The sequence below is a fragment of the Lithobates pipiens genome, unplaced genomic scaffold (assembly GCF_037356315.1).
Source record: "Lithobates pipiens isolate NorthernLeopardFrog02 unplaced genomic scaffold, aLitPip1_a1.2 Scaffold_16, whole genome shotgun sequence".
Classification (NCBI taxonomy): Eukaryota; Metazoa; Chordata; class Amphibia; order Anura; family Ranidae; genus Lithobates; species Lithobates pipiens.
Window position 1 is genome coordinate 281,795,316 of NW_027507748.1, and position 288,358 is coordinate 282,083,673.

Consider the following 288,358-nt stretch of genomic DNA (forward strand, 5'->3'; position numbering starts at 1 on the left):
ATCTTTTATTTATTGTTTTTCTAAATAAAAATGTATGTATTATTCTTTTACTTATTTGTGTTCAATTACTGGGTATCAAGATAGTCCTATAACCACCACAGGTGTTGCATGGTAACTTAATATGGAGTAGTCCATGCTAACCCGCCCTTCTGCATTAACTCAATCAGGATGAGGATACCAATCTATACCTTAAACTTTTAACCCTCCGTGAGACATTACACTCTCTATATACTCTATCATGACACTGTGTTTGTGGGTCTGTAAGTTAAGAACAATGGTGGTAAATGTTTAAAGATAAAGATGTTTCATCCTCATTTATAGATGCTTTAAGGAAGGACATGCAAAAAGTGGAATACGCTGATGGATGCAAACACCAGTGTAGTAAAAATACGTACAACTGATCGCTGACGAGAATGGTCTGAGTATGCCCTTTCACTTAATCCAAAATAAACTATACCCCAGAATAATTTTTAGCACAAAAGTGACTAAATGCTTTATCAATCAATTATTTGTAGCCTACCCCTATTAATCTGAATCATTTTGAAGTTTGTAAACTTACTTTCTGAAGAATCCCACACATTTACTTCTTTAAAAGAAGTGATACAAATACACTATGCCCTGTAAGTAGGCAATGCATGTGTCACACAGGTCATATAGCCTGCCTTCTAAACTACAAGAGGCATGGTCAGTATAGGAAAAACACCAAATAACCCCTCCTTGCCTTGCAAGCAGCAAGGAGCCATGGAATATAAAGTCCATAGAAATTGAAAATACAACAAAGAATGGGCAGAGGAGAAGCCCCAATTCATGCAGGGAATCCCAGAAGTTGACAGGCAATACTCACAACATGAAAGGAGACTTTTTCAGTAAGCTTATTGTCAAAAATAACTGTTGTTTGTATTGCTATTACAAAGTTGATGTTATACAATGAAAGTGTATACTATGACTATAGATCTTTAAAGTAGAGTAAACTAGAGTAAGGGAGGGTTATTTTTTTCATCATTTGTATCCTATTGTGGATATTTTCCTTCACTTCCTGTTCCATAGCCAAGAAAATCCCTGCTTATTAAGGGTCAGGGTCATTTTCCCTGTAAAATCTCTGACCCCGGCGTATGGTTGAAACCTACACAGCCATTTTAGGTTGGGTTATGAGTGAACATGTGAGCATATGGAGACCCCCTCTTGAATTACTACTTTATAGGGTTGATTTACTAAATGACAATAGACTGTGTGATTGGCAATGTGCAGTTGCACTCTGCAAGAGCAGTTGCTCCAGAGCTTAGTAAATGAGCAGGTGCTCTGCTGACTTCCATCATTCAATAATGTGCAAGCAAAAATGCTAATTTTTAAATTTTCTTTGCATGTGATTGGGCATTCTTTGCAAAGTGAAGCTTTACCTTACTAAGCTCTGGAGCAATTGCACTTGCAGAGTGCACTATTTTCTTTTAATAAATCAACCCTGATGCCTCAGTTTTCCTGGAAATAAATGATCCCAATGCTGAACTTGCATTTACACAAAAAAGCAAGACTAGTGGTATGATGCCAAAGTGAAATCAGATCTTCAGATGAACTACAAAAGAGATGCTTATATATCTGAGGAGCTCCCTACAGTCAGACAAGTTATCCTTTCTGCACAGGTTTGACAATAACATAGCTGTCCTGGAGGACAGGGTGTCAAATATTGAAACTAATTTGGGGACATTGCTACTACAGATAATGATCTTATCAATGCCCACGTTAATTAGGAACAGCAAAAGTGGATCAAAGACAAATTGGCAGACATTGAGGACAGATCTTGCCACAATAACATTAAAGTTTGTGGCATTCCCGAGTCTGTGCAGGCACTAGAACTGTCCTCATATATCAGGAGTCTGATTAAAGCTTTACTACCAGACCTGAAGAACATAGAACGGGTTATCGACCGTATACATAGGCTCCCCAAACCCTAGTTTCTACCCAAAACAACACCTAAAGATTTGATCCTTAGCTTCCATTTTCTTTTTCATGTGAAAGAACAACTAATGCAAAAAGCAATATCCTTTGGGTCCCTGCCCAATCCATATGCTTCCATGCAACCTTTTGCAGATTTATCTTAACACACACTGCACCACTTCAGGCAGCTCAATACATTCTCGAAAGCCCTGCACAATAATGACATCCAATATCAATGGGTTTCTCCAGCAAAAATGATAGTTACATACAACTTCAACTTCAAACATATTTTATGTTCACTTTAAGATGGGCTATGCCACCTAACAGAATGGGGCATCATGGGGCATTATTCCTGACACTTCTACCTTTATACCAATGGAACACAGTGGTAGAGTTGTTTGTCAGGCTCCTCCACTACCCCAACGCAATAACAAGTTGCGGCCTCGTCACTAAGCAACCAGGGAATACCAAATCAGATGCTGTCCTCTTCAGTGAGTGGCCTCATTCGGCTTTTGGAACTCTTTACCCATCTGTTGCCCTTCCTTGATACCTGTTGTGCCAGTTTTACAGGAAGTACTAAAGGACCTAGGTCCTATTTTTGTTTAGTTTCATATCCACACTTCCCAAGTTATCGTCTTACACCTAGAATATCTGTTCTATACTTTTTTTGACTAGTCATCACTGATGACTTTTAAGAGCGTCAGTCTGGAAACTGGCCACACAAAATCAATGTGACATCCTGTGTGTACAGGGAACCCATTTCCAGGCATCTAACCCACCGTCTGTACTAGCAATAACGTTACCAATATTTTTACTGCTTGCGCCCCGGCAAAAAAAGGGGATTCTTGTTACCATTAATAACTCTCTCCTCTTCCAGCTGCAAGATTGTATTAAGGACCCGGAAGGTCGCTACCTTATTCTCTGCTGCACTAATAACAATGCTCCATATACTATTGTGACTGTTTACGCAAATGCCCACCAATTACATCTCCTCTGTAAACTACACAAAAAGGTAGTCTCAATTCAAAAAGGGGCAGTTTTCTGGTGCGGATACATCAATATTACACCTGATCCTCTTCTGGATTCCTAATTTCTCACCACAAGAGGCAGACCCACTTTGAACTGCAGAAGAACATGACTATACATTCTTCTCTCCCTGCCATAACTCCTACTCAAGGATTGATCTCTTTCTTATGGATCAATGACACAACAGACACAACATGATCTGACCACTCTCAGGTGTGTATTACCATAGAGGACTACCCAAAATCATCCTCTGCTTATCTTTGGCGTCTAAACACCCAAATTTTAGGATCCACTCTCTATGTGAACTCCTTTCGCAAAACAACCTTGAGAACTTTTTCTTATCAATCAAGGACTTCGTTTCTGATCCCAAGACTTTATGAACTGCGCATAAGGCTTATATGCGGTGCCTTTTCAGTCAGATGGGGGCTAGGGATTAGAGGTTGAGGAAGCAACGCCTTGACTCTCTCCTTGCAGGAATTCAGGCCACTGACACACTTAGCAAAGCACAGCCATCTACTGACCTCCAAGCCAAGCTGATCAAACTGAGCTTAGAGTTAAGATCCATAGTTTTAAAAAACTTTGATAATTCTCAGAAGCGTCTCAAAATACACTTTTACGTACCTGGGAATAAAGCTGGGAAACTCCTTGCCCATCAAATTAAAGGCTACCATACAAAAACTCTCATACCTTTCCTCTACCACCCATTAACTTAAACTAAAGTGCTTCATCCATGGGCCATAGCAGATGCTTTTAGCAAATATTACAGAACCCTTTATAATTTTAAAGATGACACTTCCAGAGAGCATCCTGACAATGCCACCATACAGGTCTACTTTTTTACAATCTACTTTTTAGATTAGGTCAATCTACCTTGCCTCTCACCTGTACAACTGAATGACCTAAATGCTCAGTTTTCTGCCTATGAGGTGGGTAAAGCCATAGATTCCCTCCCCAAAAATAAAGCTCCTGGCCCGGATAGCTTTGTGGAGGAATATTATCAGCAATTTAAATCTAGAGAACATCACAAGTGTATTTAATGCTGCTGCTTCTTCAGGTTCATTCCCGCAAGAAGTGTTGAAAGCGTTGATTATCACACTACTGAAAACCAGGCAAGGAGCCCACAACACCCCAAAACTTTTGGCCTATTTCTCTGCTTAACCAAGACACCAAATCTATTGCCTTCCTTCATCCACCCCGACCAATCCTATTTCACTAAAGGCTACCAAACCTGACATTAACATCATTCATCAGGCTGAGAGCCGAGGGATACATTCTCTGCTTCTTTCCCTGGATGCAGAGAAGGAATTTGACAGGGTCTGTTGGCAATACTTAGATAGGACATTGCGAAAGTTCAGCTTTAATGGCCATATTCTATCAGCAATCATGGCTTTATATCCTCTGACCAAGTGTACTGCTCTGCCATATTATCTAAGCATTTTCTTAATGGCACAAGACAAGGGAGTCCCTTATAACCCATCATTTTTAATCTGGTTATGGAACCCCTGGCTGAAAAAATTACATAGCTACTTGGTTGGTGAGGTTGAAAAAAGTCCATCAAGTCCAACCTGTGTGTGCGCTTTTATGTCATTATTACATTGTATAGCCCTGTATATTAAGGTTGTTTAGGTGCCTAATAGTTTTTTGATATTAGAAAGCATTTACATATCTATGGTTTCACAATTGGCTGTACAGAGCATAAAATTAATTTATTCACACATGATGTTATTCTTATGCTGACTAACCCTACGTCTTCCCTGGCTTTAAGTACAAATGTCATTGGATGAATTTAGTTCTGTCTTTTATTACAAAGTGAATATCTCTTAAATTTTGGGAGGACAAAGGCATTTAGCTAATTCCAGACCTACAGTATACTTTGACAACCTCCTTACCCCATTCAATTCCTTACAAAAATCTCACTCTCTATCTAACATGGTATACTTCAAGTACATTGCTTAATCCGTAATCTCAACCTCCACAAATCTGTACAGACAAAGCATGGCTATACCTTTTGACCAAAACCATACCTACCAAAGGTATCACTCTCTTTTACAGTTTATTACAAGACAAATCAGAAAGAAAGAACGGTAACACCCCCGAAATTGGGGTCAGAGGGCGCTGATCACCCCTGGTATGTTATAAACTAAAAAGAAAATGGTGTCCCCAGAGTGGGGCTTTTTACCAGCAAAGTTTAACCTGTATAATATAAATAACATTGACATGTAGAAGGTAGACTAATATTGTAAATGTTTATTAATAAAAAAGAGGATGAAATAAGTGACGCAGTGGTCAAAGACTGAGCTCCACTAGATAGGTAAAAATGTATGGTATTACATGTAAAAACAGAAATACACATATACATATAATTGTGACGCTTGAAGCATAGTATCAATACAATAAGAGATATATGCGTATAAATAGTAAAAGCCCTTTACGCGTTTCGACCCTCCCAGGGGTCTTCTTCAGAAGGTTACTATCTATTATGAAAAAAAGGAAAAAAAAAAACGAAAAAAGAAAACAAGCATAAATATATATCACAATACATGATGCACTGTGTTGTGCTAAAAATAATCTGCTGTAGGCAGAGTATATATCAAAACATTGTAAGATTACACAGTTAGCAATCAAGTGATACATATTGTAACAATAAATACCTATATTGATCACAAAGGAAATCCTCTTTTAAAAGACCGGACAGGATTCCGTGCATTCTCCCATAATCTTCATGGATGTGCCGACCTTATGTGGATGGAAAAAGATGGCTAGCTCTACCCAGAACGGGGGAAGAGCAAGGAAAATGGATCCAAAGGGTAAAAAGCTTGCAAGGGATCACATCCCTATTACCACCTCCAAAACACAATAATGGAGGAAGGTGTGGGTATAGGTGAACGGGATTAGGAGAGGGGGCGACCTACAGAGAAGGAAAGGATATAAGACATATGTATATATATATATGTATATATAGAAAGGGGCCCTATTCAGAAACTATCACCTCTGTATAGAGAGATAGAACATGCCCGCATGCAGTGTCAATGGTATACACACGTCAAGGATACACATATGTCAAGTGAATCCTACCATTTCAGGGTGGGATATTTCACTCAGTTAGAGTGTGAGCAGATGCCCAAAAGAAAAATGCCCAAAAGAAAGACCAACGCCAGACCGAAACACCATATATAAAAAAAGATGGGAAAGGGGAGAAGACAAAGGACAAGAGTGGAAAAGAAAAAGAAAGAGAAAGGGAAAAAGGGGTGAAGGGACTACAAACTGGTGCCAAACAAAACTGCAAAAAATGAACAAACAGTGAACATGACTAAAGAGAGGAGTGAATGGGAAAAGAAAGTGGAGTGGTGTAACAGCTTTGGAATATCCCAGCGTGACCACAGTGGTGCTGGGATAAAACAATGTATATATACCTGTAGCCAATTTCCAATGGGTCCACATTGGACAACAGGGCCAGAAGGAAAACACTCAAATAATTAGTGGTAAAGTGGCTTAAAAGTGGTGACCTTTATAATACAGCCCTTCACATTAGTATGTTTCCATAGGATGAGAGAAGTCTTGAGTCTGCAAGTAGACAAGAGATAGTCTTATACTCCTGCCAACAGAGCTGTGTATAGTGCAATAGAAAAAGTGGAACAGCATAGGGTAAAAGAACCCAGGGACTTACCCAGTTGCATAAAAACGATGTGCGTGTGCTCCTGTGGGTGAAGGAATGATGTGCAGTGTGAAAGGGTGGGGTATAAATAGCCCAAGTGAGGTTAATGGGTCAATCAAAGTCTCCACCCGTTAACCCATAACCACTATTGGTTGCCTGAAAGACGACCGGATGTGGTCCCCTCGGCATTCCGGAAATGACTCTCCTGATAGGGCGGGAGAGTGCACGGTAGCGTCGCACCAGCGTGACATGAGTGCGTCGCGTCGCACGCGTAGAACGCGCGTGCGCAGCGAGGCCACCGGTCCGATACCGTTCGGAATGCCGCCGACCAGAAATAATCGTCCCGGGTAGACGGGCAGCGCTCACCCGTTCGTACCCCGGGACCTAATGGGGAGAGGTATGCGCGCGCCACTGCCACCCCCCTCTTCTGGTCGTGAAGCCATACCCCATTGGTCCATCCAATCGACATAGATAAGGACGAGAGGTAACCTCACATGGCACCATCTAGTGGAAAAAATGGGAAAGTGCAACCGGACCTTCCGTCATACAGCATAAGGGATAATAAATCCAAAAAAGTATATTTTAGTAACAACATGTCACAAGTAAAGAATAGCAATGAATAAACATAAATGCAGAACATTTCATAATGAGCATGTAATCTACAGGTAAACTGGGCACACAAAAGGAGAAATCTACTGGCTGCCCCAGGGTGTAAAAGATTGTTACGAGATTGGGCCAGTGCTCGATTGTACGCCTTACGCAGACATACCCGACTATAGCCACGGGCTAAAAGTCTTGTCTGTAATTGGGCAGCTTCGGCCCTAAAAAGGGCATCATCCGAACAGTTCATGCGCAGCCGCAGGTACTGGCCATAGGGTATAGACTTCTTAAGGTTTATTGGATGGAAGCTGTCTGCATAAAGTATAGTATTCCCGGCAGTATCCTTACGATACAAAGATTATTATCAATGTATCTCTCGAAGGATTTTGTGTGCCAGAAAAGTGCCGACTTCTTCTCTAGCACTTTGGTGAATTTTGACAAAAGAGTGGAGATCTCCGTTTCCACTCGATCACCATTTTCAAATTCAATCTCATAGCTGGACATTAAATGGTTCCAATCATCACCCTGGAAGCTATTCATATTATCAACAAACGAAAAAACAACGATGAAGAATTGTACCAAATACAAATATACCAAGTAGAGCTCAAGTCCCAGACCTCTTGCGTTACCGAATGGGGAAGGGTGTTTAACCACCCGGGTTTAAAGAACTAGACAGAAAGAACGGTAACACCCCCGAAATTGGGGTCAGAGGGCGCTGATCACCCCTGGTATGTTATAAACTAAAAAGAAAATGGTGTCCCCAGAGTGGGGCTTTTTACCAGCAAAGTTTAACCTGTATAATATAAATAACATTGACATGTAGAAGGTAGACTAATATTGTAAATGTTTATTAATAAAAAAGAGGATGAAATAAGTGACGCAGTGGTCAAAGACTGAGCTCCACTAGATAGGTAAAAATGTATGGTATTACATGTAAAAACAGAAATACACATATACATATAATTGTGACGCTTGAAGCATAGTATCAATACAATAAGAGATATATGCGTATAAATAGTAAAAGCCCTTTACGCGTTTCGACCCTCCCAGGGGTCTTCTTCAGAAGGTTACTATCTATTATGAAAAAAAGGAAAAAAAAAAAACGAAAAAAGAAAACAAGCATAAATATATATCACAATACATGATGCACTGTGTTGTGCTAAAAATAATCTGCTGTAGGCAGAGTATATATCAAAACATTGTAAGATTACACAGTTAGCAATCAAGTGATACATATTGTAACAATAAATACCTATATTGATCACAAAGGAAATCCTCTTTTAAAAGACCGGACAGGATTCCGTGCATTCTCCCATAATCTTCATGGATGTGCCGACCTTATGTGGATGGAAAAAGATGGCTAGCTCTACCCAGAACGGGGGAAGAGCAAGGAAAATGGATCCAAAGGGTAAAAAGCTTGCAAGGGATCACATCCCTATTACCACCTCCAAAACACAATAATGGAGGAAGGTGTGGGTATAGGTGAACGGGATTAGGAGAGGGGGCGACCTACAGAGAAGGAAAGGATATAAGACATATGTATATATATATATGTATATATAGAAAGGGGCCCTATTCAGAAACTATCACCTCTGTATAGAGAGATAGAACATGCCCGCATGCAGTGTCAATGGTATACACACGTCAAGGATACACATATGTCAAGTGAATCCTACCATTTCAGGGTGGGATATTTCACTCAGTTAGAGTGTGAGCAGATGCCCAAAAGAAAAATGCCCAAAAGAAAGACCAACGCCAGACCGAAACACCATATATAAAAAAAGATGGGAAAGGGGAGAAGACAAAGGACAAGAGTGGAAAAGAAAAAGAAAGAGAAAGGGAAAAAGGGGTGAAGGGACTACAAACTGGTGCCAAACAAAACTGCAAAAAATGAACAAACAGTGAACATGACTAAAGAGAGGAGTGAATGGGAAAAGAAAGTGGAGTGGTGTAACAGCTTTGGAATATCCCAGCGTGACCACAGTGGTGCTGGGATAAAACAATGTATATATACCTGTAGCCAATTTCCAATGGGTCCACATTGGACAACAGGGCCAGAAGGAAAACACTCAAATAATTAGTGGTAAAGTGGCTTAAAAGTGGTGACCTTTATAATACAGCCCTTCACATTAGTATGTTTCCATAGGATGAGAGAAGTCTTGAGTCTGCAAGTAGACAAGAGATAGTCTTATACTCCTGCCAACAGAGCTGTGTATAGTGCAATAGAAAAAGTGGAACAGCATAGGGTAAAAGAACCCAGGGACTTACCCAGTTGCATAAAAACGATGTGCGTGTGCTCCTGTGGGTGAAGGAATGATGTGCAGTGTGAAAGGGTGGGGTATAAATAGCCCAAGTGAGGTTAATGGGTCAATCAAAGTCTCCACCCGTTAACCCATAACCACTATTGGTTGCCTGAAAGACGACCGGATGTGGTCCCCTCGGCATTCCGGAAATGACTCTCCTGATAGGGCGGGAGAGTGCACGGTAGCGTCGCACCAGCGTGACATGAGTGCGTCGCGTCGCACGCGTAGAACGCGCGTGCGCAGCGAGGCCACCGGTCCGATACCGTTCGGAATGCCGCCGACCAGAAATAATCGTCCCGGGTAGACGGGCAGCGCTCACCCGTTCGTACCCCGGGACCTAATGGGGAGAGGTATGCGCGCGCCACTGCCACCCCCCTCTTCTGGTCGTGAAGCCATACCCCATTGGTCCATCCAATCGACATAGATAAGGACGAGAGGTAACCTCACATGGCACCATCTAGTGGAAAAAATGGGAAAGTGCAACCGGACCTTCCGTCATACAGCATAAGGGATAATAAATCCAAAAAAGTATATTTTAGTAACAACATGTCACAAGTAAAGAATAGCAATGAATAAACATAAATGCAGAACATTTCATAATGAGCATGTAATCTACAGGTAAACTGGGCACACAAAAGGAGAAATCTACTGGCTGCCCCAGGGTGTAAAAGATTGTTACGAGATTGGGCCAGTGCTCGATTGTACGCCTTACGCAGACATACCCGACTATAGCCACGGGCTAAAAGTCTTGTCTGTAATTGGGCAGCTTCGGCCCTAAAAAGGGCATCATCCGAACAGTTCATGCGCAGCCGCAGGTACTGGCCATAGGGTATAGACTTCTTAAGGTTTATTGGATGGAAGCTGTCTGCATAAAGTATAGTATTCCCGGCAGTATCCTTACGATACAAAGATTATTATCAATGTATCTCTCGAAGGATTTTGTGTGCCAGAAAAGTGCCGACTTCTTCTCTAGCACTTTGGTGAATTTTGACAAAAGAGTGGAGATCTCCGTTTCCATTATTTCTGGTCGGCGGCATTCCGAACGGTATCGGACCGGTGGCCTCGCTGCGCACGCGCGTTCTACGCGTGCGACGCGACGCACTCATGTCACGCTGGTGCGACGCTACCGTGCACTCTCCCGCCCTATCAGGAGAGTCATTTCCGGAATGCCGAGGGGACCACATCCGGTCGTCTTTCAGGCAACCAATAGTGGTTATGGGTTAACGGGTGGAGACTTTGATTGACCCATTAACCTCACTTGGGCTATTTATACCCCACCCTTTCACACTGCACATCATTCCTTCACCCACAGGAGCACACGCACATCGTTTTTATGCAACTGGGTAAGTCCCTGGGTTCTTTTACCCTATGCTGTTCCACTTTTTCTATTGCACTATACACAGCTCTGTTGGCAGGAGTATAAGACTATCTCTTGTCTACTTGCAGACTCAAGACTTCTCTCATCCTATGGAAACATACTAATGTGAAGGGCTGTATTATAAAGGTCACCACTTTTAAGCCACTTTACCACTAATTATTTGAGTGTTTTCCTTCTGGCCCTGTTGTCCAATGTGGACCCATTGGAAATTGGCTACAGGTATATATACATTGTTTTATCCCAGCACCACTGTGGTCACGCTGGGATATTCCAAAGCTGTTACACCACTCCACTTTCTTTTCCCATTCACTCCTCTCTTTAGTCATGTTCACTGTTTGTTCATTTTTTGCAGTTTTGTTTGGCACCAGTTTGTAGTCCCTTCACCCCTTTTTCCCTTTCTCTTTCTTTTTCTTTTCCACTCTTGTCCTTTGTCTTCTCCCCTTTCCCATCTTTTTTTATATATGGTGTTTCGGTCTGGCGTTGGTCTTTCTTTTGGGCATTTTTCTTTTGGGCATCTGCTCACACTCTAACTGAGTGAAATATCCCACCCTGAAATGGTAGGATTCACTTGACATATGTGTATCCTTGACGTGTGTATACCATTGACACTGCATGCGGGCATGTTCTATCTCTCTATACAGAGGTGATAGTTTCTGAATAGGGCCCCTTTCTATATATACATATATATATATACATATGTCTTATATCCTTTCCTTCTCTGTAGGTCGCCCCCTCTCCTAATCCCGTTCACCTATACCCACACCTTCCTCCATTATTGTGTTTTGGAGGTGGTAATAGGGATGTGATCCCTTGCAAGCTTTTTACCCTTTGGATCCATTTTCCTTGCTCTTCCCCCGTTCTGGGTAGAGCTAGCCATCTTTTTCCATCCACATAAGGTCGGCACATCCATGAAGATTATGGGAGAATGCACGGAATCCTGTCCGGTCTTTTAAAAGAGGATTTCCTTTGTGATCAATATAGGTATTTATTGTTACAATATGTATCACTTGATTGCTAACTGTGTAATCTTACAATGTTTTGATATATACTCTGCCTACAGCAGATTATTTTTAGCACAACACAGTGCATCATGTATTGTGATATATATTTATGCTTGTTTTCTTTTTTCGTTTTTTTTTTCCTTTTTTTCATAATAGATAGTAACCTTCTGAAGAAGACCCCTGGGAGGGTCGAAACGCGTAAAGGGCTTTTACTATTTATACGCATATATCTCTTATTGTATTGATACTATGCTTCAAGCGTCACAATTATATGTATATGTGTATTTCTGTTTTTACATGTAATACCATACATTTTTACCTATCTAGTGGAGCTCAGTCTTTGACCACTGCGTCACTTATTTCATCCTCTTTTTTATTAATAAACATTTACAATATTAGTCTACCTTCTACATGTCAATGTTATTTATATTATACAGGTTAAACTTTGCTGGTAAAAAGCCCCACTCTGGGGACACCATTTTCTTTTTAGTTTATTACAAGACAAATCATCCTTTATCAAACTGCAGCCCATGGCAAAATTGGAAAGAGACATAGGTCATATTTTTATTACAATTGGCGAATTCCAGCCAGTTCAATCATAAGTCGGAAGTTTTTTTTTTCCAAACTTCATCCTTTGATCAGAGGGGAATGAATTGATGAACAGAGATTAAACTTCGCAAAGATTGAAAAAGAACCTAGAAGAAAAATCGATCGATTGATTGTGAAAGACCGGAGAATTTCCAGGAAAAAACTGACGGGTTTTTTATTTGGTGAGTAGAAACGTAATTATGGAATTTGTAGCTGTTTTAGCTGATGAAAGTACATTAGAATTTAAAGGTTTATCGAAACAGGTCTCTGATGCTGTTTTATGGAAATTAATGTATGATCAATGCTTTCAGGCAAATGCTGACATTGAGAAGGATAGATTCTCATTAGTTAAAACAAAGAAAAAAGTACGTAATATAATGAAACTTGTTAAAAGTTATAATGATATGGTGTTTGATATGCCAGGAAAACAAAGTCAAAGTGTAACTGAAAATGTACTTTTTGAATCTAGTTGTTCAAATTGTGAGACTTTTTGTACATATATTGAAAATTTAGAGAATGAAATAGAAATTGCAGCAAAGCAGGAGAAGAAATATACTGAACAATTATTGACTGAAAAAATTGAATTGGAACATAGAATTGATGCATTATTGCAATCTCTGAAAGAAAATGAAAATCAAATAGGTTTTTTGGAAAGCTGTGTGCATGGAAATATTTTAAATTTGTTTAAGACCCAGTTATTACAAGCTGAGATTCCTGCACATGTTCAGTGCTCAAGGATGGAGGATGATGAACATATGATGAAGGCAGCCGTCAACGTCATATCCTGTAATGAGTCAAATGTTAATATTTCCTCAGAAAATGAGAGTGGGAAGTCAGTTGATTTAAATAATACTGATAGTAAGCAGAAATGTAGATTTTCATCGCCATATGCTCAGAGGAAAGTCTATAAAAAGTTGAATAATAATAATACACAAAAGAGGTTGTATTATCCGAAAATTTTGCCCAGGCGTCAAGAGGTTTATTCTGTACGTTGGCACAGTAATCTGAGGTATAGAGGTCATAATAAGCAAATTCATTTTTCTTCTAAGAACCAAAGACAAAGATTGCAAACTGAAAATAGTCCATTAAGACAGGAAAGGTTTAATTATGTAGCATATAACACTCGGAAAACAGTCAGCAGTCCTTAAATTAACTGCAGATATGGTAAGAATTTTCTGGTTGACGTTTAATGGCTATGAATAAGGATTGATATGAGTTTAAAAAGATTTGGTTTTGACGTTTGGAATATTATTGAGGATTTTGATATAATTTTAATATTTTTCAAGGATAATCTATTGGATTATTATTTTTTATCAATGTTTCATTGTCATGAGTATTAAGTTTTTATTTTTGTTTTGTTCTGGCTGAACATTGAAAGGACTTGAAAAAATGGTTTTAAGAATAGTTGTGTATACAGTAACTGAAGACCTTTTCAGCATGGTACTCAATTAGCAATTGAATGAATAGACAACAAGGAGAGACAGAGAAAAGTGATGAGCTTGTATTTGTTGATTTAAACCGCATTGAGTATTGACAAGGAAGAGAAGTAAGGTTCACTAATGATTTAGAGTGATAGTTCATATGTTGTATGTTATCTATGTAGAGGTTTTGTGGATTCATCCAATAAGACTCTTGTGCAGAAAGAGACATTAGAAGTAGTTTTTGACCTTGCAGAGAGTAATTCTTTTGCATATGTTATTGTAAAAATTCCATCACATAAAAAGATAGTGAGTTATCTGTAGGTAACAGAACAGCAGAATTCATTGGCAAAGGAAGCAGCTTTTGCATGGAGAGTTAGTAATTCAACCTGGAATGGTATCTATTAATGTTGTGAAAAAAATGGACACACAGATTCCTTTAATTTCAGAGGGAAAAAAGGTCACAATCTTTTTTATCCTCATAGGGTGCCACAGAGTTATTATTTGGGTCATTAGACCATAAGTTTGTGTCATGACAAAAAAGGATTTTCGTGTTTTTATATAAATCACAACAACCTTCAGGTGGGATTCACTAATGATGATGCTTTAACTATTGTTTAGAGGTTGAATAATCATGTTTTTCTAGTTTGGGATATATCAGCAAACTTCAGTTGTGACAGAGGATGTGTAATATCAGGGAATAGAACAGAGATTTCATGTATGATAACATTCACAGTTTGTAGGTATTATTGTGAGGATGTATCGGATAATTAAATCTAGGATTGATAAATGTTGTTGGACAAAGGAAATGTTTGGGTTGATGTTGTTCCAGTTATTTTTAATGGATGTAAGAAGCACAATTTCTGATGCTACAAAGTATTCTCCTTTTGAGTTTAAAAGAAAAAGTAAAATGGCGTTTGTATCGCCTCGTGGAGTCATAATTGGTTGAAGAAGAGATACAAAATGGTTTCTCTAAAAATTTTCAGTTGAGAAAATAAAATGGAGTTTGTGTTGCCTCGTGGAGTAAGAAGGTATACAAAATGGTTCCTCCTCATATTTCTAAGTTTGAAAAAGAAAGTTAATTCATGATAAAAAGTGTCTTTGTTAGTTAAAAATATAAGTTTTTATATTACAATGTTTCTTGATTAAGAAATAATTTGTATATATATTGTTAAGGTAAAAAGGTTTGTGTATGTTTAAAATGGTTTTATACAAAGGGTTATTCATAGCAGCCCTTAAGAATTTAGAATGAGACACCCATTGTTTTAGAAAGGTGGGAGGGAAAATACTCATTCTGTGGAACAATATAGCTCAGCGGAACTTTTAAGCTAGTCTTAAAAAGGAAAAAGGTGGGAGTTGGTGTTTAGGAGTAGAATTTTGTAACAAGAGAGGAGACAGTCAATTACTGGAGGGCATACATTCCAGGGAGATTTTTTCTCCAGCACACACAAGACACATATATATCATGAAGGATTGTTATTAAATCCACGCACATATCGGATTTAATCTTAAGAATAATCTATTTTTTGATATTTTACAATTGATATTGTTTTTTGTAACATTGTGTTATTTTGTTGTTAAACCAAAATTATCTTTTGTATAAGATAAGTGGTCTATTAAGTAGACCAGGAACAGAAAGGTTTATTTAAGATAAAATTAGATATTGTTGACACAAGTCTAACACAGAAAAGATAAAAGATGATTAAAGAATTGTTACATGTGAGGCCACACCCAGAGATGGTGACACATCACAGAGTTTCAGGAGTTGAAACATGGAAAAGTAATTGGGAAAGTCTATGGACATTTTGGGATGTTCAAGGGGTACAAATACTTTCTCAGTTCAGTGATACAAGTATGCAGAAAGAAAAATGTGGGTATAACAAATTTTATATTCCAAGATAATGATGCTGCCTTTATTTTTTCAGGAATTAAAAATAAAAATCGAACCTGAAGAAAGTGCGTATTCCAAAAGAAAAAGATGTCAGCACAACAAATGAAAAGTTTTAAAGAGAGAAAGTGTATCATCACTACAGGATGCATCTTTTCCCTAGTGACAATTCTATTTGTGATAAGATATATCAAGAACTGCTCAAGTTATATAAAGACTAACAGGAATGAAGAAGTACACAACAAAGATCATATGTTATTCAGAAATAAGAGAGATGTAGACATGGATATCAATGCAGATGAACTGAAAAATAAGAACATTGATATCATTACAAAGGACAAAAATGATAGAGTTATTGATATTAGTGCATATGATAAAAATCATAATTTTAGAGATGTTGATATTAATACAGCAGAAGATTTGTATGGATTTTTATGTATTGGTGATGGATATCATTGTTGTTTACAATTGTATTTCATTCACAGCAATGATATTGACATCAAAGTTAAAATAGAATCCAAAACAAAGTTTGTTAAAATGCAGGGATCTTATAGACTAAATAACAAAACCGGAACTTTTGAGTGTAACATATTGTTGAGGAGTTTCTGGTCTATATTTTTAAAGGGTAATGAGTCAACAATTTGGTCTGGAGATGTTACTAATATTATGACAAGATCTGGGAAAATACTTTATTCCTTTGATCAATTTTATTATCTTTTTCAAAGTTTTGTAAAGATATTAAATCCAAAATATTTAGACATCATTGGAGATGAAAAAGGAGACATTGTAAGAACATGGGTTTTTAAAGTTATAAGAAAATTTACTGAAATAAGGGTCAAAATTGATATCTTTATAGTTGATAAGATTGTTCCAGAAATTAATATCTTCCCACAATCTTTGAAAATTATGGAAGATAAAGATAATTTGCATTTGATATGTGATACAAAAATATCTTTACCTCAAAATTCATTGTTGACTTGGAAAAGGAATGATGAGTTTTTGGGTAGTTTTCTTTATAGTTCTACTATCATAATTCATAAAGGAATTTTTGGTAGTGTGAATTGGATCAATGATACATTTGTTTATCAACAAATGAGAGTATCTTTGAATGATACTGGTATATATGAATGTTGCATATCAATAGAAAATTATCCGGTGAAATGTGCAAAGGCAAGTGTTATTGTTATGTCTCCAAGGAAAACTCCATGTGTTAATAAGAAAAGTTTCTCTGCAAGTCCTTTTCAGATTAACCATTTCCAATCCAGAACTCTTTTGAGAGAGGGAAAGTTTGTCATTGTTTTGTGGAACTTTAATGTTTCAGAATGGAAAATTTCTACAAGGTTTCCACAATGTCAAGGACATCTGGTTAATATGGAAATGGGTATTGAGAGATGGTTTGGAATTAATAATAGAAATTATAACAGGAATAAGCGTGGTATTGTTGAAGGTATTTTAGGAGGGATTGGCACAATCGGGAGTATAACAAATAGTATGGATATTAGTACTTTAAAGTCTGATCTAGAAACCGCTGGTTTAGTGGGAAGTAATGGTATTAAAATACAAAGACATTTAAATCAGATTTTAGAAAATATGGTAATTAAAACTGCTAATATAATGGGTCCATCTATTTTACATCTTCAAAATATTACTCTTTATTTGATGAGAAGTGAACAACATTCTCATATAGCCAGAGCATGTTTAGAGATTCAAACGGAATATTCCACTAATTTTAAAATAATTGCGCAAGCATTTCAGAGTGGAATAACTCCTCTTGGCATTTTACAGTATTTGCCCAAAGAATATTTATATGCGATAAATCATACAGATTTATGGGTAAATAAATGGATAGGATGCAAGCAGGACATATGTTATAGTTCTTCTATGATTCCAATAGCCGGAAAAGAACAAATTTTGGTTCCAATCACTGTTTTGGGATTACCTGTCAGTAATACACAATTATTATACTATAAATTACAGTATACAGATTTTGTATTTAACAATGAAAATTCTGAATTAGAACAATTAGATTTGTCATCATGTTTACAATTCCAGTCTAAAATTATATGTTTACCTAATCAAGATAAAAGCATATTTCATTCTTGTTATCATAATCACACATTATGTTCAGCAAGAATTGAAAATAAAATTAATTCTGAATTAGTTACTCGTGTAGATAAAAAGAAGGTTTGTTTTCAAATTATGTCAGATACAGAAAGGGTTAAAACTTTTTTCTCTTCTTGTACAAATACAGAAAACCTAAATCAAGGGTTGTATTGTATAGAAGGAGATATTGTTGCAATAAGTATTGATGGGTTGAGAACAAATTTAACAAATATGTTTATGAAAAATATTAGCGCTCTACCTACACAGTATAATATTTCCCAAATAGATGAATTTCCATGGGAAAAATGGGCAAATATAATTCAAAAGGATCAAGGTTTATTAATAGCTTTGGCTAAGGAATTGCAGAATGCAGAAGTATTGTTTAAACATGAACAAGGTAATTTGCAAGAAATATCACATCAATGGTCAGAATTTTCAGGAAGTAATTGGTGGAAAAGATTTAGTAATAGTGTATCCATGTGGGGAAAAACTTCGATAACTTCAGCAGCAGGAAATATTTTATCACATCCTATTGTAATTATTTTTATTATTATCATGTTATTCCTTATATTCCAGTTATGTTTAATGTTTAGAATGAAAAAATTATATTATCGAATTAGAAGTGATATTAAGAAAGGAGATGATTTGTTACAAAGTAAATTAAAGAGGAAAATGCATTTTGAAGGTATGAATTCAGTTTTGCATGACAAAACATTTGGAGTTATTGAATCAAAGTTTGTTTGAATGTGACATGAATGATGATGGATGAATTTTTAATCTGAAAAATATGATTGGTATTCATATTTCAGAGGGGAATGTTATATTCTTAATATCTAAATTTTAATTGGCTTATTATACTTTATTCAGAATATAATATTTTTCATACTGTGTGAAAGAACTTTGAGACAATAATTTCTATGTTGTGACTTGCGATAATTGAAGAAGTAAATATTTAAAATCTGTCAGGATTTTGAGGAATAGTGTATATTTTATATAAGCTTTTCTTAAGTGTAAATGAAGGTTTGCATAGAATCTGAAATTCCCTTCCCCCCTTACATCCTGTCATTAGAATGTGGAGCTGTGTTATCCTTAGCCCTCCCACCTTTGTAGAGGAGGAGTTGTCTTTTGTGGCGCGAAATTAGAGCTGTTAATATAATGGTAAAGTTGGGAGGAGGGCTCTCTCTTGAATTTTACACACAGAAGGACACATGTCTTGCACACAGGCTGCCAGCATAATCATTGTACTATTTTTGTAAGCATCCTTTTGTATTTAAATGTGTACAAATAAATACACATTTTTGAATTACGCTGACTCAGATCTAATTAAGGAAATTCGTCTCACAAGAATTGATTGATTTCAACATAAGACTTTGAAATATCATTATTTCATAATATTTCATATTTTTATTACAGATTCCCAATGGAGGGCTGCTCTATCTTCCAATCTCCGGCCGAAATGCTCCTCCAAACTATGGGACCTCCCTTACAAATTCAACATCAGATTACCCCTTCCCAAATAAACCCAACCACATCACCCTTATGGAGGAAATGTGGAGAGCTGGGGAATTTATACCATTTGCTGTGGGTCTGCAACAAGACTTCTACCTTTTGTTACTGAAATTCATGTCACCCTTCACCTAAACTTGCAATAGTCAAGATGATCCTTCTCCTCAAACTGCTCTATCTGTTCTGGCATGCTCTCCTCTACATCCCTCCCAGAACCTTCAAGTCCATGGAAGCCATCCTCAATGTGTGGCACATCTCCCCATAAACTTTATGGCGTACTTTGAAATGCCCCGACCACCTGGGGGGCACTGCTCTTCCAGACCTTGCTCTTTACTACATCGCCTCCCAACTGTCACAACTCTATTACTATTACCAAATAGACAGGGATCGCTACATGACCCTAGTATGCTCTCCCCGCGTTGACCAGGTCATTCACCCATTTCAAGTCCTTTTACGTGACACTCACGGACCCTCGGGTACCAAGAACACCATGCTGACTCATCACTGCAAAATCTGGCAACAAGCCATGATCACTACCAAGGCCCCCACATTCCACACCCACATGCCCCTTTGGGACAACTCCCAACTCCCTGAACTACGCACAATCCCAGACCAAACCCAGCGGATAGCCAAAGGAATCCTTTTCCTTTCCCAGGTTCTTGAAAATGGAACAATTAAACCGTTCCAAGCTCTCAAAAATCAATTTAGCCTCCCCAACTGAATGCTTTTTCGCTATCTCCAGCTCTGCCACACCCTCAACTCCCAATTTGGAGAATCCATCCCTAGACTCGAGTCGCTGCCTCTTGTGAGTGTGATCCGTGGCCAAGACCCCAAAGGGGTGATCTAATTTTTTTTACAACCATCTATTAACGCCAGCAGCCCAAGTCTAAATGGGAGATGGACCTTGGGGCTGTGAAGGACGGGGACTGGGAAGACACACTGGCTACCTCCCCTAAACTGTCAGATAGACTTACTCACCCATATATGCTACACAGATCTTATCTCACCCCCACCCGTCTGTCCAAGTTAAAACCAGATTACAGCAAGGAAATTCCCCAAATGTGGTGACCCGCATGGCACATTCTATCACCTGCTATGGTCGTGCCCAAGACTCCAGGAATACTGGTCCCAAGTGGTGAAATTCCTCCATGACCGCATAGGTTCTCCCTTGACTTTATGCCCCTGTCAATGCCTACTCAGCATCCTCCCTCTACCAGAAGAAGAGAAGTACCTTATTATTTTTCTACAAGAATCACTGTTCTTTGCCGGGATGCAGATTGCCCGCACCTGGATTAGGGCAACCCCCCACCATACAGCAGTGGAGGGGGGTAATCAATGCTACCCTTCTCTACAAAAGGGTACTGTACAAGCACAGAGGCTGTCCAACCAAGTTTAATAAAATCTGGGACAGGTGGGTGGAGGACTCGACCACATGCACGGAACAGGACTAACCCTCAGCCATGCTGTTGCCTATTAATGTGTCATAGATCAGTACTAGCTGTCTCCTAAAACTATGACCCAATAGCCAAATAAAAAACACAACAATGAAGGCTCTCCACATACCCTTACATATGACCAGTGTGAGCTGCCCCCCCACCCCCCGGGCTGCCCCGCTGTTTCCCTCACTCGGGCCCCTAGATGGACCTCAACCACAAACTCAATATGTATGCATTATCTACATGGAAGTAATGTCAGATGTGTTATCCTTGAATTTGGTGCATGTTGCACCCAGCACTTGACTATGTATTTTTTTATTATGCTCAATAAACATTTTTCTGATTAAAAAAAAAAACTTGTAATACTCAGCATTGGCATTGACAATATCCCTGTTCATCTTGACTGCGTAACCATTCAAATCCTTCTACCAGCCAGATTAACAATTATCCCCCACTGGAAATTCTCCGAACCATCTCTAAAAGGTGATAAGCTTGGTGCATTCCCACAGTTTATATGAACGCATGTCCGCTGTGTTTGAGGGACTGTTGAAGCTTGCAGACAAACATTGGGTAAACTGTTTATATTGGTACAGCCGGGCACTTCATGGCTCAACTTAAAATCTCTTTTTGCTTAGGAAAGTTAGACCGTTTCCTGTTACTGTTTATGACAAATGTCTCTGATATTACCCCTAACGGTATTTTTTCTGTACTATCGTATTGTGGCAACCAATTTTTGAATACCTTTCTTGTATTGTTCTCTGTGTTTGATAATTTTTCAATAAAAATGTATTAAAAAAAACATGCTGGTAGGTTAATTGGCTCCTATCCAAATTGGTCCTTGTATGTGAGGTAGAGACCTTAAATTTAAAGCTCCTTGAGCACTACATACATTGTTGGAGCATGACAAATACCTATAACAGATAGGTCAGAGTTGGCTTAAATCAGATAAAATTTGAGGGTTTCTCTGTCATCGCTGTCTGGTTCAACATCTAGTTCAACAAACTTTGAATGAAAACTCAAATGAGCTGGGTGGATAAATGGCAGTCAAAAAGTATATCAGATGCAGTCACTGTTTGGGTATTCTTTAGCCAACTTGATTACAATAATATCAATTCTACTAGATTTCTCTACTGTGAGCTGAAGGAGAGAAATCTATTTGTGTATGGCTGGCCTATGACCAAACAGACTTATCTTTGCTGCTTTCCCCTTCAAGCTACATTTCGTATGTGTACCTCGTTTACAATAATTTTTTTATAGATAATAGCATATAATATACAGTACAATAAAATACTAGTAATATAAGAGAAATGCCACATACACATGTTTTCACTTCTAATAAATGTATATTACTATTTTATTTTGATAATGGACTGTAAACGATGCTATGCTGTACAGTCTACTTCACTTTTACACTAATTGGCTGTAAACATTGCCACCTTCTGCATAATCCCTATATACCCTAATTAGCTGGAATTTTTTTCACCATCCACATAATCCCCATATACCCTAATAGAGTGTAAATTGTTCCATCTTCTGCATAATCCTTATATACCCTAATTAGCTGTAACTTTTTCACCCTACACATAATCCCTATATACAGTAATGAAGTGTAAATTGTTCCACTTTCTGCATAATCCCTATATACCTTAATGGAGCGTAAATTATTTTGCTTTCAAAAGCTTTCTCATATTTCCTATTAGATTGCAAACTCTTCTTCCTTCTATATCTTCACCTATATACTAAGATATTGCACACTGACATTTTCTGTTTCTCTCCTCTATACCTAGAAATATTGCAAGCTTTTCTATCTTTTGTATTCTCCCTTATACTTTAATAAATTGTAAACTATTATAACTTCTGTACGCCTCCCTTATTCCTATATAGAGGGTAGGATCTTTCACTTTTCATATCCTCTCTTAGGGCTCTTTCACACAGGGCAGATCAGTGCTCATCCGCCACGTGGACATCTGCTTGCTCAGCGGGGATAGCTCCATCGATCCCCGCTGAGCAGGAAGATGACAGGTCTGTCTCTGCACACTGCACAGGGATGGACCTGTCAGAGTGCCGCTCTCCCCTATGGGAGATCTGATGACGACGGACCACAGAGTCCGTTGTCACCCGATCCGATGACAGATGGAAAAATAGGTTTTTCCTCCGTCACACTTTTTCGGATCGGAATGGGTCGGATGTCAGCGGACACGTCACCGCTGACATCCAACGCTCCATAGACCTCTATAGAGCATCCATTCAGGTCCGCCTGAAAAACTGACAGGCGGACCTGAATGGAGCAGTAGTGTGAAAGAGTAAGTTCATCTATCTACCTTTACCTTTGAAAACCCATAATGGTGGCAGTTCTAATTTGTAGATACACACATCTCTCCTCCACTTTTACTACTTAAGCTTGTCAGAATGAGATAGTATTAGCAAGTGGTGACTGCAGAGAATAACATGCGAATAGGCAAAAAGTTTGAGCGAACATGCAAACCCTATTAAAGTCTATGGGACACGAACATGAAAAATAAAAAGTGCTAATTTTAAAGGCTTATGTGCAAGTTATTGCCATAAAAAGTATATGGGGACCTGGGTACTGCCCCAGGGGACATGGATCAATGCAAAAAAAAGTTTTTAAAATTAACGTTTTTTTCAGGAGCAGTGATTTTAATAATGCTTAAAGTGAAATAATAAAAGAAATATCCCTTTAAATATCAGGTGTAGGGGGTGTCTACCTGTAAAGTGACGCATCTGTGTGATGTGTAGAATGGTGCCGCAGCAAAATGACATTTTGAAAGGAAAAAATGTAATTTAAACTTCCTCGCGCCTGAAATGTATTGCTGGCTCCTGGCAATGTAGATGGAAAATCAAGGAAAAAGTCCGCGTTGGGTCCACCCCCAGTACATACCAGAAGGGCCTGGTATGGATTTTAAGGGGAATTCCAAAATAAAACAAAATCCATACCAGACCCTTATCCGAGCATGCAGCCACGAGAACAGGATATGGGGAGCCATACCAGGCCACATGCCCTCAACATGGGGAGGGTACTTTGGGGTCCGAAAAGGCCTTATATACTCTGCACTGACTGCACTGTATATATAGTCTACACTGAATGCACTATATATATATATATATATATATATATATATATATATATATATATATACTACACAATATTTATATATATATTAATACATTGCCTGTACTGTATATATATATATATATATATATATATATATATATATATGTAGCACTGACCCCCAAGGTCCCTTCTTGATCTTGTGTGCGTCTAGGGGTTTCCCGAGGTAGGTGGCCCAAAGAATTGTAGAAACTGACATTGAATCCTCTTTTTGGGATATTTATTTGAAAAGACAAGTAACACAGCTTCTCAATGAAGGGTAGAGGGTTAGGAAGGAAGTTCAGGTACTTTTGGAACTGCAAAAGATAGGAAGTTTCTCACTGTAGAAATCCAGAGAATTACCGTTCACAACTGGATTCACACAGCTACCGGATAGACCTCCTCTCACTAGACCCAGCAGCCGATAGAGTGTTTAAAGTGGTTGTAAACCCTTACAAACCACTTTGACCTACAGGTAAGCCTAGATTAAGGCTTACCTGTAGGTCCAAGAAATATCTCCTAAACCTACACGGTTTAGGAGATATTTGGCAAAACACAGGCACCGCTGTCTACGGCGCGCAGGCGCACTGATCGCGCCGCTGTCAACGGCGATATGCCACGAGTGATGGCTCCTGTGCGCATGCGCGGGAGTGACGTCATCGCGGCTTTGTTGAATGACAGCGGCGGAGCAGCGAGACCCACCAAGAAGATGGACGCTCCGGACTACAGGAGACAGTGGTGACTTCGCTGGCTCCTGTGTCAGGTAAATAACACATAATGGACTACTATGCGATGCATAGTAGTCCATTATGCTTTACCTTTGCAGGGAATCAAAGAGGAAGTAAACTCATCAGGGTTTACTTCCTCTTTAAGTAAAGCAAAGTCTCTGCCACAGACTTGGATGTAGAACACCTGAATTAAAGTCTCTGCCACAGACTTGGATGTAGAATACTTGAATAAAGTCTCTGCCACAGACTTGGATGTAACTGAGGGACGTAGGTAAATTTAGAGAGCTATCATTCAGTACCAGCATCTTGCAGCCGGTCTGGCGATACCATATGAGTGTATATCCACTCAGTGTCCTTCAACTGAGCCTCCAGGCTCTTTCTAAGAAGCCAACCTTATGCATGGCCTTCTCCCGAAGGGTCCTCCCCTGGTTGCTTCTCCAGTTGCTGGGCCTCTCCACATATGAGATGGCACCGGACCACCTTTAAATCCTCCTCTCAGTTACTTTGCCTCGGGCTATCCAGCCCCGAGAATCGGAATTGGATGCATCCGCAGCCCAGGCCATGAGGGTCATGGGGGCTGGTCAGGAGGACCAGGAAAAAACAGACAGAAACATCTTCTGGACCAGAACCCAGAAGCACGTGATGTCAGTACCTTAAATACCTTCTCTCGGAATGCACAGCAGGACGACACTCCCACTGGGCTGGTTCAGAGAAAGAATGGCACTCAATACGCCTAGCCAAACTGCTTTCTCACACTTGCCAGGGGTGACAGCGACATCTGTGGCAAAGGAGAACCCAGTGCAATCCAGCTAGTCTGGTACTGAAACCATAATTTGACATAAACTGCCTACACGCCACTAACTAGCCACTAACTAACCTGCCTAATCTAGCTGAAGTTCTCCGTCTCCTCCACGTATCACACTACATATGATCGCAGCCTTATATAGTGTGGGGCATGGACTTAGACCCCTGAGCCATTATTGGCCAAAGGCACCCTGCATGCTTTGGCCAATCAGCAGCCGTTAATGCACTGTGATCTTGCAGTGCATTATGGGGTGCTCCGTGGCGCTTGAATTTGCTGTGAATGTCCCATATGTTCGGGTCATTTGCGAACAAATGAACAACCGATGTTTGAGTCGAACTTAGGTTCCATTCAAACATCGGGGCCATCCTTTATTAACAGGGTGAAGAACCCCCGGGGGGAGAGAGGGCAGGAGCTGGAACATGTTACGTATTCCACCTTAAATAAATCTAACATGTTTCAAAGGAGAACTTATACTTTAAGCCAAGCATACAACTATATTATATGACAAAAAGTAAACTAGCAATTAGACAACACTAAATATGCATTTATTATTCGCATCCTGGGATTTGCCCATCCTTGTATGTTCAATCATACAAGGAGAGCTATATACAAAATAATGCAGTGGGTTCCTGTCTGTGTGAAGTTCTTTCTTGTCTTGTAAGTTAAAATTAACTGTTACCTAACTGAGTTTCTGTTTCTCTATCTTCCTGTAGGCAGCCTGTAAGTGACGTTGTAAACAGGCTTGGGATTTCCCTTTGTGGTAGTTTCTGTCTTAGACATTGTAAAAACATATTATGTTCAACTACAGTTTCTGGATATTAAATCTTATCTTGATGAACCAAAATATGCTGTTCTTGAAATAATCAGTAAAAGCTTTACATTCTTTATTGAAATAAAAGTCTACTTATAAAGATTAACTACTACGTTTAAAACTGATATTTGAAAGTCTGTTACACATAAGAACAGATTTCACAATTGGAACTTCCATTAATTGGTAGTAATCTAAAATGTTTATTCAAAAATGACTCTGCCTGAGTTTGGTTTGCTCAGGGGGTTCATAAATCCTGTTAGAAATTCAGAGAACCTGAACTTTGCCATGAATCGCCTATAAGGGACATATACAAATGCCCCCCCCCCACCCCCCCCCCACCCCCGTTGCTTTGAAGGCAACATGGACATAACACACTTGTGTGGCTTTAACCACTTGAAGACCAGCATGTTAAACCCCCTTCCTGTCCAAGCCATTCTTCAGTTTTCAGCACTTTGATGTGATACTTTGAAAAATTGCACTGCAACACTGTACGCAACATATAGGGGTTGATTTACTAAGGGAAAATAGACTGTGACCTTCGCAATGTGCAGTTGTGCTATGCAAGTGCAGTTGCTCCGGAGCTTAGAAGCTTTGCTGACTTCCATCATTCAATCATGTGCAAGCAAAACTAAAATTTTTTGATTTTATTTTCCTTGCATATGAACGGGTATTCTTTGCTGGGTTAAAGCGGAGGTCCACCCTAAAATGGACCTCCGCTCATCGGAATCCCCCCCCCCTCCGGCGCCACAATCGGCACCTTTCAGGGGGGAGGGGGGTGCAGTTACCTGGATAATCCAGGTAACTGCACCCACTTCCGGGCTAGCTCTCTGCGGAACGAGCGTAGGTTACGCCCCCGTTCCGCAAGCGCCCGCCCCCTTCAGCAAGTGCCCCGCTGCCTGCTGGGAAACACACAGCTCCCAGAGGCAGCGGGGACCGTCCGGATTGCGCCGCGCGGCTCGCGCATGCGCAGTAGGGAACCGGGAAATGAAGCCGAAAGGCTCCATTTCCTGATTCCCATACCCAAGATGGCGGCGGGACTCGGCAGCCGAGCGAGCGATCGGCTTCGGGTGCCGACATCGCGGGCGCGCTGGACAGGTAAGTGTCACTATTTAAAAGTCAGCAGCTGCAGTATTTGTAGCTGCTGGCTTTTAAAAAAAAAAAAAAAAACGCGGAGTCCCGGTGGACTCCCGCTTTAAGCTTTACCTTATTTACTAAGCTCTGGAGAAAATGCACTTGCACAGTCTATGTGCCATTAGTAAATCAGCCTCATAGAGTTTCCTTTTTCTGGTATTTCATTGTCACTGTTGTGCTTTTTTTTACTATATAAAGAGAAAAAAAACTATTTGTGTTAGTTTCTGCTATTTCTTCATACCTTTAGCCCAAAATCTATTTTCTACTATCTTGCTTTTGTAAAAAAATAAAAAAAATAAAATAAAAACAAAACACTAAAACTAAGAAGTGCATGTTATTTAGTCTGTTTGAAAGTTATACAAAGAGTCTACAAACTAAGGAATATATTTTCAAAATGTATTAACCCTGTTGTTCTGACCTCATTTCTTGTGGCTCAAAATGCCAGAACAGTACAAAATCCCTCAAGATTTTGGTGTGAACTGACCCTTTATCAGGAAGACTTATGCCCTATACACACGGTCGAACTTTCTGACGGAAAATGTGCGATTGGATCATGTTGTCGGAAAATCCGATCGTGTGTGGGCTCCATCTGACTTTTTCTATCTGAATTTCCGACACACAAAGTTTGAGAGCAGGATATAAAATTTTCCAACAACAAAATCCGATCGTTTAAATTACGATCGCGTGTAGACAATTCCGACGGACAAAGTGCCATGCATGCTCAGAATAAATTTCCAGATGAAAGCTATTAGCTACTGGCCTGTTTATAGTCCCGTCATACGTGGTCTACGTCACCGCGATCAGAACGATCGGATATTCCGACAACCGTGTGTATGCAAGACAAGTTTGAGTCAACATACGTTGGAAGAAATCCGATGGATTTTGTTGTCGGAATGTCCGACCGTGTGTATGGGGCATAAGTAACCAATGTATACCTAACTCTAACTCTACCCTTGCTATGGGGACGTGGGGTGATTTAGCACACCTAGTTTTTTGTTTGTTTTTTCCTTTTTTTCCTTTCTTCTTACAAAAAGCAGCTCCAATAACAAATGGTCAACTAAAGTGAATGCTGCTCTTTTGCACCCCAAACTCAAAGAACCCCATATTAATATAATATAAAACCACGTTAAGGAATACAGTACCATTATGATACACCATGTAAGCTTGTACCAAGAAAGTATCCAACTACTACATTCACTGAAGCAATAAGCAATTCTACGGGGGAAAACTGTTATATAACAATGACAGTACCATACCTTTTTGCAACATTACGAAAAATGTCCATGGGTCCCCTCCCGTTCACAGTCAGATCCCTTTTGGGGTGAAAGGATGTTGGGTCGACCTATATAGGTACATCCTGATGCCCCCCTGGAAACCCCTTCTCTCTAAACGCCACTTAGGTTACCCAAGACCTGAATTGGCTCATGAACGCTATCCTATTGAACGCATCCTTGTCTAGGTCAGACATGATTTCATTTCATACACTATGAGTACACCAATATTTTTTTTAGTTGGAATAAGTAACATTATTCTTCATTGATATTACTTCTGTTGAACGCTGAAATATATCCTCTATGTAAAACTACATTGTATGTTCTATGCTCACAGTATTCCTGTTATTTTGTGATTGTCACTGTGTCACTGTGAAAAACTCAATAAATATTTATTGGAAAAAAAAATATATATAAAACCAATATTCCCTCCCCCAAGAAGATAATTTGTTATACGAGATGTGATAGGTAAACAATCATACCTTATAAACAATGTACTAAAGTGTTAATTGCAGCAGCTGTTTCAAATCCAGTGATTAGTAGTAGATAATAATGTCACAAAAATCAAACTCCCGTGAACAAAAAGCGCTTGCTGGTAACAAGTGATACTGAATTACTTGAAATAAACAATTGTGCATTCACAATATCCAAAAATCAACATACATGTTCAGTGTTTTATAAGTCCATTGACAGTGATCAAAAGGAACTCCTTTTCCAAAAAAGTACGTTCTCACCTTTAAATCCCACAATTAGTGATTTGTAATTGAATGTGCTCCCAAAGCCAACAACTCTTGGAAGTAAAGTGAAGATCCCTACTCACCAAATGTAGTTGACCCTCAATGTAATACAACAAGAGAGGTCAAAAGGGCTTAAGTGGTCTATGTGACCAAAGGATCCACAAACCAGCTCCAATCGTTGTCTCCTTACTGCATTCTGTACATCCAAGGGTAGACCTTGTGGCAATCAGAAAGAACATATAACAGGATCTACATAGCATAAAACTGTTTTGACTCTTTATTTAAAAGCCTTCAAACAGGTACAGTTTAAAACAGGAATTGTTGCAAAATCCCTCCTGCACAGGCATCTGTAACACCAAATAAAACCATAGAAAGGCTCAGGTGTATAAACATGCGTTCCACCTAGAGCTCTGTACAATGTACCGTGTGTCCTAGTTTGACACGTTTCGTCATCAAAAATTTACTTTACTTCTACGAGTTGTTGGCTTTGGGAGCACAGTCAATTACAAATCACTAATTGTTGGATTTAAATGGCCAGAATGTACTTTTTTGTTGATTTTTGTATATTGTGATTGCACAATTGTTTATTTATAGGAGTTTGATATCACTTGTTATCAACACGCGCCGTTTGTTCATGGGAATTTGTATTTTTGTGAAATTATTGTCTAATTTATTATATGACCCCCTGAAACGAACCCCCCCCCCCTCTTTTTTTTAAGGGAAGCAGCAAAAAAAGAAAATAAGAAAAGTAAAAATATATACATGATCAACATGTATAAATACATTGGTGGTCCATATAGTAAACATGGAGTATAGATATTCATTTTAAGATAACAAAGGACAAGGAGGCATGCTTTAAGTCTGGATGAAAAGAGATTTAACCTCATATACAGAAAGACTTCTGCACAGTAAGGTCCCTTTCACACGGGACGGATCAGTAATGATCTGCCCCGTGATGATCCGCTTGCTCAGCGGGGAGCGCTCCGTTGTCCCTGGCGAGCCGGCGGATAACAGGGCGGTCCCAGCACACTGTGCAGGGTCCGCCCTGTTAGCTCTCCGCTCTCCTCTATGGGGATCGGATGAGCACGGACCGTCTGTCCGTGTTCATCCGATCCGCTCTGCAGACGGATAGAGAAATAGGATTTTCCTCCGTCTGCGTAATCGGACAATAGCGGAGGCGGACGATATTGGGTGTCTGCGGATGTTCATCCACAGACACCCGCTATCCCATAGGAATGCATGTATGTCCGTATTTCATCCACAAACGGATGGATGAAATACGGACATAAGCATGTGTGAAAGGGGCCTAAGAGCTGTGAAAATATGGACTAGACTCCCTCAAAAGCAGCTCTGGCCAGCTCAGTATATTGTTTTAAAAACAGCCTAAACTCTTTCCTAAATTCACGAAATTTATCTGGATAATATTATTTATAGGTAAAAGCACCAGGCGTGGTTGAGCCAGGAAATATGCAATTGCCTCGGGGGGGGGGGGGGGGGGGAGGAGGGGGGGTTGAGAAGGATTTTTTCCCCTTCTAGATCAAATTAGATTAAGTTTTATTGTTTTTTTTTTTTTTTGGCTTCTTCTGGATAAACAGTGGGTATATGATTGTGCACTGTATACCTGTATGTGTGTAAATCACAATGCACCCAGAAAGCAGCGTGTTTCTGTGCGATTCATGGTGTGAACCAGACCTAAGGCCTCATGAACACTGGGTGTTTGCCCAGCACCTCTGACATTGACTGCCAAGATACAAGGAAAGGCAAGGCAATGCTTGAAAACACAGGAAGTGGTTTGGGGGTCCCACATCACATTATCTGTCAAATGCTGTAGTGTATGAGTTGGTAAGGGTCAGTAATAAGTACATTTTCAGCAGCTAGACACAGTTAGAATATAAATGTTTGACGCCTACTGGAGGCTAGTGGAAGTCCTTGCTAATCAGTAGCATGATTCTGAGCCACAATCAGATGGACATTAGTAAACATAAGCCGGCCATAAATAAATGGAAATTTGGCTAGTTCAGCAGGGACTAGATGCATTTCTATCCATGTATGGGAACCCTTGTTGTTCAGAAGTCGATCTACCGAGCTATTTCTTTGCTCTTCATCATCCATGGTGTACATTATTCTCTACTGATAGTAAACAATTTGCTTATTGCTTATGTCAATGCAGAAGCAGACCATTGTTTAAATCCAATTTATGTGGATATTTTCTCCTTTGGTGTACTGATCTGGTCAGATGCTTTTCTTGTGACTTATCAATCTAATTTCAGCAGTTGTTATCAGGGGTGCTAATCAAATTCTATCTGTTGTAGAAATTGACCAAAGGCATACTCTTCAAATGTGTTTTGGTGTGAATAAACTCTACATGCATTCCCTGCGCTGTACATGCCCGACTTGGAAAATTCTGCACAATTAATGATAGGAACAAGCTAGCTTACTAAGTAATTAATGAATAAGACCTGATGTCCTTACATGCGTTTTTTTTCCTAGATAACAACCTTCACATTTTGCTGAGGTATGATTTATCAGTTGAGTCTGCCTTGACATTTTTCAAAAACTGCTGTTGTGAAGGTTCTCACAGTATTGGACTTTATTTGGTTTCCTGGCAGCAGATACTAAATGTTCTGATTTCCAACAGGTGATGGAAGTTTACTGTAAATTGGTGACACAACACCTGAAGTGCAAAGTTTCACATCAGAGAAACAGCGGCCAACAGTCTAAAGCTGTCACAGCAAATTATCACTATGTGTGGATAGAAGGAGGTGAGAGATCACCAGGGGCGATAAGGCAGCACATCTCAGAAATGCAAAGTGCAAGTGTGACAGTTCAAAGCTAGGAAAATGCAACAATGACAACTGACTGGTTATGTTTCCTACTGCATTTATTCTCTATGCTTCTTGATGCTAAAAAACAAAACAAAAAAAAAAAACAAAACAAAAAAAAACAACAAAGTATATCATATAATATATCAACTTGCTGTAAATTGACATTTTTCTTCAAATACATTGGTCTAATATCAGGCTAATGAAGTTTCATGTAAATGTGTTTGTCAATAGCCACAAAGGTTATAAATCCATTTTTTTTGTGTACCAAATGCCTGCAAACCCAGATGTTACATTTTAAAAGCAGTGGTAACATAATTACTGGGCTGCATGTAGTGCGTGCTGAAATCAGAGCTGTGGGGGATGTTGGCAGTGGCAGCAGGTTATTATACTATAAGTTCACTGCAGACTATTAACAAAAGGAACATACAAGACCAGTCACCTCACATCAAGTGGTCCCCTAGACTTCTTGAGGCACCATGGGCACAGGTTCCTCCCCTGGCCTCCATAACCTCTGGGAAGCCCCCAGCCTGGTCTGACTAACACCAGTGGCAGTCTGCCCCATACCTTCCCGGGGATTGTGGCAGTAGACCCCAATAGCAACCCTTCTATACCAAGTTTTATTTACAGAAGACATACCCATTAGAGGCTAGAACAAGGAACGGTGTAAGGTAAAACAGATTCCCAGCATCAGAAAACCAGCATGGGCTCATTCTATTCGTGCATGTGCGCATTGCACATATGCTCATACTTCTAAGCTAAAAGTCAATGTTAGACATACTATTCCAGTTCATCATGCTCACATTTGTGCATGTACCTGAGCACGCACACATACCAGTGGCCTATTTAAACTGGCTGTCACTATGAGCAGTTGCTGAGTGTTCTTCCCCTTGTACCTGAGACCTGATCCACTGAACTTGCTTATCTTGTATGACCCAGCTTACCCCTAGACTTCGCCTTTGCCAGTAGCGTACTAGGGGTGGTCAGCCCTGGGTGCCACACACTGGGGGAGTGTTAGGCGGGGCCCCAGTCCTCTCCTCTATAAAACAGTGGCAGCGGTGCAGGCTTGGCAGTGCAGAAGCGATGTGGCATGCTGACAGCGCAGAGAGAGCCCAGCTGTGACAGGGTGTGGGGGTGTCCAGGCCGGGTGCGGACTGTACCGCTATCCAGGTGACACGCAGGACCGGCTGCTGGAGCAGGAGAAAGAAAACACCGTTTCTCTCACAGCAGGGGAGGGAGAGCGAGAGACAGTGGGTAAGCGCTGAATAGTTACATAGTTACTTAGTCAGGTTGAAAAAAAGACACAAGTCCATCTAGTTCAAGTATAAAAAATAAATAAATAAATAAATAAAATAAAAAATATCATACAATCTCATATATCCAATCCTATACCCACAGTTGATCCAGAAGAAGGCGAAAAACCCCCCAGAAAAGCATGATCCAATTTACTACAGCAGGGGGAAAATTCCTTCCTGATCCCAGAGAGGCAATCGGATTTTCCTTGGATCAACTTTACCTATAAATGTTAGTACCCAGTTATATTGTGTACATTTAGGAAAGAATCCAGGCCTTTTTTAAAGCAATCTACTGAACTGGCCCCTAACCACCTCTGCAGGGAGTCTATTCTACATTTTCACAACTCTTACTGTGAAGAAACCTTTCTGTAGCTGGAGATTAAATCTCTTTTCCTCTAGACGTAAAGAGTGCCCACTTGTCCTCATCTGCAACATAATCGCCCAATTAGACAGAGCATTGAGGTCGGCTTGTAAACTGGAGACATCCTGTAATTATGTTATTCCACTGCATAGCTTGGTGTCCTCTGCAAAGACAGAAATTTTACTTTTGATCCCAGACCCAATATCATTTATAAAGATATTAAAAAGTAAGGGTCCCAGCACTGAACCTTGGGGTATACCACTGATAACCTTAGACCATTCAGAGGTTGAATCATTAACCACTACTCTCTGAATTCTGTCTTTTAGCGAGTTTTCTATACATACAAACTGATATTTCCAAGCCTGTAGACTTTACCTTACACATGAGCCGTGTGTAGGGAACTGTATCGAACGCTTTTGCAAAATCCAAATATACCACGTCCACCGCCACCCCTCTGTCCAAGGTTTTACCTATTTCCACATAAAAAGAAATCATGGTTGTATGACAACTTCTGTCTTTCATGAATTCATGCTGGCTGTTGCTTAACCACTTGCCGCCCGCCCTATAGGCAATTGACGGTGGCAAAGTGGTTTCATAATCCTGATCGGACGTCATATGACGTGATCAGGATTATGAGCCGCTGCGCGCCCCCGGGGGCGCGCATCGCGGCGATCGTTGTTGCAGGGTGTCAGTCTGACACCCGGCAACTACGATCTCGGTAAAGAGTCTCCGACGGAGACTCTTTACCACGTGATCAGCCGTGTCCAATCACGGCTGATCACAGTGTAAATGGGAAGAGCCGGTGATCAGCTTTTCCTCACTCGCGTCTGTCAGACGCGAGTAGAGGAGAGCCGATCGGCTGCTCCTCTGACAGGGGGGGTCTGTGCTGATCGATTATCAGCACAGCCCCCCCGAGGATGCCCACACTGGACCCCCAGGGACGCCACCAGACCACCAGGGAAAAGGTAATCCTCCCTAGACCACCAGGGATGCCAGTCAGCACAATGGATGCCAATCAGTGCCCATAATGGATGCCAATCAGTGCCCACAATGGGCATCACTGATTGGCATGCATTATTGTTTGGCACTGATTGGCATCCATTAGTACAGTATAACACCAATGCCACCTATGAGTGCCCACCTGTGCCGCCTATGAGTGCCCACCTGTGCCGCCTATCAGTGCCCACCCATGCCCATCTGTGCTGCCTATTCATGCCCATCTGTGCTGCCTATCCATGCCCATCTGTGCCGCCTATCCATGCCCATCTGTGCCGCCCATCCATGCCAATCCGTGCCGCCCATCCATGCCAATCCGTGCCAGCTATCAGTGCCAATTTGTGCCACCTATCAGTGTCCATCCGTGTCGCCCATCCGTGTCGCCCATCAGTGCCGCCTATCAGTGCCGCCTATCAGTGCCACATATCAGTGTCCATCGATGCCACCTCATCAGTGCCACTTCATTGGTGCCACATCATTGGTGCCCATCAGTGCCGCCTTATCAGTGCCCATTAGTGTAGCCCCATCAGTGCCCATCAGTGAAGGAGAAAACTTACTTATTTACAAAGTTTTGAAACTGAAACAAAAAAAAACATTTATTTTTGAAAAATTTTTGGTATTTTTTTATTTGTAGCGCAAAAAATAAAAACCGTAGAGGTGATCAAATACCACCAAAAGAAAGCTCCATTTGTGGGAATAAAATTATAAAAATTTCATTTGGGTACAGTGTAGCATGACAGCGCAATTGTCATTCAAAGTGCGACAGCGCTGAAAGCTCAAAATTGGTCTGGGCAGGAAGGTGTTTAAGTGCCCTGTATTGAAGTGATTAAAATATTTTTTTTTCCAGCAGGAACTTGCCTATGCGGTCTTTTATAAAACCACTATCTTCCCGACTATGGAAGTTAAACTAACAGGTCTATAGTTACTTGGTAGAGACTTTGTTCCCTTTTAAAAAATATAGGCACCATAGTGGCCCTATGCCAATCCAGTGGTAAATAACATAAAAAATATCTTACAATCACATATACCCAATCCTATACCCACAGCTGATCTAGAGGAAGGCAAAAAAACCCCCCAGAAAAGCAGGATCCAATTTGCTACAGTAGGGGAAAAAAATCCTTCCTTATCCCAGAGAGGCAATTGGATTTTAGCCAGATCTATTTTACCTATAAATGTTAGTACCCAGTTATATTATGCACATTTAGGAAAAAACCCAGACCTTTCTTCAAGCAATCTAATGAGCTGGCCAGAACCACCTCTGGAAGGAGTCTATTCCACATTTTCACAGCTCTTACTGTGAAGAAACCTTTCTGTATTTGGAGATTTAATCTCTTTTCCTCTAGACGTAAAGAGTGCTCCCTTGTGTTCAGTGTTGACCATAAAGTGAATAACTCAACACCGATTTCACTATATGGACCCCTTATATATTTATACATGGTTACACCCCCTGAAGGGCACGCAATGTGATCCCGGCCCCTTACCACATGATCAGCTGTCAGCCAATGTAAACAGTTGACAGTGTGAGGAGAAAAAAAGCCGATCACCAGCCTCTGTTTGCAGAGACATTGGTTGGTCCCAAAGAGGAAGAGCCTCATGTACCCACCAGTACCGCCTGCCAGTGCCACCTGCCAGTGTCACTAATCAGTGCCCACAGTGCCCACCAATCAGTGCCCACAGTACACAAGTTCTAGCAATCAGTGTCACCTGTCAGTGCCCACAAGTGGCACCTATCAATGCCCACCAGTGGTGCCAATCAGTGCCTCATCAGTGCCACCTAGCAGTGTTAGTGCTGCCTATTAGTGTCACCAACCAGTGCAGATCAGAGCCCATCACTTCCACCCATCAGTACCACCTATCAGTGTCACCCATCAGTGCCCAACAATCCCACGTATCAGTGCCCACCAGTGTTGCCTATTAGTGCCCATCAGTGTCATCTTATCAATGTCCATCAGTGCTACCTTATCAGTGCCCATAAATGCAGCCTATTGGTACCCATCAGTGCAGCCTATCAGTGCCCATCAGTGCAGCCTATCAGTGACCATCAGTGTAGCCTCATCAGCATACATCAATGAAGAAGGAGAAAAACTACCTGTTTGCAAAATGTATTTGCAAAATATAAAACGATTTTGTATTTTTTTTTTTATCTGTCTTTTTTAATTTTGTTAACAGTGTTGTATGACCGCAGTGTTGTATGGGTACAGTGTTGTATGACCAATAAATTGTCATTCAAAGAGTGACAGCGCTAAAACCTTAAAATTGGTCTGGGCAGGAGGGGGTTTAGGTGCCCAGTATGCAAGTAGTTAATCTCCTCTTCTCAAGAGTGAATACATTTAGTTCCTCTAATCTTTCTTCATAGCTGAGCTCCTCTATACCTCTTATCAGTTTGGTTGCCTTTCTCTGCATTTTCTCCAGTTCCCGGATATCCTTTTTGAGAACTGGTGCCCAAAATGGAACTGCATATTCCAGATGAGGTCTTACTAATGATTTGAACAGGGGCAAAATGATATCTCTCTCTCTGGAGTCCATACCTCTCTTAATACAAGAAAGGACCTTGCTTGCTTTGGAAACCGCAGCTTGGCATTGCATGCTATTATTGAGCTTATGATCTACCAAAACCCCCAGATCCTTCTCCACTATGGATCCCCCCAGTTGTACTCCCCCTAGTATGTATGATGCATGCATATTCTTAGCCCCCAAGTGCATAACTTTACATTTATCAACATTAAACCTCATCTGCCACATAGTCGCCCAATTAGACAGTGCATTGATGTTGGCTTGTAAATTGGAGACATCCTGTAGTTATGTTATTCCACTGCATAGCTTGGTGTCATCTCCAAAGACAGAAATGTTTCTTTTAATCCCAGACCCAATATCATTTATAAAGATATTACATAGTTACATAGTAGGTGAGGTTGAAAAAAGACACAAATCCATCAAATCCAACCTATGTGTGTGATTTTATGTCAGTATTACCCTCTACGTAGTTTAAGGTGAAACCTCTTTTCTTCTAATTTTATTGATATTATACAATATTAAAAAGTAAGGGTCCCAGCACTGATAACCTTAGACCATTCAGAGTGAGAATCTTTAACCACTAAATTAATTCTGAATTCTGTCTTTTAGCCAATTTTCTATCCACTTACAAACTGATATTTTCAAGCCTGTAGACTTTACATTACATATAAGCAGTGCGTGCAGAACTGAGTCAAACACTTGTTGCAAAATCCAAGTATACTACGTCCACCACCACCCATCTGTCCAAGATTTTAATTACCTCTTCATAAAGAGAAAACAGGTTTGTTTGACAACTTCTGTCTTTCATGAATTCATGCTGGCTGTTGTTTAAAAAAAAATTTCCAACAAGAACTTGTCTATGTGGTCTTTTATTAAACTCTCCAGTACCTTCCCCACTATATAAGTTAAACTAACAGATCTATAGTTAATTGGTAAAGACTTTGTTCCCTTTTTAAATATAGGCACCACATTGGCCCTACGCCAATCCAGTGGTACTATTTCCATCATTAATAAGTCCCTAAAAATTAGATACAATGGCTTTGAAATTACAGAGCTCAATTCTTTTAGGATCCATGGGTGGATGCCATCTGGTTCAGGTGCTTTATCCACCTTTATCATCCCTCTTTTGAGCCATTGTGGGTCATTTGAGGTTGCGTCACTACCACCCCCATTATGAACATGAGCTCCCCCATGCTCCTTTGTATACACAGAGCTGAAGAAAGTATTTAATAAATTTGCCTTCTCTTTGTCCCCAGTCACCCACTCAAGATTATTTTGTAAGGGGTCTACATGCTCAGACCTGACCTTTTTACTATTAATATATTTGAAGAATTTTTTGGGGGTTTGTCCTACTATCTTTTGCAATCTGTCTTCATTTTGAGTTTTTGCGCCCTTGATTTTCTTTTTACATAGTAGTACTATGTGCCAGGGGCTTATCAACGGTGGGGCGGGGGGTGCGGTCCGCCCCGGGTGCCACACATTGGGAGGGTGTCAGTGGCGTATCTAATGGGGGTGCAGTCCACACCTGGGTCGGGTGACACCACTTACAGAGGGTGGGGAGAGCCCTGGCAGCTCTCTATGGCCGTTTTTTCCCAGCCAGATCACCCCGGTGCTGCGGCAGCAATGGTCTGGTCTTTGCTTTGCTCATTGCTCCTCCCACCACTGCTGAGCTGCTGAGCCAAGTCTGTTACTATTCTCCGCCCGAGTGGCACAGCTGCTACCTCACACTGTGTTTTCCAGACCTTGCTAGCTGCTGCCCTGATGTACTTGAGGCTGAGCCAGCTGCCCTCCCTGCCAGTGTCCTCCAAGGTGAGCTTGTGATAAGGGGGTTGGCATGGTGGTCGCTGCCCTCAGCTGGTGTGCTGTGAGAAGAGGGTGGGGTGTTTGTTCTGCCTCCCTGACCTGGTCTAATAAGGGGGAAGGGGGGAGGCTACTGTGTCCACCACTGACTGTGCTAACTCACTGCTTTTAGTTTAAAGGGTGATTCAGTGATTGGAGTGCAATCATTTTCAATAAAATTTTACCTGAGTGTCATTTTTTGATTGGACTTTACTTGCATGCTGTTCCATATTTTGCTTGTTGTTTTTCCAATGCGGCTTTAGAAATGCCTTCTGGATTCCTGTGCAACTCCATGCGGTGCAATTTTCAACTCATTAATTTAACTGGGATGAAATCACATTGAATCGCACAAAAATGTAATGCACACTACTTTTTCAAGAGCGCACTGCACCAAATTGCATGATACTATGGTACCATGAAATCTGGAGCAGGCAAAAGCACTGCCATTGTGATCTGTGTTAAAGGTGTCCTTAGAAAAATATATATACACCTGCAGGAGATCACGTACCCAGTGCGTTTTGAACGCAGTGTGGGAAACGCATACAGAACATGGATTTCCTGCACCACCTTCTGGTATAAACGAGCTCTTAAAGTGGTACTAAAGGTTTGTTGCACAGAGTGACCTTGAACCTCGTCTTCTGGGGTCCCTCAGTGGCTCTCGTGGCTCCTCCCTGAATTAGATAACGCCCTAGGAGAAGCGCTCTCACGTGGGGGTTATTTTTCTGACTCACTCCTGATTCGTTCATTTGGCGTCCACATACGCCAAGTTTATGACTTGTCCCCAGCACCCACGTCATTGGATTTGATTGACAGCAGCGGGAGACAATGGCTGTGCTGCTATTAATCTATCCAATCAAAGCCGGACTCCATGGAGAGGAGGACAGCGTGTCCCCGCCGAGGAGATGAAGGGGCTCAGGTAAGTAAAAGGGGGATTGGGGGGCCGGTGACTGCCAGGTGTTTTTTTTTTTTCACCTTAATGCATAGGATGCATTAAGGGGAAAAACCGCAAAGGTTTAAAACCGCTTTAAATATTTCAAATCAGATATCACTCACAAATTTTAACAGTATTTATTTTAGTAGTTCCAATGCGCCCATAATTTTATTTTATTTCTGTTCTACAGATGCATAATAGGCTGTAAATGTAATTTTTTTGCAGCAAGGCAGAGCAGGAGTAAAATGGATGTTATAATTACCCCCACAGCATTGGTGTCAATGGGGGCTATGCAATGTAAAACCCCTTTCACACTGAAAGAGCCACTTCTGCGTCTCCAATGTGAAAGTCCCGAGGGCTTTCACACTGGAGCGGTGCGCTGGCAGGGCAGTCCTGCTAGCAGCATCTTTGGAGTGATGTATACACCACTCCTGCCCATTGAAATCAATGGGGCAGCGCGGCTATACCGCTGGCATAGCGCTGCTGCAGCAGCGTTTTGCAGTGGTTTTAACCCTTTCTCGGTTGCTAGTGGGGGGTAAAAGCACCCCACTAGTGGCCGAAAAGCGCCGCTAAAAATAGCGGCATTTTACTGCCGACGCACCCTCCGCCCCAGTGTGAAAGGGGCCTAAAGGGGTCCAGAGGTGTGGGGGCTGTGTAATGTGAAGGGGTCCAGAGGTACGGGCTATGTAATCTATAGGGGGTCTTCCTACATTTTACCAGCAGTTATGGATGCAGTGCTGTAGATTTCTTAGGTTGCATATTTTTTTCTGCATTTTCTGAAAATGCACCAAAAGTCTGCATCTTTGGCGCATTTTCAGAAAACAGGAAAATATATATTTTTTGGGGGGTGACACCATGTTTTACAGCACCAGGTGACACCAGCCCTAGGTATTTAATCACCGCTGGGTTTTTTATTTTTTGTGCTATAAAAGAAAAAAGACCGAAAATTCTGTAAAAAAAATGAATTTTTCTTTCTTTCTGTTATAAAATTTAGCAGATTAGTAATTTTTCTTCATAAATTTTGGCCAAAATTTATACTACTACATATCTTTGGTAAAAATAAGTACAAATTGGTGGATATTATTTGGTCTTTGTGAAAGTTAGAGTCCACAAGCTATGGTGCCAATATCTGAAAATTGATCACACCTGAAGTACTGACGGCCTATTTCAATTCTTGAGACCCTAACATGCCAAAAAAGTACAAATACCCCCCAAATGACCCCTTTTTGGAAAGAAGACATTCCAAGGTATTTAGTAAGAGGCATGATGAGGTTTTTGAAGTTGTCATTTTTTCCCACAATTCTTTGCAAAATCAAGATTTTTTTTACTTTTTTTTCCTCACAATTGTCATATTATCAGTTTATTTCTCACACACAGCATATGCATACCACAAATTATACCCCAAAACACATTCTGCTATTACTCCCGAGTACGGCGATACTACACGTGTGAGACTTTTACACAGCGTGGCCACATACAGAGGCCCAACATGCAGGGAGCGCCATCAGGCGTTCTGGAGCACCCAGGACAATTCTGACATTTCTCTCCTACATGTAAAAATCATCATTTATTTGCTAGAAAATTACATAGAACCCCAAAACATTATATAATTTTTTTTAGCAAAGACCCTAGAGAATACAATGGTGATCGTTGCAACTTTTTATCACTCACGGTATTTGCGCAGCAATTTTTCGAACGTGTTTTTTTGGGAAAAAAATATGTTTTGTGCTTAAAAAAAAAACAATACAGTAAAGTTAGCCTAATTTTTGCATAATGTGAAAGATGAAGTTATGCTGAGTAAATAAATACCAAACATGTCACTCTTCAAAATTGCACATGCCCGTGGAATGGCGCCAAACGTCGCTACTTAAAAATCCCCATAGGCGACGCTTTAATTTTTTTTACTGGTTACATGTTTTGAGTTACAGAGGAGATCTAGGGCTAGAATTATTGCTCTCACTCTAACGTTCACAGCGATACCTCACATGTGTGGTTTGAACACCGTTTTCATATGTGGTCGAGACTTACGTATGCGTTCGCTTTTGCATGCGAGCACATGGGGACAGGGGCGCTTTAAAAAAAAAATATTTTATTGTTCATTTTACTTTATTTATTTTAGTTTGACTTTTTTTCCCCAAAAATATTTTTTTTGATCACTTTTAATTCTATTACAAGGAATTTAAACATCCCTTGTAATAGGAATATGGCATGACAGGTCCTCTTTACAGTGAGATATGGGGTCAATAAGACCCCGCATGTCACCTCTAGGCTGGGAAGCCTGAAAAAAATAAAAAATAAATTCTGGCTTTGATTGTATTGGCGAGTCGGTAGAAGCACTGGAGGGCAGGGGGGGGGACGTCTATGGCTGGGTATTGCAGGGTATCACCGAGTATAGCTGAGTATTGCAGAGTATCTCCAAGTATGGCTGGGTATGGCGATTTATGGCAGCATATTGGCAGGGTATTGCAGAGTATTGGCGGGTATTGCAGAGTATTGGGGGGTATTGCAGAGTATTGGGGGGTATTGCAGAGTATTTGGCTGGTATTGTGGGGTATTGCAGAGTATTGGGGGGTATTGCAGAGTATTGGCAGGCATTGCAGATTATTGGGGGGTATTGCAGAGTATTGGCGGCTATTGAAGAGTATTGGCGGGTATTGCAGAGTATTGGGGGGTATTACAGAGTATTGGGGGTATTGCAGAGTATTGGGGGGTATTGCAGAGTATTGGCGGGTATTGCAGAGTATTGGCAGGGAATTGAGGGGTTAGATTTCGGTGAGCAGCGATGTGGGCACTGCAGATGCAGCCCACAGCGCTGCTGACACCGATCTCTTCTCCCTCTGCTGTACCGATCGGTACAGAGAGGGGAGGGAGGAACCGGCATCATGTTTACAAGTGTTTACAAGTGATCACTCCTTCATTTGACGGAGCGATCACATGGTAAACGGCCTTGATGAGCGGCCGTTTACCGTGATCCATGATGCGCCGGGTCCTATGGACCCAGCGGTCACGGATGCTCTCGAGTGCGCGCGAGACAGGAATTCCGGGAGGACGTCATATGACGGCCTCCCAGAGTTAAGAAACTGCCCTGTAGCCGTCATTCGGCTATAGGGTGGTTGTTAAGTGGTTAACATTGGGTGGTCTATAACAAACTCCAATGATTAACTTTGAACTACGCACATCTATATGCAGTTCCACCCATAATGCTTCAGACTCATCACACTGTCCATCAACCAGGTCCTGTTTCACACTCGATTTGAGACCACTTCTCACATAGAGACAGACCCTCCACCTTTCCTTTTTACCCTGTCTCTCCAAAAGAGTGCATAGCCAGGAATATTAATAGCCCAGTCATGTGAGGAATGAAGCCAAGTTTCAGCAATACCGATTACATCATAGCTCTCCTCGTGCACCAGAGCTTTCAATTCACCTATTTTGCTTTTGGCATTGACAAAACACTTTAATGCATTATTATATTTTTCTCTGGTGTTTTTCATATCTTGTTTAGTAGTACAAATGGCACTATAATTTCCAATGTTTGTTTGCAACATGGTAACGTTCTTGTCACCTGCCATAACCCTTCCCCCCATCTATCCCCATTCCACCCTCCATTAATGTCTGACCCTTAACTGACCGGTCTGCCGATGGAATTCTAGTTCACCTCCCTTAATCCTAGTTTAAATACTCCTCCAGCCTTCCTATAAACTTCTCCCCAGCACAGCAGACCCCCTTCCATTCAGGTGCAAACCATCTTTAGCATATAGGTTGCACCCCAATGAAAAGTCAGCCCAATGCTCTAGAAACCCAAATCTCTCCTCCCTACTACAGGTCTTTAGCCATGCATTCAGCTCTCTAATCTCCCCTGTCTTTCCTGTATTGCACATGGTACAGGCAATATTTCAGAGAATATCACATTGGAGGTCCTTCCCTTCAACTTTAACGTACCTGTACGTTGCCCTTTAAGATGCGGCTCGTAGGCACGCGCTAGCCCGCCAGAATCTCCGTGACCGCGATCGTGGGTCACGCGGACCCGATGTCTGTGGGGATACCTGCGATCATCTCACAATGAGGAAGAATGGGGAGATGCTAATGTAAACAAGCATCTCCCCGTTCTGCCTAGTGATACTGTCACTGATCAGCTCTCCCTGTAATCAGGAACGCTGATCACTGACATGTCACACACAGCCCTTCCCCCCCACAGTTAGAATCACTCCCTAGGACACACTTAACCCCACAGCGCCACCTAGTGGTTATCCCCTTGACTGCCAGTGCCATTTTTACAGTAATCAATGCAATTTTTTAGCATTGATCGCGGTATTAAAGCCAATGGTCCCAAAAATGTGTCAAAATTGTCTGACGTGTCCGCCATAATGTTGCAGTCACGATAAAAATTGCTGATCGCCGGCATTACTAGTAAAAAAAAAATTATCCATAAAAATGCCATAAAACTATCCCCTATTTTGTAGACACTATAACTTTTGTGAAAACCAATCAATAAACACTTATTGCATTTTTTTTTTACCAAAAATATATAGAAGAATACATATCATCCTAAACTGTGGAAAAAAAAATTTTTTTTATATTTTTTTGGAAATTTATTATAGCAAAATTTAAAAAATAGTGCATTTTTTTAAAATTGTTGTTATTTTTTTGTTTATAGCGCAAAAAATAAAAACCGCAGAGGTGATCAAATACTACCAAAAGAAAGCTCTATTTGTGGGAAAAAAAGAACGTCAATTTTGTTTGGGAGTCACGTCGCAGGACCGCGTAATTGTCAGTTAAAGTGACGCAGTGCCGAATCACAAAAAGTGCTCTGGTTAGGAAGGGGGTCAATTCTTCCGGAGCTGAAGTGGTAAAAGATTTAAATAATCATTTACAGTAGCTATAGGATTTTAGTCTTATGTAAATCAAGGGCAGACATGCTAATAATATTTACTTTTCATATGGCTTAAAGTGTATCACTTGCAGTCTGCCAACTCATCTTCCTCACTGGAGTCTACTTTGCAGTAAGCACCAGCTGCGGGAACATTGCTCTCTGTTGCTGATCCCGGAACCAAAAATACCCCTTGAATAACCCCTTGAATAACCACATCAAAATGTTTATTGTTGTCTTTATGCAACAGTATTTCACCAGGTATGAATCAAGGACGCATGAGTCACTCACCGTAAACATTGGTGCTATTTTCTTAGGCTATTGTATTAAGCACATACTTGGCAACCTGCGATTTTAAGCCAGCAACGTTAGCTTTTTGGTAATTTTTAATGGCTTGTTACTGGCCAGACTATGTTGTCCATCTTGTTGCTGTGTGGGGATTAAGTTTCTTTTGCAGTTGTGTCCTTGCACATCATCAGTCACAGTACAGTCCCTTATAGCACAGGTAAAGATGGGAAGTGCAAATAAGCCATCTTGAACTAGAATATCACAGCACCAGTGCACAGCTGGGCAGTGATATCTTCAGACACAATAAGTTATAGAACAGGCAAGGCCTACTTTAGCAGAGTGGCATCTGCTGTAGAGATGACTGATTGGCAGAGAAGAAGGCACTGGTGGCACTCAGAGAGGAAAGTAAGGTCTGTAGTGGTAACTCTGGAGACCGGTGTCTTGAGGGTGTACTAGTTGTATCCCTACTCTTGCCCTCCTCACACAGGAACATTTCTCTAACACTCAATCTCTCTCCCTGACAGAGTGGATTCCTGACCGCACACTAACCACTTGTAAAATATGCACCAGACCCCAGCAGGGTCCCCTCTTTAAAAGAGCTACACCAACCAAGATGGCCACAGAAGGTCACACGGGATCACATCATCCAATCTGACAGGTTCTCTCCCTGTGATGCCTATGGAGACTCCAGAGGAAAAACATCCCTCTGAGTCTCCCCTCTGTCAACATAACAGCAAGATGCCACCTGCTGGATGGAGTAGGAACTACACCTGTCAACAAGCACTATACCATGACCATGTCATTTGTCACCCATCAATCAACAAAGACAATACTGATAGAAGAGGAGAGGAGGAAGATGTCCAAAATGAACAGCACCAGGAGCGGGGCTCTCCCCAGATCCACCACCACCATAGGTTAGATACCAGGACATGTAATGTACAGGGAGCTATACTATCTCTGTGACACACACTGACAAGGTTGGGGTAATGTAGGTGACCAGCATAGATCACATTGCCCCCAGTAGTCACCAGTATATCAGTGTCCTTCATCTCACCTCCCCTCCCCCCTAGAGCCACATAGGGCCCTTCAGTTCAGCACACCCCAAAAAGCCTCCAGCAATAGCCCTCCAGCTCCCCTCCCCTTCTTACCACTGATACGAATGCCAAAGCCTCCTTAGATTGAAAGCACAGATGCAGCAATATTTTTTCCTTCCACTGCAACTGACACATAATACGTTTTTCTTCCCACTGACACTTACATGGCAACATTTATTCCTCTCACTGACACAGGGGCACTTCTTCCTTCACAGCTGACAGCCCCATATTTTACATTGCTATTAAATTCTTCAATTCACTGCAGTGTGCCATAACCATTGTCACTAATTCAGCACATGCTGCAACCATTACAAATATTGCAGGAAGCTATGCACACCAGTCTTATCCCTGCCCCACTATTATAGCCACCTCCTAACCCACCGTCTTTCCCATTTATATTCTCAGGTCCATTGATTTTTCATAAGTGCCTATATTTGCAGGGGGATTGTTGGGATAATAAAAGAACCTGGGCACCCTCCGCTACCCTACCATGTATTAAATGTTGCCTAACACTCATTTCCTATTCTGTTCTTTTTATGTTTTTGTATTGCTCACCTATAGGCAGAGAAACTGATTATCTGCCTGCTGTTTGGTTTAGCTAACAGCCCCAAAGCTTCTAATGCAGCTTCTTTCCTGCACTAAAGGCTGAGCAGCACACAAGATGTTTGTGTTTCTGTTAAAAAGACACAAGCAGCTATCACCCACTGGCCATTGGAAGTATTAGCTGTGGGCCTGAGACTTGAGGCATTTGATTTGAGATCCAGGGCCTAGCAAAAACCCAGGTGTTATGCAATAGTCATAGCTCCCAACTGTCCCTGAAGTCCCTCTGCCCCCCTTCTCACTTGTCCCTCATTTTGGACTGATCTGTATAGTTGTATATAAAATGCACTTTTTATCTTTCAAAAAGTGTTTCCCAGTGCTAAACCTTTAATCCAATTTCTAAATTGTTGCATTTGTAAATTTCAAAAGTCAGTATAAAGGAATAGTAGTGGTAAAAAAAACAAAAAAAAAAAACACTTGTGGGGTTAGCTAGTCAATTTTTTGTATAATTCTCATTTAAGTGACATGGCAGGGGGGTTTCCTAGGCCTACATATTTTTGGGAATAGGTGTCTCAAAAAGTTGGGATATATGCAATAGCACCTGGTTTGAGCAGATCCACGGTTAGTAAAGAAATCCTAAAGAAAGTGAAAAAAATCAGGAGTGAGACAACAACTGATCAGATACAACAGATTAAAAGTGGTTGGGTTCCTCTGCAATCTGCCACAAGGAGAAAGCAAACCTCCAGTTTATAACAGCAAGTGTCAGCCTTCAAACTACCTCTCTTATTTTTGTAAAGCATTTAAAGAGATTTAAAGAAACAAAGAAGACAAAAATCTTTCATCTTCTTCAGAAGGATTTCCACTATTGACCCAAAGTCAGATAACGGAGACTAGATCATGAACAATCAGATAGTCATCAGTGATTCATCAGTTTCTAAGAGGTAATCTTCCAAATGGCTTCCGAATATATGCCCTCCCTTTGCAGAAGAGGTGTGTCTCTTTCAGGGCTGTGGAAAAGGGGGTATCACATGTTTTTGTGTACAGGGTCCAGGCCAGAAGGGGGCCCAGGCAGCAGGGTGAATCGGATGTGGGCAGGGGAAGCGATCGGCATGACAGGGGGCACGTACTGCAACTGATCCCCTGTATGGCTCTCTTTGCAGCAGCTGAAAGCTGGTTTCTTCTCCGCTGGATTTCACCCACTGTAGGGAGGGCCATGCAGAAAATTGGTTCCAGTAATTGCCCCCCTGCCTCACCGATCACCCTCCCTGTGTACACCATATTGTCAGAGCTGGCTTAGCCCTTCCTCCTCTGGGCTGGCCGCTCAGCTGTCGGCTAATTGCCAGCTCTCTTCTCTTTCCGCAGTTACCAGCTGTTCCCAATGATGCTTGTCTGACCTGCCTATTTAAAGCCTTCCTGCTCACTTTTTCATTTGCCTTTGCGTTGGTCACATCACAGGGAACCATCTCCTGCTGTTTGTTTCAAGACTGGCTTGCTGATATCCCACCTGGCTTCTTATCCTGCTTGCGGTTGCTCTCCTTGGATCCCTGACTTCTGGCCTGGCTGATTACCCGATCTGGTTAATGAACTTTGGACTGGCTGACTACCCGATCTGGCTACAGGACTCTGGCTATGCTTGACTACGCTTTTTTCTATTTACCTTTTTATTTTTATTAATAAACAAGTGTGATTTGATTGTATGTCTGTCTCAGTCTTTCATGGTTTCTGACACATATGTGTCCCCCTGCTGCCCAGGCCCCTCTTTGTGCTTCCCCTTTTTGCTGCCGGCTTCCCTCTCTCCTTTCTGCTGGAAGCTGAAAGCTCACAATAGGATGAAGAGTGGGGTAAGGTTCCAGTAAATATGTTATATTTACTGGTCCCTTCCTCCTCTGAATTAACACAATGAGTGATCACTTCTCACTTTGTTCATTCATAACTGAAGCATACTAACCTGGTCCCACAGAACACAGCCACACTTTGCAGTAAAGCCTATGTTCCCACACACAATGTCCTGCTGTAGATCACAGCAGTGAGTCACACCGCTCCCCTGAATGTGATGCAGACTATTACTAACCTTCATACAAACCTGCAGCACTTAATAAAGTAGATAGGACCGACTCATTTAGTCCTTGTAAAATCACTGCATGTTGCACATGAAACTAATAATATTCAACAATGCAGCATTGATACTATAGGGTCACAGCTGTATGATTTGAAAATAGACATTGTAGGAACAATATTGAACTAAAGCTGGCTGTATACTAGTAGAATTTTATTTGACATTTTTAGTTTAACAGTGAAGGGGCAGGATGGAAATTGTTCATGAACGAACAAATTTCTAGTGGTGTATATGGTTTTCACTTGGGAAATTACATTCAGGTAAAACCAACTTAAATTTTGGAGATTTTTCGAATGACTGTCTTCCACTCATCGAATGTACAAAGAATGTTTGTGTGAATATTCGTACAATGTTTCTCAACCTTTTCTCAGTCAAGACACCAGGTAAAAATTCTTCACCCCCTTCTAAAATGTAAAAAAAACTAATCATTTTACATAATGCACTATTATCTACGTAGGACACCCAACGTTAGAGGTGATTTATTCTTCTACCGCAAAAACATCTTTGCACAGCGGTACTGACTAGTATTCCAACGTTTCTCTTCATCACACTGCTAATGTGATGTGATGTTGACAGATATGGGCGAGGGAAGGGCAAACAAGAATGCAGTGCAGGCCCACTACGTGCTCCTTATCAACTGATGACATCATTGGTTGTTAGAAAGCTATTGGCTAGATGGTTGTAGTGGTGCACAACAGTGGCAGCCCGTCCATAAGGGGCACCTGATGTAAGGCGGGACTCTGCTAGGGGCAACTGATGTAAGGAGGGACTCTGATGGGGGGACCCGATGTAAGAAGGGACTCTGCTGGGGGCACCTGATGTAAGGACAGACGCTGCTGGGGCACCTGATGTAAGGACAGACTCTGCTGGGGAACCTGATAGCATCTGGTGGCAGGCGACATGACAGGTCATCCAGTTCACCAGGGACATGTTCCACTTCCCCTTACCCTACCCCTCCAATGATGGGCTGTCTTTCAGAATTTTTTTTTAATGTACCTTTGTTTATTTATTAAGTTTCATGCTATACATGTTTCCTAAATGCAGCATTTCTTTGTGATATTTTATATCTAGATATGGACCAGCCATGACCTCTCTATGCCTTGTGTCCACCTTCCTCACATTGGCTAGCCTGGAGAAGCTTTTCTTAGCCTCTACTGTTGGTTTATCTCTCCTTTTTGCCCCAAGGGATGTTTTCTTTCTTGTTCCTTCCTGAATGTATCTTTCTCCCTATTGGCCTTTTTAAATCCTCCTCCTTCCTTCCCTGCTCCTCCTCTCGGAAACAAGCATTATGTCTTTTAAGATAATTTGTGTTTGGATCATACATTACCTAAAAAGTCCCATGGGAAATATGTTTATGTTGTATCAGTATACAGTACGGAATATGGGCAATTTGTCAATTTGAGAGTTCCACATTTTCTATGGAGCTCAACCCAGTTACAAAAGGAATGAAGCTTATAAAGGGAGGTGACACTAGTAGCCCTACCCTGTACTAGCCAATACAACACAAATGGAGCGATAGGGGAAAATTCAATATGGAGGCAAAAATATTATATAAATGGCCCAGAAATACCTTGGAGTTCATGAGACTAGCTGGAGTCAGTGGTTACACAAGGAGAATGTTCAGCCTAATTCCATCACAAATGTTATACAAAGAATTTGTAAAATAAATCAATGCATTAATTATTGCATTAAAAAATGCACGTGACTATACCAAAGTTGTATTTAAGTAGCTTAACAAAACATCTAAACAATACATATTTTATACTACTTTGTATATCACAATAAAATATTCAACACACAATGATTACCAGATAATGAAATCTTCAAATGCACCATGAGTCTATCACAGTACTATACTGTTTTCAAGTATTACTTTCTCTCCAAGTTAATTCTTTGAAGATAAATGACTGAGTCTCATATTGTGCTGCACGTGCTTTCATCTATTGTGTCCTGTTAAAACTGTCCCAATCCTCTTAACAGTGCAATTACATCTAAGACCTTGCAACATTTAAAGAAACAGGTCACTAATTTGACATGTAACATATAGAATGAGATATGATTCTTTCTTGTTCACGTATATTTTATTAATATTTTTACATAACAGGTTCATTTTCTTATTCAGTTGATTGCTTAAATTAATTACATTACCAGGATCCTAGTGTTAGGTAACCATATAATCCATACTGTATTATAAAAGATTAACAACTTTGTATTAGAAAGGCTGGGCATTATACAATAGATTTTAATATATAAGAAGTCAATAGCCACCCAAAGTGCTTGACGTGTATTCTCAGGGCACATGGGAATTTTGTAAAATACGGATTATAGTATGTGTGAGTATATAGCTTTACTAATAACTTGCATTGTTCTAATTGATTTTATTAATATTACAGTTAAGCAGCCTTAGCTCATTCTCCACAGTGTATGTAAAATCTGCAAAAAATAAGGGCTGGAAAATGTTGCAATCTTTGACTTAAAGGGAACATTTAGGAACAAAAATACTGTGTTGGTATTGTTGACCTACTAGGGAAAAAGAAAATCTGTGAGCGTAAACTCTCAACATCCCAAAAAGAGAAAGTGGATAGGTCCTTGTGTTTGTGGGCTGATTGGACAGAAAAAAATCTATGTGGGGAAAAAGGTATAGTAGACCATAACATGAATAAGCAGCTTGTCCTTCTAGTGTTTTACAGCACCATTACTGACATGCTATACTTCACTGGCTGCATGATTCCGAAGACTCGCTGGTAGGTAAATTGGCCCTAATATGTGTATGTATGCATATGTAGCACTGACCCCCAAAGGAGCTGCTGGTTTTATTGGGCTTACCATTACCTTCTTGACCTCGTCTCTGTCTAGGGTTTCCCGTGGTAGATGGCCCAAAAAATTCAGAAACTGTTTTTTGGGTTATTTATTTAGAAGATAACACAGTCTCTTAATGGAGGGTAGAGGGTTAGGAAGAAAGTTCAGGTACTTTTGGAACTGCAAAAATAGAAAATCTCTTATAGAAGAAATCCAGAGAATTCCCGTTTCACAGCTGGATTCACACAACCACCGGATAGACCTCCTCTCACTAGGCCTAGCAGCCGATAGAGTGTTAAGTAAAGCAAAGTCTCTGCCACAGACTTGGATGTAGAATACTTGAGAAAAGTCTCCGTCACAGACTTGGATGTAGAATACTTGAGAAAAGTCTCTGCCCCAGACTTGAGTGTAACTGAGGGACATAGTAAAATTTAGAGAACTATCATATGGTACCAGTATCTCTCAGCCGGTCCGGCAATACCGTACGAGTGTAGATCCATGAAATGTCCTTCAACTGAGCCTCCAGGCTCCTTCAGAGAAACAGCCTTTTGCATGGCCTTCTCCTGAAAAGTCCACCCCTGGATTCTTCAGTTGCTGGACCTCTCCTTAGACGAGACGGCACCGGACCACCTTTTAATCCTCAGGCTTCGATATCCACTTAGGCCTGTCCCTGCAGTTACTTTGCCTTGGGCTATCCAGCCCTGAGACTCAGAATTGCATGGATCCGCACCCCAGGCCAGGAGGGCCATGGGGGCTGGTCAGGAGGACCAGGACCAAACAGACAGAAAAATCTTCTGGATCGGAATGCAGAACCACGTGATCTCAGTACCTTAAATACCACCTCCCAGAATGCACAGCAGGATGACACTCCCACTGGGCTGGTTCAGAGAAAATGTTGCACTCAATACGCCCAGGTAAACTGCGTTCTCATACTTCCCGGCGGTGACAGCGACACCTGTGGCCAAGGAGAACTCAGTGCAATCCAGCTAGACTGATACTGAAACCATAATTTTGCAAAATTAGCCCTAAAAACCAACTGTGGTTTCAGGAATATTAATTTTCAAAACATATATGCATGCTCGTCAGGAGCTGGCGCTACACATATGAGGATAGTATTAAGTTGTAGGATCCTTGAGAGCAGGGACTAAGGCCAACCAAAAATGGAGAGAATTTCTTGCAACTATGGCCATTGTCTTCTTCTGACAGGGAAGCCGCCCCCTCCAGGAGAAGACAGTTATTATCGCTAGTGGCTATAGAATCTGCTTGCAATAATGGCAAGTGAATCGGGAAGGTTGGTTGTACCCAAATTGATCGATCAATCAACTTGGTACATTCAGCTTGGTGCAGCCTGTGAGCCGTGTAGTGAGCTCTATGCACAATTTTGTATTGGACCAGTTTGTCCCTAGCTGAGACCAGAGGGGAGAAGAGAAAGTCCCAAATCTCCCTCCAGTTGTCCTCGTCCAGCTCCGGTATGTCCCCACCCATTTCCTGTGGAGGGGGGGATAACTTGGCCAGCAGGGACCCGTAGATCTGAGATGTAGGTTTCTCCAAGTCTTTCACCCGAAGGGTGGATTTGGGCTTCGAGTATGCCAATTCAACTAAGAAAGAGAGAGTCCACCGCTTCAGGCCAATCCACCGACAGACAACCAACTCTCCAGACAGGTGGGGGTTCCAGGTGCAGGTTATTTTTCACCTAATCCGGAGTGCGGCTGTCCAGAGTTTTGTTTGTTTCCCATATACTATGCCAATTCAACTGTTTGACCTAAGAACTGACACCTGTAGGCATGAGCGATTTGAAGATACTTAAAATGGGTCTGTGCAGGCACATTAATTGTGGTGCGTAAAACGTCAAAGGGGGTGAGCTCCCATCAGGCCTGTGAACTGTGATAGGTTAGGGTTCAGCCACAGGGGGGTGTGAGAAGACTGGGTGTTCAGCTGGGGTGCCCTCAGCACCTCACCCACCTTCCATGCCCACACAGTGGTACGCATAGAAGGGGTGAGATGGTGAGGCGCTTTAGGCCCCCTGAATAGAAACCCATTAAATGCCTCCAGAGACCCCACTATAGCTGCCTCCAGCACCACCGCAGAGTTGGTCAGGTCTGGCTGCAACCACCAATGTGTGGTCACAAGCTGAGTGGCTAAGAAATGCTTGTTGCAATCAGGGAGAGCCAAGTCCCCACTGTCCACAGGCCTGGTCAGAGTGGTGGTCAGAGTGGTGTATTTGAATCTAGGTGGTTTAGGCCCCCAAATAAAGGAGAGGAAGATTTGCTTAAGAGAATTAAAGAAAGTTTTGGTCAGCCATTGTGGGGAGTTCCGAAAAATATACGTAAATTTAGGGAGGACTTTCATTTTGAGAAGTCCCCTGCTTTTTTTCTTTGTTCCCCCTACTTAGAAGATAAGAGAATAAAGGCATTGGCAAATCATGTGTATGATAAATTGCATTGTTGCAAAAACAAACAATGAGAACCATCTCTATGATGGAGCTTTTTGGGCAGGGTGAAACGCATGACAGGGGCATAGCCTGGCTAAAGCTGCATCCCACTTTTGTGTACTTCAACTGGGTCTCTTAGTGTGTGGTTTTTAGGAGCTCTAGGTAGCGCCTGCTGCTTACATAGTACAGTAAAGCTGCCCAATTATTAAGGGGTTAAATGCCTTGTGCGGCCATTCAGCTCCCACTCAGTTCCCTTTTGACAGAGGACCTGAAATATGACAAAAACTCCTATTAGATGGAACAGGAGAGAAATGGAAAAAAGAAAAGATAGAGGAGGGAAAGAGGTGGGTGAAGAAGAGAGAGGGGTGAGAGAGAGAGAGAGGGGGTGAGAGAGGGGGTGAGAGAGAGAGGGGGTTGAGAGAGAGAGGGGGTGAGAGGGGGGTTGGGATAGAGAGAGGGGGTGAGAAAGAGGGAGGTGAGAGAGAGAGGTGGGATGGAAGAGAGAGGGGGGTGAGCGAGAAACAGAGTGAGATGGGGGCATGAGAGAGAGGGAGGTGAGAGAGAGGTGGGGTGAGAGGGGGTGAGAGAAGGGGAGCGAGAAAGAGAGAAAGGAGGTGAGAGAGAGGAGGCGAGAGAGAGGCAGGTGAGAGAGAGAGAGAGAAAGAGAGGGGTGGTGAGAGATGGGGTGAGAAAAGAGAGAGAGAGAGAAGAGTGAGAGAGAGAGAGGGTGAGAGAGGGAGGGTGAAAGTGAGAGAGGTGATAAGAGAGCGAGAGGGAAATGTGAGAGGGGGCTCCCCTATCCCCCATACTATACCAGGAGACTCCTCCATCCCCCCAAAACTACACTGGGAAATTACCCTCCAAACAAATGTTATAATGTAATCTGTATAATTATATGCACAGGGTTCCCTGATCACTACATCAGCAATGGTGGAGTCAGTGTCCAGTCATACCACCTAATATTATGGACTCTCACCTTCCCGCAGCCCACTGGCTCAATCACTAGCTGTGTGTAGCAAGCCACAATCACAGCCCAGGACTCCGACCTACTCTGCCACCATAAGTGAGCTACTCCTGGGATCAGAGACTGCCGCTGCCGCCGCCGCCTCATGCTTTGCTCCCCTCACTGACACCGAGAGGTAAGTCTGCCCTTGGTCTCACCCCCCTGGCGAGTGTCACGTGGGTGCGGCCCGCCACCCCTGCACCCCCATAGTCACTCTCTGTCTCAATAAAACAGGGCTGGGGTGTGAGAGGAATAAGCAGTGTAATGAGCCAATCATTTCATGTGCTGACAAGAAGCATAGTGATTAGGGATGAGGTTCAGGTTCACTGCTGCCGTGGGTTGAAGGCAAGTCCTGTGGATTTGGGGATTTACAATCTCAGTAATTGATTGTGCAGATTCACCTGGAGAATTTTTTTCAGGCTAAATGCACTGTATAGCCTTTAAAGTAATGGCCATCAGCTATAGGAGAGCTAATAAGTGGGCTTTTTGAAAATGCAAACCCCTTTACTATAAAAACAGGGTGTTCGGAACATGGTGTCAATGTAGTGGAAGATGCTGTAGGAAAATGACAGAAAAGCTGACAAACTGGATAGGGAGAGATTAGGGTCTGTTGTGAAACTGTACTTTAATTTGAAATGCTAACTCTTTAAGCAACCAACCTCGTTGCTTCCTTTTTATTCTTATTATTAGGGTTTTTTGTCTGTCATTTAATCTTGTGGTTGAGTTGGAATTAGTGGTCACTTTTAGTTGATGCTGTCCCCTCCATAACAAACTTTTTTTTTTTAATGCTCCAAAACTTCCTTTAAAATGGGTTTTGTTTCAGGAGTAGTATTTTAGGGTTTTAGGGGTATATTGGTTTTTATTTTATGTTGCTAGGGCCTTTCTTAAGGTTAAGCTGCTTTTTACTGCAATTCTTATTTTTTTCTTCCGAGGTTGTATAGTAGGATTTTAATTTCTTTTTTTATGTTGGTACAGCCTTTTTTAATTTTGGGGTGCTCAAAGCAGAGCATTCACTTGTTATTGCTCATCTGTTCTTGGAGCTGCCTTTCACAACTTGTACACAGTATGCTGCTACATTCTTTGAAAGAAATAAAGCATGCAATAATAGTGTGCACCCAAACCACTTCCCATTTGGCAAACCCCTGGAAAATCAAACCTGGGTAAATTCATCCACCTTAATGGTGAAAGGGAAATAAAGCAGAGTGACAGAGAGATGAGTGCTTCTCTGTGATGCTTCCCCCTTTACTGTCCAGTAACAGGCTTGGGCGGATCCAAGACAACCTGGGTTTGAAGTAAGTGGTTTGAATGATGCTGCTCATGAAGTTATGGCCATCTAGCATCAGAAAAAAAGTACTGAGAGGGAAAACTCTGGATTGAAGTTCAATATTGCAGCAAAAGCTGTTTTTGTAATTTTATCTTTTAATGGGCTTTTTTTTACTCTAGTTATCGTTGGCTGCAGTTATACTTTAAATGTTCAGCAACTAATGGAAGATTCAGTCTCATCTAGGGTAGCTAAAAATCATTTGCACTAAACGCAATATTCTTCATTATAACCGTATTCAGAGAGTAGTGGTTAATGATTCATACGCTGAATGGTTAAGGTTATCAGTGGTGTTCCCCAAGGTTCAGTGTTGAGACCCTTGGTTCAGTGTTGACACCCTTGCTTTTTGATATAATTATAAATGATTTAAGGTCTGGGATTAAAAGTACAATTTCAATATTTGCAGATGACACCACGTTATGCAATGGAATAGTGATATCTCCAATTTACAAGCCAACCTCAATGCACTTTTTCATTGGGGAACTATGTGGCAGATGAGGTTTAAAGTTAAAGAATATAAACTTGTGCACTTGGGGGCTAAGAAAGTGCATGCATAATATAGTACATACTAGGGGGGTACAACTGGGGAAATCCATGGTAGACAAGGATCTGGGTGTTCTGGTAGATCCTAAGCTTAATAACAGCATGCAATGCTAAGTTATGGTTTCCAAAGCAAGCAAAATCCTTTATTGTATTAAGATAGGTATAGACTTCAGAAACAGAGAAATAATTTTACCCCTGCACAAATTATTATTAAGACCTCATCTGGAATATGTAGTTCAGTTTTGGGCATCAGTTCTCAAAAAAGGATATGGGGGAACTGGAGAAAGTGCGGAGAAGGGCAGCCGAACTGATAAAATGCATTCAGGAGCTCAGCTATGAGGATAGATTAGAGCAGGGCCAGTGCTACTACTAGGCAGACTAGGAAGCCGCCTAGGGTGCACTGCTGCCTAGGGGCGCCACTGGTTTCCCTCCACGTTTGCATGCTCTGCAGGCTGCAGCATGTAACTAATTCAGTCCGACCGGTAGTGTAATTAGAGGTGCAGCACAGCACTGGAGCCAGAGGAAGCAGAGCCGATGCTTCCTGTATAGCGGCACCTTCTGTCACATGGGCAGGGCAAAAGGGGGTGAGTCAGGGGTGGAGCCAATGGGCGCAGCAAAATTTGGTTTTGCCTAGGGTATCAGAAATTCTTGCACCAGCCCTGGATTAGAGGAACTGAATGTATTCTCTCTTGAGAAAAGGAGATTAAGGGGGAATATGATCAACGTGTATAAATACATAAGGGGGCCATAAAGTGAACTATGTGTTGAGTTATTCATTTTAAGGTAATCACAAAGGATAAGTGGGCACTCCTACATCTGGAGGAAAAGAGATTTACTCTCCAAATTTGGAAAGGGGCTGTGAAAATGTGGTGGTGGCTCTGGCCTGCTCAGTAGATTGCTTTAAAAAATGGTCTGGACTCCTAAATGTACATAATATAACCGGATACTAACATTTATAGGTAAAGTTTATCCAGAGAAAATTTGTTTGCCTCTTGGGGAATTTTTTTTCCCTGCTGGAAAAAATTGGATTATGCTTTGCTGGGGTTTTTTGCCTTCCTCTGAACCAGTTGCAGGTATAGGATTGTGTATAAAAGATTGTATAATTTTTTTTTCCCTTTTACTGGTTGAACTAGATAGTCTTGGGTCTTTTTTTCAACAAGACCAGGTGTGTCACCGGATTAAGGGCACACAGGCGCCACCCCCTCTATCATCGCCACCCCCCTATATGCATAATTCAGGGGCCCCTTTTTTAAGCACCTGATTAGAGCCATAGGCTCTAATAAGCTTCAAAATAGGGTGGACTCAGAGTTCAGCCAGATGTGTTAGAAAAGAAAATGAATATTTGCTTTTCTAACACTGAATCACCTTTCCACCAATCAGGAAGCGCAGGTCTGTTACCCATTTCCCGATTGGCTGAATGGTTAGGAGGAAGGGAGGAGATGCACGGCGGAAGTTGCTGTGATCTCAGAAGGACACAGGAGACGCTGCTAGAGGCCTGACGCAGCCTGTCCTGCTTAATGTGTCAGATTATCCCTGATGTGCTCAATGTGCCTGCTGGTTGGGTAAATGCCGGTGGACCAGAAAACCAGAAAACCACCAGCTGCCACTGAACCAGGCTATGTACTATAAAAAAAAACAAAAGAAACCATTGGGTATACACTTTGTGATAGTCTAAATACTACATTATATATTTAGAAGCAATCTTTACTGAGATAGATGTGTAGATAGAGCCAGTTCAGGCTATTGATTTGTGAACTGCTATAAAACAGTTGCTTGTAGATGCACATTCCTATGTTAATTTTTGTAAAAACTAGCGAGTATGTTCATAAATGGTTTATTGTAGCTAAATGTTTGGCTAAATAAGTAATTCATAACACACTGCCATTAATCATTGCCCAATCAAACAATATTTTATATGCAAACAAATTATTTTGTAACTTGCGCCATCTCATTTGATTTGCAGGAGAGAGAATGTGACCAGATCTTGAAGTTGGGTTGGTAAAGGAGGCAGCGTGGGGGCTGATCATGGACCATCTGGGCTGAGAGGCAGAGTAGAACTGATCATAGACTGTGAGGAAGAAGGAGGAGAAGACATAATAGCAGTTATTCAGGATGTTAGAAGGGATAGAGGAGGCAAAAAAATAACTGGATGTGGACTAAGGTCATAGAAGAGGACACGTGGAAGCTAATCATGGCAGGGGCTGGAGATGAGAAGTGGCTGAACATGGAACATTGGAGAACAAGGCACAGTAGGTGCTAAATGGAGAAGAAAGTATAGAGGCTGATTGTCAGCTGATCATGCACATAAAGAGAGGGTAGTTAGGCTGGAGCTTATTGATAGGGGCCTCCTGTTGTCCAGGCTGTTAAACCAGTTCTCAGACATGAGGGCCCAGGAATACAATAGCTTTTCAGAGATGGTGAGCTGAATCTAAAACCTCATCCAGCTGGCACCACAGTACATTCACTACACCAGTTGTTTCTCAAGCTCTTCTCAAGTCTCAAGCCTATATAACTTACTTTAGAGGTTGTTCTCATAGTTCCAGGCTCTGTTCTCGAGTGGTCACATCCCACTTCTGGGACCTGCGCTACACTGATGCCCAGACGACATAACTGGTGCACTACAGGAACCTTTCAAGTTAATTTACTGACTGGCTGTAACTGACTGGACTTAACAGACTACCACCAGTCCTATCCAAAATCTGCTGCTATCAGGGATTCCCCAGGTATTGGCTGGGTATCAGATTTACACCAGACTCATTTTAGTCCAGCACATTATAAGGCCTACTGCTGTTGCCCTGCTTCATGTAATCATTTAGCAATTACACTCACTTTGCATGCTAATATCTTCCACACACATTAATCAGAGGTCATTTCTCTATTTCTTTTAACTCTTTACTGAAGCAAAGTTGTTACAAAAGTTAAGCAAACAAAACTGTCAGTTTTCTCCAAACTATGGTGGCAATAATTTCCACCTTATACAGCGAATGTCCCAAATATGTGTTTAACCGTTACACAAAGTTCCTGCTTTGGGTGATAAGTAGGGTGCTGCAGTGCATCACTTCACAAATTACCCCACACATGTTCCAGTACTCCATGGACCCAAGGCTTAACTGTAGGCCCCCTCCCCAAAGGGAAAGCGCCTTCTCTCACTCAAAATCTATACATGTATGCCTAGTCTTAAACTAAAGCCAATGTATTTTAATGCCATCATTTCAAATAAACCCTCTAAGATATAGGCATAGGTGTGCTAATGTATATATTATAGAACTTTTGGGTGTGATAAGCAGCCCTAAAAAGTCTGCGGGTGGTCTGGAGCAGCCAAACCTACTTCCTAGGTAGTAGTCGTTTTTGTGGTTAATAGCTCCAGATTAGGGATGAGCTGAACACCCCCCGGTTCGGTTCGCACCAGAACTTTCGAACGGACCCCAAATTTGTACGAACGTTAGAACCCCATTGAAGTCTATGGGACTCGAACGTTCTAAATTAAAAGTGCTAATTTTAACTGCTAATATGCAAGATACTGTCCTAAAAAGGATTTGGGGACCTGGCTCCTGCCCAAGGGGACATGGGTCAATGCCTAAAATGTTTTTAAAAATGGCCGTTTTGGTGGGAGCACTGATTTTTTTTTTTTTTTTTTTTAAGAGTTTGGAAAGCTTTATTAATTCGATTATGTACCATACATAAATATGAACACTCATAAACTCAGACACATTTTCCCCCTTGGAGAAAACATCTCATTGAACGATCAAATTTCCAGCAGAATAAGCATCCTGCCCTATTTAAATAACTGATTCTCAGTTTTCACACTTTTGCTGCTCACAGAAAGCGATGCTGGAATGAGGAAGTGGTGTCTGCTTTAAATATGTAACAGATCCAAAGTTACGAATGAAATTGTTTCCTACTTTTCACGGCTGCACAATATGGTTTGGAAACAATACTAAGCAATCCTACAAAAAAGAAGGACACATGGCCAATTCTAAGGCATTCATTTATTGTTCATTTAAGCCTTGCTGCAAAGCAAGCACTTTCTCTGTTAGGTATTGTGGGGGAAATACAATTCATATGCTTAATACTTTGCATATTTTACATGGTTTCAGACTGTTTTGCGTGTTTGCTATATATCAGTTGACACCTCTGTAAAATCTTTATATTAAATGCCGTTGGCAAGTATACACCAAATAATGGCATTACCATTTGTAATATTCATAGCTAGGGCTTTATGACACCTTTGCAGTATGCATTTTAAATAGGGAAGTTTTTATTGGTTCACAATTCTTTGCCATGACCCCTTTTTCCCAGTTTTATTTCTGGCTGAGTTGAAAGTGCTGCTTTTATTTTTTTTTAAATCTTATTTTTTATTAAATTTTGCACAAAAGATAACAGCAATATAGGACTTACATTTTCGTGTAGATGTAGTCGTTGCTTCCAGTTGGGAAGCTTAGTCTAACAAAAGCAAGCATATTGAAAACATAGATGTACATGTTAATAGTTAAGAACAAATCCTGAGAGGATGAGAGCACCATCAGTCACCCCTGAACACCCCTTCTGGGAACTAACTGTGTCCTGGGGAGAGTGACAGCGCTGCCCGGTCCTGAGCTATAGTAAGTATAACAAATTGCAAAAGTAGGGGTGAGCACACAAAAAAAAATAAAAAAAAGGAGGGAAGGGTAAAGTTAGCAGTCACCGCAGTAAAACCAATATTCTTTAACACCTATTATCATAGTCATTTTACATTGTTGCTGTTTTGCATCTATACTCCGGTTCTTCGGTGTGAGAAAGATAAGTATCAAATGGAGGGGACAGGACACAGGAGGATGTGGACGTCGCTGGATTGGGGGAACTGACTGACCGCACACATCTGGAGTCCTTAATCCACGGATTCCAATTCCGGAAGAATTTGCCTGTTTGGAGATGAGCTTTGGCAAAGCTATATTCCATCTTGAAGTTATCGTTGAGTATGGTAATGACGTCTTGGACAGAAGGGGGGTGAGTCTTTTTCCAGTTTCTAGCTAATGCTAGTCTTGCCGCGATGAGAATGTGGGTGGCCAAGGTTTGGGATTTTTTGGGCCACGTAGGAATCATCAGGCCCATGAGGAGATCCACCGCAGATAGATTGGTATGTGAGGGGAAGCTTACTTTGAGCAGGTCGGTTATTTGATTCCAAAAGACTTTAAGCATGGGGCATTCCCACCAGATATGAATGAAAGATCCTGGAAGGCCGCAATTTCTCCAGCAGAGATTAGACGAGGTAGGGTAAATTTTGGCAAGTCTACTGGGTGTATAGTACCATCGGTGAAACAGTTTTTGACCGGATTCCCAGTGCGTGGTGCAATGGGAAAATTTTGACGGCAACGATAGTGCTGCTTGCCATTGCGATAGTGGCAGGGCATGTGGGACGTATAGGTTCCATTTTTCTGACTGAGTATGTATGTGCTTTTCTGCATCCTGGGAAAGTAGACCATATAAGTATGAAATGCCTTTGGAAGAGGGTTTCCTTAACCGGAAATGTTGTATGATCGGTAACAGAATAGTATCTCGAGTGGACCATTTAATCTTAGCAAGTAGTGATCTGATCCTGAGGTATATGTAAAAAGTCAGAGGAAGGTCCGGCAGTAGCAATGAGACAGCTGAGAGTGGTAAATATTGCAGTATGGACTGTGGTATTCCTTTTGAAAGTTGAGGAAGAGATGTCCACACCCTGAGAGATGCCGTTATTGAGTCCAATTGGGAGTGCGTGGGTACAGGAGCTAGGAGAGCTGCACAGAGGTATAGCTGGAGGTCCTTGGCTAAAACAGATGATTCTATCTGTGACCAGTTATAGATTGTGTCAGTGTTCCACCATTGATTGAGTTGGTCCAGAATGACAGCTTTATAATATAGACCAATGTTGGGGGACCCCATACCACCCATTTTTTTGGGCGCCATTAGGTTGTCCTTGTGTAGTCTGGGTCTTTTGTGTTGCCATATGAAGGAGTTGAAGATAGCTTGAAGGGATCTCAGTTGCGAGGAGAGAAATGGCATTGGCATCGTACGGAATAAATACAAGACATGTGGGAGAAGATACATTTTTGCAAGTGTTATTCGTCCAGCCCATGATACGAAAGGAAGATTTAAATCATCAGACAATTTTTTGAGTCTTTCTATGAGGTCTGCTAGGTTGATGCGCAGGATATTTTTACTGGGAGAGAGCAAGCGAGTCCCTAAATATGTAATGGATGAGTCTTTTGACCATGTGAACGGGGATTGTGTAGAAATCTGTTGTTTGGTGTCTTGGTCTAAACCAATTGCTAACATGACTGACTTACTATGATTCACTTTATATAAGGAAATTGCACTAAATTGGTCGAGAATCGATTGTAGCGTCAATAAAGAATTAGTTGGGTCAGTAATGGAGATGATCACGTCATCCGCATATAGTCCAATTTTATGTTCCGTCTGCCCTATTGTTATTCCTTTAATTTGCTTTTCTGTTCGAATTTTCTGAGCTAGAGGTTCCATGACCATGGCAAAGATAAGGGGTGAAAGCGGGCACCCTTGTCGGGTACCATTCGAGATAGTAAATGGATCAGATGTTACTCCCGAAGTCCACACTCTCGCACTGGGATTCGTGTATAAGCCAAGTATGGCAGTTAATAGAGTGTCTGATATGCCAAATTTGCGCAATACTGCTTCTAGATATGTCCATTGCACCCGACCGAATGTCTTCTCCGCATCCAGGGATAGGAGCAGAGAAGGCATTCGACGGTTTTCTGCCCACTGAATGACGTCTATGAATCGACGAGTTCCGTCGGATGTTTGCCTTCGGGGTATGAAACCCACTTGGTCGGCATGTATTAGGTGGTGTAGGACTGAAGAAAGTCGAAGTGCTAATAGTTTGGCGTATAATTTGATGTCCGTGTTTAGAAGGGATATGGGCCTGTAATTTTCCGGAATGTCATGGGGTTTGCCGGGTTTGGGGAGGGTAACTATAAGGGCTTCTAAACATTCTTGAGGTATTACACCAGTGGAGGCAAATTGGTTAAGTGTCTTACATAGATGAGGTGTAAGCGTGTGGTGGAAGTGTTTAAAATATTCATTAGCAAAGCCGTCCGGGCCTGGAGCATTATGTAAGGGGAGGGACTGGATGGCTCTATAAATTTGGGAGCACTGATTTTAATGACGATTAAAGTGAAAAAAAAATATTCCTTTAAATATCATGCCTGGGGGGTGTCTATAGTATGCCTGTGAAGTGCCACGTGTTTCCCGTGTTTAGAACAGTCCCTGCACAAAATGACATTTAACGGAAATAACGTCATTTAAAACTGCTTGCGGTTTTAATGTTATATCTGGTTCCTGCAATATGGTTGAAAATCATTGAGAAAAATGGCATGGGTAGCCGTCCCTGCTCATTACCAGCCCCTTTTGGGTCTTGTGCGGATATTAAGGGGAACCCCGTACCCATATTAAAAAAAGGAAATACGTGTGGCCCCCAGAACCTACATACTCAGAACAGCAGTATACAGGCGGTGCAAACAAGACAGGGACTGTGTAGGTTTGTTGTGTTAAGTAGAATCTGTTTGTAATTTTCAACTGGTACATTTTTAAAGCGTAGCTCCAGTCAAAAAATCTATTTTTAAGCTTTTTGGAAAACATAGGGAAGGGTTATGACCCCTGTATAATTTGTTTTGCCGTCTGTCTTTTTTCATCTCACTTGCTGTTGTCTCCTTCCGTTTGCAAGTAGGAGATGCTTGTAAGTTAGATGTTTGAAAGTAGGTGCCTGCCCTATATGCTCTGCAGAAATGGCGGAACAAGGTGTTGGTTTTGCCACAACATTGTAAGCCCTCAAAGAGACTCTTGGTGGGCACTGGAGCGCCCTGCTGTGAACGATTATATCAAGAATTGTAATTACATGCCATTGTTGAACAGTGGTAGAAAAATTGACCTTTGGTGGTTGTGGTGCTGGTGCCACAACACTATAAGTCCTCACAGTTACTCTGGGTGGGCACAGGAACGGGCCCTCCTGTGAAATATTATATCAAGAATTGCAATTACATGCCCCTGTTAAACAGGGGCTGAAAAATTGGGCTGCTGGCACTGGTGCTGGTTCCACGACACTGCAACCTCTCCCATATACACTAGTTTTATTGCAGGAATTAGCCCTGCTGCAAAGCATTGCATCAAAAATTGTAATTAAACGCCCCTGTTAAACAGGGGCAGAAAAATTGGGCCTTAGGCACTGGTGCTGGTGCCACGACACTGCAACCTCTCCCATATACTCTAGTTGTAGTGCAGGAATGAGCCCTGCTGCAAAGCATTGCATCAAAAATTTTAATTAAACGCCCCTGTTAAACAGGGGCAGAAAAATTGGGCCTTAGGCACTGGTGCTGGTGCCACAACACTGCAACCTCTCCCATATACTCTAGTTGTAGTGCAGGAACAAGCCCTGCTGCAAAGCATTGTATCAAAAATTGTAATTAAACACCCCTGTTAAACAGGGGCAGAAAAATTGGGCTGGTGGCATCACCCAGAACCAAAAATGTTCTTCCAACATATCAGCGGAGGAGGAAGAGGATAGACAATCAACATAACAGGAAAGTCACTCAGCATCAGCATAGGCAGTCTTGAAGGGATGTGATATTTCTAAAAAAATTATTCAGTTACATCAGCTTCAGGTGCTTGGTAACTGTGGGTGATCCAAGACTGATTTATCTTGATGAAGGTCAGTCGATCAACTGAGTCGGTGGACAGGCGCACCCTGTGATCGGTAACAAAGCCACCAGCAGCACTGAAGGTGCGTTACGAAAGAACGCTGGATGCAGGACAGGCCAGTAGCTCAATTGCATACTGTGCAAGCTCTGGCCAGTGATCCATCCTCAAGGCCCAGTAAGCCAGAGGATTTTCAGTGGAAAAGGTGTCCAAGTCTGACCTTGCCCCTAGGTATTCCTGCACCATATAAATCAGATGCTGGCGATGGTTGCTGGAACCAATCATACCTTGGGGCTGCGGACTAAAAAATTGTCTGAAAACATTGGTCAGACGGCCACCTTCTCCACCGCTCCTTCTGACCGATGCCTCAGCAACACGTTCTTCAGGACCAGGAGTTTGTATCCTCCCAGTCTCTGAGAACGCGTTGCACAAACCTTTCTGCAAGGCCTCCTGGAGATGTCTCATCCTCTGCTCCCTCTGCAATGGCAAGATAAGGTCGGCAACCTTACCCTTGTACTGTGGATCAAGGAGAGTGGCCAGCCAGTAATTGTCCCTCTCCTTGATCCGAAGAATACGAGGATCCTTCCGCAGGCTTTGCAGGATCAGGGAGGCCATGCAGCGTAGGTTAGCTGAGGCATTCGGTCCGGAGTCCTCTGGGTCACTAAGGACTTTCCACGGGTTTGACAAGTCCACGGGTTTCTTGGGACTGTAAATCATCCCTACAAGACTGCTGCTGCTGCTGAGTGCCAGCCTCCACCTCCATGCTGACACAATCCTCCTCCTCCTCCTCCTCCTCCTCCTCATCCTCTTCCTGTGTGATGGGTGGCACAGCAGGAACACTGTCTGGATAAAGGGGGCCTTGAGAGGCAAGGAAGTCCTCCTCTTCCTGCCTCTGTCCTGCCTCATGTGCCCTGTCCATTATTCCACGCAGCGTATGCTCCAAGAGGTGGACAAGAGGTACAGTGTCACTGATGCATGCACTGTCACTGCTCACCATCCTTGTGGCCTCCTCAAACGGTGACAGGACAGTGCATGCATCCCTGATCATGCCCCACTGGCGTGGTGAGAAAAAACCGTACACAGAACACCCACTAACTCCTACAGACGCCAACACACTACACAAGACCGCCGCGCTGGCGGCCTTATATAGTGTGGGGCGTGTACTACACAGCCTGAGCTATGATTGGCCACAGGCATCCTGCCTGTGGCCAATCATGGCTCTCCTCGCTGCCGGCGCTGTGATTGGCCAAGCATGCGGGGTCACAGTGCATGCTTGGCCAATCATGAGCCAGCAATGCACTGCAATGGCGCAGTGCATTGTGGGCCGTGAGCGCCACACGAATTTGGCGCGAATGGCCCATAACATTCGGAATTCGCCGAACGGGCGAACAGCCGATGTTCGAGTCGAATGTATGTTTGACTCGAACACGAAGCTCATCCCTACTCCAGATAAAGATTGTGTTTCCCAGGAATCTGAGGCCGCGTACACACGGGCGGACTGTTCGCCCAACCTTGTCCGCTGAACAGTGTTTGGGCGGACAGTCCGCTCGTGTGTGGGCTTTCAGCGGACAGTTTCAGCGGACAGTTGGACGGACAAAGTCTTTCGGAAATTCCGAAAAACTGTCCGCTGAAACTGTGTTTGAGCGAACAGTCCGCCCGTGTGTGGGCCTGTCCGCTGTACTTTCGAAATGAGCGGACTGTTCCCGCTCGGAAAGTCCGCCCATTTCGAGCGCGTGTACAGGTAGGCGGGGCCCGCGAAGGAGACGTCGCGGGCTCCGCCGCCTGGAATGGGCTTAAAGGGGAACCCCAACGCCGAAAATAATCGGCGTGGGGGTTCCCCCAAAGTCCACACCAGACCCTTGTCCGAGCACGCTACCCGGCCGGCCAGGAAAGGGGGGCGAGCGAGCGCGCCCCCCCTCCTGAGCCGTACCAGGCCGCGTGCCCTCAACATGGGGGGTGCCTTGGGGAAGGGGGGGCCGCGCGCCCCCCCCACCCCAAAGCACCTTGTCCCCATGTTGATGAGGACAAGGGCCTCTTCCCGACAAACCTGGCCGTTGGTTGTCGGGGTCTGCGGGCGGGGGGCTTATCGGAATCCGGGAGCCCCCTTTAAGAAGGGGGCCCCCGGATACCGGCCCCCCACCCTATGTGAATGAGTATGGGGTACAATGTACCCCTACCCATTCACCTGTGAAATAAAGTACAAAAAAAAACACAACACAGGGAAAAAATATTTTATTGCACAGCTCCGGGGGTCTTCCGTCTTCGGGGGTCTTCTCGCCGGACTCCTCCGCTATCTGTGTGTAGCTCTTTTACTAGCGGAGGAGTCCGGCTTTCTTCCTCCCCGCCGCCGGCCTCTTCTCCCGACTTCGGGGGTCTTGTCCCCCTCTTCGGTTCTTCTGCCGGGCCACCGCGCCTTCTTGTAGCTCTTTTACAGGCGGTGGCCCGGTCTTCTGTCGCCGCTGTCGCTGTCGCCGTCGCCGCCTTCCGTTCTTGTTCTTCTTCTTGTTCTTCTTGTTCTTCTCCAGGAGATGTTGACACGTCGCTCTCTCCGGCCGGAATGCCAGAGCCGTGCTGTGCGGTCACTTATATAGTGACAATGGGGCGGTGTCACATGGTATATGTCACATGGGTTGGTCACATGGGTTGATGTCACATGGGGACTATGACATCGTAAGGGGGCGGGGTCACCATGTGACCAACCCATGTGACATATACCATGTGACACCGCCCCATTGTCACTATATAAGTGGCAGCGGAGCGTGTCCCTGGCATTCCGGCCGGAGAGCTCGTCGAGTCAACATCTCCAGGAGAAGAAGAAGAAGAAGAAGAACAAGAAGAAGAACAAGAACGGAAGGCGGCGGCAGCGGCGACAGAAGACCGGGCCACCGCCTGTAAAAGAGCTACAAGAAGGCGCGGTGGCCCGGCAGAAGAACCGAAGAGGGGGACAAGACCCCCGAAGTCGGGAGAAGAGGCCGGCGGCGGGGAGGAAGAAAGCCGGACTCCTCCGCTAGTAAAAGAGCTACACACAGATAGCGGAGGAGTCCGGCGAGAAGACCCCCGAAGACGGAAGACCCCCGGAGCTGTGCAATAAAATATTTTTTCCCTGTGTTGTGTTTTTTTTTGTACTTTATTTCACAGGTGAATGGGTAGGGGTACATTGTACCCCATACTCATTCACATAGGGTGGGGGGCCGGTATCCGGGGCCCCCTTCTTAAAGGGGGCTCCCGGATTCCGATAAGCCCCCCGCCTGCAGACCCCAACAACCAACAGCCAGGGTTGTCGGGAAGAGGCCCTTGTCCTCATCAACATGGGGACAAGGTGCTTTGTGGTGGGGGGGCCGCGCGGCCCCCCTTCCCCAAGGCACCCCCCCATGTTGAGGGCACGCGGCCTGGTACGGCTCAGGAGGGGGGGCGCGCTCGCTCGCCCCCCTTTCCTGGCCGGCCGGGTAGCGTGCTCGGACAAGGGTCTGGTGTGGACTTTGGGGGAACCCCCACGCCGATTTTTTTCGGCGTTGGGGTTCCCCTTTAAGCCCATTCCAGGCGGCGGAGCCCGCGACGTCTCCTTCGCGGGCCCCGCCTACCTGTACACGCGCTCGAAATGGGCGGATTTGCCTCCGCCTTACGTGGGCGAGTCCGTTCATTTCAAAAGTTGAGCGGACTGTTTGGCAAACAGTTCGTTGAAACAGTCCGCTCGTGTGTGGGCAAGTCCGCTCATGCAAATTTTGAGCGGACTGTTTGCCGAAACTGTTTGACGAACAAGGTTGGGCAAACAGTCCGCGCGTGTGTACGCGGCCTGAGGCTTTGAAGTCCAGCCTTAAGCTTATGACAGCACATTGGCTAAGTGGTTAGCACTTCTGTCTGGCAGCACTAGGGACGTTGGTTCAAATCCTACAGCGCTACCTGCCTAGAGTTTGCATGTTCTCCCTGCGCCTGTGTGGGTTTTCTCTGGGCTATGCTTCAAAGACATGTTGGTGGGTTAAATTGGCCCTTGTATATGTATTAATGTGAGCTGGGGACCTTAGATTGTGAGATCCTTGAGGGCAGGGACAATATATATGTAAAATGCTGGGAAAATAGTTGGTGCCATAAAAGTACCTATAATAGATAAATAATGACAAGCCATTTTGATCTCACATAAATAGTGCAGGCCAAGGAGCAGAATTCTACTGTCACTTGAAGGTCCTTGGTAATACATACAGTAGCTTAAACTTTGGAGTGGAACACCAAACTGACCCCTATCTGGTCAGTGCAGTAGCCATTTCCAGGACCAACTTCATGTTAGCCCTTGTACACACGTTCGGACATTCCGATGGAAAATGTTGTGTTGTCGGATAATCAGACCGTGTGTGGGCTCCGTCGCAATATCCGACCCACAACGTTTTAGAGCTGGGCTATAAAATTTTCCGACAACATGATCCGATCGGACAAAGTCCGATCGTTTGTAGAGAATTCCGATCGGACAAAGTGCCATGCATGCTCAGATCAAATTCCTAGACCAAAGCTATTGGCTGCTAGCCTGAATGTAGTCCCTTCGTAACTAAATTACGTCATCACATCACGAACGAACGGATATTCCGACAACTTTGTCCGACAGTGTGTATGCAACACCAGTTTCGGACAAAATCCATCGTACAAAATCCGACGGATTTTATTTTCAGAATGTCCAACCGTGTGTACAAGGGCTAAGAGTCCCTTTTTCGGACTACAGATTTCACTTTCTATTTACTCATGTGTATTAATGAATTTTGGCTGAGCAATGTAAAACATGTCATTATTATTTTATTATATGCACAATTTTATTTTCCGTTTTATACTTGAATTTCATTTGGTCAACATGCAGACACATCATTGTGCCCTTAACACAGGCTTGACAAGAGAACATCTAGGTCTTTATGAGATTCTTCTAATTATCTTAGATCTTCTTATCTATTTGAGCCAACACATGGTGCATTTAGTTAAGCAGTGTCACTCCCTCTGCTGTGCTCCTTGCACAAACCAACCACAGCAACATAGGGACATAGATACAGAACTACAGAAATCAACAAAAAATTTAACTGACCTACAATACTCATTTCTTAAATATAAAACATTGCTGACTTGTGGATTTATGCTTTAATGATCCTTTAAATGATTGAAGATGGAAGACAATGAAAAGAACTGGACCAGCACAGAAACAGGAGGAAGACATTTTAAATCTGATACAAAGAGTTTTGAAATAAAATAAGCTTGGTCTCTTTCAAGAGTATATCTGGGACCTACAACTACATTTAGCATCTAGTTATAAATAGCATTTTCTGCAGATTGTGAAGCTTGCTTTGATTGTTCTGCAAAACAACAGAAGACACATTGAGAAGTCAGTCTGTGGAGGCTGGAACACAAGTCACATGGGTGATAATATATTCTTTTTGCATCATATTTAAAGACAATAAAAAAAGGGACTGAGGAAGGAGACTGCTCCTATTGCAGGATTTTCTTAAAATGGGTCAGCATCTCAGCGAGGAGTCCAACAAAGTGGAAATTGATGTAGCAGAACTCCAGGAGTGGTATAAGAAGTTTGTGGTAGAATGTCCCAGCGGAACTCTTTTTATGCATGAATTTAAACGTTTTTTTGGCGTGCAAGACAACCAAGAGGCAGCAGACTATGTGGAACATATGTTTAGAGCCTTTGATAAAAACGGGGTAAGTTTTGCATACATTCTGTAAAAATATAGTTTTGATAACATTACTGCTAGGCTTTAATTTGCAAATATTTCATTGGCACACAAATAAAACTTGTAATACTGGCTTGCCAAAAAGCACAAAAAAAGGAAGATATCCTCATATGTATGGTTGATATACCACCACAACCTTATATGCATAAAGTTATATGTTTGTTGTTTTAGTTTCTTCCAAGTAGTAGAAGAGTATACAATTAGGGCCGGTTCACACAGCGAGCCGCGGCGAGGCGTCTCCGACTTACCTCGCCGCGACTTGCGGGGAGCTCAGCGGCGACTTGCAGAGGACTTCTGCATAGAAGTCAATGCAAGTCGCCCCCGAAGTCACCCCGAAGTAGTACAGGAACCTTTTTTCTGAGTCGGAGCGACTCGAGTCGCTCCTCTCAGAACGGTTCCATAGTACTGAATGGGGGCGACTTGCGGGAGCGAGGCGAGGCGAGCCGTGTCGCCTCGCCTCGCGTCGCAGTGTGAACCGGCCCTTATGACAAATTTCTTCTGTTTTAATTGGTTATAAAAATGTGTATGGTTATGTATGAACTTGTTCTAGGTGCATAAGACAGTAGGTTTAATTGGGATGGATTATACTGATTGGTAACATACTGTATATTATGTAATATTACATAGTTACATAGGTTGAAAAAAGGCACAAGTCCATCTAGTTAAACCAATAAATAAAAATCATACAATCCTTCACCCACAGTTGATCCAGAGGAAGGCAAAAAACCCCAGCAGAGCATGATCCAATTTGCTACAGCAGGGGAAAAAATTCCTTCCTGATCCCCCCAAGAGGCAATTGGATTTTGCCTGCACCAACTTTCCCTATAAATGTTAGTACTCAGTTATATTATGTACATTAAGGAAAGAATCCAGGCCTTTTTTAAAGCAATTTACTGAGCAGGCCAGAACCCCCTCTGGCAAGAGTCTATTCCACATTTTCACATCTCTTACTGTGAAGAAACCTTTCCGTATTTGGTGATGAAATCTTTTTTCCTCTAGACGGAAAGAGTGCCCCCTCGTCCTCTGTGATGACCTTAAAGTGAATAACTCAACACTAATTCACTATATGGACTCATTGGGGGTTATTTACAAAAGGCAAATCCACTTTTCACTCCAAGTGCTCTTGGAAGTGCAGTCGCTCTCAATCTAAGGGGTAGATCTGAAATGAGTGGAAGCTCTGCTGATTTTATCATCCAATCATGTGCAAGCTAAAATGCTGTTTTTTATTTTCCTTGCATGTCCCTCTCGGATCTATAGTGACTGCACTTTCAAGTGCACTTGCAGTGCAAAGTGAATGTTCCTTTAGTAAATAACCCCCATTATCTATTTGTACATGATGATCATATCCCCCCTTAATCTTTTCTTCTCAAGAGAGAATAAATTTAGATGCCCTAATATTCTGCAATGAGCAAATAACATAACAACCCAGTATGGGTGAGCAAAATAAATATTCCTTTCAATGTAAATATAAAAAAAGCTGCTATGAAGATCTCTGGGTACAACCATTTATTTAAAATTCTCGCATCTATCTTTTTTATTTTAAACATTTTACCAGCGTGAGCTTACAAATACTCTTTATTTGTCAATTAGCCCTGGTATTTTGAGCTTAAACAGGGAAATTTAATTTGGTAGCTGCAAATTTGCACTTGTTTTCCCACTTCTAACCTTACTTAGAATATTCTGATAATGTAAAAGTAAAGCCATCAGTCCATCCCGAGTGAGTGTCTACAATTGTCCCTATGCCCGTACATTGCACACTCACATCAGTCCCTACCCCCAAGGAGCCCACAATCCAAGGTCCCCATTCATATACTAGGGCCGATTTTGGACAGAAGCCAATTAACCTACCTGCATGTCTTTGTATTGTGAGAGGAAACCAGAGTACCCGGAGGAAACCCACAGAGGTACAGGGAGAACATGCAAACTCCAGGCAGGTAGTGTCATGCTTGGGATTTGAACCAGTGACCCTTCTTACTGCTAGGTGAGAGTGCTAACCACTACACCACTGTGCCCAATATGACATGACTATTCCTACTGATTATGAAGAAAAAAAAAAAAAATATGTCCATTATTATACAGAAAAAACAGCCTCTGCTGCCTATTGCCATGTGCCTACTATGCTTAACCTGGCTGTGAAATTCTCATAATTTACATACATCTTGTGAAAATAGGAGGCATACTAGGAATTGATGGCTTAGGTCATTGGCAAAGCCAGATCAGTGGATAATGTTTATGGCATTGTGAGACTCTCTGGAAGTTATTTACGAAAGGCAAATCCACTTTGCACTACAAGTGCAAACTACAAGTGCACAGTTCACCTGAAATTGCACGGAAATAACACTTTAAGTGCAGTCACTGTAAATCTGAGGGGTAGATATGAAATGAGGAGAAGCTCTGCTGATTTTATTATCCAATCATGTGCAGGCTAAAATGCTGTTTTTTTATTTTCATTGCATGTCCCGCTAGGATCTACAGTGACTGCACTTCCAAGTACACTTTCAGTGCAATTTCTAGTGCACTTTGCACTTGTCGTTTGCACTTATAGTGCAAAGTGGATTTGCCTCTAGTAAATGACCCCCTCTGACTCTCTAACTTTAATAGATGCAAACATTGTGAAAACTGCACCTGTGCCTGTACACTCCCAAAATGTTAATATAAGTACAGACTAGGGAAAGCTTGGGCCAATAAACCTTGTCTGTAGGCCTGATGGCTGAACCTACTGGCAGGAATGGATTTTGTCAACTATTACCTATTGTTTTTGTTTTATGACAGGTCAGCCTATGCAGCGCTCCCCTCTTCCCTCCATGGGCAATTGTACAATCTCCTTTAGATCTACCAACAAACATGAACATGTAGTACAAGAGCCTGCCTCAATGGATACAAATTGTTTGCGTATACTAGGAAGGTCCTTATATTTGTTTTTGTAAATCTAAAGTTGATTGTACAAAGACTATATGATTAGATTGTAGCATGTAGGCTCAATTCACACTACTGCGACCTAAAAGTCACGCAACTTACGGTGCAACCTGGCCAGGCGACTTCCTGGTTGACTTGAGTACTATTTTGATGCAACTTGATGCGACTTTGAATCGAGGAAGGGGCTATACCGCAGGGAATGCCTGGATAATATTGGATCTAAATCACATCAATATAGATGAGGATCTGACTTCTATTAACCACTTGCCTACTGGCCACTTTTACCCCCTTCCTTCCCAGGACAATTTTCAGCTTTCAGAGCTGTCGCACTTCGAATGACAATTTGCATGGTCATACAATGCTGTACAAATATGACATTTTTATCATTTTTTCACACAAATAAAGCTTTTTTTTGGTGGTATTTAATCAGATTCACCACTGGGATTTTTATTTTTTGCTAAACAAGATGACTTCTATCTGACTTGTGCCCATAGACTTTACTGGAAGTAGCCTCCAAGTCAGATCCTCATCTATATTAATGTGATTTGGATTTGGATCTGATATTACAGGAACAATACCCAGGCTTTCCTTGCGGTGTATCCTCTCCTTTGCTTCAAAGCCACATAAAGTTGCACAAAAGTAGTACTCAAGTCGCATCAAGTCACCAGCAAATCGGCAGAAAGTTCCATATTATAGGCTTACCTGTAGGTACAAGTGGTGTAACAGGGTTTACAACCACTTTATACTGTATATAAGAATTATATTATCCAATTGTAAATGCAAGATTTTTAGCCTCATTTAGTAGAGATTTGCAAAGTGTTAAGGCTTGGTTCACCTGAACATCATGATACTTATGGTGCGACTTTTCCATGCAACTTCCTATCGATTTGCTGGTGACTTGAGTACTACTTTCATGCAACTTTATGTGACTTTGAAGCGAAGGAGAGGCTACACCGCAAGGAAAGCCTGGGTATTGTTCCTGTAATATCAGATCCAAATCACATTAATATAGATGAGGATCTGACTTGGAGGCTACTTCCAGTAAAGTCTATGGGCACAAGTCAGATAGAAGTCATCATGAAGAGCCTAATGCCCCGGATTGACTTGGAGGCTACAGGTGAGCCTATAATATGGCTTACCTGTAGGTACTGTAAATATCCTGCACTTCTGGGTATTGGGTGCGAGGGCGCGCTGCCGGGGGCTCTCTCCCATTGTGGTTTTACGCAGCAAGAGCAAATCAGTGGGTTCTGTGGACCCGATGTCCTTCAACACCTGCTAATCATTCGGTACACTGACAGAATGGCAGTCTGCCTATGTAAACAAGGCAGATTGCTGTTCTGTCAGTACAGAAGGCATGGATCCTGTGTTCCTGTAAAGCAGGAACACCGATCCATGCCTTCCACTAGTAAAAGCACCTTCCCCACTACACTGAAACACCAGCTAGTCACACAGGTAACCCTTTGATCACACCTGATGTTAACCCCTTCAATGGCAGTGTCATTAGCACAGTGAGCTGTGCTGGCTGGTGCTCCAACTTTTTTTTTTTGGGGGGGGGGGGGGGGGGGCAGAAACAAACTCAAAAATTCTGAAAATGCTGAAAAAAAACATCAATTGCAGCCTCACTGTGCCATCAATTGCAGCCACTGTGCCTTTAAATGCAGCCACTATACCCATCAAATGCAGCCACTGTGCCAATCAAATGCAGCCACTGTGCCCCATAAAATATAGTCACTGTGCCATCAAATGCAGCCACTGTGCACCATAAAATGCAGCCACTGTGCCCATCATATGCCGCGCCTGTGCCCATCATATGCAGCCTCTGTGCCAATCATATGCAGCCTGTGCCCATCATATGTACCGTCGCACACCTATCCCATCCTGGTGGTGGGTGACAGCGGCAAGCTGTGGGACATGCAGAAGGTGACTGTGGCGTGCTCCTGTCTCCTCCTTGGCTCTCTGTCCTCCCGTTCTTCCGTTTCATTAGGCATGTAATCAGGGCACTTGTGCCTTCAGCCAATCAGGTGATGGGTATTAGATCTGAGCCTCCTGACTGGTTATTAATTTGCTTTGCTAACTCACCTGGGTGAACTGCGAGCGCAATGCTTTGCGCTCACAAGTTCACCTTTTTTGAAGCCTATCAGAGCCTATGGCTCTAATCAGGTGCTTAAAAAACACCCCCCCCTGCTGGAGTTTAGGCACCCGGTGTCTGAAAAGGGGCAGACGCCTGAATAGGGGGTGTCTAGATGCATGAATTTTACATAGAAGAGGTGGCTGAAGAGAGGAGGCGGCGCCCAAGCTCCCTTATGGACGCACCGCCACTAACAGTGAAAGTGCATATTTTTGTGTTTAGAAAAGAAAGTAAAAGATATTGTTTTTTTTTTTCAAAATTGTCAGTTGTTTTTTGTTTATATTTGTTTTTTGTTTATAGTGCAAATGATAAAACCTACAGAAGTGATCGAATACCACCAAAAGAAAGCTCTATGTGTTGGGAAAAAAAGGACATACATGTTGCTTTGGGTACAGCATCGCACGGCTGCACAATTGGCAGTTAAATGAATGCAGTGGCGTATCACAAAAAATGGCCTGGTCAGGAGGGGGGGGGGGGGGGAGGGAGTAAATCTTCCACAGGTGAAGTGGTTAAAGAATATCTAAACCCAAGAACAGTTGAAGAATGTTGAACAATGTAAGCCATTGACGAATGCAGAATGGGGTGCAAGTGATACTCTTTATTGGCTAACTTGAGTTATTAAAGAAAGCTTTTGGGATAACTCATTTATCAGGCGTCATCTGGTTTCATCAGCCCTTTCCTCAGGTTTTATACATTTCTAGAAAATAGTTGTGCCACTAAAGAAAGAAAAAGAAAGAAAAATGTTTACAAAGAAATTGAGTGTGCCGATTTTATAACAAAAAACATTTCTTTTTTTACACTCTCAATCACGAAAGGGATTTTGTATAAAATAAATGCTGTAAACTAATTTAGTAGTGAGAAATTAAAGGGGTTGTATTGGTTCGATTTTTTTTTTTTAATAACAAACATGTCATACTTACCTCCACTGTGCAGTTGGTTTTGCACAGAGTGGTCCCGATCCTGCTGTTCTGGGGTCCCACGGCGGCTGTATCGCCTCCTCCCCGCTAAAGCTAACCCACTCTGGGAAGCTCATACAGTTGGCGTCCATAGACGCTAAGTGTATTACTCGGTCCCACCCCCCCCGGCGGCCTCATCATTGGATGTGATTGACAGCAGCACGAGCCAATGGCTGCACTACTATCAATCTATCCAATCAACAGCCTGACTAAGCGGAGAAGAGGACGCCGGAGGTGAACGGGCATAAGGTGAAAAAACACAAAACTTTACAACCCCTTTAACATCCTGCACTCTCATGCCTCAGATCAGCCCAAATTCATGCATCTTCACACCTCAGATCACTGTCCCCCCTGAAAATCTGTTTCACCACTGCTCATCTGCCCCACCACTGTAACACCCTGCACATCTACCCCACCACTGTAACACCCTGCACATCTGCCCCACCACTGTAACACCCTGCACATCTACCCCACCACTGTAACACCCTGCTCACCTGCCCCACCAATGTACCCCCTGCTCATCTGCCCCACCACTGTAACCCTCTGCTCATCTGCCCCACCAATTTCCCCCCTTTCTCATCTGCCCCACCACTGTACCTCCCTGCACATCTGCTCCACCGCAGTAACCCCATGCTCTTCTGTGTCACCACTGAACCATGTTCTCATCTGTCCTAGCACTGAACTTATCTGCTCATCTGCCCCATAACTGTAACCCCCTTTCTCTTTCTGCCCCACCACTACCTTCTGCACATCTGTCCCACCACTGTACCCCCTGCTCATCTTTTCCAGCACTGTAACCCCCTGCTCATCTGACCCAACACTGTAACCCCCTTCTCATCTGTCCCACCACTGTAAACCCCTTCTCATCTGTCCCACCACTGTAACCCCCTGCTCATCTGTCCCACCACTGTAACCCCCTTCTCATCTGTCCCACCACTGTAACCCCCTGCTCATCTGTCCCACCACTGTAACCCCCTTCTCATCTGTCCCACCACTGTAACCCCCTTCTCATCTGTCCCACCACTGTAACCCCCTTCTCATCTGTCCCACCACTGTAACCCCCTGCTCATCTGTCCCACCACTGTAACCCCCTTCTCATCTGTCCCACCACTGTAACTCCCTTCTCATCTGTCCCACCACTGTAACCTCCTGCTCATCTGGCCCAAAACTGAACCCCCCCTGCTCATCTGTCCCACCACTGTAATCCCCTGATTATCTGCCCCATCACTGTACCCCCGGCTTTTCTGTCCCACCGCTTAACCCCCTTCTCATCTCTCCCACCACAGATGGTGGGCGGGGCTAGCAGGACTGTGATTGGCTTTAGCAGTGGCCAATGACAGTCCTCCTCCTCCTGGAAACAGGAACAGCCCCCCTAGCAGAACTGCACCCAATCTCTTCCCCATCACAAAAGCTGACGATCGCAGCTACAGTAAAGATAACGAACCAAACAATGTTTCCCATCTTTTACAATGTGTGGGGGCACAGTGCCCCCCTCTCAGTGCAGGTGTGGCGTGAGGAACTCTAAACTTGGAATGCATTAGTGTCTCACTGACACTTCCCTGCTCTGCTGAAGGGGAGGGAGTCAAGTGCCAGCAAAAGAAGCTTTGCGTGCCACTTGTGTCACCTGTGCAGGAAGTCGCCTACCCCTGCACTAGATGATGCTGAGAAGCAAAAACAATGCATACACCTTTGTAAAAAGAGACACAATATAACAATTCTAGAGAACAGAAGAGAGAATAAGTAAATGAATGTAATGGTTACATTTATTTGCTAGATCTCGCTAGTGTTCATTAGAATCGTTACATTGTATCTCTGTAGGTATGCATTTTGTATGCTCCTCTGCTTCATCTAGTGGTCATAATGCAGTATTTCACTACTGTTCATAATAAAGGGCCATTCATTCAGAAGAGGAAATATATCAGAACATTTGTTTTTACCCATTTTGTACAGAATAATGTACTGTACATGCTGATTCGATGGACAGATATGCACCCTTTTGTGTAAAGGCTTGTCTCTGGCACTAGACTTTAGAACTAACATGTTTTAAGAAAAAACTGTTGTATATATTGTTTTAAATGTTCATATTTCAATGTTCTTCTCTGTAACTTTCCATGTAAATATTTGAGTTTCAGAACCATTTTTTGTTTTAGAAAAGTATGCAACCTGGTGAAGGGATCGGAGTTATCCCTAAACTTGTAAACTAAAGAACAAAAATGTGATACAATACAATTTAGCAGTCCTTAGATGTGGGGGCTACATATGTTTTATTTTTATTTTTTTAGGATAAGTCCATTTTCCACGAATACAGAAAAATACCTGTTGATCTTGCCAGAATTCTTGTAAATCCCTGTGAAACAATGTTATCAGCTTTTCCTTCTGCGAACCTAAAAACAGTAATTCCCCTACGTGAGAAGAAGATGAGATGTTTGTAATCCAAATCAGGAGGGCAGCCTAGAGTGACAACCTGCACCTCCATAGATATAGTCAGGAGGTGAGTGTGAGCGTTATTACTCTAATGCCGCGTACACACGAGCAGTCTTTTCGATGGACTAGGTCCGACGGTCTTTCCGACTGACTTTCGGCGGAGTTCCGATGGACTTTCCGAATGAACGGACTTGACCACACACAATCACACCAAAGTCCGACAGATTTGAATGTGATGACATACGGCCGGACTAGAATAAGGAAGTTCATAGCCAGTAGCCAATAGCTGCCCTAGCGTCGGTTTTCATCCGTCGGACTAGCATACAGACGAGCGGATTGCTCGATAGGAACTGGGTCCAGCGGAGTTCGGCAAAAAAATGTGAAACATGTTCTATTTCTAAAGTCCTTCAGATTTTTGGACAGCAAAGGTCCGATGGAGCCCACACACAATCGAATTGTCCGATGGATTCACTCTGTCAGACCTTTGCTGTCAAAAAGTCCGGTCGTGTGTACGTGGCATTAGACAGGAATTATCACCAAATGAAAGGAAAAGGAAAAAATGTCTGAAAAAAACATCTACCACATCTTAGATTTTTTAAGCTGCTATAAAAGAATTTGTTATTTTCCGGCTTAGATACAATTTAACACACATCATGGTTGTTAAATAAACAGTCAAGGTACAGTATATGGTAATTAGAACTTGGCGTGATTGTAAACGATCACCTTGTAAAAGATGTAATTCAGTTTAACCACTTCAGCCCCCTTAATGACCAGGCCATTTTTTGCGATACGGCACTGCATTACTTTAGCTGACAATTACGAGGGAATACAACGTTGTACCCAAATAAAATGTATGTTATTTTTTTCCTACAAATAGAACTTTCTTTTGGTGGTATTTGATTACCACCTCTGTGTTTTTTATTTTTTGCGCTGTAAACAAAAGCAGACCGACAATTAAAAAAAACAAAAAAAAAAACACACCCAAAAAAAATATATTAAAAAAATCGAATTTCTTCATCCATTTACTCCATTTATATTCTGCTACATATTTTTGTTAAGAAAACCCCAATAAGCATATATTGATTGGTTTGCACAAAAGTTATAGTGTCTCCAAAATAGGGGATAGATTTATGGCATTTTTATTATTATTATTATTTTTTTACTAGTAATGATGGTGATCTGTGATTTTTAGTAGGGCTGCAACATTGTGGAAGACAGATCGAACATCTAAATGACATTTTTGACACTTTTTTGGGAACCAGTGGCATTATTACAGTGATCAGTGCTAAACATATGCACTGACATTGTACTAATGGCACTGGCAGGGAAGGGTTTAACATCAAGCACTGTTCAAGGGATTAAATGTGTTCCCTGGGTGTGTTTACTAACTGTATGGGGGATGGGCTGCCTGGGACAACACACAGATCCATCTTCCTGCATAGCAGAAAGACAGGATCTCTGTGTGATCAGTGTGGTCTCTGTGTGATCCTCTCACAGAACAGAGATCTGCCTTGTTTACTTTTTGTCTCTGCGAGGAAACAATCGCGGGTGGCCAGCAGACATCGAGTCAGACACGCTGATTGGCTACCCCACTGCCAATTGGCAAGCGCACGCATTACAAAATTACATCATCCGGGGTTTGTAATGCTGCACTTTGAGCACAGCAATCTTAAAAATAGGCCCTGAAAAAAAACTGAAGAAAAATATAAACCTTGATAAAAGAAAACAAAATCTTAAAATAACACCCCCTGAACCAAAAAAAAAAACGATCTTTTAAAAATACAGACTTTTCAGAGAAAAAAAAAATGTTTTCTTTGGCTGTGGATGAGACATTGGGTAAAAATGACTATTGTCGTTAAACCCATCACAAAATAAAATGACACAAAAAGCCCCTAATAAAGAGCACAACAAAAAAGGCAGAAAGGGGGCTGATTTTCCTAAAAAGCTAGCTATCAGAATTAAAGAACAACTAACTGACCCTAATCTCTCCCTATGCAGTTTGTCAGTTTTTCTGATCCTCTACCCACGGTGCCTTCCAATACACTTTTACTGTGGCTGCTCTATACCATCATTTTATAGTGGAGGGCTAATTCAAAAGCCCTCTTATTGGCTGTTCTAAGCCTATTGGCCATGGTATAAAGGCCATGAAGTGCATTATGATTTAAAAAAAACTCTCAGAGGTCATTGGTCATACATTTGCCAGGTCTACAAATTTCAAATTTTAAACACAAAGGATTCACTGCAAACCTATGGTAGTGGCAAACCCAAACCTCATGCTTAGTTTTGCTTTATTATTTGCTTCAAGTAGATAAGTCGGTAAACTCTAACCGAATAACAATTAGTTTGCTGAAGCACTATGTATCAAACAACTGCCATTTAAAAAATAGGTGAAAACAAGGATTTTATTTTTAAAATAGTCAATATTATTCAGGATGCTCAATACTTCACGAAATAAATGTCACTTCAGCTAGGGCCCATTTACGTGTGTTGCGCTTAGACAGCCCATTCATATGAATGGTTTCTCTAATGCCTCGTACACACGATCAAACAATCCGGTGGAAAAGTCCAGCGGTCTCAAGTCCGCTGGACAATCTGCCCGTGTGTAGGCTCCGGCGGATTTTTTTACCCAAAAGTCCGGTGGACTAAGAAAGTAGTTTTGCACACCAATCTGTCCGCCGGACTCGCATTTCGGCGGACAGTACAGCTGTGTGTGTGCCAGTCCGCCATACTTTTGAAATGAATGGACTTTTCTCACCCGGAGAAAATTCCGCTCATTTTGAGCGCGGGTCCAGGTAGCCGGGGCCAGCAAAGGAGGCGTCGCTGGCCCCGTCACCTGGTATGGACTTAAAACGGCGTGAGGGTCCCCCCCAGGTCCATATCAGACCCTTAACCGAGCACGCTACCCGGCCGGCCAGGAAAGGGGATGGGGACGAGCGAGCGCCCCCCCCGAGCCATACCAGGCCGCGTGCCCTCAACATGGGGGGTGCCTTGGGGAAGGGGGGCCGCTCCCCCCAACTTATTATATTATATATTTTATTATATATTATTATATTTATAAACTTTTATATTATATTTAATTGTGGAATGGTCTCCTGAAAGTTACATTTTCTTGTGCAAAAGACAACTTTTTTTTTTAACCTAAGCAGCTAAAAGAGAAAAAGTAAATACTTGTATGGCTGCAAAATTTTACTGCCTGGATAAATAATTGTGTAGCAAAATATGTCTAAGTGCCTCCACTTGCCCTTCATAATAACTGACTGAGATTCCAACCTCTCCCTATTTCACTTCCTGCATACCTTTTCAGTATTCCTCCTTACTGTTATTGCAGGCTATAATATAAGCTGTTCTCCTGCTGATGTGGCATCTAAATATACATTTGCCAGAAGAAATTTAGATAACTGTTGATCTATGGGTACAATTAATGCTTAACGTGTTTTATGGTCCACCGGATTTATGATCCAAATTCTATATAAGACCATTTTTTTGTCATTCATTTACAGTCTAGGGTTGTAATATTTTTCTTATAATTTTTAACTACTATCAGATTTGATGCCACCTAAAAAATGCCTCATTCAAGTGTTCTGCATAATACACAGCATTGTCCATCGTAGTGGGTCTCCCTGTAGTGAAAAAAAAATGTAGAGAGATAAAAAGGTGAACAAATTCATAAGAAATTATTAAAATAATAGACAAAATGCATACAAAAGCAAAATCTTGCAGGCGTGACCATGTCACCACTGTAACTCCGCCCTATGTGTTTCATCTGAACAGACGTTGTCACTGGGGCAATGGGCACAAAATGTGTAAGCTGTGGAGTTACCACGTTGATGTCATCAGGACCACAGGGCGTTGGATGCTGTATATGTAATATGCTGATATACGCTCTTTCTATATAAGTAGATGTTTGGTTTTAATAAGTGGGTTTGTAAAACATTGCACCATGAGTGATTTCCTTCCTCTTGCATGTGACATTCTGGTATGATTGTGTCCTGGACTGTCCCGGTCTGACATGGTGGGAGAGGGCAGTTTGAGTGGCAAGCAGTGGCAATGCTAGGGGAGGCTCACCTTCCAAACACCCATGACCCATTGATCAATTTAGTCGGGTAATTGCGCCTGAGGAGATAGTTTACTCATCCATCCCTTCTGGGATTTTGCCCTAAAATGCTGGGAGACCTCTTAAAATCTAGATGTTTGATAAGTGGCTTTGATGTTGTTTCTGGCAGTGTGCACTGCGGTAAAGACTTTGAAGTAGCACATTATCACCTTGGCTATTTTTCACTTACATGAGAGCACCTTTTTTACAAGAAAAAGTCTTTAACCACTTTTTTGGGCTGGACTATCTATCAATGGATTCTGGACTTTTTTTTAATTTATTAATTAGCACTATATGTGGTTGGGACTATTTGTGAATTCTGAATTTTTAATACTTATTTATTTTTATTTGTTGTTTAATATGCATTTTGAATAATATATTATGGATTTCTTATGAATTTGTTTACATACTGGCAGTGTAACACATATACCGTATTTGCATTGTATTCGATTATATTCAGGTGTATGGAAATATAGTGAGTGCTGCTGTCAGCTGCTTGATGCACTTATGTTCTTTGCTTAGCACTTTTTGATTTTGGCACTTTTAGTGCAAGAATTTTATTGTTTTTCTAATGTAAAAGAGAACCCTAAAATTCTTTATATGCACTGAGATTCCTGCCCATATGAGGGAAGTACATATATGACCAATATGACTGCGTTTGCAAGTGAAATGAGGCAACATTTTGAAAGATAAACCATAATAAAGAACATTAAAAAAAACTAAAAATTCTTGCCAATGTCAGCAGCAAAAAAAAAAGTAAAGAAAAAAAAAAAAAACGTTGTTTGAAATGTGTTCTTGCTTATATTCAAAAGATGCATTTGTAATTTAAATTTCATGAACTATGAACCATAAAAGTACTGTAGCATCCAGCCTAAAGTGTAGCCTGTGGTGACACCTTACATTTCCCATAACTTTCACTAATAAGTAAATTTAAAAAATACCTTTTAACTATACTGGGATGACCATTTAAAAAAATAATTAGAGATAGAGAGAATATGCCAAGATAGTGTAAACAAAGAAATGGTTATCTAAAAATATATATAATATAGGCCATAGATGAATCCAACATGAAATTTCTTATCCACACCATACAAAGACACCCAGTGGCTGATGTGCACACTAAACACTCACCAGATGGCTAGTGACCACTTAATCAAAAGCAGTCAGTAAGCACTTTTTTCACATCCACATATTGCAACCAGGAATCAGCTTAGACATTTTGGGGATGTTCCTTCCATGCATCTCGCACATACGGTGTATAAAACCAGCTAAGGAGAAGAAGAAATGTTTCATACTGTAGTAGGTTTAATAATAAAACATAAAGACAAATAGATGGCCTCTTACATAATTCATTCCCCCTTGGCATTAATACAACCCACAAACAAAGAATAGGAATCCACACCGCCGCTCTGCTGTAACCAGGTGGTGACGCAGCAGGACGTGACGCACAAGAAGCTCCACCTCTACGAGTTTCATCCTACTGACGTCATCAGGAAGCAGTCTTTTTTGGTTTGCGATTTTGGACCACACATTTTTTTTTTCTACACACACACACACACCTACACAGGTTGAACTTAATGGACTGTTGTCTTTATTCAACCTTATCAACTATGTAAGTATGTAATTTAAGAATACAGTTTATAGTTTTACTTTTCATTTTTATTATTACATGTAATTGCAAATACATCATAATCAGTGTTTTTTTTTACCACTGATGCTCCCTCCATTTCACATTCAAAACTGATCAGCAGCCATAAACTTTCTCACTTATTTGAGCAAGCCACAAAAATTGCAATTTACTTAAAGAGGGATTCCACCTACAAAAAAAATATTAAAAGCCAGCAGCTATAAATACTACAGCTGCTGACTTTTAATAAATGGACACTCACCTGTCCCGGGTTCCAGCGATGCCGGCAGCCGAGGCCAATCGATCTCTTGGCTCTCGGCTGCTGCTGCCACCATTTTAGGTGAGGGAATCAGGAAGTGAAGCGAATCGGCTTGACTTCCCGGTTCCCTACTGCGCATGCGCGAGTCGCGCAGCGCAATAGGAAATGTCCGCGCTGTCTCTGGGACCCGTGTGTGTCCCAGCAGACAGCGCGGCAGGACAGGAAGAGGCATAGACTCCCACGGGAGTCTATGCCCGGAAGTGGGTGTAAATACGTGTCTTTGACAGGTATCTCCACCCCCTCCCCCCTGAAAGGTGCCAATTGTGACACCGGAGGGGGGGAGGGTTCCGTTCAGCGGAAGTTCCACTTTAGGGTGGAACCCCGCTTTAAGCATAACGCATGCTGTGTTGTCATTATCATTTATTATCCGGTATTTTTTAATTAAAAAAACTCAATAAAGATTAAAGAAAATTTGTATTTAGTTGCAACAAAAAATTAATTTTAATTTTTATTTTTTGTTAATAAAATGTTTTCCTTTTTGAAGGATAGGTAAGTCGAAGAATAAATATGTAATGTATTGTAGCTTACCAGTCCTTAGATGTGGTGGTTGCATTAGTTTTAATTTTTCATGCTAAGAACATTTTCAGCAAATACATAAAATACCTGCTGACCTTGAAAAAAAATGTAGTGTCCTTGTTACTTTCTCTGAACTGAAGCACAATACCATCTCCTTCTGTAAATCCCCGTACTCCCCTTGTAATGGAGATATAGAGAGGAAAATACACCAATCATTCATCACTGTGACTACATAACTTTATGACCACCTATCTATAACTGAATAGATCCCCCTTTTGCCCAAAAAACAGCCCTGAACCACTTAGGCATGCATGCCACTAGACCTCTGAAGGGATACTGTAGTATCTAGCACCAAGCCACCAGATCCTTTAAGTCCTGTAAGTTGTGAGGTGGGGACACCATAGATTGGACTTGTTTTTCCAGCACATCCCACAGATGCTTAATTGGATTGAAATCCGGAGAATTTGGAGGCCAAGTCCACGTCTCAAACTTGTTGTTGTGTTTCTCAAACACAGTTCTCTTGAACATTTTTTGCAGTGTGGCAGGGTACATTATCCTGCTGAAAGATGCCACTGCCATTAGGGAATATGGTTTCCATGAAAGAGTGTACTTGGTCAGCAACAATGTTTAGGTTGGTGTTATGTATCAAAGTAGCATGCACATGATTGGCAGGATCCAAAGTTTGCCAGCAGAACATTGCTGAAAGCACCACACTGCCTTCACTGAATTGTCTTCTTCATCTGATGCCATCTCTTCTCCAGGTCAGCGATGCACACACACCTGGTCATCCCTATGATGTAAACAAAATTGTGATTCATTACACCAGGGCACTTTTTTCTATTGCTTTGTGATCCAGTCCTGATGTTCATGTTCATTTTTGGCTGTGGACATATGTCAGGAAGAGCACCCTGACCAGTCTACAGCTCTGCAGCCCCATACGCAACAAATTGTGATGCCCATTTTTTCATATGATAATACATAAAATATTTTTATATAATTTAATAACCTTGTCATACTTTGTGCCAGAAGCATGATTTATGTATTTTATGCTTACAATAAGTGAAACAATCAACAGAATAAAGTGTGTACTTTGTACTTCAGCATTTCTTTCTGCCATGACAGAATAAGCTGAAAAGAAATACTGCTGCTGATGGGCCTTTTTCACATACATCTATAAAAATATGTTTTCAGCTGGCTTGTTGGTCTAAAGATATGTTTCTTGTGGAAGGTACTACATTAAAATCCTGGGCCAGTTTTATGTTGATTAGGGATGAGCTTCATGTTCGAGTCGAACATCGGCTGTTCGCCCGTTTGCCGAATACCGAACATTATAGGTCGTTTGCGCCAAATTCGTGTGGCGCTCACGGCCCACAATGCACTGCGCCATCGCAGTGCATTGCTGGCTCATGATTGACCAAGCATGCACTGTGACCCCGCATGCTTGGCCAATCGCAGCACCGGCAGCGAGGAGAGCCATGATTGGCCACAGGCAGGATGCCTGTGGCCAATCATAGCTCAGGCTGTGTAGTACGCGCCCCACACTATATAAGGCCACCAGCGCGGCGGCCTTGTGTAGTGTGTTGGCGTCTGTAGGAGTCAGTGGGTGTTCTGTGTATCTTCAACACAGTATACACCGTTTGTTTTCGGCCGATTTTGCGTTCTTGCTCTTCTGTAGTGCAGTATACACCATTATATCCACCTATATAGCTAGCTATATTGCTCTTTTTAAATAGAGCTTGCAGTCAGCTGTAGGAGATTGTGTGTGCTGTCTGTGTGCCCTGACCGCAGAATACACCACTATATCCACCTATATAGCTAGCTATATTGCTCTTTTTAAATAGAGCTTGCAGTCAGCTGTAGGAGATTGTGCGCGGTGTCTGCGTGCCCTGACTGCAGTATACACCGTTATATGCACCTATATAGCTAGCTATATTGCTCTTTTTAAATAGAGCTTGCAGTCAGCTGTAGGAGATTGTGCACGCTGTCTGAGTGCCCTGACCGCAGAATACACCGCTATATCCACCTATATAGCTATCTATATTGCTCTTTTTAAATAGAGCTTGCAGTCAGCTGTAGGAGATTGTGCATGCTGTCTGCGTGCCCTGACCTCAGTATACACTGTTATATCCACCTACATAGCTCTTCTCTAATTGAGCCATCTGCCATCTGCAGGAGTGGGTGTTGTGTGTGCCTCCAGCACAATATACACTACCCAATTGCTGGTTTTCCTATCTCCCTTCAGGCCATTACCATGTCTGGAAGGCCAGCAAGGAGAGGCAGACAGGCGCGAGCCGATAAAAGATGGCAAGCAGGCTCTGTGTCAGGTCACCTTGAGGCGAGGTGACAGGTGCACACCGTAGGGATCCGGAGTGCACTGCAAGGTTGTGGACCCTGACTGCTGCAGACGGGGGACAGATCCCACTGGGGTTAGAGCGTAGGATTCCCTGGGGCGCGGAGTCTAAGAGCCAGCAGGTGTTCATCAGAGCCTCCAGTGGTGAGGATGGACTTGGCTGCAACTGGCTCCAGGTCGCGACCCCCAGGGTCCCTCAGCTCACACCCACAGTAGGCAACAGGAGGATAGGGATGAGGGACAAAGCCAAGGTCGGGGCCGCAAGCAGACCAGAGAATAGTCAGGTACACGCCAAAAGGTCAGAATCACAGGCAAACAAGGATAGTCAACACACGCCAAAGTCGGTAACGGAAAACAGTAGCAGAGCACACGGCAGGAAACAGGAAGCTAACACACAAAGAATACACAATGGTTGATCAGCACTGAGGCCTGCAGTGCACAGGTTTATATAGGGCTCCCTGATAGGGCCTGGGGTGGAGCCATGCTTAGAGGAGAGGTTATAAAAACCACCAGGTGGAAGTAGCTGGCTTCTTAGTCTGAAGACATGAGGGAAGGTAAGCAAACACAGGAAGATCACTGCATAACCATGACAGTACCCTCCCTCTTACGAGGCCTCCCCCTTCCCTGCCTGGGTCCAGGCTTAAAGGGAAACTCCAGATGGAGCCTCCTTAACAGACAGGGAGCAAAGAGCTCAGATGCAGTGATCCAAGACCTCTCCTCAGGACCCAACCCTTTCCAAAGTACGAGGTATTGAAGAATGCCTTTACGGAGCCGGGAATCCAAAACTTGACTAACCTCGTATTTTAGATTATCCTCAGAGACCGAAACAGAGGTAGGGAGAGGAGGAGGGTACTAGAGGACTAAAGGCTTTTTAGGAATGGGTAGGGGCATGAGAAGATCAGGCGTCTGAGCAGGGTCCCCCAGACCCTTAAAGATGAGTTGGGCATCCATAACCGGACCACCAGACTGGGCAGAGGTCAGTGGATCCCTGAGGTCAGGTTGGTTAGAAAGTGACATGTCACAAGAGTCAAGCTGGGTAGCTGAAACAGAAACAGAATGCAGAGAACCCTGAGAAAAAGATTGAAAACCCCTCCTGGCCGAATGAGGTATTCTATTCAAAGGATGGATTGAGCCTCTTAAATGGGTTTGAACGGACATAGTAGCAGTAGGGTGAGGCTGGATCACAGAAGGTCCTGAACAAGAAGCAGGAAGCTCATTGGGCATGGGCTGGACTGACATAAGTGGTGCAGAGGCCGACTGAATAGTATAGTCAGATGTAGCGACCATCTCAATCTCATCACAAGGCATAGCGACTCTGGAACTTGCAGACAAGTTAGCCTGGCTGTGTGTCCAAGGGAGATTAGGGACAGGCAAAGGTAAATGGTTATGCGAACTGGAGTGAATGATCGACTCAGGTACATAGGTGGGCTCCTCATCCAGAGTACCACATGACCCAGAGAGTGCACCAGTCCGACTATTGCAGGACGCATCGCAGGGATCGCTATATACAGCAGGAAAAGCAGAAGATACTGGGATGGTGGAAACAGGAAGTCTCTCCTTTGGGGTACCCTTGAGTAGGCAGGAAGAGGAACAGGAGGAACCCCAAGCCAGGATCTGTCCAGCAGACCAGTCAACGTGTGGAGAATGGAGCCGAAACCAAGGAAGACCTAATATGATAGGAGATGAAGCCTTAGGTAAGACAAGGAAGGATATCCACTCCTGGTGGAGTGTCCCTACTGACATCTTAACAGGAATAGTCTGGAAGCGATAGGGCCCTCTGGGAGAACCGTGCCATCAATCGCCAAGACCACCAATGGTGTTGTAAGGGGCAAAAGGGTAATTCTCATGGAGGATGCAGTTTCCCAATCCATGAAATTGGCAGCGGCTCCGGAATCCAGATGTGCTGAGACCGAACGAGAGGAAGCACCGACATGAAGCAACACAGAAAGGAGAAGACGAGAAGGTGAAGGTGATATTTCAGGGTCTAATACTCCACCTTCCAGATGTATTAGCCCTGAGCGTTTTTTCGGACGAAGAGAACAAGTGTCACGGAAATGACCTTTGGCCCCACAATAGAGGCATAGGCCCAGAGTTCTGCGCCTAGCGCGTTCTTCGGGAGATAAATTAGTCCAGCCCAACTGCATAGGTTCCTCGGTAGGCAGGGGGTGCTCCTCGGATCGAGGAGAAGGGACTGGGGACTCAGGCTGCCTAAAGAACGGGGAGTGCTGGCGTCTTTTTTCCAGGGCCCTCTCCTAAAAGCGAATATCGATCTGGTTACACAAGGTGATGACACTGTCCAGATCAGCAGGAAGGGATCTTCCTGCTAATTCATCCTTCACTCTATCAGAGAGGCCATGTAAAAAGGTTGCAACTAGGGCCTCATTATTCCAGCTCAATTTAGCTGAGAGGATACGGAACTGAAGAGCATACTGTCCCACAGACGTGGATTCTTGACGGAGACGTAAAAGAGCGCTAGCCGCTGAGGAGACACGACCCGGTTCCTCGAAGATATTCCGAAAAAGTTTCAAGAAATCAGACAGGCTAGAAACCACTGGATCATTCAGTTCCCACAGAGGAGCGGCCCAGGCTAACGCCTCGCCGGACAGGAGGGATATGATATATGCGACTTTTGCCCGATTGGACAGGAAGTTTTGGGGCAGAAGTTCAAAATTAATTGTGCACTGGCTAAGGAACCCCCTGCAAGCCTTGGAGTCCCCAGAGAAACGGACCGGAGCTGGTAGTTGTAATGAATGTGTGGCTGCGACTGATGCGATAGGTGCAGCGGCAGATAGCGGTTGAGGTTGTTGAACCGGGGGATCCTAATGAGGCCTGAACCTGTTCAAAACGGGATGCCAAATCCTGAAGGAATTGCATCACCTGGGTCTGATGCGATTCTTGGGTCTCAAGTCGCCGAACTAAGCTCTGCAATGGATCATCTGCAGGAAGCGGCACGTCAGCCGGGTCCATGGCTGATCAAACTGTCAGGTCACCTTGAGGCGAGGTGACAGGTGCACACCGTAGGGATCCGGAGTGCACCGCAAGGTTGTGGACCCTACGGCTGACTGCTGCAGACCGGGGACAGATCCCACTGGGGTTAGAGCGTAGGATTCCCTGGGGCTCGGAGTCTAAGAGCCAGCAGGTGTTCACCAGAGCCTCCAGTGGTGAGGATGGACTTGGCTGCAACTGGCTCCAGGTCGCGACCCCCAGGGTCCCCCAGCTCACACCCACAGTAGGCAACAGGAGGATAGGGATGAGGGACAAAGCCAAGGTCGGGGCCACAAGCAGACCAGAGAATAGTCGGGTACACGCCAAAAGGTCAGGATCACAGGCAAACAAGGATAGTCAAGACACGCCAAAGTCGGTAACGGAAAACAGTAGCAGAGCACACGGCAGGAAACAGGAAGCTAACACACAAAGAATACACAATGGTTGATCAGCACTGAGGCCTGCAGTGCACAGGTTTATATAGGGGTCCCTGATAGTGCCTGGGGTGGAGCCATGCTTAGAGGAGTGGTTATAAAAACCACCAGGTGGAAGTAGCTGGCTTCTTAGTCTGAAGACATGAGGGAAGGTAAGCAAACACAGGAAGATCACTGCATAACCATGACGCTCTGTGTCTAGAGACAACAGTGCTGGTCGTGGACGCGGTGCATCATCATCATCAGCACGTGGCCATGGGACACGCTTGTCCTTCTTTGCGGCAGCTGGACATGTTGAGCTGCAACATGCCGAAGACTTGGTAGAGTGGATGACCAAGCCCTCTTCATCCTCCTCATCCTCTCTCACCGAGGCTCAGGGTACTAGCAAAGCAGATGCCAACGCATCGTCTTCCCTCCTCTCAATATCATCATCAGTGACTCCTTCCCTAGACCCACCACGTCCTCCTGAGGAGTCTCCTGAACTCTTTGAGCACAGTGTTGGGTACATGCTCCAGGAGGATGCCCAGTGTTTTGTAGGCTCTGATGATGATACTCAGCTAGAGGAAGGCAGTAGCGTGAGCGCAGAGAGAGGGAATGCTCAAGAAGGACAGCAATCTGGCAGTCATGTTCCCCAAGCTGCAGCATACTGCCAGGTTTGCTCCAGCGATGAAGAGGGAGGGGATGATGAGGGCACTGACTCCACGTGGGTGCCTGGTAGGAGAGAGGAGGAGGAGGAGGCACATGTCCAACGAGGCAGGATGCCCTCCGGGGGCCAGCTTAGGGGCAGCAAACCGACTGAATCACACCGCAGAGCTCCACCTGTGCAGGACGCTGCCTTCTAAAAGTTATTTGGTGTGGGCCTTTTTTGAGACGAGTGCATCAGATAGCACCGCTGCTATTTGCAACATATGTCTCAAGCGTATCTCGCGTGGCCAAAACTTCAGGCGCTTGGGCACCACATGCTTGACCAGACATATGTTGACCTGCCATGCAGCTCATTGGCAAGCGTGCCTCAAAGACCCACACCAAAGAACAAAGCGGACCTCTCCTTGCTCCTCATCAGCTGGGATCTCCAACCCCACTAGACCTTCAGTCCTCTCTGAAACCTGCTCTGAGAGGAATGAAGGTTTAGAATTAGGTGGGTCACAGCCAAGTGCTTCCGGGCACTCTGCTAGCAGTACACCCACTTCTGATTATAGCAGGCAAATGTCCCTGCCCCAGCTGCTGGACCACCGAAAGAAGTTCACTCCCAGCCATCCACATGCCCAGCGGTTGAATGCTATCTTGGCTAAATTGCTAGCACTTCAACTGCTGCCTTTTCAGTTGGTAGACTCGGCCCCCTTCCGTGATTTTGTACAATGTGTGGTTCCTCAGTGGCAGGTCCCCAAACGCCACTTTTTCTCACGGAAGGCGATTACGGCTCTCTACCGGCATGTGGAAGGCAATATCCTTGCCTCGCTGGACAGGGCGGTCAGCGGTAAGGTGCATATTACCGCTGACTCATGGTCCAGCAGGCATGGACAGGGACGTTACTTGTCTTTCACTGCCCATTGGGTCACTCTTCTGGCAGCTGGGAAGGATGCAGGACAAGGTGCAGTAGTGTTGGAGGTTGTTCCGCCACCACGCCTGCAAAATGCTACTATTGGTTGTGAGACACCTCTCTGCTCCACCCCCTCCTCTTCTTCTTCCTCCATGGCCTCTTCCAGTGCTCTGTCCTCAGAACCAGCGGTGCTCCGTAGGCGTTCCAGGGGCTACGCAAGTACGCAGGCAAAACAATGCCATGCTGTGCTTGCGCTGTTTTGTTTGGGGGACAGGAGCCACACTGGGGCAGATGTTTTGTCAGCTCTGCAGGGGCAGGCCGAGAGGTGGTTGACGCCATGCCAGCTTAAACCAGGAATGGTGGTTTGCGACAATGGCACCAACCTCCTCTCCGCCCTCCGACAGGGACAACTGACCCATGTGCCCCGTGTGGCTCACGTCCTTAACCCAGTGGTGCAGCGGTTCTTGGGCAGGTACCCGGGCTTACAGGATGTCCTGAAGCAGGCCAGGAAAGTCTGTGTGCATTTCTGCTGATCATTTAATGCCTGTGCTCGGCTGGCTGAGCTCCAAAAGGAGTTGAACCTGCCCAAGAACCGCCTTATATGTGACATGCCCACCAGGTGGAACTCAGCGTTGGCCATGCTGCAGTGGCTGCACATGCAGCAGAGGGCCATCAATGAGTATCTGTGTGACTACGGCACCAGGACAGGGTCAGGGGAGCTCGGTTTTTTCTCACCACGCCAGTGGGGCATGATCAGGGATGCATGCACTGTCCTGTCACCATTTGAGGAGGCCACAAGGATGGTGAGCAGTGACAGTGCGTGCATCAGTGACACTGTACCTCTTGTCCACCTCTTGGAGCATACGCTGCATGGAATAATGGACAGGGCACTTGAGGCAGAACAGAGGCAGGAAGAGGAGGGCTTCCTTGCCTCTCAAGGCCCCCTTTATCCAGACAGTGTTCCTGCTGTGCCACCCTTCACACAGGAAGAGGATGAGGAGGAGGAGGAAGAGGAGGATGATTGTGTCAGCATGGAGGTGGAGGCTGGCACTCAGCATCAGCAGCAGCAGCAGTCTTGTAGGGATGATTTACAGTCCCAAGAAACCCATGGACTTGTACGTGGCTGGGAGGAGGTAGCTGCGGATCATGTTGTCCTTAGTGACCCAGAGGACTCCGGACCAAATGCCTCAGCTAACCTACACTGCATGGCCTCCCTGATCCTGCAAAGCCTGCGGAAGGATCCTCGTATTCTTCGGATCAAGGAGAGGGACCATTACTGGCTGGCCACTCTCCTTGATCCACGGTACAAGGGTAAGGTTGCCGACCTTATCTTGCCATCGCAGAGGGAGCAGAGGATGACACATCTCCGGGAGATCTTGCAGAAAGGTCTGTGCAACGTGTTCTGAGAGACTGGGAGGTTACAAACTCCTGGTCCTGGACAACGTGTTGCTGAGGCATCGGTCAGAAGGAGCGGTGGAGAAGGTGGCCGTCTGACCGATGCGTTCAGACAATTTTTTAGTCCGCAGCCCCAAGGTATGATCGGTTCCAGCAACCATCGCCAGCGTCTGATTTACATGGTGCAGGAATACCTAGGGGCAAGGTCAGACTTGGACACCTTCTCCACCGAAAATCCTCTGGCTTACTGGGTCTTGAGGATGGATCACTGGCCAGAGCTTGCACAGTATGCAATTGAGCTACTGTTCTGTCCTGCATCCAGCGTTCTTTCGGAACGCACCTTCAGTGCTGCTGGTGGCTTTGTTACCGATCACAGGGTGCGCCTGTCCCCCGACTCAGTTGATCGAATGACCTTCATCAAGATGAATCAGTCTTGGATCACCCACAGCTACCAAGCACCTGAAGCTGATGTAACCGAATAATTTTTTTTGAAATATCACATCCCTTCAAGACTGCCTATGCTGATGCTGAGTGACTGTCCTGTTATGTTGATTTTCTATCCTCTTCCTCCTCCGCTGATATGTTGGAAGAACATTTTTGGTTCTGGGTGATGCCACCAGTCCAATTTTTCAGCCCCTGTTTAACAGGGGCGTTTAATTACAATTTTTGATGCAATGCTTTGCAGCAGGGCTCAATCCTGCACCACAACTAGAGTATATGGGAGAGGATGCAGTGTCGTGGCACCAGCACCAGTGCCTAAGGCCCAATTTTTCAGCCCCTGTTTAACAGGGGCATTTAATTACAATTTTTGATGCAATGCTTGCAGCCGGGCTTATTCCTGCACTACAACTAGAGTATATGGGAGAGGTTGCAGTGTCGTGGCACCAGCACCAGTGCCTAAGGCCCAATTTTTCAGCCCCAGTTTAACAGGGGCATGTAATTACAATTCTTGATATGATATTTCACAGGAGGGCCCGTTCCTGTGCCCACCCAGAGTAACTGTGAGGACTTATAGTGTTGTGGCACCAGCACCACAACCACCAAAGGTCAATTTTTCTACCACTTTTCAACAATGGCATGTAATTACAATTCTTGATAATCGTTCACAGCAGGGCGCTCCAGCGCCCACCAAGAGTCACTTTGAGGGCTTACAATGTTGTGGCAAAACCAACACCTTGTTCTGCCATTTCTGCAGAGCATATAGGGCAGGCCCCTACATTCAAACATCCAACTTACAAACGTCTCCTACTTGCAAATGGAAGGAGACAACAGCAAGTGAGATGAAAAAAGACGGACGGCAAAACAAATTATACAGGGGTGATAACCCTTCCCTATGTTTTCCAAAAAGCTTAAAAATAGATTTTTTGACTGGAGCTACACTTTAAAAATGTACCAGTTGAAAATTACAAACAGATTCTACTTAACACACTTGTTTGCACCGCCTTTATACTGCTGTTCTGAATATATAGGGCCTGGGGGCCACACGTATTTCCTTTTTTTAATATGGGTACGGGGTTCCCCTTAATATCCGTACAAGACCCAAAGGGGCTGATAATGGGCAGGGGGGGCTACCCATGCCATTTTTCTCAATGATTTTCATCCATATTGCCGGAACCAGATATAACATTAAAACCGCAAGCAGTTTTAAATGACGTTATTTCCGTTAAATGTCATTTTGTGCAGGGACTGTTCTAAACACGGGAAACACGTGGCACTTCACATGCATACTATAGACACCCCCCAGGCACGATAATTAAAGGAATATTTCACTTTTTTTTTTCACTTTAATCGTCATTAAAATCAGTGCTCCCGCCAAAATGGCCAGTTTTAAAAACATTTTAGGCATTGACCCATGTCCCCTGGGGCAGGAGCCAGGTCCCCAAACCCTTTTTAGGACAGTATCTTGCATATTAACCATTAAAATTAGCACTTTTAATTTCGAACGTTCGAGTCCCATAGGCTTCAATGGGGTTCTAAAGTTCGTACAAATATTGGGTCCGTTCGAATGTTCTGGTGCGAACCGAACCGGGGGGTGTTCGGCTCATCCCTAATGTTGATTTATTAATATCATGGAATGCTAGTGTTTTCTCTGTAATTTTCTAAAATTCTATTTTGCAAAGGAACCATAGTTAAAGAAAACCTGCTATTGAGAAAAATACAGAGGATGTCTTTGCAAACCTGCTTTTATTATGATATACCCAACTGTCTCTGGCTTTCACATGTGCTGACCAAGCCACCTTAAAATCAAAACTACTTATTAACATAATTGTTCCAGGCCAGAGACGCAATATTTTGGGGGTGGACGACAAGCGGAAGACGAAAGGTAAGGTGGCATTCGGACGGCGGGTCATGATCGGAGGTGGTGCAGACTCCTAGAAGCTGCCCCTGGCCCCCTCATTCGCACTAGCACCCCCCCGGCTGGACGGGTCAGAGGCGAAGGCGGCCATACATGTCCTTACCATAGGAGGTGGTGCTGGATCTGGTAGGGTAGGGCTCCTGGAAGCTGCCCCTCCCCCTTCTGCAGCTTGCCGAAGGAAGAGCCAGGCCGTTGCTTCTCCTCCCGGCCAAACAGGAAGTGGGTCCTGAGACCCGATTGGCTGGAAGTCCTAAGACTCACTGCCAATCAGGTCTCAGGACCCGCTTCCTGATTTGCTGCGAGGAAAAGCAGGAAGACATCAGCGAATATTAATTGAGGCTCTAATCATGTGCTTAAAAAAAGAATAAAACCCATTGAAACCCATGCATCTGGCACCCTGCATGTAGATTAGGGGCCAGGCACATGGATTAGGGAGGTGGTGCCCCTGTGCCCCAAATGGAGCATCTGCTACTGCACTCAGGAATCATTGAAGCCGTTGAATCAATATGGCAGCCAAAAAATAATATTTTCACTATTCAGTGTGCTCGTTTATCAGCATGTAGTGTATACACTATACACTAAAATGCCTTAAGGCTGGCCATACACGGTTCCTGTGGAAATGGCCATGATTGGAACCCTTAATGGGCCGGCTGAATGTACCAAGTTGATTGATCAATCAACTTGGGTACTACAAGTCTGCCGGATTCACTTGCGATTATCACAAGTGGTAGCTATAGCCACTAGCAATAATCACTGTCTTCTCCCAGTGGGGGGAAGACAATTGCTGATTCCCCTGTCAGTACTTCCTGAGTTGATGGGGGGAATCATGCAAGTTTCTTGCAGGAAATAAATTTTCACGTTGTATGGCCTGCCTACCTGTCACAGAGTGACTGTGACACTTTTGTGCTTACTGGTGCTCGCAAACTGGAGTCTTCCAACTCAATAGTTTATGAGATGCCCTGGCATTGTAATTTTCTGTGTAGCACTACACCCGTAGGAGCTGCTTGAATATTACACAGACAGTCTTACTTCTTCACTGGCAGCCAAATACAAGGTATTTCCTGCAGTAGGTACACACCATTAGGCTTGATGTAGTCAAAGACCAGTTTAGGGGTGTTGTTTTTGTAGCTTTATTTTGCAGAAACTTGGATAGAGTAAGGGATTTGTAGTAGGATTCTCTGGAATAAAACTATACAAAACTTGAGGACTCTAGCTGATCAAGAATTGAGTAGCAGATGAAGTCTCTTGCTGGGAGCACATGGCTATAGAAATCGATAGTATGAGCAAAGTATTTTAAAGTGTAGGACAGGTAGACAGAGCTCTTAGGGTACAAGCCAGTTACGGCAGGCTGTTTGACAGTCCAAATGTGGTAGCACTGAGCAAAGTCCCATGCAGAAAAAACAGATGGACACGCTCTTCAGATCACTAGCTAGTGGATCCTTGGCTGACTGTATTAGGACAAAGAGGTAGCACAAAGGGGTAGCCAAAAAGAACAAGTCCTTAGATCATTGGTCTGTATTCACTGGGGTTGCAAACAGATCCTCTCAGGCACAACTCCCCCTCAGTCAGCTCCTCAGAAGCACCAGGGTCACTCCTTTCCTTTAGCTTCAGGCTCTCAGCCTGACCTAGTTTCTAGAAGGCGAGAGGAGTCCAAGCAAACCCAACAGCACCAGAACACAGGAGCAGCCCTAACTAATGAATTGCAGCATTCTGTTAAGCAGACCTGCTGAAGATAGATTTGCATCTAGCCCCACTGTTAGGAGGAAGAGCAATCTACACTAGTCTAACAATTTACATCCTAGCACCTAAATTAGGAGGGTGCTGCATCTGTATTGCAATGCAATATGCCAACTTGGAGGTGTTCTGTATACAGAAGGTATATAGAATGCCTCCCAGATGTGTAATTTCCTGCTTGTGTGATTGGCTTACTAATTTTCCCAGAAGTCTGCACTAAGATAGAAATTAGATTTTGGGCACCCCCTTAACAAAAATGTCATTTTTAGTGAGATACTTGTGGGGAGATGCAGTTTTGGTACGGAGGCAGTAAGCACTCGATTGCAGATAACAGAATTTGTATTATTGCAGATTCCAACAATTCACAATAAACCCAGCGGGAAGGCACCTGATCAGTGTTAAACAGCAGCGTGTAACAGAGCAGGTCTCAGGTATGCCAACAGTGTCTGTCTTGAGGGGCAGAATGCGGCCTGGCTGGTCCATACCCAAATGGGGAGATTCCCAGGAAGGACTGTATGTTCCCTACTCATCTGGAACCTCTCCCTGCTGCTAATCACTGTCCCTGTCAGACGGGTGACTGGTCCCTACACTACCCACAAGCGAAATGTGCACCAAACCTAGGCGCCCGGGTGATAAATAGACTCTGCCCCAGTCACTGTTTCATCTGGCCCGGCTGCAGTCCTACCATTTAGGAGCCTGATGAGCTGCTCTCACTGCTGTCATTCTTGTTATTTGTGGCAGGACAGCTCTGCATGGGAGTGAGGAGGATGACATCAGAAGGAGTACAGCTGCAGGTGAAGGGCGGTAGCTGGCAGGTGATTGGTTGCTAGCAACCAATCACAAGCTTGTTACCAGGAAAAGTTGTGCAGCTGCTGCCCTCCTTCCGGAGCTGTCGGGGTTCATGCAGAGCTGTTTGGCCACTGATGTCCCCCTCCTGCCTCCCAGGGTCCATGCAGAGCTGTCTTGCCACCAATGTCCCCCTCCTGCCTCCTGGGGTCCATGCCGAGCTGTCTTGCCACTGATGTCCCCCTCCTGCCCCCGGGGTCCACGCAGAGCTGTCTGGCTGCTGAAGAACCCCTCCTGCCTCCCGGGGTCCATGCCGAGCTGTCCTGCTGCCGATGTCCCCCTCCTGCCTCCTGGGATCCATGCAGAGCTGTCCTGCCACCAATGTTCCCCTCCTGCCTCTCCCCAACAGGTAGAGCTGTTCTGCCTCCAATGTCAGCTATAGATGTGCCTTCTGCCCTGTGTAGGTAGGACATCAAAGAGAGCTGTCACTACTATGAAGGATGTGTGGGAAGCCCAGGGTGATGTGAAGAGGGGCCAAGGCAGAAATCTGGAGGGGGGATTTTAAAGGGGGGGAGCTGAGGACATGATAAAGGGGGCGGGGGTGAGGACAGGGATGTAAAGAAGTGGGGGTAGTGACAGCAATGTAAAAGGTGGGGGTTAAGGACAGGAATGTAAAGAGGGGGAGTAAGGACAGGAAGGTAAAAGGGGGGGAGGTGAGGACAGGAATGTGAAGGAGGAGCGGGGTGATATAAAGTGGAATGAGGTAGCAATGTTATGGTGGTGAGGACAGGAATGTGAAGGGGAAAGGATTGATAAAAAGTGGGGGGGTGACTGAGGTCAGTGGAGTGGGCTGATATAAAGGGGGCAGAGAACAGGAATGTGATGGAGAGTAGTGATGGACGAACTTCCGACGGGACGCATTGACTTCAATGGGAGGCGAACTTTGCAAACCTACAGGTCAAATTTGCAGCCACAAATAATTACTAGCTGTGCAAATATAGTCCCACCACATGGCCAATGACATAACACATGTATGAGGTGAATCTGGGATCGACAACTACAAGCATTCTTTTTTATATGTGAAATTGTTGTGACAATTCAGGACTGTGGAGCGCATGAAGGCAATGGAGGAGAGGGAAGGTCAGGGTAGGCAAAGAAGAGGGTGCAGGAGATGATCACCAGCAGCGTGACATACAGCAACGACACCTGCACCGTGATAGAGTGATCTGACACCAGCACCGCGATAGAGAGCACTGACATCAGCAGCGTGACATACAGCAATGACACCTGCACCGTGATAGAGTGATCTGACACCAGCACCGTGATAGAGAGCCCTGACATCAGCAGCGTGACATAAAGCACTGACACCAGCACCATGATATACAGCACTGACACCAGCACCGTGATGGAGAGCACTGACATCAGCAGCGTGACATACAGCAATGACACCTGCACCGTGATAGAGTGATCTGACACCAGCACCGTGATAGAGAGCACTGACATCAGCAGCGTGACATAAAGCACTGACAGCAGCACCATGATATACAGCACTGACACCAGCACCGTGATGTAGAGCACTGACATCAGCGCCGTGACATACAGCACTGACACCTGCACCGTGATAGAGTGATCTGACACCAGCACCGTGATAGAGAGCACTGACATCAGCAGCGTGACATAAAGCACTGACACCAGCACCATGATATACAGCACTGACACCAGCACCGTGATAGAGAGCACTGACATCAGCAGCGTGACATAAAGCACTCACATCAGCAGCGTGACATAAAGCACTGACACCAGCACCGTGATATACAGCACTGACACCTGCACCGTAAGCAGCCCCAGGAGGAAGTCAGCATAGCACAGGGATGGTGGGAGCACCTCATAATGAGCATAGCACAGGGATGGTGGGAGCCCCTCATAATATGCACAGCAGAGGTACAGCCCCAGGAGGAAGTCAACACAGCACAGGGATGGTGGGAGCCCCTCATAATAAGCAGCCCCAGGAGGAAGTCAGCACAGCACAGGGATGGTGGGAGCCCCTCATAATAAGCAGCCACAGGAGGATGTCAGCATAGCACAGGGATGGTGGGAGCCCCTCATAATGAGCATAGCACAGGGATGGTGGGAGCCCCTCATAATATGCACAGCAGAGCTACAGCCCCAGGAGGAAGTCAGCACAGCACAGGGATGGCGGGAGCCCCTCATAATAAGCAGCCCCAGGAGGATGTCAGCATAGCACAGGGTCGGTGGGAGCCCCTCATAATAAGCAGCCCCAGGAGGAAGTCAGCACAGCACAGGGATGGTGGGAGCACCTCATAATGAGCATAGCACAGGGATGGTGGGAGCCCCTCATAATATGCACAGCAGAAGTACAGCCCCAGGAAGAAGTCAGCACAGCACAGGGATGGTGGGAGCCCCTCATAATAAGCAGCCCCAGGAGGATGTCAGCATAGCACAGGGATGGTGGGAGCCCCTCATAATAAGCAGCCCCAGGAGGATGTCAGCATAGCACAGGGATGGTGGGAGCCCCTCATAATAAGCAGCCCCAGGAGGAAGTCAGCACAGCACAGGGATGGTGGGAGCCCCTGATAATAAGCAGCCCCAGTAGAAATATGACACCGCTCAACCTCTTCAAACAGGAGGGTACGGGCATATAGTACGTGTGCTTTTTTTGGACAAGGAAGTGAGCCAAATGAAGAAAGAAGGTCTGTGTGCTCGATTAAAAAAATTGTTTATAGACATATACATGGTCTACTGGTCACATGTGTTGAATTCCTCCGAGATCCATGCCTCATTCATTTTTAGAAATGTGAGGTAGTTAACACTGTCGTGAGCTAGGCGAGTACGCTTATCGGTCACGATCCCCCCTGCTGCGCTGAACGTCCTTTCTGACAGGACACTGGACGAGGGGCAAGCCAACAGTTCGATTGCAAATTGGGCAAGCTCTGGCCAGAGGTGAAGCCTGCCCACCCAGTAGTCCAGGGGTTCATCACTCATCAGAGTGTCCACATCGGCCGTTAACCCGATGTAGTCGGACACCTGACGGTCTAGGCATTCCCTGATGCTGGATCCGGATGACACCTGTCGATGGGTGAAAGAATGACCTCATATCAGAAGTTACCAACACATCTTCAAACCAGCCTATTCTTGCAGGCGCTGTTGGATTGGTACCCACAACTCCTTCTCTGGGAGTGGGAATTGCTCCTCTGCCAGCGCACGCAAAAGCAGAATGCAGCATTTCGAGAAGCAAGGCCTGGAAGTGCTCCATTCTGACAGCCCTCTGTGACGGCGGTAACATTTCCGCCATTTTGTGTTTGTACCGGGGGTCTAAGTACGTTGCCACCCAGTACTGGTCCTTGACCCTTATGCTTTTTATACGGGGGTACCTGTTAAAACACTGGAGCATGAAGGCCCCCATTTGCACTAAACTGGAAGCGGTGTGGTGGCCTGGCTCCTACTCATCATCCAGGATAATGTCGTCCTCTTCATTCTCCTCTCCCCATCCACGCACAACAACAGGGATCCCAGAAAGGTTTAAAGCATGCTCTTCTTGCTCCTCCTCATCCACCCCGTCACCATCCTCCTCTGACTCCTCTTCAGACTCCTGTTGTTGACTTGTCTCAGATAGAGTAGCCCCCCCTGGGAATTCATCCAGCATTGCGACTTCCTCATCTTCCAGCTCCTGCCCCTCCACAGCTTGATCAATGACACGACGCAATGCACGCTCCATAAAGAAGGCATAAGGTACCATGTCACTAATGGCGCCATGGCTGCAACTGACCAGTTTGGTGATCTCCTCAAATGGCCGCAGAAGTCTGCATGCGTCGCGCATGAGCAGCCTCTGGCGCTGTGAAAAAAAACCCAGCTCCCCAGAACCTGTTCTGCCGCAGAGTTCATACAGGTAGACGTTAACTGCACGTTTCTGCTGGAGCAGCCTATCAAGCATATAGAAGGTTGAGTTCCATCGCGTCAGGCAATCGCAAATAAGACATCTGACCGGCAGATTGTGTCGCCGCTGAATGTCAGCAAGGCGAGCCATGGCCGTGTAAGATCTTCTGAAATGGGCCGAGATTTTCCTTGCCTGCCGCAAGATGTCCTGGACCCCAGGGTATTTGACAACGAATCGCTGCACGACCAAGTTTAAGACGTATGCCATGCATGGCACGTGCGTAATTTTGCCCTGTTTCAATGCGCTAAGCAGATTGGCACTGTTGTCACACACCACTTTACCAACTGTCAAATTGAGCGGTGTTAGCCACTGATCTGCCTGTGAATGCAAAGCTGAAAGGAGTGCCGGGCCAGTATGGCTCTTGGCTTCCAGGCACAACAGACGCAGCATGGCATGGCAACGTCTCACCTGGCATGTCGAATAGGTTCTGGGGAGCTTGGGCGGCGCAGCGGAAGAGACGCTAGCAGCAGAAAAGGAGGAGTCAGCCGAGGAGGAGAGGGAGGAGGATGGAGTAGGAGGAGGAGGAGAAGAAGAGCCAGGCCTGCATGCAATCCGTGGCGGTAAAACCAAATCTACACGGGTGCCACGGGTTACATGCTTGACGGCCATCAGAACGTTCACGCAGTGGGCAGTAAAAGTGATATACCTTCCCTGCCCGTGTTTGCTAGACCACGTGTCTGTGGTCAGATGTATCTTGTGTAAGGGATCTTCCCGGGGTAGGGTGTGTTTGGACACAGTTCACAGCAGACTTGGAATTTATAAAGCAGATCTTGGCGTTTATTCGTGGTACAAACAGTCCAGCAAACAAAATATACAGCAACACCGTGCTTTCTAAGTACAACAAAAATAAAAGTCCTAGCCCGGCTGGGCGCTTACTAACAGGTTCTGCTCACCTATCTGACACTTACAAACACAGCGTCTTTCGCCTGGATATCGCAGGGTGAGTTTTAGCTCCAGCAGTGGCTGTGCTTGCAGCTTCCTTCAACACACAGATTGTTCGTTCCCTGGCTGAGAGCAACCACCTGCAGACCCTGCAGTGCCTTTAGCTTCCCAGGCTAATTAGGATCAAAGCTCACCTGATCCCAAACCCAGAACTGGATCGGGGGATGTGGAATGACAGGTCCCTCTACCAAACCTACCTGCCATTCCATATAAACCCAGGCCCGGCAAAATTAAATAACAACTCAGCAGCATATCGCTGCTGAGAAACTGATCCATCCTGGATTTACCATCTCACACTGTGTAGCAACCTAGGTGAGATGTACACCCCCTCAACCACTTCTCCAGTGACATGTCTACATATCCCCCCCCTCTTTTTCAGACCGGAGGGCTGAGCCTTTTGTCCCCACAGACAACTCACCCTTGACAATGCGTCAGCATTTGCCTGTAATTTCCCTGGCCTGTGTTCCACAGTGAAATTAAAGTTTTGTAGGGAGAGAAACCATCTAGTCACTCTTGCATTTCTCTCCTTGTTTAACTTCATCCATGTTAGGGGGGCATGGACTGTCACCAACTTGAATTTCCTGCCTAGCAAGTAATACTTTAACGATTCTAGGGCCCACTTTACTGCCAAACATTCTCGCTCCACAATGGCATAATTTTTCTCGGCCGGGGTTAGTTTTCTACTCAAGTACGTCACTGGATGCTCCTCACCATTCACTACTTGTGAGAGTACTGCACCTAAGCCTGTGTTAGAGGCATCTGTCTGGACCAGAAATTCTCGCCTGAAATCGGGGGTAACTAACACAGGTGGTTGGCACAAGGCAGACTTAAGGCTTTGGAAAGCCTTCTCGGCCTCTGGGGTCCATGTGACCATTGCTGTCTTTCCGCCCTTTGTCAAGTCAGTTAGTGGAGCAGCAACTGAGGCAAAGTTCGGCACAAATCTACGGTAATACCCCGTAATACCCAGGAAAGCTCTAACCTGTTTCCTTGTCAGGGGTCTAGGCCAATTCTGTATTGCCTCAATTTTATTTAGCTGTGGCTTAATCAACCCTCTCCCAATAATGTAGCCCAGATATTTGGCCTCTTCTAGGGCTAGAGCACACTTCTCGGCATTTATGGTCAACCCCGCATCACTTATGGCATCCAACACGGCCTGTACCTTACAGAGGTGACTTTCCCAATCAGGGCTAAAAATGACCACATCATCGAGGTAGGCAGCTGAGTAATCACGATGTGGTCGCAGAATCAAGTCCATCAACCTCTGGAAAGTTGCAGGCGCTCCATGTAACCCGAATGGCATCACTACATACTGGAATAGCCCATCAGGGGTGGAGAATGCAGTTTTCTCTTTAGCCTCACCAGAAAGTGGAATCTGCCAGTAGCCCTTTGTGAGATCGAGAGTGGTTATGTACCTGGCGTTACCCAACTTCTCAATCAACTCATCTACCCTGGGCATAGGATACGCATCGAACTTGGAGATCTCATTCAACTTTCTGAAATCGTTACAGAACCTCCAAGTTCCATTGGGCTTTGGGATTAGCACAATTGGGCTGGACCATTCACTCTGTGACACCTCAATTACCCCCAGAGCAAGCATACGTTTTACCTCGGCAGATACGGCTTCCCTACGTGCCTCGGGTATCCTATAGGGCTTAAGGTTTACTCTGCTTCTAGGCTCAGTTTCAATGTGATGATGGATGAGGTGTGTACGCCCTGGGAGGTCAGAGAACTTGTTTTTGTTTTTCTGTAAAAATTCCTGAGCCTCCTGTTTCTGTGACACTGATAGAGTATCACCTACCTTGACTGGAGGGATTGGTTGTGACAAATCATTAACAGTATTTGTCGCCACCAAGGATTCCCTGTCTTTCCAGGGCTTGATCAAGTTTATGTGATAAACTTGGAAAGGCTTCCTTCTACCTGGTTGGTGCACCTTGTAGTTCACCTCACTGATCTTTTCAACAATTTCATAAGGACCTTGCCACTTCGCCAAGAATTTACTCTCAACAGTGGGGACTAGTATAAGGACCCTATCGCCTGGGTTGAATGTCCTGATTCTTGCGGACCGGTTGTAAATTCTACTTTGGGCCTCTTGAGCCCTCTGGAGGTGTTCCCTTACCAGGGGCATTACAGTGGCTATACGGTCCTGCATTTGTGCTACATGCTCAATAACACTCTTGTATGGGGTGGACTCATTCTCCCATGTCTCTTTTGCAATGTCCAGTAGACCCCTAGGGTGATGACCATAGACCAACTCGAATGGTGAGAACCCTGTGGACGCTTGGGGCACCTCCCTAATAGCAAACATGAGGTAGGGTAATAAATGATCCCAGTCACGACCATCTTTTGCCACCACTTTCTTCAACATATGTTTCAAAGTTTTATTAAATCTCTCCACCAATCCGTCCGTCTGGGGGTGGTACACAGAGGTACGGATGTGTGAGATTTTAAATAGTTTGCATAATTCCTTCATTACTTTTGACATAAATGGCGTACCTTGGTCAGTTAGGATTTCTTTGGGGATCCCAGTCCTAGAGAACATATAAAACAACTCACGTGCAATTGTTTTAGATGCAGTGTTTCTTAAGGGTACAGCCTCAGGATAGCGGGTCGCATAATCCAGGACTACCAAAATATACTGGTGTCCTCTAGCTGACTTTACAATGGGACCCACTAAATCCATGGCAATACGCTCAAAAGGCACCTCTATAATAGGGAGCGAAACCAAAGGACTGCGAAAATGTGACACTGGGGCACTAACCTGACATGTGGGGCACGACTCACAGTATTTTTTAATGTCATCATATATGGCCGGCCAAAAAAACCTCTGGAGAACCCTCTCTCGCGTTTTGTCAGTCCCCAATTGTCCCCCAAGAACATGGTTATGTGCCATGTCAAGCACCTGACGCCGGTACGGCTTAGGTACCAGAAGCTGTTCCACAATCTCATCTTTAACCTTATTGACTCTATAGAAAAGATCATTAGTCACCGAAAAATGTGGAAATCTTTTTTCAGCATCTGGTTCCTGAGGTACCCCGTTCATAACAGCAACCTGCTCTCTCGCATTTTTGAGAGTGGGGTCCTGTAATTGTGCAGTCCCAAAATTATCGCTAGACACCTCTAAGTCTAGTATATTTTGCTCAGTGGGAGGAGCCTCCTCCTCCCCAGCCAGGACCTGCAAAGGAAAACAATCATTTTCATCCTGCACATTTTTATCATTCACAGTGGACAAGGCAACCCCCTTAGAGGTATCCTCACTCCTTTTGGGGATTTTTCTTTTTTCCCAAAGAGCCCAGAATAATGGAAAATCGCGCCCCAATATTACATTATGCATGAGGTTTTTAACCACACCCACTTCATATTGTACGGTGCCTTGTTCAGTCCCGACTTTAGCCAGCACTATAGGGTACACTTTTGTATCACCATGTATGCACACAACACTCATATGCTTTTTAGACTCTAAGTCCCCAGTCACCAGGCTAGCATGCACCAAGGTTACAAGGCTTCCTGAGTCCATTAACGCTTTAACAGGAAAGTCATTGATTGTGATGTTGCAGATTTGCGGTTCAGTCTCTAGTCCAGGAACTGCAGCACAAGATGGTTCCGCAAATAGCGACTGACGCCGGCTAGCGTCACATTCCATGGGTTCAGAGGTAAGAGGGCAATGGGCAGACACGTGTCCCGCCTCATGGCATCTCCAACACTGGATAGGGCCTGGTCTCTTTGGCAAGGACTCCTTTTCAGAGCCCCTTAGCCACCCGGGACCATCACCAGTCTTTTGTCCCTGAGACACCACTTGAGCCCTTTTCCCCCCATCAGCACCCCTCCACACTCCCCCAATAGATGGAAGTCTCTTACCAGCTGACGGCACAGATCTGGCGCTCCGGGGAGGTGAAGATGCTGCAGGAACATCACGGAGGTAGTCCTCAGTCGCCTGGAACCTCTCCACAAGGTTGACAAGTTCGTTTGCGTTCCTAGGATCACCTTGTCCCACCCAGCGTTGCAGGTCAGTAGGAAGCGCTCGGAGGTAGCGATCCATCACGACCTTCTCTAGGATTTGTGCAGGAGTAGAAGTGTCTGGCTCCAACCACTTTCTTGCCAAATGGATTAGGTCATACATCTGGGACCTCGCTGATTTGTCCAGACTGTAGCTCCAGTTGCGTACCCTCCGGGCACGGACTGCAGTAGTGACTCCTAGTCGGGCAAGTATCTCCTCTTTTAGCCGAGTATAGTCCTTAACCTCTTGCTCACTGAGGTCATAGTAGGCCTTTTGAGGTTCACCTGTTAAATAGGGCGCAATTACCTCTGCCCACTCAGCGGCTGGTAACTTCTCTCGCTCAGCCACGCGCTCAAATACTGTTAGATAGGCCTCAACATCGTCCTCAGCAGTCATCTTTTGCAGCTCTTTCTGCACAGTCCTTCTCCCAAAAAAAATCTCTGGAGCGGCTCCCTCCATTGTGGGTGGATTAGCAACCACAGGCGCCTCTCGATTTACTATCAGGTGCTCGATAAGTTGTTGTTGGCTTTGGCGCAAAGCTTGCAACTCTTCCTTATGCATCCGCTGTTGTGCAGCCATCATCTGCTGTTGTGCAGCCATGGACTGTTCATGTCGTCTATTGGCCTCTGTCTGCGCCTGCTGTTGTTCAGCCATGGACTGTTCATGTCGTCTATTGGCCTCTGTCTGAGCCTGCTGTTGTTGCAAACTCACTTGCATAAACTGCTTCAGCATCTCCTCCATGTTGCTGGACTGTTTTTGGAGTGTAGTTGCAGCTTTCACCCAGGACATCAGCAGCTGTAGCCAAGTCTATCCACACCGTTGCCCCTAGCAACCGCGTTGCCCGCTACCTCCACCAATTGTAAGGGATCTTCCCGGGGTAGGGTGTGTTTGGACACAGTTCACAGCAGACTTGGAATTTATAAAGCAGATCTTGGCGTTTATTCGTGGTACAAACAGTCCAGCAAACAAAATATACAGCAACACCGTGCTTTCTAAGTACAACAAAAATAAAAGTCCTAGCCCGGCTGGGCGCTTACTAACAGGTTCTGCTCACCTATCTGACACTTACAAACACAGCGTCTTTCGCCTGGATATCGCAGGGTGAGTTTTAGCTCCAGCAGTGGCTGTGCTTGCAGCTTCCTTCAACACACAGATTGTTCGTTCCCTGGCTGAGAGCAACCACCTGCAGACCCTGCAGTGCCTTTAGCTTCCCAGGCTAATTAGGATCAAAGCTCACCTGATCCCAAACCCAGAACTGGATCGGGGGATGTGGAATGACAGGTCCCTCTACCAAACCTACCTGCCATTCCATATAAACCCAGGCCCGGCAAAATTAAATAACAACTCAGCAGCATATCGCTGCTGAGAAACTGATCCATCCTGGATTTACCATCTCACACTGTGTAGCAACCTAGGTGAGATGTACACCCCCTCAACCACTTCTCCAGTGACATGTCTACACTTGGCACCGACACTGTGTGCCAGAGATACATTCACTTGCTGCTGAACATGGCCATATAGCTCTGGGATGCCCTTCTGTGAGAACTACTTCCTTCCTGGGACCTTCCATTGTGGTGTTCCAATGGCCACAAATTTGCGAAAGGCCTCAGAGTCCACCAGTTTATATGGCAGTAGTTGGCGGGCTACGAATTCTGACAAGCCAGCCGTCAACCGTTGGGCAAGAGGGTTATCCGGCATCATCATTTTTTTACGCTCGAACATTAGGCCCACGGAAGCCTGCCTTTTTGCAGAAAAACGTGAGCTTGGCGTGATGGAAGGTGGAGTGCAGGACAATTGTGAGGAGAGAGGAGAAGGAGAAGTAGAAGACAAGGCTGGACGGTAAGAGCCTGGAGTGTGGCTTTGTGTGTTCCGTTGCTCCCACTGGGCTCGGTGATGGCTGCCCATGTGCCTTCTTAAGGCGGTCGTCCCTAGGTGAGTGTTGGGCTTACCGCGACTAATGCGTTGACTGCAAAGATTGCAGATGGCAACGCTATTGTCAGCAGCGGACACGTTAAAAAAAGCCCACACTGCGGAGCCATGTGCCGATGTCCTGGGAGCACCAGATGTGACCGTACATGGTCGATGACTCGCTCCTGATACATTTGCAGTCTGCTTTGTCCCTCCAGTGCAATGTAAGTTATTCCTGCTTCTCCTCCCTATCTGCTGGTCCATATCTCCCTCTGAACTCCCCTCCTCTTCCTCTCTTGTGGGCACCCATGTGACATCACTAGATACGTCATCATCGACGTCACCTTCCCCACCGCTATAAGTAGAGATCTCGGAGTAGGCAGCAACACCGGGGACCAACCTCCTCCTTGGGCTGATCTGGGTACTGTAGTCAGACTGCTGAGTGGCGGTTGTTGCTACCTCCTCTTCCTGATCCAATACCAAGAGTGGCTGCGCATCAGAAATGTCTTGATATGGATCGGAAAATAATTCCTGTGACTCAAGCGGAAGGTATGTGGTGGTGGTGGTGTTGTTGGTGGTAGTGTCTTTGGGGGTGCACATAGCAGAGAGTGAAGAAGAGGGTGCAGATCGAGAGGATGAGGAGGGTGCAGAAGAGTAAGGCTGAGTGAGCCACTCAACCAAGTCTGGTGCGTCCTTTAAAGTAATTGAACGCACCTTCTGCAACTTCCCACTTTGGCTCAAGCCTGTTGCTCCTGCCCTACCCCTACCACCCCTGCGGAAGGGCCTGCCTCTTCCTCTGCCTGTCATTTTTTAAATGAACCTGTGACAAAACTCTCAGTCCCTATACTGATAAAGGATTGCTGCAGTATAGGGCAGCAGTCAGCAGTAGTGCACCTCAACCCTATGTATTGTGGACCTATAGCAGTCCTTACGGAATAGCAGACTGTACCTCACTCAACCCTATGTACTGTAGTACCCTATACCTTACCAGTCCTTATAAGGACCTTTGTGGAACAAGTAGGTTGTGAATGATTAGCAGACTGTACCTCAGTCCCTATACTGATAAAGGACTACTGCAGCAGAAGGGCAGCAGTCAGCAGTAGTGCACCTCAATCCTATGTATTGTGGACCTATACCAGTCCTTAAGGAATAGCAGGCTGTACCTCACCCAACCCTATGTACTGTAGTACATTATACCTTACCAGTCCTTATAAGGACTTTTGTGGAACAAGTAGGTTGTGAATGATTAGCAGACTGTACCTCAGTCCCTATACTGATAAAGGACTACTGCAGCAGAAGGGCAGCAGTCAGCAGTAGTGCACGTCAACCCTATGTATTGTGGACCTATACCAGTCCTTACGGAATAGCAGACTGTACCTCACTCAACCCTATGTACTGTAGAACCCTATACCTTACCAGTCCTTATAAGGACCTTTGTGGAACACGTAGGTTGTGAATGATTAGCAGACTGTACCTCAGTCCCTATACTGATAAAGGACTACTGCAGCAGAAGGGCAGCAGTCAGCAGTAGTGCACCGCAACCCTATATATTGTGGACCTATAGCAGTCCTTACGGAATAGCAGACTGTACCTCACTCAACCCTATGTACTGTAGTACCCTATACCTTACCAGTCCTTCTAAGGACCTTTGTGGAACAAGTAGGTTGTGAATGATTAGCAGACTGTACCTCAGTCCCTATACTGATAAAGGACTACTGCAGCAGAAGGGCAGCAGTCAGCAGTAGTGCACCTCAACCCTATGTATTGTGGACCTATACCAGTCCTTACGGAATAGCAGACTGTACCTCACTCAACCCTATGTACTGTAGAACCCTATACCTTACCAGTCCTTATAAGGACCTTTGTGGAACACGTAGGTTGTGAATGATTAGCAGACTGTACCTCAGTCCCTATACTGATAAAGGACTACTGCAGCAGAAGGGCAGCAGTCAGCAGTAGTGCACCGCAACCCTATATATTGTGGACCTATACCAGTCCTTACGGAATAGCAGACTGTACCTCACTCAACCCTATGTACTATAGTACCCTATACCTTACCAGTCCTTATAAGGACCTTTGTGGAACAAGTAGGTTGTGAATGATTAGCAGACTGTACCTCAGTCCCTATACTGATAAAGGACTACTGCAGCAGAAGGGCAGCAGTCAGCAGTAGTGCACCTCAACCCTATGTATTGTGGACCTATAGCAGTCCTTACGGAATAGCAGACTGTACCTCACTCAACCCTATGTACTGTAGTACCCTATACCTTACCAGTCCTTATAAGGACCTTTGTGGAACAAGTAGGTTGTGAATGATTAGCAGACTGTACCTCAGTCCCTATACTGATAAAGGACTACTGCAGCAGAAGGGCAGCAGTCAGCAGTAGTGCACCTCAATCCTATGTATTGTGGACCTATACCAGTCCTTAAGGAATAGCAGGCTGTACCTCACCCAACCCTATGTACTGTAGTACATTATACCTTACCAGTCCTTATAAGGACTTTTGTGGAACAAGTAGGTTGTGAATGATTAGCAGACTGTACCTCAGTCCCTATACTGATAAAGGACTACTGCAGCAGAAGGGCAGCAGTCAGCAGTAGTGCACGTCAACCCTATGTATTGTGGACCTATACCAGTCCTTACGGAATAGCAGACTGTACCTCACTCAACCCTATGTACTGTAGAACCCTATACCTTACCAGTCCTTATAAGGACCTTTGTGGAACACGTAGGTTGTGAATGATTAGCAGACTGTACCTCAGTCCCTATACTGATAAAGGACTACTGCAGCAGAAGGGCAGCAGTCAGCAGTAGTGCACCGCAACCCTATATATTGTGGACCTATACCAGTCCTTACGGAATAGCAGACTGTACCTCACTCAACCCTATGTCCTGTAGTACCCTATACCTTACCAGTCCTTCTAAGGACCTTTGTGGAACAAGTAGGTTGTGAATGATTAGCAGACTGTACCTCAGTCCCTATACTGATAAAGGACTACTGCAGCAGAAGGGCAGCAGTCAGCAGTAGTGCACCTCAACCCTATGTATTGTGGATCTATAGCAGTCCTTACGGAATAGCAGACTGTATCTCACTCAACCCTATGTACTGGAGTACCCTATACCTTACCAGTCCTTATAAGGACCTTTGTGGAACAAGTAGGTTGTGAATGATTAGCAGACTGTACCTCAGTCCCTATACTGATAAAGGACTACTGCAGCAGAAGGGCAGCAGTCAGCAGTAGTGCACCGCAACCCTATATATTGTGGACCTATACCAGTCCTTAAGGAATAGCAGACTGTACCTCACTCAGCCCTATGTACTGTAGTACCCTATACCTTACCAGTCCTTCTAAGGACCTTTGTGGAACAAGTAGGTTGTGAATGATTAGCAGACTGTACCTCAGTCCCTATACTGATAAAGGACTACTGCAGCAGAAGGGCAGCAGTCAGCAGTAGTGCACCTCAACCCTATGTATTGTGGACCTATACCAGTCCTTACGGAATAGCAGACTGTACCTCACTCAACCCTATGTACTGTAGTACCCTATACCTTACCAATCCTTATAAGGACCTTTGTGGAACAAGTAGGTTGTGAATGATTAGCAGACTGTACCTCAGTCCCTATACTGATAAAGGACTACTGCAGCAGAAGGGCAGCAGTCAGCAGTAGTGCACCTCAACCCTATGTATTGTGGACCTATACCAGTCCTTACGGAATAGCAGACTGTACCTCACTCAACCCTATGTACTGTAGAACCCTATACCTTACCAGTCCTTATAAGGACCTTTGTGGAACACATAGGTTGTGAATGATTAGCAGACTGTACCTCAGTCCCTATACTGATAAAGGACTACTGCAGCAGAAGGGCAGCAGTCAGCAGTAGTGCACCGCAACCCTATATATTGTGGACCTATACCAGTCCTTACGGAATAGCAGACTGTACCTCACTCAACCCTATGTACTATAGTACCCTATACCTTACCAGTCCTTATAAGGACCTTTGTGGAACAAGTAGATTGTGAATGATTAGCAGACTGTACCTCATTTCCTATACTGATAAAGGACTACTGCGGAAGGGCAGCAGTCAAGTATAATATTCTTTCTATATTTGGAAGAAAGAATATTATACGTGTACAAGCCTATTACCATACCAGTCCTGAAAAGAACCTTTGTGGACCTAATAGTAACAGCTACTGATTAAACTGACTGTCCCTCACTGCCTCACACACAGCTTCCTGCCTATCCCTATTTAAACTGGCAAAACAGAGGCTGCTGGAACAATAACTTGAATAGCACTTTTGTGGACCTAATAGTAACAGCTAATGATTAAACTGACTGTCCCTGCAGCACACAGCGTCCTGTCCCTCTCTCTACACTGACAAAAGACAGGCTGCTGCAAAAATCACTAGCACAGCAGTGCCTCAAACCTATATCCTGAACTACACCTAACACCTATACCAGTCCTGAAAATAACTTTTGTGGACCAAATAGCTAGCGATTTGGGTCACTGCAGTCTCTCCCTGCTCCACACAGCAATCTCTCCCTATAGTGACAGAGGAAAGAATGTAAAATGGCCGCCGGATCGGGTCTATTTATAAGTTAGGGGGAATGTCCAAGTGTCCATGTGCTGTAATGTCTCAATTGGCTGTCCTGTACCCCATGATGGATGTGTCATCATAGGCCAAAGTTCTTTTACACAGTAAACACGGAAGTCCGCCAGGCGAACGGCGGCAATAGTCCGCCGATCGGGCGGACGGCGAACAGCCGAAATTCGCCGCGAAACGACCGTCGGGCGAACCTTTCGGCTATCCCTAATAGAGAGGTGATATTAATGGTGGAGTGATATGAGGGGGTTTGAAGACACTGCTGTAAAGTGGATGACGTGAAGAGCGCTGTGATATAGAGGGGGGTTGTGATGTGAGGGGTTAAGAACACAGTTCTGATGTGAAATATCTGAGGCTAGGTTTATATCACTGCTACCTATGTTCTGCATTTAAGCTGTTTTACATGCAGAAACACAGAAAAATAAGTCCCTGACTCTTTGTTTTTTTAAATTGCTATACACCAAGCTAGTTTGGTGGTCACAAAAATTTGCAGCATTTTCCCGATGCTTTAAGGTGCCATTAGGAATCAAACATGTGATTTGGACCACCGCTGGAACAACATTTTAGTGACTGTACCTCCATTAATTTTATTCAATACCACTGCCATAGAGGAACCATGATCTTCTTGACTTCTTCTCCCCCTGCACTGCTGCTGATGTGGTTGAGAACCACCTACAGCGGAAAAAGTAGACTGCATCTGCTTACATACTCCTAAAAGCAAATCACGTCTAAAGGGATGCAGACATTGCCACTTTCTTCGTTAGAGACCTGCAGGTGCAGCAGCTGATTGATAATTATACAATCACTCCCATACAGGTTCACTTGCACATTGACACAGACAAGTCACTATTACTTCAGAATAACTAGGTAGGGATCTGCAACAAAGTTTGTTAAAATCCCTGCACTCTATATCGATCACCCAGAGGGGAATGTTTTTTTCTCAACAAAAGTGGAGTTACTCTTTAAATAGGCCAAGTCTGCAGGACAGCATTTCCCCAGTGTAGTGTACTTCTAGCCACACATAGGAATACATTCTTGTAAATTAGTCACTTGTGCCTATTAACCACTTAACAACCGCCCATAGCCGATTAACGGCTTCAGGGCGGTTGTTTAACTCTGAGAGGCCGTTAATTAACGGCCTCCCAGAATTCTGCTCTAGCGCGCCCCCTGGGGCGTGCACACGAGAGCATCCGTGACCGCCGGGCCGTTTACCACTTGATCGCTCCGTCAAATGACGGAGTGATCAGTTGTAAACAAACCGGCGTCATGTTATGACGCCGGTTCCTCCCTCCCCCTCTCTGTACCGATCGGTACAGCGGAGGGGAAAGAGATTGGTGTCAGCAGCGCTGTGGGACACATCTGCAGTGCCCACATTGCTGCTCACCGAATTTAACCCTTCCATACCCTGGCAATACTCTGCAATACCAGCTAATACTCTGCAATGCCAGCTAATACTTTGCAATGCCCCCCAATACTCTGCAATACCCCCCAATACTCTCCAATACCCCCCAATACTCTCCAATACCCCCCAATACTCTCCAATACCCACCGATACTCTGCAATACCCCCCAATACTCTGCAATACCAGCCAATACTCTGCAATACCCGCCAATACTCTCCAATACCCGCCAATACTCTGCAATACCAGCCAATACTCTGCAATACCCGCCAATACTCTGCAATACCCCGCCAATACTCTGCAATACCCTGCCATAAATTGCCATACCCAGCCATACTTGGAGATACCCTGCAATACCCAGCCATACACGGTGATACCCAGCCATAATCGGAGATAACCCAGCCATACTCGGTGATACCCTGCAATACCCAGCCATAGACAACCCTCCTCCCCCCCTCGCCGCCCTCCGGTGCTTCTACCAACTCGCCAATACAATCAAAGCCAGAATCTTTTTATTTATTTTTTTATTTTTATTTCAGGCTTCCCAGCCTTGAGGTGAGATGTGGGGTCTTATTGACCCCCAGATCTCACTGTAAAGAGGACCTGTCATCCCATATTCCTATTACAAGGGATGTTTACATTCCTTGTAATAGGAATAAAAGTGATCAAAAATTTATTTTTGGGGAAAAAATGTCAAACTAAAATAAATAAAGTAAAATGAACAATTTTTTTTTTTTTTAAAGCGCCCCTGTCCCCATGTGCTCGCATGCAGAAGCGAACACATACGTAAGCCCCGCCCACATATGAAAACGGTGTTCAAACCACACATGTAAGGTATCGTCGTGAACGTTAGAGCGAGAGCAATAATTCTAGCCCTAGACCTCCTCTGTAACTCAAAACATGTTACCAGTAAAAAAAAATTAAAGCAACGCCTATGGGGATTTTTAAGTAGCGACGTTTGGTGCCAATCCCCGGGCATGTGCCATTTTGAAGAGTGACATGTTAGGTATCTATTTACTCAGCATAACTTCATCCTTCACTTTATTCCCCAAAAAAAACGCGTTCGAAAAATTGCTGCGCAAATACCGTGTGGGATAAAAATTTGCAACGACCGCCATTGTATTCTCTAGGGTCTTTGCTAAAAAAAAATATATAATGTTTTGGGGTTCTATGTAATTTTCTAGCAAATAAATGATGATTTTTACATGTAGGAGAGAAATGTCAGAATTGTCCTGGGTGCACCAGAACGCCTGATGGCGCTCCCTGCATTTTGGGCCTCTGTATGTGGCCACGCTGTGTAAAAATCTCACACATGTGGTATCGCCGTACTCAGAAATAATAGCAGAATGTGTTTTGGGGTGTAATTTGTGGTATGCATATGCTGTGTGTGAGAAATAAACTGATAATATGACAATTTTGTGGGAAAAAAAAAGGAAAAAAAATCTCGATTTTGCAAAGAATTGTGGGAAAAAATGACAACTTCAAAAAACTCATCATGCCTCTTACTAAATACCTTGGAATGTCTTCTTTCCAAAAAGGGGTCATTTGGGGGGTATTTGTAATTTTATGGCATGTTAGGGTCTCAAGAATTGAAATAGGCCGTCAGTACTTCAGGTGTGATCAATTTTCAGATATTGGCACCATAGCTTGTGGACTCTATAACTTTCACAAAGACCAAATAATATCCACCAATTTGTACTTATTTTTACCAAAGATATGTAGTAGTATAAATTTTGGCCAAAATTTATGAAGAAAAAATTATTAATCTGCTGAACTTTATAACAGAAACAAAGAAAAATTCATTTTTCACAGAATTTTCTGTATTTTTTCTTTTATAGCACAAAAAATAAAAAACCAAGCAGTGATTAAATACCACCAAAAGAAAGCTCCATTTGTGTGAAAAAAAGGACAAAAATTTCATATAGGTCCAGTGTTGCATGACTGAGTAATTGTCATTCAAAATGTGAGAGCACCAAAAGCTGAAAATTGGTCTGGTTATTAAAGCGGGAGTAAACCCGCAGATGATTTTTTTTTTCTGCCTGCAAAGGAAAAGGCATAATGAGCTAGTATGCACCACATACTAGCTCATTATGAAATACTTACCTTAGAACGAGGCCCCGACATCTGGTCCGATCCACGCCGAGGGAGCTGACATGCTCCCTCGGCGTTTCTTCCGGGTATCGCGGCTCCGGCGCTGTCAGTGGCCGGAGCCACAATATCGTCACTCCCGCACATGCGCGTGGGAGACTTCATCCCGGCCGGGTCCAGCAGCTGCCGGACTTTCAGCCGAGAATCCCCTTGTGCGCATGCGCCGCTGCAGTCAGTGGCGCATACCGAGGGGAATATCTCCTAAACCGTACAGGTTTAGGAGATATTTTTTTTACCTACAGGTAAGCCTTATTATAGGCTTTCCTGTAGGTAAAAGTCAAAAAAATTTGTATACAACCACTTTAAGGGTGTTTAAGTGCCCAGTGGTCAAGTGGTTAACCCACTTTAGAGTGGAGCCTCTTAAATCAGAAAATGCCCCAACCTGGTCACAACATGAACTCAACAGATCATCCCTTGAGGGTGTCAAACTATCCCCATTCTTTGCCCCTCCCACCCTTTGTTGTAGGTTGAAAGAAAAAAAATGACGGTGTCCTCCATCCATGCTACAGTATATAGCACAGATCTTGCTCTGTGGCCCTGCCTGCTGTCAAGATATCTGGACAACAGCTGTATCTGATTGGATGCAGCCGCTATTCAGCTAACAAATTTTGGCCTAGCTCGTTTGATGTCTCAATCAAGGAATGTTTGGCAAGAGGCTGCCAACAGGGCCATCCACAGTGCGAATTGTAGCCAGTTTCTCGTGAACTGGCCAAATCTCGTACAGTGTATGGCCAGCTGTCATATGAAAATCATGAAGATCTTCCCTTTGCTTAAGTCTATTAAAACAGCAGAGTGGCAAAAATATTACATTTATCTTAATTTTGAACAATTCCTATGAAGGCCTGATTGCCTTTACCCTTCTTTATTTTCCTTCTATCAAGTTTGGAAACCTTGTATATACTTCAATTGCTTTTCAGTAATAGCATAGGAACCCAGCAATTTAGCATAAACTTTACTTTACACACTGGATACTAAGACAAGCATTAGGTCTCCAGCACTTTGGTCCTCCATGTTGCAGCATGTTTTCTTTGACTATTAGTTTGACTGCAGCACTTCTGTCTTGCTTAAAGAGGACCTTCAGTAATGTTTTCAACTTTACATCTATTAAATCTTCTACCCTTGTTGTTTTGTTTCTTCAGCTGCCCACAGTTAAAGTAAAGTAATTGGAGGGAAGCTTGAGAATGGCAAAGGTGTTTTTATTAGACATTATGTGAGCAGACTGCAGTTCCCTTTTAACAAGTATATAAAGCCTAAACTATTTTTTTTTTTTAGTTTTGAACAGTGTACAGAATAGTTATGACCTATGCCACCAAGGGGCCACATCAGGGTTGCCAACCTCAATTAAACCAGGCACAGTATGTAAAAATCAGTGTTTTTAAAAAAATCCCAAGATTATAGCTGTCCCACCTCTCCAGTACCTTTTCAGTGTGTGTATGTGTATACGGTGTGTGTATATTGTGCATCTGTGTGTGTATACTGTATGTGTGTGTGTATACTGTGTGGCCATCATCTATTATCTGGGGGCCCAATAATCTCCTATTGCCCGGGGCCCCATGAGTTGTCAGTCCGCCCCTGGAAGTGACTCATCTGTATGATGTAATACTAGAGCAAAATTGGCATCTATAAAGAAATCGTATGGATGTAAAGGGGTACCCCACACAAAAAAGGAAAGAAAAGTGTGGGGTCCTCCCAAATTCAATATCAGACCCTTTGGGGTTTTATTTTTGTTTAACAGTAAATAGGTTTATATTTTAAAAGTATTGAAGTTTACAATGACACAGTAAATGGGCATCAGATATTTACAGAAGGTCACAAAGGTCATAAATATCAAATTGAGCACAGTTGGTATTTAGTTTCTCAAGTATATAAAAATCTTATTCAGATTGAGCAGTATGGCAGTCATATACAACATGTTATCTCTGGATTTAGAAGGGAAAGGGGGGTTGGGGGAAGAGAAAAGGGGGGGAGGGGAGGGGGGGATAAGAAGCACGTTATAGAATCAGCATTTTCAGTGTCACCAAAGAAACAGTATAGGACACAGTAGTGTCGCCTAGGGCTTCTCTATGAGCCCTAGAGGCTCCTGACCATTTGCATCAACCCATTGAGACCAGACCGTATGTAATTTTTTGGGCCAATTTCTACTCTCATATGTTGACCATTTGGGTTTAGTGTAAATTTTGGGCTGGATCCCTACGCAAAAAACAAGGAAAAAAAGCTTGGGGTCCCCCTAAATCCATACCTGACCCTTATCCAAGTATGCAGACCAGGAAAGGGGGGGCAAGGGTGTCCCCACTTCCTGACCTATACCAGGCCACTTGCCCCCAACACGAGGGGTACCTTGCCGGAGGGACCCATGTTGATGAAGTCAAGGACCTCTTTCCGCCGTTTCTGGCCCAGTGGTTATGGCAGTCTATTGATGGATGGCTTACTGGAGTCTCCAAGTTCTTTTAAAGATTAGAGGGTCCCCAAATACACCCCCCCTCCAGCAAATGAGTAAGGGGTACATAAATACACCACACTTTTTGAAAGGACCTTTACTGAAAGACAAAATTCCCCCTGATACGTGCCACAATGTAAATCCATTATTAATCCCAATGTCCAGCAATGAAAATCTTCATCAGTCATGATAAATGACACCTGCCGAAAAAAAGTCCAAAATACCTGATACAGTTGCTCACATGCCGAAAATGGCAACCTGTCTCTACTTATATTTTTTCAGCCAAAAGGATAAAAACAAACAATATTGCCATGTGGAGTTCATGGACTACAGCCAGACAAACATAAACTCAATTGCGTAGTGTATTAGTCCCTCAGGCTGGGTTCACATATGTGTGAATTGGATGCGGTTTCACTGGCTCAATGTAGCCAGTTCACACAGGTGCGAGGTGGCTGCGGTGTTGATTGCGAAAGGGTCCTGCGCATTTTTGGGCCCAGTTCGTGTGCGAATTCAGGCAAAAATTCGGACCTGAATCGCACTGGTCCCCAGGCACAAAACCGTAGCCACACATATGTGAACCTGACCTCAAGGCTATTACCCTCTTTTAAATAAGGAAATGCCCCTACCTGGTTGCAAAATTAAATGCATGCAGGATCAGCTATTGAGGCTTTCTATCATAACATAAAATAGCAAGTGCAAGAGATAAACGATCTCAGCACAAGCATCCACAGGCATTTCAATTTAAGGCTTTTTTACCCATATTTACTTTACATAAAGTTTTCATTTTTCCATCATGTGTCACCAAACAGGATATAAAAGATTTAGCCCTCCTAGTCTACGTTCCATCTGTCTGTTTGTTGACACAGCTATTTAGGTTAGTGTGGCTTGCTCCCTTGTTGCCTCCAGCCGCACTGCCAGTTTGGCTCCACTGCTCACACACATTGAGAGGAATCTCACACTTGTGCGACTTAAACATTGTGTGATTTCCATTCCGACTTTGATGTGACTTTGGATAAGTGCAACTTTTTTTACAACTTTGGCTTTGACCATTGTGATCATTTTGTTTGTGCTCTACAAAGTCATTAGACATGTGCAGAATGGGAAAATGTGTTTAGTTTCGTTTGGTTTCTTTATTTTCTAACAAATTTCATCGGTCTAAAATCGATCGACATATTCAAATTCTATGTGAAAAATAGTTGGTTGTTCCCTGAGCCTCTTAGCCATGTGCAAAACTTGGAGCCATTTACCTCAAAGAACAAGCCCAAACACAATACAGCAGGGTTTTGCCATCAGGGTTCCATGAAATTCTAGAATTCCTCCAGAAGTTGCTAGGGGTTCCTCGAGCAATGAGAAATTTCTGCTTCTCAGATAAGTTGCCACAGACAACATTGATCTTTTTAGCTATCTGTAAGGGGGGAATTCTTCCTACTGACTTCTTCCAAATGGCCACAAGTGTAAGGAACATTCTTCCCACTGACCCCCACAATAATGTATCATGAGTTTTAGACACAGTTACTATCAGCAGGGGTTCCCGGAGACCGGAAAGATATTTCAAGGGTTCCTCTTTGTTTCAAAGGTTGAAAAAGGCTGCAACACAGTGTAAAACCTGTTGCAGACTTGACCCTGAGTTAATATATGGAGCTATTACAAAAAATTTGTTATAGAATTTAGAAACACAGAAAAATCAATACTTTTTTTATATGCACTAACACTAACCTCAGTCCTTGACCTTTATTTTAAGCTTACCCCTATCCTTCACCTGTAACACTAAATTAAGCCGTTCTAATCTGTACTTACCTTGCCCTGGTTGAAACTGCTTTATTATCTTGTACCAAGGTCAGCACAGAAGAAACCCGCAAAACACACTGATTGTGAACCTGTCACTTGCATAGTTGGAAATTCCTGGGAGCATGCACTTGGTTTTCTAGAACTTGTTGTGTACACAGAGAAGACATTCAAGAGATGGCAGTGTACAAACAGGCAGCTGCAATGCCTTTGTTTCAGGTTTTCGATTTAGATACACTCATAGGCAAGTCACATAAGGGACATTGAAGAACAGACAATAAGAGCAAAGCTGAAATTGCTTCTATGCTGTTTATTTAAGCTGTCTTTGCATATATCATTAGTGCCTTGATATATTTTAATTGAAATCCCTGATAGTATTGCGGAAAGTTGCAGTGTTCACACACAGTGTGGCTGTACACAGTGTGGATTTAGTATATTATTGTACCGTTTACAATTTGTGGATACTGGCCGATTTAATGGCCACTTTAGCTTGTTGGCTATTTGTGACAAATGACTCTTTATTGGCTGTGTCTGTCCTCTTCTGTATAAATTCAAAGTCACTATTCCACCAAAATATACATTCTATATTTAGTTTCCATATGCAATATTGTAATTGTTTGCACATCTTAACAAAGAATTAGGAAATTTCTAGGTCTACATTGTAAATTTAAGCCATTGGTACTTGAAACTCTGTATTATGTCAATCATAATGGTACTATGTAAAATACCTAAAATATCTTTAACCACTCAACGACCGGAAGATTTTCCCCCCTTAATAACTAGGGCATTTTTTGCGGTACGGCACTGCGTCACTTTAACTGATAATTGATAACTGATAATTGTCAAGCTAAAAAGTGCATTTTATATACAATTATAAAGATCACACCAAAATGAGGGACAAATGAGGAGGAAAAAGGGATCAGGGACATTTGGGAGCTATGACTTAAGAATGTCCTTACTTAAAGTCTATTGTGTGGAGTACAGTTGATGCCTGCATGCAACTCACGTATGCTTGTGTGTGAACAATGGAGGAGGCAAAGCTCATTCAGACAATTACAGTATCTGTTGATCATTGAATGACTAGACATTTCTTTAGCAAGAAAGTAAAAAACCTCTTAAGCGTAGTAAATAGGAGCCGAATGTCAGGCGGCATCAGCCAGTTCAATAGAAACCAGATGACATTCAGCCCATGTGTATTGCACCTGGTCGGACAGAAGCTGGTGTTGTGTTAAATACTGTCCCCTGTCGGATAGTGCCTGCCCTGTACTGCGCTTGCGCAGTACAGAGGACAAGGAGATGCCGAAAGTCTCCGAAGATGAACGGTGCCTGCGCACTGAGTCCAGGTTCAAGCCCCACCATCCAAGTGGACATAGAGTTAGAATAAAAAATTGCCGAGCGAAGCGAGGCCGTGCCCGAAGCACAGCGAGTGAAGCGTGGTGAGCAAAGCGAGCCCGCGAGGGGCCCTGTTATTAGGTGCATACTGTATGTCCACTTGCATGGTGGGGCTTGAACCTGGACTCAGGACAGAAGGTACTATTAAGTGCCCGAAGCGTGGCGAGTGAAGCGTGGTGAGCGAAGTGTGGTGAGCAAAGCGAGCACGCGAGGGGCCCTGTTACTAGGTGTATACTGTATGTCCACTTGCATAGTGGGGCTTGAACCTGGACTCAGGACAGAAGGTACTATTCAGTGCGCAGGTGCCATTCATCTTCGGAGACATTCAGCGTCTCCTTGTCCTCTGTACTGCGCAAGCGCTGCACCTGTGCAGCACGAGGCGGACACTATCCGAAAGTGGAACAGTTTTTGGCAGAACACTGGCCATTCAGCCAGTTTTGTCAATGGGGCATGAACGAAAAACGTCTGCCGATCGGCTCCCAATCAATTTAGGTAAAATCGGCCTTCTGGATTCTCTTGCGATTATCGCTAGTGGCTGCTATAGCTGCTAGCAATAATCACTATCTTCTCACAGCGGGAGATTCTCACCAGATTGTCTACGATTATCGCTAGTGGCTGCTATAGCTGTTAGCGATAATCACCGTCTTCTCCCAGCGGTGGGAGGAGACAATTGCTTGGCAGCAGCGATTCCCCTGTCAGCACTGCCTGTGTTGATGGAGGGATCGTGTGGTTGTAGGAAAGAAATTCACACCGTGTATGACCTGCCTCTTCACTGCTCCTGGCCCCTCCCACTTGTCGAGTGCGCACACAGCAAGCAGCTTGGTATGCGGACACCCAAGCCGAGATGGATGGAATCTTATATCATAATGATAGTGCTTGACCCCTGTTGTTCGGGATATACGATCTTACAGGATCTTAAAGAGGAACTTGAAGTGTTTGTAGATCCTGTTCCCTTAAAGCATGTTATAAAACACAGTGCAGCACAGTGCTGGTGCTGTGTCATTTGGCCCCCTGCATCACCTAAAATACCTGGCTGATCCTGCCTGGTCCTGCCCTCCCCCTATAAACAGTCTATGGTTTATCATTGCTGCTGAGCCCTGACACCGTGGTCAGTTTACGTGCCTCCGTCAGCCGCAGCCCTGCTCTGTTCTTCTCTGTCCTACTCTCACCCCTCCCTTCCTGGCTGCCAGTTCAAGACACTGCCCGACCTTCCCCTCCTGCTGCTATAAAAACTGTAATCTATTCATCCCATTCCCCCTGCTATATAACGATATGTGTTCCAGTGTCTGACCTATATAAAAAAGATGCAGATTTTTACCTATATCTGAGCGTCTCATGTGAATGCATGGCTCCCTCTCCTCTCTCCTCCCCTCCTCCCCATCTGATGTGAGTGAGAGTGCTCAGCCCTGCCCGCTGTATCTGTCAGCTGGGAAGAGGAGAGAGTTCAGGAGTCACGTGAGCACGGGGAGACGCTCTGATTGAAGGTACAAATCTGCATTTTTTTTATATAGCTCAGACACTGGGACACATATTGTTATATAACAGAAGGGATGGGATGAATAGATTATAGTGGCTTAACAACCACTTTAACCTCCCTAGCGGTAATCCCGAGTCTGGCTCGGGTTGGGATTTTCATTACAATAGCGGTAACCCCGAGCCAGACTCGGGTTTGCACCGCTCGATGCAGGGGAGGACACAGGGATCGTTACTTACCTTGTCCCCTGGATCCAGCGATGTCCGCCGCGCTGTGTGATCGAGCTGTCCTCCGCTCGATTCACAGTGCCGAATGCCGCCGAGCTCCGTTCCCTGCGACGTTACGATGCACGGGAGCGGAGAACGGCGGCAAATTCAAAAAAGTAAAAACACACAAAACACACACAGCACTGTAATCTTACAGATTACAGTGCTGTAGTAAAAAATACACACCCCCTTTGTCCCTAGTGGTTTGTGCAATGCCCTGCATGCACTTTTATATTATAAATACTGTTTTTTACTGCTTGGAATTTGGAGATTGTCCATAGCAACCAAAACATGTCCCCTTTTCAGTTTTTTTTGGATTTGATTACATTATTGAATAATTTTTATTATTCTTTATTATATTATAAACTTTATCATACCCGGGATGTCCGCTAGACTCTGGTTTGAAGAGATTTCAGAGCGTTATTCCTAAGGATTACAGGACTACAAAATAAAAGCCAGATTTCCATGCAAAATAATTGTACCGCTTTCAGCACCTTATTCCAGACTGAATCATACCGCCAGGGAGGTTAAAGTGGAAAAGCTAAAGTAACAATGATTCACTCCCTACCCCTAGCCTGTAACTAAGTTACAGTTTTTTTGGGTGGGGAGTGGGGGTGCGAATGCTGATCATTATGCTCCCTTCAATGACACAGCCTGGCTGTTCCATAAATGGGCAACTGCAGCCTCCTGGGATATGTGAGACGGAAGTCCCAGGAGGCTGTGAGAGCAGGACATGTTATTCTGGATTAGGCCAGAATAATGGCAGGGAATAGGGCTTCCAGGCCTCCAGAGAAAAACAAGAAAGAAATAGAACCCCCCTAAAAAAGTTCCACTTTGTGTTGTAGTTAAAGAAAAAATCTTTAAATGTATTGTACAATTACAGTTATTGTAGGTACCTGAATCTGACTTGATCATAGCAAACTGTAATATTCTGTACAGCAGCGCTCTTTTTTTTTTTAAATTAATTTTTTTTATTATGTTTATTACATTTTCCTGCACAGATCAATTTTCAGCTTTCAGTGCTCTCACACTTTGAATGACAATTACTCAGTCATGTAACACCGTACCCATATGAAATTTGCATCCTTTTTTTCACACAAATAGAGCTTTCTTTGGTGGTATTTAATCACTAGTGAGTTTTTTTATTTTTGACCCTAACTTTTTTGCAAAAAAATGCCCTTTTCTTTGTTTCTGTCATAAAATTTTGCAAATTAGTAATTTTTCTTCATACATTTTGGCCAAAATTTATACTGCTACATATCTTTGGTAAAAATAACCCAATTTAGCGTATATTATTTGGTCTTTGGGAACACGCCTGAAGTTAGGGACTTAAATGGGTTTACTTCCTCTTTCATTCCCTGCAAAGGCAAAGCATAATGGACTACTATGCATCGCATAGTAGCCCATTATGTGTCACTTACCTGACACAGGAGCCAGCGATGTCACCACTGTCCCCTGTAGTCCAGCGCATCCATCTTTTCGGTGGGGTCTCGCAGCTCCGCCGCTGTCATTCGGCGGAGCCGCGATGACGTCACTCCCGCGCATGCGCACTGGAGCCGACACGCGCGGCAGCTCCATTATTGGAAATGCCGCGCTCAGTGCGCCTGCGCGCCGCTGTCTACGGCGCATGTGCCGTAGACAGCGGTGCCTGTCTTCAGGCAAATATCTCCTAAACCGTATAGGTTTAGGAGATATTTCTTGGACCTACAGGTAAGCCTTAATCTAGGCTTACCTGTAGGTCAAAGTGGTTTGTAAGGGTTTACAACCACTTTAAGAAAAAGACTGATATTTATTTATTTATTTCAGATTGTTGTCTGTATATGTCATAATGTTAATTTTACATAGTTACATAGTTAGTCAAGTTGAAAAAAAACACAAGTCCATCCAGTTCAACCACAAAAAAAATATATATAATAAATATCATACCAGCCCATATACCCAATTCTATACCCACAGTTGATCCAGAGGAAGGCAAAAAACCCCACCAGAGCACGATCCAATTTGCTAAAGCAGGGGAAAAAATTCCTTCCTGATCCCCCGAGAGGCAACCGTATTAACTTTCCCTATAAATGTCAGTACCCAGTTATATTATGTACACTTAGGAAATAATCCAGGCCTGTCTTAAAGCAATGCACTGAGCTGGCCAGAACCACCTCTGCAGGGAGTCTATTCCACATTTTCACAGCTCTTACTGTGAAGAAACCTTTCCGTATTTGGAGATGAAATCTCTTTTCCTCTAGACGTAAAGAGTGCCCCCTTGTCCTCTTTATTGACTGTAAAGTGAATAACTCAACACCAAGTTCACTATATGGACCCCTTATATATTTGTACATGTTGATCATATCCCCCCTTAATCTCCTCTTATCAAGAGTGAATAAATTCAGTTCCTCTAATCTTTCCTCATAGCTGAGTTCCTCCATGCCTCTTATCAGTTTGGTTGCTCTTCTCTGCACTTTATCCAGTTCCCCGATATCCTTTTTGAGAACTGATGCCCAAAACTGCATATTCCAGATGAGGTCTTACTAATGATTTGAACAGGGGCAAAATTATATCTCTCTCTCTCTGGAGTCCATACCTCTCTTAATACAGGAAAGGACTTTGCTCGCTTTGGAAACCGCAGCTTGGCATTGCATGCTATTATTGAGCTTATGATCTACCAAAACCCCCAGATCCTTCTCCACTATGGATTCCCCCAGTTGTACTCCCCCTAGTATGTATGATGCATGCATATTCTTAGCCCCCAAGTGCATAACTTTACATTTCTCAACATTAAACCTCATCTGCCACATAGTCGCCCAAGTAGACAGAGCATTGAGGTCGGCTTGTAAATTGGAGACATCCTGTATGGACGTTATTCCACTGCATAGCTTGGTGTCATCTGCAAAGACGGAAATGTTACTTTTGATCCCAGACCCAATATCATTTATAAAGATATTAAAGAGTAAGGGTCCCAGCACTGAACCTTGGGGTACACCACTGATAACCTTAGACCATTCACAGTAAGAATCATTAACCACTACTCTCTGAATTCTGTCTTTTAGACAGTTTTCTATCCATTTACAAACTGATATTTGCAAACTATAAACTTTACCTTACACATGAGCCACGTGTGCGGAACTGTTTCAAACGCTTTTGCAAAATCCAAGTATATCACATCCACCGCCACCCCTCTGTCCAAGGTTTTACTTACTACCTCATAAAAAGAAATCAGGTTTGTCTGACAACTTCTGTCTTTCATGAATCCATGCTGTCTGTTGCTTAAAATATTTTATTTAAAATAATTTATTCAAGTAAACTTGAAACTTTGCCTTTGCCTGGTCTAAATTTACTAAAGGAGCACAAAAAACTACTGTTTGGGTCACTAAAAACACATTGGGGTATGAAGATAATGACACAAAGGTTCATACACTGTGAAGATACAGTGGTTACAAAGAGTAACAAAGGTTTCTCTAGCATTCTGTCCTAAGTGTGTACATGTGTTGCAACGAGGGAGATGTTGTCTACACTCTTTCTGCAGCGATCTGTCTCCCATAGCAATGGGAGCAGATCTGCACCGCCGAGGCCCTTGTCCTGTGCACAGGTACAGAAGAGAAAGCATTAAGTGAAGTACACGCATATAGTCAGTTCAAGGGGCATGGTGGCATACAGTTACTGTGAGTGTGATGGCTGTGATATGCTGAAAAGGTGGAAAGGGCAAGGGCTCTGGGTGCCCCTTCTAATTGCAAAAGTTTATTAGAGATCAGTCGGCCGTTCCAGTAAAGGCACCCCCTGTGTAAGGCAAGTGACCCTAGCTTAACAAAGAAGGGAACATAGGGACATGACAACCACTCCATCACACAACAACCCATCCACAAGCTTGTGATAAAATTGCACAAATGCCCATAACATACATTTTATGCATGTTTCTTGTCTTTTTTCCATTGACTTATGATAGTTACATAGTTACATAGTTAGTCAGGTTGAAAAAAGACACCAGTCCATCTAGTTCAACCATAAAAAAAATAAAAAATATCATACAATCCCATATACCCAATCCTATACCCACAGTTGATCCAGAGGAAGGCAAAAAAAAACCCAGCAAAGCATGATCCAATTTGCTACAGCAGGGGAAAAAAATCCTTCCTTATCCCAGAGAGGCAATCGGATATTCCCCGGATAAACTTTACCTATAAATGTTAGTACCCAGTTATATTATGTACATTTAGGAAAGAATCCAGGCCTTTCTTAAAGCAATCTAATGAGCTGACCAGAACCACCTCTGTAGGCTCTTAAATAGCTAAAAATGTTTTGAAAATTGCTTAAGCTTGAAACTAACCCAAAAATGTAAAAAAAAAAAAAAAAAATGATGTAACAATCAAAGATGTTCATCTCAGGTGTGGATAAGGGTCTAAATGTATCATTTTATTTATTTTAAAGTCCATACTAAGTAAAAATAAGGGTAAAAAAAACACTTGCGGGTTCAACCAATCATAATTTGCATACTAAATCTTCATGGTCTGCATAATACATATTTTATGTTACAAGATGTCATCTCAGAAAGTTGTGAGGTATGAGGTATTGACCACATCAGTATGCTGCTGCTCTTTCCTTGTCCAGTTGAAGACTGTCCTGGGTCAGCCCAGGCTGCAGGAAGGTCAAATACCTAGTTGTGCTGTCTTGGCAGGGGTATATGGATGTTAAAACCAGCTGAACAGAATTACAAATCATTTGATGGTTAAAACTATTTGTATTTTTGAATTTGAACTATGTATTTAGCGTTTTGCTTTACATGTTAATATCATTGTAATAACGAATTTATAAGGAAGCCACGCTTTGGAAAGCGTTTTTTCACAGTTAATGAATTGTCTACTTTTAGTGCAATTCATTTTTATTTTACATAAAAAAAAGAGCAGGATTTCTTTATCTTTACGTATTACATTTGACTGAGTTTATATGATAATACAATATAGCCACAAACATTTTAAAATGAGAACATGTACGAAGTGTTATTATTTAGCTCAGTAAGGCTGCCATCTTGTGGTGTGATTAAGTCTTGCCTTGCAACAGAAAAACATTATACAGTACTTGTTCAGCAGTTTATCACTGTTCATCTGCTCTGGAATAACGGCATTTACAGAATAAATGCAGTCAAAATATTTTTGTACAAGCAGATACAATTTCTGAATGCAAAATGAACAATAAAATATTTAACCTCAAAATGTGAATTTTTTGTGGTTCTCTATTAAATACGCGATGAATTTGTAGGGTTTTATTATTTTTTTGGCTTCTGGATGTCTTCATCTTCTCCATACCCTCACAACCTGATATTTCGCAGTGCGTTTTGAAAATGGATCTCCACACTGGAGTTTAGTCTCAATATTCCAGCTCAATACACAATACTTTTTGTGAATGAATGTAGTGCAAGACAGCTCTATCACACTGTAGCTCCCTATAAGACCCCTTTAGACTGACTATCACAGTCGTACATTATATTACCACAGGAATGTTAATGTGAATGGTCAAATTGGATAGATCTTGGTAATCCCTGATGAATGGAGCAGAGGCAAGAGAATACAGGATACAGAAGGTTCATAAAAATTATTTTAGAAAGTAGGAGATAAAATTCAAATCAAGAACCACCAAAGTGATATTTTCAGAAAATACAACAAAGTTCTGGTGCTGCAACTAAAATAAAATTAAGAGGTATCCCAGAGCAGTCGGGCGCAGGATGAGCAGTCACAAGCTGCAAGTATAGTATTAAGAAAAGGCAATCCTCAACTTCTTACTTGCTCTTAAAAACCTTTGAGGTTTATTAATTATAAAATAAAATAAAGGACACGGCTACATGCAGCAGTCGATATTTTCAGAAAATAGTGGAACCACATGTTGCCCCGCTACTCTTGGGGAGGCAGGGTGCAGGTCCTGTTCAAAATGTGTGTAGCGGTACCCCCGTATGGGCTGCTAATAGACTCTGCACCCCACTGATTACCTTGATTACCTCTGACACCCTGGGTTCAGTCATATTACCAACTGTATTAGTAAATAGAGACTCACACTGTATTAAAGAAACAGTTCAAGTATGTTTACTATATTAGTGAGAACACAAAAATAGGTACCGTATTTATCGGCATATATAACACGCACTTTTTTCCCCTTAAAAGCAGGGGAAAATCGTGGGTGCGTGTTATACGCCGATCCCCCAAAATTCTGAGCCTCTGGGCGGCTTTCAGCCGCCTTCGGCTCTTCAAGGCGACTTTCGGCCGCCTTCGGCCATTATCGGCGGCTTTCGGCCATCTTCTCGGCGGCCGAAAGCTGCCGAGAATGGCCGAAGGCGGCCAAAAGCTGCCGAGAAGAGCCGAAGGCGGCCGAAAGCTGGTGAGAAGAGCCAAAGGCAGCCGGAGGCCCCCCGAGAACTACCGCACGCCGCCGCCGAGATACACATCCGGCTCTGTATCTCGGCGGCGGCATTTAAAAAAAAGAAAATACAAATAGCAAATAAAATAAACACGGCTGCAATGGGGGATACAACTGCATAAGGCTGCAATGGGGGACAAGACTGCAATGGTGGATAAGGCTGCAATGGTGGACAAGGCTGCATAAGGCTGCAATGGTGGTCAAGGCTGCATAAGGCTGCAATGGTGGACCAGGCTGTATAAGGCTGCAATGGTGGACAAGGCTGCATAAGACTGCAATGGTGGACAAGGCTGCAATGGTGGACAAGGCTGCAGATGACACTGATGGGCATATAAATGTAAGTTTTTTTTTTCCCCCTTAAACTTCCCTCCTAAAAGTTTTTTTCCTTAAAATTCCCTCCTAAACTTGGGGTGCGTGTTATACGCCGGCGCGTGTTATATGCCGATAAATACGGTATATCTAAACTTTGTCAGATAGTAAGAAAACACTCTTACAAACAGATATTTTAGCTATGCTTATCAAAAGGCAATATAATGGTGAAACATTCCTTTAACTGTAAAAGAGCACAAATATTAACCCAATCACAGAAACCTATGTGAACAGGTTATCAGGAGGGTAGACAACTGGCACTATAGCTTCTTTGTCAGGTTTCTCCCTTCTGCCTCCTTAACTCACATGCCATTTAATCTTGCAAAATATAAAGAAACAATATACAGACTACTATATTCAAATTGACTGTCTCCCTTTAGATGCAGTCCAATGCAATTAAAGCAGATGAGGGAAAAGGATAACAAAAAGTAAAAGGGTATTCCTTGAAATTCAGATGTCTTCAGCTAGCCTTGTTGTGTTGTAACTAAAGTAATCCTTGATAAAGGGGTAAAGCAAATGTAGCAGAACTTTAGGTTATCTTTGTTGTATTGTAACTTCCTTTGATATGATACTAATGGTGTTATCTAGTATAGCTACTAGAATCATTAATGTGAACTGGGCATAGATGGATGCTTTCAGTGTTCGTTATAAAATAACAACTGACTTTGGTGGGGCTACAGTACCACCAGCTGAACTGTGTGAATGATGTCTGAAAGCAGTGTCTTTAGCACTCCGGTACACTGGACCCCACATACAGGGCTGGAACAGCTTGGTGCCGGCACCTGAATATGCGAGTGCAATTTTTTTTAGCTGGTTTTCAAATAAATCAATTTAGAATTACTACACCATGATGGCTATTTATTTTCCATGAGGATTAGCTAAACATCATATGCAATAGCATATTGCCTGAAGAGTATGCAGATTGACCCAGTGTATGGAGTGGTTATCTGAATAATGAACCAAAGATGATTATCCAGCTGTGTCTGCTGAGTGGCCAAACTATAAGGTGGTGGTGGAATCACACAAAGGTGAAGTTTAATTGCATGATTATTATAGGAATAGGAGTTGGTGATCACACACTGAGGCCATCCACTTGGGACTATATCTGCATGGAGATTATTTTGTTGGACTGATATTATTGGTTGTGCACTTTAATAATTTGCTTTGTCTTCTTTTTTTACTAGATTTTTTTTTGCACCAAAAAGGGGGGATTTTTATTTTAGATTTACTATTCACTATTTATTCACATTTTTGCTGGGATTTGTTACTTAGAAATATATAATTTATTTTGACACTGATTATGCTATATTAGGTACAATGGACATAGTATATAGTAAGGATTTATTTTATTTTATTTTAATCAGTGAATATTGACCGGTTGGATTAAGTTTGGGATTCACACTTATGGTTTGGTAATAACAATAGTGGTGAAATAAATATATATTTGCTTGTAAAGTTGGCACAGTCTTCACACATTGTGTATATATATTTATTTTCAGCACTGATTAGGTGAAATTAGGGGAAGTGAGGGTGTATAATTTTGGGACTATACCATACAGGAAAATGCGTCTCTTGGAGTAGGAGGATATCTATGTTAAGGGTTTTGTGGTAGTCCAGAATTTTTCTTCTTTTGATTGGTGAGTTTAAGCCTTGAACATTGTGAATATCTATTTTAAGGAGGGTCTGTGTGTTATCAGCCATGGGAGTCAATAAAGATGTATTTGCGAATTAAGTCCTCACTCACCCTTGGAAGTCTTCTGACCAAAAGTTTTACAATGACCTCATCCAATAGATAAGTTTGGATGGTGATATTCATTGTTAATCTGACAATGTGGATTTCTGTAACATAATGAGAGGTTAGACACATATCAATAGAGAGGGGAAGAGAACAGGAAGAGAAAAGAGGAGAAAGGAAAAGGGAAAGAGAAATGTCTCCTATCATACAGAACCAGGGTTCAGGAGGGGAGACACCCCCCGAAGCCTGGAAAAAAAAAACAATAGAAGTCTGACCTGTGGGATACAGACAACCTAGTCCGTAAAGACCGGCGGGTTTGTAAGGAATAGGTGAATGCGCATGTAGACCAACCCTGCACAGGGCGCCTGCAACAGAAAAAATGATTAACAAAAATAGCACGACAAGATTGGCTTATTCAATTATGCAATGTCACAATTCTCTGAGAATTAAGTTTTTCCATGAGGACTTAGACATCTATGACAGATGTATACTGTTAATGTCCATAAGCGCATAATTGGAATGTATAGACTAAAAGATAAGAAGTCTATGGATTGTGAACAACTATAGAACAGGCAAGGGGAATAGAAGAACAAATGGGGGTAGAAACCCCTAAGAAGCATCATAGATAGTTCTGTGAGCAAACCCTAAGCCCTTGTACATGCGGTCCGAGATTCCGGACGACCAAATCCATCGGAGTTATTCCGACGGATTCATTCCGGACGAGGTCTGGAAGTGATGTTGCATACACACGGTCGAACCAAGTTGTCGGAATTTCCGGTTGCCACAAACGCGGTGACGTAAGCCGTGTACGGCGGGCCTACAAAAGGGAAAAGTTCAGCACCACGTCTGGCACCCTTTAGGCTCCTTCTGCTGATCTCGTGTCTATCGCGTGTTAGTAGAAGTTTGGTGAGAGACGATTCGCGCTTTTCAGATTTGTGATTCAGATCGCTACTGCTCTTCGGTTTGTGCTTGTCTTTGTGTATCTGATAATCAGTGCGTGCAGTCAATAAGTATTTATTTCTCATTGTGGACTATATCTTGGTATAGTACACTTTGATTTGCATTTCTTATTGTCTGCTTGCTTCTGCTATTCAGGTCGTTCTTTCAGGCCTTGCTGTTTATCGGTGCTTTCTGTTGTCCCTTCTGACGAGCTGACCGCTTTGAAACCATGTTTCGTCTACGTACTCGTCGTAGAGTTTGTGCTGTGCAGGGACTTCATGTTGGGGTTGTTACTTTGACACAAGCCGGTCCACGAACAGGGAGGGGAGGCGTTTGTGGACCAAGAATTGGTTGCGCCAGCGTGACCAGTTCTCGCACATGCCTTTGCTCCGTGAGATCCGGGAGAATAATCCTGATGATTTCAGGAATTATCTCCGGATGACGGACCACGTTTTTCACCATCTGCTGGCTTTGCTGACACCTTATATCAGCAGGCAGGATACCTGCATGCGGCAAGCCATCACTCCGGAGCAGAGGCTCATCGCCATGTTGCGCTACTTGGCGACAGGGAGAAGCCTTCAGGACCTCAAGTTCTCTACAGGCATCTCCCCCCAGGCTCTGGGGATCATTATTCCAGAGACCTGTTCTGCCATCATTCAGGTCCTGCAGAAGGACTATATGAAGGTAAGTTTTATCCTTTAACATCACATTCTATGTATTTCAAGATTGCTAATGTCTTGCATTTCTTTCCTCATTCCCTAATTACTATCATTGCAATATGCTCTAATTCATATACTCTGCCCCTTTGTCCTCATGCATATTTGCCTCACTAACTTCCCCACCATGCTCTTCTTGGCCCATAAAACTATAGTCTAGTCACTTACCAATGTCTTTTGTCAGCTCCATAGCATTGCTTTCCCCTAAACACCCCCTAAAATCTCTACAAATGTTATGTGTTCATTCAATTCATGCAGAGTGATTTTTTTGAATTTTTTTGGTTGTGCCAAACTTATTAGGAACCCCCCTCCCCCAACTACTAGCTCAGCTGATAGCAATCCTCTATCTGATGACTTTACCAAACCCAATACACACTATACCTACCTTTTTGATGCTCACATTTATGGACGGATTCACCAAAGCATGTAGTGCAAGGGCCTGCCTCAATACTTTCAAATGCTATTTTAATTTTGTTTTTTCACCTATTAATTATCTTGATATAAAAAAGGGGATGGGTTGTGCTAAAACAAATAACAAAAATTAAACAATAATTAAAAATATATGAAAAGAAATGAATATGTGACTATACCAATGAAGTGTCACCAAAAATACATAAGTGAATATATATATCAATCCTATGCTGAAAAAAAGGGGGTGTAAAAAATATACAAAAATATTTCAGTGAGAATAGCAAGTACAAATCACCATTACTAATAAAAGCAACGTAGATAGTAATTGACTAATCATATAACCACAAAACAGCTAGCCAAACTGTGTGGATATCAAAAGAAATACACAATAGAATTCATTTAGCTTAATAAATCAAACCAGTGAAACATAATTATAAACAGTGAAAAAAACTTATTGACAAAAAAAGTCCATGTAAAGTCCTTGGTTGAAGGAAGGGGAAAGATTTCTTATAATAACTCCACAGTGGTAAGGTGATGACAAAAACATCCAAAATTTTGTGAATAGTGCACGCCTCCACCACAGATAACACTGCCGCTTACCAAAGGTATATGGTTCTTTGTTATAGAGAACCATACAGCGCAAGTGACTGATTCCCCCAGTCCAGGGTGTTCACAGGTGGATATAGGAACAAAATACTTCTCCCAGCCTCCAAACACTTCCTCTCGTCAGTCACAGTAAAGGAAATAAAACTCGCAATAGTGTAAAACCCAGATATTTTAATGAAGTTAAAAAAACAAATTGCACACTTACAAGATGTCAGTATACAGATCGCATAACAGATTCGAGCCGGCCAGTCTCGATATGCGGCGCCCAATACTTCCAGAACGAACACGTGAGCTGGTGACGTCAGGACGTCGCTCCTCCAAAATGTTAGACTAATTTAGACCAAAAATGCTGGTGTCTAATCTGCTTGCAATGTTGATAGTCAAATTAATAATTTTGGGTCTTGTTTCACTCCACAGTGTCCTTCAATGCCACAGGAATGGCAGACTGTGGCCTCCCACTTTGCCAGTCGTTGGGACTTTCCCAATTGTGGAGGAGCAATAGATGGGAAGCACGTCCGCATCGTCCCACCACCCAACTCGGGGTCGTACTATTTCAACTACAAAGGGTTTCATAGTAACGTGATGTTGGCGGTGGTGTCTGCGACACACCATGTAATAAAAATATGCTGACATACATTGATAAGCTTACCGGAAGCTGTGTTCTCCGACACTCACCTGTTGTGGTGACAACTTGCCCAACCTCAACAATCTCTCCTTCCTCCTCCTCCTCCTGCTCCTCTGTTTCTGGTTTTGGTATTTGGCGTTCTTTGGGAGGGGTGGGGTCCCTGGTGTCCTCATACTTGACGAGTCTTCTCTCCCCTATGAGAATGTAAAAAAAGAATAATTAGCACACAGAGGGCAGAAATAGGAATATGAAACATTGCTTGGAAGTGTTGTACAATTGTGTTTTTTGGCCGAGTTCCAAGGTGAGAACATTATTGTGAACACTTTGTGAAGCTGGAATACTTACCTGCAGAACGATGTTTCTTAGGAATGAATGAAACCATGAACTTGAAAGTGGCCATTTTAAAATGCACAACAGGAAATCAAAGCACATGGAGCAGTATGCAAGCAAGAATAATCATATGAACACACGACAACTACTTACTTTTTTTAAGAACACGCTTGATCCTTATGTACTGCTCGTGCACTCTCAGTTTCAGGTCTGACCAGCGTTTTCTCAGTTGATCCTTGGATTGGCATACCCCAAAATTCTTATGAAGACTCTTCACAACTTTATTCATGATCTTGGCCCTTCTGATATTTGGGTTTGGGTAAGGTCCATACTTCCCATCATAGTCGGTCCTGTTCAATATGTCCACCATCTCCAACATTTCTCCAAAAGACATATTTGAGGCCTTAAATCTTCTCTTCCTGGATCGGGACGTTTCAGGCTCCGGGCTTTCCTCACCCTCCTCCTCGTTAGTGGAACTGTGATTGCGCACCTGTGTTCTCTCCGCCATGTGCTCTCCCCACTGGGCCGAAAGCGAAGGGGCGGGGAATAGTCTAGAAAGAACGTCGGGGCGGGCGGAGTTTCACGCATGAGCACTGTATATAAAACGCAACAGGCGTGTGTCGTACGTACGATCAAGGAACAGAGTGAGGCGCGGACACGCCGATCGTGCAAACAAAGGTAAAAAATTTTACTTGCTGCATCACTAGACTAGACTGCTTCTATCTAGGCCGATGTTGGGACAAGATTAGGAGGGTTTTTCATGGCATTATTAGTATTTTAGGGTTTGTCTTGTGTTGTGTCTTGCAGACAAGATGGATCCATTCGTAAACCCCAATTCTATGGGGTTATTCCTCCAACTGTACAAGGAGATGCCCTGCCTGTGGCAGATCAACAACCAGTTTTATCATGACAGAAGAAAGAGGAAGGCAGCACTGGAGAAACTTCTTTCTTTGGTGCGGATCATGGTCCCCCACGGCAGACATGGAATATATGAATAGGAAAATTGGGGCCATGAAGATTACATATCTCAGGGAGAGAAAGAAGCACCTGGAGTCCTTGAGATCAGGAGATCCAGATGCCGTTTATTACCCCAGGATGGTTTACTTCCAGAGGCTGCATTTTCTGGTAGACCAGGGGGTACCCAGGCCACCACTCGACCGTCTTCCTTCAAGGCATCCTTCACCCCCAGCTGAGGCTTCCAACGTCCAACCTGGGCCTTCCAGGCAGCAACATGGGGTGGGGCCCAGCTTGAGACCGGTATTGCATTGTTGAACATATTTCTTGTGATACATTTAATGATGTTAACTAGATGTTCTTATTGATCAGTAAGTTGGCATTTAACAAAGTGGTTTACATCTCAATAGACAGTAGTGACCAAAAATGATTGGGACGGGAAAGAAAAATGCTGGGCTCAGAATGATAGTCTGTTATATTTGGTAACATTCAATTTGCAAAAGTCAGGAGCTGAAAATGGTGTGATTGATCAAAAAATTAAAACTATGTGCCATTTTCATACACAGGAAGACCTCAGTCGGGGGGGAGGCTGTGGCAAGTGGCAGCCAGGAGGTCGACCATCGCCCTCCTTCTCCTCCTGCCCCAACTACAGGAGCCCAGCCACAGCCTCGAATGATGCCTGGTGGGAAGTGCCTAAGGAAGACTAGAGAGTGATGGCCTGGGTTCAGTCTGGTCTGCCAGAAGATGCAGCCTCTTGAAGAACCACATCCTGGGGACATAAATGGCATCTGAATTTCCTGATCTCTAGGACTTCTGGACCAGACTTCTCTCCCTGAGATATGTACTCCTCAGGCCACCAATTTTTCTGATTCTAATTTGTTCATGTCTGCCCTGGGGGCCAAAGGCTGCACCAAAATAACAAGTTTCTCCAGCGCTGCCTTGCTCTTTTTATTTTATTGCGACCAAAATAAAGGTTTTTTTGTTTGAGGAAATACTTGCGTATATGTTTTCCTTCCAAAAGGCCAGTTTATTTGTGAGCAGGCAGGTACATTTCACAAAAAAAAAGTGAAATGAATAACAAGGGGTACCAACACTAAACAACCTCCTGTAGATTAAAAAAGAAAATCTAAAAAATATAATAATGTTGTTGTGGTAAGTTTACACACAAAACACACCCCAAAAAATGGAGAAATTAGCAAACTGTCAAAAAAGGAGACGTTTAGGAAAAAACTAAAAATAAATGCATCCAAAAAAAAAAAAAAATCTAAAATTGTGTAGATGTGACGAAATCCAAAATTGTACGCTCCGATCGGACACATTCCGATCATCTGTAGCCTACTCCGACGGACAAGGTGCCACGCATGCTCACATTCAAATTTCGACACGGAAGCGCTCGTAAAACGACTGCTCGTAATCGATATAGCACATTCGTCACGCTGCAATGTTAAAAATTCTTTCATGAAGCGCATTCTCTTGTTCTTTACAATGCTGCAAGAAGGAACTTCTTTTGATGTTCATAGTCACACACACTTCTCCTGTACGTATTTCCTGACTCTTTTTTAACCATTTCGGCAATACAATTTTGGATTTCGTCACATCTACACAATTTTAGATTTTTTTTTTTTGGATGCATTTATTTTTTGTTTTTTTGAACGTGTGTACAAGGGCTAAGTCAGATTAAGAGACAAGGAACAAGAGTGGTTTAAGAATCATTGATCAGGTGGGTCCATCGTCCTTGCTTTTCTTCACCCCTTCCCTTGTTCCAAAGGGGGCCTTGTGGGCTTGTTGGGTTGGACCTTTTGGTCGGGCTGGAACAGGCATTAGCGGTATCCATTTTTGCTTCTTGTGAGATGAATTTGAGTTGTAGCAGCAATTTCCCCCCTTCCTGGAAGCTGGAAAAGGAGTAGGATCTCCCCATAATGATCTAACATAATGAGAGGTTAGACACATATCAATAGAGAGAGGAAGAGAACAGGAAGAGAAAAGAGGAGAAAGGAAAAAGGAAAGAGAAATGTCTCCTATCATACAGAATCAGGGTTCAGGAGGGGAGACACCCCCTGAAGCCTGGAAAAAAAACAATAGAAGTCTGTGGGATAGAAGACCTGTGGGATACAGACAACCTAGTTCCTAGAGACCAGCGGATTTGTAAGGAATAGGTGGATACGCATGTAGACCACCCTCGCACAGGGTGCCCGCAACAGAAAAAATGATTAACAAACATAGCACGACAAGATTGATTTATGCAATTATACAATGTCACAATTCTCTGAGAATTAAGTTTTTCCACGAGGAACTAGACATCTATGACAGATGTATACTGTTAATGTCCATAAGCGTATAATTGGAACGTATAGACTAAAAGATAAGAAGTCTATGGGATTGTGAACAACTATAGAACAGGCAAGGGGAATAGAAGAACAAATGGGGGTAGAAACCCTTTAGCCCTTGTACACAAACGGTCGGACATTCTGACAATCAAATCCGTTGGATTTTGTCCGACGGATTTTGTTCGAAACTGTTGCATACACACGGTCGGACAAAGTTGTTGGAAAATCCGATTGTACATAAAGTGATGACGTTATTTCATTACGACGGGACTACGTTCAGGCTAGTAGCCAATAGCTTTGGTCTAGGAATTTGATCTGAGCATGCGTGGCAATTTGTCCATCGGAGTAGGCTACACATGATCGGAGTATGTCCGATCGGAGCATGTTGTCGGAAAATTTTATAGACAAGTTGGAAAACTTGGTCCGTCGGATATTCTGACGGAAACAGTCCGATGGAGACCACACACAGTCGGATTATCCGACACTACGGTCCGATCTGACACATTCCGTCGGAATCTCCGACCGTGTGTACAAGGGCTAAGAAGTGTCACAGATAGTTCTGTGAGCAAACTCTAAGTCAGATTAAGAGACAAGGAACAAGATTGGTGTAAGAATCATTGATCAGGTGGGTCCATCGTCCTAGCTTTTCTTCATCCCTTCCCTTGTTCCAAAGAGGGCCTTGTGGGCTTGTTGGGTTGGGTCTTTTGGTCAGCCAGAACAGGCAGTAGCAGCATCCATTTTTGCTTCTTGCGAGATGAATTTGAGTTGTAGCAGCAATCTCCTCCCCTTCCTGGAAGCTGAAAAAGGAGTAGGATCTCCCCTTGTCAGTAAACTTGACTGCGAATGGGAAGGCCCATCTGTATTTTATGTCTTTCTGTGTGAAGATCGGTAAAAGTGGCTTCAGTGCCCTCCTGTGTTGAATCATATCAGGGGATAGATCTGCGAAAAGCTGAATTGGGTGGCCATGGCAGATTATTTGAGTAGATCTGGACTGTTTCATGACCTCTTCTTTTACGGCATAAAAATGGCGCTTGGCGATAAGATCTCTGGGGTTTCCATCCTTTCTAGGAGGCCCCAGAGCTCTGTGGGCTCTATCCAGTTTTAGACGGTGCTGGGGGATATTAGGAATCATGGTTCTGATAATTTCCTGGACTGCTGATGGTATGTCCAAAACAGATTCAGGTAGCCCCCTGATCCTAATTTAATACTTGTTTTCCAGGTCGTAGATTCTGGAAATAGCGAAATCTAGTTGTTCCTGGACAGTGTATAAGTGTTTCACATTTTGGTTCGATGCAGCCACTGTTTCTTCCAATTTGTGTTCTATAGCGTCAAATCTTGTTCCTAGATTTTGAAAGTCGGCCTTCAGGTCTCCAGTAATTTTAGCCACTGTATGTGCTAGTCCTCTGTCAAGGAGTTCTGAAAACCTTTGAATAGGTCCGTCATTAGAAATGCCTGCTCTCTGGAGAGGGCCTCTGAGGGGACTGAGCTAGTCTGAGAGGGAAACTTAGCGCTGAGGGGACTATGGAATGGTCAGGTATTAAGTGGCTAGTGAGGGGCTCAGTGTATGCCAGTGGGGGTATGAGTACCTGAGGGAGGCCTGTCTGAAGCTCTGAGGTAAAGGTCAATGTCTCAGAGGAGAATACTTGCATTTGCTCTGTGAGGCAGAGTGCGCTGGGTTCTGTATTCTGAATAGGGGCGGCCATCTTTGAGTCCTTCCTAAATTAAGTTTGGCTATTGAGGGGTACTACCGAGTTAATAGGGAATCTGCCTGTAAAATTTAATGTCTGTGCGTTTGCCGGTCTGTCTGCCATGGCGCCGCTATGCCCGGCTGGAGCAGAGCTCTTGGCTCAGACGGCCATCCTCGGAGCTCTGCGCATGCGCACTCAGAAGTAAGGTTTTAAGCTGCAATTATTTATTTCTGAAAAAATACTGTCATTATATCTCCAATTTGTCCTTTAGGAATATAGTATGTTCCCTACTACTTAATGCATTAACCAAACACATGATAAAATTGTTCCTAGATTTTGTTACCTAGTAACTCATCCAAAGTAAGCAAATGCTGTACCTTGCTTGTCATTTACAGGACAATACTATAGATTTTCTGGAATATGTGGCAGCTCTAAATCTAGTTTTACGAGGAAAACTTGAACATAAATTGAAGTGGACTTTCAAGGTTTATGACAGAGATGGAAATGGCTGCATAGACAAAACAGAGCTTCTAGAGATAGTTGAGGTAAGTTGTACACATATGCTGTATAACTGAATTTACATGTGTGTGTGTACACTGTATGTATTGTATATTGTGTGTTTATCAGTCATTTAAATATAAAAATGTTGTAGTATAAAATAAAATAATTACACAAAGATTTATTATATTTGATGATAGAAGAAATTTGGATTTCAGTACAAGATGAAACATTTAAATGAATAGGAAATTCAGTCACATTTAAAATCATTACTGACTCTACCTCATCTTCAGTCTTCATCAGTCTGTACTTCCTGATGCGAGGTCCTCACAACTGAAATTAGTGAGGGAAAAGATCAGAAGAAGAAGGACTGCAGATTAAGATAAGACATCAGCACTCTGCTCTGTGCTTGCTAGATCCAGGGGAAAGATCTCACATAATCTTAAGTGAATGTTGTATGGGGGATTTGCATTGACTTTAAATCATCAGCATGTGAACCATAAAATACATGTACATACAACTGAAGAAACTTTCATAAAATGCATATACAGTATCTCACAAAAGTGAGTACACCCCTCACATTTTTGTAAATATTTTATTGAAATGACAGTGAAATTGCACTTTGCTGCAATGTAAAGTAGTGAGTGTGCAGCTTGTATAATAGTGTCAATTTGCTTTCCCCTCAAAATACCACAACACACAGCTATTAATGTCTAAACTGCTGGCAACAAAAGTGAGTACACCCCTAAATGAATATGTCCAAATTGGGGCCAATTAGCTATTTTCCCTCCCAATGTCATGTGACGCATTACTGTTACAAGGTCTCAGGTGTGAATGGAGAGCAGGTGTGTTAAATTTGGTGTTATCGCTCTCACTCTGGTCACTGGAAGTTCAACATGGCAACTCATGGCAATGAACTCTTTGAGGATCTGAAAAAAAAAATGTTGCTCTACATAAAGATAGCCTAGGCCAGTGATGGCGAACCTTGGCACCCCAGATGTTTTGGAACTACATTTCCCATGATGCTCAACTATCTGCAGAGTGCACGAGCATCATGGGAAATGTAGTTCCAAAACATCTGGGGTGCCAAGGTTCGCCATTACTGGCCTAGGCTATAAGATTGCAAGACCCTGAAACAGAACTGAAGCACGGTGGCCAATACCATACAGCAATTTAACAGGATAAGTTCCACTTAGAAGTTGAGTACACGTGGTCAGCATCATATCCAGAGGTTGTCTTTGGGAAATAGACATATGGAGTGCTGCCAGCATTGCAGCCGAGGTGGAATGGGTGGGGGGGGGGTCAGCCAGTCAGTGCTCAGACCATATGCTGCACACTGTATCAAATTGGTCTGCATGACTGTCATCCCAGAAGGAAGCCTCTTCTAAAGATGATGCACAAGAAAGCCTGCAAACAGTTTGCTGAAGAAAAGCAGACTAAGGACATGGATTACGGGAACCATGTCATGTGGTCTGAAGAGACCAAGATAAACGTATTTGGTTCAGATGGTTTCAAGCGTGTGTGGAGGCAACCAGGTGAGGAGTACAAAGACAAGTGTGTCTTGCCTACAGCCAAGCATGGTGGTGGGTGTGTCATGGTCTAGGGCTGCATGAGTGCTGCTTGCACTAGGGAGCTACAATTCACTGAGGGAACCATGAATGCCACATGTACTATGACATACTGAAGCAGAGCATGATCCCCTCCCTTCAGAGATGGGCAGCAGGGCAGCATTCCAACATTATAATGACCCCAAACACAACTCCAAGACGACCACTGCCTTGCTAAAGAAGCTGAGGGTAAAGGTGATGGACTGCCCAAGCATGTCTTCAGACCTAAACCACCATATTGAGCATCTGTGGGGAATCCTCAAACGGAAGGTGGAAGGGCGCATGGTCTCTAACATCCACCAGCGCTGTGATATCGTCATGGAGGAGTGGAAGAGGACTCCAGTGGCAACCTGTGAAGCTCTGGTGAACTCCATGCCCAAGAAGGTTAAGGCAGTGCTGGAAATGGTGGCCACACAAAATATTGATACTTTGGGCCAAATTTGGACATTTTCACTTAGGGGTGTACTCACTTTTGTTGCCAGTGGTTTAGACATAATGGCTGTGTGTTGAGTTATTTTGGAGGGACAGCAAATTTATACAAGTTGTATACTCACTACTTTACATTGTAGCAAGGTGTAATTTCTTCAGTGTTATCGCATGAAAAGATATAATAAAATATTTAGAAAAATTAGTGTACTCACTTTTGTGAGATACTGTATATACTTTATAATGTAAGCTTCAGAAGCAGGGCCCTCCTGTCCCTTCTGTTTTGAACTGTATTGTAATTGTGCTTCCCCCCCCCCCCCCCACATTCTAAAGCGCATCACTGTTGGCGCTATATAAATCGTGTATAATAATAATATATCTATATAGATATACAGTATTGCACAAAAGTGAGTACACCCCACACATTTTTGTAAATATTTTTTTATACCTTTTCATGTGACAATACTGAATAAATTACACTTTGCTACAATGTAAAGTAGTGAGTGCACTGCTTGTATAACAGTGTAAATTTCCCCCTCACACAGCCATTAATATAAATAAGCATTTACAGTGTAAACTAAAGTAAATAGTAGCGATAAACAGAATAAATAAATAAACCCAGTGATAAGTAATAGAGATCAACTGCATTTGATGGCATAGTGGCTGCAATTGATGGGCACAATGGCTGCAATTGATGGGCACACTGGCTGCATTTGATGGCACAGTGGCTGTGTTTGATGGCACAGTGGCTGCAATTGATGTTTTTTTGTGCCCCCCCCCCCCCCCCCAAAATTATTATTTTTTGAGCACCAGCTGCCACTGGGTTACTGGGTTTAAACATTAATGGCTGTGTACAACAAAACTGGTGGAGGACAGCTCTTTGTCATCCCCTGCTGCCCCACCAAGATAGGGTAAGTGCTGGGCACTTGGTGAGTGGGCGTGGGATCACAGTAGCAACTTTTGATGGGCTTAGTGGCTGCATTTGATGGGCACAGTGGCAGAAATTGATGGACACAGTGGTTGCGTTTGATGGGCACAGTGGTTGCGTTTGATGGCATAGTGCCTGCAATTGATGGGCACAGTGGCTGCAATTGATGGGCACAGTGGCTGCGTTTGATGGCACAGTGGCTGGAATTGGTCTTTTTTTTTTTTCAAAAAATTTTCAGTTTGTTTGTGGCCCCCCAAAAAATTTTGAGCAGCAGCTGCCACTGGGTTTAGACATTAATGGCTGTGTACAATACAACTGGTCCAAAAAGATCCATACACCCATTCTTCAAGTGCCACCACTGCGCCAAAAGTAACCTAAATGTGCAACAGCTGCTACTTTAAATTAAATACATTTAAATAAGCATTTACAGTGTAAAGTAAAGTAAATAGTAGTGCTAAACAGTATCAATAAATAGTGAGGTAAAAAAGGGAAATAGACTTGGCGCTATACCTTTGGTTTGTAAAAAGTGAAAACTATAATTTGTATAAATTTTCCAGCTTGCTGGTAAGTGATGAAAACCTATCTATTTATGACGGCCAATAATCTCTAGTGGTTTTTTATATAAAAAAGAAAAGAAAAGAAAACATATGCACCTATGTAAATGCCGTAAAGTGCTAATCAAACAAACCATAAATGAGCATACAATTGCTATGATTAGTGATTAGTTGGTTTGACTAATCATAGCAATTGTATGTTCATTTATGGTTTCTTTGATTAGCACTTTACAGCATTTACATAGGTGCATATGTTTTCTTTTCTTTTCTTTTTTATATAAAAAACCACTAGAGATTATTGGTCATCATAAATAGATAGGTTTTCATCACTTACCAGCAAGCTGGAAAATTTATACAAATTATAGTTTTCACTTTTTACAAACCAAAGGTATAGCGCCAAGTCTATTTCCCTTTTTTACCTCACTAGTTGTTTCACCCTCATTGGGTGGAAATTTAATAGAGGCCGCTCATACCACAAATATATTAAACTGCTCCATAGCGCAACCTTACCTTCACTCTTGCTTTTTAGTATCAATAAATAAACCCAGTGACAGGTGATAGTGATCAACACTAATACATAAACAACTAATTATAAAGTTTGTGCAAAAATAGTCCATAAATGAGACTGGATTGTCTCAAGCAAGAAATGCTGAATATATCCTGATGTAGGTTCTTCAAAACTTTCACCACACCACATGCACTCAGTGTTTCCACTCCCCTTTGGTTAAAAACTCACAGAATGACGATGCACTTTCATGCTCGGCAAAACAGCATCAACCCTTATGCCGTGTACACACGACCGGACTTTTCGACAGCAAAGGTCCGACGGAACGATTTGATCGTGTGTGGGCTTCATTGGACCTTTGCTGTCTAAAAATGAGACGGACTTTAAATTTAGAACACGTTTCAAATCTTTCCAAGGGACTCGAGTCCGGTTGAAAAATCTGTTCGTCTGTATGCTAGTACGACGGACGAAAACCGAAGCTAGGGCAGCTATTGGCTACTGGCTATGAACTTCCTTATTCTAGTCCGGTTGTACGTCATCACGTTCAAATCCGTTGGACTTTGGAGTGATTGCGTGTGGCCAAGTCTGTTCGTTCGGAAAGTCTGTCAGAACTCCGCTGAAAAGTCCTTCGGGAAGACCATCGGACCTAGTCTGGAAAGTCTGGTCATGTGTACATGGCATTACAGGGTTAGATATCCACCAATATCCAGACGTGACACACGATATCATGGACTCTCCATATATAATTAAATAAAGTGCTCCAATAGTGCAGTATCGTTGTAAAATTTTTATTTTATTAAAACAGCTTCAAACATTGCACCAGTGGCAGCTGGTGCTCAAAATTTTTTGGGGGGGCGCAAACAAACCGAAAAATTCTGAACAAAAAAAACATCAATTGCAGCCTCACTGTACCACCTAACGCAGCCACTGTGCCATCAAATGCAGCCACTGTGCCCATCAATTGCCGCCACTGTGCTATTAATTTCCGCCACTGTGCCATCAATCACCGCCACTGTGCCATCAATCACCGCCACTGTGCCATCAAACGCAGCTACTGTGCCATCAAATGCAGCCACTGTGCCCATCAATTGCCGCCACTGGGCCATCAATTGCCGCCACTGCACCATCAATTGCCGCCACTGTGACCATCAAGTGCAGCCACTGTGCCCATCAAGCGCAGCCACTGTGCCATCAATTGCCGCCTCTGTACCATCAAACGCAGCCACTGTGACCATCAATTGCTGCTACTGTGCCCATCAAACGCAGCCACTGTGCCATATCAAATGTTCACACTGTGCAGTGTAAGTGAAGCATAAGAGGGAGATATGCACATGAATTATAATATTATTCACTCTGCCCCAACCCCCCACTTACAAATATGATACAACAGCCTGGCACTGGTAGCCATCCTACTTACTTTACATAAGCAGCTCTGCTCAGGCAGTGCGTCTCACAGAGCTGCCAACGTCACTTCCGTTTTCCATCTGGTCTCTGGAATGGGGAAGCTGGAAGTAACTTGAACAACAAACCATCTGCCCGTCGTAATACTATGGGCGGATGCTGCTCGGCATGATGGATTTCGCTGCAAGGTGGGTTAAAAGCCTGCAAATGAAGCACCTTGCCTGCAATCTCGTGACTGCATAGATGTGGCACTTCCCATAGTGCACTGTGTCCGGCGCCCAAACACACATGCACATAGACCTTTTTTTCTATTTCCAAATTGAGTTATTTTGAGGTAGGTTGCTATGTAGTAATGTAAAGGTTAAAGGGTTTTTATTTATATGAAAACATGTTTTATATAGATGTTTTTTAAGTTTATGATACATATATTTACATTTATTGTTTAGCAGTTGTGGCAGCAGGCAGGTGAAGTCACCTGGTTGTATCCAGGATGGTAAATATGTGTGTCCTAGATTCAGGCTTTATGCAGACTTTTACAATTAGAGGGGAAGAGTTAATGAGCCCAGCTGAAGCAAGTGGGCTCATTAAGGCCTCTACAAAAAACCCCAGCATGCATAGGGAGATTCTCCATCCTGGAACCAGTTTTGTGTTGTATAGACTGGGGAGTGTGTCACCTGTACTGTGCGGTGAGTTAACGCCTGTGTGGCAAAACCTTTACAACAAAGGCAGGGACTGGTACAGCACAAGGCTGTACCCAGTTGTTAGACAGGGAGTCTATGTGTGTAGTTAGAGGTCAAGCTGACCAGGATTTATTTTCTTGTTTTATTTTGTTTGGCTGTTATATGTATCACTGCATGGAGCATAAATAAACCGGACCTTTTGTTTTTTGAACCTACACCGCTGTCTGCTGTGCCTGACTTTGTGTTGTGAACCCATCCAGGGGGTCACACACACCCGCTGCCGAGCTAACCCCTCACAGTTGGTGGAGAATTTTGGCTCTTTTTTTTTTTTTTTTTGTTAAGGCCAGCATGGAGGAGATACTGAGACAGCTGGCTCTAGCAAATGCAAACCAGCAACAAGCAAATGCAAATCAGCAGCAAACAAATGCAGGTTTACAAAAGAGCCTTGCAGCTCAACAACAGAGCCTTGCAGCCCAGCAGCAGACAAATGCAACTTTGCAGCAGAGTTTGGAAAATCAGCAGAAGGCTCACCAGCAGAGTTTGGAAGCTCAGCAACAAGCCCAGCAGCGATCTGAAGCCCGCTTCATAGACCTGTTGCAGAAGCAAGAGCAGAATTTTCAACAGAAAATAGAGACATTAATACAGCAACGTCCGCAGACCAATGAAGCAAGTGGTTACAATAATACCGCATCCTTTGGTGTGAGCCGTTTACTGACAAAAATGACTGGAGAGGATGATCCGGAGGTGTTTTTGACCACATTTGAAAGGACTGCTGAAAGGGAAAAGTGGCCTAAGGAGCAATGGGCTGGACTGGTGGCCCCTCTGTTAACTGGGGAATCGCAGAAAGCTTATTATGACCTAGAGCCTGACCAAGCAAAAGACTATGTGGTGCTAAAAGCAGAAATATTGGCACGGCTGGGTGTCACCCTGGCCGTCCGGGCTCAGCGTGTGCATAACTGGACTTTTCAGGTTAGAAAACCTCCCAGGTCTCAAATGTATGATCTCATTCACCTGAGCAGGAAGTGGCTGCAGCCAGAGACTTTGACTGCACCAAACATTGTGGAACGTGTGGTTATGGATCGTTTCCTGAGAGCTCTTCCTACTGCCATCCAAAAATGGGTAAGCCATGGAGACCCAGAAAATGCAGATAAACTTGTGGATCTGGTTGAGAGGTACTTGGCTACAGAGAACTTGACCACCTCTTCCAGGGACTCACGGACTTTCCCCCCTAAGACCAGATCATCCCCAGTGGCGGGTAAGATGACTCCAAGGGGTGAGGGTGGAGAGAGTGAGAGGGTGGGAGTTCTACCTAAGGTCTGGCGGGAGCAGCCCAGGAAGCCCATGCTGCAAGAGGCAGCGAAAAAGATTATTTGCTACCGCTGCCGGCAAGAGGGACATATTGCAGCCAATTGCCCAGTTGTGGATGAGCCTATGCAATGTGACTTTATAAGGGAGAGACGTCAGTCGCTGTTTGCGACAGTTGCATGCACTGCCATTCGGGGACCTGAGAAACATTTATGTAAAATGTGTATTAATGGTAGACATGTTGATGTGTTGCTAGATTCAGGTAGCCTGGTAACATTGATAAAAGCTGAATTAGTTACTACAGAGGTCTCTGGCAAGAACAGGGTGGCTGTTATTTGTGTACATGGGGACACCCGAGAGTATCCTGTAACTTCAGTGTTTTTTGAGACCCCCAAAGGTAACCTCTCTCATCAGGTGGGGTTAGTGGCTTACTTACCACATGATGCTATTGTGGGAAGGGATTTTCCAAAATTCTGGGAACTCTGGGATTGTCCTGAGGCCCCCATTGGTGCCCCTATAAACCAGGAAGATGACCAGAATTCCTCTGGGAGTGGTGAGGACTCTCCTGAATTTCCCTTGTCGGTATTGGTGGGGGAAACTCGAGAAACTGGGGAGGAGCCAACATCCTCAGATGAAAACATGCCGTCTGTGGAGTTTTCGGATCTTGAGGTTCACAGGGAAAATTTGGCCACAGAACAGTTAAAAGACCCCACCCTAATAAAGGCACGGGAAAATGTGGTGAAAATAGATGGCTAGTTAGTGAACCCAGATAAGACTTGCCCTTATCCTTACTTCACTATGGAAAGGGACCTGCTATATCGAGTGGCTCAAAGGGCAGAAGAAACCATTGAGCAACTTGTAGTGCCCAAACCTTACAGGAAGTTGGTGTTAGAATTGGCTCATGGACACATTCTGGGAGGTCATCTGGGGACAGAGAAAACCAGAGAGAGGGTACTGCAGAGATTCTATTGGCCTGGGGTCATGAAGGAAATAGAAAAGTATTGTTCCTCCTGCCCTGTGTGTCAGAAGTCGGCACCTATGCCACATTTCCGTAACCCACTGGTACCTCTTCCTATCATTGAGGTCCCCTTTGAGAGGATCGCAATGGATTTGGTAGGTCCGATAATGAAGTCTGCTAGGGGGCATCAGTACATTTTGGTTATTTTGGACTATGCCACCCGTTATCGGGAAGCAATTCCTCTCCGAAATACCTCGGCCAAAACCATAGCCAAAGAGCTATCTCTTGTTTTTAGCCGCGTGGGTATTTGTAAGGAACTGCTTACGGACCAAGGTACACCCTTTATGTCCCGGGTTATGAAAGAATTATGCAAGTTGTACAAAGTGAAGCAATTGCGTACATCTGTGTATCACCCCCAAACAGATGGGTTGGTTGAAAGATTCAACAAAACCCTAAAACAAATGTTAAAGAAGGTGGTGGATAGAGATGGAAAGAATTGGGATTGTCTAATACCCTATCTGATGTTTGCCATTAGGGAGGTACCCCAATCCTCTACGGGTTTCTCACCTTTCGAGTTGCTCTATGGGAGACACCCAAGAGGGCTGCTGGATATCGCCAAGGAAACTTGGGAAAATGAGAGTTCTCCTCACAGGAGTGTGATTGAGCATGTCGCCCTGATGCAAGATAGAATTGCACAGGTAATGCCAATTGTAAAGGAACATTTAACCCAAGCGCAGTTAGCACAGCAGAGAGTGTACAACCGTGGGGCCAAGACCCGTACTTTTTCCCCGGGGGATAGGGTCTTGGTGCTAGTCCCTACGGTTGAAAGCAAATTTCTGGCCAAATGGCAAGGTCCATATGAAGTAATTGAAAAAATTAGTGAGGTGAACTACAGGGTTAGACAGCCAGGAAGGCGAAAGCCGGAGCAGATCTATCACGTCAATCTGCTGAAAGCCTGGAGGGATAGGGAATCCCTAGTCGCAGAGACTTTGTCACAAGTACAGCCTGATTGCTTAGTTCCTGAGGTTGGAATAGCAGACACCTTATCGAAACCCCAACAACAGGAGGTTAAAGAGTTTGTACTTCGTAACAAAGAGATTTTCTCTGAACTTCCGGGACAAACATCTGGCGTAGAGCATGACATTATCACCCCGCCAGGAGAAAGGGTAAAACTAAAACCTTATAGAATACCAGAGGCCCGACGGGAGGCAATACGTGGGGAGGTTCAAAGGATGCTGGAATTGGGTGTGATAGAGGAGTCCCAGAGTGACTGGTCCAGTCCTATCGTACTAGTGCCCAAACCTGATGGGAGCTGGCGGTTTTGTAACGATTTTAGACAATTAAATAAAGTTACAAAATTTGACACCTACCCCATGCCACGTATAGATGAGTTGATTGACCGGCTGGGAACAGCCCGATATATGACAACTCTTGATCTCACCAAAGGGTATTGGCAAATTCCCCTGGCCGAGTCGGCCAAGGAGAAAACTGCGTTTGTAACCCCAGATGGGGCATTCCAATATAAGAGAATGCCGTTTGGGTTACAGAATGCACCGGCAACATTCCAGCGGAAAATGGATAAGATTCTGAGGCCCCATCAGAAATATGCTGCAGCTTACCTGGATGATGTGATTATCCATAGCACAGACTGGGTCTCACATTTGCCAAAAGTACAAGCAGTCCTAGACTCTATCCGGGAAGCTGGGTTTACGGCCAATCCAAAGAAGTGTACCATTGGACAGGAGGAGGCCAAATATCTTGGGTACACTATTGGGAGGGGGGTGATAAAACCCCAAGTCAATAAAGTCGAGGCCATACAGAGTTGGCCACGTCCCAACAGCAAGAAACAGGTACGAGCCTTTCTGGGAATCGCTGGCTATTATCGACGATTCATTCCCCATTTTGCTTCTCAGGCTGTGCCCCTCACCAACCTGACAAAAGGGAAAGAGTCGGTTATGGTTAAATGGTCCCCAGAGGCTGAGGAAGCATTTCAGTCCTTAAAAACAGCCTTATGTAGCCAGCCAGTGTTGTACTCACCAGACTTCTCTAAGGACTTCGTGGTACAAACTGATGCATCAGACGTTGGGTTAGGAGCAGTGTTATCCCAGGTCTGGAACGGGGAAGAGCACCCAGTCATTTACCTCAGCAGGAAGTTAAAGTCCCATGAGGTAAATTACTCCACGATTGAGAAGGAATGTTTAGCAGTGAAGTGGGCTCTAGATTCCCTTCGGTACTATCTGCTAGGTAGGCACTTTGACCTGGTGACTGATCATGCTCCTTTAAAGTGGATGGCTCAGAACAAGGAGACCAATAGAAGAGTAAATAGGTGGTTCCTAGCCCTACAGGAATTTAACTTTACAGTTAAGCATCGCCCTGGTGTTAAAATGGGGAATGTGGATGCTTTGTCTCGGATACATGCGTGTCTGACTGCTGGTGTTACAACCCCAAGGTTGAAACAAGAGGGGGGGGGTATGTGGCAGCAGGCAGGTGAAGTCACCTGGTTGTATCCAGGATGGTAAATATGTGTGTCCTAGATTCAGGCTTTATGCAGACTTTTACAATTAGAGGGGAAGAGTTAATGAGCCCAGCTGAAGCAAGTGGGCTCATTAAGGCCTCTACAAAAAACCCCAGCATGCATAGGGAGATGCTCCATCCTGGAACCAGTTTTGTGTTGTATAGACTGGGGAGTGTGTCACCTGTACTGTGCGGTGAGTTAACGCCTGTGTGGCAAAACCTTTACTACAAAGGCAGGGACTGGTACAGCACAAGGCTGTACCCAGTTGTTAGACAGGGAGTCTATGTGTGTAGTTAGAGGTCAAGCTGACCAGGATTTATTTTCTTGTTTTATTTTGTTTGGCTGTTATATGTATCACTGCATGGAGCATAAATAAACCGGACCTTTTGTTTTTTGAACCTACACCGCTGTCTGCTGTGCCTGACTTTGTGTTGTGAACCCATCCAGGGGGTCACACACACCCGCTGCCGAGCTAACCCCTCACACAGTATATGCATTTGCATTTATTCAGTGATTAACAGTGGTGAAATCGCTTTTGCTTTATACTGTTCAGATTTTATATGAATGCGCTGACTATGATTGTTGTTGTATCTTGCAATATGAGTATAGACAGAGGAAGTGCTGGCTATACTGTGGTTATGGTGACACGCTGTTAGCACATGTGCTGCAGGTGCCTCTCGTTTAATAAACAAGGCACTATAAAGGGAGGGTTGCGGTGTTGTACAGCCAATCCCAGTAAGGCCTCTTTCACACGGGGCGGATCAGTAATGATCTGCCCCGTGAAGATCCGCTCGCTCAGCGGGGATCGCTCCATTGTCCCCGCTGAGCTGGCTGCGGACAGGGCGGTCTCCGCACACTGTGCGGGGACCGCCCTGTCAGCTCTCCGCTCTCCTCTATGGGGATCGGACGAGCACGGACCGTCTGTCCGTGTTTGTCCGATCCGCTCTGCAGAAATAGGATTTTCCTCCGTCTGCAGAATCGGACTGTTGCGGAGGCGGACGAAATCGGGTGTCTGCGGATGCTCATCCGCAGACACCCGCTATCCCATAGGGATGAATGTATGTCCGTATTTCATCCGCAAACGGATGGATGAAATACGGACATATCGTCTGCATGTGTGAAAGGGGCCTAAGTCATTATATAAACGTTGATACGTGGTTGTAACGACAATCAGTTTTTACATGCTATACCGGAAGTGACGCTCAGAGGATCAAGATCTTTGGCTGGTGAGATTCAGTTCACCGATGCTGTGTCTGCAGAGACAACATTACACTAGTACTTGCTGCTGCAAGTGGATGCCTCTAGGCTTCATTGATTTGTGCTTATATGTCAATACGTCAATGTTTGAAGCTGTTTTAATAGAATAACCGTTTTACAATGATATTGCAATATTGGAGCACTTTGTTTCATTATATATGGAGAGTCTATGATATCGGGTGTCACTTCTGGATATTGGTGGATATCTAACCCTGTAAGAGTGGAAACACTTAGTGCACGTGGTGTGGTGAAAGTTTTGAAGATCCCACATCAGGATATATTTTGAGACAATCCAGTCTCATTTATGGACTATTTTTGCACAAACATTATTATTAGTTGTTTATGTATTAAGCCGCGTACACACGTGGCGGACTGTCTGGCCAACTTAGTCCGTCAGACAATCCGACGGACAGTCCGTCATACTTTCGAATGAACGGACTTGCCCACACACGGCACTTTTTGAGCGGACTAATACGGCGGACTAAGTCCGCCATACTATCCGCCCTACTTTTGAAATGAACGGACTCGCCCACACACGCGGAGGAAAGTCCGCTCATTTCGAGCGCGTCTCCAGGTAGGCGGGGCCCGCGAAGGAGACGTCGCTGACCCCGCCGCCTGGTATGGACTTAAAGGGGAACCCCAACGCCGAAAAAAATCGGTGTGGGGGTCCCCCCCAAGTCCACAACAGACCCTTGTCCGAGCACGCTACCCGGCCGGCCAGGAAAGGGGGGGCCCGGATAATAAGGGGGCCCCCGGATACCGGCCCCCCACCCTATGTGAATGAGTATGGGGTACAATGTACCCCTACCCATTCACCTGTGAAAAAAAGTACAAAAAAAACACAACACAGGGTTAAAATATTTTATTGCACAGCTTTATGTCACATGGGTTGGTCACATGGGTTGATGTCACATGGGGACTATGACATCGTAAGGGGGCGGGGTCACCATGTGACATAAAAGGGGGCTCCCGGATTCCGATAAGCCCCCCGCCCGCAGACCCCGACAACCAATGGCCAGGGTTGTCGGGAAGAGGCCCTTGTCCTCATCAACATGGGGAAAAGGTGCTTTGGGGTGGGGGGGCCGCGCGGCCCCCCCTTCCCCGAGGCACCCCCCCATGTTGAGGGCACGCGGCCTGGTACGGCTCAGGAGGGGGGGGCGCTCGCTCGCCCCCCCTTTCCTGGCCGGCCGGGTAGCGTGCTCGGACAAGGGTCTGTTGTGGACTTGGGGGGGACCCCCACGCCGATTTTTTTCGGCGTTGGGGTTCCCCTTTAAGTCCATACCAGGCGGCGGGGCCAGCGACGTCTCCTTCGCGGGCCCCGCCTACCTGGAGACCCGCTCGAAATGAGCGGACTTTTCTCCGGGCGGGAAAAGTCCGCTCATTTCAAAAGTACGGCGGACTGGCACACACACGGGCGGATTGTCCGCCGAAAAGCGAGTCCAGCGGACAGTATTTCCAACATTCCGAAATACTTAGTCCGCCAGACTGCACGCTGAAAAAGTCCGCTGAAGCCCACACACGAGCGGACTGTCCGCTGAAATGTGTTTCGGCGGACTAAGTAGGCCAGACAGTCCGCTCGTGTGTACGCGGCTTGAGTGTTGATCACTATCACCGGTCACTGGGTTTATTTATTGATACTGTTTAGCACTACTATTTCATTTCGTTTACACTGTAAATGCTTATTTAAATTTATTTAATTTAAAGTAACAGCTGTTGCACATTTAGGTTACTTTTGGTGCAGTGGTGGTACTTGGAGAGTGGGTGTGCGGATCTTTTTGGACCAGTTTTATTGTACACAGCCATTAATGTCTAAACCCAGTGGCAGCTGGTGCTCAAATTTTTTTTTGGGGGGGGGGGGGCACAAACAAACGGAACAATTCAGAAAAAAACCCATCAATTGTAGCCACTGTGCCATCAAACACAGACACTTTGCCCATCAAATGCAGCCACTGTGCTCATCAATTTCAGCCACTGTGCCCATCAAATGTTGCCACTGTGACCCCCTCCCGCCCGCTCACCGTCTGCCCGGCACTTACCCTATCTCGGTGGGGCAGCGGGGCACGACGGCGAGCTGTCTTCCACCAGTTTTGTTGTACACAGCCATTAATGTCTAAACCCGGTGGCAGCTGGTGCTCAAAAATTCTTTTGGGGGGGGGGGGGTCACAAACAAACTGAAAAATTCTGAAAAAAAAACATCAATCGCAGTCACTGTGCCATCAAAAACAGCCACTATGCCATCAAATGCAGCCACTGTGCCCATCAATTGCAGCCACTGTGGCCATCAAACGCAGCCACTATGCCCATCAATTGCAGCCACTGTGCCCATCAAATGCCACCAATGTGCCCATCAAAAGTTGCCACTGTGACCTCCCCGCCTGCTCACCATCTGCCCGGCACTTACCCTGTCTCGGTGGGGTAGCGGAGGATGACGTGAGCTGTCCTCCATGCATCTCTTCCCCTCCTCTCCTTCTAATAGGCATCCAATCACAGCACCCGTCGTGTCAGCCAATCAGGTGACGAGTAACACACCCGTAGAGGTGTTCAGTGTTATAAAGAGAATATTAACCACTTAACAACTGGCCTATAGCCGAATGAAGGCTACAGGGCAGTTGCTTAACTCTGGGAGGCCGTTATATGATGTCCTCCCAGAATTCCGCTCTCACGTGCCCCTTGGGGTGCGCACTCGAGAGCATCCGTGACCGCCGGGTCCTGCATCATGGATCACAGTAAACAGCCGCTCATCGCGGCCGTTTACCACGTAATCGCTCTGTGAAATGACGGAGCGATCACTTGTAAACAAACCGGCGTCATGTTATGATCGGTACAGTTGGAGGGGAGAGATCGGCATCAGCAGCGCTGTGGACTGGATCTGCAGTGCCCACAGTGCTGCTCACCGACAATTAACCCCTCAATTCCCTGCCAATACTCTGCAATACCCAGAAATGCCCTGCCGATACACTGCAATACCCAGAAATGCCCTGCCAATACTCTGCAATACTCTGCAATGCCCTGCCAATACTCTGCAATACCCAGCAATGCCCTGCCAATACTCTGCAATGCCCAGCCATACCCAATGCTCTGCAATACCCAGCAATGCCCTGCCAATACTCTGCAATACCCTGCCAATACTCTGCAATACCCAGCAATGCCCTGCCATACTCTGCAATACCCTGACAATACTCTGCGATGCCCTGCCAATACTCTGCAATACCCAGCAATGCCATGCCAATATTCTGCAATATCCAGCAATAATCTGCAATACCCAGCAATACTCTGCAATAGCCTGCAATACCCTGCCAATACTCGGAGAGCCATATATTGCCATACCCAGCCATACTCGGAGATATCCTGCAATACCCAGCCATACTCTGCAATACCCAGCCATACTCGGTGATACCCTGCAATACCCAGCCATAGTCGGTGATACCCTGCAATACCCAGCCACAGTCAGTGATACCCTACAATGCCCAGCCATAGTCGGTGATACCCTGCAATGCCCAGCCATACTCAGTGATACCCTGCAATACCCAGCCATACTCGGTGATACTCTGCAATACCCAGCCATACTCGGCCATGCTCAGCCATACCCTGTGATACCCTGCAATACCCAGCCATACTCGCCCATGCTCAGCCACACTCTGATACCCTGCAATACCCAGCCATACTCAGCCATGCTCAGCCATACTCTAATACCGTGCAATACCCAGCCATACTCGGCCATGCTCCGCCATACTCTGATACCCTGCAATACCCAGCCATACTCGGTGATAACCTGCAATACCCAACCATACTCGGTGATACCCTGCAATACCCTGCAATACTCGGTGATACCCAGCCATGCTTGGCCATGCTCGGCCATGCTCGGCTGTACTCAGCCTCTGTATGTTGCCAGGCTGTGGAAGTCTCACACATGTGTTATCGCCGTACTCAGGAGGAGTAGGAGAACCTATTTAGGGGTGGCATTTTTGGTATGTATATGCTATGTGTTAGAAATATTGTAAAAATGGACAACTTTGTGTTAAAAAAAATGCATTTTAACCACTTCCCACCCACCAGCTGTCATATGATGTCCTTGACTTTGTGCGGGGATATCTGAATGATGCCTGTAGGTACAGGCATCATTCAGATATCAGCTTTTTCAGCCAGCGATTCCCTACACCATAAGAACAATCATAGCTGCTGTTCCGCTGCTTGATCGTTCTTACAGGAGACGAGAGGGGACATCCCCCTCCTCTCTCCCGGTGCTTCTACCGACTCACCAATATGATCAAAGCCAGAATAGTTCTTGGTTTTTTTCAGGCTTCCCAGCCTAGAGGTGAGATGTGGGGTCTTATTGACCCCATATATCACTGTAAAGAGGACCTGTCATGCCATATTCCTATTACAAGGGATGTTTAAATTCCTTGTAATAGGAATAAAAGTGATCAAAAAATATATTTTTGGGGAAAAAATGTCAAACTAAAATAAATAAAGTAAAATGAACAATAAAATATATTTTTTTTAAAGCGCCCCTTTCCCTATGTGCTCGCATGCAGAAGCGAACACATATGTAAGTCCCGCCCACATATGAAAACGGTGTTCAAACCACACATGTGAGGTATCGCTGTAACTCAAAACATGTAACCAGTAAAAAAACTTAAAGCGTCGCCTATGGGGATTTTTAAGTAGCGACGTTTGGCGGCATTCCACGAGCGTGTGCAATTTTGAAGGGTGAGATGTTAGGTATCAGTTTACTCAGCGTAACTTCATCTTTCACATTATGCAAAAACATTGGGCTAACTTTACTGTTTTTTTTTTTTTTAAAGAACAAAACTGTTATATATAATGTTTTGGGGTTCTATGTAATTTTCGAGCGTTTTATCCACCTACATGATTTTTACATGTAGGAGAGAAATGTCAGAATTGGCCTGGGTGCTCCAGAACGCCTGATGGTGCTCCCTGCATGTTGGGCCTCTGTATGTGGCCATGCTGTGTAAAAGTCTCACACATGTGGTATTGCCATACTCGGGAGTAATAGCAGAATGCTGTGTGTGAGAAATAACCTGATAATATGACAATTTTCAGTTTTTTTATTTTATAGCACAAAAAATTAAAACTCAGCAGTGATTAAATACCACCAAAAGAAACCTCTATTTGTGTGAAAAAAAGGACAACAATTTCATATGGGTACAGTGTTGCATGACTGAGTAATTGTCATTCAAAATGTGAGAGCACCGAAAGCTGAAAATTGGTCTGGTTATTAAGGGTGTTTAAGTGCCCAGTGGTCAAGTGGTTAATTCAATTTTCTAACACACCTGGGTGAACTGCGAGCGCAATGCTTTGCGTTCAGAGTTCTTTTATTAAGCCTATTACAGCCTATGGCTCTAATCAAGTTCTTAAAAAATACACCCCCACCACTGGATGGATGTCTGAATAGGGGGTGGCAGCAGCAGCCATGGATAGATTTGTGCAATGCATGAATCTAGCCATTATTAATATAGGGGGGTGGATGGAGAGAGGGGGGCGGCGCCCGTGTGCCCTTAATGGAGGCACTGCCACTGTTTAAACCAATGTCATCAAAAGTGAGTACACCCCTAAGTGAAAATGTCCAAATTGGGCCCAAAGTGTAAAATATTTTGTGTGCCCACCATTATTTTCCAGCACTTCCTTAACCTTCTTGGGCATGGAGTTCATCAGAGTTTCCCAGGTGCCCACTAGAGTACTGTTCCACACTTCCATGACAACATAATGGAGCTGGTGGATGTTAGAGACCTTGCGCTCCTCCACCTTCCGCTTAAGGATGCCCCACAGATTGTCAGAATCTCACTTGTTTAATAATAATAATAATAATAATAAAAAAAAAGTTAAACAGAGTAAACGTAGTCAAAACATAGCCAGAGTTCAGGAACTGGAACGGATAGTCAGACAAGCCAAAACGTCAGGGAGCCAGAGACGAGTGTAGAAGAACAGCAAGCAGGATCTGGAGCCAGAAGGAATGTCAGTCAAGCAGGTCTTTACAGGAACACAGGAGAACATCTCTAGAAATGTGACCAAGGCGAAGGCAGAGATCATCTGGGCTGGATGACTTAAGTAGGCGGGACTGATGAGCAGGAGATCCTCAACAGGTGAGCCACTGTGGAGAGATAGGAGCTAGCAATTAGCCGACAGCTGAGTGGCCAGGTCAGAGAAGGAAGGGCTGAGCCCAGCCCTGGCAGAACCCCCTCCTCAATGACCCCTCCCCCTCAGAGGACCACCGGGCTTGAGGGGAAAATGTCTATGGAAACCACGAAGGAGGACAGGGGCATGTACGTTTGAGGATGAGACCCAAGAGAGTTCCTCGGGCCAAACCCTTTCCAATGCACCTCCGGACCAAACCCTTTCCAATGCACCACTCCAATGCTCCCACAGAACCTACGATAGTCAACAATGGACTGTACTTCATACTCCTCATGGTTTCCACCTGTACAGGGTGAGGACGAGGAACCAAGGTGGTAAAGGGTTGCAGACAAAAGGTTTTAATAAGGAGACATGAAATACATTTGAGATACGCATATTAGAAGGAAGGACTAATGCGTAAGCCACTGGGTTAATCCTGCGAAGAATACGGAAAGGCCCAATAAACCGAGGTGCAAACTCCAGAGAGGTAACACAAAGTCTGAGGTTGCGAGATGACAGTCAGACCCTGTCCCCAACCTGGTAGGAAGGCGCAGGCAGACGCCTGTGGTCAGCATGGAGTCCATACCTATCATTAGCCTGTCACAAAGCCTCCTGCACTTGTGCCCAAGTGGAATGAAGGCCACAGAGATGCTTCTCTAATGCAGGAATACTCTGCGGAACAAATGAGTCAGGCAACATGGAAGGTTGGAAACCATAGTTCGCAATAAACGAGGACAATTGGGAAGCAGAATTCAAGGCACTATTGCAAGCAAAGTCCACCCACGGTAAGAGGTCTGACCAGTTGTTATGATGGTCAGAAATATAACAAGGTAGGAATTGCTTCAAGGACTGAATGGCTCGTTCTGCAGCCCCATTAGACTGCGGGTGATACACAGAGGAGAAAGCAAGCTGAATTCCCAACTGTGCACAAAAGGCTCGCCAGAACCGGGACACAAACTGACTACCTCTGTCTGAGACAATCACCTTGGGTAGCCTATAATTGGCCACAGGCAGGATTGCTGTGGCCATTCATAGCTCAGGCTGTGTAGTACACGCTCCACACTATATAAGGCCGCCAGCGCGGTGGCCTTGTGTAGTGTGTTGGCGTCTGTAGGAGTTAGTGGGTGTTCTCTGTGTACCTTCAACACAGTATACACTGTTCATTATCGGCCGATTTTGCTTTCTTGCTCTTCTGTAATTGAGCTGTTAGCAATCTGCAGGAGTTTGTGCCTGTTGTCTGCGTGCCCTGACCGCAGTATACACCGTTATATCCACCTACATAGCTAGCTATATTGCTCATTTGTAATAGAGCTTGCAGTCAGTTGTAGGAGATTGTGCGTGCTGTCTGCATGCCCTGACCGCAGTATACACCGGTATATCCACCTACATAGCTAGCTATATTGCTCTTTTGTAATAGAGCTTGCAGTCAGTTGTAGGAGATTGTGCGTGCTGTCTGCGTGCCCTGACCGCAGTATACACAGTTATATCCACCTATATAGCTAGCTATCTTGCTCTTTTGTAATAGAGCTTGCAGTCAGTGGTAGGAGATTGTGCGTGCTGTCTGCGTGCCCTGACCGCAGTATACACCGTTATTTCCACCTATATAGCTAGCTATATTGCTCTTTTGTAATAGAGCTTGCAGTCAGTTGTAGGAGATTGTGCGTGCTGTCTGCATGCCCTGAATGCAGTATACACCGTTTTATCCACCTGCATAGCTAGCTATATTGCTCTTTTGTAATATAGCTTGCAGTCAGTTGTAGGAAATTGTGCATGTTGTCTGCGTGCACTGACCACAGTATACACCGTTATATCCACCTATATAGCTCTTCTCTAATTGAGCCATCTGCCATCTGCAGGAGTTAGTGGGTGTTGTGTGCCTTCAGCACAATATACACTACCCAATTGCTGGTTTTCCCATCTCCCAGCTCATTCCTGCACTACAATTAGAGTATATGGGAGAGATTACAGTGTCGTGGCACCAGCACCAGTGCCTAAGGCCCAATTTTTCAGCCTCTGTTTAACAGGGGCATGTAATTACAATTCTTGATATAATATTTCACAGCAGGGCCGTTCCTGTGCCCACCGAGAGTAACTGTGAGGACTTATAGTGTTGTGGCACCAGCACCAGCACCACAACCACCAAAGGCCCAATTTTTCTACCACTGTTCAACAATGGCATGTAATTACAGTTCTTGATATAATCGTTCACAGCAGGGCGCTCCAGCGCACACCAAGAGTCACTTTGAGGGCTTACAATGTTGTGGCAACATCAACACCTTGTTCCGCCATTTCTGCAGAGCATATAGGGCAGGCCCCTACTTTCAAACATCCAACGTACAAACGTCTCCTACTTGCAAACAGAAGGAGACAACAGGAAGTGAGATGAAAAAAGACGGACGGCAAAACAAATTATACAGGGGTGATAACCCTTCCCTATGTTTTCCAAAAAGCTTAAAAATAGATTTTTTGACTGGAGCTACACTTTAAAAATGTACCAGTTCAAAACTACACACAGATTCTACTTAACACAACAAATCTACACACCGCCTGTATACTGCTGTTCTGAGTATATAGGGCCTGGGGGCCCCACGTCTTTCCTTTTTTTTAATATGGGTACGGGGTTCCCCTTAATATCCATACAAGACCCAAAGGGGCTGGTAATGGGCAGGGGGGGCTACCCATGCCATTTTTCTCAATGATTTTCATCCATATTGCCGGAACCAGATATTACATTAAAAACGCAAGCAGTTTGAAATTACTTTTTTTCCGTTAAATGTCATTTTGTGCAGGGACTGTTCTAAACACGGGAAACACATGGCACTTCACAGGCATACTATAGACACCACCCAGGCACGATATTTAAAGGAATATTTCACTTTTTTTTCACTTTAAAGGTCATTAAAATCAGTGCTCCCGCCAAAACGGCCATTTTTAAAAACATTTTAGGCATTGACCCATGTCCCCTGGGGCAGGAGCCAGGTCCCCAAACCCTTTTGGACAGTATCTTGCATATTAGCCATTAAAATTAGCACTTTTTATTTCGAACGGTCGAATCCCATAGACTTCAATGGGTTTCTAACGTTCATCTGAGACTGGTGCGCTAACTCCAGTCTCAGAAGCATCGACCTCAAGGATAAACAGTAATGCAGGATCAGGATGTGCCAACACAGGAGCAGAAACAGAGGCAGCCCTGAGACTCTCAAAGGCCTTAATGGACTCCGGAGACCAACACTGTGGGTTACCGTCCTTTCTGGTCATGTCAGTCAGGGGCTTGACTAGAGGTAAGAAGTTTTGACTAAACTAACGGTAATAGTTGGCAAAGCCATAAAAACGCTGCAGAGGATGTAAAATCACAGGTCGGCCCACTGTAGGACTGCTGAAAGTTTCTCTGGGTCCATCGAATAACCAGCAGTGGAAATTACATGACAGGAATTTTACCTGTTCACAATGGAATTCGCACTTCTCCAATTTACAATAGAGATTGTTCTCTCTTAGTTTCTGAAGCACACGCCCGACATCTGTGTGGTGGCTCTCCAGGGACTTGGAAAATATGAGGCTATTGTCAAAATAAACCTCCACACATAACAAATCTTGGAGAACATTGTTAATAAATTCCTGGAAAATTTGCCCGGGGAGTTACAAAGGCCAAAGGGCATTACGAGGTATTCATAATGGCCTGTTCTGTTATTAAACACAGTTTTCCACTCATCGCCATCCTTAATCCTCACGAGATTGTATGACCCTCTCAAATCAAGCTTTGTGAAAACCATTGCTCCCTTGAGGCGGTCAAATAACTCCGTAATCAACGGAATTGGATAGGCATTCTTAATCTTGAAAAGATTGAGACCCCTATAATCAATACTAGGTCTCAGTTTACCACTCTTCATATTCACAGAGAAGAAACCAGCACCAGCTGGAGACAAGGATTTGCGGATGAAACCTCGAGAAAGTGCATCTGCATCATACTCCTCCATGGCTTTATCCTCCAAGACCGACAAAGGATAAACCCGGCCATGAGGGGGTATGGCACCAGGTTGAAGGTCAATTGCGCAATCATACGACTAGTGTGGAGGCAAACTACAGGCTTGACCTTTGTCAAAGACATCGCTAAGATCACGGTACTCCTCCAGCAGGGAAGAGAGAGAAGAAGTGCACAGGGCCTTGGCTACCTTCTGAAAGCATGTCTTACTGCATTATGGTGACTAGGAGAGAACCTCAGCATGAAGCCAATCAAAAGAGGGGTTGTGCCTCTGTAACCAAGGATAACCAATAACCAGTGGAAACTTAGATGAGGAAATAACTTGGAATTGGAATATCTCATGGTGAAGAGCCCCTATGGCCATGGACAATGGAACAGTCTCATGAGTCACATGGGCAGGCTGTATAGGTCTCCCATCAAAAGCCTCAATGGCAAATGGAGTGTCTCGCAGCTGCAGCAGAATCGAGTGCTTCGATACAAAGACACCATCAATGAACAGGCCTCGTACTCTGTTTGATGGACATGAGCCACTTGGCAGCAGAACTGAAGCATGCGGGAGCATCAAATAACCTTTTAAAAGAAGCCACAAACTCAAGGTAACTCAAGACAACAGGTTTTCGTGTCTCCCATAGAGGGTTTGTCCAGGCCAAGGCTCTCTCAGAAAGCAAAGCTATCATGAAACCTACTTTGCTTCTGTCCCTTTGGAAATGCCTGGGGCAGTATCTCAAAGTATATCTCAACCTGGTTGAGAAACCCTCTGCATTGTACTGTAGCATTGTACTGTATCTCCCCCAAATCTATGGGGAAGTGGAGCGGAACCAGACATACCTCTTATAGAGGTAATACTCAAGGCGGGTGCCTGCACAGAGACTGGAGCAGCAGCAGGGACTGCCTGCAACACAGGCTGTAACAGAGCAGCCACAGTGGGAGATTCCAGGTGATCCATGCCACTCAGGAGTCTTTGTAACGCCATGGCAAACTGATCCATGCAGTGATCCTGCTCATCCAATCTGGAAAAATATTACCAACAAGTGGATTGAATCAAAAAGAAAGGATCCCCTATAGGGTGGACTTTTAAGGCACAGGATATTTATTTTTCCAAAAGAATGTAATCAATGATAAATTTTAAATAGTTTATTACAAAAAATACACAAGAAAAACATATGTATACATTAAAAATATGAAGTGTTTGAACATCTCTTAAAGAGTAGATGGAGCTTATGAGTACACCTTAAAATTGGTTTGCTGCAACAGGGCATAGCTCTTTAAAGAAATGTGGGTACTGTAAGGATAAGCTCCAAAAATCCCATTCCAAGCCCTTCTGATATAAATGTATCAAATTAGCAGGAAAAGGGGCCTCTAAAGTTCCTTTCATTTATGCAGACGGAAATGCAGTCATCAGCCCAAGGCCCTGACCCAGAGGAGCTTGCCCCTAGAGAAGACCCATTCTCCCAGGAAAGTCTCTCCAGAGGGGGTACCAGCCCTCTCTTTCCACCCTCACAGTCTCTACCTCTAGCTCAGGTAGAGGAGCAAGAGGAGGATGGGGGGAAATGGAAAGCCAGGTCAGCTCAGACTACAGCTAAGATGGGAAGGTGGATCCAGACCAGCTAAGCGACACACAGGAGGATGCAAGGTTAAGGAGACACCTCTTCACCCTGGAGCATCTGGATGGAGTCCTACAGGTGATATATGCCACAAAGAAGATTCCAGAGACCCCTAGAGTGACCTCTGCACAGTACAAAGTATACAGGGGGCTGAGCAAGGCTCAATCCAGGCTGTTCCCACTCCATCAATCCCTAAAGGATCTGATCCTACAAGAATGGAGGGAAACTGAAAGGAGAATTGTCAGACTAAAAACCTGGAAAAGGAGATTTCCCTTTAAAGAGGGTGATGAAGAGACATTCTTTAAGCTCCCAAGACCGTTCTGTCTCAAATCACCAAGCAGTCTGACCTCGCCTTTGAGAATTCAGGTAGTATTAAGAATCTGATAGACTGAAGATCCGAGTCCCTCCTTAGAAAGACTTGGGATGAAAATAAATCAGCCATGGGTCCAGCCTTAGCGGTAGCCTGCGTAGCCAGGAGTGCTGATTTCTGGGTGGTGAAGCTGACCAAACACCTGTCACAAGAGTCCAAATTGGATGATATCCTTGACTCCTTATCAGTGATAGGAAAAACTGTCGCATACCTCACAGATGCTGCAGTTGAGTCTGCAAGAGCATTAGCTAAAACGGCCGTATTAATCAACTCAGCTAGAAGAGCTGTCTGGATTAAGAGAACTTTGTTTGACAGAACTGTAGACTCTGGTGGTAACTCCATGTCCCGTTTTTTCCTCCTGCCTCTTTGGAGGTCCCTGGGATGGGACAAATGGGACAGCTCCATCCCCTACAACTGGGACACTCCTTGGTACTACTTGGACACTTTCAAGTTTATTAAGGAGCTGGGGCTACATGGAGTGAAGCCCAAATTGTGGAAGCCAAAAACTATCCACAAGTTGATTATAGCATTGGACATTGTTGAGACTGTTCCAAGCCTCCCTTCAGCCACCTGCAAAGTGGTCTGGAGGAATGTTTCTTCAAAGAGACTCACCAACAGGCATAAATATCTGGCATGGATGGCAATCCAAGGGGGGTTGCCACTCAGGACATTCATGCATGCCAGAAACCTGTGCAGATACAAACACTGCCCCTTTTGCATCATCCAGGAGGAAACTGCTTTACATGTTTTCTCCCCCTGCTATGTATCCTTTGGCAGTTCAGTAAAGCTTCAGCCTGTGAACTCTTTTTCCCTCCCTACCCCCCCCCCCCCCATAACACCTGTTGTTCATTGAAATGCCATTTGATTTGACAGTATGACTTGACTTTTTGTAATATGTTTTTGAAGTAATGCTTTCAGGGTAATGCAGCGTTGTGCATGATGTGATGTTTCGGGGTACCATTACTCTGTGCAACACATCAGGCATCATACCACAGGATGAATGTAATTTATTTGTATGCTTGGAACTGTATTGTTATGTAGTGTATTTATGCACTGCGTCGCAGTACAGAGTGGAATGTACCCTGTTTAAAGTATTTGTTTTTTGTATATTTTCTTGTAAAATAAAGTATACATTTTCAATCAAAAAAAAAAGCTGTCTGGATTAAGGCCTGGGAAGGAGATGCTACCTCAAAGCGTAAACTATGAGGCCTTCCCTTTCAGGGCTCATTGCTGTTTGTCCAAGGCCTGTACGATGTTCTGTCTAGGCCCTCAGAAAGGGGTAAAAATTGCAAGTAAAGCCCAAAATGGAAAAACGTAAGTAATTTTTTTGTGGGCCCTTATGCAACCACAGCATAGAGCCAAAAAAGAGCCCAACAGAAGGTGGGGCTATGGTAGGGGAAGGCAAAAGAACAATATATTATTTTCCTCCTCCCAAGGTCAGCACCAAAGAAACTAAGTGACACCAAGATCAGGGTGGGGGTCGGCTGTCTCACTTTGTCCCTCAGTGGGAAAAGATATCAGACAGCACTTACATCTGCCAGATACTGCGAGAAGGTTATCGCTTGGAATTTTTGGCAAAACCCCCCTCTATGATCACCCTTACACATCCCCCCAGGGATGCCCTGAAAAAATCAGCCCTTCTAGATGGTATACAGGAATTGGTAGAACAGCTGGTGCCATTACCAAAAGAACAACAATACCAAGGATTCTACTCCCATGTATTCGTTGTTTGCAAGCCGTCAGGAAAGTATCGGCTGATAATAAACCTAAGAAACCTGAACAAGTTCTTGGAATACAAAAAGTTTACTCTGGAGAGTATCTACTCTGTACACAAAAACCTTATGAAGGAGGCCTCAGGGATGCCTATCTGCATGTGCCAATTCATGTGGATCATCAGTCATTCTTGAAGTCCGCAGTAGTCTTCGGAGGGGAGATTTTTTTTTTTTTAACAGCCAGCCCAAGGATGTTTACAAAAATAATTGCAGTAGCTAGCCTTTCTGCATTTCCAGGGTACAGTATCTCACAAAAGTGAGTACACCCCTCACATTTTTTTAAATATTTTATTATATCTTTTCTTGTGACAACACTGAAGAAATGACACCTTGCTATAATGTAAAGTCGTGAGTGTACAGCTTGTATAACAGTGTAAATTTGCTGTCCCCTCAAAATAACTCAACGTACAGCCATCTATGTCTAAACTGCTGGTAAAAAAGTGAGTACACCCCTAAGTGAAAATTTCCAAATTGGGTCCAAAGTGTCAATATTTTGTGTGGCCACCATTATTTTCCAGCACTGCCTTAACCCTCTTGGGCATGGAGTTCACCAGAGCTTCACAGGTTGACACTGGAGTCCTCTTCCACTCCTTCATGACGACATCACAGAGCTGGTGGATGTTAGAGACCTTGCACTTCTCCACCTTTCATTTGATGCCCCACAGATATGTAATAGGTTTTAGGTATGGAGACATGCTTGGCCAGTCCATCATCTTTACCCTCAGCTTCTATGGCAAGGCAGTGGTCGTCCTGAAGGTGTATTTGGGGTCATTTGTCATGTTGGAATACTGCCCTGCAGCCCAGTCTCTGAAGGGAGGAGATCATGCACTGCTTCAGTATGTCATAGCACATGTTGGCATTCATGGTTCCCTCAATGAACTGTAGCTCCCCAGTTCACCGGTTCGGTTCACAAGGAATCAAGGGAAAGGTTGGGGACTTTTAATAAGCTGTTAATTAATTGTGTTTCCTGTAGGGAGGAACCCTCATCTCTCAGGTGTGCCATCCGGGAAGGTTCGTAGAAATACTGTTACTGGTATGTCTAACAGGTTTTCTTGGCCATTTTTCAGAGAATATGAATGATAACGCAAAAACATTTCTTTCACTCATGGTTAGTATTTGGCTGAAGCCATTTATTAACAATCAACTGTGTTTACTCTTTTTAAATCATAATCACAACAGAAACTACCCAAATGGTCCTGATCAAAAGTTTGTATACCCTGGTGATTTTGGCCTGATAACATGCACACAAGTTGACACAAAGGGGTTTGAATGGCTATTAAATTTAACCATCCTTACCTGTGACCTGTTTGCTTGTAATTAGTGTGTGTATATAAAAGGTCAGTGAGTTTCTGGACTTCTGACAGACCTTGCATCTTTGCATCTTTCATCCAGTGCTGCACTGATGTTTCTGGATTCTGAGTCATGGGGAAAGCAAAAGAATTGTCAAAGCATCTGTAGGAAAATATAGTTGAACTGTATAAAACAGGAAAGGGATATAAAAAGATATCCAAGGAATTCACAATGCCAATTAGCAGTGTTCAAACTCCAATCAAGAAGTGGAAAATGAGGGGTTCTGTTGAAAACAAACCATGGTTAGGTAGACCAACTAAAATTTCAGCCACAACTGCCAGGAAAATTGTTCGAGATGCAAAGAAAAACCCACAAATAACTTCAGGTGAAATACAGGAGTCTCTGAAAACGTGGTATGGCTGTTTCAAGATGCACAATAAGGAGGCACTTGAAGAAAAATGGGCTGCATGATCGAGTTGCTAGAAGAAAGCCCTTACTATGCAAATGCCATAAAGTATCCCGCGTACAATACACCAAACAGCACAGAGACAAGCCTCAAACCTTCTGCCACAAAGTCATTTGGAGTGATGAGACCAAAATTGTGCTTTTTGTTCACAATCATAAACGCTACATTTGGAGAGGAGTCAACAAGGCCTATGATGAAAGGTACACCATTGCTACTGTGAAACACAGAGGAGGATCACTGATGTTTTGGGGATGTGCGAGCAACAAAGGCACAGGAAATTTTGTCAACATTGGTGGCAAGATGAATGCAGTATGTTATCAAAAAATACTTGAGGAACATTTGCATTCATCAGCCAGGAAGCTTCACATGGGACGTACTTGGGCATTCCAAAATGACAATAAACCAAAACTCAAGGCCAAGTCATTTATTGGCTACGGCAGAATAATGTGAAGGTTCTGGAGTGGCCATCTCCTGACCTCAATATCATTGAGACACTCTGGAGAGATCTCAAACGTGCAGTTCATGCAAGATAGCCCAAGAATTTACAGGAACCGGGGGTTTTTTGCCAAGAGGAATGAGCAGCTTTACCATCTGAGACGATAAAGAGCCTCATCCACAAATACCACAAAAGACTTGAAGCTGTCATTGATGATTGAATACACAGTATTAAGAACTGGGGTATGTAAACTTTGGTCAGGGTCATTTGGGTAGTTTCTGTTGTCATTATGATTTAAAAAGAGTAAACACAGTTGATTGATAATAAATGGCAAACGCTAACCATGAGTGAAAGAAAAGTTTTTGTGTTATCATTCATATTCTCTGAGAAATGGCCAAGAATGCATAAATTCTGCCAGGGTATGTAAACCTTTGAACACAACTGTATATACAGTATGTGTGTGTGTGTAAGTCTATATAAAATGTATACAATCCCAGAGGAATCAATACTAATTAATGAGTCTATTGCTAGCACAGCTGGCTGGGGAGAAGCTGCCTCCCGAGTGGGCTGGGAACCCAAACACTGCAAGAGAGAAAAGGGATGGGGAGAGAGTTGCCAAGCTGACAATAGTGTAGCAACAGAAAAACACACTACCAAAAAGGTCGGAGAGTGCTGCTCACCCCAAAAAACAAGAGAATAGGACAAATTTCCCCACAGTAGGGTTTTTAGGCAGCAAGAAATAAATGTAAGAAGGTATTGTATAAAAGGATTTCAATATTTATTAATACATAAGAACAAATGGCATATTGGTTAAAACATGAGCTCCACTGGACAGATAATAAAAAACAATAATGATAAAGGAAAGATATACATATGCAGACAGCAATTTCATACAGACACTGTACAAGATTACGAACAGTGGAGATATGACACTGACGCATTTCAACCCACTATAGGGGTCTTCTTCAGAGGGGTAGTCTGCTATGAGAAAAGAATATCATAAATACATATATCAAAAATTACTTCTATGTATTGTAGGCACCTGATACCGTAGTATAGTTACCCGGTATTGTACATCCAAAAAGATGAAGAGTACATTCACAGTGGAAATTCCTCTTAAAGGTAGACCGCTTGTCTCTCCCCCCACATGGGGTCCCAAAGTCCCCAGTTGCCACCACACATCAGGGAGAGAGCAAAGGCGGAATCCAATGGCGTGGCTTACGAGAGGTCACACTTTTCACTCCCCTCCAATAAACATCAAGGGAGGGAGTGTGAGCATTAGCAGCCGAAAAACGGACAGGTCCTACCTGCAGAAAAATTCCATGCAGATATGTAGTTAGCGTCGCAAACTCAACGTTAAATAAGCAGGCAACCAAAGTGCAGGGCTCTCAGATACTTATTATTGTGTATAAGTACATGCCTTTATATATAAAGCATGAAGGAAGATATCTAGTAATCCCAAATACCCAAGGGTGGTGTTATTAACCCATAATGCCTGTGTGTGAAACAGAAAAAGTGAATGAAAAGAGCTGAAAGCCAGTGAGAAAGAGGGGCAGCATTCTGGCGCCCGACCAATAAAAAAAGTCACAATTAAAGACCCAGAGAACCACAGCAAATGGTGAACAAGAGTAACCACACACAGTGTGCTAGGGATGAAATGGATTAACCATGAAACCAGAACTAGTGAGACAGGTGAAGTGATATTTATACCAGTGTGTACTGAGGTGTAGTACAGGGAATATGAAAAGTGTGTGGTGAAACACAGAACAGACAAAAATTGTTCAAAAGTAAGTTAATACCTGAATATGTTATATAAGTAAAAGACCCCAATGGGAGGAGACTGTGAGAGAGGACCCAGCCCCGGATGGGTCACAGACACAGTCACCCTCTGATGTTCAAAATCCAAAAAGAAGGGAACAAGTCACCCAATCTGTAAGTGGATCAAAATTAAGTGAAATTTTGTTACAAAATATATATTAACCCTTTCATGACTACGCCTATTTTTGGCATTTGGTGTTTACAAGTTAAAATCCATATTTTTTGCTAGAAAATTACTTGGAACCCCCAAACATTATATATATATTTTTTAGCAGAGACTCTAGAGAATAAAACGGCGATTGTTGCAATATTTTATGTCACACAGTATTTGCGCAGCAGTGTTTTAAACTCAACTTTTTGGGAAAAGGGACACTTTCATGAATTAAAAAAAAACTAAACAGTAAAATTAGCCGAATTTTTTTGCATAATGTGAAAGATAATGTTACGCCGAGTAAATAGATACCAAACATGTCACACTTTATAATTGCACGCACTCGTGGATTGACGACAAATTACGGTACCTAAAAATCTCAATAGGAAATCCGTAGGATTTTGTCCAACGGATTTTGTCCGAAACTGGTGTTGCATACACATAGTCGGACAAAGTTATGCGAAAATCCGATAGTTCGTAACGTGATGACGTAATTTAGTTACAATGGGACTACGTTCAGGCTAGTAGCCAATAGCTTTGATCTCAGAATTTGATTTGAGCATGCGTGGCGATTTGTCCGATCAAAATTTTATAGCCAAGCTCTCAAACTTTTTCCGTCGGATATTCAGACGGAAACAGTCCGATGGAGCCCACACACGGTCGGATTATCCAACAACACGGTCCCATCGGACATTTTCCGTCGGAATATCCGACCGTGTGTACAAGGGCTAATATATAGTGAGAGCCAAACAGCACAACATACTATAGTGTACATCTCTGTTAATTACTGTGTCTATACAGCAATGTGAATAAAATGCTTGCCTCAGAATTACTAATGTTAAATGGTTTAGTGTGGCTAGTTTAATCATGGCAATTAGGCTGTTCACATTGCAAGGCTATTTTGCCTTAGCTAAACCACATCAGCCCCGGAAGGATTCACCCCCATTTTTTGCAATACGGCATTGCGTCGCTGTAACTGACAATTTGCGAAGTTCTACCCAAACAAAATTTATGTCTTTTCTTTCCCCACAAATAGAGCTTTCTTTGGGTGGTATTTGATCACCTCTGAAGTTTTTTATTTTTTGCGCTATAAACAAAAAAAGACAAAAAAGTTTGAACAAAAAAAAACAATATTTTTTACTTTTTGCTATAATAAATATCCGCAAAAAAAGTAAAGAAATCAGTTTAGGCCAATATGTATTTTTCTACATATTTTTGGTAAAAAAAAATTGCAAAAAGCGTATATTGATTGGTTTGCACATAAGTTATAGCGTCTACAAAATAGGAGATAGATGTATGGCATTTTTTTTTTTTTTTACTAGTAATGACAGTGATCAGTGATTTTTAGTGGGACTGCGACATTGCGGCGGATAGATTGCACACCTTTGACACCTTTTTGGGACCAGTGACATTTATACAGCGATCAGTGCTATAAAATTCACTGATTACTGTATGAATGACACTGGCAGGGAAGTGGTTAACACTAGGGGCAATCAAGGGGTTAAGTGTGTCCTAGGGAGGTGCTTTCTAACTGTGGGGGGAGGGGACTGACTGGGAGTACAGCGAGATTGCTGTTCCTAATCACTAGGTTCAGACAATCACACTGTACTCCCCTGACAGAACGGGGATCTGCTTTGTTTACATTGGCAGATCCCCGTCCTGGCTCTGTAGATTGATTGTGTGTGACTGGTGGATATCGCCCGCTGTACCTATAAAAAGAAGTGGCGTATCGGTAAGGCGATTCACGCAATAAAGCTGCCCTGCCACAGTATAACTGCGGCGGCTGGTCGGCAAGTGGTTAAACAATAACCCCCCTCTGGGTGATCTATGTATTTTTGTCTGTGTCCATGTAGTGCATCTAATGGGAGTGGTTTCATAATTATCAATCAGCTGCTGCATCCCTTTAGACATGATTTCCCATTGGGAGTATCTCACTCAGGGGATGCCAAAAATATGATCTGTATCTTAGTGCGGACTTCTAAGAAAATTGTGTGTAAATCACGCAAGCAGGAAATTATGTTTCTTGTGGGTGTTCTGTACACATTCTGTGTACAGAACACCTCCTTGTAGCCATATTGCATTGCATTTTACAGAAAATTATAGAGCTGCAGATTGAAAAGGAAAAGTAATTTTTGATAATGTTCAATTACGATATGACTTGAGTTGCAATTGTATATTCTATAATATTATTATTATTTTTTATTTTCTATTTTATTTTCCTTGCACTTGACTGAGTATTCTTTGCAATCTAAATTCGCTTGCAAAATGAATATGTCCTTGCAAAGTGAACATCCTTTTTACTAGGGTTGTCCCAACACCGATACTAGTATCATTATCAGGACCGATACTGAGCATTTGCGTGGGTACTTGTACTCGCACAAATCTTCTCGATACCTGATCCGATGCCTGAGAGAGATTAGGCAACCCGGCGCAACTGGAAGAAAGTGGGCGGAACAACAGCAGTTGGACATCCCGACGCCAATCTTGGTACACCCTGCACTCGGCGGCAGTAAGCCAGCAGCAGACATCTTGTTACACCCAGTTCATATAGCCATGGGCTGGGTGTAACAAGATGGCCACTGCTGCTTTTATGCGGTCGATTGCAAGGAGTACCAAGATGGGCATTGCAGGAAGCCTTGCCTCTTATGGCATTTCAGTGCCTGCCCATCAGTGCCCATAAATGCCACCTATCAGTACCCAATTCCCATAAGTGCCTCCTATCATTGCTAGCCATTAGTGGCAGTCACCTGTCAGTGCCATCAGTGCCAGCCATCTATTAGTGCCAGCCCCCTCTCAGTGCCATCAGTGCCAGCCACATGTTGGTGCCACCTATCAGTGCCATCTATCAGTGCCAGCAACCTGTCAGTGCCAGTCATCTGTGCCAGCTACCTGTCAGTGCATTCTATGCATTAAGATAAAAAGCCTTATGTGTGCAGAAGCTGCCCCAGCACCCCCTAAAACTTACCTGAGCCCCATCTCTGTCCATTGATGTCCACAAGTCCCTCGGCCGTGGCTCCCACTGCTGTCAATCAAAGTCAGTTAGCCAATAAGGAGTGAGAGGGGGCAGGCTGAACTGGGGCTCCATGTCTGAGTGGACACATAGAGCTGTGACTCGACTCAGGTGCCTCATAGCAAGCTGCTTGCTGAGAGGGCATTCGACAGGAGGGAGGGGCCAGGAGAGCCAAAGAGGAACCCAAGAAGAGGAGGATCTGGCTGCCCTGTGCAAAACCACTGCACAGAGCACATGTTAGTTATTTCTAACAAAAAAAATGAGACTTTAATAACACTTTAAACTCTAGAGGGTATTTACCTACATTCAATTAGGTCAAGATATATCTAGGTGGAGGAGTCCTAGTTTTTCTAGACCTTGAAAAGGCATTCGACTCTGTAGATTGGCAGTGTATGGTCCGTAATTGGTTATTTTCATAGAAAAAAAAAGACTTTACAATCACTTTATGTAAATGAACCTCACTGAGCTCAGTTGACAAAGTATATTAACAAAATATATTACATTTCTAATCAAGCTTATTTTTCTTTTAAGTCCATCTACAACCTTAAGAAAGTCTGCCGCCAAGGTCAAGATGATCGAATTCCCCTGCTATCCCCAGAACAAGTGGTAGACCGGATATTCCAGTTGGTGGATGAGAATGGAGATGGTATATTATTCGTACATTGTAACTTATATGGCAGTCTACATACAATAAAAAGGATACGATAGCAGGTTAATTCTTGGCTTTTTACATTAGTTAACAAATCAGTTCAGAATTCAGAAGCCAGGAAATTTATTTTGGGAGTCGATAGGCAAGGTTAAAGTAGACACACAAAACAAGGAGAGAGAAGAAGAAATTGTCCCTGAAATAGATGTAACCACTGTAGGATTTTCACTCACTTTCTGTTGCCAGCTTTATGCTTTTTATTTATCGCTTCCTAATCCAGTGACTATGGTAAATAGTGCAATTAGTGAGAGGGAATAACTCCAACTTGCAAGAAGACAGCAATAAAACCAGATAAATTTTTAGGGAAAAAAAAAAACTTTAAGGATTTGAGGAGTAGTGTTTCCATACACAACCAGATGTTTTCAGTGATTTGCTATTTGTTTATTGGCTGTTATAGACAACAGCCCTTTTTTACACAAGTGTTGATACATCTGCCTTAAATTTATTGAACTGTTGTATAATGTATAACATGTATTATATTGTTCTTGTTTTGCTATTGCGGTATATGTTATTTTTTCAATTACTTTGTCTTTAGGCCAGCTATCGCTGGATGAGTTTATAGATGGGGCTCGCAAAGACAAGTGGGTGATGAAAATGCTCCAGATGGATGTCAGTCCTGGTAGCTGGATCAATGAGCAAAGAAGGAAGAGTGCTTTGTTTTAAAGCTGAATGGCTCGAATGCTAACAAGAGACCTGAAGAAATCCATTGAGAATGGAACTTCTCAGCAAGGGATTGGGCAATAAAGGTTTTGGAAGCAGGCTTTCACTGTGACTGAGACCAATGTAGTGGATTCTCAATCAGAAATTGTAACATATTCAAGTTTTTTTTTCTGATTCACAACTGCTGCTAGGAGTATGCACGTTCCCATGTTTTTTTACAGTACCGTGCAATATGACAACACTTAATGGGATACATCATTCTATGTGTAGCCAAATCTAGATGTGGGCTGCTGAATTACCTTTGTAACACCATCTTAAACAATCCATTTATTGGCACTACAGCCAAGGTTGGGGCTCAGCCTCCCCGAAAAGTGTCTGCTATTCTTCTTTGTTTCCAGCAACAACTTTTCAATTTGTACATTCAATGTGTGAATATCTGAACAGTACTAATGATTTTGCATATGGTGATTTTGCATGTCATATGTAAGTGGATTTGACTTGTAAAAAAATATTTGGTTTTATAACTGACAAAACTGAAGACAGTGATTTGAAATTTGTTTTTCAAACTATGCAGTTGAGTGGGTTATTTAAGAATAGAATGGAAAATGAAAAGACACGACTAAAGTGACCGCCCAACAATGTTAACATTTCATGTGCATTCTAGTGGGTCCAGTCACCAACTAGTAACTGACAACACTGGAAAAACTAGCATGTAGCTATCCTCAGGAAGAGGCAGGTTTCACCCCTCCCCACTTCTGTAATTGTAACTTTTGATGCTTACATTTATGCTGAGGAATGGTGCCATCCTGAGCATGGTTTATAGTCAACTTTAACTTATGGAAAATACAGGATGGGGATGTCTGCAGGACAATATAAATCACAGCTATGGTATGGGATCTTTTAAGGTTGATCTCACTTTGAGGGTCCTCCAAAATCTTACACTTGATAGTTAATATACATGTATGTACAAAATATTGTTACCTTTTTAGAGCTTTGCAGATGTGTTCAGTGTAGAACATTCCTCTTGTTTAAGGGATGTGCTACCTGTATACAGTGGTGGAATCATTTAATAAACGGACACAAAAATCAGCCATTTAATTCACTTGTGACTTCTCTGTGGAAAAGTCCATCATTTTTTGCTACCACTGAATCAACCCACAGAAATTTTCAAAAAAGAAATTATAGGGAAGGAGGGGAAGGGGGAAAGAGAGGAACCTTCACACAGATACACACCCTCATTTAAATACCAACCCACAGAAATGTAAAATGTAAATTCAAAACTTTTTTTTTTAATTTTGGATAAAGTGGAGAGTGATTAAAACACCTGTCAGTTTTTATTACTGTCTATTCCCTGTTATTGAGATTCTTATCACATTATTTTGTCCTGTTTACCGTTATCACCGAAAGGGAAAGTCAAGAAAATCCCAACTTTTGGGTTGACAACAGAACAGTAATAGAGGAAATATCTATAGGGGACACTAGTTCTGGTGATGCTGGTGACACTCTGGGATTCCGTCACTTTAGAGGGATTTAATTTCATTTCCTGTTTTGGTTATGGGAGAGGAATTGAAGGGATTCTCCCCTATGGGACATAGATGGCAAACAAACTAAGCCCCTGTACACACGGTCGGAGATTTTCCCAACCAAATCCGTCGGATTTTGTCCGTCGGATTTAGTCCGACGGATTGTGTCCGAAACTGTTGCATACACACGGCCGGGCCAAGTTGGCGAAAAATCCGATCTTTCAGAACATGATGGCGTAATTTCGTTATGATGGGACTACATTCAGGCTAGTAGCCAATAGCTTTGATGTAGGAATTTGATCTGAGCATGCGTGGCACTTGGTCCGATCAAAATGCTATACACATGATCGGATTAGGTCCGACCGGCCCAGTTGGTCGGGAAATATTTCCAACATGTTGGAAAATTGGGTCGGACGGAGATTCGGACGGAATCAGTCCGATGCATACCACACACAGTCGGATTATCTGACGACATGGTCCGATAAGACGCATTCCGACAGATTCTCCGACCGTGTGTACAGGGGCTAACAGGGCTTATAACCTCCATGACTGTATAATAAATGTACTCTTTCTTAAAATCTAGTGTTTATTAACCCCTGGCAGTAATCACGAGTCTGGCTCGGGTTAGGAATTTACTGACAGGAGCGGTAACCCCGAGCCAGACTCGGGATCGCATCGCTGGATACAGGGGAGAACACAGTGAGACTTACTTACCTTGTCCCCTGGATCCAGCGATGTCCTCCACGCTGTGCGATCGAGCAGTCCTCCGCTCGATTCACAGTGCCGAATGCCGCCGAGCTCCGTTCCCTGCGGCGTTACGGCGCACGGGAGCGGAGAACGGCGACAAATTCAAAAAAGTAAAAGTACACAAAACACACACAGCACTGTAATCTTACAGATTACAGTGGTGTATTACAAAATTACACACCCCTTTGTCCCTAGTGGTCTGTGCAGTGCCCTGCATGCACTTTTATATTATAAATACTGTTTTTTCTGCCTGGAATTTGGAGATTGTCCATAGCAACCAAAAACTGTCCCTTTTTCAGTGTTTTAGGATTTGATTACATTATTGAATATTTTTTATTATTGTTTATTATATTATAAACTTTATCATACCCGGGATGTCTGCTAGACTCTGGTTTGAACATATTTAAAAGAGTTATTCCTAAGAATTACAGGACTACAATATAAGATGCCAAATTTCCATGCAAAATAATTGTACCGCTTTCAGCACCTAAATCCAGACTGAATCATACCGCCAGGGAGGTTAAAGTGGTTGTAAAGGCAGAAAGATTTTGTTTACCTTGCATTAAGGTAAAAAAAAAAAAACTTTTGTGATCAGCTACCCTCCTCCCCCAAATACTTACCTGAGTCCGATCTCGATCCAGCTCTGTGTGTGAAAGCAGAGGGACTGCTCTATCTCTCTTTCCTCAGAGGATATGGAGGCAGCAGTGCAAGCCATTGGCATTTGCTGCTGTCAATCAAATCCTATGCAGAAGGTGCAGGGGTCGGGGCCAAGTCACACAGTTGCAGACAGGGACAGTCAGGATCAGACTCAAGCCCACATGAGTGCTGCCAAAGAAAGCGGTTTGCTATGGGGGCACTCGGAAGGCTTGAGGAGGCAGAAGTGCCAATCAGGAACCCCAAAAGAGGAGGTTCAGGGCTGTTCTGTAAAAAAGTCAAAATCCATTGTACAGAGCAGGTGAGTATAACATGTTTATTATTAAGAAAATAAATAATTGAAACTTTACGATCACTTTAAGTATCCCTTTGTGTCGGTAATGTAACCTTAGGTACCCATTGACTTTGGCAAATGTATTACCAGTTCTAATAACATATTTCCTACCAATATGTGTTTCTATATCTTTTTCAGCAATCCATCATGTTCTAAATGTCTTAAAAAATTGACAGATTTTTACTTAAAGGCTTTTTTTTTCAAAATGTCAACTCCCCTATGTACCAATATAGCATTAATGTACTTCTTTTGCAAAAATAAAATAGCTTTCTAGTTATTCTACACAGGCTTAACTCGCTCTCTTTGTCGATGTTTAAAAACACTGCTTAATTACTTCTGCCCTACTTCCTGGACAGACTTTAGGTCATGGCACAGGAAGGAGTTGTTCAGCTGAGATTAAATGATGTAGGATGTGTGCTAATGAGAGCAGCTGGTCAACTCCTTCCTGTGTCATGACCTAAAGTCTGTCCGTGAAGTAAGGCAGAAGTAATTGAGCAATGTTTTTAAACATCCATGAAAAGAGTGAGGTAATTTTGTGTAGAATAAATGGAAAGCTATTTTATTTTTGAAAAAGAAGTACATTAATGCTATATTGGTACACATGGGATCTGGAATTTAGAAAAAAAAAGTTGAACAAAGGTGAACTTAGCCTTAGATTTTTTTCTAAACCATTTGATGAAGTTATATTACTATAGCAGAAAGAGTAACCCCCTGAGGTAAACATACTACTGGCTCAGAGCCTCTGTTTTTAGACGCCAACATCAAGGAGGAATTCAGTTGTCCCACTAGATATTTTCAGCCAACAACCATTTTTTATTTTGCCATTCCAGTGAAGAGATAAATAGGTGCTGCAGGTCACGGCACTGTCATCTTATCTCCTAGTGAGTTAGTAGAGCATAGTAATTCAATATAAATGACTACTTAAATTGACAGATCCAGATTACACTGTTAAAGTATAACTTTACTGCATATTATGAAAAATGTATTGCATACTGTATTCTGTTCTCTTGTACAGAAATAAAGAAAATGTCTAACTTCATTCATTTCTAAGACATCTTTTAAAACATCAGAGCACACAATCAGCATATTAACAATTATACCAAACATTTAAAGATATTTTAAAAGAAAATTGTATAGTTATTTGAAAATAGAACATGAAACTGGATGCATGCTTATGATGGTCATTATGCATGGCACATGAATTTTCAGTGCAAAACCTCTCATAAGAGAAACATGGAAGCTGCTATTACTGACCTCTCCCTCTAGTAATGCTGGTAACAAAACCAAAATACATAGATGAGCAATGTACAGGTGATTCATTATAATGCAAGTATTCCTAGTGGGATTACATCACAAATATACCCCCAATGTATGTTTCATTATATGGGGTTAACACAAAGTATGTTGTATGATAATATTCACAAACACTTCTACTACGTGTTTCACATCATAGCTTCATCAGAAAGACATAATATAGAAGTACATTGCTGAACTCTGTGAACATACTAAACATGAATATTGAATAAGTACAGATTATATTTTATTATTTATAAGTGCAATCATAATAACACCATTGCTGCCAGGCACTTACTATGTTGCAAACCAACAAATAAAAGTCATGTCTATGATTATTATCATACTTTGTGTTTAACCTATATAATGAAATATACTTCAGGGGTATATTTGTGATGGTGATCCAGCTACAGAATACTTGCATAATCAGACATTACCTGGACATTGTTCTTACTGTATATGCATTATTTTAAATAATATGTAATGTGTATACAATAAAAATAGATTTTTTTTTTAATTTGGTTTGACCTTAAAAGTCCCTTAAAAGAAATTCTTCCCTTTTAGTTCTGGTATACCTGTCAAGCCCTTTTCTCTTTAATAACTTCTAAAAGTGCTAGTTGCTGGATTATCATTCTGACTCACTTGCTTTAATACTTTGAGTTTTAGGAATATTAAGTTTAATGCAAATCCATATTGTGTGCATAAATTAGAAAATTGTACAAGTATGCAAACAGTAAGTATAACACATTGACTGTGCAAAATAAAAATAAAGTGCTAGGTGCAAACAGCAATAAATTAATATAAATACAATTCATAAACTTAAATCACTTAAAAGTCCATATATGGGATGGTTAGAATGAATTTTATTGGGTAAGATCATCAGGTACGGAGGTCTGTGGACATCGGAGCGTGAGAGGCTCCGAGCGGGACACGGACCGGACGGCGAAGTCACCGCTAGCACCGTCGGAAGAGACGCGGGGATTGACCCCGCGTTCTGGAGAAGGAAAAGAGCGGAGGTTCACCATCGAAGCGGTGAGGTGGCTGCTGACCCGTGTGTCTCTCTCCTCCCTCCCCCCCCCTCCCTCTCTCCATCTGCCGGTCTGCCCTTATGTTACAGAGGCTGAGGATAAATGTACGCCTGGGGATCAGGCGACTGGAGAGGGAAATAAACCGGGTCAAGATAAAGTTTCCTCCTGGATGAAAAGCAGTACAGCAAGGTATGAGTAAATGTCAGGGGGACCTGAGAGACTTGTTGGCTATTGCTTAAAATTGGAAAGACTGGTAAGACTCTTTTTTTTTCTTCGATATAAAACAAACAAATGTTCCTTTTTTTTTTCCTTTTGATATCCTCAAATCAGTATAAGAGAGCGAGTGGAGTAACTCCCTTAAAGGAGAAGTTAGAGGTATACAAGCTCTGTCTTATACCATTTGGGCTGTGCGCTTTCCCCTATGTGCATAATGGCAGGGAAGCATGAAAGAAATATGAACTTGGAGAAATATTAAGCGATAATTACTAATTAAATGGCGGAGGTGTGCAGTGGCAATTTTACCCCCTATTGGGCGAACTGAGAGCTTATGTGGTTTACATAAAACCCCTTTCACATAGAATGCGACTTGAGGAGGAGAAGGAAATAGGGGCGACAGGGAGAATTGTTGTGAAAACGGGAGAACTCTAAAGAGGTCTACTGGAAGTTGGTGCTAATAATTGGATAAAATCCTAAAGGTTGGTGATTAAGCCCACCTCCCTGGACCCCTCAATAGAGGTATGGAATAAGATGGAATTAGTATCTTTATTCATTTATATGAGTTTGCTGTATTGGAAGGGCTTTAAAGAACCGGACTTCCAAGATTTCTACACAAGCTAAACGGTTAAAAATAACTGCGTATTGACTGATAATTAAAGAACCAGGTAATAAAAGCCTAAATATTCTGTTCAACAAGAAGTTCACGGATCATAGAAGGTGAATTTATAAGCAGATTACCTGGTAGCAAACAAACCTGGAGGCCCAGTAACTGGCGACTAGAGGGGAAATTGGAAGATCTTGGATAATATCTCCCCAACAATAATAAACTGGTCCCAGAAGGGGATAGAAGCCCACTTGAGAGGAAACTGGGGAAGCGAATAAGAAAAGGAAAGGAAGCAACAATGAGTAAGTCGACAAGCAAAACAAAGGGAGGTCCCTTGAAAACTCCAAAAGATAGAGGGAACGAGAGTTCAATAAGACAGTTCATGACACAGGGTTCGAGCCCCAGAGACCAGGAAAGTACCAGACACCAACACCCTAAGACGGTGAAGAGAAAGGGGCGGGAAGATAAACTCGGGGAGACCCCAGATCAGTCCTTAGAAGAATTAGGAAATGGGAGTGACACAGAAATAAGTAAACTGGAGGAAGGAAGAACGGAGGACCAAATACTAACAAAAGGCGATCTGATGGAAATGTTTACACAAATAGAAAAGTCAATTAAAGCAGATATAAACCTGTTGCGTGTTGACTTGGGTCATCTGTTAAAAAGAGTGGAGGTGACGGAGGAAAGGGTAGAGAATCTGGCCCAGGAGGTCACAAAGTTGAAGGAAAAGGTTAAACTCTCCCAGCAAAATCAGAGGGGACTTCTATATAGATTAGAAGACCAGGAAAACCGCAACAGACGGAAAAATATGCGAATCCGATCAGTGCCAGAATCTAGAGGGGAAGATTTAAATAAAATCATCAAAATTATATTCGGCGCATTCCTGGAAGAAGAGAAGGAGGAATTTCCAGCAATTGAGAGAGTACACCGGATTGGTCAATGGAGAAATAACGGGCTAGTAGACCCCGGGATATTATTGTGAGATTCAGGTTCTATAAGGACAAAGAAGATATCGGGGAGAAGTTGAGGAGAGGGGTGGCCCCCTTATATATGGACACAGAGTTACAAATATTCACGGCCGGGGATGGGGGGAGGGAGGGGGGAAGGGGGATGGGGGAGGGGGAGGATGGGATGGGAGGGGGGGGGAAACCTATGCGGGGGAAGGGGGGGACGGAGGTTCAGAGGAGGAGGGAGAAGCGACAGGATCAAAAGGGAGACACTAGATGTCGGTCATAAATTTTATGACGTATAACGTCAAAGGGCTGAACACCCCAAGTAAGAGGCATAAGATCCTAAAAGAGCTCAATTACTATAAAGTAGATGTGATTAGTCTACAGGAAACCCATTTTTCCCATGAAGCGAACACTAAACTATATTCCAAAGAATTCCCAGTTTGGTACTATGGCGATGCTATAACAAATAAGAGTAGGGGAGTGGCTATAGGGTTTGGAGTGAAGGTGCAGTTCAAGTTGGAGGATAGACTAGTTGATCCCGAGGGAAGGTACTTAGTATTAAAGGGGAAATTGGGAGAAATGGAGTGTACCTTAGCTAATCTATATGCACCTAATCGCGACTCCGCAAAATATTTGGTCAACTTTCTGGGTAAATTGATGGATTTTAAGAAAGGCCCGTGATCTTGATGGGAGATATGAATTTTAGCATGGAACCAAGTTTGGATAGTACGTCCTGTGCACAGGGGATTAGTAGGATTCAACTTAAAAGAACTAAACAAAAACTACATGCATCCCAATTAGTGGATGCATGGCGGGTACAACACCAAAATGAAAAAGACTATACGTTTTACTCCCCTGTGCATGGGACGTACTCCCGGATCGATTATATATATGTTGAACATAGAATTTTGGAAAGGATTATAGAGACCAGGATTGAGACAACTACTATTTCAGACCATGCCCCGGTGGGAATGAAGATGGTAGTAAGGGGAGAGGAAAGGATACCCTTCTCATGGCGTCTGAATGAGGGTTTACTCCAAGATGAGGAGGTAGGAAAAGAGATTGAGAAAGAAATAAAACAGTATTTTGCTATAAATAATACGGAAGAGGTATCAAGGCAAAATTTATGGGAGGCCCACAAAGTCTATATCAGGGGTATCCTGATATCCCAGGGAGCTAGGAAGAAAAAAGAGCGACTAGGTAAAATAAGAACCATAATGGAGGAAATACATATAATAGAAAAACAACATAAACAAAAAGGGAATCAAGACAAAAGGATCCTCCCAAAATTAATAGCCAAGAGGGAAGAACTGAAAATTTTAATGGAACAAGAAACTCAAAAAACCCTCAGTCAGAGAACCAGGGACAGGTACTATGGTGGGAATAAACCCACCAAATACCTTGCAAGAAAGTTACAAAAGGAAAAATCTAGGAACTTTATAGAAAAGATTCATTCAGGAAAGGGTTAAATGGTTTTTAGATCATCTGAGATAGCAGAAACATTTAAAAACTATTATGAGAAAGTATACTCAGTAGAGCAGCTAGAGGGACTTGCGGGGGAGGATAAGGAGGCACAAAGAGAAGAGTTCCTGGAAAAGGCCCAGTTAACAAAAATTACGGAAATAGACAAGGAAGATTTGGATAAACCCACAACAGAGGAGGAATTAAAAAGGGCACTTATGGAATCAGTCTCGGGGAAAAGCCCAGGCCCGGATGGGTTTACGGTATACTACTATAAAAAATATAAAGAAATATTAATTCCGCATTTATGTAGTTATAGGAATGGGCTGGGTATGGATTATGAGTTGAGTAAAGAGGCAGCTTCTGCTAATATAACTATAATTCGAAAGGAGGGGAAGGATGAGACAAGGTGCCCTAATTATAGGCCTATTTCGTTACTTAACGCTGATATTAAGCTTTTTGCTAAGGTGCTGGCAGGAAGAATGAAGGCCATGATGGGCACATTGATTCACCCAGACCAGGTGGGTTTTATACCAGGGCGGGAAGGAAAGGACAATGGGGTGCGAACGGTGCTCCTTCTCTCCCAGGGAATTAGGGGGGGGGGGCCCCAGTCTACTCTGGTCGATTGATGCCCAGAAGGCTTTCGACAGGGTGAGCTGGGGCTTTATGCTCCAGACGTTGAGAATGATGGGGGTAGGTCCCAAAATGATAAAGAGAATAGGGACACTATATAGACACCCTACCGCGAGGGTCAGGGTTAACGGTATGATGTCCTTACCTTTTGAGTTAAAAAACGGAACGAGGCAGGGATGCCCGTTGTCACCTATGTTATTTGTATTATCCCTGGAACCACTGCTTTCCACGATCCGTAACGACCCACAGATTAGGGGAATCAAAATAGGGAAGGAAGAACACAAATTGGCTGCTTTCGCAGACGATATTTTATTTTACATCAATAACCCCGGTGTCTCCATGCCTAAACTAATGGAAGTAATAGTACAATATGGTCAACTCTCGAATTTTAAAATCAATCAGGCAAAATCAGAGATCTTGAATTTAAACATGGGTAAATTAGATAAAGAGAAGCTCCAAAAAAAGTTCGAGTTCCCCTGGCGAAAGGAATTGAACTATCTCGGAATAAAATTAGCGACCACTATAGAGAAGATGTATAAATTAAACTATCTTCCCTTATTAGAAGAAATTAAGAAAGAAAGTAAAAGATTAGCTAATAGATCACTATCCTGGTTAGGACGTATCTGCACATTGAAAATGTATATTGTGCCAAAAATATTATATAAACTACAGATGATCCCCTTAGCAATCCCAAAGTATTATTTCACTAAGATGAAATCCTTAATAATGGATTTTATCTGGAATAATAAGAAACTAAGAATACCCTTCACTACATTAAAACGAAGTAAAGGAAAAGGGGGTTTAGCAGTTCCAGATATTCAGAAATACTACAAAGCTATCGTGCTGTCAAGAGTCGTGGAGTGGGTTAGGGGGAATAATAAGGAGAAAAGATGGATAGATATAGAGAACACTTTCAGTAGGGCACAGTTGAATAAAATAGTGTGGAATCCACCAAAGTACAGGACACTAGATGTAAATATTAATGTTTTAACACTAAATGCACTGAAGGTTTGGAATGGGGCATACAAGAAATTAAACGGTCAGTATAACTCGCCACTTATTGAGTTAACTGAGAATGAATATTTTCCTCCTGGATTAAAAATTAATAGTGGGAATTGGTTAAATAAGGGGAAGGTGTGTTTAAAAGATATCACCAAAAATGGAAGGATGAGGTCACTTTATGAATTAAAATATAAAGGGGAAATAGGGAAAGTAGATGAGTGGAGGTATCTCCAGCTGGCCCACTTTCTGGGGAGCTTACCGCAGCCATTGAAAAGGGAAAACGAGCTCTCTCCACTGGAGAGGCTGTGTTTAACAGATAACCCAAAGAGGATCGTCTCCAGGCTATATGAGCTCCTGACCGAGGGAGAGGGGCTGGAGAGCCCCCCGTATATACAAAAATGGAAAAGGGAACTAGGTTCACTATGTGATAAAGGCACATTGGGAAAAAATTTTAAACTGGTCCATAGATCAGCAGCAGATAGCTATACTGCAGAAATGAATTATAAATGCATTTCAAGATGGTATGTTACACCAGATAAAATCCATAAATTCCAACCGAGCAGGTCAGGGGACTGTTGGCGAGGGTGTAAAGAGGCAGGGACGATGACTCACTTGTGGTGGAGTTGTCCAAAAATTAACACATATTGGAAGAAGATTTTAAACTATGTAAAAGAAATTACGAATATCATAATCCCGGAGGATCCATGGATCGTTTTATTCCACGGCACTAAAGGGGAAATAAAAAAATATCAAGAGTCATTAGTACCGCATCTTTTGAACGCTGCTAAAAGAGTGATCCCTAAGAACTGGCAAAAAGAGGAAAGTCCACCAATTTGGGAATGGATTGATGCGGTAGAAGAAACTTACCAAATGGTCAGACGTAGGGATGGATACGAGGATAAAGACCTGGCAATAGATAGTTGGCAGAAGTGGAAAAAGTTTAAAAAAACCTGGAGCTACGCTGAGCAGGTTAGAATATAAAGGGATAAAGGGAGGAGGAAGTCCATATATGTGAAATAGTATTGTGAAAAAAATTACCCGTGAGGGGAAAAAAAAACAAAAAACGTGCAAACAGGTGAAATTAAATCACAAGTGTTTAGGTAGAAGGCCATCATCCAGTAAGAAATGACCATAGATTTTGAATCCACTACGGATGAAAAAAATTGGATACCAGACTTAGTGGACCCAATGCCAGTGGTACAGAGTCAAACAGGCATGGAACTGGGACCGTGGTCACTCTCAGGAAACAACATGTAAGGTCAGCTTCCGTTCAACTTTGTCACCAGACCCAATCATGGACTCCACCATTCATAAAAGAAAGAGGCTGCCACATAGTTAAGGGTCAAAGGTAGAACACTTACATCAATGATGACATAAACAGGCGAGATTTATACTGAGCTTTGGGCACGAGGAGGAGGTTTTTGTTGGCTGATCGAAGACTGCGGTTTGGTGTGTAATAATGTATTTTCTCCATTAGGTATTGCGGAGCTTCTCTATGCACGCATTTGTGGGTGAGGCAAAGGGTCTTGAACGTGATCCGATTTTTTACGGTTAGCCAATGTAAGCTCCTCAGTGAAGGAGAGATGGATTCCCAGGGTTTTTTCCTGTTATCAGCCTTGCCGCCGTGTTTTGGATCAGTTGTAATCGCGCAAGTTGATATTGTGGTAATCCTATGTAAAGCGAGTTTGCATAGTCCAGTTGTGAATTAATGATTGTTCCAACTACCACTGCTTTGTCATTCTTTGGGATAAAAGGGATGAGTCTGCGAAGCATGCGCAGCAGATGGTGAGATCCATTGACTACTGCTTCTATTTGCGCATCCATTGACATTTGTGCGTCTAAAATAACCACAAGACTCTTGGCTTTGGTCTTTGGGGAGATAGTTTGCCCAAAGACGGTTGGTGGAGACCAGGAGGTTTTGGTTACGGGCTTATGATTTGGGTGTAAGATAAGAAGCTCTGTCTTTGAATCGTTCAGCTGGAGGGAGTTAGTGGTCATCCAGTCCTCTATTGATTTGAGGCAGTTTTCAAGTTGTTGTTGGTGATCTTTTTTTCCATTGATCCGGAAATAAAGTTGTGTGTCGTCAGCGTAAGGGCCGGTTCACACTGCAGGCGAGGCGAGGCGACTCCGACTTGCCTCGCCGCGACCTGCCGCGGCATCAGCGGCGACTTGCAAATGACTTCTGTATAGAAGTCAATGCAAGTCGCCCCGAGGTTCGCCCAAAAGTAGCACAGGAACCTTTTTTCTGAGTCGGAGCGACTCGAGTCGCTCCTCTCAGAACGGTTCCATAGTACAGAACGGGGGCGACTTGCGAGAGCGAGGCGAGGCGAGTCGTGTCGTGCTGTGTGAACCGGCTCTAAGAGTGGAAGCAGAGATCTGAGCATCTGATGATTTGAAGGAGTGGGCGAATGTAAATGTTGAAGAGAACGGGTGACAAAGGAGAGCCTTGAGGGATTCCGCAGGTGACTGCCCGAGTTTTGGAGAGGAATTTTCCTAGTTTCACTGTCTGTGACCGATTTCCTAGGAAGGAAGCGAACCACTGGAGATCTATGTCTTGGACTCCGTCTACTTCTGTGAGGCGGACGAGTAGAATATTGTGATCTACTGTATCAAACGCTGCACTTAGGTCTAGCAGTACGAGGAGACACGGCTCTTTGTCATCTGCTGCTTCGAGGGCGTTGTCACAAATCTTGAGGAGAGCTGTTTCTGCTCCATGACCCGGGCGGAAGCCTGATTGCAGCGAGTCCAGGAGTTTGTGAGTATCCAGGTGGAGTTGTAGCTGATGTACTACTGTGGATTACTATGGATTACTGTGGATTACTATGCAAAAATGTAGAGACATAACTCCCATTGTGTGGTACCACATCCAAAATAGTACAATAGAGTACAATACAATACAATACAATAGAGAGAAAGAAAAAGGGGTTGATGGACTTTAACCACTTAACAACCGGCCCATAGCCGAATGACGGCTACAGGGCGGTTGTTTAACTCTGGGAGGCCGTCATATGACGTCCTCCCAGAATTCCACTCTCGCGCGTCCCCTGGGGCGCGCACTCGAGAGCATCCGTGACCGCCGGGTCCTGCATCATGGATCACTCATCGCGGCGGTTTACCACGTGATCGCTCCGTCAAATGACGGAGTGATCACTTGTAAACAAACATGACGCCGGTTCCTCCCTCCCCCTCTCTGTACCGGTCGGTACAGCGGAGGGGGGTGAGATCGGTGTCAGCAGCGCTGTGGGCTGCATCTGCAGTGCTCACATCGCTGCTCACCGAAATTTAACCCCTCAATTCCCTGCCAATACTCTGCAATACCAGCTAATACTCTGCAATGCCAGCTAATACTCTGCAATACCCGCCAATACTCTGCAATACCCGCTAATACTCTGCAATACCGCTAATACTCTGCAGTACCCACCAATACTCTGCAGTACCCGCCAATACTCTGCAATACCCGCCAATACTCTGCAATACCCGCCAATACTCTGCAATACCAGCTAATACTCTGCAATACCAGCTAATACTCTGCAATACCCGCTAATACTCTGCAGTACCCACCAATACTCTGCAGTACCCTTCAATACTCTGCAATACAATTCCAGCCAATACTCTGCAATACCCTGCCAATACTCTGCAATTCCCTGCCATAAATTGCCATACCCGGAGATACCCAGCCATACTTGGAGATACCCAGCCATACTCGGAGATACCCTGCAATACCCAGCCATAGACATCCCCCTCCCGCTGCCCTCCGGTGCTTCTACCGACTCGCCAATACGATCAAAGCCAGAATTATTTTTTTATTTCAGGCTTCCCAGCCTAGAGGTGAGGATGTTTACATTCCTTGTAATAGGAATAAAAGTGATCAAAAAATGTATTTTTGGGGAAAAAAATGTCAAATTTTTTTTTTTTTTTAAAAGCGCCCCTGTCCCCATGTGCTCGCTTGCAGAAGCGAACACATACGCAAGTCCCGCCCACATATGAAAACGCTGTTCAAACCACACATGTGAGGTATCGCTGTGAACGTTATATCGAGAGCAATAATTCTAGCCCTAGACCTCCTCTGTAACTCAAAACATGTAACCAGTAAAAAAAATTGAAAGCGGTGCCTATGGGGATTTTTAAGTAGCGACGTTTGGTGCCATTCCACGAGCGTGTGCAATTTTGAAGAGTGACATGTTCGGTATCTATTTACTCGGCGTAACTTCATCTTTCACATTATGCAAAAATTGGGCTAACTTTACTGTGTTTTTTTTTAAGCACAAAATTGTTTTTTTTTCCAAAAAAAGCATTCGAAAAATTGCTGCGCAAATACCGTGCGAGATAAAAAGTTGCAACGACCACCATTGTATTCTCCAGGGTGTTTGCTAATAAAACATATATAATGTTTTGGGATTCTATGTAATTTTCTAGCAAATAAATGATGATTTTTACATGTAGGAGGGAAATGTCAGAATTGTCCTGGGTGCTCCAGAACGCCTGATGGTGCTCCCTGCATGTTAGGCCTCTGTATGTGGCCACACTGTGTAAAACTCTCACACATGTGGTATCGCCGTACTCGGGAGTAATAGCAGAATGTGTTTTGGGGTGTAATTTGTGGTATGTGTGAGAAATAAACTGATAATATGACAATTTTGTGAAAAAAAAAAGTAAAAAAAATCTTGATTTTGCGAAGAAACTTACCATGCCTCTTACTAAATACCTTGGAATGTATTCTTTCCAAAAAGGGGTCATTTGGGGGGTATTTGTACTTTTCTGGCATGTTAGGGCCTCAAGAATTGAAATAGGCCGTCAGTACTTCAGGTGTGATCAATTTTCAGATATTGGCACCATAGCTTGTGGACTCTATAACTTTCACAAAGACCAAATAATATCCACCAATTTGTACTTATTTTTACCAAAGATATGTAGTAGTATAAATTTTGGCCAAAATTTAAGAAGAAAAATTACTAATCTGCTAAATTTTATAACAGAAACGAAGAAAAATTTATTTTTTTACAGAATTTTCTGTCTTTTTTCTTTTATAGCACAAAAAATAAAAAACCGAGCGGTGATTAAATACCACCAAAAGAAAGCTCTATTTGTGTGAAAAAAAAGGACAAAAATTTCATATAGGTCCAGTGTTGCATGACTGAGTAATTGTCATTCAAAATGTGAGAGCACCGAAAGCTGAAAATTGGTCTGGTTATTAAGGGTGTTTAAGTGCCCAGTGGTAAAGTGGTTAAAAGTAACCACTGTAATCCCAAGTGGAAAAAAGTGCTCACAAATATATAAATGTAAAAAAAACTCACATTTTATTGGGACAAATATAAAATCATGATAAACATTTGAACATCGTGGAATATGTGCTATAAAATTGTGTAGCTCTCCCATATATATATATATATATATATATATATATATATATATATATATATATATATATATAGGAAAACACCAACGTCAATGGATCACTACGTGTTTTGCCAACAGCTTCTTCAGGGGATCTTATTTGGCACTGGGAGATATACCATAGTTAGAATCTACTTGCAGATATTTGTATACACACATATATCTCACATTTAATGATACATTTTGTGGTTAGCACTAAATCTACTTATATAAAGCATCATATCAGGTGTTTATATGTGCAGCTAGCCAAAAAGAGTGATGTGTATAATAATAATTTATTTGTGTTTTCCACTATATATATAAATGGGAGAGCTACGCATTTTTATAGCACATATTTCACAATGTTCAAATGTTTTTTGATGATTTTATATATTTGTCCCAATAAAATGTGAATTTTATACATTTATATATTTGTGAGCACTTTTTTTTCTACTTGGGATTACAGTAGTTACATTTAAAGTCCAACAGACCCTTTTTTTTTCTCTCTATTGTACTGTGGATTACTAAACAGACAAGTTAAAACTTAAGAGTGGAAACCATTTATAGAATAAAACTGCTAGTGTACATAATTACTGTTGTTCCAAAATGTTTAATGAAAGATGATATAAATGTAGTTTTGTCAAGGTTTTTCTGTGTGGCATACACACCTTAAGGGCCGGTTCACACAGCGAGGCGAGGCGAGGCGACACGGCTCGCCTCGCCTCGCTCCCGCAAGTCGCCCCCATTCTGTACTATGGAACCGTTCTGAGAGGAGCGACTCGAGTAGCTCCGACTCAGAAAAAAGGTTCCTGTACTACTTCGGGGCGACTTCGGGGGCGACTTGCATTGACTTCTATACAGAAGTCCTCTGCAAGTCGCCGCTGAGCTCTCCGCAGGTCGCGGCGAGGTAAGTCGGAGACGCCTCGCCGCGCCTCGCTGTGTGAACCGGCCCTAAACAAAAAAATGAAGTATAATGTAGATGTATATTATCTTAGGATGCAGAGTTAATATGATTTTGTGCATTGGTGTCATAAAAACCTCTAGTAATTTCAGATTTCTGAAAAACCTTGAGAACTTCTATACATTCATGATGTATATCATTAGTTTTCTAACATAAAGCAATAGACAAGATAAGGGTCCCACAATTAATTATATGTGGAGAAAACACAGCCTCCAATCAAAGATAATAGATTTATTTGACAACATTTAACTTACAACGTATAGTAAAGAAATGTATATTGCCAAACCAGTTATTCCTGGTGTCTGCACTTGGGTGTAAGCAGTTTTCAGTACAGAAGCTGCTTTGGCACAGCTGCTTTTGGTGTGTGATAAAGTGAATATACCAAAGAAAGGGATTATTTTAATGTTAAAGATTAAGTTATTTTTTGTTGGGCTAAGAGATTAGGGAATTTACTTTTTAATTCAGGGTTACTGTTTGGTTTTGGGGGATTAGTTAAATGGACGAGGTTTATTGTTAGGTGCTTGGTTTAGGGAAGGTTTTGACTGCAGGGCTTAAATCATTTGTTACCCCAACAATTCATATTCTTGATATGTGCCTGCTGTGCACGGCCGGCGCTACCACTAGGCGAACTAGGCAGTCGCCTAGGGCGCACTGCTGCCTAGGGCGCTGCCATGGCCTCTGGCTCTCTATCTCGCTGTGTGACAGCAGTGATGCTGCCGCTAATGCTTTCAGGGCTCAAGGCATGGTGTAGTCCTGTGGAGAAGAAAGTGCTGTGATGGAGCTGGTCAGAAAATCATTCTCCATCCCCCTGTCAGGGGAACTGGGCATAGAGCAGGAAGTGCAACAGCTGCTAGATCAGTGGGTGGTTCCATGTGGGCTCCTCCCCTACCCCCGCGCTCTGCACATCTCCTACTATGTGTGCAGAGCCCGGATAATGGTCGCCGCGGCTGAGCAGCTCTCCCTGACCTCCTCTCCAGGATGGATATCTGTGGCCTGTGGTGGAGGACCTGGAACAGGAGCCTGGCGATCATCATTCTTCTGAAGTCTACAGGTATTACATGAGGTCCGGGCCGACACTGAGAGTATCTGTGACGTCACTCCCTTACTACTAGCAGTCACTCCACACACAGCCCTAACAATACATATGATGCTGCCACCTACTGCCCCCTGTCATCTTTATCCTCCTCATCATCTCCCTGTTTCCCTACTAACCTACCTCCTGTCACATACTTCTTATCATCCCACTGTCAACTTCCTACCACCCACCCCTGTCATCTTCATCCCCCTGTAGCCCACTGCCAGCTTCTTATCACCCCACCCCCTGTCATGTTCATCGCCCTGTACCCCGATGCCAGCTTCTTATCACCCCACCCCCTGTCATCTTCATCCCCCTGTACCCCGCTGCTAGCTTCCTACCATTCCACCCCATCATCTTCATCCCCCCTGTACCCAACTGCCAGCTTTCTGCCACTCCTCCCCCTGTCATCTTCATCCCCATGTGCCCCACTGCCAGCTTCTTATCATCCCACCCACTGTCATCTTCATTCCCCTGTACCCCACTGCCAGCTTCCTACCACCCACCATCTGACATTTTCACCCCCCGTACCCCACTGTCAGCTTCCTACCACCCCACCCCCTGTTATCTTCATCCCCCTGTACCCCACTGCCAGCTTCCTACCACCCAGCCCCCTGTTATTTTCATCCCCCTGCACCCCACTTCCAGCTTCCTATCACCCACCCCCTGTCATCTTCATCCCCATCTACTCCATTGCCAGCTTCCTACCACCCCATCCCCTTACTGGTGCACTTCACATATAATGGACACAGGGACAATTTTTTTCTTCCAGTGACAGTACGAACACGAGGACATTTGTCCTCCCAGTATAACCACCAATGCAGGGACAATTTTATTTTAGTGGCACCAAGGATGCAGGTGCATTTCTACCCCACTCGTCCATAGTGTGAAGTGGCCTGTGTTTTTTTTTTTTTTGGGGGGGGGGGGGGTGGGCGCATGTAGCTGGTCTTGCCTAGGGTGCAAAATAGTCTAGCACCGGCACTGCTGCTGTGCCATGTACTTGTAAGAGAAAGTATCCTGTTCTCTTTTTATCGCTTCCTTTATGTGAAATCCCTGGTGATCTTGCTAGTCCCCTTGCTTTCCATTAAAAACTGACCATGATAAGCAAGAGAGCACCCTGTGGTCAGTTTTCTAGCTATGCTGGGAAATTAGTGTACTCTCCTCCAATGATCAGACTTGTTCTGACACCCTCACTGCACAACCATTCACTGGGAAGCCCAGTGTGCTGCTACTTTTCCTACCCTAGCTCTTCTGCAGCTGAGAACAGGGGGAGTGTGATCACTTAAAAAAAAAGGGGGGGGGAGGTATTTATATATTTTTTTATATCTATACAAAAAATGTTTTCATTTTTTTTTTTACAAGGTGATCGTTTACAAACACTTTAAGTGATAGGGTTGAATAAACAATTATGGCTAAGGGGTTAAGTGTTTTCATTGGGGTGATTAAGATTTAAGGCATTCTTTTTTTTTTTGATGGATTTGTGTCAAATGCTAGAGAGCTAAGAACTTTAGTGTTCCAAGCTGTCTCACATACAGCAAGAATAATGTTTCAAAGTGCCATTACTACAAGGTCTCTTATAACACCAATCAATATCAAACTTGCAATGCTATTTGCATCTGATTACTGATACATATTTGAATCTGATTGGCTGTACAAAAGTAACAAAGGAGGATATTATGCAGCCAATGTTTCAGTGAGTAAACAGGAGGATTTGTGCTAAGCTTTGCTGTGGAGAATTACAAAAACTCAGATCAAAGTGGACTGCCTGCCTTTAATACAGTTAATATGTTTACTGGATCATTAATTGATTTTCAATTTTTGCCAACTGTAATTATTTAAATATTAATAATAAGCATACTCATTCATGAGTGGGTAATAATGCCCATGGTAGAGGGATAGTGGCCAGATAACCTCGCGCAAGGCCTTCTCACAGGGAAACAATAATGGTTGCAAAAAAAAAAAAAAAATTCTAGCCTATAAAATACTTCTTATGAGAAATATAATTAATACTCATAAACCTCATCAACATTGTCCAATCCACCAAAATGAAAAGGCTCAGGCAATGATAATTTTCAGCATCTGATTTCCATAGTGAATAGTAACCTTAAAATCTTTTCTGTAGAAAGTCCTTCAAATACCAGGGCCCATATTCTGTTGATTGTAATACCCAATACCCAATATCTGCTGTTAACCTGCTTTTATCCAGTTTTAGAAATTAAAACATATTTGCAAATTTTGATCTGAATTGTTGTATTCCTATATAAGTAAATGTAAACGGCAGTATTGCTTTGGATACAAAATACCCATAATTGCAAGTTTTGTAATCTGCTTATACACTAGGAAGGTGGGTCTACAAAAAGAGGAGTCCTGTTACCATTGTTCTTGTAAAAAAACGAATTAGCTTTGAAGGCATATAAACATGTATTCTGATATATGGAAAGGCTAATTACACATTCATTTTTCAGATTTTCTCAACATTTGTCATATTTTAAAAAATTACTTGTAGCATGTTATAGTTCTAACACATGATGGAAATGAAGTATAGACTGGACACAGAAGAAAAAATAGGTTCTGCTTCAATCATTTTTAATTTAATTGGTTACTTTCTTTCTTAAAACGTCATCAGTAAAAGTAGTTGGTTGATAATGGCAGCATGTCCATTTTCATCTGTTCTATATATTTACATGGCACTAATAAACACTTTATATATACAGTACATATAGCACTAATGCTAATTTACTGTAATCATTTTTTTATAACTTATATTTCATATCTTGAGCTGTAATGAGGTTGATCTTTTAATTTCTTTAAAATCCATTAGTGATTTTAATCATCAACCCTGACCAGTATGGCCTTTAGATAAAAGGGACCACTACCTGTAGTAGGTACTCTATTCTATGAAATCCTCTCTTTAACAAATACTACTGCATAATATACATATTCTCTTCAGTTGAGATAATAACAGCTTTCCATTCCCAGTGCAGACTAGCAGATGCTAATCCACTTTATGATTCTTCCAAACTTGACTTCACCTCAACACGTGTTCTAATCCAATGGCAATGGATTTTGTGCTGATCCGATTTCTTAACGGGCCCAAATTAGAATCCACAAGAGGAAGGGGGAGATATTAAAAGGCCTCGGCCCCTACAAAGGTCAGAAGCACCCTTAAAATGAACATGTCGTGATAGAAATATGGGAACTACCACAGCTGCCTTGTTTTTGAAGGAAAATGTTAGAAGTGTGCCTAGTGAATCACTACAACTTATGTAGCTAGCATGTGGTGGTGACATCACTAGCTGTTTTAAAGTAAATATCTCCTAAACTATGCACATTTAGGAGATATGTACTGTACCTACAGGTAAGCCTTAATATAAACTTACCCATAGATATAAATAAAAAGGGGGGCTTTACTATCGCTTTAAAAACCACACAACTATAGCACTACAGGAGACTCAATACATTGAAACACAAGCTTCCAAAACAAACACCACAACACAATTTTAATATTTCAGCATGCTACCATACTGACCATAGCAGTTTGGTGCAAAGCTCATCTTCCAAAATGCACAGCATAAGATAGACAATCAAAACCAAAGAAAATTCCCAGTTCAACTTACCGACCAGCCTGCAACCAATCAAATTATCCTGTCTAACAATATGTGTTGAAAACAGGGGTTTAGTTTGCACACATTTGTAAATAGACGTGTAAGCTGCAGAGCCTCTTCAGTTGGTAAGTTGAGCTGGGAATTTTCTTTGTTTTGTTTGACATGCACTGCCCTACCATGTGCTCCTTGCTGCAGATGTCAGTTATAGGTGAGAGCAGTGGCCTAATGTTTGTACAGCCTAAGATAGAGCCTTATATATACATAGCTTGTATTCTTGAATATGTAGCAAACTTAACAAATCATATTCCATCACATTAACACAGCACATAATGCTAGTTTTTATTAAATTTTTAATCCAATGATACCCTCAAGCTGTGCCTGAGTACCAAAAGAAAGGAATGACAGAGGAGACCAGGTGCTGCTTTAGTCAACAGACTAGTTTACTCATATGCTACATGGACCTCCAGGGACCTGATCTTCCATTATATGTTACCAAGCAACAGTATTTGCAACAATGCAACATTGCCCAAAAAGAATTTGCCAGCTTCCATAATTATGCCCATAGTTGTACCCATCATCCATGCCTAGATGAGGATGATGTCATCATCCTTCTACCACAATCCCAAGAAATATTGATGATTCAGATTTTACTAGAAGATGCTCCTGCAGCCAATTGTTGAAAGAACGTGGTGGGATCTGCTCTTATCTTCAGTCTTATCATAATCTTTCTTCTGTTCCTGAGATTTGTTTGAACGAAGCACTAACATGTGAACTTTCACCATTGGGTTTTAACAAGTTCTGTTATTAAAGGGAATATCTGGAACAAAGATATATTGATATTTTTTCGTTGTTGCCTTCTAAGGATGTTCGTTTTGATAGGAAAGAGTATGATAAGACTGAAGATGATAAGCGCCGGGCATTGTTCTTTCAACAATTGGCTGCAGGCTTTCTTTCTGCATCTATGCTAGCATGATGGGTGAAAAACATCCGGAGCACTTCTGTGGCTTATTCCAACATTTGGAGATAATTTTGGAGGCCTATAAGAACTTTAATGGCCTTTCTTGGTTTTTCTGTGACAAATCTTTTTGTCAGAAGCTTGATGTTCATAAATCTTTATGGTGGGGCATGAAAGATGTTGGATTGTGGCTTAATCTTTTGATTCCACAAAAGCCATATCCTAAGCCTGCAACAAATCCTGTTGCGACTTTCCACCACGGTTTATGCTTCGGTTTTAATGAAGGTCAGTGTAAGTGGCCACTTACACTGAAATGTCTTCATTTAATGGCTACTCTTTGTGGAGGAAGCCTTTTTACTCTTAATCTGCTCTTAATTTATTTACTGATGCTTCTGGTTCTTTTGGCTATGGTGCTTTTTGGCAAGGTCACTGGTCCGCTGGTTTATGGCCTACTTATTTTATTGGTAATATTGTTTTGTTGGAAATATTTCAGATTTTGATTTCTTTCAAGCTTTTTGGGGTTCTCATTTTTGCAATTCGAATATTCTGCTGCATTCCGATAACATGAGTATAGTTTTTTTATTAAATTGCCTGTTGTCTACAGTGCCTTGCAAAAGTACCCCCCCCCCCCCCCCCCACCTTGGCTTTTTATCTATTTTGTTACATTACAGCCTTTAGTTCAATGTTTTTTTTTTTATCTGAATTATATGTGATGGATCAGAACACAATAGTCTAAGTTGGTGAAGTAAAATATATACATAAAGCTATTTTTCAGAAATAAAAAACTGGTAATTGGCATGTGCATATGTATTCACCCCCTTTTTTATGAAGCCCATAAAAAGCTCTGGTGCAACCAATTACCTTCTGAAGTCACATAATTAGTGAAATGATGTCCACTTGTCTGCAATCTAAGTGTCACATGATCTCTCACTACATATACACACGGTTTTGAAAGTCCCCAGAGGCTGCAACACCTAACAAGAGGCAACACAAACCAAACACTGCAGTGAAGACCAAGGAACTCTCCAAACAAGTAAGGGACAATATTGTTGAGAAGTACAAGTCAGAATTAGGTTATAAAAAAATATCAGAATATTTGATGATCCCTAGGAGCACCATCAAATCTATCATAACCAAATGGAAAGATCATGGCACAAAAGCAAACCTGCCAAGAGACAGCCGCACACCAAAACTCACGGACTGGGAAGGAGAGCATTAATCAGAGAGGCAGCACAGAGACTTAAGGTAACCCTGGAGCTGCAGAGTTCCACAGCAGAGACTGGAGTATCTGTACATAAGATGACAATAAGCCATACGCTTCATAGAGTATGGCTTTATGGCAGAGTGGCCAGAAGAAAGCCATTACTTTCAGCAAAAAACAAAATGGCACATTTTGGGTTTGTGAAAAGGCATGTGAGAGACTCCCAAAATGTATGGAGGAAGGTGCTCTGGTCTGTTGAGACTAAAATTTAACTTTTTGTCCATCAAAGGAAATGCTATGTCTGGCACAAACCCAACACATCACATCACCCAAAGAACACCATCCCCACAGGGAAACATGGTGGTGCCAGTCGGTGCCAGTCGGGACTGGAAAACTGGTCAGAGTTGAGGGAAAGATGGCTGGTGCTAAATATAGGCATATTCTTGAGCAAAACCTGTGTCACTCTTTGTGTGATTTGAGGCTAGGATGGAGGTTAACCTTCCAGCAGGACAATGACCCCAAACACACTTCTAAAGCAACACTTGAGTGGTTTAAGGGGAAACATGTAAATGTGTTGCCTAGCCAAAGCCCAGACCTCAATCCAATAGAAAAATCTGTGGTCAGACTTAAAGATTGCTATTCACAAGCACAAACCATCCAACTGTAAGGAGCTGGAGCAGTTTTGCAAGGAGGAATGGGCAAAAATTCCAGTGGTAATATGTGGCAAGCTCATAGAAACTTATCCAAAGCGACTTGGAGCTGTGATAGCCACAAAAGGTGGCTCTACAAAGTATTGACTTGGGGGGGGGGGGGGGGTTAATAGTTATGCACATTGACGTTTTCTGTTATTTTGTCCTATTTGTTTGCTTCACAAAAAAAAAAAGTCTTCAAAGTTGTGGGCATGTTCTGCTAATTAAAATGATGTAAATCCTCAAACAATCCATGTTAATTCCAGGTTGTGAGGCAACAAAACATGAAAAATGCCAAGGGGGTGAATACTTTTGCAAGCCACTGTAAGTCCTTGCCTGTTTTGGCTGTCTTACATCATTTGACTTTTAAATGTTTACAACTTAATGTTTGGCTTAAGGCGAAATATGTTCCTGGTGTTTCTAATGGAATTGTTGATTCTTTGTCATGTTTACAGCTGGACCGTTTTCGGAAACTTGTGCCAGACATGGATCCTTCTGGAATCTTGTGCCCACCTCATTTATGGGAACTGGTCTGACTCCCCTTCATCTTGCTGTTAAAAGTTTAGTGGCACCTTCCACATGGGTTCAATATATAGCCGCGTTGCGGTCTTGGTGCTGTTTTTTTACCTCTTCCAGACATAGGCCTGATGTGTTTTCTGAGGATCTGATTTTGTCATTTATTAATTGTTTAATAGCTCGTTCTTATTCCTGTTCATATATTCAAAAGACCTTGAGTGGTGTTTAGTTTTTCCTGAAATTGTCTGGCATTATTATTATTATTCAGGATTTATATAGCGCCAACAGTTTGCGCAGCGCTTTATCCCTTCATGCCTTCTTTTTTTCTCTGTGAAACAGGCATTGAGAGGGTATAAGAGACAGCATGTTTCTGTCGATTCTAGATTACCCGTTTCAGCTGCACTGCATATGAATTTTTGTTTTTCCATGTTGCATTTCGCCTCTGTCTTTTAGGAGCTTTCAGGATTTCAGAATTTTTGCCTTGTACTGATTTACGGTTAAGTTCTAATTTAGTTCAGCTTTTTCTTCGTCACAGTAAAACTGATCAGTTAGGTCATGGTCACTGGATCACCCTTCGACAATTACCGGGTTCTTCTATCTGTTCAGTTTCTCTGCTTCGCAAGTACTTGGTTGTTCGGCCAGCTTTAGGTTGTCTTCTTCTTATACATTCCTCTGGCTTTCCTTTTATCAGTTTAACTCCTTTTGCAGAAATGTTGAATCTTGCTCATCTCTGTCACATGTCACATTCTTTTCGTATAGGGATGGCTACTGAAGTTGCTTTGTTGGGTTTCTCTGCTCCTGCTATTAACAAGTATACAAAATTACAGCTATTGGCTTATTGGGATTTTAAAAGAAAATAGACTGCCCACTTTGCAAGGTAGTTACACTTTACAAGGGAATTAGTCCCCAAGCTTAATGAATGAGGTGAAGCTCTACGACTTCCACCATCCAGTTATGTACTGGCAAAAATGCTTTTTTTTTTTTAAATGCATTTGGATATTCTTTGCAAAGTGAAACTTCATCACATTCACTAAGCTCATGAACACATTCCATTGCAAAATGAACAGCCTGTTTTCCTTTAGTAAATCAACCCCAATGGAAACAAAAACAAATCATTATTTCATAGGTTAGAAAACTGGGAGGTAATGTGATAAGTTATAACAGCTTTTAGCTGTCAGGTAGCCTAAAGGGTAAGTTTTGGTTATTAAAAAAACATGAAACCCCCTACCCCCACCCACTTTGTCCAATTTGTAAAAACAAAGCAAAGCTGAATATTCACAGGTTTACCAGCCCTGAACCATACAGTATTGATGTTCTGCTGCACTTCCAGTATCTCCTGAAGTCATATGCACTAATGCAACACACACCTGTATTAAAGCTTAGACTACAATAGACTGTCTTTGATATATGTCAGTGGTGTTTGGACCATTACCTGCCTGTCAGCTGTCAGCCTGTCAGTTGCCTGAAGTCTGCGTAAATTTATATATTGTTGTTTTTAATATGCTAGTTGATCTATCTAGCTGAAAAAGATTCAATATTCCATTTTTAATTTTGCAACTAAACATATTACATTGAAGTTGTCAAAATAGTTTATTTCAATAGCCAGTTTCAAAAGCTAAATCACTGGGGACAAATCTGAATCGCTATGAATTTTCATCATAGGATTATACCTTTATTTATTAAATGTGTTTATTTAGGTTAATACTTACTTAAAAATATAAATTTAGATCACTTGGTGGGCTATTTTATTTATTTGGCTAGCTGGATGTATGGATTGTAGTGGGCCAGTATATAGCTGGATAGTCATTCTGCACAAAATAATCTATAATGAGGATGGCAATGGGTCATGTTATTTTTATTTCTCAGTACATAAAACTATAAAGATCATTTTCGTTTAAAAAATGGTTTAGAGTGAAATTTCTCACATCTGCCGGTTCCCTTTATGTTTTAAGCAATGTATTGTAACACAAACCTTTATTCGTTATACATTTGTTCATTATACAAAAATCAGTTCAATAGCCAACTTAATTCCTAAAATATAGTAATGCTGTATCCATAATTAGTAACATTTGCTGCATTTTTAATTATTATTATCTCTTAACATAAACTGACATACATTGAACGGTAGTGAACACATTAAAAAAAAGTTGGCTTTTTATATGTGAATTGCAGTGACCAAACACACTCTGGTCAATGACCTTAGTTTGCAGATGTGTTCAGGTGAAGATGAAAGTCATAATGTTCAAAAAAAGTTATGTAAGAAACGTAATTATTTTATAGGTCAATGAACAAGGAACCTATATTTAGAAAAAATTAATTTCTTTGCTAGAATACAATCCAGCTGTAGACAAACCTAGTGAGGGATCTACTTTAAAATAACAAGGCTCCTATTTAACTTCCATAATAAAATCTACTTATGTAGGGAAAGAGAGAAAAGAAAGTTTTGAAGAAGCATTATAGGACTACAAAAAATATAGTACAGGTAATAAATATTGGCATACATTACACTTTAGAGAGAAACTTGAACATTTATCAAATATGAGATGTAAACCAGGGAAGGATCAGTAGCAACAGAGGTCAGCATATGCAATAAGATAGGCAGGATACATAAACCAGGTTTTATATATATATATATATATATATATATATATATATATATATATCTCAAAGAAGACAGGCAGAGATATGACTGACATTTTATATTGTGCTGAATTTTTTTTTTATTTGTCTTTTTTTTGGAATTTCAGATATCTTTTGCATTGTATATTAAATACAGACATCACACAGCAGTCAACTGTATACATCAGACAGATAAGGCATCCACACATATACCAATGAAACAGTTTTCTGCTCTAGCTATGCAAATGCATGTGTTCTGGCCTCCATAAGGCCTTTCAGTATGGTTGGATTAAACTTCATACACAGAATGAAAGCTAAAATTTCCATTTAAACCCAGATTTGCATTGAATCAGGACTATCCACTGTGATCTTATATTCGCCAACTAACTCCACTGGGTGCCCTGTTTACAGAGAGAGATGTGGGCCACCTTCACACTCATGCTCATTTCTGAAGTACACCCTCATCTATCCAAGCTGACCAGACAGTCCATCACATAATTGTGTCTTATATTATATTGATGACATGGCAAAGGGCCTTATGGATATTCTGCATTATCAAGAACCACATGACCTTATTTGGTCGTTTGGCTGACACATGCAAAAAAGGAAATGGACTGATAAGGAGTTCAATTCACTTAGGGTTCCCTCATATGTGCACTGTGAAAAAAGGACAAGATTTCAAAGAACAGATTCAGTGTAGTGAAGGTATCCCACAGAAGATGCTTAACATAGCATAGCAGGTAATATGCACCCAAAATGCTATATATATATATGAGTTTGGGGGCAAACCATCAAAGCACATCACATATAACTGCATAGATTTAAGTAGACCTAAAGTGAAAAAATACCCCTTGTTGCTCCAATAAAAATGGAAATCTGATGTGTCCAAATGCTTACTCTCTAGTCTAGAGGCAGCACCTCTGCCATACACAGAGCCAGCCTATGGCCTAGAAAAGCATAAGGCGGAGATGCAGTGATTCTTGAGAAGCTTGCTCCAGAAGAGGCATGATTATTTGAGGTGTCAGATTGCCATTTGTTCACTTTAGGTTTTCTTTAATGATAGTAATAAATTGAATCTATTACAAATATTCTGACCATAAAGTAGATGACAGGATTTGCTGGGTCACCAGCTTTAGGAATTTGAAGAAATTTTCTTATTAACATTGATCAAGTAATTTTTTAGGAATTTTCTTAGGCCTTGAGCTTTCTTTGAGGGTCCAGAAAACCTTGTGAAATTATTTTCAGCAGATTTTGAAAGAGAAGAGAGAAAATGTAAAGGACCAGTCGAAGTGTACTGCTAATGCTATCCAGTAAACTGCAAGTTTAGCTGTACACAAAATGTGGAAATACCCGTTCCTCCTCTTTCCCCACCCACTTTACCCTATAAGAGGTAAATACTGCTCACTGAATTCAAAAGGCTCTACTATTTATTTCTAAAGTGCCAGAGCTATACTTGCATACTACAGCTGAGGCACCCAGCTAGATCTACACTTTAAATTCAGATCTATTTAATCGACTGTAGCTTTGATGCTGCTAGAGCTCCACACGTGCTGCTTGTCACACAATTCTGAGCTGTTGTTTCTTTTTATCTATGTGATAGACAGAAAGCTATTTGGGAATACCTGGCATGCATTTTCATACTGGTGAGCAACTGGTGTCCTCAGAACATCATATTATTGGCAGGAGTTGATTCTGAGAAGTGGAGTGGCCTGATGCAATACTGCTAGATCTGGATAGAAAACAAAAATATTGGACAGGTGGACTATGGTTCATGTATATATTTCAAGGCTTAGCTTTTATTTGCAACTAGAAATCAAAGCCTGAGCTTGAGGTATGAAATAAATGACAACAGAATGTCATAAAAAATACACAACCGTATTAAGCGGCCACAGGATCCTGATGCTCAGTTTGTCTGAAGCTTCAATAAATCCTCTAGCATTTAGACAGCTGATTGCCAGTGCCACTGTTTTTAACAGATGAGTCCAACTGAAAAAGTCCAGTATTCACTAATTAGGAAGGAGATGAGAGGCGTGTGGCTCTAGGCTTTAATGTTTCTCTAGGAAGTCACATTAATATCTATCTATCTATCTATCTATCTATCTATCTATCTATCTATCTATCTATCTATCTATCTATCTATCTATCTATCTATCTATCTATCTATCTATCTATCTATCTATCTATCTATCTATCTATCTATCTATCTATCAGGGTGGCACAGTGGTGTAGTGGGTAGCACTCTCGCCTAGCAGTAGAAAGGGTCGCTGGTTCAAATACCATCAATGACTCTGGAGTTTGCATGTTCTCCCTGTGCCTGGGTGGGCTTCCTCCAGGTACTCTGGTTTCCTCCCACACTCCAAAGACATGCTGGTAGATTAATTGGCTTCTGTCCAAAATTGGCCCTAGTATAGGAAAGGGAACCTTGGATTGTGGGCTCCTTCGGGGTAGGGACTGATGTGAGTGATGATGTACAGGGATAGGAACAACTGTAGACACTCACTCAGGTTGGACTGGTATCTTTATTCAACCTTACTAACTATGTAACTATCTACAATTTCTCAATAAACAATTCCCACACTTAACACATCCCATAATTCAGGCAAAGTTGCCTAATCTATTGGATTTTATTAAGTGGAAGAGTTTATTTTACCTAAATAGGGTAAGGGCCGGTTCACACAGCGAGGCGCGGCGAGGCGTCTCCGACTTGCCTCGCCGCGACCTGCGGGGATCTCAGCGGCGACTTGCAGAGGACTTCTGTATAGAAGTCAATGCAAGTCGCCCCCGAAGTCGCCCAGAAGTAGTACAGGAACCTTTTTTCTGAGTCGGAGCGACTCGAGTCGCTCCTCTCAGAACGGTTCCATAGTACTGAACGGGGGCGACTTGCGGGAGCGAGGCGAGGCGAGCCGTGTCGCCTCGCATCGCATCGCTGTGTGAACCGGCCCTAAGGAACAACCATAAAAACTGTTTTTAAAGATGTCTGGGTTCCCACAGAGATTTTGTCTCATTTACTGTCTCAGTAATCACAGAGGAAGTAAAATGAAAGTTACACAACAGGAACTCAAACAACAAACCTTACCCTCAGTAAAACTTTAATATCAGGCCTTCAAGGTATAGTTCAGAACCAACAAGTATCAGTTAAGAGCCTGCTCTCTTTGAGAAACAAGTATCTCTTAAACATATGCAACCATTGTGTCCAAGGCAAATATAACAGGCCATGATAGAATCATAATATCTAGCCTAATAAACCCCTCTATGTTTTTGTAGGGTTCTAATAAATAATATGACAGCAGCCAATTTTCAAAGTGCCATTTAGTTATGGGAACTGTTTCCTGGAGTATCTTGTCCTATACAAACCATCATGGGCATGTCACAGGCAAATTCCAGGGTAAAGGAGTTAAATAAATCACAAGCGTGGACAAAAGTTCTGCAGGCTCAGGGAAGCGAGTTTCCAGTTGTAATTTCCTGTCGGGGTCGCTCTGAGATTTCCATCCTTTTGCCATCATTTTGTATCATGTAAACAATATGCTTCAGGTCCAGACTGCGGGTCAACACTTCCAAGAGAAGCTCATCTTTCTGAACACCTTCAATAAATTCTTCCAATGATAATTCACCTAATGAGAAAAGTTAAACATGAGATAGATGTCATACAGCCAATAATTCAATAGAAATCACTGCAAACAAATCCATGGTGTGTAGCTGTAGCTATGGGATAATAATGAAGTCACGCAGATGCTTAGAAAGCTTAGTGTTTCATATGCACATTACCAATTTATGTTGCTGGTTGCATAGATATTCAAGTTTGTAAAAAATATCTGTTCCGATTTCCTCACAGAAATAGAAGATTTCTAAGACTAAGGCCGCGTACACACGGGCGGACTGTCTGTCCAACTGAAACACGTTTCAGCGGACAATCCGCTCGTGTGTGGGCTTCAGCGGACTTTTTCAGCGGACAGTCTGGCGGACTAAGTCTTTCGGAATTTCTGTAATACAGTCCGTCCAAACTTGGTTTCAGCGGACAATCCGCTCGTGAGTAGGCTAGTTCGACGGACTAAGTATGGCGCATGCTCAGAAAGGATTTACACGGCCGAAGGTTGCATTGCAGTGTATTGGACGTCGAATTTCTAGTCCCGTCGTACGTGCCGTACACGTCATCGCGCAAGCTTTCGGCGGACTGTCTGCTCATCGTGTGTGGTCAAGTCCGTTCATTCAAAAGTAGGACGGATTGTCTGTCGGATTGTCTGACGAACTTAGTTGGCCAGACAATCCGCCCGTGTGTACGCGGCCTAAGGTAAAAAAGATTATCAAGAGCAAACTGAAATCGTGGCAACATCTCATGATTTCTGGTGCAACAGAGCCAATAAAAGATAAGGAAACTTTCAAAAATCTTTTCTTTAATATATGCCCCCAACCCTCTTAGTGGAATTATCCCTCTGGGGTTCTGCTGAGCACTTGTGGACACTGGAATGAATAAACTTGAGGCAGGTCTTGGTGGTAAGAGCTTAATTAATATGGAGCTTATCCAGCTCAGAAGGATAAGGGCAAAAGGGGAAGAAAGATTTGAACCCTTTTCTTAACTTTAGAGATGAGTGATCTGAGGTCTGTCTTATTTATTCTCTGCTTTAATTTCTGAACACGTGCACGCATATAATATATACATCATGTTGCCAAGATGACAGTGATGAGCTTATAGTATACTGTTTTAAAGATCGGTATTTTCTAATGGACCCATCAGGGCAGTAAATGAAGTAGTCAAAATGGGGCCTAGGAAAAAAAACACTGCAATAGGGTGTAGACAAAATGTATAATTACTATATGCAATCTAACAGTTAGTCCAGCAGAGGGAACTATTTCAATACTGTGCTCTGTTTTCATGTTGTTTGCCTAATTCTGTGCACAATGCTATAAACTGATATTGCGACTGTACACTGAAGAGGTGAGCTGTGTTTTATGATGTCAGCAGGGGTCCCCATTCTAGGAGGAGCTTAGCATATTAGAGGGAAGGTTACAAACGGATGAAGAGTTATAGTAGAATATGTTGTGTTGGGGCTCATAATATGGTGCTTGGGGATAAAATGTGCAGTTGGAGGGATATGGTAAGTGCTGTGTGAAAGAATATGTAAACCCAGCATTTGATATTCCTAATATGCGCCTGATGTACTATGTATGTGTATGAAAAAGGATCCTCTTCTCTTTATCTTGCTTCCTTTGTGTGAAATCCCCGGTGTTCCCGCTAGTCCCTCTGCTTTCCTATTGAAAACTGACCACACTAAGCAGGAAAGCACACTGTGGTCAGTTCTCTAGCTATCCTACTCTGCTCCAGAACTTCTGTTCAATCTCTATTAGATCTGTCAGCCACTACAGTGTCTTGCAAAAGTATTCATACCCCTTGAAATATAATTGTATAGAGTACATGGCCAGCTTAATGCTAGCTAAAGGGGTTTACATACAATTTATAGGAACTACAGAGAAAGTGAAACTTCTATTTAAGATACTTGATTTATGTAAAAGGGTTCAAAGATGACTCACCATCCCCATTGATGTCTATTTTATCAAAAACCATATCAGTGAATTCTTCCGCAGTCATCTCATCATTACATCTGTTAATAGCCCGAATAGCCTGAAAGAAATAGAAACATTTTAATGAATCAGAAATATTAGTTTATTCTTAATTACAATAGGCAGGCATTTCTTGTGTGGTTACAGTCTTTGTACTAAAGGTCAATACAGAAGAACATTATGACAACAGCGCTTCAATTGTGTCTAAGAACCTTCTCAAATGCCACGTAAACACGACCAGACTTTGTCCGACGGTCTTCCTGACGTTTCCGAACGAACGGACTTGGCCACAGATGAACGGACTAAGTCTGTTCGAATGTTCGTTCATTTTGAACGTGATGACGTAAAGGGGACTAAAGAAGGAAGTTCAATAGCCAATAGCTGTCCTTGCATCGTATTTGGTCCATCGGACTAGCACACAGACGAACGGTGTTCCCAATTTTTAGTCCATAGTTACATAGTTAGTAAGGTTGAATAAAGGCACCAGTCCATCCAGTTCAACCTGAGTGAGTGTCTACAATTGTCCCCATCCCTGTACATTGCACACTCACATCAGTTCCTACCCTCAAGGAGCCCACAATCCAAGGTCCTTATTCATATACTAGGGCCAATTTTGGACAGAAGCCAATTAACCTACCTGCATGTCTTTGGAGTGTGGGAGGAAACTGGAGTACCCAGAGGAAATCCACGCAGGCACAGGGAGAACATGCAAACTCCAGGCAGGTAGTGTCGGGGTTGGGATGTGAACCAGTGACCCTTTTTACTGCTAGGAGAGAGTGCTAACCACTACACCACTGTACCGCCCTTCAAGTCTATTGGAATCAAGTCCCTTAGATAGATTTGAAACATGTTCTATTTCTAGGTCCATCAGTTTTTTTTTCCGAAAAACGACTGGACCAGCCCACACACGATCGGATTGCCCGACAGACTGATCCCGTCGGACATAGTCTGCTGGAAAGTACGGTCGTGTGTACGCAGCATAACAGTTTATTTTTAAATCAAATGTAGTTCATATGTGTCCATTTTGATGTCTCACATCTGATCTCTGTCTCCAATAATGGAAGATGTTATCAGAATGTGGATATTTTTGTATACGTGAATGTCTGACATCACTGACTCTTCTTTGTTAAACCTAACTTCTGTAGTAATTACAATTTGCTTAATGTGAAACCAGAGATATTGCTGAAGGCACATGCCAGCAAAGTAACCCAGGAGTTCTACTGGATTTTCGAAATTACCCAAGTAATTTAGAAAATCCAGTAGAACTCCTGGACAAGCCCCTCTCACAGACATAGCAGCCAGTAGTACTCTTGGATAAGTCTCTCTCACAGACTTAGCAGCCAGGAGCTAGATCACCACGTTTAGATTGTAGAATAGGATTCAGCTTCACAGTGTCAGAACCTTTAAGCCATCCGGCAACACTGTAATGCCCTGTACACACGGTCGGATATTCCGACCACAAAATCCGTTGGATTGTGTTGCATACACACGGTTGGACAAAGTTGTCGGAAAATCCGATCGTTTGGAATGAGGTGGCGTTCGTTGCATACGACGGGACTACATAGAGGCTAGTAGCCAATAGCTTTGGTCTCATAATTTAATCTGGCACTTTGTCCGTCAGAATTCTCTACAAATGATCGGAAAAAGTCAGATCGGATTTTTTTGTCGGAAAATTTTAGATCCAGCTCTCAATTTTTTTTTAAAAAGTCTGATAGAGCCCACACCCGATAGTTTTTTTCAACAACATAATCCGATCTGACCTTTTCCGTCAGAATTTCAGACCGTGTGTACAGGGCATAAGAGTAGTTTAGATATAGGTGCATCCTCCAAACAAGTCACCAGGCCCTCCTGAGAGACCAGCCTTCACCCTGGCGCTCCTCAGAAAGGGTCCTCCCCTGGATCTCCTCAGCTTGGCTCGGCTTCTTCCACACAGGCAAGGCCTAAGGACCACTACAGGATTAGTATGCCCCAGACAGGCTTCTGAGCCTACTTGCAGAACTTGCATCAGCACATCCTCGGGCCATGAGGGCCCAGAGGTAAAGAACTGACTCGAGCACATGGCATCTGTCCCATAAATACCCCTTCCCAAAATGCACAGTGGCCAGGAACCTCCTACTGGGCTAGTTCTGGAAAAAAGAATATTCATTACAGCTCAACCCATTTGTAATTCTCATACTGTCCTGTGGTACCAGTGACACCTACTGGCAACAGTGAAAAATACACAACTCAGTCAAGTTTAGAACAGAACCATTTATACAATCAAATCTGAGCTGTTTACAGCTCAGCCAAAAACTAAATTTACACTATAGCCCCATTTTTAGGAACAGGGGGCTACACATGATTTTTAGATCCATGTCCAATTCATAAAATGAAAAATTGCATTATTGGGGAATGTTTGTTTATGAAATAAATAATACCATTCAAAGACTTTTTTCTTGAGTAGTGTTTTTATCTTCAACTGGATTGGCTTTTGATTGTTCTCTTCAATACATATTTTTACATAAACATACTGTGAACACTGGCTAGTTATATTTTTAGAAGCAAATACCAGCATAATAATAATAATATTAATTTTGAATTAACTTTTATATACAGAATACTCTAAATATCTATGTTATTACATGCCATCGATAAATTAACTAGGAATTAACCTGGGAGACAACTAGGAAGGTAAATGTTCAATAAAAATGATAATCCATTATATTATGTATTGTCTAAAAAATATTGACATAGTTCATAAAGTCAAATATTTTAGGATAAAAAGTATTACAATATAAAAAAAATTCCAGGTAAAAAAAAATTTTGCAGAATTTCTCACCTTAATTATATTGAGGAGCTCTCCTCTGTCAATACAGCCATTTCCATCGACATCATATAACTTAAAGTACCACCTTAGCTTCTGTTCCACTTTCCCTTTCAGGACCAAGCTCAAAGCCGCCACATACTCCATGAAATCCATGTAACCATCCTGGAAAATGTAAAGTACAATTCATGCTAAAACATAGTTTGAAGGCATTTATCCTAAAGCAAAGCTTAAAAAAATAAAAAAATGTAACTATAACATTATTAAAATATTATTCATGATATTAGCATCTGTTGTCACACTAAGCATGCTATCGGGCTTGCATTTGCAAAGTAAGCCCCAAGAGGCACTTGAACATAATTTTTTCAATCTGTTGCCTAGGGAAACTATGAAAATCTGTACTCTGTTCCTCTAAGTGTATATTCTCTACATTTTGTATAGTTGGGAAAAGTTAGAGCCAATCTCAGATTTTTGCTGGTGTATATAATACTTTTTTAGTACAGTAGGAGGAGACTAGAACCTTATCAGCTCAGGTCCACATTGCAGGTTTTGCCTCACTTGCCTGTCTGACAAAACCATTTTCAGCAGGAAAGCAAGGAGAAACGTCTCTAATGGGGGTGGTGGTAACAATCTGACAGGGGTTGTAATAATTTCATATTGTGCTGCATTTAAAGTGATTGTAAAGGCTCGTTTTTAATTTTATTTATTTTTTAATAACAAACATGTTATACGTCCTCTGTGCAGTTGGTTTTGCACAGAGCAGCCTGGATCCTCCTCTTCTTTGGTCCCTCTTTGCTGCTCCTAGCCCCTCCCTCCTTTGAGTGCCCTCAGCCAGCAGCTTGCAAGCTGAGTCAGAGCTCCGTGTATCCATTTAGATACGGAGCCCCAACCTGGCCCCGCCCCCTATCTCCCCTGATTAGCTAACTGACTTTGATAGACAGTTGTGGGAGCCAATAGTGCTGCTGCTCTGTCTCAACCAATAAGGAGGAGTGTACTGAATGGCTGAGGGGATCATGGAAATCGCTGGAAAGTGAAGGAGCTCAGGTAGGTAATTGGGGGGTGCTGGGGAGGCTGCTATACACCAGTTTCTGCCTTTACAACTCCTTTAAAGCATAAAGTTTTTGCAGGACATATACAGTACTTTAATCATCGCTTATCCCTGCCCCTTTCTGCCCTCAGTATATTACAACTGATTGTTGAAACCATCCATCGCAAGTATGGGTCAACAAGAAAAAAAAATGACCTGATAATCACATGACTATGATTATTCACTGCTTGATTTTCTTGAACACTTGCATGCAGTTTAGACTGATCTTCAGAGAATTATAGAAATAAGAAATGCATTCAACTGTGATTATTCTATTCGCATTCCATATATCTGCATGCAGATGTTCAGTCTAGTACAAAGCTGGCCATACACCTATAGATTATCTGCAGATTTTCTATGGTTAGATGGAAAAGTGTAACAGATTTCTCCATGTTGCTAAACTGTGTGGATGGAGGAATCTCCCACTTTTTCCATCTAACCATAGAAAATCTGCAGATAATCTATAGGTGTATGGCTAGCTTAAGAGAAAACACATTTCACCTGGTGTTCAAGTTGATTTCGTCATATCTTAGGGAAGTGAACATATAGTCTGGACATAGTCACTTGCAGTGAATATCAGTAGAGCTGGATGTGAAATGTTTCTTGCTGCAGGAGTTTGTTTATTTAAAAAGTTCTACTTTTCTGGCAATTCCAATAAATTAAGCTGTGTAGTGATATGTATTTAAAGAGGAGCTGCACCATTAAAAAAATATTAAAAGCCAGCAGCTACAAATATTACAGCTGCTGACTTTTAATAAATTGACACTTACCTGTCCTAGGGTCCAGCGATGTCGCCGGCAGATGACGAGCAATCACTCGTCTCTCTGCTGCCCCCGCCACCATCCTCTGTCAGGGAATCGGGAAGTGAAGCATTGCGGCTTCACTGCCCGGTTCCCTACTGCGCATGCGCGAGTCGCGCTGCGCGTCTCCACTGGTCCCCGCTGTGTCCTGGGAACTGTGTGTTTCCCAGAACACAACGGGGGGGGGGGGGCATCTGCGGCTAGCTGCGGCTAGTTTGTCCCGGAAGTGGGTGCAGATACCTGGATTATCCAGGTATCTGCACCGCCCTCCCCCCTGAAAGGTGCCGATTGTGGCACCTGGGGGGGGAGGGATCAGATGAGCGGAACTTCCCCTTCAGGGTGGAGGTCCGCTTTAAGTAAAGAATCAGAAAGGTGCCATTTCATGCATTGCCTTTAGTAAAAGACAGGTTATAATTATTGAGAGGTAAGTTTGATTACATGCTATGGCTTACAAACCACATATGGTTACATAAACTGCAGTAAATCAATCAATAGTTGAACTTGATGGGCTTTTCTACTCCATTTGCATTGTACACTAAATTGTCAAATGATTGTGGACACTTGACTATCATACACCCTACTTAGCTAAAAGCATGTGGGCATCCTTCCAAAATAATGAGTTCAGATGTTTCCAGTTAAGAGTATAGTTAAAGATACAAAGATTTTAAAGATAAATGTGCATTTCCAATCTTGAGGCAGCAGTTTAGGCATGCTATTCCCCTGTGTACAAAGCCAGGTCCATAAAGACGTGGTATAATGAGCTTAGTATGGAGGAACTCGAGAGGCCTACACAGAGCTCTGGCCTCTACCCTTATGAACATCTTTGCGAGAATTGGAATGCCGTTTATGAACAAGATGTCATAATCCAACATCAGTACCTGATCTTGCAAATGCTCTTTTGTCTGAATTGACAGCAATTCCCATAGGCACACTTCAAAAACCTGAGAAAAACCCTCTCAGAAGAGTGTAGGCTGTTATAGCTGCAGTTGGGGGACCAAATCTATATCGATGCCTACAATTTTGGAATGGATTACCAACAAGTTCATATACTAGGTGTTATAGTCAGGTGTATACAAACTTTATATTTATTGTAGTAGTGTGACATATAAAAGATGCCCCAGTATGATACTATCATGCCAATCATGTCAAAATGTGATTTTTGGACTCCTATTTCTCTGCTACATTTTTTTCTAATGTCTGTTTTCATGCTAAATACAGTACTCCTGATGATGATGATGCCTACACCCATGGAACCTCACTAGTTCTTTATTTGTAATACTTTTTATGTATCAAATTATTGCTATAGATAATTTGGTGCAAAAAGTCACTTACAGTACAAAGAGTTTAATGCTCAGATTAGAAATCAGGTGTCATGTACAAATCCAGGCCATGCAAGAGCAGATCTTTATGTCAAAGTTTTAAAAACATCTTAACATTTCCGACTCCCTTGATCATCATTTGTATAATTTAAGCCACTGCCAAGATTCTTCATAGCTCTAAGGCACCATTTTGCTGAACAGTAGACTTTGATTTATTATTTGGAAGACTGCACAAACAAGTGCTTACACCATAGCAATAAGTATTTCCATTTTTTATTTTAAGTCAAAACAACAGTCAACAGTCAAAACAATAACGGTTCATGGCAGATAAGTTGCTATGGGTTGCTTTTTGCACCTATGATTGCTATGATGACTGAACAACTATAGCATACTTTGATATCTTGGCTGAACTGTTGTATTCCATCTCAGTCTTTTAAATCTGATTATATATTAGACATCTTTGTAAAGGCCAATGTTCACCAGATACAGTTTATCTTTGATATTTCCAATAATGGATGGATTTATAGCTAGAACTACCTATGGGTATAAACCATTCTGAGCATACCATTTTGTAATTTATACTCCCATTTTAAACTCTTCTCTTTGTGGGACAGAACTTTCAGACAGAATTACCTCTTGAGCTAACTTTTCTGTAGTTTATTGACAAGAGGGTTCTAAAACCTATCCAGGCTGGCATAGAACCTACCAGTATTTACATTTAAACATCCATCCTATTTCTGTTTAGTTATACAGAATAAAATCTGTAGATTTTATATCAGTGGCGGACGTATAGGGGTCACAGAAGTCACCATGGCTTGCAGACCCTCTGTATGTAGGAGGAGCGGCAAGGGCAGCTGAGACCAAGTTCCACGATACTCAACCAAACTGTAGTGGCGATGTGGGGAGCTGGTCACACCGATTACATCTAAAGTGAAAGCACAGTGTGTGCTGTGCTCTCTATGTATTAGTTTTTAATCCTGCCCCCCTATATGTGTACAATCAGAAGTGATTGTTTTAATGTGTGTTTGTGTATGTGTGTGTGCATGTATGTATGTGTGTGCATGGATGTGTATGTATGTGTGTGTGTACGGATGTATGTGTATGTACATGTACATGTGTGTATATGTGTATGCATATGTGCATTTATATATGTATGTGATTAAATGTTTGTGTGTGTGTGTGTGTGTGTGTGTGTGTGTGTGTGTGTGTAAACAGTATATGTGTGTGTGTTTTATATGTGTATGTATGTGTGTGTGTACAAGTATGTTTAGCTGTATGTATGCATTTTTAATAATGACACTATATGTGTACAATCAGAAGTGTTTTTTTTTCCCGCTTGTTCATAGTACCATCAGAAAAATGCTGTTCCTCTGAAAAGCGATCCATGCTCAGATTGGTTTTCAGAGGCATTTGGCAGCTGGCAAAGAGGCAACATGTTGCCTCCTGACTGCCTGTCCATTTTTCTCCAGAGGGAAATGGAGAAATTGGTTTCTTTGTATGCAGGCACCCCCTTACAACTGGACCCTGGCATTCTGCCACCGAGCTCGGAGGAAAGGGACCTGTCCGGGGGTCAGGGGGCCCTTCATGGTTTCTTGTATCGGGCCCTGAAGGTCCTAGTTACGCCACTGTTTTATATCATATCATCTTATAATTATGCCATATGGCGCCATGGTTTTATGTTTGTAGCTTATGCATCACTGTAGGTCACACAAACCAATGTATGTAAACATATATAGATTTAAAGCTTGCCATTTGTGCTTGTATGTTTTCTAATTAGTAATGAGCGAATCATGTTTTATAAATATAAATATTCTCCTTAAAATACTAGTATGCATAAAGATAAAATCCCAATCATACAATTAATGAATCATGAGTTACTAGCTTCCTAGCGTATATGCTTTACTATAGATCAAAGAGATCCACATACAAATATTTTAGCAAATTAAAATTGCCAATCAGTAAATCTTCAGATTTGTTCATCACTAGAACAATGTAAAAACTGTATTTTGAATCCATTTACGTAGTAAGAACTTTTAGATGCTTTTTACAGGTAATTTTAATGTTAACATCTAAAATACTCTTTTTATATATTAATAAAAACAAATATAGATTTATTTCTATTTAAAAGTCTGTCTAAATGTGAAACTCAAACTTAGTGCAGCATAGTATATATAGTATCTGAACAGAATCTGTATAATTTGTTTATATGGCAGTCCACATTCTTTATCAGACAAACTAGCTGTACCACTCAAGGTTATATGGCGCTAAATAAACAAAACGAAGCACAGGTATACACTATATTGTGGAATGTCATAAGCAGGTATATATGGTTTACCTTGTTAAAGTCAAACGTGTCAAACATTTGTTCGATGTATTGGTTAGATGCTGGACTGAGGTTCTTGAGGCCGAAGAATTGCTTGAATTCATGCTGAGTAAGTTGACCAGATGGACACTCAGTCATAAATTTTTTATACCATCTGTGAATTTCTGTAGCACTTAGTTCTTCAACAGTTTTTCCATCCATGTTCCCCATGGTTTGTTCTTTTTTTGTCCGTTAAAAGACACTTAAAGAATTCTGAAAGTTTTTTTTTTCTTAATCCTTATAAAAGAAAAAAAAAAATGAATCAGATTTACCAAGGCAAAAAGCTAACCCTTTTCAATAAATAAAAGTCCCCAATCCTTGGAGTAGATGCTTTGCAAATAACGATGTAGAGCTTCAGTTATTCCAGTGTGTGTTCTTCTAAGGTCTATGTACAAAGTTATTGCTAGGTCAAGAACGTTCCTTTTTGAGAAACGCAGGAAGTCACTGTTGACCAATCACAAAGTCTTAGCTAGGAAAACCCCCTCGTGTCCATACAGGTGGGACTCCAATAGAGGGAAAACAAACATACATAGGAAAAAAAAAAAAACTTGGCAACGATCTCTAGTGATTAAGGAGAAACAAGATTAAAGGAGGTGGTGTAGGATGCCACTCAAAAGATTTGTAATCTTTTAATCGGGATCTGGCTCTGACGTTGTTCATGCCCTACGAATGCTCTATCTATAGCACTTTCAATAAAATTAGCACTGCTTTTTTCTCTGCCTTGACAATGATTAATAAATGGCTTCTCTGGTTCGAAGCCAGGACTTGCATAAGCTGCACAAGGGGCAGGCTGACTTGTGGCCACACTAAGCGCTTTAACTTTTAAAACTGAATTCAGAAATAGCGTGGGACTTCAAGAAAAACTGTTACGGTACATAATGAATGTAATTGATAGTAACTCCAAATTAACCAACATCATGCGATTCTACTTTATTTATTTGCCGATACAGAGGAAAACAGATTTCATTAAAGAACCAAATTGCTGGACGGCATGGATCATTCCATATATAATGTAGCACTACTATTGTACTACTATTGTATTTTAACCTCCCTGGCGGTATGATTCATTCTGGTTTTAGGTGCTGAAAGCGGTACAATTATTTTGCATGGAAATTTGGCATTTTATATTGCAGTCCTGTAATTTTTAAGAATAACTCTTAAATCTGTTTAAACCAGAGTCTAGCAGTCATCCCAGGTATGATAAAGTTTATAATATAATAAAGAATAATAACAATTATTCAATAATGTAATCAAATCCTAAAACACTGAAAACGGGACACTTTGGTTGCTATGGACAATCTCCAAATTCCAGGCAGAAAAAAATGTATTTGTAATATAAAAGTGCATGCAGGGCACTGCACAGACCACTAGGGACAAAGGGGGTGTGTATTTTTTTTATACAGTACTGTAATCTGTAAGATTACAGTGCTGTGTGTGTTTTGTGTCTTTATACTTTTTTGAATTTGCCGCCGATCTCCGCTCCCGTGCACCGTAACGTCTCAGGGAACGGAGCTCGGTGGCATTCGGCACGGTGAATCGAGCGGAAGGCAGCTCAATCACACAGCGCGGAGGACATCGCTGGATCCAGGGGACAAGGTAACTCTCCCTGTGTCCTCCCTGCATCCAGCGATGTGATCCCGAGTCTGGCTCGGGGTTACCGCTCGTGTTAGTAAAATCCCAACCCGAGCCAGACTCGGGATTACCGCTAGGAAGGTTAAAGTTCTTGGCATACAATTCATTAGATATTTCAACAACTGAATGAGCATTAAAGCGTAATTCCACCCAAAAATTTTACTTCCGCTGTCCGGATTTCTCCCCCCCCTCGGTTTTACATTTGGCACCTTTCAGGGGGAGGGGAAGCAGATACCGATCTAGTACAGGTATTTTCTCCCACTTCCGGTGAAAGATTGTCGCAGTATCCATGGTGTTCTACTCCATATCCAGCCCCTCCCCTGTCCCCCACTGTCTTCTAGGAGACACACAGGTCCCAGAAGACAGTAGGGACCACTCAGAACTCACAGCGAGACTTGCGCATGCGCAGTAGGGAACCAGGCTGTGAAGCCACAAGGCTTAACTTCCTGATTCACTTACTAGCAATGCCGGTGCCTCCATCTGGAGCCAAGGGACAGGTCGGCTTTGGGAGAGGAAATCGTGGGTGCCCTGGACAGGTAAGCGTCCTTATTTTAAAAGTCAGTTATTTAACCGGAACTCCGCTTTAAGGTGTATGTAAACCCCAACGATAAACGTATATATACCATTGGAAGCATGTTACTATATCTCTGCCATATATGCAAAAAGTTTTTTTTTAGTCGGAAAACTTTTTGTGCTCATTGCTTCACTTCCTGCTGAAGCTGATTGGCTGTCATGCACAGCAGCACCAGATTTTGCACTCCAGTTTTAGTAAATCATCCTCAGTGTTATCTCTTTAAATGGCTTCTGGTAAATTTATAATCAGTTGTAGATTGTTTAGATTTCAGAATTAGCAACAACAACGTTTAAAAAAACTGTCTAACATCTAACTTTTAAAGAGGAAGTAAACCCTGATGGGTTTACTTCCTCTTTGATTCCCTGCAAAGGTAAAGCATAATGGACTACTATGCATCGCTTACCTGACACAGGAGCCAGCGAAGTCACCGCTGTCCCCTGTAGTCCGGAGCATCCATCTTCTCGGTGGGTCTCGCTGCTCCGCCGCTGTCATTCGGCGAAGCCGTCACTCCCGTGCATGCGCACAGGAGCCGCCACTCACAGCATATCACCGTTGACAGCGGCGCGCTCAGTCCTCCCTGCAGAAAAGACAGATGATGCGTGTCTTAGCTGCATTTGGCAACCCTTAGAAGTGGATGCACATGCAATGGCTGCACGGATACAATTGCATGTCAAAGTTTGTCAGGAGTAGGTGCACGGACCTAAAAGCACACACTGTGCATTTGGATCTGTCCACCCACTCCTGTCTGCATATCAGATTTTGAAATGCAATTGTGTTCATGCAGCCACTGCATGTGCACCCACTTTTATGGGCTGCTTGCATGCAGCTCAGAGGTGAACATGCATCAGCCAACAGCTCTGCATGGAGGATAACACTAATTAGCAGGGGCGGCCTGTCCATTAAGGGTGCACGGTTGCCGCCCCCTCTCTCCAGCCACTCCCTCTAAGACTAATGAATAGATTCATGCATAGCATGAATCTATCCAGGGCCGCCGCTGCTACCCCCTATTCAGGTGTCCGGCCCCTTTTCAGACACCGGGCGCCTGAATTCCAGGGGTGGGGGTGTTTTTTTGAAGCACCTGATTAGAGCCATAGGCTTTAATAGGCTTAGAAAGGTGGACTTGGCGTGCAGAGCATTGCGCTCGCAGTCTACCCAGATATGTTAGAAAAGTGATTAAATATATGCTTTTCTAACATTGACCGGCCTCTCCGCCAATCAGGTAGCTAGGGTCTTATACCCGTCACCTGATTGGCTGAAGTCACAGATGCCCCGATTGGACGTCTAGCAGACCGAAGAAGAGAGGATGGGGAAGCATGGAGGACACAGGAGCCGTCCCACAGCTCACTGCCATCACCCGCTACCTGACCCGCCACTAAGATGGGATAAGTGCCGGGAAGACAGCAGGCAGTGGGGGTCACAGTGGCAGCATTTGATGGGCACAAGTGGTGGCATTTGATGGGCACAAGTGGCAGCATTTGATGGTCATGAGTGGCGGCATTTGATGGGCATGAGTGACTGCATATGATGGGCACAATTGGCTGCATATGATGGGCACAAGTGGCTGCATATGATGGGCACAGTGACTGCATTTGATGGGCACAATGGCTGAAGTTGATGGTACAGTGGCTGCATTCGATTGGCACAGTGAGGCTGCAATTGATGAGTTTTCTGTAGGGATTTTTCAGTTTGTTTGCACCCCCCCCCAAACATTTTGAGCACCAGCAGCCACTGCTAATTAGCAGTCTGAATGAGCCCAAAAGCCTGGTACTTATGCCGCGTACACACGATCAGACATTCTGACAACAAAATCCATGTTTTTTTCCGATGGATGTTGGCTCAAACTTGTCTTGCATATACACAGTCACACAAATCTTGTCGGAAATTCCGAACGTCAAGAACGCAGTGACGTACAACACATATGACAAGCCGAGAAAAATTAAGTTCAATAGCCAGTGCGGCTCTTCTGCTTGATTCCGAGCATGCGTGGAATTTTGTGCATCGGAATTGTGAACACACGATCGAAATTTCCGACAACAGATTTTGTTGTCGGAAAATTTGAGATCCAGATCTCAATTTTTTTTTTTGTTGGAAAATGTCCGATGGAGCCTACACACAGCTGGAATTTCCGACAACAAGCTCCTATCGAACCTTTCCCGTTAGAAAATCCGACCGTGTGTAATAGTTTTTTCTGTTTTCCATCCAGTGTTAATACAGCTATCTCCTGCTCTGTTGTGTTCTGACAGGGGGATTCCCCCCTGTCAGAACATTCTGGTCAGCGCTGTTTGGGAGCCGGTCGGCATGGGCTGACATTTTTAATTATTTTTCAAATAAATGTTTTACTATACATCATCCCACCCATTTCAGCTAGGTATTTGTCACAGGTATGCTGCCATGGAGGCACCAGGAAAACTGAAATTAGTTTTATACTTACTATAATTTTCTTTTCCTGGTGCCTATCCATGGCAGCATACAATCCCACTGGGAGTGCACTAATCCTTTTCTTTCATAATATTCACTGATCCTGAGAGAGGAGCCAAGGCAGAGCTTGTCGCAGATATGCTGCTATGGATAGACACCAGGAAAAGAAAATGACAGTAAGTATGAAACAATTGATCACCTTTCACTTCCTCTTGTGTCTACAAAACACAAAGTGATGTAAAATCTCCCCAATGGGACACAGATAGCAAATTACAACTGACAGAAATGTTAAGATGTTTAGATACTTTAATACTAACTTGACTTCTAAATGTAGCCTTATACTTCAGGTAAAGCCATAGTTCCTAGTGTGCACCAAAAAAATAACAGCGAAAACTGCTCACTATTTCATTTTTATTTTGTTTGCTTTTTAGTTTGTTTCTAAAAATGGGCACAAATTTGACCCCATGCTCACCGTGGGATTAAATTACTTCCTCCTTAACTGACATCAGGAATGCTCATTAAGGGTATTTAACAGCACTTGTGCAAAGGATCATTTACATGTGCACTTCCTTAGAAAACCACCACAGGGATAGTCTGATAAAAAGCAGTTTAACCGAAAAGAGTAATCTCCTTAACAGTACATTGTGAGGGTCAGTGAGCTCTTCACCAGATTAATTGGATGTTTTAATCCTGCTGAATCTTGATTCCCTTGATTGATCATTTATAGCTTAAGTGGACTTGCAACTTAATATAAGTTCATTGTTAGGAGGAAAAAAACCCATGAGGATACAATGAGCACTATTTTGAAAGCTTTATTAAGACTTCTAGGGGAGCTATATATATAAAGAACTCAACTCCATTTTCTGATCAAGCAGCAGTGTAAGAAATTCTGGTACTAAAGATAGACATAAGCAGTTAGCTTTTCATTCAAAAACATTAATTTCTTACATTTTCATTAGATTTTCTATCAGGTATTGGGGTAATGCAATGATTTACTGTATATTATAACATGCAGCACTTGATATAAGTCTGTATGACAAAATATAGAAAAAAGTACTTTGGAGAAAGCCGGAAGAAAGAGTATGCCAGCATCAGCCTCAGCGTGACAGATGGAACAACATACCACCACAGTGATCAAGCAATTCCCCTTACCGAAAGGAGTGGACCCTCAAATTATAGAGAGGTCAAACTCACTTGGTAGACATCAGATGGAACCATCGATCCAGAGGAGCTGTAACCTCTTCATATGGGAGACTCCAGGAGGGATTAAAAAGCAAGTGCCCTAAGGACCACCATGTAGACCTCCAGTTGCCAGCAATCAAGCACAAATCCACTTCCAATGCTAATGTGATTCACCTCACGAAAGTATAAAGTGTAACATAGTGCAGTATGTACTAAAATCAAGTATTAAAAATGCACACTCACGTGTGGTTTAAACAATAAGAGCTTTGTATATACAATCATAAAGATCACGTCTTTTGCGGAGTGCTTGCGTAATGCTTAGGATCATAACTTACGCATTTTGTCATGAAGTGACATCATCAGAGGTGTGCCAAGCACTTGCAAGCACACATTAACCACTTCAGCCCTAGAAGATTTTACTCCCTTCCTGACCAGAGCACTTTTTACAAGTTGGCACTGCGTCGCTTTAACTGACAATTGAATGGTCGTTCGGCGCTGTTCCCAAACAAAATTTGTGTCCTTTTTTTCTCACAAATAGAGCTTTCTTTTGGTGGTATTTGATCACCTCTGCGTTTTTTTTTTTTTGCTCTATAAACAAAAAAAGAGCGAAAATTAAAAAAAAAAAAAAAAAAACTTTTTGCTATAATAAATATCCCCAAAGTTTATTTAAAAAACAAATTTCTTTATCAGTTTAGGCCAATATATATTCTTCCACATATTTTTGTAAAAAAAAATTGCAATAAGTGTCTATTGATTTTCTTTGCGCAAAAGTAGCGTCTGCAAACTATGGGAAATATTTATGGCATTTTATATTTTTTGCTAGTAATGACGGTGATCTGCAATTTTTAGTGGTACTGCAACATTGGGTCCCTTGCTGTGCATTGGGCGCGTGCACGCCCCCTATGGTAACCTAAAAACTTGTAGCACGTACCATATGGGATTTTGCCCAGGAGAGCCATTGTACCCCAGTATATCTGCGTGACATAGTCGGCAAGTGTCACGTACCTTGGAGGAGACTAAATTGACGAGGTCGGCCTCTCTTGTATCTTCTGCCCAGGCCCCACTGGGAGTGGTACAGAGGGAGCCGAGGGCCAGAAGGAACACGAGTGCCTGCAGTTGTGGACCCGGAGCTTTGAAGCAGAGGAAGCAAACTTGGACAGGCAGATGAGCCGTCAGAGCTGGATGGATCGTCTGGTACCCAGGATCAACTGGACTTAAAGTGGAACTCTGCAGGAACAACGGAACTGGAATGTGTGCTGTGGTTAGGTCCTTGATAGGCTTACAGCAGAGGATCGCAGAAGGTCGCTGGATCAAGGTAGCAGGCACCGGCAGGACGAGCAGCAGCGAAAGCAGGGTCTTGTAGGAAGCCAGGTCCGGCAGCAGGCAAAGGAGAGGTCACAAGAATAGGGTCAGGAGCCGGAAGTCAGAGCCAGAACAGGATCCAGAAGCAGGGTCAGAGCAAGCCGATTTCATCAGGAGGTATCAGGCAGAAGAATAGCGGGTGCAGGGTAACAGGAACAGCTGAAGATCAGTCAGCAACCATCTGGGGTCAGAGCACTCCTTTAAATAGGCCTTCTGGCACCAATTTGCCCGCGCGTGCACGCAGCGTGCCGAGGATGAGCGTGCGCATTAGCGCGCACAGGTATGTGCGGATGCCCGCGCACGAGTACGCAATGGACGGGAGCAACTGGTTCTCTTACAGAAAGTGGTTAAATATAAGGAAACCGGAAGGGACGATACATTATGTGTGACCACAGGTGCGTTCCAGAGACTGGAAGAGGTGCTCCACGCACCTCTCAAAGTTTCAATCACCAAAGCCATCAGAAAGAAAAATCGCTTGCAATGTGCTTGGCTATATGAATTAGGCGATAATATTCGGTAGGAGGAAAAATAATAAAATTCATAAAATTAATAAGTAAGATTAACTATTAATAACCTCTTCCTCATTCAAGATCTCATAAAGAAATGAAAAGGGTTGTAAAGGCAGAAGTTTTTTTTATCTTAATACATTTTATGCATTAAGGTAAAAAACCAGCAGCCCCCACATCACCCTCTAATACTTAACCTGAGCCCCATCTCTATCCAGCAATGTAAACAAGTCCCTCGGCCATCCAGGACTCTCCTTCCCGATTGGCTGAGCCACAGCAGGGATGCCATTGGCTCCCACTGCTGTCAATAAAAGTCAGTTAACCAATCAGGAGAGAGAGTGGGCATGGCTGAACCATAGCTCTGTGTCTGAATGGCTGCACAGAAGAGGTAAGTATAACATGTTTGCTATTTAGAAAAAAAAAAGAGACTTTACAATCACTTTAAGACCCCTTTCACACTGGGGCCGCGGCCGTGTTAGCGCTAAAGCACTGCTTGTTTTAGCGGCGCTTTAGCGCTGTTTAAGCTGCGCTTTTTGGCCAATAGCGGGGCACTTTTGACCACAAAGAAGGGGTTAAAAACTGTTGCAGCACTTTCAAATTGCTTTGTGGATGCTTTGAAAATCCTGCCCATTCATTCCAATGGGCAGGGCGTTTTGGGAGTGCTAAATACATCGCTCCCAAACTGCCCTAAAGATGCTACTTGCAGGACTTTTCAGAATGTCCCGCAAGTGCACCTCCCTGGTGTGAAAAGTCACACTTGAATGAATAGGAGGCGGTCTTCAGGCATTTAGCAGAGGCTATTTCCAGCGATTAAGCGCCTTAAACCTGCCCCAGTGTGAAAGGGGTCTAAGTGGAGACCCTTAAGGCGCCATCTTGTGGATGCAACATAAACTGCCTCACCATATACAATAAAAGTTAAATAATGACATCAAAATTAAATAATTACATCAAAGTAAAAAATTGTACTAGAATAATACAAATCAAAATTTTGATACCCCGCTAAAGATTCTCATATGGCGGAAAAAGAGGAAAATGTTAGACAGTGAAAAATAAATAAGAAGATACATTTTAAAAAAAAACTCATATACTCAAAAATCTATAATAATCTTAGCTGTTATTAAGGAAACAATTTATGTCCCATTCAACATTGAGTCCGAATAGAACATAAGACTTGAGCTCAAAAATTCAGCGGGTTTCCATCCTAGAAATCTTCCACCGGATAAAACTCCCCCTCCAATGAGGAGTAAACCTAGCTATGGCAAGAAAAAGGGTGCCCTCAGGATTTTTAGCATGGTGTTGGGCATAGTGTCTAGAGACACTATGTCCCAGGAAGCTCTTCCTGATGTTGCCTATATGTTCCTTCACTCTGACTTGCATCATCCTGGATGTACGGCCTACATATTGTAGGGCAAAGGATAAAATAAATACATAAACAGGCAAGCAAGTTATAAAGGATTTAATATCGTAGGACCTGGCCGTGACCTGCGATTGAAACTTACACACCCATCTATCTCGTAACGTATTAAATTGGCTTACCCCACATTTGCGTCAGGGAAAATAACCCTTCACATAATGAAAGGAGGATGTTCTGTTGAAGACATCTACCACATTTGGAGCAACATGTAGTCTGATGCCACGTACACACAATCGGACTATCAGGCGGACTTAGTCCGTCGAACAAACCGCCGAACTTTGCAGCGGTGGTCCGTGGGACTTTCCGAACGAGCAGACCTGTCCCCACACGACCAAACTTTTCTGGTGGACAAACAGCCGGACTATGGCAGGAGTCCACCGGTGTCATGGATCTGCCACCTAGGGGTTAAAATAGTGTAGACTAATTTCAGTGATTGGTAACAGGCAGCCTTATTTAAACACCTCAGCAGCACGGTGCCTTTGCTGTCTGGTCTGTAGCTCATACCTGTTCCCGTAACTTCCTGTTCCTGTGATCCGATCTGTTTCCTGTGTTTGGCCCGGCTTGTTTGACTACGATTGATCTCTGTTATCCTGACTCTGGCCTGCCTTGTAACCACACTCTGCTCTACACTGCTTTATATCCTGTTTCTGAACTTTACCTGTATCCTGACCATTCTCTGCCTGTCGTCTATATCTACATCTGATCATCTGTTACCAAACCCGGCTTGTCTGACTACGTATTCAGTGTCTCCCCAGCTTACCAGCCTGCTTCCTGTTTCCTGCTGCACCAGCTGAACTGACAAGACCAGAGACGAACCAGGCACCCATACACCGCCAGGCTCTTGCAGCCACTGTTGCAACATCGGTGGCCCTTGAGCCGAGGTTGTACAAGACAGCCTTGCCACTGCATGTCAGGCTCATCCGGCAGGTACATAACAGTACCAGACAGCCATGTCTGAGCCTGAAAGTGGGAAGTCGGTCATGGATGACATCTGTCAGCATCTTGCAGCCCTTACCCAAGCAGTCAAATCTCTACAGGAGGGTTATACACAACTGGAACAACGTGTACAGACTCTAGCTACACCAGCAAGCGCTGCTGATCCTTATGTCTCAGGGACTGCCACTGCAGCAACCTCAGTGGTGATGTTGCCCCCTGAACCCAGAGTTTCAGCACCAGAGAGATTTTTAGGTGACCGGGGAAAATTTTGTTCCTTCCGTAACGCATGTGAACTGTACTTCGCCTTGCAACCTCGAACCTTCTCCTTTGAAGCCACCAAAGTAGGATTCATCATATCTCTGCTTCAGGGTGAGCCCCAGTCCTGGGCTCATCAGATGTTGGAGAAGAACGATGTCTTGTTACAGTCCATGTCCGCCTTCTTTGGTGCAATGGCCGAATTATACGACGACCCGCAAGGAACCACCATAGCAGAGGCTGCCCTTCATGCACTCCAGCAAGGCCGCAGAACAGCCGAAGATTATGTTACAGACTTTAGACGCTGGAGTGCAGACACACAGTGAAATGACGCAGCCCTTCCAGCTGCTAGAAAGGGAAGTGCCAGTTACCGCGATCATTGATTCCGGGGCCTGCAGTTGCTTCATTGATCTAACCTTTGCAACACAACAACGTATCCCATTAAGACCTAAAGCACAAGGACTTTCTGTTTTTCTAGCTGACGGGTCATCTATCAAGTCCAGACCTGTGACCCAAGAGACATTTCCCTTACCCGTGTTGGCCTCCTCCCAACATAAGGAAATCCTAAGCCTCAATGTCATCTCTTCCCCACTGTTCCCTGTTATTCTGGGACTACCCTGGCTGCAGGCGCATAATCCACAAGTTGACTGGGCGACAAGGAGAATTGACTTCCACTCAGCCTATTGCCAGGAACACTGCCTTCCAAGAGCCCCAGCTTCTACTACAACACTACTTTGTGTGGACTCTGAGTCTGAGGTGCGGCAAGTCATAACTGAACCATACCATGAGTTCCTGGATGTTTTTAGTAAGGGAGGGGCTGACACTCTTCCCTTGCATTGGCCATACGACTGCCCAATTGAACTGCTTCCAGGGTCTGAAATCCCTTTCGGTAGAATCTTTCCTCGCTGAACGAGAACAGGAGGCACTAAAAGAGTATATCCAAGAAAACTTGAAAAAAGGGTTCATCCGACCCTCTACCTCCCCAGCAGGAGCAGGAATATTTTTCATTGAGAAAAAGGACCACTCCCTACGACCTTGTGTGGACTATCGGGAGCACAACAAAATTACAGTTAAAAATCGGTATCCTCTCCCTCTAGTACCCGACTATTTCAGAGATTAAGGTCGACAACCATTTTCACCAAACTAGATCTACGGGTGGCCTACAATTTAGTCCGCATCTGTCAAGGGGATGAGTGGAAGACAGCTTTTCGCACCCGATTCGGCCACTATGAATACCTGATGAGGCCCTTTGGACTATGCAATGCCCGGCTAGCTTCCAACACTTTGTCAATGACATTTTCCGAGACTTCCTGGATATATTTTTGATTGTTTACCTAGATGACATCTTGATTTTTTCCATTTCCCTAGACTCTCACCGAGATCATGTCAAAAGGGTGCTGAGCTAAAGGTGAAAAATGCGAGTTTGAACGAAGCAGCATCCAATTCCTGTGACTGATAATCTCACCTGAAGGCATCAAGATGGACTCTGAGAAAGTCTCTGCTATCTAGACTGGCCTGCACCTACCGACAAGAAGGGGGTGCAGCGCTTCTTAGGATTTGCCAACCTTTACAGGGGGTTCATTAGGGGCTTCTCCGCTATCATAACCCCTATCACACAGCTGACTAAACAGAACCTCCGCTTCCATTGGACACCCGAGGCACAAGCCGCATTTGATACCTTGAAGGGACTGTGTACTTCAGCACCTGTTCTTGGTCACCCAGACCCGTCTCTGCCATATACACTAGAAATAGACGCATCTGAAGTTGCTATTGGAGAAGTCATCTCCCAACGCCAAGGCCCTAAGGATCTGATGCATCCAGTAGCCTTTTTCTCCCACAGGCTGTCTCCAGCAGAGAGAAACTATGACGTTGGGGACCGAGAATTGCTGGCCATAAAGCCGACTTTAGAAGAATGGAGGTACCTCCTGGAGGCAGCAGCGCATCCCATATTGATCTATACTGACCACAAAAATCTTGAGTACCTGAGGACTGCTAAACGCCTAAAGCCACGTCAAGCATGTTGGGCCCTGTTCTTTACCTGATTTTATTTACACATTACCTACCGGCCAGACTCGAAGAATGTCAAATCAGATGCACTGTCTTGTTTGTTTGATGACCCCAAGGAACCACCAGTGGCCGATACCATCTTGTCTGAAAATAACTTCTTACTTTTACAGGGCAACCTTCTAAACTGAATGAAGCAGGCTTCAACGGATGTTCCTAGCCCTCCAGGGGTCACGCTGACACTCCAGGAAGGATTGCTGTTTAACGGAAGCAAGGTATTTGTGCCTGAATGTCTACGTATAACCATTTTGGGTCTGTGTCATGATCATCCCCTACCAGGTCATTTCGGGGTGCACAAGATGCTTGATCTCCTGAAATGTACATTCTGGTGGCCAGACCTGGAAGAAACCTGTAAGAGATACGTGAATTCCTGTGCAATCTGCACCCGGAGCAAGGGTACAAAGAACCGAGCCTGGGGTCTACTTTGGCCACTGCCAGTCCCTGACAGACCATGAAGAATGATAGCCATGGATTTCATTGTGGAACTTCCCCCATCGGAAGGATGCACAGCCATCTTTGTGGTAGTGGACCGATTGTCCAAAATGGCCCATTTCTTGCCTCTGAAGAGTACTCCCTTGGCCATGGAGATGGCTAAAGTGTTTATCAGAGAGATTGTTAGGCTTCATGGAGTCCCTATGAACACTGTCTCTGATCGGGGGGTTTAGTTCACTTCCCGATTCTGGAAAACTCTGTGTGAAGAGCTTAAAATTGAAAGATCCTTGTCCTCCGCCTACCATACCCAGACCAATGGAGAGACAGAGAGGACCAATCAGACGTTGGAGCAGTATATCTGATGCTTCACCACTTTTGTCCAGGATGACTACCACTGGTGGAGTTCGCCTACAATAATGCCACTCACTCAACCACAGGTCAGTCACCCTTCTTTGCAAATTATGTTTTTCACCCATCCTTCTTGCCCGACTTTATTCCAGAGACCACAGTTCCTGCTGTCCAAGACACAGTGGATTTCCTTAACCACAACAATAAGTTACTTCAAGAAGTGGTTACCAAGGCACAAGCAGCAAGCAAAATGGCTTTTGACAAGAAAAGAAGGGGTGAACTGATTCTTCACCCGGGAGACCAGGTATGGCTGTCTACTATGAATCTCAGGTTGGCATGTCCCTCAAAGAAACTGGCACCTACATTTGTGGGACCATTCCCAGTCAAGAAAAAACTTAATGAGGTTGCTTATGAATTATCTTTACCTGATTCACTTAAGATACATCCTGTCTTCCATGTTTCTCTCTTGAAAGCCGCAGTCCCTGACTCTTTCCCAGATAGAGTATCCAGGGACCAGAACCTGTGACCATCAATGGCAAGGAGGAGTACGAGGTAGAGGCCATGATAGACTGTAGGAAAAGAAGGAATCAGGTACAGTACCTAGTTAAGTGAAAAGGTTATGGCCCAGAGGATAACTCTTGGGAAGCTGAACAGGATGTGCACGACAGAGACTTGTTAATACCTTTTTTCGCAGTCATCCACAGAAGAGAGACCTGTTGGGCACCCGGAGGTTGCCCATAAGAGGGGGGCAATGTCATGGATCTGCCACCTAGGGGTTAAAATAGTACAGACTAATTTCAGTGATTGCTATCAGGCTGCCTTATTTAAACACCTCAGCAGCACGGTGTCTTTGCTGTCCTGACTCTGGCCTGCCTTGTAACCACACTCTGCTCTACACTGTTTGATATCCTGTTTCTGAACTTTGCCTATATCCTGACCATTCTCTACCTGTCGTCTATATCTACATCTGATCATCTGTTACCAAACCCGGCTTGTCTGACTACATATTCAGTGTCTCCCCAGCTTACCAGCTTGCTTCCTGTTTCCTGCTGCACCAGCTGAACTGACAAGACCAGAGATGAACCAGGCACCCATACACAGGCTCTTGCGGCCACTGTTGCAACATCGGTGGCCCTTGAGCCGGGGTTGTACGAGACAGCCTTCCCACTGCACGTCAGGCTCATCTGGCTGGTACGTAACAGCTGGACTTTTGAAATGAATGGACTTGCCCACACACGGAGGAAAGTCGTGCCCTCAACATGGGGGGGTGCTTTGGGGAAAGGGGGCCCTGTGCCCCCCCCCCACCCCAAAGCACCTTGTCCCCATCTTGATGAGGACAAGGGCCAGGGTTGTCGGTGTCTGTGGGCAGGGGGCTTATCAGAATCCGGAAGCCCCCTTTAATAAGGGGGCCCCCAGATACCAGCTCCCCACCCTATGTGAATGAGTAGTGGGGTACCATGTACCCATACCCATTCACCTGGTGAAAAAAAAGTGTAAAGAAAAAAACACAACACATGTTTTTAAAATGATTTATTGCACAGCTCTGGTGGTCTTCCGTTTTGGGGGGGTCTTCTCGCTGGACTCCTCTGATATCTTCTGCTAGCTCTTTTATGAGCCCGGCTTTCTTCTTTGTCGTCGCCGCCCGGGGGTCTTCTTCCGACATCGGGGGTCCTGTCCCCCTCTTCGGTTCTTCTTGCCGGGCCTCCGCTTTCCTCTTCCAGCTCTCTCTTTTACTAGTGGTGGCCTGGTCTTCTGTCGCTGCCATTGCCTTCTCTTTTTCTTCCTTGAGGTGTTGACTCAACGCTCTCTCTAGCCGCAATAACAGGGACGCGTTGTGTGGTGACTTATATAGGGACAATGGGCGGGGTCACCAGGTGATGTCACATGGTGACCCCGTCCCCTTATGATGTCACAGTCCCGGAGGAGAGAAATACTTGAAATGGTGAACAAGGACCCCTGCTGGGAGCCACATCGGCATTCAGCGTGAACCCAGCCTCAAGCTCTGGCCTCCAGTTGGTAGGGAGTTGTGCTTCTGTTTGAAGACTGGTGTTTGATCCTGTCATGAGACAGAGTTGGGCCCCTTTCACAAATGCAGAACGCTTGTTTCATCAGTTCAGTCACTTTTTTTAAAAGAAAAAACATATGACGTTTATATCAGTTTGTCTTTCGTTTTTTTTATCCGTTTTTAAATCAGTCTTTTACATCTGCCAGCTGGAGTCCTTAAAGCGTAACATTCCCTTCTGGGTGATCTATGTATATTGCAAGGATTATAACAAACTTTGTTGCAGATTTCTACCTTTTTTTATTCTGAAGAAATCCATGTGTGTTTGCCTGTGCCTCTGTTCTGAGTGGGTCTAATGGAAGTGGTTTCATAATTATCAGTCAGCTGTGGCAGCTGCAGGGCACTAATGGGGGAAGCTGCTGGGCCTTCATCCCCTTAGACATGTTCCTATTGGAAATATCTCATCAAAAATAGCATTTTTGTTACAAGGTATGCCTGAAATTTGACTTGTATCTTAGGCAGACTTCTAGGAAAATTGGTAAGCCAATCACACAAGCAGGAAATTATGTTTCTGGGAAATGGTCAGTACACACACTGTGTACAGATCAACTCCATGTAGCCGTATTGCATTGGATTTATAGAAAATTACAGAGCTGCAGATTGAAAAGGAAAGTTAATTTTTAATAACATTCAATTACAATATGACTTGCATCGCAATTGTATACGCAAAATAATTTTTTCTTTATTTTGCTATTTTTTTCCCCTACGAAAGTGGAGAGACCCTTTAACAACCTGGAGCCATTCTTTCATGCAAAAAAGGACCGTTTGTCTGTTTTTTAACAGAAGAAAAATAGAGCTTTGATCCATTCCAAAAAACGGATGTTGACAGAAGTGGATGTAAATGGATGATCATCCATTTACATCTGTTTTTCCATTGAGATGCATTAACGTCTGTTTTTAATCCGTCAAAGCATGAATGAAAAACAGACAAACGGTCTGCATGTGTGAAAGGGACCTAACCAGTGGTGGCAAACAAAACTATCACCCCCCCGCCCACTCGCCAGCCCACCAGCTCCACACTTACCACAGCCAGGTCGCGGGCGGCTTCCCCATCTTTCCTGGCTTCTTCTCCTGGCCAATCTGGTCACTTCTCCTCCCGACCAATCCTGTCCTGATTGGCCGGAGAAGTGGGAAGACAATATAAAATCAGGGCTCAGGGCGCAGTGCTCATAGAATGAAGCTCATATAAGAACCTCATAGAAATCCATGCGTCTGGTGCCCCGCATGGTGCTTAGGAGCCAGCGCATGGAGACTGGGGGAGGGGGCAGCCCCTTATGGACTGGCTGCCACTGGACCTAACTTTACTCAACAGACAGCACTCCACTACAGTGGTCTCGTGAGCGCAGCGGGGTAGGAGTGTCTGAGCTGGATGCAGCAGCTGATGCAGGCAGTGGAAATGGTCCTCCAGATGGCTGGAACTGCAGAAACTGGCAGAGGCTGGCAGAAGCTGACAGAACTGGCAGAGCAGGAGGGCGGTCAGCAAGCTTTGTAGAAGAAGGCACAGGAACAGCGGCAGCGGATCCTGGATAGACTCAGCACACTTGGAACAAGCAGAGGGTTGGCCAGACAAGCCGGGTCGGAGCAGATAGGCAATCAGGCAGTAACGGCAGGCAAAGGCAAGGTCACAGGCTAACAAAGTTTCAGCATTTAAAATAGGCAGTCCATAAACAGAGTCAGGCAGGCCGGAATCAGGGCAGGAGAGATCAGCAGAGTCAGACGTAAACCGGTCAGTAATAGCAATCAGATGAACAGGTAACAGGAGTCTCAGTTACAAGCTGCAGACAAACAGCACTGAACAAATGCAGCTTTATATAGGGCCACTGGCACCAAACTGCGCTAGCGCGCACATGTGTGCGTGTGAGATGCGCGCATACGCGCCCGTTGCGCATGCACATGTCGATGCTTGGATTGCCTAACGGCGTGCGTGCGCATGCAGATTCGCCTGCAAATCGCGAGCAGAGCCCTGACAGGGGCTTTAGAATTCTCAGTCCAGACTGGAAATGCTTCTTCCACTGAGCTGAATTCCATATATCACTATATATACAGTGCCTTGCAAAAGTATTCACCCCCTTGGATCTTTACCTATTTTGTTACATTACAGCCTTTAGTTCAATTTTTTTTTTAATCTGAATTATATGTGATGGATCAGAACACAATAGTCTAAGTTAGTGAAGTAAAATATATACATAAAGCTATTTTTCAGAAATAAAAAACTGATAATTGGCATGTGCATATGTATTCACCCCCTTTGTTATGAAGCCCATAACAAGCTCTGGTGCAACCAATTACCTTCAGAAGTCACATCATTTGTGAAATGATGTCCACCTGTGTGCAATCTAATGCCGCGTACACACGGGCGGACTGTATGGCGTACTTAGGCCCCTTTCACACTAACGTCCCGTTCAGGCCCGCCTGTCAGTTTTTCAGGCGGACCTGAACGGGTGCTCCATAGAGCTCTATGGAGCGTCGGATGTCAGCGGTGACATGTCCGCTGACATCCGACCCGCTCCGATCCGAAAAAGTGTGACGGAGGAAAAAGCTATTTTTCCATCCGTCTGCGGATCGGATCGGATGACGACGGGCACTGCGGTCCGTCGTCATCCGATCTCCCATAGGGGAGAGCGGCGCTGTGACAGGTCCGTCCCTGCACAGTGTGCGGAGACAGACCTGTCATCTCCCTGCTCAGCGGGGATCGGCGGAGTGATCCCCGCTGAGCAAACGGACATCCACGGGGCGGATCAGAACTGATCCGCCCCGTGTGAAAGGACCCTTAGTCAGTCGAAACACATTTCAGCGGACAGTCCGCTCGTGTGTGGGCTTCAGCTGACTTTTTCAGCGTGCAGTCTGGCGTACTAAGTATTTCGGATTTTTCTAAATTCTGTCCGTCGTACTTTGGTTTCAGTGGACAATCCGCTCGTCAGTAGGCTAGTTCGACGGACTAAGAATGGCGCATGCCCAGAAAGGATTTACACGGCGGAAGGGTGCTTTGCTGTGTATTGGACTTCCTATTTCTAGTCCCGTGGTACGTGCTGTACACGTCATCGCGCAAGCTTTCGACGGACTGTTTGTGCATCCGACTGTCCATCGGATTGTATGACGAACTAAGTACGCCATACAGTCCGCTCGTGTGTACGCGGCATAAGTGTCACATACAGGGCCGTTGATAGGGCAGTACAGCCAGCCTTCCTGTAGGGGGCCCGAGCTCTGTCACTTCAGAAGAGGGGCCCGGGAACCTGCAGAGCAGGAGAGCTAGCCGAACTGCCTTCTGAAATTTGTGGATCTCCTAGCAGCGCTGCCAGCTTTCTCCTTCCAGCATCTCAGTTCTTCCTACTGGCAATTGGTAAAGTGTCCTGATCTGGAGCAGAAGACAGCTGCAGTCTCAGTCTGCCTGTGTCTCTGCCGGGTCCTGAAACTCCCCCTCGTCAATGTTATCTCTGGTCAGCATGAGCAGGAAGCCTCACCTCCTCCCTGAGTGCTGACCTCTCATCCCCCTCCAGATCTGCTCTCACTGCTCTGTGCTCACTGAACTCCAGGGTTTGGATGGAGTAGTGCTTCTGCTGGAGGGGGTGAGGGGGGGTGCTGCTGGAACAAAGTCACAAAACTTTAGGATTTTGGAGAGAGGGTGAATATGAAGCCAGCCTAGAACTGCAGATAACTGTCAATGCAGTGCTGAGCAAGAACCCAGTGGACACATCTCTCTCTCCAGCTGCCAGGCATCTCTGCCCAGCCATTTCTATATACCATCCCTAAGGTCACTTTATACTTCATATAGCAGTAACAAACATTCCTGCTCACATTTTCTTTTTTTTTTTTTCTTGTTTTTCACACATAGGGTAACCCATTCACTTGAATGGGCTGCCATATATGTGACAAACATATAGAGGCTTCAGAAACTTTTAAGGCATGCAGCGTTGCCACATGACAAAACGCATGTCTTCTCATTGCATTTGGGGTGACATTAACAATTATTGTGCACCACAAGTTCTATGCGCATGTGCAGCGCATTTCCAAAATGCACTGCAAATTGCCCATTACTTGCGCACTTGTCACACATTCAGGTCACCTCCAACGTGAATGTGGCCTAATGTCTCATATACACTGCTAGTTTACTTTTGCTAAACCCCACAGGCTGAACGAAAAAAAACCCTGACACCTCAGGTCAGAGCCTCTGTACTAACAATCTAATGTTAGTACAGTGATCTCCCCTGCTATTCTATTGTATTCTGACAAGGGGACGCCCCACCAGAACACTCCGGTCAGGGAGATGGTCAGCATCCCTTTTTTGATCAAGCCCCTTCGACAAAAGCCAGCTGTCATACCGGGCTGTATACATGCCATGGCTGCAACGCTTTACTTCAGAGCTGAGGCATTTGTACTGCAGGCTGCAGAATTTGACTGGCAGCACCATCTGTCAAACTTCCCATTGAGTTCAATGGGGCTGCTCTGCACCTTCAAGCCAAATACTTGGCTTACAGCTGCAATGCGGTCTCACAATGTAAAAATGTAAAATGTAAAATAAAAACAACAGGTGTCATGAGGCAGCAGTAGCAAGGCTCTTATTTCTGCAATGGCTGCAAAGCATACCACTGTGACCATGGCATTTTAGCAATTTGATTTCCCGGGGGCCCTGTCAGGTAGGTTGTAGGGGGCCCCGTGATTTCTAACAGCGGCCCTGGTCACATAACCTGTCATTACATATACACACCTTTTTGAAAGGCCCCAGAGGCTGCAACACCTAAGCAAGATGCACCACTAACCAAACACTGCCATGAAGTGGGAACAAGTAAGGGACAATGTTGTTGAGAAGTACATGCCAGGGTTAGGTTATAAAAAAATATCCAAATCTTTGATGATCCCTAGGAGCACCATCAAATCTATCATAACCAAATAGAAAGAACATGGCACAACAGCAAACCTGCCAGGAGACAGCTGCACACCAAAACTCACAAACCGGGCAAGGAGGGCATTAATCAGAGAGGCAGAACAGAGACCTAAGGTAACCCTGGAGGAGCTGCAGAGTTACACAGCAGAGACTGGAGTATCTGTACATAGGACGGCAATAAGCTGTACGCTCCATAGAGTCAAGATTTATGGCAGAGTGGCCAGAAGAAAGCCATTACTTTCAGCATAAAACAAAATGGCACGTTTTGAGTTTGCGAAAAGGCATGTGGGAGACTCCCAAAATGTATGGAGGAAGGTGCTCTGATGAGACTAAAATGTAACTTTTTGGCCATCAAAGAAAATGCTATGTCTGGAGCAAACCCAACACATCACATTACCCAAAGAACACCATCCCCACAGTGAAACATGGTGGTGGCAGCATCATGCTGTGGGGATGTTTTTCAGCAGTCGGGACTGGGAAGCTGGTCAGAGTTGAGGGAAAGATGAATGGTGCTAAATACAGGGATATTCTTGAGCAAAACCTGTCCTACTTTGTGTGTGATTTGAGGCTAGGATGGAGGTTCACCTTCCAGCAGGACAATGACCCCACAATGCTAAAGCAACACTTGAGTGGTTTAAGGGGAAACATGTAAATGTGTTGGAGTGGCCTAGTCAAAGCCCAGACCTCGATCCAATAGAGAATCTGTGGTCGGACTTAAAGATTGCTGTTCACAAGCGCAAACCATCTAACTTGAAGGAGCTGGAGCAGTTTTGCAAGGTGGAATGGGCAAAAATCCCAATAGTAAGATGTGGCAAACTCATAGAGACTTATCCAAAGCGACTTGGAGCTGTGATAGCCACAAAAGGTGGCTCTACAAAGTATTTTAAATAATGTAAACCCTCAGACAATTTATGTTAATTCCAGGTTGTGAGGCAACAAAACACGAAAAATGCCAAGAGGGTCGAACACTTTTGCAAGGCACTGTATATATATTATATATATATATATATATATATATATATATATATATATATATATATATATATAAACACACATATGTATTATAAATATAATATATATATCTTTTTTTAATGAGGAGAAAAATGGAGGATGAGCAGATTCATAGTACAGAGTGTTCCAGACAGTAAAGTATGATAAGACTGCCAACAATAAAGGCCGGGACCTTTTACTGAAATATTTGCAAAGTGTTATGCCCCATACACAGGGTCCGACCACAAAATCCATCAGATTTTTTCCAAAGGATTTTGGCCAAAACTTGTGTTGCATACACACGGTCACACAAAGTTGTGGGAAAATCCGATCGTTTGGAACGAGGTGACGTTATACATGTATGGAGGGACTACGTAGAGGCCAGTAGCCAATAGCTTCTATGTGAAAATTGTTGGAAAACTTTTTCTGAGTATGCGTGGCACTTTGTGTGTCAGAATTCTCTACGCACGATCGGAAAAAGTCTGATTGGATTTTGTTGTCAGAAAATTTTAGATCCAGCTCTCAAACATTTTCCGTCACAAATTCTGATGGAAAAAGTTCGATAGAGCCCACACGCGATCGGATTTTCTGACAACATAATCCGATTTGACTTTTTCCGATCGTGTGTATGGGGCATTAGGCTGTAACAGTGTTGCCAAGCTACCAGATTGAAATTTACTGACATGACACCAAAAATTTACTGCACAGCCAAGTTTTTACTGGCATTTCCAAAAGTTACAAAATTACAGTTTTAAGTGCAAATTTCAGTATTTGGACTGCAAATAAGTATTATATGCAATTAGTAATGTGATTTAAGTAGCTATTGGCAAAAAGCATATTTCTTATTTTATTTTCAATATAGTAAGTAAGTGGCTCAGGGAAAGGAAATTAGAATGGGTGGCACACACATGAAATTGACTCTCATAGTGAAGCTGACAGCAGTGTGCAGCGGCACAGATCACCGACACAACGCGTCCTTTCCTGAGTCACAGTAACAGTCTCTCTCAATGCCAGGTGGTTTCTTCAGTCCCCTCCAGTCCAAACAGCACTGACATTCCCATTTTTGGCTTGCCTTACTCCCACCCCACAGACTTGCACACGAGGCTCTGGCCGGCTCCCTTGCACTATGACATCACACAAAACGGTCAGGCTCAGGCATCGTCTCTGCCAGACCATCCCCCCACCGGTACAGCCATATTTTTTACTGGCAGAACAAAAGCCTGTCTATTTGCATCAAGCTATACTTTTACTTTATGTTTCATTAATTTCGAAAAAATATTAATACAAAATATGGCATTAAAAATTAAAGAATTTGGTCATTTGGATTTCTAAGGAACCTTTCTTTTTATGTTTTACAGTGACATAATGTGTACCAAAACCTAATACACACTACTACTTTCTTTTTAGTTCAACCCAGGGGATTGAGCAAAAATGAACTCACAGTTCAGGTCGGAGCTGATGTTAGTACAACTACCTCCCTTGCTGTGCTATAGTGTTCTGACAGGGGGATGCCCCCCCCCCCCCCCCCCCGTCACAACACTCAGGTCAGCGCTCTCAGCCATTGGCCGAAGGGTCATGTTTTCGGACTTAACCCTTCGACAGAAACTGGCCCGGCTGCCATACACACAGACTGAATGTCAGACGGTTTCTCCTGATCTGTCCGATGTTGCCCAACATTCGGCCCGTGTGTACCAGGCTTAAACAATCGATCTTGTTAAACTGCATAATGAAATCTGAATTTCTGGTCTGTTTGAGTTTCTGTTGCACGTTTACAAATTGAAATTGAAATTGCATTTAAGAGTGAACCTCTCATAATATATTTATTATATATATATATATATATATATATATATATATATATACACACACACATACATACACACACACACACACATACACTATATTGTCAAAAGTACTGGGATGCCTGCTTTTACCTACATGCTTACTGGGCACTTAAACCACCCTCCTGCCCAGACCAATTTTTAGCTTTCAGCGCTGTAACATTTTGAATAACAATTGCGCGGTCATGCAACACTGTACCCAAATTAAATTTTTATCTTTTTTCACACAAATAGAGCTTTCTTTGGTGGTATTTAATCACTACTGGGGTTTTTATTTTTTGCTAAACAAACAAAAATAGACAGAACATTTTGAAAAAAAGAAAAACAGTTTTCATAGTTTGTTATAAAATTTTGCAAACAGGTAATCTTTCTCCTTCATTGATATGCACTGATGAGGCTGCACTGATGGGCACTGATAAGCTGCACTGATGGGCACTGATGGGCTGCACTGATAGACACTGATAAGGCGGCACTGATGGGTGGCATTCATGGGTGGCACTGATAGACACTTATGGGCAGCACTAAAGGGCACTGATAGGTGTCCCTGATATAGCTCTGATAGATGGCACTGATAGGTGGCACTGATGAGCACTGGTAGGTAACACTGAAAGGCAGCACTGGTGATGAGGCACTGATTGGTGACATTGATAGGTGGCACTGATGGGCGGCACTATTGTGCACTGGTAGGTGGCACTGGCAGGTGGCACAGGTGGGCACAGATGAGGCAGCCACTGCTCTCCTTGATCAGGACCGATGTCCCTCTGACAGCCACCGGTGATCGCCTTTTTTTTTTCTCCTCACGCTATCAGCTGACAGCTGATCACGTGGTAAGCAGTCGGGATTTTATTATATTATCAAAAGTCCTGGTTTGACTTGAACACCCTATATGTACACTGCTCAAAGAAATTAAAGGAACGCTTTAAAAACACATCAGATCTCAATGGGGAAAAATATCATGCTGGATATCTATACTGATATGGACTGGGTAATGTGTTAGGAATGAAAGAATGCCACATTGTTTGAGGGAAATTAAAATTATGAACCTACAGAGGGCTGAATTCAAAGAAATCTTAAAAATTACAGTGAAAAAATGATGTGGCAGGCTAGTCCATTTCGCTGAAATTTCATTGCAGCATCTCAAAATGGTATTCAGTAGTTTGTATGGCCCCACATGCTTGTATGCATGTCTGACAACATTGGGGCACGCTCCTAATGAGACGACAGATGGATGTCCTGGGATATTTTCTCCCAGATCTGGACCAGAGCATCACTGAGCTCCTGAACAGACTGATGTGCAACCTGGTGGTGTCGGATGGACCGAAACATAATGTTCTGGGAGTGTTCTATTGGATTTAGGTAAAGCGAGAGCGTGGGGGCCATTCAATGATATCAATTCCTTTATCCTCCAGGAACTGCATGCTCTTGCCACATAAGGCTGGGCATTATTGTGCACCAGGAGGAACCCAGGACCCACTGCACAAGCGTAGGCTCTGACAATGGGGCCAAGGATTTCATACCAATACCTAATAGCAGTCATAGTGCCATTGTCTAGCCTGTAGAGGTCTGTACATCCATCTATGGATATGCTCCCCAGATCATCACTGGCCCACCACCAAATTGATCATGATGTTACAGGCAGCATAACATTCTCCACGGCTTCTCCAGACCATTTCACGTCTTTTACATGTGCTTAGGGTGAACTTGTTCTCATCTGTGAGAAGCACAGTGCGCCAGTGTCAGACCTCCTAATTTTGGTGTGCAAAAGCCTATTGAGCTCCATGGGTCTGGGTAGTGAGTAGAGGGCCCACTAGAGGATGTCAGGCCCTCAGGCCACCCTCATGATGTTTATGATTGTTTGGTCAGTACTCCAGTGGCCTGCTGGAGGTCATTTTGTAAGGCTTTATCAGTGCTCATCCTGTTCCTCCTTGCACAAAGGAGCAGATACCGGTCCTGCTGATGGGTTAAGGACCTTCTATGGCTGTTTATAGCTCTCCTAGAGTAACTGCCTGTCTTTTGGAATCTCCTCCAAGCTCTTGAGACTGTGAGACATAGCAAACCTTCTGGCAATGGCATTTATTGATATGCCATCCTGGAGGAGTTGATCTACCTGAGCAACCTCTATAGGGTACAGGTATCGCCTCATGCTACCAGTAGTGACAATGATCTTAGCCAAATGCAAAACTAGTGAAAAACAATCAGAAAAGATGAGTAGGGAGAAAAATGTCAGTGGACTGGCCTCCACCTGTATAACCATTCCTGTTTTGGAGGTTGTCTTATTGTTGCCCATCTAGTGCACCTGTTGTTGATTTTATTAACACCAAAGCAGCTGAAACCGATTAACAAACCCCTCTGCTACTTAACTGACCAGATAAATATCCCAGGAGTTTAATTGACTTGATGCTATATTCTGAATAAAAAGTGTTCCTTTACATTTTTTGAACAGTATATATACATATATTATTATTATTATTATTATACTATGCAATTTATATAGCGCCAACAGTTTACACAATGCTTTACAATGTACAGGGGGACAGCCCAATTACAATACAGTTCAATACAGAAGGAACAGGAGGGCCCTGCTCATAGAGCTTACATTTTAAAGGGAGGGAGTGGTGGCACAAAAGTTAATAGATGCAGGGAATGATTTGATGGAGGTGGCTCGGGGACAGTTTTCAAGGATCTCCTTTAGGTGGACAGGTTAGGGGCTGATCGGATATACCGATCATGGTTAGTGTTTGGCTGAAGCCATTTATTATCAATCAACTGTGTTTACTCTTTTTAAATCATAATGACAACAGAAACGACCCAAATGACCCTGATCAAAAGTTTACATACCCTGGAATATTTGGCCTTGGTACAGACACAGAAGGTGGCACACGGAGGTTAAAATGGCTTAACTTCCCACAATTAGTGTCTGTGTATAAATAGTCAATGAGTTTGTTAGCTCTCACATGGATGCACTAAGCAGACTAGACACTGAGCCATGAGGAAGTAGAAAAGAACAGTCAAAAGACCTGCATAACAAAGTAATGAAACTTTACAAAGATGGAAAAGGATATAAAGGTATATTCAAAGTCTTGAATATGCCTGTCAGTACTGTTCAATCACTTAATAAGAAGTTTAAAATGTGGGAATCTCTTGATAGATAATGTTATACAGTCCAGTACAGTACCCAATTACATAAATCCTGGCTCTTCAAAGCAGAAAGAGAAGTATTAGATAAGCCTTAATTCATTGACTGCCAATGACACATCCTGGCTGTCAACAGGACAAAACAAGCTCACAGCTGCAATAGTTAAATACACAGTTGAAATATATATATATCAGAGCTTTTAGCTGCCAAAAGATTTGCAAATGTGTCCAGACAGCCCTGAGACAACTCAGCTCAACTCAAAGACAGACAGACCAGCAAAACTGTTTTTCAACCAGAACAGTCAGAAAAGATGCGCCATGAGAGAAGCAGTCAGAGACCTTTCACAGACACTACAATAATAATGAAATGTCTGTTTGGATTATGACACTTTTTTAAAGCTTAGGCTTTAAAGGCCATCACTAGATGCCATTCATATATCTTTGTAGTTATACCATTCATGCTTGTTTACCCATGATGGATGCTCACCCAAGCAGATCATTTCCCCTAGAACATCTTAACCACTTTCAGACCGGACCATTTTGCTGGTAAATGACCAGAGGTCTTTTTACACTTTGGCACTGCGCTGCTTTAACTGGTAATTGCGCGGTCATGCAATGTTGTACCCAAACAAAATTTGCGTCCTTTTCTTCCCACAAATAGAGCTTTCTTTTGATGGTATTTGATTGCCTCTGCGATTTTTATTTTTTGCGATATAAACGTAAAAAGACCGCACATTTTGAAAAAAAATGATATTTTCTACTTTTTGTTATTAGAAAAATCCAATAAACTCAATTTTAGTCATACATTTAGGCCAAAATGTATTCAGCCACATGTCTTTGGTAAAAAAAAAGTCAATAATTGTATATTTATTGGTTTGCGCAAAAGTTGTCACATCTACAAACTAAGGTACGTTTTCTGGAATTTACGCAGCTTTTAGTTTACGACTGCCTATCTCATTTCTTGAGGTGCTAAAATGACAGGGCAGTACAAAACCCCCCCAAATGACCCCATTTTGGAAAGTAGACCCCCTAAGGAAATTGATAAGAGGCATGTTGAGCCCATTGAATATTTTATTTTTTTGCCTCAAGCGATTGAATAATGACAAAAAAAAAATTTTTTTTTTTTTTTTACACAAAGTTGTCACTAAATGATATATTGCTCACACATGCTATGGGCGTATGTGAAATGACACCCCAAAATAAATTCTGCTGCTTCTCCTGAGTACGGGGATACCACATATGTGGGACTTTTTGGGAGCCTAGCCGCGTACAGGGCCCCGAAAACCAAGCACCGCCTTCAGGCTTTCTAAGGGCGTAAATTTTTGATTTCACGCCTCACTACCTATTACAGTTTTGAAGGCCATAAAATGCCAAGATGGCACAAAACCCCCACAAATGACCCCATTTTAGAAAGTAGACACCCCAAGCTATTTGCTGAGAGGCATGTTGAGTCCATGGAATATTTTATATTTTGCCACAAGTTGCGGGAAAATTACAAACTTTTTTTTTTTTTTTTTTTTTTTCACAAAGTTGTCACTAAATGATATATTGCTCATGCATGCCATGGGCATATGTGAAATGACACCCCAAAATAAATTCTGCTGCTTCTCCTGAGTACGGGGATACCACATATGTGGGACTTTTTGGGAGCCTAGCCGCGTACGGGGCCCCGAAAACCAAGCACCGCCTTCAGGCTTTCTAAGGGCGTAATTTTTTGAGTTCACTTCTCACTACCTATTACAGTTTTGAAGGCCATAAAATGCCAAGATGGCACAAAACCCCCACAAATGACCCCATTTTAGAAAGTAGACACCCCAAGCTATTTGCTGAGAGGCATGTTGAGTCCATGGAATATTTTATATTTTGCCACAAGTTGCGGGAAAATTACAAACTTTTTTTTTTTTTCACAAAGTTGTCACTAAATGATATATTGCTCACGCATGCCATGGGCATATGTGAAATGACACCCCAAAATAAATTCTGCTGCTTCTCCTGAGTACGGGGATACCACATATGTGGGACTTTTTGGGAGCCTAGCCGCGTACGGGGCCCCAAAAACCAAGCACCGCCTTCAGGCTTTCTAAGGGCGTTACAGTTTTGAAGGCCATAAAATGCCAAGATGGCACAAACCCCCCCCCCCCAAATGACCCCATTTTAGAAAGTAGACACCCCTAAATTTAGGGGTACACTAGTGAGACTAGGTAATAAATGGCGGGTGCCCTGAAACTATAAAAAAATAACTAACCAACCAGCGTCACCTGTAACAGTTATATGGTGATCACTGGTGAAAGGGTTAACTAGGGGGCAATCAGGGGGCTTTATGCGGTAGTATATGGGGGTCCCTGGCGCTATAAAAAGCTGCGGCGAACCTAAATACCTACCTGCCTAACTAGCGTCACCTGTGACACTAATACAGCGATCAGAAAAACGATCGCTTATTAGGCTGGGTTCACACTGGAGCGATGCGGGAACGCCACGAATGCGCGGCGGGTTCCCGCATCGCATGCCTCCCGGCGGCAGTTCACACTGCCCTATGCGAACTGCTGGGAGTGTCAGTGAAATGTTAATGACACCCCCAGATCAGTTCGCATATCGCAGTGCGATCTGCAAACTTGGATCGCATGGTGTGAACACCCATGCGATCCGATTCTGCTGCGGACCAAAAAAAGGGTCCCGTGCGAGTTTGCGGCGGGTGCGGCGGGTGCGACACGAATTCAGCCATACTATCTGTATAGCTGAACTCGAATCGCACAGAGATCGGATGTGATTTGCACTGCAGTGCGGTGCGAATCACATCCGTTCTCATAAACCGCTGCAATGTGAACCCAGCCTTAGTGACACTGGCGACGGGGGGTGATCACGGGGTTAAACCTTTATTGGGGGGGTTAGGGGGGTACCTTAGAACTAAAGGGGGCTAACCCTAACTGCCCTAACAGTTATTAGTCACAAATGACACCTGCCGGGTGATCAGGGGGTTAAACCTTTATTAGGTAATAAATGGCGGGTGCCCTGAAACTATAAAAAAATAACTAACCAACCAGCGTCACCTGTAACAGTTATATGGTGATCACTGGTGAAAGGGTTAACTAGGGGGCAATCAGGGGGCTTTATGCGGTAGTATATGGGGGTCCCTAGCGCTATAAAAAGCTGCGGCGAACCTAAATACCTACCTGCCTAACTAGCGTCACCTGTGACACTAATACGGCGATCAGAAAAATGATCGCTTATTAGGCTGGGTTCACACTGGAGCGATGCGGAAACGCCGCGAATCCGCGGCGGGTTCCCGCATCGCATGCCTCCCGGCGGCAGTTCACACTGCCCTATGCGAACTGCTGGGAGTGTCAGTGAAATGTTACTGACACCCCCAGATCAGTTCGCATATCGCAGTGCGATCTGCAAACTCGGATCGCATGGTGTGAACACCCATGCGATCCGATTCTGCTGCGGGCCAAAAAAAGGGTCCCGTGCGAATTTGCGGCGGGTGCGGCGGGTGTGGCGGGTGCGGCGGGTGCGGCGAATGGCTGAACTCGAATCGCACAGAGATCGGATGTGATTTGCACTGCAGTGCGGTGCGAATCACATTCGTTCTCATAAACCGCTGCAATGTGAACCCAGCCTTAGTGACACTGGCGACGGGGGGTGATCACGGGGTTAAACCTTTATTGGGGGGGTTAGGGGGGTACATTAGAACTAAAGGGGGCTAACCCTAACTGCCCTAACAGTTATTACAGTCACAAATGACACCAATGCAAAAAAAAAAAAAAAAAAAAAAAAAATGACATTGGTGTCACTGTGACTGGGGGGCAGGGGTAATTGGGGGGGTGATCGGGGGGTAAAGGGGGGGTGTGAGTGTGCCTGGCATGTTCTACTGTGTGTGGGATGTGTTGGTGCAACTCACTGATCCGCTCTCCTCCGTGTCGGAACGAAAAATACCGACACGGAGGAGAGAATACATCACTTCCTCTCCTGTGTTTACATTACAGGAGAGGAAGTGATGTCACCGGGGATTTCCATTCGTCGGGAGCGATCGCGAGGGGGTGGCCATGAATGAATGGCCGTCCCCTCGTCCGGGATCGCTCCCGAACGAAAACCGACCGCCGCAGGCACCGGGCGGGGGCCCGATCGGGCCCCCGACCCGCGGGAGGCAGAGGACGTACATGTATGTGCTTATGCCTGCCCGTGCCATTCTGCCGACGTACATCGGCGTGCGGCGGTCGGCAAGTGGTTAAAAACTCAGACAACTAAGTACAAGTGAATTTTAGAAAGATCAACAAGAGTGTGTAACTGACGGGTTTAAAATGACTACACTATCTTTTATGGCTTAACAAAACAAAAAGAAGAGTTGTATTTTCACAATAAGGTGACCTATCTTACCTGCAACTGTACTAGAACCTTCTTTATTGAGAAGTTTGGCCCTTCCAATTGATTGTTCAAACACTGTGAGCTATTACCATATTTATCGGTGTATAACACGTGCGGGGGGTATAACACGCACCCCAAGTTTAGGAGGGCATTTTAAGGAAAAAAATCTTTTAGGAGGGAAGTTTAAGTAAAAAAACTTTAATTTAGATGCTCATCAATACAGCCTCATCAGTGTCCATCTGCAGCCTTGTCCATCATTGCAGCCTTGCCCAGTGTCCATCTGCAGCCTTTCCCAGTGCCTTTGCAGCCTTGCCAGTCTCTGTGCAGCATTGCCCAGCCGCTGATTATTTAAAATTGGCGCCAATCTCTACTGACTGTGAGCGGAGATGAGCGAGCGCCGGCGACATACAGAAAGCCGAATGTATTCGGCTAGACTCGGATCTGCTCACAGTCAGGGACGGCACTGCGAGAGGAGCCGAGTGTAGCCGAGATTGGCAGGGATCAGCATATAACACGCACATTTTAAGGGGAAAAGTGCGTGTTATACGCAGATAAATACGGTATATATGAGAATGGTTGTTATCCAGGGGCGGACTGACCATTTGGCCACTCGGGCAGCATGGTAAAGTTGGTCATACATGAGTTTGTGTTTTTAATCAGTCAGTGGGCTGATTGAAAAAACAAAATGATGACCCACAATTAGTGATAATTAAATTTAAAGCTGAACTTTGGGCACAAAAATTCTTTATTTTTATTCTTTTAAAACCACTTTGAATAGGAACCAGCAGCTCCACCCACTACAGGCTGCCCGCAGAAAACTTTCAGGGGTGGATGGATACAAGATAAGTCAGCTTGCAAAAGGGGAGAAAACATCAACGACTAACAAAGAAAACCAAAGAAAATTCCCAGCTCAACTTACCAACTAGTAACCAACCAAATTACCCTGTCTAACGGTTTGCACATGTTTGCAAATACAGGTGAAAGCTGCAGAGCCTCTTCATGGCACCCCAGTATTATCTGCAGTCCTAACTCTAAATTGTGAAAGCCTCCACAGTGGAAGCATATGCATTATAATAGATAGAAAAATGAATTGAAAAATTTCATAAAAAAGTTCATAAGCAGTCATGAGAATATGCAAATCTATTTCCCAAAAAAGTGACGATGTGGATTCATGAAGATTAGAAATTATATGCTAAAAAGTGTGACCTTCACTATAAGACACTCTGTGCTGCTCACCTTGACGCCGGGACCCCTGAATCAACAAAGGGTCATAAAAGCTTGGAGGATATCAATACACCTCTTCTGAATGCAGATCACATGGATCACCATACAGGCTCATAGGTAAGGGATCGCAGCATCAAATCATCAGTGTCCTGATATATGCAGGGCCACTGATAGAAATTATGGGGCCCCGTACAGCCTATCTCAGTGATGGCGAACCTTGGCACCCCAGATGTTTTGGAACTACATTTCCCATGATGCCCAACTACACTGCAGAGTGCATGAGCATCATGGGAAATGTAGTTCCAAAACATCTGGGGTGCCAAGGTTCGCCATCACTGGCCTATCTGATGGGGTCCCTTCAGCCCCACCCCGGTCCCTCCTTCAGCCTTACCTCTGGCCACACCCCTGGTCCCTCCCCAGACCTTGCCTTAAAGCAAAATACTGGTTTCTGTCATTTCTCCATCAATTTAGGCCAATATGTATTCTGCAACTGGTAAAAAAAAAAATCCCAAAAAGCGTATATTGATTGGTTTGCACAAACTAAGGGATGTATTTTTTATTTATTTTTACTAGTAATGGTGGTGATCAGAGACTTGACAGTGGGACATGTCAATGCCCATTTTGCCAATGCCATAACGCATGTGCTGCCTGCAGAGAAAGCATCATCTATGCTACCAATGCCAATATGCGTGGATGCTGCAGTGTACAATCAATCATCATTATATAGTTGATCTCTTGCATCACCGCCAAGCAAGCACACACCTGTGTTAGCCCCACCAGACCAGCCACTTCCTCTCTGATCCTGCTGCTCCCTGGACTCGCAATTTCAATTGTCAGATAAGTTGATTCCTCTTCCGCCACCGCCAATCTGCAGGCCAGCAGACTTGAGCCAGCACTGACATGCTGAGCAGCCACGCATGCACCTGAAATACAAGAAATAGTCCCTCCCACACACCCAGTAGAAAACCTATACAGAGAGAGGGACCAGAAAGTTAAAAAAAAATTCAGATAAGTCGGAGCGGAGGGGGGGGGGGGGGGGGGATGGTTTGGGGGAGGGGGGGCGGTTGCATTTGTGATTGCTTGTTGGAGACTTTATTTTTATTTATTTTTTATTATTCTGCATTCTTTCATTTTAGATTGCCCAGGTCCCCCCTGCTGGCCGGGCCGGGCCTGGTACAACAGAGCCAGTTGTACTGGCTTATCAGCAGCCCTGGATATATTCAAATAAAACAGGGAACATCTAGTGCTCTCTGTTAGCATATATTTAATAAAATAAGAGGCACACTTACATAAAAGGCACTTTGATTAAGTGCCAGCCAACAAGCACTCTATTACATGAGATAACATGGACTCTGCATAGGAGACGGCCACGGGTGACATAGCTCCCTTTTCACATGAGTATCGTCCCATTTGTTCAGGTCTTCATCAGCATATAAGGCAGCACGTCATAAACCCGTCTTAAATAGTAATGCATATTCAACAGAAGGGGCAGTGCCACACCCACCGTTATATTGCAAGTACTTCACATCCGCATCCTGACCACAGGAGGGAAAGAGGGCGGGCAACATAGCACCACTGATGAGTAATTAAAAAAGGCTTTCCCCTTGCAGAGAATATCAGCCTCAGGAAGTCAATTGTGACCCCACATACTGAAAAACAACGACCCTCCTTAAAAGAACAGTTTTGATTGACATGCATCACCCTTCCATGTGCTCCTTGCTGCAAAGGCCAGTTAAAGGTGGGGGCAGTGGCCATTTGTTTGAACAGCAATGACTATTCTTGTACAGGGGAGGGCAGAAGTTGTTTCATGCAGTATTTCTACACAGATTTTGAAGAAATACACAAAGAATTAAGAAAATCCAGTAAGAATCCAAATTCCTCTAGTATTTAGACAATATTTGTTTATCCCGACTTGTGGAGTTAAGATTTTTCACTTTTTAAAAACATTAGTGGTATCATTGCACATATCCATAACAGGTGTCTTCATGCATTTTATGGAGTTGTTTTTGTGATTTTTCTCATAGGCTTTCCTAATGTCAAATGGCAAATAAAGCATCAGAAATTAGCAAATGTGCCTGGTTTCGTTTAGCAGGCTATTTGTCAAACTTATCTTAAATTCCAAGAAACTGCAGACATTAATCTGAAGTCTATTGAATGGGTGAATTTTGGAAATCATTTCTGGCTATTTTGAGGCTAATATGCAAAGTAATGTAAATAAATTGCGCAAAGAGCTGGGCACTGCCCCAATGAACATGCACCAATGCAAAAAATAAAAAACAAAGTAATGTTTAAAGGGAAGAGGGTTCTGCATTTTTATGCAGCTTTGAGGGCAACATTACAAAAATATCAAACCTTTCTATTATTTCCACATTTGCAATTAAATTTGAGAAAACCCCACTGGTATAAACATAGACCCCACTGGTATAAACATAAACTTTTATTTTTATTTTTATATATATTCATATATTAATTTCCCTTCTATGTTTTTCCCCCTTTATACTCTATTTTATATATATTTATATATATAAAACCAATTTTTTTGTAACTTTTTTTTGTATATTTTATGGAGAAATACGTTTGATATGCAATACCATACATCTCGCTTCCGGGGTGATGCCGTTGGCTTCCTTCCTGTCTTCTTTGGATGTGAGGCTCTTGCCCATAACAAAGCCTGGCTATCCCTTATCAGCGTCTTCTACGTTGCGGCCATGTTTTTTTCCAAACAAGGTTTGTTTTTTTCTTTTTTATACTTCTCCCTCATTGAGAATGAGGCTTGGTTATCTAGCATGGTGCAATTTGTGGCCATTTCCTCTTTCATAAGCGAGGTTTGAATTCTTTACATGTGCTGGCCATTTCCCCTTTTTATTCAAATTAGCTATAATTGTTGAACCAGATCAGCTGTGCTCTTTCCACCCTGAATCTTATATTAAGCGTGGTTCCTGGCTTAGACTCCACTCCACCCCTGATGATGTCAGTTATGACAAAACTAGTAGGGTTGAGTCTATACTAAACTTACCAAGACAGTTTGTGATCTGCAGAATCTTTTAACCCAGGATATTTTTACTTTTGTTGGACTTGTGGACAAGTGTGAACAAGGAAAAAGGAAAAACCAGCAAGGCTGATTTCAATGCCATCTTCGTCTCCTTTGCATGGATGGATCCTTAATGGGGTGTGTGAATCCATGCTGGGCTTCTATATTATACTTCACTGTGTACTTTGGGTGTGAGTGTCTCTGTTATCCTTCATTTCAGGAATCATGAGGAGTGTTTGGACAATTATATGGACACTTTTCTGGATTTATTATCCAGCTTTATTCATTAGACACTAGTGCAGCAATCTTTTGTTGTTCTATATTATAACAAATCACTGTTTTTGATGTGTCTCCACTCACACAGCATGCCTAAACATTTGTAAAATAATTTCTGTCCTTTTAGATGTTTCCCAGATGGAGGTGTTGAGGCTGCCTTCAAGGTTTGTGTGAACAATGTCAGAGTATGCCTGTCCGAGGTCTGTCCTCATTAACTGCTTAAGGCCCGCCTCACGCCGATATACATCAGCAGAATGGCACGGCTGGGCACAATCACATACCTGTACGTGATTCTTTAAGTGCCCAGCCGTGGGTCGGGAGCACGCCGCCGGCAGAGCGGTCCTGAGCTCCGTAACCGCGGGCCGCGGGACCAGCGGACCCGATCACCGTGATTGGGTCGCAGAGGTGAAGAACGAGGAGAGGTCTGTGTAAACAAAAATCTCCCCGTGCTTCCTAGTGTGTCTGTCACCGATCGTCTGTTCCCTTTTATAGGGAAGGACGATCAGTGACGTCACATGCCAGGCCATGCCCCCCTACAATAAAAAAACACATAACGTCATACATAACACCTCCACTGCCAGTGTCATTTACACAGGAATCAGTGCATTTAAATAGCACTGATTGCTGTACAAATGACAATGGTCCCAAAAATGTGTCAAAAATGTCCCATGTGTCCGCCATAATGTCGCAGTCACAATAAAAATCGCTGATTGCCGCCAATACTAGTAAAAATAATTATTAATAAAAATGCCATAAAACTATCCCCTATTTTGTAAACGCTATACCTTTTGCGCAAACCAATCAATAATCGCTAATTTCGATTTTTTTTTTACCAAAAATATGTTGGAGAATACATATCGGCCTAAACTGAGGAAATATATATATATTTTTGGGGGTATTTATTATAGCAAAAAGTAAAAAATATTGCATTTTTTTCAAAGTTGTCGCTCTATTTTTGTTTATAGCGTAAAAAATAAAAACCGCAGAGGTGATCAAATACCACCAAAAGAAAGCTCTATTTGTGGGAAAAAAGGATGCCAATTTTTTTTTGGGAGCCACGTCGCACGACCGTGCAGTGGTCAGTTAAAGCGACGCAGTGCCGAATCGCAAAAAGGAGCCTGGTCCTTTGGCTGCAAATTGGTCAACCTCATCACATTTAACCTTTTGTTAGGGAAAAATTTGTTACAACTGATAAAGATCTACCTGCACAGTACAGACAGGGTTGATTATGGCAAACACTGCTGCCCAGCCCCCTCGTAAACAAAGAGAAGTAACTCTGATATTTCCTCGATGAATGGTCCAGAATAAGTCATTTAATAAAGGTAAGCTGCAATTGTTAGGTTGAATATATTTTTAAGATTAAATCATTTTTCAAATAAAGCAATAGGGGTACAAAACAAAGAAAAGGGTGAGTAGTGGTATAAAAATACCACAAAGACCTATACATAAACGTACAAATATACATTTATGAAAGACAACTCGCAAAATTAAAGTGGGTACCTGTTGGAAGGCAACATGTTTTATTTCATGATACAATAGGTGGTTGAAATATGAACCATGGCTACAGTATATGAAGCCTCTGCATTCTTGGGGGCTGTCTGGAATGTAACAAGTTGCACATCAAAGTTTTGTAGCATATCAGAATCTTCACCTGAAAGAAGAGCAAGGCTGAACAAAAGTTTGGCTCCTGGCCAACTGGTGTGATAGCACTCTGCAAGCAAGCTACAAAAAGGACCATGGCTGACAAGATGATTGATGAATGTCCTGCTACAGAAGATCAAAGAGCCAGCTAACTGCCAATACAGAGGCCAATACAGCAGGTCAGACAGAAATATTATATATTAAAAGGACTACCTCTTGGCAATATCTCATTGGACAGGAAGCTAGTGGGGTGTGGTTAGGAGTGGGTCTGAATGAATGTGTAAAAAGCGCATACAGGCGGGGAATCACCCCTTTTCTGCTCTTGGCGCTTGCCTGATGGCTCACTGAGCAACATAGCTCTCTCTGTTACCATCTTGAGCCGAGCTGATGAGACCATGTCTAGGAGACAGCCTTGCGATAACTACCTTTGATGTTCTTTTGTTATATGGTCTGTAGTATTTTCATGTTAGCATTTTCCTATTTTTCCTATAGAAAGTTCTATGAAATATTTCATCAGTGAGCGGATGCGCAAAACCTGGTGAGATTTTTGGCTGGCATATGTGTATGTGTTAACATTTATTGTATTGCTAATGCAAATTGTTTGAGGCCTGTGTAGCTGGTCAAGTGTGCCGGTGAGTGAAGGGCTGATCACTGATGTAGCCTGCGGATTGACAGGATAAACCACACATCTTTGAGGAGAAAGTGGGAGAAATATAGATTTTTTTTTTTATAAAAAAAATATTATATTTTTTTTTTCATTAGTTTATTTTTTATTTATTTTTTATTTTTTTCCCATGTGAGAGTGAAATATCTCTCTGTTCCAATAGAAGTTCAATGTGGTCTGCATTCTGAGATAATAGGGCTAAAGTCTCCTGGTGTGGGACTACAAGTAAAACTTAGCTTTTAACCACCTGCCGACTGCACTATAGCCGAATGTCGGCTGCAGTGCGGTCAGATAACTCTGGGAGGGCGTACTATTACATCCTCCCAGAATGCCACTCTCGAGCGCCCCCTGGTGCATGCAGCCGAGAACATCCGTGACCGCCTGGTCCAGAGGACCTGGTGCATCATGGATCACGGTAAATGCCTGCTGATAGCGGCCATTTACCTCGTGATCGCTCCGTCAAATGACGGAGTGATCACTTGTAAACAAACGTCCGGTTTCTCTCTCCCCTCCCTGTACCCATTGGTACAGTGCATGTGGAAAGCAGCGCTGATATGTGCCCATTCCAGGCATCCATACCCAGGCATCCATACCCATCCATGCTCAGCAAACCCATCCATACTCAGCATACTCATCGATCCATCCATACTCAGCATACTCATCCATCCATCCATGCTCACCCATCCATATTCAGCCTACTCATCCATCCATCCATGCTCACCCATCCATACTCATCCATACTCATCCATCCATCCATGCTCTCCCATCCATACTTAGCATACTCATCCATCCATGCTCACTCATCCATACTCATCCATCCTCATCCATCCATACATGCTCACTCATCCATACTCATCTATCCATACTCAGCATACTCATCCATCCATCCATGCTCAGACAACCATACTCAGCATACCCATCCATACTCAGCATACTCATCCATCCATCCATGCTCACCCATCCATACTCAGCATACTCAGACATCCATGCTTAACATACCCATCCATACTTAGCATAATCATCCATGCTCACCCATCCATACTCATCTATCCATCCATGCTCACCCATCCATACTCATGCAAACTCATCGATCCATGATCAGCCATCCATACTGAGCATACTCATCCATACTCAGCATACTCATCCATCCTCAGCCCTCCATACTCAGCATACTCATCCATCCATCCATGCTCACCCATCCATACTCAGCATACTCATCCATCCATCCATGCTCAGCCATCCCATCCACCCCATCCATAATTAGCCATACTCAGCCATACTCAGCCATACCCAGCTATACTCAGCCATACTCAGCCGTATCCAGCCATACTCAGCCGTACCCAGCCATACTCAGCCATACCCAGCCATAATAAGCCATATCCATCCGTACTTAGCCATACCCGGCCATACTCATTCATGTTCAGCCTTCCCCATCCACGGCTCATCCATGTCTATTCATGCTCATCCATGCCACATCAGTTATCATCCATGCCACATCCATGCCACTACAGTGCCTCACAAAAGTGTCCCTAGAACACCTGATGGTGCTCCCTGCATGTTGGTCCTGTGTATGTGGCCATACTGTGGAAAAGTCTCACACATGTGGTATCCCCGTAGGAGAATCAATTTTGGGGTGTCATTTTTGGTATGTACATGCTATGTGTTAGACACATTGTGTAAATGGACAACGTGTAAAAACAAAAATGCGTTTTCATTTTCTTTATACATTCTGCAAAAACTTGTAGAAAAAAATGACATGTTCAAAAGAATTGATTCTCCAGGGCATTCAAAAGTGTAAGAGGTAGTCAAGAAATTAGATGTGTAATTTATTCTCCAAGAACGTCTGATGGCGCTCCCTGCATGTTGGGCCTCTGTATGTGGCCACGCTGTGTAAAAGTCTCTTAAATGTGGTATTGCCATACTCAGGAGGAATAGTAGAATGTGTTTTGGGGTGTAATGTGTGCTATGCATATGCTGTGTGTGAGAAATAACCTGATAATATGACAATTTTGTAAAAAAAATAAAAAATAAAAATTATTTTGCAAAGGATTGTGGGAAAAAATTACAACTTCAAAAAACTCACCATGCCTCTTACTAAATACATTGGAATGTCTATTTCCCAAAAAGGGGTCATTTGGGTGGGTATTTGTACTTTCCTGGCTTGTTAGGGTCTCAAGAAATTAGGCCATCAGTACTTCAGGTGTATTCAATCTTCAGAGATTGAAACCACAGCTTGTGGACTCTATACCTTTCACAAAGACCAAATAATATACACAGATTTGGGTTATTTTTTACCAAAGATATGTAGTGGTATAAATTTTGGACAAAATATATGAAGAAAAATTACTAATTTGCAAAATTGTATAACAGAAACAAAGAAAAATGCATTATTTTTTACAGAATTTTCGGTCTTTTTACTTATATAGCGCAAAAAATAAAAAACCCAACGGCGATTAAATACCACCAAAAGCAAGCTCTACTTATGTGAAAAAAGTCAAACATTTCATATAGTTACAGTGTTGCATCAGTGGAGTCCATTGCTAGTGACTCCTCAGACAATGAAAGTCTAAAGTCTGTTGATTCTGATCATAGTAATGTTATGCAGCAATGTGAGTCTCCATCACCATATGCTCAGAGAAGTGCCTATGCAGGGAGACCAGCTCTCAAATGCTTTGTTTGTAAAAAAAAGGGGGGGTCACGTCGCTAGGTATTGTTTGGTGGTTAATAATGGTATACAAAGAAAATCCCATTTAATAATGCTTAAAGTGAAACAATGAAAGTGTAATAATCCTTTAAATTTTGTACCTGGGGGTGTCTATAATATGCCTGTAAAGGGGAACATGTTTCCTGTGTTTAGAACTGTCTGACAGCAAAATGAAATTTTTAAAGGAAAAAAAGTCATTTAAAACTACTCACGGCTATAATGAATTATCGGTCCAACAATACATATAACAGTTCATTGATTAAAACGGCATGGATTTTCCCCACAGGGGAACCCCGAATCAAAATAAAAAAAAGGAATGGGGGCCCCCCTATATTCCATACCAGGCTCTTCAGGTCTGGTATGGATATTAAGGGGAACATGTTGCAATTTAAAAAAAAAGTGACGTGGGGTCCCTCCAAAAATCCATACCAGACCCTTATCCGAGCAGCCAACCTGGCAGGCCGCAGGAAAAGATGGGGGGATGAGAGCGAGCCCCCCCATCCTGAACCGTACCAGGCCACATGCCCTCAACATTGGGAGGGTACTTTGTCCCCATGTTGATGGGGAGAAGGGCCTCATCCCCACAACCCTTGCCCGGTGGTTGTGGGTGTCTATGGACGGGGGGGCTTATCGGAATCTGGAAGACCACTTTAACAAGGGGGCCCCCAGATTCCGCCCCCCCCTGTGTGAATTAGTAATGGGGTACAAATGTACCCCTACCATTTCACAAAAAAGTGTCAAAAGGGTTAAAAAAACACAAGAGACGGTTTATGACAAGTCCTTTAGTAATTTGTTTCCGCTTCTTCTTGCATCTTCTTTCTTATGGTCTTCCTTCAGTGTTCTTCTTCTTCTCCATCTTCTTCTTCCTCCACTCTGCTCGTCCCACTTCTTGCTCCGGCTTCTTCTCCGCTCCATCCGCATGATCCGTCACCAGTTTATATGGCAGTAGTTGGCGGGCTATCAGTTCTGACAAGCCAGTCATCAACCGTTGGGCAAGAGGGTTATCCAGTGTCATCATTTTTTTACGCTCGAACATTTGGCCCACGGAAGCCTGCCTTTTTCCAGAAAAACGTGAGGATGGCATGATGGAAGGTGGAGTGGAGGACAATTGTGAGGAGAGAGGAGAAGGAGAAGTAGAAGACGAGGCTGGACGGTGAGAGCCTGGAGTGTGGCTTTGTGGGTTCCGTTGCTCCCACTGGGTTCGGTGATGGCAGCTCATGTGCCTTCTTAAAGCATTCGTCCCTAGGCGACTGTTGGGCTTACTGCGACTTATGCGTTGACTGCAAAGATTGCAGATGGCAACACTATTGTCAGCAGCGGACACATTAAAAAAAGGCCACACTGCGGAGCCATGTGCCGGTGTCCTGGGAGCGCCAGATGTAACCGTACATGGTTGATGCCTCGCTCCTGATACATTAGCAGTCTGCTTTGTCCCTCCTGTGCAATCTAAGTTCCGCCTGCTTCTCCTCCCTATCTGCTGGTCCATATCTCCCTCTGAACTCCCCTCATCTTCCTCTCTTGTGGGCACCCACGTGACATCACTAGACACGTCATCATCGACGCCACCTTCCCCACCACTATAATTAGAGATCTCGGAGTAGGCAACACCGGGGACCAGCCTCCTCCTTGGGCTGATCTGGGTACTGTCATCAGACTGCTGAGTGGCGGTTGTTGCTACCTCCTCTTCCTGATCCAATGCCAAGAGTGGCTGCGCATTGGCAATGTCTTGTGATGGATCGAAAAAGACTTCCTATGACTCAAACGGAAGGTATATGGTGGTGGTAGTGTTGGTGGTAGTGTCTTTGGGGGTGCACACAGCAGAGAGTGAAGAGGGTGCAGATCGAGAGGATGAGGAGGGTGCAGAAGAGTAAGGCTGAGTGAGCCACTCAACCAAGTCTGGTGCGTCCTTTGACGTAATCGCACGCACCTTCTGCAATTTGCCACTTTGGCTCAAGTCTGTTGCTCTTGCCCTACCCCTACCACCCCTGCGGAAGGGCCTGCCTCTTCCTCTGCCTGTCATTTTTTTAAATGACCCTGTGACAAAAGTCTCTCGAAGTGCAGTATGTATGTGGAAGAAGGTATATAACACCCCGCTTCAATCTGTCGTTTTTGGGGGCCACTGGTCTATCACACCAGTTATAATACTTTTTTTTTATTGCGTTTGTCATTCTTTGTAGTATCGCTGCAGAACCACTCAGCAGTCACAATGCTGCACAGTGGAAATGCTCTATACTATGCTTTCTATATGTGCAAGTATTTTATACGTGTATTACACACCTATATACTGCACACCAAATAGTACACCTATACCAGTCCTTAAAAGGACCTTTGTGGACCTAGTAGCTAGTGATTTGCAGACTGTCCCTCAGTCCCTACACTGATAAAAGACAGCTGCAGAATCGGCCAGCAGTGCACTCAGCAATCACCAGCACCCTATATACTGTACACCTATACCAGTCCTTAAAAAGACCTTTGTACACTTCCGGTTCCGGCGCCACATAAGAAGGCTGTGAACGGTTGCAGCTCCCGCCAAACCCCCCCACACCGCAGCATAAAAATCGGCTAAATCTCCGGAACATACATCCAGACATCACTGCCACTGAGGGGGTTCACATGGACCACTTCGTGGAGCGGTCACACGCGCGAGTCGTCTCATCGCCGCCGTTCCCAGAGGACACAGCCTCAGGTGCAGCCAATATGGCGACCGCGCCACACGTGGAGACAACACTCATCCAGCCACCGCTGATTTCACCAACTCTGGAAAATCCACACTCGGCGGGCATAGCCCAGGAGGTCGTGGCTCTCCTGGGGCCTACGCTGACAGCTACGGTCGACGCTGCGGTGCATAAGGGGCTGGAACAGCTGCGTGTTGAAATACAGGCACAGTCCCAACGAATTACACATATGGAGGACAGGATCTCCCTACTAGAGGATGAGACCACTGCTCAGTCAGCGACACTAGCGCGACTTTCCGTCGAGAACAGAGAACTGTGGGAGAAACTCGACGACCTCGAGAATCGCTCCAGGAGAAACAATCTGCGAATAATAGGACTCCCGGAGACTGTCACCAACAACCAGCTTACCGACGTATGTGCTAAAATATTACCGGAACAGCTGGGCCTCCACATACCATGCGTTATCGAACGAGCACACCGCAACGGTCAGTATGAGGACAACCGCGCCAAGCCCAGGCATGTAATTGTGAAATACTTGAACTATGCAGACAAGGCTGCGATTCTGCAAGCATATCGTCGCACTCGCATCCTGACCGTAGACGGGGCGAACCTACTCTTGTTTGCAGACTACTCGGTCAAGGTAATGAAGCGGAGGAAAGCATTCGCCTCAGTTTGCTCTCACCTGCACCAACGCCAACTAAAGTTCTCCTCGGCCTACCCGGCTGTCCTACGATTGGAAACCCCCACTGGAGAGCGACATACCTTTACGTCGCCAGAGGAAGCGGAACGACATCTGGCCCGTGCTGAATCGGCAATGGATCAAATGGATTCCTCGGCAGGCTCCCCATCCCACTTCGGCTCATCGTCGGAAGGTTGTAGGCCAAACTCCAGCCCTACCAAACTGCCTTACAAGCGCACTCGCCTCACTCAACTTACAAATCGGGTGGGCAACCGGGCACGTTGAGGACTGCATCCTGCTTCACCATCCAGGTGGAATACTACGAATGCCCCGGACCACAGTGCAACACTGATAAGTATAACATATGCTCCCTTATTTAACTACTGTTCTTCCTGTTCCCTCCCGTGATACGGCATTCTCCCGAATATACACTCCGGATCATTTGGGAAACACCTCGGGTTGAACAAAACCGGATCTGTGCCTTTTAGACCACCTGTGCCCATTAGACTACCTTACCCCAACTGATTTGACTATGGCACATCCTTCAGGAGCCAGACCTCCAGCTCTTGGAGGCAAAATGTTTTCCTTTTTTTTTTTAGATCCACTGTTTAGTCGACACTCAGTGTATACACTTCTGTTGTGTAGAGCTCTATTTTCCACGATCGGACGAGAAACTGTCCTAATGTTGTCCGAAATTTTTCGCATACCAGTCATTACACCACCCCCCGTATCACTAGCCCCCTGTGGCTATTAGCCATTCCTAAAAGACGTTGGGGACACGGGGTTTGACGGGAGGCTATGTCACTGAATATAGCTGAATGTGGAAAAAAGAGAAGTGCCTGATAGACTATGTTTGTAGCCTGTTGCTTGATGTTCATTTTTGTTTGTTATCACAATACCCTGTAACGTACATGTCAATGGTTTTCGTATGTTTTTGTAAATGCCTCATGCCTTCAGATTTGGGAGACGCACGGTCCTCGGGTGTCCCTTCGACTGATATGTGGCGGTTCTGGGGGAGATTCCCCCCCGCTGCCTAACATTACACATCGATTTCTTACAACAATGTCTTCGACAGTCGAGGGGAATCACCTGAGGATCATGTCGTGGAATGTTAAGGGGGTCCGCTCTCCATGTAAAAGGATGATGGTACTTAGGCACCTAAAGCGCCTGTGAGCGGACGTGGCTCTGTTGCAGGAGACACATCTGTCCGCAGATGACTTGCCACGACTCCACAAGATGTGGGTGGGAGAGGTTTTAGGTTCATCTTCAGAGGGTCGTAAGGCTGGGGATGCCATTCTACTGCATAAGAAGCTTAGTTATGATGTCAAAAAAGTCCAAGCAGACCTACACGGACGAATGGTAACTATCTCCCTTACTATAGCCCATAAGGACATAGCGATTACCAATGTCTATGCTCCAAACGCACCTGATTCCACATTCTACCGAGACCTAATGACATGGGTTACGCTGCTACCAGAAACTCACCATCTATTAGGAGGAGACTTTAACGCGGTAATGTCGTCTACACTCGATCGTACAGGCAGGACTTCAGGCAGTAGTGACGGGAGGGACGGATCTATCGTCCCCCCCCACCCCACTAGCGAGAACGATAGAGCAGCTGCAGTTTGTGGACTTATGGAGACTGACTCACCCGACGGAGAGGGACTATACTTTTTACTCCCCCCCCCCATAATTCATTTTCCCGTATTGACTATTTCTTTGTCTCACCAGCTCTTTTACAAATGGCTCGAGACCCGGAAATCCATGACCCTAGAATCTCAGACCACAGCTCTGTGACTATTAACTTGACGGACACCTCAGCCGGATCCATACCGGGTATCTGGCGGTTCCCTTTGTACTTATCCAGAAATGAAGATTTCCGTTCCATGCTGGAAACAGCATGGGCGGAATATGCAGATACGAATGCGGAACATCTTTCAAACCCTAACCTCTTCTGGGAAGCCGGGAAAGCTTTCTTACGGGGCAAAATCATTTCCTACACCACTCAATTTAAAAAACATGCCAGACGACAATACGTACAAGCCAGTGAGACCCTGAGGCTAGCATACGAAAGACTAACAAATACTCGTACATCGGCCAACATACATGACTGGACTGCTGCCAAGAGAGAATTTGACCTCTGGGCGGAACAACAGGAGTTAGCCAAAATGTCCTTCTCCACTTTATACTTCCACAAATTCGGCAATAAGGCGGGCAAACTGCTAGCAAGGCTGTGCACCGGGGCTAAGAAGCCCACTCGTATTATGGCTATGAAAAATGACGCGGGGGTAGTACGTACCTCCCCCAAGGACATTAGTGACATTCTAATGAACTATTATACCCAACTATACTCCTCGGATCCAGTGGATCAGAGTGCAGCGGCAACCCTCTTAGATAAATTACCCTTACCCAAGCTGACGGCTGAAGCCCTAGACACGAGTCTATTTCTGTCGAAGATATTCGGGAAACGATTAAATCATTAGCTTCCTCTAAAGCACCGGGCCCAGACGGTCTTACAGCCGAATTCTATAAGTTGACCAAAGACTTCATCCCAGCTACGCTGAGCAAGGTTTTTAAGGCTGTCTGGGACGGAGGACCATACCCCCCTACAGGCACACAAGCGTACATACGACTTATAGGAAAAAAAGACAGGGATCCCACCCTCCCAGGGTCGTATCGACCAATATCACTGATAAACGTAGATGTAAAAATCCTATCTAAAATCATTGCGACCCGCCTGGCATCGCTACTTCCTTCCCTACTACACCCGGCCCAATCGGGATTCGTTAAGGGACGCTCGGCCACACTAAATATACGTAAAGTCCTGACGGTACTGGAATACGCTAAACTGCACCCTGACCAAGACGTAACCATACTCTCGTTAGATGCCGAAAAGGCATTCGATAACATTAGTTTATCTTGGCTCTTTCAAGTAATGGAAAAGCTAGCGTTCTCTGGGCCAATCATGAATTTTCTACACAGTATGTACGAATCCCCGACAGCTAGACTAGTTGAATCCGACTTTATTTCGGAAACGATTCCCCTAACAAAAGGTACTCGTCAAGGGTGCCCCCTCTCCCCCTTATTGTTCAACCTGGCAATCGAACCTTTGTCTAGATTACTTAACTCGACTGAAGGAATCAGCGGGGTAACCATTGGGGACCAAACGCTTCGATCCGCTCTTTTCGCGGACAATATTTTATTGTTCTCCACTGATCCGGCTGGAGACTTCAGACGACTTGAAGACATCTTTCGGACATTTCGCTCATGCTCTGGGCTACGTGTTAACTTTGAAAAGAGCTAAATACTGTCACTTAGACCTAGTATGGCCATGACCTGGTCTCACCAATCCCCTTTAGTGATAGCTCCCCACAATATCACCTATTTGGGGATTCGTTTTGGCCGAACACCCTCGTCCCTCTACTCGCTCAATTTCCCACCTGTTATATCGAAAATTGTAAAGGAGCTGGAAGCTTGGGCGGCTCTCCCCCTCTCGCTCTTTGGAAGATGCCATCTTTTTAAAATGGTGTCGTTTGCACGTTTGCTCTACCCTATGCAACTATCCCCCTTCTGATTAAACACTCTGATATCAAAATAATCCATACGGCATTGACCAAATTTTTATGGGCCGGGAAAAAGCCACGGATTGCCTTGAATAAGTTATGTCTCCCGAAGGAAGAGGGGGGAGCGAGCTTGCCCAATATACGTTTTTATAACTTAGCATGTCTACTTAGGCAGGGTCTTGATTGGATATCAGGGAAGTCCAGATACTCGAACCACCTTTTGGAAGCAGCGGCTGCGGAACCATTCGCCCTATCGGCTATCCTTCATTCAAACCCAAACAAGCTACCTATACATCTTAAATCTAATCTACTTATACGAGATACGATAGTAGCCTGGAGGGAAACCAGGAGACTGCTAGGGCTGCCTTCCAGTATCTCTCGTTATCTACCTATTCAAGCTAATCCCATCCCGTCTACAATGCACAGAGTTTTCGCCGGTTGGGCGACGAAAGGCCTCACCAAAGTACAAGACATCTTTCTACGCGGTTCTACTAACCCTAAGTCTTTCCAACAGCTGGCTAGGGAATTCTCTCTACCGGCCACCCATTTCTTCTACTACCACCAATAGCTCAGCTACCCGAAGAACTGCTATTGTCCTACTACGGACCCCTTCCAAAAATCTTTTATAGACTCGATACTACACGAAGGAGACTACTCTATCTCTGCCATCTATAACTCTCTGATCTTATACCAAGCAGACAAATACCACCTTCAACCGTTTCAAAAATAGGCGAATATCTGTGAGGACCTCGACCTTCCCGTTAAGATATTGGAGGGCCACAAACGCATCCGCCAAATCACTGTATCTGAAACATGGCGGGAGACACAATTCAAGATCATACATAGAGCCTACCATCCCTTCCGTATTAATCGGGCTGACCCAGATACAAAACGGTGCGTTTGGTGCTCGGCGCCTCATCCTACGCTCTTACACCGCCTGTGGGAATGCCCACACGTAACTAAGTTTTGGGACTCGGTACTACGATTCATTTGAGACGTTACGGACCTTGAGCAGCCCAGAGACCGCTCCCTGTGCCTTTTTGGATGTATTCCGCCTACTCTAACACCCCCTGGAGTTGGCGCTGATTGTATCCCTCAATGGGCTCATCTGTGCCTACTGGTAGCATGGGGAACTATCTTAACGCAATGAATCAAAACCCCACCACCTACTCTATCGGCTGTTAAAAGGGCCCTGACGACTCTTTTCTAGGGATGAGCTTCGTGTTCGAGTCGAACATATGTTCGACTCGAACATCGGCTGTTCGCCCGTTCGGCAAATTCCGAACGTTATGGGCCGTTCGCACCAAATTCGTGTGGCGCTCACGGCCCACAATGCACTGCGATGGCGCAGTGCATTGCTGGCGCATGATTGGCCAAGCATGCACTGTGACCCCGCATGCTTGCCCAATCACAGCGCAGGCAGCGAGGAGAGCCATGATTGGCCACAGGCAGGATGCCTGTGGCCAATCATAGCTCAGGCTGTGTAGTACACGCCCCAAACTATATAAGGCCGCCAGCGCGGCGGCCTTGTGTAGTGCGTTGGCGTCTGTAGCAGTTAGTGGGTGTTCTGTGTACCTTCAACACAGTATACACCGATCGTTATCTTGCTCTTCTGTAGTGGTTGTTGTCTGTGGGCCCTGATCGCAGTATACACCGCTATATTCACCTATATAGCTAGCGATATATCTATCTTTTATAATAGAGCTTGCAGTGAGCCGTAGGAGCTTGTGCGTGCTGTCTGCGTGCTCTGAACCCAGTATACACCGCTATATCCACCTATATAGCAAACTATCTTGCTGGTTTTAAATAGAGCTTGCAGTCAGCGGTAGGAGCTTGTGCGTGCTGTCTGCGTGCTCTGAACCCAGTATACACCGCTATATCCACCTATATAGTAAACTATCTTGCTCGTTTTAAATAGAGCTTGCAGTCAGCGGTAGGAGCTTGTGCGTGCTGTCTGCGTGCTCTGAACCCAGTATACACCGCTATATCACCTATATAACAAACTATCTTGCTCGTTTTAAATAGAGCTTGCAGTCAGCGGTAGGAGCTTGTGCGTGCTGTCTGCGTGCTCTGAACCCAGTATACACCGCTATATCCACCTTTATAGCAAACTATCTTGCTGGTTTTAAATAGAGCTTGCAGTCAGCGGTAGGAGCTTGTGCGTGCTGTCTGCGTGCTCTGAACCCAGTATACACCGCTATATCCACCTATATAGCAAACTATCTTGCTCGTTTTAAATAGAGCTTGCAGTCAGCGGTAGGAGCTTGTGCGTGCTGTCTGCGTGCTCTGAACCCAGTATACACCGCTATATCCACCTATATAGCAAACTATCTTGCTTGTTTTAAATAGAGCTTGCAGTCAGCGGTAGGAGCTTGTGCGTGCTGTCTGCGTGCTCTGAACACAGTATACACCGCTATATCCACCTATATAGCAAACTATCTTGCTCGTTTTAAATAGAGCTTGCAGTCAGCGGTAGGAGCTTGTGCGTGCTGTCTGCGTGCTCTGAACCCAGTATACACTGCTATATCCACCTATATAGCAAACTATCTTGCTCGTTTTAAATAGAGCTTGCAGTCAGCGGTAGGAGCTTGTGTGTGCTGTCTGCGTGCTCTGAACCCAGTATAAACCGCTATATCCACCTACATAGCTCTTCTCTATTTGAGCCATCTGCCATCTGCAGGAGTTAGTGGAAGTTGTGTGTGCCTCCAGCACAATATACACTACCCAATTGCTGGGTTTCCCAACTCCCTTCAGGCCATTACCATGTCTGGAAGGCCAGCAAGGAGAGGCAGACAGGCGCGAGCCGATAAAAGAGGGCAAGCAGGCTCTGTGTCTAGAGACAACAGTGCTGGTCGTGGACGCGTCATCATCATCAGCACGTGGCCATGGGACACGCTTGTCCTTCTTTTCGGCAGCTGGACATGTTGAGCCGCAACATGCCAACGACTTGGTAGAGTGGATGACCAAGCCCTCTTCATCCTCCTTATCCTCTCTCACCCAGTCTCAGGGTACTAGCAAAGCAGCTGCCAACGCATTGTCTTCCCTCCTCTCAATGTCATCATCAGTGACTCCTTCCCTAGACCCACCACGTCCTCCTGAGGAGTCTCCTGAACTCTTTGAGCACAGTGTTGGGTACATGCTCCAGGAGGATGCCCAGTGTTTTGTAGGCTCTGATGATGATACTCAGCTAGAGGAAGGCAGTAGCGTGAATGCAGAGAGAGGGGATGCTCAGGAAGGACAGCAATCTGGCAGTCATGTTCCACAAGCTGCAGCATACTGCCAGGTTTGCTCCAGCGATGAAGAGGGAGGGGATGATGAGGGCACTGACTCCACGTGGGTGCCTGGTGGGAGAGAGGAGGAGGAGGAGGAGGCACATGTCCAACGAGGCAGGATGCCCTCCGGGGGTCAGCTTAGGGGCAGCACACCGACTGAATCACACCGCAGAGCTCCGCCTGTGCAGGGCGCTGCCTCTGCACGTTATTCTAAAAGTTCTTTGGTGTGGGCCTTTTTTGAGACGAGTGCATCAGATCGCACCGCTGCTAATTGCAACATATGTCTCAAGCGCATCTCGCGTGGCCAAAACATCAGCCGCTTGGGCAACACATGCTTGACCAGACATATGTTGATCTGCCATGCAGCTCGTTGGCAAGCGTACCTCAAAGACCCACACCAAAGAACAAAGCGGACCTCTCCTTGCTCCTCATCAGCTGGCATCTCCAACCCCACTAGACCTTCAGTCCTCTCTGAAACCTGCTCTGAGAGGAATGAAGGTGTAGAATTAGGTGTGTCACAGCAAAGTGCTTCCGGGCACTCTGCTAGCAGTACACCCACGTCCGATTATAGCAGGCAAATGTCCCTGCCCCAGCTGCTGGACCGGCGAAAGAAGTTCACTCCCAGCCATCCACATGCCCAGCGGTTGAATGCTAGCTTGGCTAAATTGCTAGCACTTCAACTGCTGCCTTTTCAGTTGGTAGACTCGGCCCCCTTCCGTGAGTTTGTACAATGTGCGGTTCCTCAGTGGCAGGTCCCCAAACACCACTTTTTCTCATGGAAGGCGATTCCGGCTCTCTACCGGCATGTGGAAGGCAATGTCCTTGCCTCGCTGGACAGGGCAGTCAGCGGTAAGGTGCATATTACCGCTGACTCATGGTCCATCAGGCATGGACAGGGATGTTACCTGTCTTTCACGGCCCATTGGGTCACTCTTCTGGCAGCTGGGAAGGATGCAGGACAAGGTGCAGTAGTGTTGGAGGTTGTTCCACCACCACGCCTCCAAAATGCTACTATTGGTTGTGACACACCTCTCTCCTCCACCCCCTCCTCTTCTTCTTCCTCCATGGCCTCTTCCAGTGCTCTGTCCTCAGAACCAGCGGTGCTCCGTAGGCGTTCCAGAGGCTACGCAAGTACGCAGGCAAAACGATGCCATGCCGTGCTTGCGCTGGTTTGTTTGGGGGACAGGAGCCACACTGGGGCGGATGTTTTGTCAGCTCTGCAGGGGCAGGCCGAGAGGTGGTTGACACCATGCCAGCTTAAGCCAGGAATGGTGGTTTGCGACAATGGCACCAACCTCCTCTCCGCCCTCCGACAGGGACAACTGACTCATGTGCCCTGTGTAGCTCACATCCTTAACCTGGTGGTGCAGCGGTTCTTGGGCAGGTACCCGGGCTTACAGGATGTCCTGAAGCAGGCCAGGAAAGTCTGTGTGCATTTCCGCCGATCATTTAATGCCTGTGCTCGGCTGGCTGAGCTCCAGAAGGAGTTGAACCTGCCCAAGAACCGCCTTATATGTGACATGCCCACCAGGTGGAACTCAACGTTGGCCATGTTGCAGCGGCTGCACACGCAGCAGAGGGCCATCAATGAGTACCTGTGCGACTACGGCACCAGGACAGGGTCAGGGGAGCTCGGTTTTTTCTCACCACACCAGTGGGGCATGATCAGGGATGCATGCACTGTCCTGTCACCATTTGAGGAGGCCACAAGGATGGTGAGCAGTGACAGTGCATGCATCAGTGACACTGTACCTCTTGTCCACCTCTTGGAGCATACGCTGCGTGGAATAATGGACAGGGCACTTGAGGCAGAACTCAAGGCCCCCTTTATCCAGACAGTGTTCCTGCTGTCCCACCCATCACACAGGAAGAGGATGAGGAGGAGGATGATTGTGGAGGTGGAGGCTGGCACTCAGCATCAGCAGCAGCAGCAGTCTTGTAGGGATGATTTACAGTCCCAAGAAACCCGTGGACTTGTACGTGACTGGGAGGAGGTAGCTGCGGATCATGTTGTCCTTAGTGACCCAGAGGACTCCGGACCGAATGCCTCAGCTAACCTACGCTGCATGGCCTCCCTGATCCTGCAAAGCCTGCGGAAGGATCCTCGTATTCTTCGGATCAAGGAGAGGGACCATTACTGGCTGGCCACTCTCCTTGTTCCACGGTACAAGGGTAAGTTTGCCGACCTTATCTTGCCATCGCAGAGGGAGCAGAGGATGAGACATCTCCGGGAGGCCTTGCAGAAAGGTCTGTGCAACACGTTCCCAAGGTTACAAACTCCTGGTCCTGGACAACGTGTTGCTGAGGCATCAGTCAGAAGGAGCGGTGGAGAAGGTGGCCGTCTGACCGATGCTTTCAGACAATTTTTTAGTCCGCAGCCCCAAGGTATGATCGGTTCCAGCAGCCATCGCCAGCGTCTGATTTACATGGTGCAGGAATACCTAGGGGCAAGGTCAGACTTGGACACCTTTCCCACTGAAAATCCTCTGGCTTACTGGGTCTTGAGGATGGATCACTGGCCAGAGCTTGCACAGTATGCAATTGAGCTACTGGCCTGTCCTGCATCCAGCGTTCTTTTGGAACGCACCTTCAGTGCTGCTGGTGGCTTTGTTACCGATCACAGGGTGCGCCTGTCCACTGAATCAGTTGATCGACTGACCTTCATCAAGATGAATCAGTCTTGGATCACCCACAGCTACCAAGCACCTGAAGCTGATGTAACCGAATAATTTTTTTTGAAATATCACATCCCTTCAAGACTGCCTATGCTGATGCTGAGTGACTGTCCTGTTATGTTGATTGTCTATCCTCTTCCTCCTCCGCTGATATGTTGGAAGAACATTTCTGGTTCTGGGTGATGCCATCAGCCCAATTTTTCTGCCCCTGTTTAACCACAACCAGCAAAGGTCAATTTTTCTACCACTGTTCAACAATGGCATGTAATTACAATTCTTGATATAATCGTTCACAGCAGGGCGCTCCAGCACCCACCAAGAGTCACTTTGAGGGCTTACAATGTTGTGGCAAAACCAACACCTTGTTCCGCCATTTCTGCAGAGCATATAGGGCAGGCCCCTACTTTCAAACATCCAACTTACAAACATCTCCTACTTGCAAACGGAAGGAGACAACAGCAAGTGAGATGAAAAAAGATGGACGACAAAACAAATTATACAGGGGTGATAACCCTTCCCTATGTTTTCCAAAAAGCTTAAAAATTGTTTTTTTGACTGGAGCTACACTTTAAAAATGTACCAGTTGAAAATTACAAACAGATTCAACTTAACACAACAAACCTACACAGTCCCTGTCTTGTTTGCACCGCCTGTATACTGCTGTTCTGAGTATATAGGTATCAGGGAAGTAATTTGTATCAAACTCACCATCTCCCTGTGCAAAGACGCACACAAATTTGCCATGGATCGGTGCTCCAGTGCACGCACATTCGCAGCCCTACTGAGAGGTGTGCGCGAGTGCGCTCAAGCACACGCATAACATGAATTCCCTGACCAGCCTATAAAAGGATCCTTAGCACACAGACAAGTTGCTGGTTTGTCTCAGCTCATCTGTGTTTCCCTGCTTCCTGTTCCTGTTTGCCACTTCCTGTTTTGACCCGGATTGCCTGAAGACTATGCTGATTCTCTCCTGACCTGACCCCTGGCTTGTTTAAACGGACTTCCTACTCTTAGGCCGCGCACACACGGGCGGATTGTCTGCCCAACTAAGTTCGGCAGACAATCCGACAGACAGTCCGTTCAAAATTAGCATGAACGGACTTGACCACACACGATGAGCAGACAGTCCGCTGAAAGCGTGCGTGATGACGTGTACAGCACGTACGATGGGACTAGAAAAACGACGTCCTATGTACTGCAATGCAACCTTCGGCCGTGTAAACCCTTTCTGAGCATGCGCCATACTTAGTCCGTCCAACTTGCCTACACACGAGCGGACTGTCCGCTGAAACCAAGTTTGGACGGACAAAACCAAGTTTGAACGGACTGTCTTACGGAAATTCCGTAAGACTTTGTTCGTCAGATTGTCCGCTGAAAAAGTCAGCTGAAGCCCACACACGAGCGGATTGTCCGCTGAAACACTGTTCAGCGGACTAAGTTGGACAGACAATCCGCCCGTGTGTATGCGGCCTTAGCCTTGCTGTGCACTGGACTGATACTTGTGTTTGACCCTCGGCCTGCCTCTGGATTATTCTCTGTCTGCTGCACTTAGCCTTGCTGGCTCCAGGACTGATCACCTGTGTTTGACCCTCGGCTTGCCTTTGGATTATTCTCTGTCTGCTGCACTTAGCCTTGCTGGCTCCAGGACTGATCACCTGTGTTTGACCCTCGGCCTGCCTCTGGATTATCCTCTGCACTCAGCCTTGCTGGCTCCAGGACTGATTACTGGTGTTTGACCCTCGGCCTGTTTCTGCACTTTCTTTACTTGTTTCACAGACCTGCTGGCTGCTTACCTTCTGGTCCGGTCCATCCTGCACAAGCCTTCCTCCAGACCTTCACTCAAGTCAGGTATCCCGCTGGAGGCTTGTGCCTCTTGGTGCAACCAATTCCCTGTATCACCTCCAGGGGTGGTGTGCGCTGAGTCGCAACAGCCACCGCTCTCTGCATCTTGGCCTCGGTGAGTACCTCTTTGCTGATAGTACAAACCAGCCATGTCAGAGGCCAACAGAGCAGGTTCACCTTTGGAGATGTTGTGACAGCAAGTTACAGCACTTCCAGACGCTGTGCAGAAATTGCAAGAAGGGTACACCCAAATCGACAGCCGTCTTCAGCAATTAGCAGGAACACCTGCACCAGTTAACGCAGTACCAGCGCCCCCTGGCGGGGCCTCCCTTCCACAGGCCCATTCACTGCCTGCCCTGGTGATGGCGACTCCTGAACCAAGGGTACCTACGCCTGAGCGATTTTCGGGCGACCGGAAAAAATTCAGGGCATTTAAAAATGCCTGCTCCTTATATCTGGCCCTGCAACCAAGGACTTTTTCTTCTGAAATAGTGAAAGTTGGATTTATCATCTCCTTACTATCCGAAGAACCCCAGGCATGGGCACATAGCCTTATGGAACAAAGAAGTCCTCTCCTGAACTCGGTGGAAACCTTCTTTAACTCCATGGGTCAGTTATATGATGACCCACAACGTACTGCTACAGCTGAAGCCACTCTGCACACCTTAACACAAGGAAAGAGACCAGTGGAGGACTATACCGTCGAGTTCTGTAAGTGGTCAGCTGACACCGGCTGGAATGAGGCCGCCCTCAGGTACCAATACCGACAAGGCCTTTCCGAAACTTTGAAGGACGAATTACCTAGAGTGGAGATCCCCGCCGCTTTGGAGGACCTGATTCAATTAGCCACCAAGCTGGACAGGCGCATGCGGGAGCGTCGCTCTGAGTGCTTTCAGACCCCTCGGCCCAGCTGGATGCTACCCAAGTCGACCACTCCTTACCCTCCAATTCCGGTCCCTGCCGCCCCCTTGGCTGCGGAAGGGGAACCCATGCAGCTAGGACTTGTTCGCCCTCGTCTCACCCCAGATGAAAGGCAACAAAGACGACAGGCCAACCTATGTCTGTACTGCGGAGGGGTTGGCCATTACCTTCGCAACTGCCCAGTGAGACCTTGTAAGCCACCTCTGCAATTTGTTATGAACTATCAAGCCACAAACCTCACCCAGTCTTATGTTACTCTTTCTGTTTCTCTGCAACTGGCGGAAGAGAGGATTCAACTACCGGCCGTAATTGACTCTGGAGCATGCAGTTGTTTCCTGGACATCTCTGTGGCTCAAAAACTTCACATCCCTCTCCAAGACAAAAAACAAAATCTTCTTGTCCACTTGGCTGATGGGTCTTTACCTCGCTCCGGACCAATTACACAAGAGACCTAGCCGATTCTCACCATCACGGACTCGGGCCACCAGTTCTTACGCTTTGATTTGATTTCTTCTCCCATGTTCCCTATTATTTTAGGACTCCCTTGGTTGCAGGCCCATGACCCCCAAGTTAACTGGAGCAGAAAGAAGGTCTCTTTTACATCCTCTTACTGTTCTCAACACTGTTTTCCTCCAGTTCCAGCTACTTGTATGGCAGTCGTTCCTGCATCCTACAGTCTTCAGCATGTCCCTCCAGTATATCTCGAGTTTAAGGATGTTTTTGATAAGAAGAAGGCCGATTGTCTACCACCTCATCGGTCTTACGACTGCCCCATCGAAATGTTACCTGGATCTGAAATTCCGTTTAGGCACATATTCCCTCTATCCGAGACTGAGCTAAAGGCTCTCAAAGCCTACATCGATGAGAACCTGGAAAAAGACTTCATTCGGCCCTCTTCATCTCCAGGCGGGTATTTTCTTCGTTGAGAAAAAAGATGGCTCCCTCAGACCATGTATCGATTATAGGGAACTCAATAAAATAACTGTCAAAAACTGATACCCACTCCCGCTCATCCCAGAACTATTTCAGCGCTTTCGGACTGCCAAGATCTTCTCCAAACTTGACCTACGAGGCGCTTATAACCTTGTCCGGATTCATACCAATGACGAATGGAAAACAGCCTTCAGGTCCAGGTTTGGGCATTTTGAGTATTTAGTGATGTCCTTCGGTCTGTGCAACGCCCCGGCCACCTTTTAACACCTGGTGAATGAAATTTTCAGAGACTACCTTGACGACTTTGTAGTCGTATATTTAGACGACATTCTAATTTTTTTCTGCCACCATTGAACTACACCGAGACCATGTAAGAAAGGTCCTTACAATTCTTAGGAAACATAAACTATACCTTAAGGCAGAAAAATGCGAATTCGAGAAGACCGTTGTCCAATTTCTTGGATTCATCATTTCCACTCAGGGGATCACCATGGACCCCCAAAAGCTCAAGGCGATTCTTGATTGGGCCGCTCCAGGAGACAAAAAACCTGTGCAAAGATTCATAGGCTTTGCTAACTTCTATCGAAGATTCATTGCCGGCTTCTCATCCATTGTTTCTCCGATTACGCAGCTGACCCGTCAACATGGACGCTTCCAGTGGTCCCAGGAAGCTCAGGAAGCCTTCATTAAACTGAAATCTTTGTTCACTTCAGCACCCATTCTACAGCATCCAGACCCACTTTTGCCATTTGTGTTGGAAGTTGACGCTTCTGAAACCGCCACTGGAGCCATTCTTTCACAAAGACGGGGCCCCAAGGCCCTTTTGCATCCAGTAGCTTTTGCCTCCCGAAAGCTAAATCCTCCGGAAAAGAATTATGATGTCGGTGACCGAGAGCTATTGGCCATTAAGTTTGCCTTAGAAGAATGGAGGTATCTCTTAGAGGGTGCCACTCATCCTATTACAATTTTTACGGACCACAAGAACCTGGAATACCTCAGAACAGCCAAGCGCTTAAGACCACGACAAGCCCGTTGGGCACTTTTTTTTTCTAGGTTCAACTTCCACATTTCCTACCGTCCCGGGTCCAAAAATGGCAAAGCGGATGCACTCTCCTGGATGTTCCCTGAATCCCCCAAGTTTACTGAACCCAGCACCATTCTGTCACCGCAAAATTTTCTCCTGCTTACACAATCCGACCTGGTAACCGCCATTAAAACAGCCTCAAGCCACTGTACCGATCCCGTAGTGTCTTCCTTGAAGAAACGCAATGATCTACTTTGGACACATGATAAGATCTTTGTCCCTCAGGAAGTAAGGCCAGCAATCTTAAAGACTTTTCATGACCACAAGTTGGCCGGCCACTTCGGAATACGGAAGATGTCAGAATTGATTTCCCGTTCCTTCTGGTGGCCTGGTTGGAGGCAGGACTGTCAGAAATTTGTCTCCTCATGCATTCCGTGCCAACGCAACAAAGGATTTAAAGCCAAACCTTGGGGATTACTGAGACCCCTACCTATCCCTGAACGGCCATGGGCAGACATTTCTATGGACTTTATTGTGGACCTGCCACCCTCAGAAGGGTTTACCACCATCCTGGTCATGGTTGACCGTCTTTCAAAAATGGCCCACTTCTTGCCCATGATTGGTACTCCCTCTGCCTTGGACACTGCCAATACTTTTATTAAGGAAATAGTCAGACTCCATGGAGTACCTAACAGTATCGTCTCAGATAGGGGCGCTCAGTTTACTTCTAAATTCTGGAAAGAACTCTGTAAGGCCTTGGAAGTCAAGGTCTGTCTCTCATCCGCATACCATCCTCAGAGCAACGGTCAGACAGAAAGGACAAATCAATCTCTAGAACAATATCTCCGCTGTTTCTGTTCCGGCTCCCAGGATGACTGGTCTTCCCTTCTGTCTTATGCAGAATTTGCATACAACAATTCTGTACACACGGCTACTAACCAAACACCGTTTTGGTCGAATTTTAGATTCCATCCCTCCTTCCTCCCCAACTCCATCCCTGAAACGTCAGTCCCTGCTGTTCAGGATCGGATAGTCTCTATCCAATCAAATTTTCAAAAGATTCGAGCAACCATGCAAAGAGCTCAAGACGACTACAGGAAGTACTACGACAAAGGGAGAAAGGAGAATCCAGCTTTTGGAATTGGCGAGAAGGTCTGGCTAGCCTCTACTCATCTCAAACTACCCTGCCCTTCACGTAAGTTAGGTCCTAGGTTCATAGGCCCATTCACAATCAAGAGAATGGTCAATCCTGTGGCCTTCGAGTTAGACTTACCCAGATCATACAGAATACATCCAGTTTTTCATGTATCTCTCTTGAAACCAGTGGTTCCTAGTCCATTTCTCGGAAGAGAGGAGCCTCCCCCGCCTCCAGTTGTAATAGATGGGGAGGACGAATTTGAAGTGGAAGCCATACTTAGCTGCAGAAAGTCGGGCAGACAACTTTAGTACCTAGTAAAATGGAAAGGGTACCCATCAGAAGACAACTCCTGGGAGCCTTCTGGTAATCTTCATGCTCCAAGATTGATTAGAGCTTTTCATCAGGAAAATCCGGAGTTGATGGCCAGCTTGGGCGTCCGGAGACCACCCCTTGGGGGGGGGGGGCACTATCAGGGAAGTAATTTGTATCAAACTCACCATCTCCCTGTGCAAAGACGCACACAAATTTGCCATGGATCGGTGCTCCGGTGCACGCACATTCGCAGCCCTACTGAGAGGTGTGCGCGAGTGCGCTCAAGCACACGCATAACGTGAATTCCCTGACCAGCCTATAAAAGGATCCTTAGCACACAGACAAGTTGCTGGTTTGTCTCAGCTCACCTGTGTTTCCCTGCTTCCTGTTCCTGTTTGCCACTTCCTGTTTTGACCCGGATTTCCTGAAGACTATGCTGATTCTCTCCTGACCTGACCCCTGGCTTGTTTAAACGGACTTCCTACTCTTAGCCTTGCTGCGCACTGGACTGATACTTGTGTTTGACCCTCGGCCTGCCTCTGGATTATTCTCTGTCTGCTGCACTTAGCCTTGCTGGCTCCAGGACTGATCACCTGTGTTTGACCCTCGGCCTGCCTTTGGATTATTCTCTGTCTGCTGCACTTAGCCTTGCTGGCTCCAGGACTGATCACCTGTGTTTGACCCTCGGCCTGCCTCTGGGTTATCCTCTGCACTCAGCCTTGCTGGCTCCAGGACTGATTACTGGTGTTTGACCCTCGGCCTGTTTCTGCACTTTCTTTACTTGTTTCACAGACCTGCTGGCTGCTTACCTTCTGGTCCGGTCCATCCTGCACAAGCCTTCCTCCAGACCTTCACTCAAGTCAGGTATCCCGCTGGAGGCTTGTGCCTCTTGGTGCAACCCATTCCCTGTATCACCTCCAGGGGTGGTGTGCGCAACAGCCACCGCTCTCTGCATCTTGGCCTCGGTGAGTACCTCGTTGCTGATAATAGGGCCTGGGGGCCACACGTATTTCCTTTTTTTAATATGGGTACGGGGTTCCCCTTAATATGCGTACAAGACCCAAAGGGGCTGGTAATGGGCAGGGAGGGCTACCCATGCCATTTTTCTCAATGATTTTCAACCATATTGCAGGAACCAGATATAACATTAAAACCGCAAGCAGTTTTAAATGATGTTATTTCCGTTAAATGTCATTTTGTGCAGGGACTGTTCTAAACACGGGAAACACGTGGCACTTCACAGGCATACTACAGACACCCCCCAGGCATGATATTTAAAGGAATATTTCACTTTTTTTTCACTTTAATCGTCACTAAAATCAGTGCTCCCGCCAAAACGTCCATTTTTAAAACTTTTTTTTGCATTGACCCATGTCCCCTGGGGCAGGAGCCAGGTCCCCAAACCCTTTTTAGGACAGCATCTTGCATATTAGCCATTAAAATTAGCACTTTTAATTTCGAACATACGTGTCCCATAGACTTCAATGGGGTTCTAAAGTTCGTACGAATTTGGGGTCCGTTCGAAAGTTCTGGTGCGAACAGAACCGGGGGGTGTTTGGCTCATCCCTACTCTTTTCTATCTTGAACGACTAGATACCATCCTGCTAAGCTTCAAATCCTCCACAAGCTTCTTTTCGAGATTTATGGAACATGTCTTTTCTCAGGAAGAAATATATACAAATATGCAGCCATTTCGCTACACAGACTGGTACCTTAAGAGAGAACTTACGAAATCTTTGGGTAATCTGAGGATACCCAGCAGGACAACCAGAGAGCGATCCCCCCTGAGCTGTAGTCACACAACCACGACTAGCTTATCACATAGCTTTAGTCATCAGTGAGATGAAACGTTGCTTCCGCTCCTGTATTCATTATCTTTTGTTGGCATGATAACATGATGCAGTGCTATATATATGTTGGAATTGTTATCCTTTGTCTTCTGTATTTGACATGTACGAGTGTAAAGTGAAAATCTGAATAAACATTTTTTCAAAAAAAAAAAAGACCTTTGTGGACCTAATAGTAATAGCTAGTGATTAAACTGACAGTCCCTGCTCCACACAGCGTCCTGTCCCTACACTGACAAAAGACAGCTGCAGAATCAGTCAGCAGTGCACTCAGCAATCACCAGCACAGCAGTGCACTGAACCCTATATAGTGTACTACACCTATACCAGTCCTTAAAAGGACTTTTGTGGACCTAATAGCTAGTGATTTGTGTCACTACAGTCTCTCCCTGCTCGACACAGCATCCTGTCTCTACACTGACATAAGGCAGATTGTAAAATGGCTGCCAGATCAGGTCTATTTATAAGGTAGGGGGAATGTCCAATTGTCCATGTGCTGAAATGTCTCAATTGGCTGTCCTGTACCCCATGATGGATGTGTCATCATGGGTCAACCTTCTTTCACAATGTAAACGCATATGTCTGCCGGGCGAACAGCGCCAGAAGTCCGCCGGTTTGGCGAATCGCAAACACGCAAAATTTGCCGCGAACCGACTGCCGGGTGAACCGCAAGGCCATCTCTAGTGGAGAAGCAGATTTGCAAGGGGGACGGTGATCTGAGGTGTGGAGTTTCAGGAATTTGGGCTTATCTGAGGTGTGAGAGTGCAGGATGTTAATTTCTCACTACTAATATAGTATACAGCATTTACTTTATAATAAATCCTTTTTGTGATTTAAAGTGTGAAGTTGACATTTTTTTGTTACAAAATCAGGAAGCTCAATTTCTCTGAAAACAGTTTTCGGTACACTGTACTCAAAAGGTTTCCTACTACTGAGCTAACTCCTATGTTAAATCTACTTGCTGCAATGTTTTGTGCCACAAAATATATATATATATTTGTCTATGTTTTACAAAACTGTCTGTCTGTCTAATTACAGCATTGTCTCATAACCAGTCATTTCACATGGCCCTGAAAGTGCAAGGGCTGGGTGGGGTTCTTGTTCTGCTGAACTGGTGAATTCCATTTCCAGCAGAGTCTTGTTTACAAAAGATGATGACTTCACCTGTTTCTGAATTTGCATCACATGCTGCCTCAAGAATCACACATGGTGAGATGAACATAAATCTTTACTTACAGATAACTCATGGGGCTAATCGTTTTATCATATAAATCATAATGCCAGTTTGGACAAAAAATAATCATATAGCTGTGTAATACTGTTTTTAATATGTAATTGCAGCTACACTACAGTGAATGAAATTATACAGACAACAAAACTAAGATGTGTAGTGTCTGACATTCTGTGATTTTGACACATGTAGTAAACAATCACCTTATATAACTTAGGCCTCATGCACACATGGCGTTGTTCAACCTCTCCTGAACGATTTAACTTGACAGCTAGAAACTGGCGTCTAAAAGCGGCCATTTAACCGGGTTTATCTGCTGCGTTTAATCACATTTAGCCATCTAGAAGCGCTTGTAAACAGATTTTTTTCTGTTAAAATGAAATATGTCTGTAAACGAAACGCTGCTAAATGCGAGTTACCGCGTTTAGCAGCGTCTACAAGCTGTTACAGGCATTTGGCGTTTCAAATGCCTCTAAACATCCATCTGAACCCATTTTTTTGTGTTCCCAACAAAGCTTCCAAACTCAACTGCCTAGAAATAACTATAAACGACCCTGTGTACATGTACTGATAAGATAACATAGAGGAGAGTTCAGGGGCAGCTGAAAAAAAATGTCCAACTGCTCCAACGGTTTAGTTTTTTAACAAACTTTAACAAAGAGCTCACTCTTTGCAAAGCATGTGTAAGGAAAGCCAAATGCACGTATCCAGCAGAAATGGCCAGATCAGTGGGCTACACCTCAAGGAACCAGGAACCAGACCAAGTATGATGACATAAAGACACCCATCTGACAGGCAACAAACAATTAACAATGTAAAATTAAAAAAATAAATGGGATAGTGCAGCAAACCCAGAACAAGCTAAATTTAAATACAAAAATTGAGGGAGCTCACAAGATCAGGACTGGGACAGGAAACAAACACTGGTTGCCAATGGAACTGTGTCCTTCAGCTCCAGAAACAACAGTGCCACCAACAGATGACCCAGGTCTTGACACAAGTCCTGACGGTATGCATTTAGAGAACTGTGATGCATTTGTGTTTTCATACTTAGAATGTACAGCTGCATGTGGAACAAAGTCAGATACATTGGCTGGTGTGCTGATATTTAGGGAAGAATGGTGGTGCAAAGGTGTTCATAACTGACACTTGACTAGAGTTGATTGCCATGTTGGGTTGCAGCTGTGGAGCAGTGTACTTGGTGGGAGCTAAATGACTAGCTTCATTTTAAGATATATTGTCTATTATCTACAGGGTTGAGCAGGCAGATTGTCTAGAGAGGTAGTAGGTGCAGTTTACTGATCTTGGTTGAGGGATACAGCTACTGTGGCTGGGAGCTGAAGTTTTGGGAGAAATTGTTGGGAATATGATAACAAAAATAAAACAAAACAACATACTTTGCGCTAAAAAGTATATGAAGTCCAAAACAAAAGCACACTGACCAAGGGATTCATCAAGTGAAAGAGTTAATGCAAAAGTCTATCTGACACCACACTACTTGCAGCGCCGTGATCAGCGGGAGACTGATAGCTATGAAGATGTAAGAGAAATACGAGCGCACAGGCTCATGGTGCAAACTGTTTATTGTAATATAAAGGATAAAATCGATACACTTACAAACATAGGTGAATCACAAGCATCAAAAATTCCTCCAGTACAGAACCCTGAACAGGGTCACATCCGAGTGCCGGGGTTGATGAAATATCCACATGTTGGGAATATGATGTGTAGCACTGACCCCCGAAGGAGCTGCTGGTTAAATTTGGGCTTACCGTTACCTTCTTGACCTCGTATGTGTCTAGGGCAGTGATAGCGAACCTTGGCACCCCAGATGTTTTGGAACTACATTTCCCATGATGCTCTGGCACTCTGCAGTGTAGTGGAGCATCATGGGAAATGTAGTTCCAAAACATCTGGGGTGCCAAGGTTCGCCATCACTGGTCTAGGGGTTTCCCGAGGTAGATGGCCCAAAGAACTGTAGAGACTGACACTGGATCCACTTTAGGGATTTTTATTTGCAAAATGGTAGACAAAACACAGTCTCTCAATAAAGGATAGTGGGTATAGGTAGAAAGTTCAGGTACTCTTGGAACTGCATAAATCTCTCACCATAGCATCCAGAGAATAGCAATTGGATATTACAGCCATTGGATACATTTTCTCTCAGCAGATTTAGCAACCAATAGATGGTTCAGATAGAGAAAAGTCTCTGCCACAGATTTGGTTGTAGAACTTGTAAATGAAAAGTCTCTGCCACAGACTTGGTTGTAGAACTTGTAAATGAAGCCACCCCCGAGACTCGGAAACGGATGGATCTGCACCCCAGGTCATGAGGGCCCCTGAGGGCTGGTCAGGAGGACCAGGACCAAGAAGATGGAACAATCCTCTGGACCGGAAACCCCGTATCACGTGATCTCAGCACCCTAATTACCCCCTCCCAGAATGCCCAGAAAGATGACACACTCACTGGTTTGTTCCGAAGGAGATTGGCACCCAATGCGTCTAACCGGACAGCGTTCTTATGCTTGCCAGAGGTGACACCGACACCTATGGTCAAACAGAACACAGTGCAATCCAGCCAAACTGACACTGAGACCATTATTTAGAACAATTAACCCCAAAACACAACTGTGGTTTTAGGAACATTTAAATTTACAAAACAAATAGCGCATGCTCATCGGGAGCCCGGCACTACAGATGCATACGATGCAACTGTGTGGCTGATGCTGTTACATCTTTCACTTTCGCTAGGAGCTCACTCTAAAACCTTTAACCTTGCCATGGCTTTGGTGTGCTCACATTGCTTCTTCAAATATTCCACCCCTGCTCTCTTATGTGTAGCTTCTGTTTCCATCTCAGCTTGAGTCTTGAGCTTTCTTTAATGCTTTCTTGCTTTCTGTTTTGCAGTTTCTGTGGCTTCTGCTTCTGCCTATGCTCCTATCTCTCCTTTCTTTAATACTTTCTCGAATCCAACCCATTTCCCATGGCCATTATGGATGAGCGCAGGCGTGTTCGCATGCTCCACACGCAGAGCCTGCCAGGAAGTCGGCGCAGTGCTGTGCTGAGCTAATCACAGGCAGTGAAACATTGTCCGATCTCTGCAGCCGCGCATCGGGGCAATGTCTCACTGCCTGTGATTAGTTCAGCGCTGCGCCAACTTCCTGGTGGGCTCTGCATGTGGAGCATGCAAACATGCCTGAGCTCATCCTTAATGGCCATCATGAACACACAAACACACTGGAAAGTGCCTCACCATGTCTGCCTGAGTGCATAGTACAATACTGCAGAGAACGACGCTGGTTTCATTATGGAGAAGAGTAAAATAAATAAATAAAGAGGTTAAAACATAATAATCTAGAACAGGGGGTCTCCAAATATTCTATACAAAGGGCCTTCTGGAATCTCCTTCAGATTTTAAGGGGGGGGGGGGGGGGGGGGGCTGTGGCCAGCGGGAATGGACATTTTACATCGCCACATTTGGTATTAGTGGAAGGAATAGTGCCCCATCCTTGGTATCATTGGGAGGAATAGTGCCCCATTGTTTGTTTCAGTGGTAGAAATGGAGCCCCATTGTAATTGTCAGTTGGCAGTATAGTATCTTGTATCAGTGGGAGGAATAGTGCACCAAGAGCTGGATGAAGGCAAGCAAGAGGCTGCATCCAGTCCTCAGGCTGCATTTTGGAGACCAGCGAGCTAGAAGAACTATGGGAAAAATGCAATTATAAAAACAAACAAACATATGTGGGGGACTCCTGAGGAGAAGTGTGGAGAAAAGACATTTGTGATCAATGTACAGTGCAAGTTTTTTAACAAACTTTGTTGGAGATTCCTATCATTTGTTATTCTGAAGAAACAGTTGTTTGTTAGTGTGCACAGTGAATGTGAATGGGAGTGACTTTTTCAATATTGAACAGCTGATACACTTGCAGAATTCTAATGAGGAAAGTGGCAGGGTCTGTATTCCTTTAGACATGATTAACTCTTTAGAAGTATGAAACCTTAATTTTTGTTGCAGAGGATGCTAAGATGCCAAAAGTACGATATGTAACTTTGTGCAGACTTCTGGGAAAATCAGTGAGCCAATCAAACAAGCAGGAGCTGACATTTCTGGTGGATACTCCATACACCATCTGTGGATAGAATTTCTCCAGGTTCCCATATTGCAATGCATTTTACAGAAAATTACAGTGCTGAAGATTGAAAAGGAAAGGTAATTTTTAATTGTTATATTACAGCATGGCTTGTGTCACATTTGTATATGCTATATTATTATTATTAAGGCCGACCATGCACGGTTTGAATCAGCAGGAGCCAGCCAGGATTCAAACTATTAATGGGCAGGCTGAATGTACAAAGTCTCGATCAATCAGTTTGGGTACAATCAGCCTGCCAGATTCACTTGCGATCACCGTAAGCAACTGCTATAGCCACTAACGATAAACACCCCCCCCCCGGCAGGAGAGGACAATGGCCCAGCAGGAGCGAATCCCCCATCAACACTGTCTGTGTCCAAGGGGGTATAAAGTGAATTTCTTTCCTGCAACCCGTAATTGCAGGAAAGAAATTTGACCCATGTATGCCCGGGCTAAGATTTGGGCTGTGTAGCCTTCGCTATTGGACCTTGCTCTTTCATGCATGTTATAGTCTCCAATTATACTCCCCTTGTCCTGGAATAGAGAAAAGGCAGTGCAGCCCAGTTAGATCTCAGCAGAGCAGGGGCAGGTAAGTGTGTAAAAATGGAAATGTGAATATAAACGTGACTGCGCTAGCCTCAAATGAGTGAGAACGAAGCAGCTACAAATGTATAACACATAAATGGCGAATATTGTAGAGCTAACACAAATGCACTTATATTGGTATATAAGAGAAAATATATGAATAACAAATGTACAAAAGTGACATGTGTATATAAAAAATATATACAGTGCCAGTTTATGTCAGTGCCAGTTTATGTCGACCTTGATTCTACTGGTTGTGGATGTACAGGCTTCCCTCAATTGATTTCTTCAATTATTGGACTTTGTTTTATATATATATTTTTTTTATATACAAATGTCACCTTTTGTACATTTGTTATTCATATATTTTCTCTTATATACCAATATAAGTGCATTTGTGTTAGTGCTACAATATTCACAATTTATGTGTTATACATTTGTAGCTGCTTCGTTCTCACTCATTTGAGGCTAGCGCAGTCACACAGAGACAAGATGCCTCAAACAAAGACTGTCACATAGTGAGAGCCCAAGCAGCTTAGAACCACACCTCAGTAATTGGTGAGTCAGCGAGTATTAATGTTAATTGAATTTTCTCTTCTATTTTATTTTGGGAGTATATGAATGCAGGTAAGTGTTGGCTTGGTAAGGGTTGCTGTGGGGTCCTTCAGAACCATTTGAAATTATTGTTTCTGCAGCACCCTTCTTGTTCGGTTTCTTTGTAGTATTGAGACAAATATCGTTTTTGGCTCCTCTGTAGCCAGTGGAGTAAAGTTTGATTGATTTTGGCTTTTCTGGGTTCAACCGATTGCAGGTTCGACTGGTTTATGGTAAGTTTCATAATTTAGTTGGTTGGAAGAGGCAGACCCTCAACGTGCATATACATACAGCTTCAGCCAATCGCTGGTGGGAAGAGTGACCAGTAGGGGGGTGGGGCCTGGAACAGCAGAGTCCTTGTCCTCATAAAGAAGACCCAACCTGAGGGTTGTGGCCCTCTGGATCACTTAGCTGACGTTTGGGGGAGGCAATCAGGGTCCCAGCTGTGGGAGAGATGAAGGATCCCTATCTAAAGGGAGCAGTTTTATGGAAGACCACAGAGGATCTGACTTAAGGCTCACAGTATAGGAGCTGTCTGATACTGCAGGAAAGCATTCAGATACCCAGGGCAAAATGAGTACATGCCTGATAGAGATCCTAGAGACTGTCGTTATTATTTATTGGAGAGACTTCTCCTGATTTGTTGGCTCAGGTTTGCTCTTGCATTGGGGTCCCCTGAGTTGTAGTTCACTCATCGCTATCCTTAAGAGAGGTTTCAACCTGAAGAGACAGTCGTATTTAGAATGTGTCCTCCAATATGCTTTGGACTAAATTTGGGATATTCCAAGGCTCAACCTGTACTCTATGCAAGTTCTTCAAACAATAAATCTAAAAAGACACTTCTTGCCTGGCTCTTGTATAGAGAAACTGGGAAACTACCATACACCTGGCTGCTTGTGGCCACTCAGGAATAGACAAATGGCAGGACCCATCAGAGGTCTGTAAGCTATACTTCCTTTTCTGTGAGGATAAAGTATATTTTTTAGGATTGAATATTTTGGCGTGGAAATTTACCAGCGTGTTACCACATTGTTGGCCTTCATTTGTAAGTGCTAC

General features: G+C 43.7%; 2 protein-coding genes and 1 long non-coding RNA gene across 3 annotated transcripts; 2 read left to right on the forward strand and 1 right to left on the reverse strand.

Annotated features, from left to right (window-relative positions):
- Nucleotides 1-12,461: 12,461 nt before the first annotated feature.
- LOC143982629 (uncharacterized) lies at nucleotides 12,462-19,198 on the forward strand. Its single transcript, XR_013274491.1, has 2 exons — nucleotides 12,462-12,665; nucleotides 15,827-19,198. It is a non-coding gene; the product is annotated as an uncharacterized LOC143982629 (long non-coding RNA).
- Nucleotides 19,199-70,854: 51,656 nt separating this feature from the next.
- GUCA1B (guanylate cyclase activator 1B) lies at nucleotides 70,855-179,911 on the forward strand. Its single transcript, XM_077481523.1, has 4 exons — nucleotides 70,855-71,553; nucleotides 143,939-144,088; nucleotides 177,740-177,854; nucleotides 178,450-179,911. The coding sequence occupies exons 1-4, from the start codon at nucleotides 71,353-71,355 to the stop codon at nucleotides 178,575-178,577; spliced, it is 594 nt and encodes a 197-aa protein (XP_077337649.1). The 5' UTR covers nucleotides 70,855-71,352; the 3' UTR covers nucleotides 178,578-179,911.
- A 25,322-nt stretch (nucleotides 179,912-205,233) lies between these two features.
- Nucleotides 205,234-220,446, reverse strand: GUCA1A (guanylate cyclase activator 1A). The gene is made up of 4 exons (XM_077481524.1): nucleotides 219,917-220,446; nucleotides 214,391-214,540; nucleotides 211,543-211,633; nucleotides 205,234-209,627 (listed from the first exon to the last, which is right to left on the reverse strand). The coding sequence occupies exons 1-4, from the start codon at nucleotides 220,112-220,114 to the stop codon at nucleotides 209,449-209,451; spliced, it is 618 nt and encodes a 205-aa protein (XP_077337650.1). The 5' UTR covers nucleotides 220,115-220,446; the 3' UTR covers nucleotides 205,234-209,448.
- Nucleotides 220,447-288,358: the final 67,912 nt, after the last annotated feature.

Bases quoted from the DNA above. Each gene is read 5' to 3' on its own strand.
- GUCA1B (XM_077481523.1), top strand. From the start codon at position 71,353: ATGGGTCAGCATCTCAGCGAGGAGTCCAACAAAGTGGAAATTGATGTA. The intron at 71,554-143,938 runs GTAAGTTTTGCA...TGTCATTTACAG, and splicing joins GAGCCTTTGATAAAAACGGG to GACAATACTATAGATTTTCT. The intron at 144,089-177,739 runs GTAAGTTGTACA...TTTTCTTTTAAG, and splicing joins AGCTTCTAGAGATAGTTGAG to TCCATCTACAACCTTAAGAA.
- GUCA1A (XM_077481524.1), bottom strand. From the start codon at position 220,114: ATGGGGAACATGGATGGAAAAACTGTTGAAGAACTAAGTGCTACAGAA. The intron at 214,541-219,916 runs GTAAACCATATA...TACATTTTCCAG, and splicing joins ACACGTTTGACTTTAACAAG to GATGGTTACATGGATTTCAT. The intron at 211,634-214,390 runs GTGAGAAATTCT...TATTTCTTTCAG, and splicing joins AGCTCCTCAATATAATTAAG to GCTATTCGGGCTATTAACAG.